Source organism: Notolepis coatsorum, assembly GCF_963971535.1.
Source record: "Notolepis coatsorum genome assembly, chromosome: 7".
NCBI classification, from domain to species: Eukaryota; Metazoa; Chordata; class Actinopteri; order Aulopiformes; family Paralepididae; genus Notolepis; species Notolepis coatsorum.
Genome location: NC_140171.1, coordinates 6,827,132 through 7,034,172, shown reverse-complemented (window position 1 = coordinate 7,034,172; position 207,041 = coordinate 6,827,132). Strand labels below are relative to the sequence as shown.

Sequence of the window (207,041 nt, the reverse complement as noted above, 5' to 3'; positions counted from 1 at the left end):
GAGACAGCGAGTGAGAACTCCGCTAAGAATTGGATCATGTTATTCGATCGGTTTTCACATGACTATTTCGTTGCCCGCCACATGGCGGACAGACCTCTCAGTCCCACCCGCCAAACGTAAAATCTGCCCGCAAATGGCGCTTGGCGGGCTTTCATTTCGCTCCCTGGTCACATGTGGGAGATAAGAAGAGAGAGAGAGGAGATGTCTCACCGATAGAGGGACTAGTGTCACATGTGGGAGATAAGAAGAGAGAGAGAGGAGATGTCTCACCGATAGAGGGACTAGTGTCACATGTGGGAGATAAGAAGAGAGAGAGAGGAGATGTCTCAACGATAGAGGGACTAGTGTCACATGTGGGAGATAAGAAGAGAGAGAGAGGAGATGTCTCAACGATAGAGGGACTAGTGTCACACAGGGTACAAATTAGTCACACGCCCACCGCCACAGGCTTGTAGATTTAATGTTTGGCCGTCATAAATTAAGGCCTGGGCGCCATCTGGCGGCCAACAAAATCCACTGCATGCGTCGGCTAGAGCTGCCGCGATCGCTGTTGCATCACGCTCACCGCAGAGTTAGGCTGAATACCGCGTCACCGCTGTTTTTTATCATAATAATAAAGTTGGCTTGCGGCTCTGCAGATATACCCTACTCGGTTCCAAGCGACCCTATTGGTCCAGCCTGGCTCTGCGGCTCTGCAGATACCCCCTACACTTTGTAGCCTCTGAACGAAAACAGAACGCCGCGCCGCCATCTTTACTGCCTCGCTATGGATGCATTTCATTCAGGATTTGTTTGCGACAGAACCAAGTGCAATAAACAAAAAAGAATGGATTCACTGTGTATTCTGCCTTATTTATTGATGAAACAAAACCGACATCAACCCAATTTACCACCGAGCGGAGAGTTTAGTGTCACAACAAGATCGCTGATGTGTTAAGTTTGTTGTTGTTATTAGCCTAATACTACAGTCAGCCGATATAGAGAGGTAACGTTAAACCCGGGTTTGCTTGGTAGAATACACAATGAGAGGTAACGTTAGCGTTGGCAGAATAGACGCAACGAGAGTCTGGTTAATGTTGTTATTGATTGATTGATTGAAACTGTGTTAAACTCTGGCTTGCTGCAAGCCCTGGGACATCTATGCCCACGGAGCTTTCAGTGTACACAAGCGAGCGGCGGCGGCCCCGCCTGCATCCCCATTCCCCACACGGAGACAAACGGAGTAGTAGTACCTGGCTGCAGTGGAAAAGGAACGAAGTACCAGGTGCCTAAAGCGGGTCGAGTCGAGTAGGTACTATGCAGTGGAAAAGCGCCATTAGACTAGAGGCAGGCTATAAGAGTAGACTACTAAAAAAAAAAAAATGCATTCAAACCTTTTTTTTTTTTTTGTGCGCACTGTGCGGTAATTAGAGTATTATATAGTAATAATAACACATGGCGATATACTAAAAAGCTATTTATAATTTTTGGCTGGTAAAACATCTGGATGGCTGGTAGTTTTTAAAATCTACCAGCCAAATGGCTGGTAAGTCAAAAAGTTAAGTTTGTTCCCTGGTGTCACATGTGGGAGATAAGAAGAGAGAGAGAGGAGATGTCTCAACGATAGAGGGACTAGTGTCACATGTGGGAGATAAGAAGAGAGAGGAGATGTCTCACCGATAGAGGGACTAGTGTCACACCTGAGAAACAGAAAGATACCCCTTTCAGAGACACACAGCCTGAACCTGGGAGTAACACAGGGCTGGTAAACTGGGTCCATCCATACTGTGTCGAGGACCTAGACTTTCAGTATCAGCCAATACAGAGCAGAGCACCAATGCTTTTACTGAACAGTAGAGCTGCCGCGATAACCGCATTACCGCGGTATCGCTGTTGCATCACGCTCACCGCAGAGTTAGGCTGAATACCGCGTCACCGCTGTTTTTTATCATAATAATAAAGTTGGCTTGCGGCTTGCGGCTTTGCAGATATACCCTACTCGGTTCCAAGCGACCCGATTGGGTAGAAGTGGTACCAGAAAAGTCATGTGAAACATTGCAGACCACTGACTGGTCAGAAGAGAGACGCGTCACAGTTTGGAGGCTCTGAACAAAAACAGAACGCCGCCATCTTTACTGCCTCGCTAAGGATGCATTTCATTCAGGATTTGTTTGCGACAGAACCAAGTGCAATAAACAAAAAAGAATGGATTCACTGTGTATTCTGCCTTATTTATTGATGAAACAAAACCGACATCAACCCAATTTACCACCGAGCGGAGAGTTTAGTGTCACAACAAGATCGCTGATGTGTTAAGTTTGTTGTTGTTATTAGCCTAATATAGAGCCATATGAAATCCGTTTTATTTTTTTCCAAATTCCATTTTATTTTTTTCCAAATTCCGTTTTTTCCGTTTTAATATTTCAGAATTCTGTATTTTGCTTTGTACGCTCATTTTACCATCAGAAATAGTGTCTAATAAGTGGGAATGAATAAATGTCCACAATTTAATAAGATATAACAGTCCATTTAATAGGGCTGTCTTAAATACTTTGAAGCTTCGAAGCTTCGTTCGATGGGCATGGGATTCGAATATGAAAATAAAATTTGATTATTAAAAAAATATATATATATATATATTTTTGCAAAATCAACTCTGCCTCTCTTTGTTAACTACAACAAGCAATGCTGTTTGTTATTTAAGATGAGGTCGGACTCGGCACTGACAGATTTGTGTTCATTGTGCTGCTTTTATAAAGCCTCAAATGACGGCTTACAATATTTCATGAAAGCAAAGTGTTTTGTTTGTCTAAGATTTTAAAAGGTTTAAACTTTACAGCACTGACAAAGTTGAACAAAGTGCTGTACAAGTCCCACAACATAAAAAAAAAGTAAAAAAAAAAAAAAAAATTATTTTATTTTTTTATAGTGGATTCCATTTTTATTGCTCAATTCCGCGATTCCGTCCGCGATTCCGTGATCGCGGATTCCATATGGCTCTACCTAATACTACCGTCAGCCGATATACACGAGAGGTAACGTTAAACCCGGGTTGCTTGGTAGAATACACAATGAGAGGTAACGTTAGCTTTGGCAGAATAGACGCAACGAGAGTATGGTTAATGTTGTTATTGATTGATTGATTGATTTAAACTGTGTTAAACTCTGGCTTGCTGCAAGCCCTCGGACACGGAGCTTTCAGTGTACACAAGCGAGCGGCCCCGCCTGCATCCCCACACGGAGACAAACGGAGTAGTACCTGGCTGCAGTGGAAAAGGAACGAAGTACCAGGTGCCTAAAGCGTGTCGAGTCGAGTAGGTACTATGCAGTGGGAAAGCGCCATTAGACTAGAGGCAGGCTATAAGAGTAGACTACTAAAAAAAAAAATTTTTTTGTTTTGTGCGCACTGTGCGGTAATAACCGCGGCGGTAGGAAATATTTCGCAAATTTGTGCGGTAAGGAAAATAGCAATACCGCGGCAGCTCTACTGAACAGTATACTAAGACTACTCAGACCATCGGTTACTGGATAAACATGATGGAGATATGATACATTTTCTCCATTAGAAAGGTCTAACAGGGCGCTCCAGTAGCACACCATGTAGCGCGCTGCGTCGCGGATCGGCTGACCCAGAGTTTGATTCCCGGACCCGCCGTCATTTACCAAATGTCTTCCCCTACTCTCTCTCCCGTTTCACCCTGTATCTGTCGGTCATGCTTGACCAGGAAACGCGATAAACGCTAAAAAAGAAAGTTTAAAAAAAAGAAAGGTCTAACAGTTTTATGTGTCAAAAACCCAAGCCACTTTACTTTGAGTTTATTCGATTTCTGGCATGTTATGTTACACATACGGGCGACAATATCACGATCATCATTAGTTATTTGCTTCTGGGTCTTTTCTTCCTCTTGACTAGTTCTCCTATCTTGTCATCTCTCCCAGCTGCCCATCCGTGTCTACTTTAGGTAGCTGCTGGCTTTCCAGTTGTACCATTTCACACTTTTACGTCACACGCCTGTGCCAGAAAAACAAGGCAAGGAAGTGTGGTCTCACGACAAGGTTCCAACACTGAACCTTCACACCGGGCAGAGTTGAACCGGGTTTACATGTGTGGGTTCAACTTACGCGGCAGGCCAACGCTTCAGAGTCAAACCTGGGTACCGTAATTCCTCTAATAGTAACCCCGGCTTGTATTTGTTTCAACTGTAGCGGGTACCAGGCTTGTATTAGGAGGAGGCCTGTATAAGAGGGAGGCCTATATTTCAATATTAAAACGGATCATAATGAATAAATCAACGTTTTGTGTCAGTTTGAACCCAGTAAAATGTACTGGGTTCATTTATTGAAACCAAGTACTGTATGAAATAGTAAACAGTGCAATTGCAGGTGGTCACTGGTCATTTCAACGTTTTCAAAGTGAAATCAAGTAACTAGCTCAGTATGCAGCTCAGTATATTAGTAACCCGGCTTGTATTAGGAGTAGGGCTGCAACTAATGACTAATTTGGTAGTCGACTAATCTGCCGATTATTGTTTCGATTAGTCGACTAATCGAAAACCAATGTAAACAACAACAACAACAAAAAAAAAAAAAAGGATTTTTTTTTTTTTTTTTTTTTTTTTTTTTTTTAATTACCTATCTTTGTGAAAGTGGCTTCTCAGCTCTGGTCCAGCTGAAGACAGAGCAGAGGAACAGATTGGACATTGAGCATGACCTCAGAGTTGCTTGTCTACCATCACCCCAGACTTTGAGACTCTTGTCAGGACCAAACAACAACATCATAACATGATGATCCCATAGCAAATTAAAATAATGACTCATGAAACATTTGAATTTGGATCTTTAAGCCACTTTAAATGAAAATGTATTTGAAGAACAATACAGCAATCACTCATAACAAGATAAATAAATTAAATAATACAAATTAAAGTGGAAGTGTACTTTAAATAACTTTTGTTTGCTGTGTGTGAGAGGAGTCTGTGTGTGTGTGTATGTGTGTGTGTCTTACTCTGATCGCTGTGTGAGTGAGAGGAGTGTGTGTACTGTGTAATTTGTGTGTGTGTCTTACTCTGATCGCTGTGTGAGTGAGAGGTGTGTACTGTGTAATTTGTGTATGTGTGTGTGTCTTACTCTGATCGCTGTGTGTGAGTGAGAGGAGTGTGAATGTGTGTGTGTCTTACTCTGATCGCTGTGTGTGAGAGAGAGGAGTGCGAATGTGTGTGTCTTACTCTGATCGCTGTGTGTGAGTGAGAGGAGTGTGTATGTGTGTGTGTCTTACTCTGATCGCTGTGTGTGAGTGAGAGGAGTGTGTATGTGTGTGTCTTACTCTGATCGCTGTGTGTGAGTGAGAGGAGTGCGTGTGTAATGTGTGTCTAGTCTGATCATCATCTCCTGCAGGGGAACAATGTTTTCAATGTCCAACATTTGCTATGGGATCATCATGTTATGATGTTGTCTGGAACCCTGAGAAGCCACTCTCACAAAGATAGGTAGTACACACAAAAAAAAAAAAAAAAAAAAAAAATTAAATAAATAATTTTTTTTTTTTTTTTTTAATTACTAATCGACGCAACAATTTCTCGTCAACGATTTTTTTTATAATCGACATCGTCGATTATGTCGACTAATCGTTGCAGCCCTAATTAGGAGGCCGGCTTATAATTGCTTAGCTCAAGAGCGCACCCGGCCATTAATAGAGACCCGGCTTGTATTTGAGACCCGGTTACTATTAGAGGAATTACGGTAATTGCTTTGATCGGACAGGAGGTTGTCAGTGAGACAAGAGGGGTGGCTGCTGTAGGTTAGAGGTTAACTGTGGGGGGGGGCAGTGGCTCAGGAGGTAGAGCGGCCGTCTGGTAATCGGAAAGGTTCCCGGTTCGATTACGTATCCCCCCCGGGCCGCGGCAGCGTGTCGAAGTGTCCTTGAGCAAGACACTTAACCGCTAACTGCTCCCGATGAGCAGGTCGACACCGTGCCGTCGGTGTGTGAATGTGAGGCATAAGTTGTAAAGCGCTTTGGATAAAAGCACTATATAAAATGCAGTCCATTTACCAACGTAACACCCCTGTTCCTTTACACAGACTGTCCGGGCATGATGGCTTTCCATTTACACAGACTGTCCGGGCATGATGGCTTTCCATTTACACAGACTGTCCGGGCATGATGGCTTTCCATTTACACAGACTGTCCGGGCATGATGGCTTTCCATTTACACAGACTGTCCGGGCATGATGGCTTTCCATTTACACAGACTGTCCGGGCAGCCTAAATATTAAAGCCCAACCTCCAGGTTAAACCCTACTGATCAATTATGGGTAGTTTACATCATTGGTATATAATTTCATTATTTATTTTTTTCCATTTGACACCGGAAATGCCACTCTGAAAGAGTTAAAGAGAGTTGAGTGGAGCTTTGCAGTATATCTCAGGTCCCCGGAGGAGAAATATGATTTCGATCACAGATTTTCGAAATATTGATATCAAAGACGAGTTACGGCGTCTTCGGCAGAATGAGCATGGCTAGGAATGACGTCTAAACACGTCATTGGCGATTAAAGTGTTAACGTAACGCGCTATTCATATCAATCGACATCACATCAATATAAATAACGTATTGTTTTCATCGCTCTATATTAACGTAACGCGCTATTCATATCAATCAACATAACATCAATATAAATAACGTATTGTTTTCATCTCTCTATATTAACGTAACACGCTATTCATATCAATCGACATCACATCAATATAAATAACGTATTGTTTTCATCTCTATATTAACGTAACACGCTATTCATATCAATCGACACCACATCAATATAAATAACATATTGTTTTCATCTCTCTATATTAACGTTAGGCTGTAAAAATCTGTTCTATAGGCTATATTTAGTCTAGTTTATTAGACATAAAGCATTTAAATTAGAGATGTTCCGATACCATTTTTACCTTTCCGATCCGATTCCGATACCTAAGCTTTGGGTATCGGCCGATACCGATATTTATCCGATACCAGTGCATAAAAAAAAAATAAAAAAAAATTATATAAATTATACTTTTTTTTTTTTTTTTTTTTTTTACAGATACTGTTATACTGTTTTTTAGTAATAACTAGAACGTAATGGAATTTATTCAACAACAGGTGATTGTATAGATTTGTATTAGTATCATTAATCAATGAGTATGGGCTGCAGCACTGCAGATATACCCTACTCCAATGATCCACACGGACATTAAACAATGTTGCACTCGCTACTCAGTGGCTCTGCAGATATACCCTATTCAGTCTGTAAACTAGTGGCAGATAGAACGTTCATGTTGTGATTTTTGATGCAAAATAAATATTCAACATTCTCTTTTGAAACTCCGCCTCAGACTCTTATCCTTTGGCACTTGCTGTACTTTGCTTGCAGGTCTGCAGCCATTATTGCTGGATTATCAATAGCACCAACTTTAGACACGGTAACGTTATCAAGCTAAGCTAACTGACCTAGCTCGACTTCCCGCATTGACATTTGATAACGTTAGTAATAGTCAGCTAACGCTAGTCCGTAGCTACTTAACTTAAATACAATTCACCGTGGGTGCATTATTGTTGATAGACGGTCACGGACAGTGTTAGGTCCTGGAGAAAGGATCATCTGATTTGATGTAACGTTAAAGCGGATGTTGTTCCAACTAGCTATCTTTCCAGCTAATGCTATCATAACACCAGCCAAACACATCCCGATTCCCGTCCGAGCTCCCCGTCACACCGCACTGTCAGGGACAATGGAATTTAAGAAAGTGTATCTGCTGTTAAAATGACACAGCATCACACTTTAAAACATGTTCATTTTATAATCCTCACTCTCCGCAGGACTCGGCAGGAGATAAATTACATCATGGGATCGGAGGCTAGAATTTACGTGTACTCGCCGATACCGATACCAGCATTTTAGGCAGTATCGGCGGCATTTCCGATACTGGTATCGGTATCGGAACAACTCTAATTTAAATATACTTTGATTAGTCTACATCAATAGCACATTGTCAAGGTTGACAGAATAAAGTCTATATCAACTTATTTCCATCAAGGACCTTGGTGTAGGCCAGCGGTTCCCAAACTTTTTTGGCCGTGCACCCCCTGTCACCTCCCGACCTAGCTGACGCACCCCCCAATGGGTTTCTGTTAGAAAAAATTGTTGCCGGTCTCCGTGCACAGATTTTATTTTTTATTTGATCTCTTCCCACGGCGACTATGGATAGGGAATTTCCTTATTTAATTAAAATGTTCACGACAACATGAATGCATGTACTCTGCCAGCATGTTTAATATCCATAATACTAAAGGTTTGACTAAGATTTGTTTATACATTTTATTGTATAAAAAAAAAAAAAAACACCATTAGCCTTTTCATGTCACGCACCACCTAGAGGGCGCTCGTGTAGGCTAATAATAGAACAGATTGACAGGCGGTAGCGAGTTAGTTGATAGTTAGTAGTACAGTAGTATATTGATGCAGGTAGGTAGCTGATGTGACGGACGCGTGGAACTGAGAGGCGTTCTGAAAGTTAGGGCTAACGCGATTGGGCGCTGAGAGAAGCGTCAGTGGCCAATCAGGCCGCGCAAACCGAACGGCACGCGGAAGGACAACCACCTTAGGGAAAGTATTCACGCGTCCGGGCATGATGGCTTTCCATTTACACAGACTGTCCGGCAGGGTTCGAAATTAACGGGGGCTTAGGGCAAAATGCCCTCGAAAATTGACAAAATGCCCTCGAAAATCAGTTAAGGGGGGCAAGAAAAGCCCCCGACAGTTTACTAATTATATAATTTATATAATTATATTATGCTCTACAGTGCGAGCATTTCCCTCGTCTTTGCCCCTAATAATAGGTGTGTGTGCGAACCGGAAAAATCGTGTACGAGACGAGTGAAGATTACAAAACAGCTCCGCTGTTAATAGTTCAGAAACTGGACTGAAATTCAGTTTTTGGGTGGAATGTTGCAAGGAGGCGGGGCCCGCTGCGTGTTACAGGTACTTGAGAGGATGCGAACGCAGACAGACAGAGAGCTCTGCTTTCATCAAGCATAAGCATTACACTGCTATCTTAACGTTAGCAAGCTAAGCATCTGCATAACGCGACCTGTGTAACGTTAAGTAACTTGTGTTCCGCGGGGAAAGACCGTTCCATTTGTAACACAACTCCAAAGAATAACATCCAAATCCGATCCCGATGTGCATTTCCTTCATTCCACAGCGCTGAGCGTGCAACGTATTTCATTGATAGATCTGGCCAGAGCCTATACTCACAAACGTTCCAGTGCTGTCTTCGGGATGATTTTAATCCAAACGCCCATTCAAAACTTGTATTATGAAATAATTCTGGGATGTCTGACTATTTCCCTATGCATTGGTGCGAGTAGGGATGGGTATCGTTAGGATTTTATCGATACTACTACTCCTATCGATACTGCTTAACGGTTCGGTACTTTATCGATACTCTTATCGGTTCTTTTTGATAATTTTTTTATGCTTTTTATATATTTGCAGTTGAGAGCATTGGTCATCTCCCTACAGTAAAGATTAGAAATGATTGAATTATTGTAAATTTGTGTGGAGTGGTGGGAATAGCTGCTTCAATAATAACTTATAACAACAACAGACAAGTTAGACAACTATGTATACAAAAAAAACGATATACACTGAATGATTAGTTGTTACCTAAAGTCCTTGGACTCCACTGTAGAGAACGGGTGCAGGCCTTTGACAACAAACTTTGTCACAGCCCTGTGACACTCGTTCACCCTATCCTCTGTCATCTTTCCTCTAGCTGCTAGGGAGCTGCTAAACAAATGTTTTGATAGATTGCTCGTATTGCCACCCTTACTGGCAAATGTTTTGTTGCACTTGTGAACGCTTCGCTCTATCCGCCATCACGACTCAGTCCATGCAGAGCTGTCTGTGTCTGTGTGCAGCGCGCGTCAGCACGGAGACAGCGCTGAGATGCTTCCAGCTGCAGCACATCAGGTGTGCGGGGCTTGTATGTGCGGGGCTTGTAAGCGCTGCGGTCTGACGTGCTGCAGCTGCATACTATTGACAGCGCTTTCATTAAGGAGTACCCGTATGTATGTGTAGCGCGACTCGCGAGGAGTGTGTGTAATAATGACTCGCTGCGACTCGCTTCTCGTGCAGAGACAGAGAGAGGAGAGATCGTTCGCAACTTTTAAATAATAATAATAATAATAATAATAATAATAATTTCTCTAGAGTATCGATAGCAGTACCGAGGACGTCGGAGCTTATAAATACTCCGGTATTTTCTAATATAGTACCGGTTCCCGTTTAAAACCGGGGTCCGGGGGGCATCCCTAGGTGCGAGTTCAGCTGACAGTCCATAGAGTCCATGACATAAGTTTCATGTATCAATTTGAAACAAGCCTCTTGACTGTTGGAATTAGGGATGTTAAAAATAAAATCGCTAATAATATTATTCAATATTAGACATTCATTGATCCAGAGGCAACCGGCTATTCGTCTGCTATTTGTAGATATATCAAGACAACAACACAACTTGCCCTCAGGGACAATCATATTTAATCTATTTAGATAGAGTATGTATGTATTATTTACAGATAATTGAAGGTACCTCAAAACATGAAACCAAGCCATGTCACACATTGTGTGTGTGTGTGTGTGTGTGTGTTGTCACTGTGCTCCTAAATTTCTTTGTGCTCCTAAATTTGTATTTAGATTTTATTTATTAACATTTTATTTAGGAGCACATGTGCTCCTTGGGAAAAAGGTTAGCGTAGAGCCCTATATATGGAGACATTAACATTACGTTATCAAACATAGGGATGAAGACTGTAAAAAAAAATGTCAACAATGTTTTATAATCTTTATGTTAATTTTCATTATAAAAATGTTGTGCCCCCGAAATACAAAAAAAAGCCCCCGAAAATCAATTAAGGGGGGCAAAAAAAGCCCTTGATTTTTATTTATTTTTTTTTTAACCCTGCTGTCCGGACATGATGGCTTTCCATTTACACAGACTGTCCAGGCATGATGGCTTTCCATTTACACAGACTAGGGATGCCCCGATCGATCGGCCACCGATCGTTATCGGCCGATAATCAGTATAAATATGCGATTGGTGAATTCCGATAATGAGTCATATTCGCCGATCGCGGAAACCGATCAAGTGGAGATCTCACTCGCTGTCTGTCTCAGACGCACAGGACCTGCAAACTGCCGCTGCTCCCTAGCCCCGCCTGCACCCGTGTACAGTTTGTAAACACAGAGGACTGAGAGGCGGCTCCTCTGCTCGAGTCTATAGTGCATTCGACCTGAGCTAACGTTAGCTACCTAGCTATCGTTACTGTTTAAACAAAATTACCCAGTCAACTATTCACTTTTAGTAGGCATTGTCTAACGGTATTTAGCCGGCTAGCTACTGATAGCTCCGGATATAACCAAATGCTCCAGCAAGTCTAGTAGTCCATGTTGATACCTCCGTTAGCTTGTGTTAGCTTGCGTTAGCTGACGTTAGTTCACAGTTCAAAACGAAATGTCCGATTGAACTAAATAGTTGTCTTAACGTCATCTAGCCGGCTAGCAGTAGCTACAGATAGCTCCTGATATCAATGTCTTATAACATTGATTCAATGCGTATTCGAGCTGAGGGCTTGCTGAATGTGATATGACCAAAGCACAGTAGTAACGTTATACCAATAGGGTCCCGCTGCAGCACAGGAGAATCCTTTTTGGAGCTGGAGGCTACTAGAGTACACAGACAGTGGCGCTGTTTGCAGATAGCGAGCACTTTGACTTGTTGCGTGGTGGCGATGTCTCGCAGATAATACAAGTACAAGTCTAATTATATAATATATATATTTTATAAAAAAAATAAAAAGAATTATATAAAATCAGTTTTAATTTCTTTTTAATCAAACACGATCGGTATCGGCCGATATGGCTCACGACGATCGGTGATCGGTATCGGTGGCAAAAAACGTGATCGGGGCATCCCTAACACAGACTGTCCGGGCATGATGGCTTTCCATTTACACAGACTGTCCAGGCATGATGGCTTTTCATTTACACAGACTGTCCAGGCATGATGGCTTTCCATTTACACAGACTGTCCGTGTCCGGGCATGATGGCTTTCCATTTACACAGACTGTCCGGGCATGATGGCTTTCCATTTACACAGACTGTCCGGGCATGATGGCTTTCCATTTACACAGACTGTCCAGGCCAGGGTTTCCGTTAGAAAAAATTGTTGCCGGTCTCCGTGACCTGCAAGATTTCAATCTACCGGACAAATGAGATTAATTCCGGTCATAGTTTATTGAGCTTTAAAACAATTGAATAAAGAATGTCATCCTCAAGGCATGTAGATTTATAATATTAATACTTAAAACTATAGGCTACTTTTGCGTATAGAGTCATTAATATATTCCAAATAAAATAAGTCCCTCGATACTCCGTGCTGCTGCTGACTTGAAATAAAATAGACCGCGTATGTGGGCAGTCGGTCCGACACTAAACAGCAGTCTGTTATAATCACATTTTTATGAGCTAACGAATTCCGTTATATTGGACATTTGTATTAATTATATCAAGCGAAGAACTGAGAAATTTTGCAGAGAGAGACGGCAACATTATCGTGGGTTTGCGTGATGTATATCTCCACCTCCCAACGACTTGGTGCTGGTCATAATGTCCGGTGAAAACAACTCCCTCCAAGCACAACTTGACCACCCGAACCGTACCAAAACAGGCCAAAATTAAATAGCCCATGCGACGAACGATTCATTACATTCGTTTCATCGTTGCTCCACCAAGCAGCCGGTCCAACAATGAAAGCTGTTATCAGCGCGAGCCGGCCGCAGTTAGTTTGCAAGAAGCATCCAGCTGCAGACCCGCAGAGCAGCTTTCCAGGTCTGGGGACCGCACTGTGCCAGCAAAGCTGGTGGGTTCTGTGGGTCTGCAGCTGCATGCCTTCCGCAAATCCAGCAGCAAGCTCTCGCTGAGCGAAGCAACGACAACAAACACAATGATTGTTTCGTTCATCGCATAGGCCACCCAACTCCAGCCCATCCAAATACAATTCAAATAATCAAACTGTGCCCAGAGGGAACTATTTTCACCGGACACTATGACCGGAGAGATTAAATATGTCGGACTTCAACAGATTTTACCGGTCAAATACCGGTAATTACCGGCTAACGGAAACGCTGGTCCAGGCATGATGGTTTTCCATTTACACAGACTGTCCAGGCATGATGGCTTTCCATTTACACAGACTGTCCGTGTCCGGGCATGATGGCTTTCCATTTACACAGACTGTCCGGGCATGATGGCTTCCCATTTACACAGACTGTCCGGGCATGATGGCTTTCCATTTACACAGACTGTCCAGGCATGATGGCTTTCCATTTACACAGACTGGTCCAGGCATGATGGCTTTCCATTTACACAGACTGTCCAGGCATGATGGCTGTCCCATTTACACAGACTGTCCGGGCATGATGGCTTTCCATTTACACAGACTGTCCAGGCATGATGGCTTTCCATTTACACAGACTGTCCGGGCATGACAGCTGTCCCTTGTACACAGACTGTCCCGGCATGACAGCTGTCCCTTTTACACAGACTGTCCAGGCATGATGGCTTTCCATTTACACAGACTGTCCGGGCATGATGGCTTTCCATTTACACAGACTGTCCCGGCATGACAGCTGTCCCTTTTACACAGACTGTCCGGGCATGATGGCTTTCCATTTACAGACTGGTCCAGGCATGATGACTGTCCCTTTTACACAGACTGTCCCGGCATGACAGCTGTCCCTTTTACACAGACCTTGATTCAGCATTGTGACCAACTCCTCTGCCGGCTTAATGACGGAACAACAATGCACCCCCCATTCCGCGTTTGTACCCTTTTTTTTTTTTGCGTTTATCGCTTTATTTCTGGGCAGTCCAGTAGAGAGAGAGAGAGAGAAAGAGAGGAGGAACGGGAGACAGAGTGTGGGGGGGGGGGGGGGAGACATTCTGCAAATAACGACGGGTTCAGGAATCGAACCCGGGTCGGCCGTGCCGCGACTCAGCGCGTTATGTGGTTCCCCGTTATGGGGCGCCCCGTTTGTACCTTTTATACGGAACGGCGATGGCGCAATAACGGCGCAACATTCCCACCTTGAACAGGCTGCATAAAAGGGGCTACAGACAGAGGGAGTAGTGTCACGCCTGAGAGAAAGAGACCGACAGGAAGAAGGGGGTGTAAATACAATAGAGGGAGGAACTAGAATAATGTCACACTTGAGACAAAAAGAGGGGGTGCTACTAGTATCACACCTGAGAGACAAAAGAGACGGACAAGAGAGAAGGAGGGTGTATGATAGTGGGGCTAGTATATTACACTGGGGAGACAAAAAAAGGAAAATAATATATGAGTGTGGGGGGGGGGGGAGACAGACTAAGAGACTAGTAGTCACAACTGAGGGTCAAAATCAGATGGAGGGGGGCATCAGGTGTGGGTTGCCTCCTTCCTTACACGCAATCTCAGGCTATGGTTAGACTAGTGTATTCCTGGCGTTTTTTTATACGTTTTTGACGACGTTTCATGTCCTATCTACACAGAAATGCGTTTTTTGGCGTTTTTTTGTGGATACGGCTGAAACGCAAAATTGTGTTTGCGTTTGGAGATACGCAAAAAAAACGAGTCGACAACAGCGTGTAGTCAGCACGGAGCAGTTGTTGCGAAAACGCCCATGCGCAGTAGATACCATCTGCGTGCCTTTCCGGTGACAACAGTTTGTGTGTTTGGGACAGAGCTCCGTGTCCCAAATAGCTTCAGCTACCATGTGTTGTCAAGTTATTGTTATAAGGACCCCAGTCCAAGCTAGTCTGCATTCCCTTAACAATTGTTTGTATTGAGCCGTATTGTATTGTACCCATATGCAATATGTTAAATAAAGTTTACATCCATTCATTCTGCTAGCATTACCGATTGCATGAGCAGCTGGCTAACGTGAGCTATCAGGATTCGGACCCTGTTAGCTCAGAGTTCCTCTTTCAACTTAACAAGCATTAAACAAAATGGCCCAGTCATCTATTCACCTTTGTTTAATACACACAGCGTTGTCTCTAATGTTATCTAACTACTGATAGCTCGCGATATCATCAGTTTCGTGCTGGCTAAGTAGCGTGAGCTAACGTTAGCTTCTAGCCACAATGCTATATTGTTATAATGGCATACTCCATTGACGTTAGCATGCAGCTAACAATGCTACCGATCGTTTTTTAGACTAAACTATCCGCTCTTGGTGGTCACTTGTGTTGATGTTAGTTTTGTTTCATCAACAAATGACAGGCAGAACACACAGTGAATGTATCCGTTTTGTTTATTGCACTTTTATTAGGCTTTGCTGAAAAAAGAATTGCTGCATTGAGTGAGCAAGCAAGATGGTGGCGCGGCATAGGCGCCTGCCTTATTGACATTTTCTTTGCTGGAGCTTCCACCAGGAAGTGTATTGGCACATTCATTCTGATTGGTTGAAATTGCCTTCATGTTTGCCACCTACTGCCACCTACTGCTTTGGCAGTGTACTACATCAGTGTGCTCGGCTGACAAAAACGAAAAAAAAAACGAAAGTGTGACTCAGGCGCACGACGTCGCGGCGATACGCATAAGAAAACAATACGAAGATGATATGAAAGGTGTAACCTCTGCCTCAGTTATGCTCTGTAACTAAATCAAGTGTGTGTGTGTGTGTGTGTGTGTGTCAATGCACACACTCTGCAAACAAGATTAGGTAGAGCCATATGAAATCCGCGTTCACGGAATCGCGGACGGAATCGCGGAATTGACCAATAAAAATGGAATCAACTGCAAAACGTGGAATATTGCAGAATTTGGCCTAATCTGGACTGAAATTCCGTTTTTGGGTGGAACGCTTGGTGCACACGCGACCGGGGAGGCGGACGCTAGAGCGGGTTACACACAACACAGGCAGTCTCCCAAGCGTCTCGCTGCTTCGGTGTTTACATCGTCAAGAAGCTAATAAATTCCCCAATAAGCCCTCAATTCAGAGCAGAGCAGTATCCTAATGACTTTTATGCCTCCGGCGATAAGGTGTTTTGCTAATTCTGTCAACGTTCCGTGGACTGGAGCCACAAAAACACTTGCGACACTATTAAATAGCTATAACGTTAGGACATGATCGCTTCTTGCTAAATCTAGTGCACCCATCCATTTGTTTAATGCAAACGAGTCATTATACACTGCCCTTTATAATCTAAATAAACTTAAATAGCTATGAAACGTTACAGTACATAGGACTATAGATGGAAATGATAGCTTCTTACTAAATCTAGTGCACTCATCCATTTGTTTAATGCAAACGATTGTCATACACTGTCCTTTATAAACGAAATAAACTAAACTAAAGCTAAAGGTGCCTAAATTATGCATTACTATATTTCATCACAATAAAATAGATATAGCTAGGCTACTGACATTGTGATAATGTCAGTAGTAGCTAGCTGTATCTATTGTTTACACTTGAAATGTGTATTTTTATTTTGTCACAATATTATTTGAAAAGTATTGTGTAAAATGTAACTGTATTTCTGAGTTGCAGCACTTAAAAACATTAAATGGACTGTTATATCATATTCAATTGTAGACATTTATTCATTCCCACTTATTAGACACTATTTCTGATGGTAAAATGAGCATAAAAAGCAAAATACAGAATTCTGAAATATTAAAACGGAAAAAACGGAATTTGGGAAAAAATAAAATGGAATTTGGAAAATAATAAAACGGATTTCATATGGCTCTAGATTAGGGTGCTGCTGCTACTACGGTCAATACAGATGAGAAGTTGTAGTGACAGCCTTCCCAGCCAGGCCAGGAGGAAAAGGCTTATTAGGGCTGTTAAAAAAACTCATCACCTCTCTCACACACACACACACACACACACTCACCCACAGAAAGAAAGTAGGCTCACTTACAGTAGCAGAGTGTGTGTGTATGCGAGATAAGAGACTGGGAGACTTACGTTAGCGGTTTGATATTATGCAAGTCCAACCTGTGTGCATGCAAGAGGTTTAGCCTGTAACATTTGCCTATGTCGCTTTCTATATTGTCGATTACGTTACGGTTCAAAAACCCTATTTTATGGCGTCGACGAGATGGCAAGCCTGAGCGAAAATCGTCAAAACATTGGAAAAACCATCACCCTCTAATGTTCAGACGATCATTCAGTAGAACTAACCCAATCAGCCATTTTACTATTATTCAACCCATCCAATAAGGTTGGACCCTGGAAAATGGGGGACCCGTGGTGTAAACAAGACGAACGTCTTTCTCTGGTCTGCATCCCCTTAACAGTTGTGTGTATTGAGCTGTACTGTACTGTGCCCATCTGCAATCTGTTAATAAAGTTTTCAATCAATCAATCAGTTAGCTAACGCTACGTACCTCGTATTGTCTGCACAGAAGCGAGGTAGCTAGCTAGCGTGTAACTGTCCTGTACGTTTTATATCCAACAATAACAAGCAAATACACAACATTTAATGTAACCATGTGACGTTGGAATTGTGTTATTATTTCAAAAGTGCCACCTGTGCTTTTAGCTTGTTTATTAACCTACCACCTCTCAGTCTTTAATTTATGATGAATTGAAAATGGGGGACCCTGATGTAAACAAGACGAAAGTCTCTCTCTGGTCTGCATCCCCTTAACAATTGTATGTATTGAGCCGTACTGTACCCATTCTGCAATCTGTTAATAAAGTTTTCAATCAATCAATCAGTGTCTCGCCATGTCCCCCGCTGTCAGTGTAGTTGACAGCTCTTTCAGAACACAACTTGGTTCATATTCTCGAAACGACACATACGTCGGATCTCACGTGTGCCTCTGCGCCACCGTGCGTAAGCTACGCTGCTGCGAGGACGTAACTTACGTCACGAATACGACGGCCTACGCCAGGGCTACAAACAAACAACCTAGCTAGCCTAGGCTAACCGTCACGCAGCTAACGGAGCACAGTGACAACAACACGGAGGGCCGAAGGCCCCTGAAAACCACCACAACGCGGGTACTTAAGAGGCTACAAAAATAGAAATATATCTATATTTGACATAGAAACTCCATCTTCTCGTGTGTGTGTGTGTGCCCCGCACCGGTGAAAGGCCTGCGACGAAGACAGCAGCTCATGCTCCCCGCTTGTCACTGACAACAAGTGTGCGAGGAGAGATACGCCACCGAAACCGACTGCGAGCACATTTACCGGACTCCCGGGAACCATTATGCTTTCGTTTGACATACGAGTGTCGTCTGAGGAAGAGCTGGAAACGGCGTTTTTTTTCTTTATTACCTTCTTCGGTCGGTTGTTGTGTCAGCGCGCGCGGATATTCCTCCTCCTCCTCGCCCCTGAATCCAGAACAAACAGTCCCGTCCGTTCGACGTGATGACGTCAGACGCACAGAGAGAGAGAGAGAGAGAGAGAGAGAGAGAGAGAGAGAGAGAGAGAGGGGACGCGGCGTGCGTCTGACGTCACAGCGAAGTCGTCGGTCGGACGAATGTCACCTCTCTCCACGGAGTAGGGTATATCTGCAGTGCCGCAGCCCCATACATAGGAGGGGCCTGTACTGTGCGTTGGGGGCCTGTACTGTGCGGTGCACTACTGCGCATGCGAGAAACACAAAGTAACATATAATATAGGACACTAGATTCGAAACATAAAGTAACATATAATATAGGACACTAGACATAAAGTAACATACGGAAAATAGGACCTAATGTCCAAAATATTTTTGTCTTAAAGGAAAACTCCAACATTTTGGGAAATTAGCTTATTTAACATCTTCCCTGGAGTTAGACAAGAAGATACATACCTTTTTTGTCTCTGTGCGTGCATTTAGCTTTGGGAACAGTCGCTCCGTTAGCGTAGCTTAGCTTCATCACTGGAAGTGAGGGAGGACAGTAGCCTGACGTTCCCTACAGGTTTGTTGATATTCTCATTCCTTCAAAGGATCCGAACCGATTGAAGTTTATGGATACCATGACTTAAAATCCTCTTACCTTGACGATTAAAAGCCTACCCAATTTAGAAAACAGTAATCCAATGGCTGGTATTGATAATATAATACTAACTGCTGCACGCTCGGAGCTAACCGGAGCTAACACAGAACAGGATGGTAAAGCAAATATAATGACTTCCTTTCTGGGGTTTTCAAAATAAAAGTGCGATGTTTATAGCAGCGGAAAATGTTTATTTTGTACATTATCTAACGTTAACACGAACCTAAACTAACTTTAGGTTAGTTGTAACGTTAGTTTAGGTTCGTGTTAACGTTAGATAATGTACAAAATAAATGTTTTCCGCTGCTATAAACGTTGCACTTTTATTTTGTAGTGCACCGCACAGTACAGGCCCCCAACGCACAGTACAGGCCCCTCCTATGTATGGGGCTGCGGCACTGCATTTTTATGCTATTGGCTCCACGAGAACCCTCCTCCCTGCACTGTGTCTGTGTTGTGTGTGCGCTCATGCAATACTATGCAATGATTGCAAGAATAAATTAGTTTGTATCAAAACAAATTAAGCTTTCGATGTATGAATGAATGAATGAATGAAAACTTTATTTAACAGATTGCAGAATGGGTACAATACAGTACGGCTCAATACATACAATTGTTAAGGGGATGCAGACCTGAGAAAGACGTTTGTCTTGTTTCCATCAGGGTCCCCCATTTTCAATTCATATAGACATATATGACATACATGACATACAGATAGTCAGTACTGCTACATCTATACATTTATGACATACCAGATTTGCAAATACAGTACTGTTTGTGATACAGAAGGAGTCAAGAAAAGGGAGTATATACATTTGACGTAGAAACTGTACATTGGAGGTTGGGTGGGGGGGGTTGGGTACATTGGGATATTGACAACCATACTGGGTAATTTACATTGGAGGTGGTTGGGGGGGGGGGGGCGGGGGGCATACTGTATAAACAAGTAACACTGTACATTGAGGGGGGGGGGGAGGAGACACTGTACAAACAAACACAATTGTACATTGAACTATTGACAAAACCATACTAGGTAAATGACTGTACATTGGAGGGGGTTGGAATGATTGGGTTAGGATATTTACAGGGGCCAGTGTTGAATTGCAGTCTCCCGTAGGTGTCCCTTGAGAGAGGTTTTGAAAGTGGGTAGTGATCCACATTCCTTTACAGCTTTGGGTAGGGCGTTCCACATTGATGTGGCATAATTGCGAAACGTGTTTAGTCCCTTATTTGAGCCGAATCTGGGTTTGACATGATTTGTGGAGCTCCCTCTGGTGTTGTGATCGTGGTATTCACTGACCTTTGGGAAGTATTTTGACATGTACATGGGTACCTTGGTCGTGTAGTGTATCTTGTAGACCAGGCCCATTGCAAGTTGTTGTACTCTGTCGTCTACTCTAAGCCATCCTAGGTTGTCGAAGTATCACTCAAAAAACTAAACTCAATCGCCATATACCAAATCGATATTTCAAATATGCATTCATTAGGCTAGCTACATACTTTCACCGTTTTTATTTGTTTATTTTGAGGGGTAAATTACAATAACTCGCTCCTTTCAGCCAACCACCCCGTTGTCGGTGGTCTATCCATGCTGAAAATGATATATGGTACTGTTTTTTTCAGTGTCTGAGACTCTACTGGAGTCAGTACGCCGCCTGGTGGCCAGCGGTAATCATCTCTCACGGCCCGAACTCACTGCTCACGAACGAATTTCACGTGCGGCTCCCTCGTGAGATCGCGCGCCTGGTCAGGCACACTGGACCTACGACTTGAGCGTGCGGAAGCGCACCGAGGAAGGCATATTTACATTGGGACAGCTGTAAATGCCTAGTCTATATGCGAAGTCAGTCATTTTAGAATGATGATCAGTGTGACTGTACTCCTGAAAGAGCAGCGTGTAGCCCCAGCAGCAGCAAGAGCTTATTATTATTATTATTATTATTATTATTATTATTATTATTATTATTAGTATTATTATTATTATTATGCAACATTGTAATAGTTATAGGTATAAACAAACATACAGACAAACATTCAAGGCGTTTATTTGCAGATACAGACACAGCTGGTTGAACAACATCTATCTGTGGTAAATAATAATGCAGATATTCAATTGTATTTCTGTGACAATGCGCGTGGCGCGCCGCCTCAAATAGGATCGAGGCGAAAAAATAGCTTGCCGCTCGCGAGCCACTCGGGAGGCGCGCTCCCGCTCGCGGCCAGTGTGCCTACTATCGTCCGTTAACATGGGAGCGGAAGTGAAGAGGCAGCCGCCCGTCCGTCCGTCCGTGTTCGTTCGTGAGCAGTGAGTTCGGTCATGCAACTCAACAGTCTGTATTTAGTTCCGCCCACAACCATAACAACCATATTCACAGATGCCACTCTGATCGGTGACCTGATATATCGGTCACAGGTTACGGTAATAATGTCCATTCCACCATGTTGGAAGAAACAACGTTATGTTATGTGCAAACAGTATGTTTGCAAATAATGGTTGATGTGTTGATATGGCAACAAAATGTAGGCCTAATCATTTGTACTGGATCCAAACAAGTCAACATGGGATAGTAATATCATGCTCATCCAGTGTTTTACTCTGCCACGGCAGACATTTGGCATCTTCTTTTGAAAGTGGCTACCAATAGTTATTTGTGTCGCCTAGTAGCCACACCTACTACTAGGATTTAGGAAGATGTATTACCTTTACATTCAAGTGAATGAATGAAAACTTTATTAACAGATTGCAGAATGGGTACAGTACAGTACAGCTCAATACATACAATTGTTAAGGGGATGCAGACCAGAGAAAGACTTTCGTCTTGTTTACATCAGGGTCCCCCATTTTCAATTCATCGTAACATATAATATGACATACAGATAGACAGTACTGCTACATCTATACATTTATGACATACCAGATTTGCAATTACAGTACTGTTTGTGATACAAAAAGAGTCCAGAAAGAAAAGAGTATATACATTAGGCGTAGAAACTGTACATTGGATTGGGTAGGTGGGGGTGGGGGGGGACTGTACATTGGAGGTGGTTGGGTGGGTGGGGGGGGTTGGGTAGGAGTGGGGGGGGGGGGGTTGGGTAGGAGGGGTGGGTTGGGACTGTACATTGGAGGTGGTTGGGTGGGTGGGGGGGGGGGGTTGGGTAGGAGTGGGGGGGGGGGGTTGGGTAGGAGTGGGGGGGGGGGGGGGTTGGGTAGGAGGGGTGGGTGGGGGACACTGTACAACTGTACAAACAACACTGTACATTGGATTATTGACAAGACCATACTTGGTAATTTACTGTACATTGGAGGGGGTTGTGTTCGGACATTTACAGGGGCCAGTTTCGAGTTGCAGTCTCCCTTAGGTGTTTTTTGAGAGTGTTTTTGAAAGTGGGTAGTGATTCACATTCCTTTACAGCTTTGGGTAGGGCGTTCCACATTGATGTGGCATAATTGCGAAACGTGTTTAGTCCCTTGTTTGAGCCGAATCTGGGTTTAACATGATTTGTGGAGCTCCCTCTGGTGTTGTGATCGTGGTATTCACTGACCTTTGGGAAGTATTTTGTCATGTACATAGGCCTGCCACGATAACAAATTTTGCTGGGCGATTAATTGCCCCCGAAAATATCGCGATAAGCGATATTATTGCGACCGGTTAGAGAATTTTTTTTCCCAAAACCTTTATTTTGAAGCCCACCGCTCCGTCTTTTCCGGTGTTTTAGACTTTTATTTTGAAGCCCACCGACCGGACCGGAAGTATTGTTGTTATTATCCTAGCTTGCTGATGCTGCTTGTATGTGCGGGGCTTGTAAGCGCTGCGGTCTGTTCGGCTGCAGCTGGAAGCATCTCGATGCTGCTGGTGGACTGGGGCCAGCTAACGTTAGCTTGCTGATGCTACTACTACTTCGACATGCTGCTAATGGGCTGGGGCGAGCTAACGTTAGCTTGCTGATGCTGCTGGTAGATCGACATGCTGCTAGTGGACTGGGGCCAGCTAACGTTAGCTTGCTGATGCTACTAGTAGATCGACATGAGCTAATGATAAAACAAATGTTGAGATTGTTGGTGAACAACTAACTTTAAGTTAGTTTTAACGTTAGCTACTAACGTTAAAACGCTAACGTTACACTACAAATAACTCTACTTGGTTAAAAGGAGCAACACTATTGAGACATGTAGTTAAGCTATGTGGTGTTGCCCCACGGAGCTCCTGTGCTGTGCTCTCTGCTCTGTAGTAAAGCCAGCGGCCCGCCTCCCAACACGGACAGTGACTGACAAGGGGCACTGGTTCCGCCTCATTAAAACAAACGCGCAAATAGCAATTAATCGCGCCCGTCAAAATCATTGCATTAATTTTAATTATCGCGGCAATTAATCGATTTATTGCTTATCGCGGCAGGCCTATGTACATGGGTACCTTGGTCGTGTAGTGTATCTTGTAGACCAGGCCCATTGCAAGTTGCTGTACTCTGTCGTCTACTCTAAGCCATCCTAGGTTGTCAAAGTGGGCAGGGGTGAGGTGGGTTCTAGGAGTAAGGTCAAGCAGTAGTCTGACCAGTTTGTTTTGAGATGTTTGTAATTTTGTTTTTAGCGCCTTTGAGGTGCTTTGGTACCATGAGGTGCAAGCATAGTCGTAGTACCCTTGAATGAGTGCTCCTGCTAGAGTCTTCAGGGTATTCTTGTTTACCAGTGAGGAGATCCGGTACAAGAAACGAGTTCGTTGGTTGACTTTTGTGGCTTTCAACTTGTTCATTTTTATACTGTACAAGTAAACGAGTGACCACTGCCGCCCCTGTTGACTGCTGTCAACACCATGCCTGAATGACCTGAATCATAAATCAATTGAAACTGTATGGGTGGAAATCCTATTCGAAAGGGCGAAATCCCTACTGGTTGGCACAGTCTACAGGCCGCCAGATCATAGTGGCTTTTATGATACAATGGATGGGTGTTTAGCTGGAGTTGAGGATGTAGACAAAATTCTTATTGGAGACTGGAACACGGATATGCAACGAAAAGATGCACCCGTCTTCAAGGCCTTCAGTAGGTTTTGTGATCTGCATGGCCTCAGCCAGCTAATCACCCAACCCACACGTGTATGTGAATCAACTCAGACTACCATTGACCTCATTCTGACCTCCGACAAGTCCAATATCTCAAATAAAGGGGTTATAGCATGTGGGTTAAGTGATCATTATATGATATTCTGTACCCGAAAAAAACTAAAACAAAAGGCTGGCTGCCACAAAACAGTCACATCTAGAGACCTCAAAACCTACTCTAGCGAGGCCTTCAACCTTGAACTGGAGAGTCTGGACTGGTCAGATGAACTCAAAGGTACACTGGTTGACGAAACATGGCTTGGTTTCAAAACCAAATTCTCAGCAATACTAAACGACATGGCCCCCCTAAGAACCACCAGGGTAAAAAATCGCGCTGAGCCGTGGATGCACTCCGAAATACTGGCCGCTATGAAAACCAGAGACAAAAAATGCTCTGAGTTTCGTAAAAGTCAGTCAAAGCTTACTAAAAGCACGAGCAGTGAACTCCAAGCCCACGTGACTGAACTCAAACTAGAAAGAAACAGACTAAGAAACGACGTAAACTCCATGATCAAAACTGCAAAAAAGAATTTCATCAATGACAAAACTGAGGAAAACAAAAACAAACCACGTGAACTTTGGAAATTACTCAATAATCAACTAGGATGCAGTAAAAAACTTAAAACCAGATTCTCAAACATAAACATAAAAACTGACAACACGCTCATCACAGACAAGCTGGATGTAGCCAATTACTTAAACATTTTCTTCACAAACATAGCCACAACACTGGTAAACAAACTACCCTCCCACTCAGGGCTTTATGGGGTAGAACACATAGTAGCTTTCTACAAAAACCTAGGGGTCCGCAAGGACGACTTCAAGCTGGAAATGGTAACAACAGATGAGGTACTCAATAAACTGAGCGCCCTCCAACCTAACAAGGCCACTGGCCATGACAACATCCCCTCCAAATTCCTCAGAGACTCAGCAGCCGCCATCACACCAATCATCACACACATAATAAACCTCTCCATAAAACAGGGACACGTCCCCAAGGACTTCAAAATTGCGAGGGTGACCCCTCTGCACAAAAAGGGCAGCAAATTAGACCCAGGCAACTACCGCCCTGTTTCTATTCTCACCTCCATCTCGAAAGTCATGGAAAAAATAGTCTACGAACAGGTCGAAAAGTACCTAGCGGAAAAAAATCTAATCTACGAATTCCAATCTGGCTTCAGAACATCCCACTCCACTGACACATGCCTTCTCTATTTGAATGACCACATCAAACAAGAGGTGGACGCAGGCAAATACTGCGGCATGGTCATGCTGGACCTACAAAAGGCCTTTGACACGGTCAATCACTCCATTCTGATTGACAAGCTAAAAGCAATTGGTTTTGATAGTCTATCAGTGAGCTGGATGCAATCCTACCTTGAGGGGAGGGAACAGATGGTGGAGGTAAACGGTACCCTATCCCCCCCCTCACAGTGAGCTGTGGTGTTCCACAAGGAAGCATACTAGGACCGCTACTGTTCCTAATTTATGCAAATGACATGTCGTCAGCTTGTGACTGCAACTTGTTCCTGTTTGCGGACGACTCAGCCCTGCTGGTCTCTGACAAGAACAAGTTACAGGTTGAAAAAACCCTCAGCTCGGAACTAGGCAGAATCTGCATATGGCTCGCTGATAACAAACTATCATTACACATGGGCAAAACAGAGTCCATTCTCTTCGGTTCAAATAACAAACTCAGCAAGACCGACGGCTTCTCAGTTACAGTGGGTGACAATATTGTCACAAGGAAAGATGAAATTACCTACCTGGGGTCCATCCTAGAGGCTAATCTCTCCTGTGACAAAATGGCATCCAATGTAATAAAAAAAGTCAACCAACGAACTCGATTCTTGTACCGGATCTCCTCTCTGGTAAACAAGAACACCCTGAAGACTCTGGCAGGAGCACTCATTCAGGGGTACTACGACTATGCTTGCACCTCATGGTACCAAAGCACCTCAAAGGCGCTAAAAACAAAATTACAAACATCTCAAAACAAACTGGTCAGACTACTGCTTGACCTTACTCCTAGAACCCACCTCACCCCTGCCCACTTCGACAACCTAGGATGGCTTAGAGTAGACGACAGAGTACAACAACTTGCAATGGGCCTGGTCTACAAGATACACTACACGACCAAGGTACCCATGTACATGTCAAAATACTTCCCAAAGGTCAGTGAATACCACGATCACAACACCAGAGGGAGCTCCACAAATCATGTCAAACCCAGATTCGGCTCAAATAAGGGACTAAACACGTTTCGCAATTATGCCACATCAATGTGGAACGCCCTACCCAAAGCTGTAAAGGAATGTGGATCACTACCCACTTTCAAAACCTCTCTCAAGGGACACCTACGGGAGACTGCAATTCAACACTGGCCCCTGTAAATATCCTAACCCAATCATTCCAACCCCCTCCAATGTACAGTCATTTACCTAGTATGGTTTTGTCAATAGTTCAATGTACAATTGTGTTTGTTTGTACAGTGTCTCCTCCCCCCCCCCTCAATGTACAGTGTTACTTGTTTATACAGTGTGCCCCCCGCCCCCCCCCCCCCCAACCACCTCCAATGTAAATTACCCAGTATGGTTGTCAATATCCCAATGTACCCAACCCCCCCCACCCAACCTCCAATGTACAGTTTCTACGTCAAATGTATATACTCCCTTTTCTTGACTCCTTCTGTATCACAAACAGTACTGTATTTGCAAATCTGGTATGTCATAAATGTATAGATGTAGCAGTACTGACTATCTGTATGTCATGTATGTCATATATGTCTATATGAATTGAAAATGGGGGACCCTGATGGAAACAAGACAAACGTCTTTCTCAGGTCTGCATCCCCTTAACAATTGTATGTATTGAGCCGTACTGTATTGTACCCATTCTGCAATCTGTTAAATAAAGTTTTCATTCATTCATTCATTCATGCCTACCAGGTGTCAGGCTCCTCATTCACTTCTTCCTTTTAGGGACGTAGTATATCAAGTATAAACAACAAACTATAGTGCTGTGAAGGTATACGTTTGTTTTGGCATTTGATGTGAATTTAGATTTGTGACTTTTGAAAAATAAAACCAGATTCGTCCATTTGTTGTAAGTTTGAGCTCGCTGTACATCTTTGCCTTGCATAGGATATTGGGGTGGTTACCATGGTTATATGATGCCTTGATGTAAGATTCTAAACATTCTCTGAAAAGTTCAGTAAAATTACACCTCAAGTGAGAAATTGTTCCTTTACTGATAATTTTAAATGGCAACATACAGCTAAACGATGCAGAGTTGTTCTAAAGTGAAATATACCTTTAGTTAGTGAAAAAAAACTGAAAATGTATCTGAATGAAGACATGAATTCAACAAAGGTTTATTTTTACTCGGCAGCTATGAATCCCTTCACTCCCTCGTGTGACAGTGAAAGGGTTAATTAAGCATTACATCATGCGACAGAGTGCGTTATACAAATTAAATCACGCCTATGGGTGGTTGTTAGGTGTTAGAAGTGGCGTCGTTAGCCCTGGGCTTCCGGGGCTTTAGCCCCGGATGTTTTTCTCCTAGCCCCGGATCGAAAAAAATTTAAATAATAATAATAATTGGTTACATTTTTTTTTTTTTTTTTTTTACTTTTTTTTTTTTTTTTTTTTAGATGTCAGCATCACCATTGTCTGTGCTGAATGTTTGTTAGTGTTCGGTATTTTTTGTTGGTTTTTAGTACTTTAAAAAAAATTAGTAAGTAGTTTTCATTTGATCCTATAATTTTTTCATTCACCGATTTGTGGACTTTTTAGTGTCCTGAAAGGCGCCTTATAAATCAAATGCATTATTATTATTATTATCATCCAGGAGGGAAAAGACACTTTGGATAGTAGGGACTGCATCTCTGCCTGTCCTGACCAGGAAACACTTTGCAACTGTGATCTCCTCTGGCAATAGTTGGATATTGTAATGTGTGGCGAGGGGTTGCAGCAATTCCACTAAGAGAAACTGGTCTGAGGCTGGATAACATGCCTGTATGCCTCTCATAAGTTGTTATCCAACTCATGAGAACCTGCTCTCAAGCTCTTGCAGCATTCTGTCGACGACTGGATAGAACAGTCTCTGTCTCAGCTGATCTCCTGAGCTGAGGTCTGAGCTTGTGCCACAAGATGACTCAACTACATACTCGTCCATCCTTTTCTGCTTCCTCCTTTGGCTGGTAGTATGTTCCTCAATCCAAAGGCCATTACATATGGCCTTTGTCCTGTCATACATGTCCACTGTCATCTCTGAGGTGCGATAACCTTTGAGTGTGTCCTGCACTGTGCTTTTAAATAGTACAGATATTGAAGATGTGCACTTTAACGCAGCAGCACCTGGAGCCATCCATACCCATGTCCAGTGTCCTATAATAAGCTTTAATCGAACCTCGGATAGTCCGGTTGGTTTGGGGTGGTGTGAAAGCTCATTCACTCTTGCAAGTGAACCCTGCTGCGGTTCATTTGAGATGTCATCATCATCATCATTTATTTATTCGTACATGGAATTACCACAGTCCAACAGTACATATTCATATAATTCACCAAAAATACCATGGCCGAAAGGAACAGGAAGAAGAAGAAATCTTATATATACCTGCCCCTACACACACACAACACACCGATAGACATATTGTGTAAAAACAAACAGAATATACCCATTTTGCAAAAAAAAATAAAAATTTAACATCAACATAACCAAATTAAATCAACATAAATAAACCCATTTTGTCTATCTAGTCAAACTACATATTTAGGTTCATTCATTTACACACACACACACCCCCACACACACACTTATATAATGTATTATACTTCTATATACTATCTAATTTCTATTTTATTATAATATAACTAAATCATACTATTTATTCTACACCATAGAATGTATATATGTATATTTGTACTCCTGTTGGGGCTTCTTGGACCAGATCAATGTTTTATCTGGCTAAATAAATAAATAAATAAATAAGAAACTGATGATTTGGTCCTGTTAACTTTGAATTTTCTATGGGGACTGCCCAGATCCCTCTCATGGACCTGGACCTCACTTTGAGATCCTCTAATGATTCTAGTTATTCAGTATTCATCTCTAATTACTCTAAAATTGCGTATTTCTGTGTTAACCCCCCCTCCACCCCCCCGGGCTGAAGCCCCCAATGTTTTCTAACCCTAAAAACGCCCCTGCATTAGACCCCCATAGGCGTGATCTAATTTGTATAACACACGACTTCAAGTGGTGTAATACTTTTATACAATGGCCAAATTCACCCAACCTTATTGCTATAGAATAAACACAGTAATTGAAGCATAATGGAGATTTATTCACAAAACCATCAGCAGACAAAGTAAAGAAAAAAAAAGCTGCCTCCGTGTCTAGAAGCAGAGGAAGGTTGCTTCAAAGCATGCCATCTAACAACAAACTTCATATAAATCCCGCAATGTATTATTGTTTTGACAATGGGTCATAACAAACCAATTACATAATCCAACATTGTGTAAACAACATATTCCAGTTGACTTTTTAATTATTCGTTACGAATATATCCATACTTCCATTGTGTCCAGGACATCCAGTGAAATCCCTTTGTAGGAGTGTCCTTTTGAAGCAGAGGTTGCTACAAAGCATGCCATCCAACAACAAACTTAATATAAAATGACTTCTATAGCCACACTCCGTTATGCACAAGTTTACGGACATACAGATACAGTACTGCTACATCTATACATACCAGATTTACAAATAGAGTACTGTTTTTGTAGGGTGATTATAGTTTATTTACATTGAGGTTCTGGGGTCACGTGGAGTGCGTTATACAAAATAACAACCGGTAACTTCACTGTGCTTCTTAAACAATGAATGGGAAATCACGGCGGTGCCCGCGGCTTTACATATTCGGGGTAACATGATCATACATTTACATATCAAAATGTACAATGATAAGTTCGTTTCCGTCAATGTCAGCATGTCTTTTTTCCATCTCCGGCTTCTCCTGCTGTATACATTTACACTTATATTATTCAATGAGACTGCAAGCCAGCTTTTGCACGACGGAGAAATAAAATTTAAATTGTGACGAGAAGATCATCTCCAGATTCAGATACAATTTAACACACACACGGTTCCAAAGATATTTATGTTTTGCTGCAAATTTTCACCCCACAATGGCCTCTCATGTTGTCTTCTCCTCTCCGGGACCCGAGACAGAGAACTCAGCCAGTGGCCAGTCCCCTCAGAACCCCCCCCACCACGATTTATATTTTGTTTTACAATGAGTCATGACAAACCAATTACATAATCCAACATTGTGTAAACAACTAACATATTCCAGGTGAGTGTATCTTTTTTGAATGAGTCGTTATGACGAAATCAATACATCCATTCATAAGATTGGTTTCATTCGGAAAAGAATGAACGGCGGATTCATTCTGGAAAAAAAGTTATTCGGTTGTGGGCAGGTTCTGGGGTCACGTGGAGTGTGTTATACGAAATAACCGGTAACGTCAGTTTCAGCCAATCAGAATAAAGAAATTTGCATGCCACTTATAATAAAAACACTTTCTGAACAAATCAACCTCAATAAAAACAATAATTTTAACAAGGCACAGCCACAAAAAAAAAAAAAAAAGTTAAAAGGATAGGTTCAGATGAGCCTCATTTATCTCAAGCAATTTAATTAATAACCATGCGGAAAGTGGTTTACACAAGGATCGTTGTCTATCAAACGTCATAAATTATAGTAAATTCTACGATTGAGGACATGTGTAAAATATACAATGATCTTTGCTAGGCATAAAACAAGTTTAGACATTTAAAAACATGATTGACCAAAGACGTGGATAGTAGGGATGCCCCAATCGATCGGCATCTGCTGTCATTGACTAAAATGGTTGGATCGGGCATCGGTAAAAAGTTTTTAATATAATAAATAAAAGAAATAACAATTCAGTACATTTATATCTATGTGTTAATTTGTTACATAGTGAAGTAATGTTTTGTTGCCTTGCACAAAATAATGATCCCAGTCTCTTCCACACAGTGAGGCATACAGTTTATTAATTGAACAATGGGTATTTACATTTAGTCATTTAGCCGACTCTTTTATCCAAAGCGACTGTACGACAAGTCATCAGGAAGGGCACAACTCATCAGCCGGGTAACAATGTTGGTGCTACAGTGTAGGTTAGTATATTAGTGCATGACAGTAAGGTTTGATCATTATAAAAAAAAAAATATAAAAAAATTTTAGATAATGGTATGGTATCGGATCATTTAGTCCAGAGTCCGGACTTTGAGAATGCCTGTGTTAGACCTACAGTATAATACTGCCAGCTGCTATAACAAAAACCAAAAATGGTGGTATCGGCCGATATGGCTCATAGATCGGTATCGGTGGCAAAACCGTGATCGGGGCATCCCTAATGGATAGCCCATTATGACATTGATAAAGTTCAGATCTTTGTGCGATTGTTGTCACTTATTACCGCTTGCCAACTTTTACAAAACAAGAGTAAAGTCAATTATGTACAATCAGTTTTCACTGGATTTAGAAAAACGACAGACATATGCCACCATAAAGAAGCCAACTAGTTGACCGTTAGCTAGCCAGCTAAGCTAACGGCATGTGAAGTGGAAAATGTTGTATACGTCATGTACCGACAGATTGATGCCATCGTTTCGACTCTCTGAAGTAGGTAGGAACAAATTGGTACCATAACAGACTGAGACTCACGGTTTGTGACAAATCAGAATTCATAAAACACGTGGACCATCACTTGAAGGTCAAAAAGTCACACTGAGGGTCAACGGTCACTCTAAGACCACTACCTCATCAGCATTATTATTATTTTCCTCCTCCAGTGTTGCTTCAATCCCTTCATCTTCCTCCTCATCCAACACCTCACCCTCTACCCCATCCTCATACCCAACCTCATCCACCACATAACCATCCTCATCCTCATCCACCACATAACCATCCTCATCCCCAACCTCAAACCCCCCCTCCTCCTCCTCCTCCTCCTCAGCTGCCTGCTCCTCCTCCTCCTCATGTCCTCCCCGTTCTTCCTCCTCCTCCTCCTCGTGTCCTCCCTCCTGCTTCTCATGTCCCTCCTCCTCCTCCACCACTCCTTGCTCTTCCTCCATATTTTCCTCCTCTTCCATCCCGACTGCTGCAATGGCCTCATGCTCAGTTTCTCCCTCAGGCTCCGCTTTCTCCTCTGTGGAGGCCGCCTCGGCTTTCTCCTCTGTGGAGGCCGCCTCGGCTTTCTCCTCTGTGGGCACCGCCTCCTTCTTGCCGTCATTGTCAGGATACGAGTCAGCAAATGGGTTCTCACCCTGTGACAAGGATTCAGAGTTGAAAGCAGAACATTATTTCTTTTGGGTGCGAATGGTTGTACCAAGTTAACAACACCAGGTCTAGGTGGCATTACTTTAAACTCTTAACTTGCAACGGCCCATTCTCTGGCCGTCATGCCCATGCACGAAAGTCATGGCACTTTGTGAGCGTCTAGTGGCTGCATTTTTCGCCGAACATATAAATTACCGTTCGAAAGATCCGTTTGACGTTCGAACGCCACCTCACTCGACAAAATCCGTGCCTCGGTTTTCGAGTTACATGACGATATGTCAGGCGAGTGCCTTTTTACGCGCAGTGCGTCAGATGACCACCCCGGACTCCCGAGGCTCCAGAACTGCCAATCATCCGCTGATAGCGAAAACTATTGGTCAGCGTTGTAGCCAATGAGTACCTTTCCAACGATAGGGGAGAAGGGGGGTGTGCGAATAAGGGATCTAGGTGAAAATTGATGAGCGAAAACCAGAAGTGAATCACACTTCAAAATGAACGGCCGTGGATGAGGAAATGGATTTGAGCTTGTGTTGTTGTTGCCGGTTATAAACCGTTATTTAACATTGGAAAGACATTTTATATATCGTAAATTACTACCTAACCAATCAGATCTGCGATATGAGTTAGCATCAGAAGCAGAGTAACCTCGTTCTCAGTTTTATGAGCTCCGTGAGAGCAATGATAAAACGAGCAGAGCAATGTGTGTGGACAAGAGGCGGGTTGCTACGTTTACTGTAGGAAGGGGCTTTTAGACCCATGTTTTTTTTTTTGCTTCGAAAAGAGGGACATCCTCTCAATATGCGGGACATTAGGTCAAATGGCTGTGCAGTACAAGCAAAAGCGGGACACCTGGTCACCCTAACTGTGGCTCGCGTTTGTTTACTGTTGCTCGCGGATTATGTGATGGGCAAGCTACTTGGAAAATGTAGTAAGCTACACTACCAGTTACTCTCAATTTAAATATAGCTCAACTACAACCATCAGGCTGCTCAACGAACAATGAACACTACACAACAACCATCAAACGCACATAGCACACACATCCACATGCACTTTAAACAAACACACTGCAGCACCCACTCTCCACACTTTATATTTATTGATGAAGGATTTGCACTACAACTCGTACACCTTACTGTAAATTATACCTAAATTGTACCTCATCCCATTTCTGCTTTGCACTATATAGTATTGTATATTAGTACACTGCATAGTATATTATATGGTAACTCAGTTACGTCTATTCTGCATCGAACATTGTACATATGTCTATACTGAACACTGACCTCATTTTCTACTTCTAATTTACATGCTATACTATGTGCTAGACAAGATAAGTATCAAATAACAGTCTCTGGAGCGTAACAGTAAGAAGCATTTTGTATAAAAGTATTCTGTACTTCTGTATGACAACTATTAAAGAAACTTTATTATAAAACAAACTGAAACTGGAAACAAGCCCTCTGTCTGGCTTTTTAACATGTACTTGTATTAATGTACCTTGCGGTACCATGTACAAAATGTTAATAAAGTATGAGGAAAAAATTTACTGACGACTTTGCATTACACCGCCTTTTCAATGTGTAAGAATTGGCAGCACTTCCAACTACCATCATACATGCATTAGAGTTCATACCTTGAGGTAACTTTCCAGCTTCGTGCGAGTGTATTTGTGGTTAAGGATGCCACGAGCAACTGACAGGCTGTCCCTCTTGCCCTGTTCCGCCATACCCTTGAATTATAAAAAGGAAAGACAAAAATCATACACAGGTCCGAGAGCAAAACAGGGTTTTAGAAATCAACAGGAGCATTGTAACCTACTAAATAACCCAGCATTTAGTAGTACTCTTTAAACCACTTACTTGAAAAGACACATGAGCATTTGGTATAAGATACCATTTTTAGATTCAAAGCACCTCTATAACTCAACTCATTCACTCACTTAGGGCACGTTCACACCTACCCCGTTTGGTCCACTTTAAGTGGACCATGGTCCCTTTAGATCGATAGTCCGTTTGGTTTGTACAGGTGTGAACGCAAACCGAACTATAATGAGGACCAAACAACCGAACCATGGTCCTCTTGAAAAGTTGGGACTCGGTTCGTTTCAAAGTGGACCATGGTTTGTTTGCTGTTGGTGTGAACGCGATCGAACTTTATATAATACCTAATCTAGAGTCTCTCTCTCTCTCTCTCTCTCTCTCTCTCTCTCGTAATAGTATCATTACGCTGCGGGCAACTGTTTACGTTTGTGAATAGGGATGGGAATTGATAGGATTTTATCGATACGATTCCATTATCGATTCTGCTTATCGATTCGATTCTTTATCGATACCCTTATCGATACCTGATCAATTTATAATTTACATAAATAAATTGGAAATGCAACAGAACTACATTTACATTTAGTCATTTAGCTGACGCTTTTATCCAAAGCGACTTACAAGTTCTGTACGACAAGTCATCAGGAAGGGCACAACTCTATCAGCTGAGCAACAATGTTCATCAAAGTGTTGAGTGCTACAGTGTAGGTTAGTTTATTAGGACAAGTGCATGACAGTACGGTTAGTTAGGGTTAGATATATATTTTTTTATTCAGATAATGGTTGAAGAAGTGCGTCTTTAGTCGACGGCGAAAGATTGGACGTGATTCGGCTGTCCTAACTGGGGTGGGTAGTTCATTCCACCATTGTGGGGCAAGGACTGAGAATAGGCGACTTCTCTTTGATGACCCTCCCGGAGCTTGGATAGGAGTATGTCTGAGGCGGCCAGAAGATGCAGAGCGTAGGGGTCTAAGCTGGTTAGAATAACAACATGCAACTTGACATTTCTGATTGTCATTTATTGTTGAGCCCCCATGTCAGTAAAAAATAAAACATTAACTATAGCCTACACTTAAATAAAATAATGTATTTGAGATTCTCTTAAAATGTATTTATTTTTTTTATTCTTAAACTAATTTAATCTATTGAATAACAGGTTGTTATTCCTCCGACTTCTGTCTCACACACACACACACACACACACAGAGACAGAGACAGAGCTCCCTCCCCGGGCCCCTGTCCTTTAAGGTATTGGCTTGTGTTGCTACACGGACACATTTGTATGTTGCACCACCATGGTACTTCCTGGCTTACAGTGTAGACTTGTAAATAAACACTGCAGCTCTTATTATATGTGAACTAAAGAGTACAAGGTTTACACAACAGCCCCCACCTGCTGTTTTATTGTATTTGTACCTGTACTATCCGCTGTCAGCTGTTTATCTCTCTTTGTGAGCTTGATTAAATAGCGTTAGCTCACGCTAGATAGCGTTAGCTCCGCGGCTAATTTTAGCTCACCCTGACCTAAATCAATGACTAGGTTCTAAAGCATTCAAGTAGTTTTCACTGCACATAGAAGTAGCCAAACAGCGGGAGCATTTCGGGAGCATATTACCAAAATCCAGGCAATTTCGAGCCCTTAAGGAATCAAATAAGTCTGCCATGGCTACATGCTAACGCTAACGTTGTTTTGAAAACCTGGCAGCGATAAGGGAATCGAAAGTCACGGGAGGCACACGGTTCCAGGCATCGGCCAATTAGGAACCGGTTCCCAACGGGAACCGGTTTTCGATTCCCATCCCTATTTGTGAATAGTCCAATAGATGAGACAGCATGTCCTTTGTTTACAAATTAGATCTGCACCTAACAGGGTAGTGTGAACGCAGACCAAAAACAAACAAAGTATCATTTTCACATTTGGTCCACCAGAAAGTCCGGACTATCCAGCGGATAGTCCGGACTATCCCCGGACTTTCAGGTGTGAACACGGCATTAGACACTCTGCCCCGAGTGGTGGCTCACAGGCATGGCACTTTGTGTAAAAGAAGCTCAAGAATGCTTCACATCTCTCTATGATACTATGTGTAAAAGAAGCTCAAGAATGCTTCACATCTCTCTATGATACTATGATGATATAAGGTGCTTCACATCTAACAAAGACTAAAGTGTGACTCACTGTCACTCATTCAAGTTAGCCACTCTGTCCCTAGTGGCGGCTCACACGCATGACACTTTGCCATAGTTTAACAAGCACACAGCGTCACAGACACAAAGCATTAAGCTGCTCCACCTTGCGGTTGTAGTCGTGGTCAGGTGATTTGATGTGTTTCTGAAGCAGGTGGTGCTGCATGGGGATGAAGAGGTCACATGCTGCGCAGTGGACCGCCTCCACCTTCTTCATGTAGTGTTCCATACCCAGCTCTGCAGACAGGGACCAGACAGAAGAATATTAAAGGCTGACGAGTCAAGTTCATAATGACATCACAATGAGACGAAGCATCATCTACACCGCACAAGCTGCAATATGGAAATATTGTAAAGTTGTTTTTAAAATAGATAAGTCAGTGAGTGACAGGTTGAGTATGATAATTACTTAATAGTGCCGTCAGGCGAGTAATTTCTTTTTAATCGCCTAACCATTTTAGACCAGATATTCTATAATCATATTTCAAATTGCATGTGTCCGGATGGCAGAATTCAGTACTGTATTTACAAAACCTTCCGTTTAATCATCTTCCACTTATTAATTTGCTTAGATTTTTAGATTCATCAGGAATTGATATTCCCATTTGGTTCATTACAATTTACTCAAGCCTAGTAACAGACAGTATTTCTGATACTGGGAATACATTCCCTGAGATCCATAGATGTCCCTAGAATCAGATACCAAGAACATGCAAATGGATGATTTGAAAAAAAAGTCTGTAAATGTTTATTCTACGTTCTTATGGAATGAAATGATTAAAAAAAAACACGATAATTTGCTGTGTAATTAATTCATCTAATTAACGCGATAAACCGACAGCCCTGCTTAACACTTTCTGTGCCAGCAGTGCTGTGCCTAGGAACCCTGTTGCGTGCCAACGGTCTATTCAATGACAGAACGCTCACATTTGTGAACGCATAAACTATATCTTAAATTATGGCTATGTGTCTAATATGACCGTTGCTTATCAATGACTTGTCAAAACGGATTTTTTTTTATAAATCCGTTCATTTCCGTTTTATACCATTTTGAATAACGCTTGTTTTTTTTAAAGTTTCAGAAAAAAATTAAGATTGTGATAATCGCCCTTTACTGGAATACACAAAACACGTCGTAATTTTTTAGCCCATTTATGAATCGTTTTCAAATAAACGCTAGATTATCGATAGTATGTGTACTTATGCACGCTATAGAAGCGGGCTGAAAAATCGATTCTCTTATTTCCTGATCGCACACACGGGACACGTTGATATATCTGAAAATAGCTCGGATTATCCCAAGACTGGTAAAATAGATTCCTTACCTCAGATCAGATGTTCTCCAAAAAGATTATTCCAATTCCTGATCGCCATTCCAAATATCGATGTTATTTTATAAAGCGTCCCATCGTGCAATGTGTATACATACACAAAGTGTTTTTTTTTTCAGTTTGTTGAGTAGATTGTATTCTTACTGCAAACAAACCGCTCCAGGGTTCGTTTGGAAGCGTGCCGAGACCACCCTCTCTAGGCGGCAGTGCATGTGAGCGGATCGGAGCGTGAGCGGCGCGGGGCGCGGAGCGGCCGGTTTTGACGTGAGCGAGGAGTGGGTTTTAAAATGAGTCGGCGCGACGTCCGGAGCGAGAGTTCTCCTCCGCTCCAATCCACTCCGGGCCGCTCACAGTGGTTTAACACTGATGTAATATATACATGCAGTACAATGCCAAAGCAACAGATGGCGATGTACAAACATGAAGGCCATTTTCAACCAATGAGAAGGGTGAACCTGTGATAGGCTGTTCGTTCAGGCTTTGTCACTGTAGAGACGCCCACACTCACTCCAGTTAGAAAAAGTATATCGACGCCATTGTTGTTGACGTTAGCTTACATGCTAACGTTAATGGCAGCGACCATAGCATTGTGGCTCGGCTAGCCTATCATCGCTTAATAGAGATAGTGAATGGATAAACAACGTTATTTAACATTGCAGAATGGCTACAATTACAATGCGGCTCAATACAAACAATTGTTAAGGGGCCCAGGGGGTGTAGACTGTTGTAGTTTGAGCTCATTTACACCATGCTCCAAAAAAAGAAGAAAAAAAACTGCCAAGCGATCTGGCGCGGGGAGCGCTCGATTCAAGGTGAGCGGGGAGCGAGCGGAGAGCGACTTGGGGGCGGGGTCAACATGAGTGATTAGCGGAGCGGACCAAGCTTTAAAGAGCGAAGAGCGGATTTCTCGGCCGCGCCGATCCGCTCACGTGGTCTGCTAGGCGGTCTCTGTCCACTTGTTTTGCACCCAAGTGCATATTTATCCCACTCCCAGCTGTTTCTCCTCTATGGTTTCATCTCTATGGACACAATTCCGCACCGTGAAGCAGCATTGAATGGGCTAAAACAGGATAAGACTAATGCCTTGGGCCACAAGCCCTTAACACAACCCAAAACGTGATAAGACGTTTGATCAGCCCAATGCCTGAATGCCCACGACGACAATTATTGTTTTACTTTTTTATTAGCGATCTGAATGGCGATCAGGAATTGGAATGATCTTTTTGGAGAACATCTGATCTGAGGTAAGGAATCTATTTTACAAGTCTTGGGATAATCAAGAGTTGTATTCGTGTGGGCGATCGCTTTGAGGAAATCAGAGAATCGATTTTTCAGATTGCCTATATAGCGTGCATACGTACACATATACTATCGATAATCTAGCGTTTATTTGAAAACTATTCATAAATAGGCCGAAAAATGACATGTATTCTAGAATATTCCAGTAAAGGGTGATCATGGAATATTTATATTTTCCTTGAAAACGAGGGCTTTTCAAAATGCTATAAGACGAAAATGAACGGATAAAAAAAACAATCCGCTTTGACAATGTTGACTGGAAAACGAGTCATTGATAAGCGACGGGCAGATTAGACACATAATTTAAAACATAGATTAGCCATAATTTTAAACATAGATTAGGCGTCATTAACGCTAACATTGGAGTGGATGGTGGGCATTCAAGCGGTAAATCAAGATTAAGCTTGGGCTCTGAAAGTGTTAAAAACTAGATTTATTATTATACATTCGTCCATATCATGCAGTCCCAACAATGTGCAGCAACACGTCTCTCCCTCACACAGGGTGGACACAGGGTGGATGCTGGTTTTACCGCTGGTAAGGTCCTTGTAAGGTTCCTCGGTACTGTAGAGGGTACCATGTTCTTTGTCCACCCAACGGTTCCTCTGCACCGTTTTCTTATGCTTGTCGATCATGTACGCCTACAGAAGACAATCACAACATCAATGACGGACATGAACCCAAAAGCTAAATTTACGTTCAACACTGAAAGATGGTATGCAGGGCTGTACACTGCGACAAGATGATCGCAAATTGCCCCTTAATTTGGCCCGTGCGAGTGGAAAATAATATTTGGGGGCAACCTTGCGAGTAGTGATTTCACCCCTAAATTAATCCATACAAATTGGATAAAAAAATTGTAAAACATTAGCCTACAACCAGGGCTGTACAGTGCGACATAATACGTTGCGGTGCTATGAAAGAATCTGTCGGCAATGAATGAACTTACTGCGATAGCCTGAGTGAAAACAATATTTGTGTGTGAAGTGAATCTGGGCCACGCAACTTGGTATTTAATCGCACGATAGACTACAACTACCATGTCCCGTCTGCGTAGAGTCCATACACCCAACACCAAATCCCATAATTCCTAGCGAACCATCGAATCTAAATGAAACTGAATGTGGGCTATGCCCACATAAAGGGAAAAGCATATGAACTTGTAATTTCCGATGTTAAATGGAATAGTGGATGTATAGTCCAAGAGGGGGTCCTGAGGGGGGTGGAGGGGGAGGAGGGGAAGGAAAGAGCGAGGAAGAGCGAGCAGGAGCACATGTATTGTATTGTATTTATTATTTTTGTCTTTTAATCTACATTTATTTTGATTTAATTACTGGACTGTCATTATTGTTATTATTATTTCTGTCATTGTCCTGTGATTTATCATTGATTTTTAATGTTACTGTATTGTTGGTCTAGTTTTATGTTAAAAAAGGGAAAATAAAAAAAACATTTGTACCACAAACATTGTACCACAATACAGTAAGGCTGTCCGCGAACCCCGTTTTTGGGATTCGAACGAACGTTCTAATCTTAGTTTTTAATTAAAAAACGTTTTTTTTTATTATATATATATATGTATCTTTTTTTTTAACATCCTCAAAACTAAATCCTCCATTTGAATAAAGTGATTAAATTAGTTTTTTTTTTTAAATCAACTTTCCAGCCCCAGCCCCAGCCCAGGGAGAAGCCCCAGCCCAACTAAATCAACTTTCTAATAAATATAACTCAGTTTCTTTTAATACTATAATATTAGTGTAGCCTAATCTGTATCTGCAACTGTGAAGAAAAACCCCATTGGTTTAAACAGAATTAGAAAAAAAAAGATTTATTCAAATTTTGATTTAGAATTCGAACGTTAACGTAACGAACGAACGTTCGGGCTCAGCCGCACAATACAGACGGCCGTCTGTAGTGTGGTAGTGAAAGGTTAACCTTCTGTAGTGTGGTAATGAAAGGGTTAACCCTTTGTCGCGTGGCAATGAAAGGGTTAACCTTCTGTATTGTCACAGTGAAAGGGTTAACCATTTGGTAGTGTGGCAGTGAAAGGGTTAATCTCGGCGCCATCTAGTCGCCATCAGTCACACAATGAACATTTCATAACCGGTATCCAAGATCCCGTTTGTCTGTTCTCACCTGCAGGAAGTCCACGTTGGGCTTGGACAGCTCACTGGACAGGTACTTCATGTGATTCTTGTGGAAGCGGCTCTCAAGGTGAATGGCTATGTCCTCCTTCTGGATACACCGGAACTTGCACAACAAGCAGCAGAACCTAGGGGTGGGCAATATGACGATATTAAATAAATATCGGGCACAGTTCATTAACGATACTTTTTGCGTAGACATCGTGATGTTTTGCACAACCTCACGTCAGTTTTTCGAAGCCGCCGCCGCGGCTGAGATGAGACTTACTTTAGCGCAGCACTTTCCTCTCTCCCTCACACAGACACCCGTCCAATTCACGTCACGTACACACACCCAGAGAGGCGTTAACTAAGGCCATGTTTAGACTGAGAGAGTCTGAACAGAAACCGCAAAATTCGACTTGCGGTCTCACTTTTAACACTTTGATTGCCTAAGGCTAAATTCATGATATACCATAGGTTGCCAGCTCTATTTGTCTATGGAGAAATTCCCCTTCTTTGCAGGGCTATAACTTTTTAAATTCTATTGCTACATTGCCATTATTAGGGCCCATTCAAAGTCCTATATGTATTGTTCATGGTGTAGCAACGTTAAACTTTTTCATTCACATATTCATAGTAAAGTATGGTCTAATGTATAAGTATGTTTTCATCTTTTTCTGCAGCTTTCTCCAGAACGTGATATATAGCCCCAAATGCATTATATTGATGATGAAATACAGTTTGATGGCAATCAGCGCGATATAAAAAATTCCAACTAGACGTACTTCTAGAAGTTACTACACGTCATCTGATGTTGACCGGATGGGCGAGGGGGCGTTTATAATTCCGTGGGCAGCGTTATACCAATCATCTAATGTGGGTCAAATGTTGATAATAGCAGTTAGTATCGAAGACGGTAACGTTACACGCTCAAACTCACCCCAGTCTCCGCGCGCCGTTGGGCAATCATCGTAGAGTAGAAATTTTATCATTATGGGATGTAGATTTACCCGGTCCATCTCCAGCTTGTATAATGGTATATACGTCCAAATCATGTTGTTTATCGAGTTATTGGCAATCGATCACTGTGTATTGTGACAAGCTCGAATGCCGGGACCTATAGCGAGTGCCCGGAAGTAATACGGACGTCCAGCACAACCTCTATGGCGCTTCCTGTTAAGCGATTGCGCCGATCGGCCACCAGATGGCGCTCCTGAACCGCCAGAGAGCTCAGTGGGTCCTCCTGGTGGATCTCAGGCCAGCGGAGGGGAAATATGAATCCGGTCCCAGATTTTTGAAATATTGATATCAAAGACGCTGTAAAGCGTCTTCGGCAACTTGAGCATGGCCGGGAATGACGTGTAACACGTTTCCTGGCAGCCAAAGTGTTAATGTTGCGTTTAGACTAGTGTTTTGGGATGGAATTCTGCGTGCAGACGAGGCTGTAAAGACTCGAGACGACGGAGCCCCGCTGTCACACGATTGGCGCATGTCACATGACGTGCTGTGAAGACCCGCCCTACTCTGCCTCTGATTCGCAGACTGTGGGTGGGGGAATGTGATTGGACCAAAGCAGAGTCACTCAGACAGTGGCTCCAGTCACTAATAGTTGCGATAGCAGATTCTTGTGTATTTAAAAGTGCTGCCAATGTAGCCTTCAGGTGATCGCCATGGATAGAATCAGACATGCTTTAGGCTACTGGCGCATGCCTGTGATGTAAGCAGTACGCGCGCCGAGAGCCTTGCGAACCCTTTAGTCATAGTTTTATGCGGTTTGACAGTTTAGAATATGGCAAAGGTTTATAGTTTCTAGGAATTCCACCCAGGAAGGTGGTCTCACTTTTTTGCGGTTTCTCCCCGTAAAAACGCTGTTGCCGTATATACAAAAGGCACATCCGAAAAAATATTTTTGCGGATTCACCTGCTAGCGTTTCCATCTAAACAGGGCCTCAGTTAGCCACTAACCCTGGAAACGCTCACAGAGGAGTGATCCACGACACTAGCTCCTTTATCGACTAGGCTTGACAACAGAGGTCTATATAATCATCATATTGTCGTGACTGTATCCATCAAAGGGTTAAATCAATCATTTTAAGTGCTTTAGAGGAAATGTCAAAATATCGCAATATTTATCGTGTATCGTGATAAGAGCAAAAAATATATCGTGATATCATTTAGAGGGCATATCGCCCAGCCCTAGGAGAACCCCTTGCGCATGAAAGGACTTTCACCAATCCTTTTACACAAATGAAATGTATTATTGTTCACACGAGTAGTATCAACAGGGGTGAAACAGTGTGCTACAGCCAGTAAGATTGTCATCAACCAACCAACAACAACAACAACAACAAACACAATGCAGACTTCACGGAACACACCATCTAACGCCCAGAAACTTCGTCTTCATCATCTGAGCAGAAGGACCACTGTGGGGGAACGGAACACACCATCTAACCCCCTGACCCAGCTCCCTCCTCTGCTTAAAGGACAGATCTGTGGACGACAGGCGAGAGGAGAATATAGTTAGTTAGGGCTGTCGCGGTATGACATTTTCTCACCGTGGTCGTGTGTGGCTAATCACTGTGGGATGCGGTGGTACCGCACTTATATATTAAAAAAATATATGTACCTGTATTTTTATTATTAAGACACGAGTTTACCCGCGATCGTGATTAGAAAAAAAATTCTACGGTCGTAGGAGCCCCCGAAACTATTTTTAAACACGTTTGATAATCTATCCATTTGTCCCTCAACGTTCTGAAATGTGATAAAAGTAGATTAGGGGGAGCTCCCGTAGCTCACCGCGTATCTCGGCGCTATTTCGGCGTCGGGGACAACCGTGCTCGTCACGGATCTGTGGTACACAAGTATCTTCCCCTACTCTACATCCCATTCAACCCGTTTCTGTCGGTCATGCTTGACCAGAAAAAGCGATAAACGCTAAAAAAATAGTGTTAAAAAAAAAAGTAGATTAGGGTGTTGCCTGCTCCTTTAACTCATTGGACGCCAGACCCGATTATAGTCGGGTTAACTCGCCATCGCTTGAGCGCCAATCACGAGTATAGTCGGGTTTTAATCGTTATTTAGTTTATTAGCGATATCCATTCTGTAACTGAGGGGTACAATTCCCTGACTGTATTACTAGATATGATACTTACTACCACTACCTTTGTACTTAATATTCGGCCACCCAGTACTCGGCATAAATATATTATGATGAACACTGTCACGTAGATGAAACGGATCCAACACAAATGTACGAATTAGAAATAGGTCTTTATTTCTACACAGCGATGGTGTGTAGAGCAAGCACTTAATCAAATCAATCACATTTATGAATGGGAATTAGTATGCACTTTTATGGCAAGAGTATTCGTCGGTATATCAATAGAGAATGTCCAATCTCTGAAGGCGCAGGTGGTACATATACGACCTGGAATAGTTTAAGGAATAACAGCAATGATACTTGAATGATTATAGACTGGATACACTAGGGGGGGTTAATCCGGTCGCTTGTAAGCCGACAGGAGTAGGAAGGGGGGGGGGGGTAGAATCCGGCTGCCTCATCCGGCCAAGGGTATCCCAGGTGAACCCACTGTAGTGCCGTTCAATGCGCCGGCGATCCTTGGACCACAGATGAAAGCAGGTGGACTCTTTGTGGGCCGGCGTCCTCCGGTCCACGGAGGAGAGACGTGAAGCGACCTCGTCTTGCAGAGCGTCTCCTCACCTTGCGTCCTCTCCAGGGGGGGGGGGGTTCCAACACACGGCAGTGTCGGGGGTCTTTATCCATGGAATAATCAACGTATACAAAGCATAATCCATGCCGGGGAAGGCGGGCTGTCGTCGGTAGAATAATCCGGTATACAGGTCCACTCGCTCGTCGGCTCTGGGGCTCCTCGGGTGCAGCTTCACGTGGGGTCAACCACCCTGGATAAGCAGCCAGTTCTCTGCCCGAAACGATGGGGTACTGACCACGGTAGTATTCTCACCGCACGAAGCACTATATATTAACAGACTATTATTAGCTTAATAGACTACGTCCAACTCGACGATATAGTGCCAAATATGACTATTCAAATATTAATATACACGATGTCTCAATACCGATGGTAGGCGAACTTGGCCTTACTCCCACACGTGGCGTCGTGGGGAGGCTTTACGTCTGTGACTCTATTGGAGGGTAAGAAACTGGACTGAAAAGGAAGTCCTACTTTAGTAGCGCAGTATATATACGCACTATGAACAAATAGTCCCATTAGTGGTGCAGTAGCCAGATTCCTACGCGGAACTAGGACTTGTTCGTACATGTTGAGCGGTACGTTTGAACTGGGTCTGAGGGGTATGGCAGCCTGGCACCAAGGTCTCGACCAATAGTAGAATGGAGACTATTATGGGATGTTCAGTAGGCTAGAATGGATATTCAATGCATATTGTACAAGGAATATACAAGGGATATCAAGGAATATTAGAGAATATACAAATACAATTAAATATATATATATAAATAAATATATATATTCGGTTTAATCTGGCCCTTCACAACACATTCATTGTCATCCATCCAGCCTGATGCCATCGTTGGGAATGGGTCTGAGCTCGCAAAAAAAGGGCAAATACCGCCCCCTACGCCTGGTATTGCACTCGACTGGGAATGGTAGTTATTTTTTCTGGGACGATCCAAGCCGTGCAGGCGTGGTTTAAATAATCAGGCGAGGTATCCCGATTTCAACAATAGATCTGCAAGGCTGTGTGGCTGTATGTGTGGCTGTTTTCCGTTGGGTGCAGGAGGTGGGGGAGGGGGGCGCCGCGCTACGAGGGCCATTTCATGTATGAACAAGGAAGGACAATAATGATGATCTAGCGTTGATTTCAGGAAGATTCGATAATCAGCCGAAAAATGTCAACGTGTTTTGTGTATTCCACTAAATGGCTATTATGGCGTCTTTCTCTGGAATTACTAGAAATCACCAAAACTATACTCTTATTCAAAAAGGTATAAAACGGGAATGTACCGATGAAAAAACAATCCGTTTTGTACATGTTGACTCCAAGCAACTCACTGATAATCAACATGTATTAGACCGATAGCCATAATTTAAGATAGCCATAATTTAAGATATATTTTAAGCACTCGCAAATCTCACTCCTCCCATTGATTAAAGCGGTGGCCATCTAGACCTATATCAGGCATATAGCTCCAGCGCTGAATGAGTTAAGAGTGATGCGTTGTGGGATATATGCCCTTCTCAAACTCAAAACTAACATTATTTGAGCGAACATTTAACATTATTATAACACTATTTTAACGTTAGTGAATTTGTGCACATACATAGCTAGTTAAATATCACAACTTGTCATCATTGTGGGAAACTAAGTGCTGCCTCTCTCCGCTACACTCATTTACATTTACATTTACATTTAGTCATTTAGCTGACGCTTTTATCCAAAGCGACTTACAAGTTCTGTACGACAAGCCATCAGGAAGGGCACAACTCTATCAGCTGAGCAACAATGTTCATCAAAGTGTCGAGCGCTACAGTGTAGGTTAGTTTATTAGGACAAGTGCATGACAGTACGGTTAGTTAGGGTTAGATTTTTTTTATTGTTTTTTTTTTTTTTTTTTTTTTTCAGATAATGGTTGAAGAAGTGCGTCTTTAGTCGACGGCGAAAGATTGGACGTGATTCGGCTGTCCTAACTGGGGTGGGTAGTTCATTCCACCATTGTGGGGCAAGGACTGAGAATAGGCGACTTCTCTTTGATGACCCTCCCGGAGCTTGGATAGGAGTAGGTCTGAGGCGGCCAGAAGATGCACTCAGGACCACACCAACTTCATAGATAGCTAGCCTATAGCTAACGTCATAGATAGCGAACGTTAACTTGCGTTTGTAAACAAAGCCAACGTTATCCAGTTGACATTACAGATCATAATAGCTATAATTACATTAACGAAGTGAGTAGTGAAAAAATTAAAAAAAACGGGACTAAGCGTTAATGTAGTCCCGAGTGCAGCGGGGATGGCAGAGAGGCAGCACCCAATCTGCGTGTAACGTTAGTCAATAACATTAAGAATAGAGAGCTGAGGCGGTTAGGTGGCGTAGCGGAGAATGCGTTCGAATCCAGCTCACAGCTCCGGGGTTGTCACCAGCTTGGCTGGCCGTTCACACTAATACAATTGTCTGTATTAGAGGGTGGGAGAAGCTGGCGGGGTGGGTCCGGGTCGTTGTAAACAGCGACTCCTACAGTTCGGCCGGGGTGCCTGCTAAGCGCGGATAGGACCTGAGGGGGATAGTGTGATCCTCCCACACGCTACGCCATCTCAATGAGAATCCGCGCTGCCAGGTGAAAAGAAGCGGTGATTGGCTGGACGTGTGTCGGAGGAAGCACGTGGTAGCCTCCACTCTCCCAGATGATCCGACTGTGGGGGGTAAGTGTGCAGCGACCAGGAAGGGATTGGGAATTGGCATAACGACTAACATTGGGATGGGAGAAAATCGGAGGAAAATGGAGGGGGAAAAAGATCAATAAATAAAAAAAAATAAAAAATAAAAAATAGAGAGCTGCAAACGGAAATAAATGCCCAGTCCTTGAGGGAACGGTTGTCTGGTCTACTGTCACCACTAGGGGTGGGACGGTTCACAAAATAGACGGTTCGGAAACGTGTGGAAACGTGAAGTTAGCTCATGCTACTGGAAAACGGATGCACGAGGCAATCTAGTTATTAAATGAACAGAGTTAAAAATGATTTTTTTACCACGGTTGACGTGGTTGTCTGTTCTGCATCCGCCTTAACACACCGCAGGATTGCGGTTACCGCGACAGCCCCAATGTCAGTATTGGTCCGAATAGAAGACAAGCACTCTTTTTCAAAACTCTTTTGGAAAAACAAATGTTTTATAAAACATGCTTTCTTTTTTTATCCATTGTGTTTTATATATATATTTTTTTTAACTGGAAAATATTTATAAACCATTGGATATATATACATACCTCAAAATCAGAGTTTACATTTTGCAATCACATGTAAGAAAGTCAAACATAATAAGGATCAATAGCAGGGAAGCATACCTTCATCTTCCTCTGCTGCAGGTTTAGTTGGCTATAAAAAAAAAAGAATAAAAAAAATATATCATTTTGTTGACAGAGGCTATCAGAAAGATGGGTCTGCTAAATAAACTGTACAGTCGTAAACATTTAAATACATTCTGGTTCAGTATTTCAGTGTCTTGCTATATTCAGAAATGTTGAATTTAAGGGTAAAACATGCAGTGGGTTTACCAGAAACAAACCAACACTCACAGTAGTCTTAGCAGGAGTCTTAGCAGGAGTCTTAGCAGGAGTCTTTACATTCTTGGCAGGAGTCTTTCCATTCTTGGCTTCTCCAGTCTCCTCTGCTGGCTCTGTTGAGAGAGAACAGGTTCACATGCTACAATGGTGTATCAAGTGGGGGGGGGGGGATATCAGAAAGAAAATATCAATATTTTTTTTGTGACCTGCAAGAGGGCAGTTTTAAAACCAGAGAGCGTGGACAGATTTCTTGAAACTTAAAGTAATGGCTTTTGTTGTGAAGGATCAGATTAAACCGAATATATATATTTATTTATGGATATATATTTAATAGTATTTGTATATCGTTTGATATCCCTTGTATATTCTTTGTACATATACACTGAATATCCCTTTAGTCTACTACAGCCCATAATAGTTCATTCTCTCATTGGACAAGAACCTGGCGCCAGCAGACAGGCCCCTTGAGTCAAGTTCAATAGTGCCGACGAACATGTCCCAACTAGCCCCGGTTCCGTGTAGGAATATGGCTACCGAAATACGAATGGTACCATTTGTTCACCGTGCATATAAATAGGGCGCAAGTAAAGTAGAACTTTCTTTTTAGTCCATTAGTCCTTTACCCTCCAACCTAGTAACAGACGTGAAGCCTCACCCACGACCCACGTGTGGTGCAGTATGGCCTATTTTGGCCCCAGAATAGGCATTGAGACCTCGTGTAAATTCATAGCTGAATTGTCATAGTTTGGCACTGTACCGTCGAGTGGGACGTATTTCTATTAAGTAATAATAGTCTATTATGTATGGTGCATCGTTCGGTTAGAGTTCTAAAGTGAGCAGCACCCCCATCGTTTCCTCGCGTTATCTAGAGTCTTAACCAGGCTGGGCAGACCACGCGTGGTGCTTTCATCCGAGGAGTTCTGGGCGAGAACGAGTGGACCTGCACATTGGATTACCTACCCGGACGACTGCTGAGCCTATACGGCATGGAATATCTATTTGCTTTGGGTGCTTTGATTTGTGGAGCGGATAACAGCCAACGCCAGTGAGTGTTGGAATTACCCCCGAGAGGAGCCCAGGTGAGACGGCGCTCAACCCAGACCGAGGCCGCCTCGCTTCTCCTTCGTTGTGGACCTACAGCTACCGTCTACAAGAGGGCCCAAGTGTATTCATCTGTGGATCAAGATCCTGCGGGCACTGTTTTCTGTACCTGAATTCTCCCCAGGAATCGTTGGCCAGATGGGATGCAGCTGACGGCTCTCCAAACCCCCCCCCCCCCTTACTGACTTACAACCAGCAGGACCCCTTTAGTATCCCGCTATAATCCTTAAGTACCATCGCTATAGTTTCCCTAAAGAACCAGGTTGTATACTTGCTTCCTGCGTAACCAGAGATTGGACATTCAGTGTTGATTTGCCTACGAATACTCATTTGCCTTACAAGTGCATTCAAATCATAAATGTAATTAAGTGAATGTTGTATATACCTTTTGCTATATTAAACCTTCGACTGTTATATTTGTGTGGACCTGGTTTCATATGTGGGAAAGTGTTCATCATACTTAGATATCGTGTACTGGATGGCCAGAAGTTAAAGTACATCAAGCGGTAGTGGTTTAATGATACCATACTTATCAATACAGTCAGGGAATTGTACCCCTCAGTTACAGCTTTGCTTGTCCAAATGACAATACTGACCCAAATTGAGATTTATTTCTCTCTTGTCCATTTATTTTGTTTGCCTTCTAATTTAAAATACAGTTTGAAACAGTCTGTACACAGTAGGCTATGTGTGCTAGCAGAGCTAGACTCCACCAAAAAAGCGCCAAAAGATAAGAAAATAAACTAGCAGAGCCAGAACTGTTCAACTCCCCTGGAGCCACAGCCAGCAGAGAAGCCGGTTTACTTTCGCTTTCAAACCAGCTGCAGCCTGAGAACTGGAGTGTGAGGGGCTGTAACACTAAACATGGCGGCAACGACAAAGAATTGCTGCAAAATAATACATATGAAAAATTAAATAATAATAATTTATGAAATATCGAACATTTTTGGCCATATCGCCCAGCCCTACCATAGGCTAATCATGGCTGGAATTCAATGATTTTCCTTTTATGATTATTATTTTTTCAAACGTGGGGGGCATCATAGATTTTCCCTGAAGTTTCTTCCCATTTTCCCATTAAATTTTTTTTCTGCAAGTTTTACCTTTGTGAGTCTGTGATGGCCATTGAGACATGTAAAGTGATTTTGGGCTAAACGAATAATCTGACTAGTGGCTCAATGGCCATTCCCACTTATAGGGTAGCAGCCCACTTACACCAGTGTTTTATTATTTTCTGGTTACAGAACACTGGTACTAGAGATGTATAGGTCCATATGCTCAAAACTGCTTAGCTACCTCATTCTCCTTGCAACAGGATATTTGTAAAGGGAAAGAAAGAGATTCCATACTGACTGACGTAGAAGACAAATAGCTCTCTAGATCAGTGGTTCCCAAAGTCGGGGTCGCGACCCAAAGGTGGGCCGCGAGATGATTTATATAAAAGGAAAAAAATCTTTTTTATTTTTTATTATTATTATTTTTTGTCAGGCCACTGAACTTAGAAGCAGGCCAGGACAGTGTTTCTAGTTGTATTCTAAAATTCTATTGTATTCTAAAATGTGACTATATGGTTTTATATTAACTTAATAAATAAACAAAAACGAAAAATCTACTTATTTCAACGAACATTTCAAACTAAATAACAGATTATGCACATAAAACACTGAAAACAACCGAAGCAACAATAGTATTTTAATGAGGCTATTATTATTATCATTATTATTTTGCAACAAGTTAGCCCTCTCATAAATAGCACATATAAATGAATAACTAACTTGAACTAACTTGGGTTCCCACGCTTGCCTTGAATTTTTTTTCTATGCTACCTCCTGATTTTCCAGGTACCATATTAAGTGATGATCTATAGGCCCCTGAAGCTTTCCGCCCCGATCCGTGCCCCCCTCCCCTCACAACCCCCTAGGACACCCGACTACTCACTTGATTTAAAAGATGTGCCAGTCAAGTCTACATTGTAAATGCTTAGAGATTATGTCTTATTGATAATATCAATGCATGAAATAATGTAATAATTGTACCCCTCAGTTACAGCTTTGCTTGTCCAAATGACAATACTGACCCAAATTGAGATTTATTTCTCTCTTGTCCATTTATTTTGTTTGCCTTCTAATTTAAAATACAGTTTGAAACAGTCTGTACACAGTAGGCTATGTGTGCTAGCAGAGCTAGACTCCACCAAAAAAGCGCCAAAAGATAAGAAAATAAACTAGCAGAGCCAGAACTGTTCAACTCCCCTGGAGCCACAGCCAGCAGAGAAGCCGGTTTACTTTCGCTTTCAAACCAGCTGCAGCCTGAGAACTGGAGTGTGAGGGGCTGTAACACTAAACATGGCGGCAACGACAAAGAATTGCTGCAAAATAATACATATGAAAAATTAAATAATAATAATTTATGAAATATCGAACATTTTTGGCCATATCGCCCAGCCCTACCATAGGCTAATCATGGCTGGAATTCAATGATTTTCCTTTTATGATTATTATTTTTTCAAACGTGGGGGGCATCATAGATTTTCCCTGAAGTTTCTTCCCATTTTCCCATTAAATTTTTTTTCTGCAAGTTTTACCTTTGTGAGTCTGTGATGGCCATTGAGACATGTAAAGTGATTTTGGGCTAAACGAATAATCTGACTAGTGGCTCAATGGCCATTCCCACTTATAGGGTAGCAGCCCACTTACACCAGTGTTTTATTATTTTCTGGTTACAGAACACTGGTACTAGAGATGTATAGGTCCATATGCTCAAAACTGCTTAGCTACCTCATTCTCCTTGCAACAGGATATTTGTAAAGGGAAAGAAAGAGATTCCATACTGACTGACGTAGAAGACAAATAGCTCTCTAGATCAGTGGTTCCCAAAGTCGGGGTCGCGACCCAAAGGTGGGCCGCGAGATGATTTATATAAAAGGAAAAAAATCTTTTTTATTTTTTATTATTATTATTTTTTGTCAGGCCACTGAACTTAGAAGCAGGCCAGGACAGTGTTTCTAGTTGTATTCTAAAATTCTATTGTATTCTAAAATGTGACTATATGGTTTTATATTAACTTAATAAATAAACAAAAACGAAAAATCTACTTATTTCAACGAACATTTCAAACTAAATAACAGATTATGCACATAAAACACTGAAAACAACCGAAGCAACAATAGTATTTTAATGAGGCTATTATTATTATCATTATTATTTTGCAACAAGTTAGCCCTCTCATAAATAGCACATATAAATGAATAACTAACTTGAACTAACTTGGGTTCCCACGCTTGCCTTGAATTTTTTTTCTATGCTACCTCCTGATTTTCCAGGTACCATATTAAGTGATGATCTATAGGCCCCTGAAGCTTTCCGCCCCGATCCGTGCCCCCCTCCCCTCACAACCCCCTAGGACACCCGACTACTCACTTGATTTAAAAGATGTGCCAGTCAAGTCTACATTGTAAATGCTTAGAGATTATGTCTTATTGATAATATCAATGCATGAAATAATGCAACAAGCTGTAGATGAAAAACTATTTATTGAACTGGAACTTTGAAACACATGAGCACTGGGATTGATATATGTTCTCTCTTCCACTCCTCTCCCATCTCATCCTGTCCTCTTCTCTCCACACCTCGCCTCTTGTGTCTGCTCCCGTCTTCTCTTCCTACTCTTCTCAACTCCTCTCCACTCTTCTCCCTTTTCCTCTGTCATCCTCTACTCTCTTCTCCTCCTCTTCTCCTCCTCTTTCATCTTCGCCCCTCTTCTCTTCCTCCTCCCTCTTTCCTTTATTTATTAGTCTTATTTAATTAGATTATGAGTCTTACGTAGAAGGGGTAGTATGCCTACTCTTCTTTTGTAAATCAAACTAATGAACCTAAAAGGGAAAACATAAGGCTGTGTCCACTAAAAACCTTTTTTTCAAGGCGGACCGCTTTGAAAAAAAAAAAAAAAAAAAAAGCTCAGAGCGTTTTTCTGAGGCTTGCGCCAGCCGTGGCTCCGCCCCTTCCTCGATGAGTTACATTGATGAGCGCGCTCCTTTCCCAAAAACGCTGCCGCCCAGAGCTCATAAAACGTGAGGCACGTCGCTGGGAAGAGGAGCGTGCCTATCGCTTCTCCAGCATAGAAATGAATGACAGAAAGGAGCTGACAACTCATAAAACGTCCCTGGTGGACCCAAGCCCTAAGGCTGGTTCCCCTGTGGTTCCTCAGTACAGCAACCCCACTAGTAAGCTTAGCTTAACAGTATAGATGTATAGAATCAGTCTAGGCATGATCAATGATTTTTCAAAAATGTCTCACGCCAAATGTTCTTATTTAGTAGTATAATCTTTTTTAACACTTTGGTTGCCTTGGGTTAAATTAATGATATACCATAGATTGCCAGCGCTATTTGTCTATGGAGAAAGTCCCCTTCTTTGCAGGGCTATAACTTTTTAAATTCTATTGCTACATTGCCATTATTAGGGCCCATTCAAAGTCCTATATGTATTGTTCATTGTGTAGCAACGTTAAACTTTTTCATTCACATATTCATAGTAAAGTATGGTCTAATGTATAAGTATGTTTTCATCTCTTTCTGCAACTTTCTCCAGAACGTGATATATAGCCCCAAATGCATTATATTGATGATGAAATACAGTTTGATGGCAATCAGCGCGATATAAAAAATTCCAACTAGACGTACTTCTAGAAGTTACTACACGTCATCTGATGATGACCGGATGGGCGAGGGGGCGTTTATAATTCCGTGGGCAGCGTTATACCAATCATCTAATGTGGGTCAAATGTTGATAAAAGCAGTTAGTATCGAAGATGGTAACGTTACACGCTGAAACTCACCCCAGTCTCCGCGCGCCGTTGGGCGATCATCGTCGAGTAGGAATTTTATCATTATGGGATATATTATTACCCGGTCCATCTCCAGCTTGTATAATGGTATATACGTCCAAATCATGTTGTTTATCGAGTTATTGGCAATGGATCGCTATGTCGAGTGACGAGCTAGAGTGCCGGAACCTATACCGAGTGGCCGGAAGTAATAGGGCCGACCAGCAAAACCTCTACTGCGCTTCCTGTTAAGCGGTTGCGCCGATCGGCCACCAGATGGCGCTCCTGAACCGCCAGAGAGCTCAGTGGGTCCTGCTGATGGATCTCAGGCCAGCGGAGGGGGAATATGAATCCGATTCCAGATTTTTGAAATATTGATATAAGGACGCTGTACAGCGTCCCCCGGCAACTTTAGCATGGCCAGCAATGACGCTGTAAAGCGTTTTTAGGCAGTCAAAGTGTTAAGAAAAAAAACGAAAAATCACAAAATAGCTAAAAGTAGATATAAGAATGAATGTTACAAAATGTATCAAGACTAGACTATTCATGTCAACTAGTATAGAAGTAATGTCACAGCCTAATGTGAAAATGTATTGGTAGTTAGCTAGCAATGCAAGCTAGCCAACACTAGCTAGTAGCTAGTTAGTTAGCAAACTGAATGTTGGTTGGCAAGATTGCACTCCATGTCATACCCGTCAACCCTCCCGTTTTCCCGGGATTCTCCCGTATTTCACCCTTCTCTCCTGCCATGCTCCCGTTAAAATATCTTCCCGTATTTTTCCAGTATTTTTTTTATTTATACAAAATGGCTGCAATTCCCCTCCGTGACAACAGGTGGCAGCAGTGTATATTAGACCATTAGCACAGGAAGTCAGACGGGAAGACTGTTGCCGAGAAAATGTCGGGCAAAGTGGGGTTGTTCCCGGAGAGCTCACTCTCGGCCGTGGTTTCTCAGTGTATAATGTATGGTGCTCTCCCTCAACATGCGAGTAGGGTGAGACAACACCATTCTTTAGTCTAAATAATACCCTACTTTATGCTATATTATTGTCATTTGTTTAATGTAAAGTCAGTCTTACATTGGCACTGCTTTAACGTTGCATTTACCCATAATCCATTGCTGTATTAGACCCATGTGCCAGTATAACTTTTGTAAAGTAATGAAGCGCAAATGTAAAGTTAATCAATACACAATGAAACAATATCTTTATCTATATCACATGTCAAAACTACTTTAATAAAACAAGATTTCCGTTTTTCATTTCTAAAACAAGACAGACTGTAGATGTCAAGGCTCCCGTGTTGGCTGGGAAATGCATGTATTTGACCCTTCTATTGAGATTGCGAGTAACGTTATTATTCCTGAAGTCCACCAATCCGAAACTATACTTTTAAAGTCCATATCACCAAGTTGCCTGCATCAAATTCCAACATCCAATATACCATATAGGATGCCAAGAGGGTTTTTATAAACTAATCTTAATTTTGTGCTCAATAGTTTCATTTTATTACTATTTTACACATCATCCAATACAATTGTCCAGGACAACTGTTTCTATTTCCATGTAAGTGTTCACTTTTGCTCAGTTTCCATGACTTTTCCATACCTGGAAAATAAAAAAGTTAATTCCATGTTTTCCATGTTTTCCAGGTACCGTGGGAACCCTGTTAATAGGATTGAAGTGATATTTGGCTTAAAAAATCGGTCGCCTGGCAAAAAAAAAAATAAAAATAAGCCCGACGATGTGCATTGGGCCACGGCTCTCTGACGCCTTATTTTCTGGGCCCTGGCCTGAAAAGTTTGGGAACCCCTGCTCTAGATTACATGTCATGCCACATGGAAATACAAAAAAGAGAGAAACATAAGGCGATATATACCTTTGGTAGCTTCTGTCTTAGTCTCATCAATCTTGGAATACTTCGTTTGCTTCCTCTTCTGGCCATCTCGCTGGGGATTCCCTGGCTACAGGGCAATGCACAGTCAAATACCATTCAATACAAACACACAGTGTGACACTGACCAAAGAATTAAGGCTGCTTTCAGACATTAGGGTGTGAAATGTCCCATGACTAATACTCATGACACGGCGACACCGGTCATTTTACGAAATTATGTCTAACATCTGTAGAGCACTTACTTTGATCTTTAATGTTATGCGGCTACATTGATCGGCTGTGTCCGTCCCATCTACGTTTGTTATCATATAATTTTCAATGACTAGGGATGGGTATCGTTAGGATTTTATCGATACTACTACCCTTATCGATACTGCTTAACGGTTCGGTACTTTATCGATACTCTTTATCGGTATTTTGTTAAAATCTTTGTTAAGACTAAAAGACTACAACGATTTCATGACGGCTTCCTGTCGTCGCCGGAAGTGCGTCTGATACCCAACTTAACATTACATTTTCAACAACAGATTGCTGCTAATTAAACACTTCATGGAAAGAAACGGAGAAACGCCAACGTTATGTCGAGCTCATACGTGTAGTGTGGTATGAACTCGACTTAATGCCACTCCGTTTCCAGTGTTGCTGGGTGGTACACCGTTAGCTCCAGCACGGCGCCACAGACAGCACCTCCCTTAACACTTTCAGTGCCACGGACGGCATATTTCGTTTCATCAGCCCCCCCCCATTGAGTGCCCACGACGACAAATATCGTTTTATTAGCGATCTGAATTCATATTTCATCAACCGAGTCTCCCGTTGGTATATCAGCTCGCGTCTATACGTACACATATACTATCGATAATCTAGCGTTTAATCATAAATAGGCGAAAAATCGTTTGTGTATTCTAGAATATTCCAGTAAATGGCTCTTATCAAGGAATCTTTATATTTTCCTTGAAAACGAGGGCTTTTCAAAATGCTATAAAACGAAAATGAACCGATAAAAAAAAAACAATCCGCTTCGACAATGTTGACTGCAAACGAGTCATTGATAAGCGACGGGCAGATTAGACATATAGCCATAATTTTTAAACATAGATTAGGCGTTAACGCTAACATTGAAGTGGATGGTGGCATTCTACAGGGTAAATTAACGTTAATCAAAGGCACCGATAGTGTTAAGTACCCGTGTATGTGGCTCACGACGACTGTGTGTAATGGCTCGCTGCGGCTCGCTTCTCGTGCAGACGGAGAGAGGAGAGATAGTTCGCAAGGTTTAAATTCCTCGAAAAAAATAAAAAAATAATAATAATTTCTCGAGTATCGATAGCAGTACCGATAACGTCGGAGCTTATCAATACTCCCGTTTTTTTCTAATTTAGTACCGGTTCGCGTTTAGAACGGGGGGCACCCCCATCAATGACTAGTATCCATTTATTGCACAGTCCGAGTTGGCGTTATGTTCCAATTAAAAAATAAACCAACGCAACGGACAGTAATACCTTCCGCGTTTTTCTATCCGTTCATTGATGGATCAATGTAGCTGTAGCCTAGCATCGCTGATCTGGTCCTCCGAGCTCCTCTCAGTAGAGCCGATGCAGGGCTTAAAGCAAAAATATTGCCAAATCCTCCACCATCGTTGTGTGACCCGGCATGTCGTCTCTAGAGCATTCTCCCTTTCCTTCATGCACCGTTGAATCTACTCAGTGAAACTTAGGCCCCGTTTAGACGGAAACGCTACATTTTAGTCATTTAGCTGACGCTTTTATCCAAAGCGACTTACAAGTTCTGTGCGACAAGACAGCAAGAAGGGTATAACTCTTATCAGCTGAGTAACAATGTTCATCAAAGTGTTGCGTGTTACAGTGTAGGTTAGTTTATTAGGACAAGTGCATGACATTAAAGTTAGTCGGGGTTAGATTTTTTTTTTTTCTTTTTTTTCTCATTTCAGATAATGGTTGAAGAAGTGAGTCTTTAGTCGACGGCGAAAGATTGGACGGGATTCGGCTGTCCTAACTGGGATGGGTAGTTCATTCCACCATTGTGGGGCAAGGACTGAGAATAGGCGGCTTCTCTTTGATGACCCTCCGGGAGCTTGGATAGGAGTAGATCTGAGGCGGCCAGAAGATGCAGAGCGTAGGGGTCTTGAGGGTGTGTAGTTAGAGACCATTGACCGGAGGTAGGCGGTTAGCTAGCAGGTGAATCCGCAAAAATATTTTTGCGGATGTGCCTTTCGTTTATACGGAAACGGCGTTTTTACGGGGTGAAACCGCAAAAAAGTGAGACTACCTTCCAGGGTGGAATTCCTAGAAACGCAAAAGCTTTGCGATCTCGTCTAAACTATCAAAACGTATAAATCTGTTAAAACGATGACGAAAGGGTTGTCACGGCTGTGGTCGCGCGTACTGCTTACGTCACAGGTAGCAGGTATGCGCCAGTAGCCGAGACGTAAACAAAGCAAGTATGTCTGACTTATATCAACGGAGATCACCTGAAGGCTACATTGGCAGTACTTTTAACCCTTTCACTGCCACACGAGTCACACGACAGAAGGTTAACCCTTTACTATCACACAACCGGCTGTCGTGTGGCAGTGAAAGGGTTAAATACACAAGAATCTGTCCCGCGGCGTGAGTGGACCCACTGTCTGTGAGTGACTCTGCTTTGGTGCAATCACATTCCCCATCCACAGTCTGCGAATCAGAGGCAGAGTAGGGCGGGTCTTCACAGCACGTCATGTGACATATGCGCCAATCGTGTGACAGTGGGGCTCCGTCGTCTCGAGTCGTTACAGCGTCGTCTGCACGCAGAATTCCATCCCAAAACGCTTGTCTAAACGTAAAATTAAAAGTGAAACCGCAAGATGACTTTTGCGGTTTCTGTTCACAAAACGCTCGTCTAAACGCGTGTAGCTTTATGCCAAGCAAGCAGTGCAAAAATTTACCGTAGTGGCATGCAGTAATGCGCCTTTCATTTTCGCGGAAATAGGCTGTCTATTGCCATTCTCTTTGACAAACTCTAACCTTAACCAGCTCCTTAACAACGCCTAAACTTAACCGTTCTAACCTTAACCAACTCCGAAACAATGCCTAACCTTAATCGGCGAAAGAATACACGTTAAAAAAAAATCACGTTAAAAAATATTTTTGATGGGATTCGAACTCGCCAGCAAACAAGCCATAGGATCCACAGCCATGTGTCCTTGCCAATTGAGCTATTTGTTGGATACTGAATAAGGGGCGGTGACTTATATATATTGAGCTCCGCTCGTGTCGCATGCGCGGGCACCTCGCGCGAGCACGCCGGCGCACGCACGCACCTGAGCGAGCACGCCGCCGCCGGTGCACGCACGGTAGCATTTGTCTGAAAAGAAGGGCGCTTTACCGCACTAGCGTGCGGTGACGAATGCGGAAGCATTTTTGCACTGCTTGCTTGGCATTAACGTACAGGCCGTCTAAACGGGGCCTTAAGCTACTCTGTACCGAGACTGCTGCACAGACTTATAAAATAGATCGGCTGTCGACGCAGATACTTTTAGTTTATAATGTTTGTCTGACTAAGTATTGATAACACCTAATAGATGGGAATACCCTTTCCAGACCAATCTCATGACATCTCTCCTTTGAAAAAGTAATGCTAGCCTTGAAACTAGACTGTCGTGTGATAAACAGCCCGGCTTCTAGTTCGAGTAAACAAGTTTTCCCAATTAATCCAACCGCTGCCTTAAAACACAACATACAGATATGATACTAAAGATACAGCAGGCTTAAAAGGAAAACTCCAACATTTTGGGAAATTTGCCATCTACCCTGGAGTTAGACAAGAAGATACATACCCTTTTCTTCTCTGTGCATGCAGTAGGAGTAGGAAGACGTTGGGAACTAGGCTAATGGAGGAACCTACTTCCAGTGACTGACGCTAAGCTAGGCTAACGGTGCCCGTCTTCCACAGCATGCATTGCACTGAGAAGAAGGGTATGTATCTTCTTGTCTAACTCCAGGGTAGATGCCAAATAAGCTAATTTCCCAAAATGTTAGTTTTCCTTTCAGACGGAGCCTACAGAATTATCACATGTGACTTTTGATCAATTGAAATAAAGACAAAGGCCTACAGAGTAAAAGCTTGAGACACGCACAGGATTTTCAAAATAAGAGTATCGATATGAACTATACGCCAGGTGGCGGGCAGACCTCAGTGTCACTCGCCAAACCGAAAATCTGGCGGGCTCCAATTTCGTGCCCTGCTGGTGTCACTGAAAATGCTTCCCCTTTCACACATTCATGATGGAACATAATACCGATCATATGCATTTTGATTTAACTGTTGTCGTGGAAATATATTATCATACCATTGTGGTATTGTATGAGAGGGCGCTGTCATCAGATATCAACGTAGTGTGTGCGTTTCTCTTTAAGAGAAGCACACATTAGCCAGTCAAAACAATATGGTTATGATCTATGTTGATCCTTGCTATAAGGCCATAAGTGACATTGTTATGGGATCCGCTCTGTTTTCCTTGTAAAGCAGCCATAATAGTCATTTCAGCCAATCCTCAGGGTGATGTTCCAGTTCCTTCCACGTCATATGTATATATTAATTTTGTATTAACGGTCTTGCCGGACGAGAGATCGTCCTCACTTGGTGATCGGACATTTGTTTACATGGTCTGATCTTCAACTGTGCATTCCTTATCAATTGATCTATGTGAGGAATTAAATCTATTTTCTATTTCCTTATTTCAACTTTTGGACTCAGAACAAGTTATTGCTCATTATTATATTATTAATCTCCCATAACACTGTCATGTGTAGGGACGAAACGCCAATGGATAAATAGCCTCACAAGAATTATCCCAGAGCATTCGGATATAACACTCATATTCACCACGGTATAAAACGGGAACGTATCGATGGAAAAATGATTTCTTTATGGCATATTGAATGGAAGGTTCTTACGGTCAATTGACAATGATATTGGATCCATAGATATAATATAAAATATAGGTTTAGCCCTACAAACAACATGATGCACGGGGAACGTTTGTAATGGAAAGCTGGCCTGACAACAGCAGGCCCAGACTAATGGCTGGCACTGGATGTATTAAGAGGGCAGTTTAGCTCAAAAGGCAATTCTGACCACCATCAACAAGGGCTGACCATTGACAGAGAGGAGGGGGCAGTGGTAGAGATTATAAGGGATGAGTTGAGTGGCATATTAGCATGTATGGTTGTTGTGCTAGTTGGCTGAAGGGGTAAAAGAGGGCGACTTAAAATGGCGTCTCAAAATGGCATCTCTGTGCCCAGTGTTGGGGACGGACTCATCTGGCTGGAGGTACTTACTGGGTTGAGGGGTCTCTTCTGGCCTCGCTGGTGGCCGGCCCCCCTCGGGCCCCCTTCAAAGTGCCTCCCAGGGAAGTCATGTGGCCCTTGGGCGGACATGCGGTTGCCCCTGCCACCTCCTGGAGAGTGGCCATAGTGGGAGTGGCCACCGCTACCACCTCCTCTCGTCAAGTGAGTGGGGTCGGACCTGTGGTTTCCAAACCCTCTTCCAGTTCCTCGACCCCTGGGACCTGCACCCCTTCTAGGGGAGCGTTGGCTTGCTCCGGCCCAGCCTCCACCTCTGGAGCCTCCTCCTTGGCCACTGCCGAAGGAATCCCTCGTATTGTGTCGCATTTTAGGGACTCCGAAGGTTGAGTGGCTGTCGAAGCCAACTCCCCCTCCGAAGCCTGAGCCTCCTCGCTGATCCAGCAGCATGTTGTCCCCCCGGCCATCGCCGTAACCATAGCTACTGCCACCGCCAGATCTGTAGAGATCGCGGGAAGAGGTACGAGAGGAAGGGCGCGAGTCGAATGACTCGTACTGCTTAAACCTGTGGAAGGGAGGGAGTAAGGGAAGGGGTGGCAGAGAAGAGCAGAGTGTGAGGGGGGAGGTCAGGTATGGATTTCTCCTCCTCCTGCTGCTGCTGCTTCTCCTTCGTGGTCTCTCACTCTCTTCCCCTCGTTCATTTTCTTTCACTCCCATCTTAGTTCATGATGAGCGACATAGGCAAGATCATAATTTTTTCACAATCCAAAAGGTCTGGATGTGGTCATTCGTAGCACAGTAATGCTTTTCTCTGTGGGCATTTGGCTTACAAACACGACTTAACTCAACCCACCCCCATCCCTCTGCTGGAGGTGAATGGGTGGCAGGTAGCCAGCCGATCAGGGGAAACGTAATTTATTTTACTCTCCAGGTAAGAGACGGTGGTGACAGAGAGGGGACTAGAGAGAACTGTTGGGTACATCCATCACAGAGAAAGACAAGTGTATTGTCTGAATGAGTGATATCTTAAGACTGATCCATGAGGTTATCTTGGGCAGTGTCTTGGATCAGACTTCAATATGTAGGACGAGGGGCGTTTTTAACTGCAGCTTCTTCTCAGGGGGAGTGGATTCCTCTGCAGCATACCTACAGGAAAGAGCCTTCAACAATAATGTTTAAGTTCAGCTTGACAAATTATTGCCATTGTAAACCCTCACGCACCAGAGGACCATGAAGGATGAGAAAGAAACTAAAAGTAGGTGCAAAAAAAAGTGGGGGGGGGGGTGGCAATGTTGAGAGCATTAGGTAATAAAGGCACTGTTCAGACCTGTACTTGTATCCAGATTGTGTCTAGATCCAGTCGAGAAGAATGTACGTCCACACGAGTCTCAGGTGACCACTCAATATGCAAAAACACTTGGGCCTACATTACTAAAGACTAGGGCTGTCCCCGACTAAGGATTTAGATAGTAGACTATGATTGGCCAAAATTTGCCGTTAGTCGACTATAATAATAAAAAGAAGTATATATATTTTTTTATCATTCCATTTGGGCTGTGCTTAATGTCTGAAGGAGTCGACTGAAGGCTTCTTGTCCTCTGCAAAAGCATGCAATTGGTCCACTGATGGATACATCTTGCACATTGCACAGATTAGCCCCTCCCCCTCTCAAGGAGTTTATCCACGAGAAAAGGAACACTGGATTAGCCACTAGATCAAACACCAGAGGGGATTGTGAGGTCCATTTTAGAAAGACCGCCTTCAGCAAAAATTGTCTATCGATAAAGGGAAGTGGAACATGGAACAGCCTTCCGGTCCCCTTAAGGGAATGTCCCACCCTGTCCACCTTTAAGGGCCAACTCAGGAAATGGCTGTTAGACAGCCAAATATGCACTCATTAGGGATGTTAGTGATGTTGTACTGACTGAATGTCATGTTAGTGTGGTCATGTCAGTGATGTCAGTTTTTATGAATGAACGTTGTATGGTCCGTTTTGTGTTTGTTTTATGTTAGGACTACGGGTGGAAATTAGCCCTGTGCTATTCCCGGCATATTTACGTCCTTATCATGCTGTGATGTTATGCATACACATGTAAATGATGTTCATTAATTTGCATTGTCCTTAATAAACAAATCTTAATCTTATTTGTCTAGTCTAGTGTGTTCATTAGATGGGTGAAATCCTCTTTCAGTGCCTCTGTGCCTGTTTTCTTAGGCAGTTAGCCTCTGGTATGCATGCCATTAGCCACGCTTCTAGGCCTCTTTTCTTTTGGAAATAATGATACATTTATAATAATAATATTCTGTCATGAAATGAAAAAAAAAAAAAAAATAATAATTGTATTCGACTAAGAGGTTGGCAGTCGACTACGGCTCCTTTCGACCGATTAGTCGAGCACCGGTTATAATAGGAACCGGTTCCTAACTTCCGGTTCTGGAAGTAACCTGTTTGAATTTTGATTCTTAACACTTTGACTGCCTAAAAACGATTTACAACGTCTTTGCTGGCGATGCTAAAGTTGCCGGGGGACGCTGTACGTCGTCTTTATATCAATATTTCAAAAATCTGCGATCTGATCCATAATGTCCCTCCGCTGGTCTGAGAACCACCAGCAGGACCCACTGAGCTCTCTGGCGGTTCAGGAGCGCCATCTGGTGGCCGATCGCGCAACCGCTTAACAGGAAGCACAGTGGAGGTTGTGCTACATGTCCGTATTGCTTCCGGCCACTCGGGATAGGTTCCGGCATTCTAGCTCGTCACTCTACATAGCGATCGATTGCCAATAACTCGATAAACAACATGATTTGGACGTATATACCATTATACAAGCTGGAGATGGACCGGGTAATAATATATCCCATAATGATAAAATTTCTACTCGACGATGATCGCCCAACGGCGCGCGGAGACTGGGGTGAGTTTCAGCGTGTAACGTTACCATCTTCGATACTAACTGCTTTTATCAACATTTGACCCACATTAGATGATTGGTATAACGCTGCCCACGGAATTATAAACGCCCCCTCGCCCATCCGGTCAACATCAGATGACGTGTAGTAACTTCTAGAAGTACGTCTAGTTGGAATTTTTTATATCGCGCTGATTGCCATCAAACTGTATTTCATCATCAATATAATGCATTTGGGGCTATATATCACGTTCTGGAGAAAGTTGCAGAAAGAGATGAAAACATACTTATACATTAGACCATACTTTACTATGAATATGTGAATGAAAAAGTTTAACGTTGCTACACAATGAACAATACATATAGGACTTTGAATGGGCCCTAATAATGGCAATGTAGCAATAGAATTTAAAAAGTTATAGCCCTGCAAAGAAGGGGACTTTCTCCATAGACAAATAGCGCTGGCAATCTATGGTATATCATTAATTTAACCCATGGCAGCCAAAGTGTTAATTTCGATCTTATTTATTTATACTTTGTTAATTAATACCCTAGTTACAGTACAGCAACCAAATTAAACTGTATCAAGTCAACTGACAATGTGAATAGTATGAAGAAAATAAAAGATTTTTCAAAAAAATAAAAAAATATCTCCTGCAAAATAAGCTGTGACCTGTACCTCAAAGAATCAGAATCGAGAATAGTTTAGAACAGGAATCGAAATGGAGAATCGGAATCGTTCAAATCCAAACAATGCCCAACCCTACTAAAGACTCATGCAAATCAGATAATATAATAGAGTGCATGCAGTGTTTCCATTACAATGTTACTGTGAAATGCCTACTCAATTACCTTCACATTTGAAATGAATAAAGAGATGTTAGACCATCACATGGCACTTCCCTTGCATATTCAAACCATACTCTCAAATTGTCACTTGATTAATACAAGCATCCTTTAACACTTTGAGAGCCACGCCAGAGAATATTCGGGTTTACGCCCCAACCGCTGAGTGCCACGTCACGGCTATTCTCGGGTTTTATTTTATTTTTTATTAGCGATCTGAAATCATATTGCATCACGCAAGCCTACCGCCGGCGCTCAGATCTGAAAAAAGCGCCCCCTATCGTCTCCCAGATGGTAAATCACCCTTTTGGAATAGACTCAATGAAAGTTTTGGAGAACGGATTTCTGACTCCACATTTTACTTCTCACTGATGCAGCCGGGGTCTACCAGAGTTCATTCTGGAGCCTCTGAGCCGCGCGGATCATGTGTTCTACTGTATACATGGTTGATAAATACATTTATCGATTTTTTTCGAATGCCGATGGGAAATTGGAATAAACCATTTGGATACCATCTGACCTCAGGTAAGGAAGCTATGTTATCAGTGTTAGGATAATCAGACTCGTTTTCACGGAGATATAAGCGTTTCCACTATATGTGATATAGCTGTTTTGACTGTAAAAGCCATGAGGAAATAACAGCAGCGATTATCAGCGCACGGCACGAGCGCACACATACTATCGATCATCTAGCGTTTATTTGAAAACGATTCATAAATAGGCCGACAAATGACAACGTTCTGGAATATTCCAGTAAAAGGCGATCATCATAGAATGTGTTGTTTTTCCCCGGAAAACTGGTGATTTTCAAAATGCTATCAAACGGAAATGAAGCGATAAAAATACAATCTGCCTTGCCAATGTTGACTGGAAAATGAGTCTTTGATAAGCGATGGGCAGATTAGACACATAGCCATAATTTAAAACATAGATTAGGCGATATTAACGTTAACATTGGGAGTGGATGGTGGCATCAAGGGGGTAAAAAGGAAAACCCGGCGTGGCACTCAAAGTGTTAATTACACCTAATTTTTGTTTTCTTCCCGTAGTGCCCATATGAATGAATGTCATCTACAGAAATATATGAATTTGAGCAGACGCACTTTACTACCAACGGCTGATCAATTCTCAAAGTCATCATGAATAACTTGCAACAATGAATAAAAGGTATTGATGTACATCAGGGGTGCCCAATCTTTTTTTTAAACCAAGATCTACTTTTTAATTTGCCACCTAGCCGAGAGCTACCAGCCCAAATTTGACCTACTCTCGGCTAGTATTAGTAGATTAATAATATCCATTCAATATGCACATGACAGAAAATATTATATGGCATATAATATTTTCTGTCATGTGCATATTGAAGAGTATATAATATGATATTTTATATATCATTGTAACAGTGTAGTGTAGGAATTACAAGAATGTTATTAATGAAATTAATGAATATTATCAAACGGAATTGTTTCTGTATACACATTTATAAAACGATCAAGGCATATTTAGCCATTTTTTATGCATTCACATGCGCTTCAAGAATAAACAAAAACAAGACTTAAATGGGAAGGGTGTGCTTGTACATTTGAACATAGTTCCATGATAAATGGCTGCGTTGTGCTGAGAAAGAGGCACAGATCCGCTTCTACTCTGAGGCGAGATCTGCATTTATTTTGTATAAAATGTCACGAGCCGAAAATCCTGCTTCACAGAGGTATGTTGACGCAAACGGGACAGGCTTTTTCAGCGCCGCATTACACAGCACTGGGTAGTCGTTCCGGACTGATATCCAGAACTTTGCGAGGGCCTGTCCAGTGAACTCGACTTTCAGTAGCTCGTCACACGAAAGATCGATCAACGCCTCCTGCTCAGACAGAGGGAGGCCTGTTGCAATGAACGGATCTTGGATCCAGTTGTTCAAATTGTCAGTGCTCTCTTTCGGGGGAAATAATTCCAAAATTGATCAATGAGCCCTTCTATGTGGCTACAGATGATGGGCTTCAAATCACCGTTTTAAATTCAGGATGCTTAAGTTTCCAAGTGCCGCTAAAATTTACTTGGTTTAAAGCTCTCGTTAGAAAGGATCTCGTAACACATGCACGTCGCGGCACTTTGCGCTCCTCTGACTCACAAAAGACCAGACGTGGCCTCAAGTGATTATACCTGCGCAGGATGTATGACGCGTATTGAAATACGTTGATGCAGGGGGCGAGAGACATGGCAAATACACACAGCGGCCAGGTGGAAAACTCGATCGGGCTCGCGGATTTTAGTTTGATCCTTTTTTTTTTTTTGTGCCAATGCTGTCACCTACCTAAATAATCTCACGGCCTACTTGAAACCAGCACGCAATCTACCGGTCGATCGAGGTCGACTGGTTGGGCACCACTGATGTACATCATTAGTGACTTAAGTATGCGTGACTGGCTACACGAAAACAGGGCTGAGATGTATGAAAGAGTGCAAGTGTCTCAGAGGGTTGAGGGGACCAGACAATGATGGTGTAAAAGGAACCAAATTTACAGGAAAACGGGCCACTGCCATGTTGGGCGTTTGTAGACGCGTGTAGACAGCTACCAAGTTAATGGAAAAAAATAAGCATGTTTAAATGCTGGGTAATTCTGTTAACAAGTTTTAATAGATGTTAGACTATGTTCAGTATGTTCATTACCCGTCACTTCGACCTCCTGTTTTCCTTTCTCCCTCCATCTGTGTGAGCATGTCCAGTTGTTTGTTGATCTTGGCAAGGACATTGTCTGCATTTTTACCAGTGGATAGCGGGGAGCTTGCAGAGAGCCGGCTCTTCTGTCCTCCACCACCTCCATAGCCTCCCAGGCTATAGGAGTCCTTAGAGCCTCCTCCGTACAGATCATAACTGCCAGAGCCTAGTAAAGAAAGGACAGAACAGCAAAGCAATAGCACCATTATAACAACAAACACATTATGTTTAGAACAATGATCAACATTTACTGTGGTATGGATGGTTGGACTCTGTAGAGCTTCTTAGGAAATTCCAGGAGGTGGACCAGGCAACAGTCCTGGGTAGCCCCTTTCGGGACTGTGAATCAAGTCTCTTATACGTCCATTGAAAAATCTCACAATTAACTCCGAAGAACTGGTAGTCAGCCAAACGCTCCTTGTACAAGTATCGCAGAGAAATTTCAAAAGGTACTCACAGTTGCACAAGGGTTTTGGACAAACGCTAGGGTTTGAAAGCTCAGCATTGCTAATAAACATTTTAAATAAACTAGTCATCACCAAAATCTGCTTTGCTTCAAAATGGCTGCCTGGTGACCCTGCGCTGTGATGGTTGGGCGCACCACCCATGTCACAAATGCAATCACAGCGCAGGCGCACCAGGCAGCCATTTTGAAGCAAAGTAGATTTTGGTGATGACGAGTTTATTTAAAATGTTTAGTAGCAACGCAGAGCTTTCAAACCCTAGAGTGGGTCCGAAAACCCTTGTGCAACTGTGAGTACCTTTGAAATGCCTGTGCGACACCTGTACAAGAAGCGTTTTAATAAGGAAAAGCGCAACAGACTTAATTGTAGGATTTCTACATCATCGTATAAGCATAAGGGACTGTGTATTCACGGAGCGATTAGCTCGTCCAACAATGTTGGCGTGATTTTACAGCCCCGAAAGTCCTGGGGTATTGCCATCGTTTAAAAAAAAAAGTCAGCTTGAAATGAAACCCTAGTTCAATTTATTCACTTAAAGTTATCCCAAGGAGAGTACTAACAGTTCTCTCAACTACAGTATAGACAGCAGTGAAATTATTATAATTTTTTTTAACAGATGGGGGGGGTCCAGAAAACAAATGGGGGAGGCCCAATGTGCATCAATTTGGGGGTCCTTGGAAATAAACGGTTGAGAAACACTGGCCTAAAACGAAAATGATTCACCTCTGCTTCCTGATCCTCCTCCGCCACCACCCCAGCTTGAGTATCCTGCAAGGAAGACAATGGGGTGTTGTAAGCTGGATGTAATAGTTAGCTAACGTTAATAGCTACCCAACTACAGTAGCTAAGGCATAGCTAAAATGCAGGACTTAACTCTGAAGTTTATTCGGCAAGCAACAACATACAGTGATGGGCGGCGCACACACGCACGGTTTTCTTTAGGGTCGCGGTCGCCGATGCGATTGAGCTCTGCGCTTGACCCATAGTTTAGTCGATAATCCAATGTAGTAGTTACCCCCCCCCCCCCACAATGTACAGTTCCCCCCCCCCCCCACCGCCTGAATGCCTTCTACAACAGAACTGCATTTCCGCGTCTCTGATTGGCCAGGTCATTTCTGGTCATGCGACATGTACGCCCAATCGTGGGACCGCAAGTTTCTACCCTGGTTAAGCTTAGGCGCTCGTTCGAAGTTGGTTAAGGTTAGAGTTTGTCTTAGAGCGTGGCGATAGAACGCCAGGTAGTTTGCAGGCTGTTAGACCCGGAAATAGGCGCAGACTTGCTGTCCCACGATTGGCGCACATGTCACATGACCTGGCCAATCAGAGCGCAAAACTCGAACGCGGAAATGCAGTTCTGTCGTCGAAGGCATACACGCCCCCCACCACCTACAATGTACAGTGCCCCCCACCCCACCTTCTACCTACCAACCACCACCTACAATGTACAGTGCCCCCCACCCCACCTTCTACCTACCAACCTCCTCCAATGTACAGTTTCTTCGTCAAATGTATACTCTTTTTTTAGACTCTTGGATCAAAAACAGTACTGTATAAATATGGTATGTCATAAATGTATAGATGTAGCAGTACTGTCTATCTGTATGTCATATTATGTCGTGATGAATTGAAAATGGGGGACCCTGATGTAAACAAGACGAAAGTCTTTCTCTGGTCTGCATCCGATTAACAATTGTGTGTATTGAGCCGTACTGTACCCATTCTGCAATCTGTTAATAAAGTTTTCAATCAATCAATTAGCCAATGTTAGCTAAATTGCAGATGTTTACTTAACGTAGCTCCTTGCACCTCGGCCATCAAGTAAAACATCATCGTTTGGCTCATAGTTGGTAATCCGGATGTGGCGGCGGCCATTTTATTAGATTTATTATGAGACAATTTCGTGCCGCCGCCGGTCTGACTCCATTTCACGGCATTGATGGAGCCAGCAAACTTAATAATAATACCGTTCAGAGTGCGTTAGCTAGATAAATAATAAAAGTACAGCAGGCATGCTTTGTGCCTATAACGTTAAGTTAGCTGGTTGGAGCAGCAACCTTTAGGGAGACGTGTATCCGGCTGTTAGCTAACAGCTAGCTAGCAGCATGAAGCTAAGTAACGCTAACTTAGAGCTCAACATCTTTGTTTACGTTACACGAATCATCTAAGGTGATCCCGCTATGAAACATTAAGTGTCGGTAAAGTTGACTTTAGCATTGCCTTTGTTTGTCGTTTGTATGTTTACCAGAGTCGGCAGCATAGCCTCGACCGTCCATGGTGTTGATGTGATGGTGGGTTCAGTTGTTGTTTGTTAGATTCACACAGAAGAACGAAGAAGAACGAGCTGTTGGTGAGAAAAGGGGGGGAGAACACGCCTTATGTACCCAGAGGAGCTGCAGCTTCAGAAAGTAGGAGGTCTCTGATCAGTAGTAACCTATCAGTATCAGTGGTAACACGAAGCGGTAGCCCAGCCCCCTGAATCCGAGTAGGGTATATCTGCAGAGCCGCACAATAGGGTCCAGCTGCAGCCTCGGAGATTGGTCCAGATTGGGCAACTTCCGCCCAGCCACAAGATTATTACTCCCGTGACAGGGCAATGCGCTGATTGGCGGAAAGTACGGAAGTATCTCGAAGTACGTCTGACGTACGTCTGACGTTTCTCTACGTCCGTTAGCGAACGTGTTAATTGAACGTCAAAATCAAAAGCAAGTACGTCTGCGCTGACGAGAGGGGGGGGGGGGGGGGGCTTGTATTGATCAGGTTATTAGATATTGTACCGATCAGGTATTACAGATCATATCCGCATGAAATAAACTAAAATGTTAAAACCCATTTAGACTGTTTCTCATTCCTGTACTGTTGTTTATACTCTGCTCCTGTGTTGTAACCCAACCCCCTCCAATGTACAGTAAATGACCAAGTATGGTTGTCAATATTCCAATGTACAGTTTTGCTTGTACAGTTGTACAGTGTCCGTCCCCCCCCAACCACCTCCAATGTACAGTCACCCCCCCCCCCCCCCCACCTACCCAACCTCCTCCAATGTACAGTTTCTACGTCAAATGTATATACTCTCTTTTCTGGACTCTTTTTGTATCACAAACAATACTGTATTTGCAAATCTGGTATGTCATAAATGTATAGATGTAGCACTGTCCATCTGTATGTCGTGTATGTCATATGTTATGATGAATTGAAAATGGGGGACCCTGATGTAAACAAGACGAAGGTCTTTCTCTGGTCTGCATACCCTTAACAATTGTGTGTATTGAGCTGTACTGTATTGTACCCATTCTGCAATCTGTTAATACAATTTTCAATCAATCAATCAAGACCCGCGTCGCGGGCACTGCATTCCGTTCTCAGAATGGATTTGACGAGAGAGAGAGAGAGAGAGAGATCATCAGCAGGCTATATATGATATTCAGACTCTAGATCTATTTGCAGAGCCAGATGAGATGAGGCAACCTGTGCGATTGGCTCTTGACAACTAATTTTGCACGTACTGTATAGGCTACATGCAGTATGTGTGTAGGGCTTCCCACCCTCCAGAACATTTACAACAAGCGGTGCAAGGGGAAGGCTAAGAGAATTATTAAGGACTCGAGCCACCCGAACAACTGCCTCTTTGAACTGCTGCGGTCAGGCAAGCGATATCGGAGTCTTAAGGCGAGCACAGAAAGACTCAGAAGAAGCTTCTATCCCCAGGCCATCAGGCTGCTAAACGAACAAGAAACACTATGCAACAACCATAAAATGCACACAGCACACACACCCACACTCACTCAAACAAACAACACACTGCAGCACCCACTCTCCACACTTTAGATCACACAAACACACTTTACACTTTATATTTATTGATAAAGGATTTGCACTACAACTCGTACACCTACTGTAAATTGTACCTAAATTGCACCTCATCCCATTTCTGCCTTGCACTATATAGTATTGTATATTAGTACACTGCACAGTATTGTATATTATATGGTAACTCAGTTATGTCTATTCTGCATCGAACATTGTACATATGTCTAAACTGAACACTGTGACCTCATTTTTTTTTTACTTCTAACTTTACTATGTTATTTTATTTCATACTATCTTGTCTTGCACAGTCTCTGGAGCGTAACAGTAAGAAGCATTTTGTATAAAAGTATTCTGTACTTCTGTATGACAACTATTAAAGAAACTTGAAACTATGTGCGCACTGCGGGAGGTGGCCAGAAGCGCGCAACTAGCCAACTACTATTATTACTACTATATTAATAGTCTATTCCATTATATAGCTATAGTTGCTGTATGATGACAATACATTTGATTCCTATCTAATTTTGATCCATCGCAAAGCGCTCCAGCGCTTGAATACGGCCGGGGGATCCGCGCTATACAATGCAGACCCACGGCTCTCGTATTATAATGAGCCCGCGAGGCGTGTTATTATTAAGAGTTAATAATATTGTATATTGTTTACACTGCCTTTTTATTCTATTTTTACTTCTCCACTGTACTATAATTATGTGACCTGTACACCTCTATGTCTTCTACTACCTGTGATTGATTGATTGATTGAAAACTTTATTAACAGATTGCAGAATGGGTACAATACAGTACAGCTCAATACACACAATTGTTAAGGGGATGCAGACCAGAGAAAGACTTTCATCTTGTTTACATCAGGGTCCCCCATTTTCAATTCATCAGGACATATATGACATACATGACATACAGATAGTCAGTACTGCTACATCTATACATTTATGACATACCAGATTTGCAAATACAGTACTGTTTGTGATACAGAAGGAGTCAGGAAAAGGGAGTATATACATTTGACGTAGAAACTGTACATTGGAGGAGGTTGGGTGGGGGGGGGGGGTTGGGTACACTGGGATATTGACAACCATACTGGGTAATCTACATTGGAGGTGGTTGGGGGGGGGGGGCACACTGTATAAACAAGCAAAACTGTACATTGAGGGGGGGGGGGGGAGACACTGTACAAACAAACAAAATTGTACATTGGACTATTGACAAAACCATACTAGGTAAATGACTGTACATTGGCAAAACTGTACATTGAGGGGGGGGGGGGGGGAGACACTGTACAAACAAACAAAATTGTACATTGGACTATTGACAAAACCATACTAGGTAAATGACTGTACATTGGAGGGGGTTGGGTTAGGATATTTACAGGGGCCATGTGTTGAATAGCAGTATCCCGTAGGTGTCCCTTGAGAGGTTTTGAAAGTGGGTAGTGATCCACATTCCTTTACAGCTTTGGGTAGGGCGTTCCACATTGATGTGGCATAATTGCGAAACGTGTTTAGTCCCTTATTTGAGCCGAATCTGGGTTTAACATGATTTGTGGAGCTCCCTCTGGTGTTGTGATCGTGGTATTCACTGACCTTTGGGAAGTATTTTGCCATGTACATGGGTACCTTGGTCGTGTAGTGTATCTTGTAGACCAGGCCCATTGCAAGTTGCTGTACTCTGTCGTCTACTCTAAGCCATCCTAGGTTGTCAAAGTGGGCAGGGGTGAGGTGGGTTCTAGGAGTAAGGTCAAGCAGTAGTCTGACCAGTTTGTTTTGAGATGTTTGTAATTTTGTTTTTAGCGCCTTTGAGGTGCTTTGGTACCATGAGGTGCAAGCATAGTCGTAGTACCCCTGAATGAGTGCTCCTGCCAGAGTCTTCAGGGTATTCTTGTTTACCAGAGAGGAGATCCGGTACAAGAATCGAGTTCGTTGGTTGACTTTTTTTATTACATTGGATGCCATTTTGTCACAGGAGAGATTAGCCTCTAGGGTGGAACCCAGGTAGGTAATTTCATCTTTCCTTGTGACAATATTGTCACCCACTGTAACTGAGAAGCCGTCGGTCTTGCTGAGTTTGTTATTTGAACCGAAGAGAATGGACTCCGTTTTGCCCATGTGTAATGATAGTTTGTTATCAGCAAGCCATATGCAGATTCTGCCTAGTTCCGAGCTGAGGGTTTTTTCAACCTGTAACTTGTTCTTGTCAGAGACCAGCAGGGCTGAGTCGTCCGCAAACAGGAACAAGTTGCAGTCACAAGCTGACGACATGTCATTTGCATAAATTAGGAACAGTAGCGGTCCTAGTATGCTTCCTTGTGGAACACCACAGCTCACTGTGAGGGGGGGGGGATAGGGTACCGTTTACCTCCACCATCTGTTCCCTCCCCTCAAGGTAGGATTGCATCCAGCTCACTGATTGACAAGCTAAAACCAATTGCTTTTAGCTTGTCAATCAGAATGGAGTGATTGACCGTGTCAAAGGCCTTTTGTAGGTCCAGCATGACCATGCCGCAGTATTTGCCTGCGTCCACCTCTTGTTTGATGTGGTCATTCAAATAGAGAAGGCATGCGTCAGTGGAGTGGGATGTTCTGAAGCCAGATTGGAATTCGTAGATTAGATTTTTTTCCGCTAGGTACTTTTCGACCTGTTCGTAGACTATTCTTTCCATGACTTTCGAGATGGAGGTGAGAATAGAAACAGGGCGGTAGTTGCCTGGGTCTAATTTGCTGCCCTTTTTGTGCAGAGGGGTCACCCTCGCAATTTTGAAGTCCTTGGGGACGTGTCCCTGTTTTATGGAGAGGTTTATTATGTGTGTGATGATGCACCTCCCCTCCCCCCGGCCCTCCCCATGCTGCTGAATTTATCTTATTTTATGAATACAACGTTTAACGTTCGCCAACGTAGAGAAACGTCAGACGTAATTCGAGATAAGTCAGACGTACTTCGAGATACTTCCATACTTTCCACCAATCAGCACATTGCCCTGTCACGGGAGTAATAATCTTGTGGCTGGGCGGAAGTTGCCCAATCTGGACCAATCTCCGAGGCTGCAGCTGGAGGCTACTCGAGCCGCAAGCCCAACGCCTGGGCGGGGCGCGTGTATGCTTTACCCAACGCAGTTGTGTTTCCGGGTTCCCGTTTTGCGCTCCGATTGGCCACTGACCTACATGAAGACAGATTTAACTGGGAAGCGAGTGCCATACGAGCCGCAAATTGACTGCAACAACAACCCAATAATAAACACTCAAAACAGCTATTACCAGACAATTACAACAGCAGTGGTGCCTGCTTCAAATGTCACGTATTATAGGCTATAAGCCCGTGTAGATCTATTCGGAATAATAAACATCGCCACCCTCTAGCAAAACATGACACAATGTGATCCTATCTCCGACGGCTGGTCGCAGAGACGCCAGTTGAACGAACACATCGGGAGGAGAATGAATGAACCTGATGTAAACAAGACAAAAGTCTTTCTCTGGTCTGCATCCCCTTAACAATTGTGTGTATTGAGCCATACTGTATTGTACCCATTCTGCAATCTGTTAAATAACGTTTTCATTCATTCATTCATTCTCCTCCCGATGTGTTCGTTCAACTCGCGTCTCTGCGACCAGCTGCTCCATCGGAGATAGGATCACATTATGTCATGTTTTGCTAAAGACATGGCGATGTTTATTATTCCGGATAGATCTACACGGGCTTATATAGCCTATAATACGTGACATGTATGTTGCTAATGGGCTAATGCTAACTTGTGATTCTGAACAGATCTAGAATGTAGAGATCGTGTAAAGAACGGACTAACTAAAACCTGCAAACCCAAATAAACTGTTTCCTGGTTTACTGTCACCACCTTCCAGAGGGAATGAGCCCGAAGTCCGGCTACTTCTAACCAGTAGGTTACATGAGCGGTGTTGTTGTGTCGGACTCCCTGCAGAAGAACCACCTCGTGTTGTTAGCAGAACGCTGCTGGACTCTACCACGTTCAGAACAACACAGGAGAAGGGAAACAAAGGATGAGGTTGGCCTCCAGTAAGGCCATCTGCACCTCCTGCTTCTGTTCACTTGTTTCATCTCCTCCAGTAAGGCCATCTGCACCTCCTGCTTCTGTTCACTTGTTTCATCTCCTCCAGTAAGGCCATCTGCACCTCCTGCTTCTGTTCACTTGTTTCATCTCCTCCAGTAAGGCCACCTCCTGTTTATGTTCCCTTCTTCGATGGAAGTGTGGATCCAAGTAACTAGCTTTGTTCAGCAGCATGAACACCCTCTTTTCCTCACTATACCGCTCCTCCAGATCCGTAATGATCTGTGTCTTCAGTGTTTCCCCTGAAAAAAAATTCAGCAGCGGTGCTGTGCCTCTAGGGGGGTCCGGGGGCATGCCCCCCGTAACTTTTTTTTTACATTTTAAAGTTAAATGCATCAATCTGGTGCACTTTGAGAGCAAAATAAAGAGGCTAGATCTATGATGATTGTACATGTCAAATACTTCCCAAAGGTCAGTGAATACCACAACACCAGAGGGAGCTCCACAAATCATGTTAAACCCAGATTCGGCTCAAACAAGGGACTAAACACGTTTCGCAATTATGCCACATCAATGTGGAACGCCCTACCCAAAGCTGTAAAGGAATGTGAATCACTGCCCACTTTCAAAACCACTCTCAAGGAACACCTACGGGAGACTGCAATACGAAACTGGCCCCTGTAAATGTCCGAACACAACCCCCTCCAATGTACAGTAAATTACCAAGTATGGTCTTGTCAATAATCCAATGTACAGTTTTGTTTGTACAGTTATACAGTGTCCCCCACCCACCCCTCCTACCCAACCTCCCCCCCCCCACTCTGAGCTGTACCCATTCTGCAATCTGTTAAAGTTTTCAATCAATCAATCAATGAGACTCAACTCTACAGACATGCTGGTGAAGAGGGGAGAACTGGTGCTAGATCATACATGGTCATTCGCATTGAAAGGGGGTCTAGGTGGTTCCACTGGGTGCTAGATGGGACACCCATTGAAGACGACGAACTGGTGTAACGGGCAACACTAGATTAACACGACCTGCGACGTCACGTAGCCCCAATGTCGCCTGGGAAACACTGCCATACATTGAAGACAAAGAACCAAAACATTTCACAGAAGGGAATGAAAGGACGGCCACTCTGTTCCCCTAGTGCCCGACTCAATGAACTGCTCCTCCTCTCGCTCACTCTCCGCCTCTCAGAAAGTGTTCTGCTCTCAGTAGAAAAGAACAATGTCATCGGTTGCAGTTAGATTCATTAATGTTGGCGAATGGAATCTACTCGTCAAACTTAGAAAGGTTCCGTTCTTTTTAACCAATTGTTTGCAAATTGCACATCACTACAGTGCAAGTGGAATCAATGTCTGTGATTCTTTTTTTATAAAAATGTTTACTTTAGATACCGATAGCAGCCAAAGTATCATGATGCAGATTCTAAAACGATACCCCGACAAAAACCTAAAATATCAGGAAAAGTAATGGATTATAATATATATACATAAATCAATAACTTCGTTTTGAATCAAATAGGTTCAATATTGTTAGCCTAATTCATATGAGTGAGAGAGAGAGGTTTCGGCCCCTCCCCTCCCTCACTCACTGTAGGAAAAAGAAACCGCTCCACTGAGCAGCTCCAGGATTAGTTGTAACTGTTTTGGGACCGGCTTGGTTGAAATTAGCAGCCAACGTTAGTTTAGGTCATCGAACCGTCACATGTGCTCCTGAATAACTCGCTATTATAGCCGCAAATGCAAGTGAAATGCTCGCACTGTCAAGTCTTGGCTTTAGGCAGACTCACGATATATTTGCACACATACTGTAGCGTAGCAAATGCTGCGGTCACAAAATGGTTAGGAAAAGTTAGATGTACTTACTGGTCACAGGAGTCTTCCATGGGAAAGTTAGGCGTTTGCCCAATTTCAATAAAAAAAAAAATCTTAGTTTATAATTGATAACTTAGTTTCTCTTGGGGGGGGGGGGGGTACACACAACACTAGGTCTGGTAGAATGTTTTGGTTAAAATATAATTCTGTTGAATTGCAACAATGCACTGTGCATTAAATGTGCAGTGCACTCCTCCATCACATGTACGGGTCATTTCCAACAGTATACTTATTAGACCATTAGTTTGGAGTCGCTGCATAACCTAATCCATTTTCTTAATTATAGAGACATCCAACATGCATACATATATAAATAATATTTTATGTAATGATATATTGATTCAGACATGTTACACTTCACATGTTATACTCTCAGGATCAGGTTTTAGTATTGGGGAAATACTGATACCCGTTTTAGCCTGGCATCAGCACGATATCAAATACCAGTGATAACAGGGTGATCGAATCCGGCTGTCAGCGTTGCCTCCGGTTTGGCCGGCCGTCAAGGCAGTGTCAGCGGGAGGGAAGCCGGTGGGGTGGTATTCTGGTCGTTGTAATCAGCGACTCCTACAGGTCGGTCAGGGCGCCTGCACAGCGAGGGAGGGAGATGGTGAGGGTAGTGTGACCTCCCACACGTTACACCTCACCAATGAGAGTCCGCGCTGGCAGGTGAAAAGATGCTGCTGGCTGTCTCCTATGTCTCGGAGGAAGCATCCGATAGACTGCAGGGCTCCCTAGAACGACCAGTGGGGGGCACATGCGAGCAACGACCAGGAAGGGGAGGGGGGAATTGGCATAACGACTAAATTGGGATGGGAGAAAAACAGAAGAAAAAGTGGATAAAAAAAATACCAGTGATAACAGTATCTGTACTGTACCTGTACTTTAAACCCTTAATAAAAATATTACCTAGAGATGTGCAATAATAATGTATGGTGGATGTACCATACAAAATAGTTCCTACATGAAACTGCTCACAACCAGATCTGTGAATTATCTTGAGTAACCGGGTAGTGATTTCTGGAAAGAGATTTTTTTTTGTGTAATTAGAGCGCAACAAACTGAGTGCCATTCAGCTCCATTGTATTAGAGTGACGGCAGATATCTCCAAAACTAGGCGAATCACACCGAACCGATCTAGATGGATAGATAGCACTCTGGGTAAGGGGGGAAACATTTTTTTGTGTTTTTATTATTTTGGGTGAACTGACAACTTTTAATGCTGTAAATGCACATTTTGCACAGGAGACACAGGAACGACCCGTATCTTCCTGTAACGTCTTCCTTAGCTTCAATACAGTATGTCCAAAAAGGTTTCTTCAGCAAGAAGTAGAGTATAATAACATGTTATAATAGACATACAGAAATTATCCCAATAAAAAAATGGGCCTACCATATACAATAATAATAAACAATGGAATGCTGGGAGTTGGGACATTAAAAGGGTGGAACTAGAATGTTTACATAAAAAAGAAATGCATTGTAATGGCACCCAAATTAGTCCGCTTAAACTCATCCGCAACCTCAAACCCCTCCTTCATGATTTCCCTACTTCTCCTGAGCTGCCTCCTCCCCCTGAGCTGCCTCCTCCTGTTCCTGAGCTACCTTATCTCCTCCTTGTTCCTCTTCCTTATCTCCTCCTTGTTCCTCTTCCTCATGTCCTCCCTGTTCTTTTTCCTCCTCATGTCCTCCCTGTTCTTTTTCCTCCTCATGTCCTCCCTGTTCTTTTTCCTCCTCATGTCCTCCCTGTTCTTTTTCCTCCTCATGTCCTCCCTGTTCTTTTTCCTCCTCGTGTCCTCCCTGTTCTTTTTCCTCCTCGTGTCCTCCCTGTTCTTCTTCCTCCTTGTGTCCTCCCTGTTCTTCCTCCTTGTGTCCTCCCTGTTCTTCCTCCTCGTGTACTCCCTCCTGCTTCTCATGTTCCTCCTCCACCTCAACTCCCTCAAGTCCCTCCTCCTCCTCTCCTTCAACTCCTTGCTCTTCCTCCATCTTTTCCTCCTCTTCCGTCCCGACTGCTGCAACGGCCTCATGCTCGGTTTCTCCCTCGGGCTCCGCTTTCTCCTCTGTGGGCTCCGCCTCCTTCTCGTCGTCATTGGTCAACTCCAACTCTGACACCTCCATCACCATGGAGTCCTCTGGATCCTGGTCGTCTTGGTTACTGGTGAATGGGTTCTCACCCTGTGACAAGGATTCAGAGTTGAAAGCAGAATCTCTTATTCTGGATGTGATTGGTTGTACCACGTTAACAACACCAGGTCTAAGTGGCATTCAAATGTATTTTATCCACTTTAACTTGAAGCACAATGATTCAAAAAGAAAAGCAAGCGACAACCTAGTTTGACTGTTGCACAGCATACTGCAGCGGAAGATGGCTACAGATGCACTCTCGTTTTTCAAGCTAAACTGCTCAAATGACTGATGACCGATTTTGCATTACATCTCCTTCTTAATGTGTAAGAATTGGAAGCATTTAAACTCCCATCATACATGCATTTGAATGTACGTACCTTGACGTAACTTTCCAGCTTCAGGCCAATGATTTTGTGGTTAAGGATGCTGCGAGCAACCGACAAGCTGCCCCTCTTGGACTGTTCCATCATACCCTTGAATTATAAAGGAAAGACAAAATCATATAAAGGTATTTAGAAATAGAAAGAGGAGCATTGTAACCTATACTAAGGCTTTGTTCAGACTTCAGGCAAATCTGATTTGTTTAAGTGTCTTGCTCAAGGACACTTCGACATGCTGCCCGGGAATCGAACTGGGAACCTTCCGATTACCAGACGTCCTGAGCCACTGTCGTCCCCGTTTGCATGTGATCAGATTCACCAACTGCATGGGTTGCTGTGGTGATAACGTAGGAGTCTGTACCTACATACTTGGCGATGGTGACACGGCTAACCAACATGGAAGCATGAGAAATTAAACGAGTGCCAGCGAGACTTATTTATTTACTTACTTATTTCAGGACTGTTGTTGAAATCTGATTTGAGCAGCTAGTGTCCAGACTGAGCTGCATCATCAGATTTGAAATCGCATTTCAGACCACATCCAAATGTGGTTTGGATCCGATAGCAAGAAATCGCATTTCACGTGTTTTTTTTGCTATCCAGACTTTCTAAAAATCAACCCGGATACAATCTGTATATGCCAAAAAACAGATTTTGGCTGGCAGTCTGAACAAGGCCTAAATTACCCAGCATTTAGTAGTACTCCTTACACCACTTGCTTGAATATGGTTAGGGTTATTTGGTATACAATACTGTTTTTAGATCTGAAACACAGACGATGTCACCAACTCACTCATGCAGTCATTCACTCACTCACTCTGGCACTTTGTGTAAAATAAGTTAAAGAATGCTTTGCATCTATGAAACTGTCCTCGTTACATGTGAAGCACCTCGAATCAGCAATGTTACTAACTCACCGTCAAGCTCATTCATCACTCATTCAATTAGCCACTCTGTCCCTAGTGGCGGCTCACACGCATGACACTTTGCCATAGTTGAACAAGCACACAGCGTCACAGACACAAAGCATTAAGCTGCTCCACCTTGCGGTTGTAGTTGTGGTCAGGTGATTTGATGTGTTTCTGAATCAGGTGGTGCTGCATGGGGATGAAGAGGTCACATGCTGCGCAGTGGGCAGCCTCCACCTTCTTTATGAAGTGTTCCATACCCAGCTCTGCAGACAGGGACCAGACAGAGGAATATTAAAGGCAGACGAGTCAAGTTCATAGTGACATCAACATACATATACACAAGATAACATACACAGATAGAACATAATAAAGCATATATCACAAAGATATATAGAATGTATCATAGAATAGAGAAAAAACATGCATCAGAATAAAAATAAATGTAAAACAGGAGATGATAAACAACACCCCTCATACACAGGGTGGAGGCTGGTTCTACCTCTGGTAAGGTCCTGTTCCTTGTAGACTTGGCAGATGGCAGCACTGTAGTTCTCCAACGTACTAGTCCTCACGTCAGTTTTCTTATACTTGTTGTTCAGGTACTCCTACAGAACACAATCACAACACTCTTCAAAGACACGTTTTTGTATGAACGGGTCCATGGATCACTTCTAAATCTGAAGAAGCAATTTACATAAATATTGAGGTGAGGAATTGGCATGGCCATTTTCAAAGGAGTCCCTTGACCTTCCACCTCTCTGAATGACAATGGGCTCAATGGAACCAAAAGAGCCCTCATCACCATGACCAAAATAATATATTTGCAATTATAGCTGCAATTTATGCGGATGACAAAACAATGTATGTCTCTGCAGATAAAGATAACTTGGTTAATACGTTGCTCCAGGAAGAGTTGATGGTTTCTAATTGGATTACTGAAAACAAGTTAATGTTAAATGTTTCAAAAATAAAGACCATCATGCTGGCCTCTAGAAATAAATTAAGAACGGATCAGGAACTAAATATTGTGTTGAATGGTGCTGCTATTGAGCAGGTTAGAGAGGCCAAGTTGTTGGGCGTGATTATTGATGAAAAGCGTGCTTGGTCAAGGGACATTAATAACATATTGGCTAAATGAGTAGGAGTATTTCAATGATCAGAAGGTGTGCTCATCTATTGAGTGAGAAGACAGTTAAACTAATGTTACAAGCTTTAGTCCTATCTAGGGCTGCAACTAATGACTATTTTGGTAGTCGACTAATCTGTCGATTATTTTTTCGATTAGTCATCGAGATTGGACATTGAGCATGACCCTCAGAGTTGCTTTGACTCTTGTCAGGACCAAACAACATCCACAGTTATCCCATTAGTTCCCCCAAACTTACTGTCGGCCTGTTATGTTAAGCTAAGAAGTCTTCAGCTGGCTGGACCAGAGCTGAGAAACCACTTTCACAAAGATAGGTAGTGCAAAAAAAAAAAAAAAAAAAAACGTATTTAAATTTTTTTTTAATGACTAATCGACGCAACAATTCCTTGTCGACGATTTTTTAGACTAATCGTTGCAGCCCATGTCCTATCCCACTTGGACTACTGCCCAACAATTTGGTCAATCGCTTCAAAGCGGGATCTGAAGAAACATTAGCTTGCTCAGAACAGAGCGGCACGTCTCGCCCTCCGCTGCTCTATGAGGATCAGTGTTGAGGGAATGCATGCCGCTGTCTTGGCTTAGAGTGGATCAGAGGCCGGCATGCAGCCTTGTAACATTAAGGTTTAATATTTATAAAACTGGTAAACCTAAGTCTTTGTGGTCAGAACTACAACCCACCAATACTAGACATGGCTATGTCACCAGACACGCTGTGGGTCTTCATTTTACTCTACCAAGAACAAATTAACTTAACACTTTCAGTGCCAGGGACGTCATTTCTCGTTTTATCAGCCCAATGCCTGACTGCCCACGACGTTTATTAGCGTTTACATTTTTTATTAGCGATCTGAATTCATATTTCATCAACCGAGTCTCCCGTTGGTACAGCAGCTCCTCCAGCAGCTCAGAATGAAAAAAAAGCGCCCCCTATGGTCTATCCCTGAGTAACTGCACGTCAGTCGCTTAGACTGACCTGGGATCAGTCGATATGTAGAGGCGGCGCAAGCTGTCTGCTAAACATGGAAGTCATCGCGGGACAGGAATCAGCCTGGAATATATATTCACAGTAGCCAATCGATAGTAGACAGTAGTGATCGATTTTCGGAATGGCGATCAGGAATTGGAATGATCTTTTTGGAGAACATCTGATCTGAGGTAAGGAATCTATTTTACCAGTCTTGGGATAATCAGAGTTGTATTCGCTGAGATATCAACGTGTCCCCTATGTGTGTGTGTGTGTGCGTGCGCAATCGCTGAGGAACTCAGATAATCGATTTTCAGCTCACGGCCCCAGCGTGCATACGTACACATATACTATCGATAATCTAGCGTTTATTTGAAAACGATTCATAAATAGGCCGAAAAATGACAACGTTTGTGTATTCTAGAATATTCCAGTAAACGTCTTTTATCATGGAATCTTTTTATTTTCCTTGAAAACAAGGGCTTTTCAAAATGCTATAAAACGAAAATGAACCGATAAAAAAACAATCCGCTTCGACAATGTTGACTGGAAAACGAGTCATTGATAAGCGACGGGCAGATTAGACACATAGCCATAATTTAAAATCAGACATCTTGATGTAAATGCCAGGATGTTCGATGTTCTAGAATGTTCCGGAAGGTTGTGGATGTTCGATGTTCTAGAATGTTCCGGAAGGTTGTGGATGTACGATGGTCTAGAATTGCACGGTCATCGTGGTGCATACAAGTTTTACTGTAACTGCATCTCTTGCAATGATGACGCAACTTGTCTTTGATCTTTACTGATTGGCTTTATTTCCGTTCGAAGAGAACATCTTTATTCCGAACCGTAAAACTGTGAAAACATACATGAAATACAATCAATCACGGATCAAACCATAACATACATACAATTTATCGGTCGTTGCAAGGGTGGTTGTTAACCCAATGAACTTAACTACAAGCGCAATTACGGCCCCAAACGTACCTTGTTGACTGCATGCAATATGAGAGGACAGTTATGGAGCTCTGGTGTCGATGTGGCTTGTCTGAAGATGGTGGAGAAGTGAAGGGACGAACCTTATAGGGTCTCCCTATTTATACACTATGGGCGATCTATTATGACATCAATGTTCCAGAGCATTCTAGCCTGTTCTAACCGGTTCTATTATGACATCACCGCTGCAGTTACACATAGATTAGGCGTTTAACGCTATCATTGAAGTGGGTGGTGGCACTCAAGCACTAAATCGTGCGCCCCCTGCTGGCACTGAAAGTGTTAAGAGAACCGTAATGTATAGAGCTGCTGCAAACTGGAATTGTATACCTGTGAAGATAATGATGATCAGTAACAAATTTACTTTTAAGAAAAAGTTGAAAAATGCTGTTATGAATAATGAAATAGTTGAGTTACTGATTTATTAGTATTGTTAGTTTAGTTAGTTAGTATTGTATTTGTGGCTAGAGCCTTTGCGTGTTTTTTATATATTGAGAATGTACTTAAAAAAGAAAAACTATGTTTTTATTACTGTAATGTAATGTACTGTTGTAAGTTATGTGTTCGGACCCCAGGAAGAATAGTCTTTCACCCATGGGTGTAGACTAATAGGGATCCATATAATAAACAAATAAACAAATGTGTGATGATGCAAGTACTCAAGAGTAGCTGCAATGTTGAGTGAAGATATTTTTTTTTTTTGACCTCACTATACCTATTGTGCCCTGTAGGTTAATCACAGAACCGTGAAACAAGATAGGGCCAATATGAGTGTATGGTCTACATCAGGGGTTCTCAAACCACAACCCCATTTGATTTAGGATTTTTTTTGGCGACCCCACACTTAGGCTATGGTTAGACTAGTGTATTCCTGGCGTTTTTTTATACGTTTTTGACGACGTTTCATGTCCTATCTACACAGAAATGCGTTTTTTGGCGTTTTTTTGTGGATACGGCTGAAACGCAAAATTGTGTTTGCGTTTGGAGATACGCAAAAAAAACGAGTCGACAACAGCGTGTAGTCAGCACGGAGCAGTTGTTGCGAAAACGCCCATGCGCAGTAGATACCATCTGCGTGCCTTTCCGGTGACAACAGAGTGTGTGTGTGGGTGTGTGTTTGGGACAGAGCTCCGTGTCCCAAATAGCTTCAGCTACCATGTGTTGTCAAGTTATTGTTATAAGGACCCCAGTCCAAGCTACAACAGTCTGCATTCCCTTAACAATTGTTTGTATTGAGCCGTATTGTATTGTACCCATATGCAATATGTTAAATAAAGTTTACATCCATTCATTCTGCTAGCATTACCGATTGCATGAGCAGCTGGCTAACGTGAGCTATCAGGATTCAGACCCTGTTAGCTCAGAGTTCCTCTTTCAACTTAACAAGCATTAAACAAAATGGCCCAGTCATCTATTCACCTTTGTTTAATACACACAGCGTTGTCTCTAATGTTATCTAACTACTGATAGCTCGCGATATCATCAGTTTCATGCTGGCTAAGTAGCGTGAGCTAACGTTAGCTTCTAGCCACAATGCTATATTGTTATAATGGCATACTCCATTGACGTTAGCATGCAGCTAACAATGCTACCGATCGTTTTTTAGACTAAACTATCCGCTCTTGGTGGTCACTTGTGTTGATGTTAGTTTTGTTTCATCAACAAATGACAGGCAGAACACACAGTGAATGTATCCGTTTTGTTTATTGCACTTTTATTAGGCTTTGCTGAAAAAAGAATTGCTGCATTGAGTGAGCAAGCAAGATGGTGGCGCGGCATAGGCGCCTGCCTTATTGACATTTTCTTTGCTGGAGCTTCCACCAGGAAGTGTATTGGCACATTCGTTCTGATTGGTTGAAATTGCCTTCATGTTTGCCACCTACTGCCACCTACTGCTTTGGCAGTGTACTACATCAGTGTGCTCGGCTGACAAAAACGAAAGTGTGACTCAGGCGCACGACGTCACGGCGATACGCATAAGAAAACAATACGAAGATGATACGAAAGGTGTAACCTCTGCCTTAATGTATCGCGTAATTTCAACATGGAAATAAGGAATATCAAAATAAAAGCACATGTTGTTGAACTTGATCATGCATATTTATTCGAAAATTAAATCGCAGCACTATGTTATCAATGAAATTAATGAATATGGTTACCGGTATGTGCAGAGCCCATTTCATTGCGACCAACCGGCACCGCTTCCGACAACAAACCCATCCATTGCGTTGCGAGTCCAGGTTAAACACAAAAGAGAGAGCACACCCCCGGCCCCCTCCTGCGATTATACATGCGCAGGATGTAGTGAGATGTGTATTGGAATACTGTGTCGGCCTCCGTTGATGAAGGGGCGAGACATGGCAAATACACAGCTGCCAGGTGGAAAACTCGATTGGATATTTTTTTTGCCAATGTGTCACGACCCGTAGTTTGAGAACCGCTGGTCTACATGCATTGTCAACCAGGACGGTTTTCAGAGTCATTTTCAGGGGGTCATGCCATCTGATATTTTTTGCCATCCGAAAATAGTCTTTGAGGTCTTCTGGAAGGATTTGGACCCCCCCCCCTCCCCTACCCTAGTTCCTGTGTGTGTGTTCTGACCTGTAGGAAGTCTGTGGTGGGCTTGGACAGCTGACTGGACAGGAACTTGATGTGATCCTTGTGGAAGCGGCTGTCAAGGTGAGTGACCATGTCCTCCTTGTAGAATGAACGGAACTTGCACAAAGAGCAGGCAAACGTCACCCTGCGCACAATATCAAAATAAAGATCAGAACCTTATTCTCACAGCCACAGTCAGTAAAGCAGGATGTTGAGACAAAGTGAAAGTGAAGTCATTTAAAGGTGTACTGTAAGGCCACATCCACACGGAACCGATCTTTATCGTTTTCATTTAAAAAAAGTTCTCTGTAAACACGAAACAGTCAAGAAATATGTGCGTCCAAACGAAACCACTGAAAATGCTGTAACACTGCCACAAAATAAACGTCTTTCAATAGCTTCTGTGTTTTAGACTTCGCTCTTTTTAATTTATTTTTTTTATCCACTTTGTCTCCTATTTTTTCTGTATTTTCCTCCCATCCCAATTTTAGTCGTTATGCCAATTCCCCCCCAACCGTAAGTATTATTGTTGTTATCGCTAGCAGAACAACTTGGGTCATCCGGTTCTGTGCTTTTGAGCTAACGCTAGTTAAGCTAGCTAATATTTGTCTTCCTTTGACTTGTTGAAAATGTCTAGAATACAAATGTTGAGATTGTTGGTGAACAAGCAACTAACTGCAACTATGTTGTATGATGTTTATTTATTGTTGTTCAAAGTGAGTCAGAAGATCCTCAAGAGAACTTCTAGTCATGCACAATAGAGCATTCTGACTGGTAACATCACCTCCTGGTTTGGGAATAGCACTGCACAAGACTGGGTACTTTGTAGGGCTGTCCCCGACTAAGGATTTGGATGGTCGACTAGGATTGGCCAAAATTTGCCGTTAGTCGACTATTGGTCGACTTAAAAAAAAAGTATAATTTTTATTTTTTATTTTATCATTCCATTTGGGCTGTGGGGGTGCTTAATGTCTGAAGGAGTCGACTGAAGGCTTCTTGTTCTCTGCAAAAGCATGCAATTGGTCCACTGATGGATACATCTTGATATTTGTCTAGTATAGTGTGTTCATTAGATGGGTGAAATCCTCTTTCAGTGCCTCTGTGCCTGTTTTCGTAGGCAGTTGGCCTCTGGTATGCGTGCCATTAGCATTAGCCACGCTTCTATGCCTCTTTTCTTTTGAAAGAAAGATATAAAAAAAAAAAATTATAATATTCGACTAAGAGGTTGGCCAGTCGACTACGGCCCCTTTCGACCGATTAGTCGACTAATCGATTAATAGGGGTCAGCCCTAGTACTTTGATGAGTACAATGGCTGGCAGTCAATGTGTTAATGTGTAGGTTATCTTAAATGTTTATATTTCTTGCTTGTTTGCCACGCCACGCCCCCCGGACCTTTCCAGGAATCCCCTCCTCTTCCTCATTTTGGGGTTCTTTTCTTGGCCCTGGGTGAAGCTCTGCTTGCCCGGACCCTTCTTATTCATCTCCTGCACGGACAGAGCTGTGGAGGTCAGGGGAGAGGAGAAAATAGAACTAAGTTCCCAAATTTCACGATTCCAAAGAATGCATACGTGATACAAGTTCCAAAAAAGAAAAAATAAAAAAAAATATGCTTGAAGTGATGCATTTTTTTATATTCCTCGACTTCCTCATATTGCCTGTGGAATACAATGACATTTTCATTACACAATTCAGCATCAGTGTTCAGATGTGACATTTGTCCCCATATAGACCAAGGGTGGCAATAAAAGTTGTGGCAAGTTGTTTGTAGGGTCCATAATGAATAGATTGTTAAAATTGTATATTGTATAGTAGCGTACATAGGAACCAGTTTCTCAGGAACTTAGCAGCATGTCTATTTTTATCATGCACATCTTGTGTCTTACCTGTTTTTTTCCCCATGTCTATTTTATTATTAGTATTATTGCACAATCGATGCAGGAATGATCACCCGCATTTCACTGTATGCCCTGGTATGTATGTGACAAATAAACCTCTTGATTCTTGAATAGATGACCTTTCAACAAAATTAGCTTTGTGACCAAATCTCCATGGTCACATATTTGTACAAAACTGCATGGTTCTGACCACAAACACCAGATGAAATGGATCCAATAAGGAAATGTGTGATTTAGACATTCATTTACCCAAAATCTATCAAGTCTGGATTATTAGAAATTCTGTGTGTCCTGAAACTGGCTCAACATTTTATTATCTTTACTTTCAATTTAAAATAGCATACAGGAACATCCAAACATAATAAGGATCAATAGCAGGGAAGCATACCTTTATCTCCCTCTGCTGCAGGCGTGGTTGCCTATAGGGGGGGAAAACATTTACCAAAGATACAATTTTGTTGACAGAGGCAATCAGAAAGATGGGTTTTCAAAATAAACTGTACAGTCTTAGACATTTTAATACATTCTGGTTCAGTATCTTGCAATATTCAGAAATGTTGAATTTAAGGGTAAACATGCAGTGGGTTTACCAGAAACAAACCAACACTCACAGTAGCAGGAGTCTTTCCATTCTTGGCTTCTCCATTCTCCTCTGCTGGCTCTGTTGAGAGAGAACAGGTTCACATCCTCCACCAGCATAATAGTGTATCAAGTTTGTGTTCTTTGTGTGGGTACGTGTCGTAGGATTATTATAGGAGAAAAATGAATGGGACACTCATAGAGCAACAAGATTTTAACAGAAGAAAAGTCCCGACCACTGTACTAGGGCTGGGCGATATGGCCAAAAATGATATCACGATAAGATAATGTTATCATATCACTCGATAATTATTAGGGATGGGTACCGAATTCGGTACTTTTGAGGTACCGAACCGAAACACGTCGGTACTACCGAGTATCGAATCAAGTGAGAAACCGAAGAAAAAAATTAAAAAAAAGTTTTTTATTAATTTTTTTTCTTTTTTTACTTTTTTCAAGTCAAATCCTAGGTAAGCATATATTGTGCGTGTGAACGTTGACATGAAAAGAAAAAAGTAAAAAAGTGACATGAAAAGAAAAAAGTAAAAAAGTAAAAAAAAAAAAGTAAAAAAAAAAAAGATTAATAAAAAATATTTTTTTTTATTTTTTTTTAAAGTACCGAAAAAAGGTACCGTTGGGTACCGGTATCGATTCACAGGTACCGGTACCGGTTCAAATGTGAAAGGTACCCATCCCTAATAATTATCGATATTGTTATAAGTACATGTGCACCGTGACTGGTGACTAGCTCTGCTAGCACACATAGCCTACTGTGTACAGACGGTTTCAAACTGTATTTTAAACTAGAAAGCAAACAAAATAAATGGACAAGAGAAAAATAAATCTCAATTTGGTCAGTATTGTCATTTGGACAAGCAAAGCAATTACTTTAAGTTGCAGGCAAGAAAGACAAGTCTGTCCACTGTCTCTGGTTTTTAAACTGCCCTGTTGCAGGTTAAAAATATATATAATTTTTTTTATTATCGATCGATATCGATTAAAATATATCGCGATAATTACCATTGTCGTTTTATCGCCCAGCCCTACGACCACAGCGTAAAGGTCCAAGAACAGGTGAAAGTGGCAAATGCTATCGTCCATGTGCCAGAGTAAACTGAACCCACTTTATGGGTCTCAATGCCGAAAGCTAAACGTGAGAATGCACAGTCATCATCACTCCGATTCGCTTTCAGCATCGAAACCAGGAAGATGGGATCAATTTATTTAATGTAATGCATGAGTAGTAGTGTCCTTCTCTGCCTTGTGCCCCAGCCGTCTCTGTTCCATGCTTTAAGTACCTGGGGGTCCACATCTCAGAGGATCTGACATGGACAACACACATAGACTCAGTCGTAAAAAAGGCGAAGCAGCGCAGTCCTTCTACTCCGGAGCTGTAGAGAGCATCTTGACTGGAAACATTTACATTTACATTAACATCACTGCCTGGTATGGAAACAGCACGGCACAGGACAAGAAGGCCCTACAGAAAGTGGTGCGCTCAGCCGAGCGTACCACGGGTATTGCACTACCACCCCTGCAGGTTCTATACAACAAGAGGTGCAAATCCAGAGCCTGCAGAATAATGAAAGACCCACACCACCCCAACAACAGCCTGTTCATGCTGCTGAGCCTGCGAACCCCAGCTACTAGGACAGAGAGACTTCGGCTCAGCTTCTTCCCCCAGGCCATCAGAGCCTTGAACACTGAACTCTCCATACACAAGCACACATGAACACACACACACACACAACAGACACACTCGCACACTAGCAGCCACTTTAACATGAGCAAGCACACTCATGCTGCACACGCCCACACTTATGGCCACTAAGGAAAGGTCACTTTAAAAATAGTATAGTATAACCTGAGATTGTATAATATAGCATGTACATAAAGATCCAGTGCCTCATCCGTAGCTAACAGTGTATTGCACTACCAAAGGACCCAGCATGTCCTCCATGCTCTGTAAATAACTTATGTACAAATACCGATATGCCCTACTATGTTACTTGTTTATTGCATAATGTTGTTTTATTGGATTCTATTATATGTTGTTACTACTGTATTGCACATCGTTGCGGGCAAGACCACCCGCATTACATTGTATACTTGTATGCCGTGACAAATAAAACTCTTGACTTGACTTCCATGTGCCTGGCCTGTGCTTTGCCTTGCCCACCTGTCCTACGCCGTCTCCCGAGTCATACGTTCGTTGCGTTTCCTAGGACCACCCTGGGTGGCAAACAGCCAGACATTAACGATACTATCTCTATGGACTTTGTCTATACCCGTCCTTTACGTCTCATGAAATTGTGTGTTTGTTGTGATGCCCCATCACAACTTTTTTTTGTGTATTGTTTTTATTGACCTATAGTCAATAAAGTGAATCAGTTCCCCCAGTCACATTTGTTTATTCATTTTCTTTTGGGGAATTAACTGAAAATTAATCGAATCGTGGTCAAATGAAGAGATTTCATGATGCATTGAATCGTTTCCTGAAGAATTGTAATAGAAATTAATCATTGTGAGGTTGCATCGTTACACCCCTATTAACGATACTATCTCCATGGACTTTGTCTATGCCCGTCCTTTACAGTCTCATGAAGTTGTGTGTTCGTTGTGATGCCCCATGATGATCACCCTGGGTGGTAACTTGGGACATTTGTTGATGGCATCTCTATGGATGTCGTTATGCCCTGTTGCCTCTGCTAACCAGTTATGCTTTTTTTACTTTTTTGATATTTTCCCCCCTCCTTTTTCCTCCGATATTCTCCCATCCCAATGTTAGTCGTTAAGCCAATTCCCAATCCCCTTCCTGGTCGCTGCGCACTTACCCCCCACAGTCGGTCTGGGAGAGTGGAGGCTATCACGTGCTTCCTCCGACACACGTCTAGCCAATCAACCGCTTCTTTTCACCTGGCAGCGCGGACTCTCACTGAGAGCGTGTAACGTGTGGAAGGATCACACTACCGCCCTTAGATCCTATCCGCGCTTAGCAGGCGCCCTGACCGAACGGTAGGAGTCGCTGTTTACAACGACCCGGACCCACCCCGCCAGCTTCTCCCACCCTCTAATACTGCCAATTGTATTAGTGTGTATTATTTATCATCAATATTATTACTCCCTTATTATATTTCATTTAAAAATTGTTGCCCACACATCTGGTTATCCTAGAATTAAATTGCCCATCTACGTTTTTTGTCCTTTTCTTCCTATTAAGGTTTTCTTCCTGTGGGAGTTTTCCCCTTATCTTCTTTAGGGGTTAAGCCAGGGGGTGTTGTGGGGGCTTTGTGGGCCTGTGAAACCCATCGAGACATGTAAAGTGATTTTGGGCTACAATACAAATAAATCTGACTTGACCAGTGAATGTCCATTCACACATATATAAGCCATTTTATTATTTTCTGGTTATTGAACACTGAAAAAGATAGATTTATTGTTCTATATATGCACAAAACTGCTTAGCTTCCTCATTCTCCCAGCAAGACGGATATTTGTACGGGGAAAGAAACACAGGGAAACTAGTTTCTCATGCCAAACTGACTGGGGTCGAAGACATAAATAGGGCCAAGTGGAAATACAACAGTGAGAAGCTGGCAGCATACTTGCTTCTTGATATATACCTTTGGTAGCTTCTGTCCCAGCCGTCTCGGTCTTGTTAATCTTGGACTCTGGTTCGTCAGCGGCGGTCAGTGTCTGCTTCCTCTTCTTCTGGCCATCTCGCTGGGGTTTCACTGGCTACAGGGCAACGCACAGTCAAATCCCCTTCAATACAAACACAGTGTGACACTGACCCAAGAATGAAGGCTGATTTCATAGACATGAATAAGAACTTAGTTCCAGACCCATCTCACGACGAGATCTCGGACTAAAGCTGAATCCATGTCCAGTGAAAAACAACCCACCAGCTTCTTGCTCTTCCAGTAGACAAAGAAAAATGTTGTAAGATATTATGACATCAATTAATTCAACCGCTGCCTTAAAGGAACACTCCGACATTTTGGGAAATTAGCTTATTTGCCATCTACCCTGGAGTTAGACAAGAAGATACATACCTTTTTCTTCTCTGTGCATGCAGTAGGAGTAGGAAGACGTTGGGAACTAGGCTAATGGAGGAACCCACTTCCAGTGACTGACGCTAAGCTAGGCCAACGGTGCGCATCTTCCTACTCCTACTGCATGCACAGAGAAGAAAAAGGTATCTTCTTGTCCAACTCCAGGGTAGATGCCAAATAAGCTAATTTCCCAAAATGTTGGAGTTTTCCCTTTAAGACCAGAGCCTACAGATTGTAAGCCTAGTCACATGCAACTTCAAGAAATGGAAATGAAGACCAAGAGGCCTACATAGTAAAAGCTTGTGATGTTTCAATGTATGAAAAAGCAAACATGCAATCTTCAGGCAATTCACCCCAAACACAAATGTTTCACTTACATTCACCCAGGTAACTAAACAACTACATAAACATACACAAACAACACAAATCATTAAGTCTTAATTCTGATTTCATGCATTTTCAGGCGTGTGGTCTAATAAACCAGAGTATTATAAAACGAAAATGCTTTAACATGTAGGATTTTCTCATGGATAAATTGCCGCGAAATTGGTTGTGATGACAGAGCCATTTCAGACAGTAGCCCCACTAATTTGCTGCATGTCTTTTAGTAAAACGTTGAGGTTCCAGGGCTTGATTAGCCGTGACAAATCCCTTCCGACAGATGGGTAGAAGAGTCTCTTCTGGGATGCATCAAAAACCAAAAAGGTAGGATAAAAGAAAGCAGCACACAGGGGCCAATAAATGTAGCTGAAATAAGTCAATTTGATCACAATCACAATTTAACAGTAATATAATTAAGAGAAAACCCTTCATCCGACATGTAAATACATGCATATCCCAACTTTAATAATAGATATAAAATTGGGGGTGAAATCCTATACATTTTAGATAGTTATGAATTTAAATCCAAACCAGAAGCCCTTTATATGCCAACAATCTTCTCCCATAGGCATCCCCTTCTTATACAATGTTTCCCCCCATAGGAGAGCATAGGAGAGACAGGCACCGATTCAGATAGGAGGGAAGTGTGGAAATATAGGGAAAATTTAAACATAAAATACACATTCAATAATGGGTTGAGTACCATTTTATGGAAGAGGGAACTCTTAAGAGCAGGTATATATCTTAACATTTTGTTCGTTTTGGTGCCCTGTGTACAGTGGTTTTATGAGCTAAGAGAGAACAGTAATGTTACAGGCAGAGCAGCAGTGGCAAGGTCAGTGTTGTGTAGGGTTTACTCAGAGTAGTGATTACAGTACAGTAGTATTGGTAATGATTGTAACATTACAGTAATGGTGGCGATATTTTACCATTTTCAAGTCAGGAATCTAACATTGAGAGTAAGTGCAACATTTATCAAGCCATGACTGCATTAAAAACAAGTCCTGCCTGCACTGATGCCCCAACTTCTCTCAAGTAACCGCACAAATATCAATGGACAGGACACAAACAAACTCAAAAAGGCAAGATACAAGTGTTTCCTCCAGAAAATAGTACTCAGCTTGTTATTGAATATGTATTGAAGTTGTAATTTTCAGTTGCTGATTTTAGAAGTTAGACAATTGATGTATTTGCAATGGAGCACTTTATATCCGTTCAATAGGCCCATTATTTATTTAATAAAAGTACCAGCCCCCTAATTCCCTCTCCCAAAGCAGTCAACCTAGGGGAAACACTGTATCACTAGCATTAAACGTATCCCAGGGATGACCAGAGCTGGGGCAGAAGAAAACAAAATCCAAATAAAATCCAAAAAAGGGAACTCGGTGGCAAACTGCGCCAGATGGGTATTGGACAGAGGAGGTGGGGTCACCGGGCACTTAAGAGGGCAGTTTAGCTCAAAAAGCAATTCTGACCACCATCAACAAGGGCTGGCCATTGACAGAGAGGAGGGGGCAGTGGTAGAGATTATAAGGGATGAGTTGAGTGGCATATTAGCATGTATGGTTGTTGTGCTAGTTGGCTGAAGGGGTAAAAGAGGTGTCTCTGTGCCCAGTGTTGGGGACGGACTCATCTGGCTGGAGGTACTTACTCGGTTGAGGGGTCTCTTCTGGCCTCGCTGGCGGCCGGCCCTTGGGCCCCCTCCAAAGTTTCTCCCAGGGAAGTCATGTGGCCCTTGGGCGGAACCCTGATGGAAACCCCCGCTCTCGGGGTACATGCGGTTGGACAGGAGGGATGGGAGCTTGCCCCTGCCACCTCCTGGAGAGTGGCCATGGTGGGAGCGGCCACCGCTACCACCTGCTCCCCTCAAGGGAGTGGGGTCGGACCTGCGGTTTCCAACCCCTCCTCCAGCTCCTCGACCACCGGCATTTCCACCCCTTCTAGGGGAGCGTTGGCTTGCTCCGGCCCAGTTTCCACCTCTGGAGCCTCCTCCTTGGCCACTGCCGAAGGAATCCCTCGTATTCTGTCGCATTTTAGCGACTCCGAAGGATGAGGGGCTGTCGAAGCCTACTCCCCCTCCCCCCAGCCCAACTCCCGCCCCGAAGCCTGAGCCTCCTCGCTGACCCACCAGCACGTTGTCCCCCCGGCCATCGCCGTAACCATAGCTACCGCTTCCGCCAGATCTGTAGAGATCGCGGGAAGAGGTAAGAGAGGAAGGGCGCGAGTCGAATGACTCGTACTGCTCAAACCTGTGGAAGGGAGGGAGTAAGGGAAGGGGTGGCAGAGAAGAGCAGAGAGTGAGGGAGGGAGGGAGGTCAGGTGTGGATTTCTCCTCCTCCTGCTTCTCCTTCATGGTTTCTCCTCCTTCATTTTCTTTCACTCCCATGATGAGCCACATAGGTAAGATCGTAATTATTTCACAATCCAAAACAAGATTAAGGTCTGGATGTGGGCATTTGGCATGATTTAGGTTCCCCCCCACAACTCAACCCACCCCCATCCCTCTGCTGGAGGTCAATGGGTGGCAGGTAGCCAGCCGATCAGGGGAAACTTAATTTATTTTACTCTCCAGGTAGGAGACCGACTGAAGGGGTGGTGACAGAGAGGGGACTGGAGAGAGCTGTTGAGTACATCTATCACACAGAGAAATAGACAAGAGCATTGTCCGAATGAGTGATATCTTAAGACTGATCCATGAGGTTATCTTGGGCAGTGTCTTGGATCAGACTTCAATATGTAGGACGAGGAGCGTTTTTAACTGCAGCTTCTTCTCAGGGGTAGGGGAGTGGATTCCTCTGCATACCTACAGGAAAGAGCCTTCAACAATAATGTTTAAGTTCAGCTTGACAATGTATTGCCATTGTAAACCCTCACCTCCCTCATGCAACTGAGGACCATGAAGGATGAGAAAGAAACTAAACGTAGGTGCACATTTTTTTAAAAAGCAGGCGAAAGGAAAACGAACAGGGAATGTTGACAGAGCATTATGTAATAATATAACGAGTCTGGCTGTATATGGGAGGTGGATATGGTACAATGTTGACAAGAGCATTACGTAATAATACAAAGAGACTGGTTATATATGGGAGGTGGATATGTTACAAAGAGACTGGCCTTGGAGGCTCACAGACATGCAGATTCTGGCTTCATCACAGACTCATTATAGAACCGCCCCCCGCCCCCCCAGGGTCAGAAGTCATCCGTTTAATGTTTCTTTGGTCATATAACGACACCTCAGACCAGGACGAACCTACTTTGTCTCAAAGGCATTAGAGTGGTACACACCGCTAGGTCTCGTGGATATTGCAATGATTCTGGGCTGCAGACGCCTCGATACTGATGCCGTGAGTGGCTCAGGCGGAGTTTATTATTATCATTATAAAAAATCATGTCTTGTAGCAGTTGCCATTTCAAGACCAACATTTTCAATGCAGGGTAATTCAAAATGTATTGGCCTACAGTTGATAAAACTTGACCTATTCCAATGAGAAATTGATCCACGCCAGGATTTCTTGCGACACATTTGATCCACGCCAGGATTTGATGAAGATCCTCGCCGTTTGCATCTCCAGAGTGGCTGAACGGTGTAGGCTACCAACGTTACACCGGCGTTACTGCTTCTCTCATTTGAAACAGAACGCACAATAATTATTTGCGCACAATTGTTGGCCTAGTTTAAGTGTTTAATGAATGAAACCTATTGGGCGTTTGGCTCTGATTCGTTTCATGTTCTCGCTGTGGATGTATTTGCTTAACGGAGCGTCTTTATGCATGGATTGTGGATATGAATTACGAGGAATCTGAATCGGTGGATTGTTGAATTGTATCACTGTCACTCACACGTTATTGTGATATTGTAACTGGGATTAAAATGTCTGAGGAGATGTGCTGTTTGACGGATTTGATGACGTGGACGTGAGTTGAGAAATTGAATGAGCCTTTGACGTTTTGATTAATGAATTTGAGAAAATGCATTTATCTGTTCAAGCACTATTATCTGATGATAAACATGAGGTGACACTGGTATAATAAACCAAAGGTTAATCAATTCAATACATGTATGGATGATGTCCGAAACAGATTAAAAAAACTGATTAATAGTGAAACTGTATAGCCTCCCTCCAAGCCTCTCTGAAAACGATATTTCGGGGGTCGCGCCTTGAAAACGTAACCATGTATTTATATAGTACATGATACCTAAGCCGAGCGCATACAGTACAGATATCCTCATAAGTATCTATTAATTCGTATCAATTAGATACTCTTTGGGCTTGTTTTTATCTACTTATTCTGAAAAATTTTAACTACTTATTTTCGCTAGCAAGATCTCATTCGATTATTCATTCGATTAAGCCTACTGCCAGCACGCACATTTAAAGAAATATAATCTGATTGATTGGGGTAATGAGGGACTTAAAATTAGCCTATAGATATGCATTTAACTGGTCGGCGAGGCTATCGAGCCGTACTGTATTGTACCCATTCTGCAATCTGTTATAAAGTTTTCAATCAATCAAACAATGCCGTTAGAAAATCAGGATTTCTGCGATCGACACCTGCTGTCTTTTCAGGTGAGGCGGCCACAAGCAATTATCCTGAGTATCAAGTCTGGTTCGAATTACCGGTAACCAGAGTGAAACCGCCTTCGAGGAACAGGGAAAGCCTGGATTTATTCATCAGGTTAATTGAATCTGGCTAATGGAACTTTTGATCGACTTAGTTGAACCAGGTACGGGGAATAGGGCTCAGGCGTGCAGCAAGAACCGTGAATGAAATCTACTGCATGTACAGCTCCATTCTTATAATGGATATGGCTCCGCCATTTTGGATCGGATTGCAACGCGGATTGTTGCTAAACATTCACAGAAGGTAGACACACTAACTGCGCTCCAATCTACCGTAATTCCTCTAATAGTAACCGGGTCTCAAATACAAGCCGGGTCTCTATTAATGGCCGGGTGCGCTCTTGAGCTAAGCAATTATAAGCCGGCCTCCTAATACAAGCCGGGTTACTAATATACTGAGCTGCATACTGAGCTAGTTACTTGATTTCACTTTGAAAACGTTGAAATGACCAGTGACCACCTGTAATTGCACTGTTTACTATTTCATACAGTACTTGTTTTCAATAAATGAACCCAGTACATTTTACTGGGTTCAAACTGACACAAAAATGTTGATTTATTCATTATGATCCGTTGAAAATTTGAAATATAGGCCTCCCTCTTATACAGGCCTCCTCCTAATACAAGCCTGGTACCCGCTACAGTTGAAACAAATACAAGCCGGGGTTACTATTAGAGGAATTACGGTATGCCAATATTCCGAGAAATAAAATAAATTCATACAGAAGTCATTTGCTTGAAGGAATCTGGAATTGGCTAGGAAATGTAGTTTTTCAAAATGTCAACGCTCATTGAGAGCTCTGAATGCCCTCTCGTCATATGACTACAAACGGCGATGAGACGCTAATACAAAATGGCGGATATTCGCTAAATTATGAAGACATTCCATAAACTAAAATCTCACTACTAACACTTTAGACAAACGTATTGATGAAAATATCCACTATGGCTGCTGTTTTGACAAGATTAAGGTATTTACTCTTGGCTACATTTGAAGGAAAAAAACGCAACATTATGTCATACAGTCTGGAGAGATTGATTTATGGCGTGATGTCATTTTGAGTCCTGTACCAGACCTGTCGGGCTTAAGAGGTTAAGACATATAATGAAGTTGCAATCTTTGACTATCCAAGACTGTCATATCGCCCACCCCTACCTCTACCAACCTATACTTTCAAAGGTCAAAGGCTTGTAGAGCTCAAAATGCCTCCAGGAAATCCACACCCTTACCGGAACGAATCAGAGAAGGTTTAGGGGACCAGACACTGATGGTGTAAAATGAACAAAATTGACATGGAAAACTGTATGGTCCACTGGCCACGTTGGGTGTTTGTATGCGTGTGTAGACGGCTACTAAGTTAATAGAAAGAATAAAGCATGTCTAACATGCCGGTTAATCATGAGTTTTTAATAGATGTTAGACTAGCCGTCAGTATGTTAATTACCTGTCACTTCGACCTCCTGTTTTCATCCCTCCCTCCATCTGTGTGAGCATGTCCAGGCGTTGGTTGATCTTGGCAATGACTGCGTCTGCATTTGTGCCAGTGGACAGTGGAGAGAGCCGGCTCTTCATCTGTCCTCCTCCACCACCTCCATACCCGCCTCCGTAGCCTCCCAGCCCCGACATGGAGTCCTTATAGCCTCCCCCTCCACCTCCTCCATACAGATCATAACTGCCAGAGCCTAGTAGAGAAAAGACAGAACAGCAGCAAAGCAATAGCACCATTGCAATTGTATCATACCCTGCCAGGAGTCGCTCAACAATACTAAGTCATCCGCAAAGGCAAAGATGGTGAGCCTGCAATCTTCCCATCTATAGCCGCTTCCTCTCGTTTCTAGCTCATGGATGAGCATGGTGCATCCATCGCTAAGTTGAAGAGCAGTGGCGACATCAGGCCACCCTGTTTTACTCTAAGTAACAGAGCACTGTTGTCTGTAGATTGAGCAAACAGCAGGTAGCAGTCCACTACAATGACCTACATTCAAACTAGCGTCAGCCAACTAGTGCAGCCTGCCTAGCTATAACATTACAAGTTTAACAAGTTGGGATAATCTGCAGCTGAAGAGATGTTCACGTTGGAAAATGATGACACTGATGTTACAGAAGGAAACCATCTCAAGTATCCACCTGGCCTTGAATAATAGTAATGATAAATTATTATATTCGGTCCATTCTCACCTCTAGTCTCACCTCTGCTCCCTGATCCTCCTCCTCCACCACCTCCGCCTCCCCAGCTTGAGTATCCTGCAAGGAAGACAATGAGGTGTAAGCTGTGTGTAACAGATAAAAGTTAGCTACCTAACTAACGTAGCTAAAGCATACATGTTATGATTAATTGAAAATGGGGGACCCTGTTGTAAACAAGACGAAATTCTTTCTCTGGTCTGCATCACCTTAACACATTAACTGCCACGCTTCTATCCATCAATGTAGCCTCACTGCCACCAGTCTAAGCCTATGGAGATGTTCACCTTCTTTGCAGGGCTATAACTTTTTAAATTGTATTGCTAAATTGACATTACTATGGCCCATTCAACATCGATTATCTATCGTTTAGGATGTAGGAACGTCATACTTTTTCATTCATAGATTCATACGAAAATACAGTCTAGAATATAAATATGTTTTTATCGCTTTCTGCAGTAATTCCTAGAACGCTAGTTATAGGCCTAAACGCATAATATAGATGATCGATTGCAGTTTATTCGCGATACACGCTATATTAAAAAATCCAACTGAATACGATCCTAAACGTTATGACTCATCATGCGCGGATGAAAGGGGGGGGGGGGTGTTTATAATTCCATGATCGTAAGTAAATGCTTTATAAGCCTTTATGTAGTATGGGTGATATATTGATCAGAGCGGTTTGCATTGAAAAGAATAAACAATCAAGCTGAAAGTAACGTTACTGTCCTCTTACCGTTCGGCGTTCGCGGATGAGACTGGAGGAAAAAGATCCCACTTATTTGATGGCGATCGACTAGATCCATTTCCGGTTTGTATGGCGCAATAAACGCCCAAAATCATATCGATTATTGAGTTATGGCAGCGATCCTGTGTCTAGAGTCCCGCAACATTATGTGACTGCCGGACGGATTTCCCAGATGCACCGAGATCACCAGAGATCCATTTCCGGGTGTAACTCGCCTGATCATCCACCAGGCGGCGGTATTGAAGCGTTGCACGGTTGTGCAGAGTCCCACTGTCTCAGCAGAGGCTGGCGGAATTATGAATACCATGGCGGAAAAATGAAATGCGATCTCAATAACGTTGTACGCCGTGGCTTGGCGGAATTCGCATGAACATCAAACCCGTCGTACGCCGTTTTTGACAGTGGATGTGTTAACAATTGTGTGTATTGAGTAGGGATGGGTACCGAATTCGGTACTTTTGAGGTACCGAACCGAAACACGTCGGTACTACCGAGTATCAAATCAAGTGAGAAACCGAGAGAGAGAGAGAAAAAAAAAAAAAAAAAAAAATCTTTTCATGTCAACGTTCACACGCACAATATATGCTTACCTAGTATTTGACTTGATTCAACATCAAAGCAGTCGGAGCAATGACAAGCCGAAAACTGTCGAAATTGTAGTTATTTGAAGTTTGGATTTTTTTTTTACGACTGAGGTAGGTAAATTAAATTTCTTGAGACTAAAGTACCGAAAAAAGGTACCGTTGGGTACCGGTATCGATTCACAGGTACCGGTTCAAATGTGAAGTACCCATCCCTAGTATTGAGCTGTACTTAACTGTACCCATTCTGCAATCTGTTAACACAACTTTCAATCAATCAAAACTATACATCTTCAGGAGTACAGTCACACTGATCATCATTCTAAAATGAATTCTAACATTCTAATTAATTATATAATAACTGGTTATACATGCTAAATGGACAATAGAACTGGATTTTTTTTTATACTGTGTGTATTGAGTTGTACTGTATTGTACTACCCATTCTGCAATCTGTTAATACAATTGTCAATCAATACAAAAGTCATTTGTGGGAAAGGAGGCTTTTGACTGTAGTTGTGGTGAGTTTTTGGAGACAATTGGAATAATAGATTAAGTGCATCCAGGAGGCAGGTCCCTCTCGGTTTTCAGTGACACTGTATACAGTAGTTTGATTTTATTTTATTGATGGATTAAAAACACACAAGGATCCAAAGGATAACATGAGTAAACCCCTTATTTCCGTCATGGTCCCAGGGCTGTTAGGCCACAACAAAAACACATAAATTTAAAACATTAGAAGACTAACCTATATAGCTAAAATCTTATACCCCACAATAACTAAAAACTGATTGGAATGGAAACCCATTAAAACGATTCCTCTATTCTGTCCATGAGCCACTTCCTGTCGGGTCCACACACAGTGTTTTACCTACAGTTGCCACTACACAGAAAAATTATGCATTTTATTTTTAACGTGGTTATTAATAACTTACCAATGGTTACAGGCAGCCATACTCGAGGGCAGATATTACAAACATCTCGTTTCGTCGTGTCGGTCTGGTTATTATTAATGACCGGCGAGCTAACCGTTAGCTGGTTAAAGCTAGCCTACCGTTAGCTGGTTAAAGCTAGCCTACCGTTAGCTGGTTAAAGCTAGCCTACCGTAGGCTAATTCTGAACAAAGCTGTTATATCCCAGTTAGTTAGTTAGTAAACGCTACGTTGCACGGCTAACTAACAGCACGACGCAATTAATGTAGTTTTGCCGGCTAAGTAACGTTAGCTAGCTAGCTAGCGACGTTATACCTTTTGTTTGCGTTACGCAAATAATCTAACGTGGCCCTCTATGAAAGATAATAATTATAGTAAAGTTTACTTCTTTTATAAGTTTGTACTTGCCAGAGCTGTAGCCTCGGTCCATGGTGTTGCTGGTACGGGGTGTAGTTAGGTAGAGTTGTTGTGGTGGTTTGGTTAATAACACTAGTTAGTTAGAAGGCTCTGGTTAGAAGAAGCGACCTCTTCGCTGGAACTAGAATACAAAAAGCACCGGTAACGGTTGATGGCGGGTTCACTTCCGGGTCAAAGGACAACAGGAAGCTCCACCGGAATCCAACAATTCTTTATTTATTTTTTGTGATCAAATCTTTTTTTATTTAAACTTTTTTTTACATGGAACAGGACACATCACAATACAACAATATCAATAATACACAAAAAGACATCACAAAACAGCAACCTATTACACAAAAAAAGGGAAGACAATAATGGAGACATACTGTACAGCCAACAATTATTTTTTGTATTTCGCCACTAGACTATCTCCCAGTGGTGGAATATGCCATTTAAATAAATATTTGCTTTAACATAAACATAAAACACGTGTTTTATTAATACAAGTCAAGCGAGAGTCAAAGCTGCTGCAGGCAAAGTGTCCTCGTTGGTAGCGACCAGACCGCGTGAATACTTTCCCTAAGCCACTTGTCCTTCCGCGTTCGGTTTGCGTGATCTGATTGGCCACTGACGTTTCTCTCAGCGCCCAATCGCGTTACTCCTAAGAATCGCGCCTAGCTTTCAGTTCCACAGCCCAAGTCCTTCAGTCCGATCAATATAAATAACGTATTGTTTTCATCTCTCTATATTAACGATCGCGTTACTCCTAACAATCGCGCCTAGCTTTCAGTTCCACAGCCCAAGTCCTTCAGTCCGACGTCACATCAATATAAATAACGTATTGTTTTCATCTCTCTATATTAACGTAACTAGCTATTCATATCAATCGAAATAACGTATTGTATTGTTTTCATCTCTCTATATTAACGCTCTGTTTACGTTGGGTGGATGAGCAGTGAGTTTTAATATTGAGCACGGCATAACTTATAACTAACTTATGCCGCATTAGTAGGTAATATGCTCTTGCGCGTGACGTGCACTTTGGGCTTCATTATTCAGCCACAGGCAGGAGTTTTTAGATCACAGGCTGGTCATGCATAATCTGGCCCACCAGACTCTTCTACCGAATTGATAGGTCGCGCAAGTCAATCAATAGATTACACTTTCTGTAGGCCTAACACTCACCTACTCATTCTGTTGTGTGACACAACATGACATGTTAGGGTTGTCAGTCACCTTCCGTGATCATGTTTGAACCAATGTGTAAAATATCTGTTTTAGATTAGGCTGTAAAAATCTGTTCTATAGGCTATATTTAGTCTAGTTTATTAGACAAAGCATTTAAAAATACTTTGATGAGTCTATCAGCGTTTCCCAAACTCATTTTTATTGGGTCGCCAATAAAAAACGAAATAATAATAAAAGAAAAAAAATTATATATATAAATGTAGAAGGGTGGATTATCCCTGCTTATGGGAGTAGTAGTACACAGCCACCTGGTAGCAGGATACTATAGAATTGGATCTATATGTACCCCCGTCTTTGGCCCGGAACGTCGTTCTGGAGGGCTTGCAGCAGGAGTGGATGGGGCCCAGGATTTACTAACCTGGGGGATGGTACTCTGGTCTCCCTCGCCTTCCTAGGCGGTCAGCAGTAGCTCCCCACACTCTCACTTCCCCCAGTACCTCCGACAGCCCTCCCACACCCGGTGACTGTCAGTTCAATAGTATTATTGGGCTTCCCTTTAAGCAGTACCCTTCCTTGACCACCTGTATAGACCCTTTAAATGCTATGCTGTGAATGGGGTGGAAGGGTTAAATAGTTATGCAGTCACAGTATTTACCCAGCGGTTAGGTTAGCAAATGGAAGAAACAGACACACACACAGTGCTCCCAATTATATCTACTTTATATGAAGCCTGGGCAGTTTATCAGTTACAGGTTGTACTTCAGATTTATTCAGATAGCCCGTATTCATAAATGGCACCGGGTGCTCTCACTGGTAATGTAGGGGAACACTATTCCCATCATAGGCACCGCGTGCTCAATACATTAATAATACCCCGCTTGGATTAGGGGAGACCCAGGCATAAAGTAGAGGATTCATTGGGAATTCAAACAACAATAATAATACAAAAATACAAAAGAAACCAAGTAAATGTGGGCCCACGTTACCAAAATAAAACCTACACTAAAGCCGGCTTATATTGTTTGGGGTACCCCTTAGACACTGGTCGTTAGCGTTCGCTTGAATGGACATTGCTGTGGGCACACGAGGTACCGTTCGTACTTAGCCAAGATGGCGGACCCACTCTTATCACCTCTCGTCCAGGTGACAAGATGGCGTCGGGCGATCCCGCGAGCACAGCCAGCGGGCTGGGGTGAACAGCATGGGCAGTGGTGAACTGGAGGAGCGTGCTGTGATGGCGACCTCTGCTGGTGGGAAGAGGCGTCCTCTGCGGCGTCGGGGAGACGTTCACTGCTGGCTGTTGGTTGCTGCTGTCGCGCGAGCTAATACTGTTGGCTACCCTAAACACAGCTAAACTGCGGGTCTGAATGCACCCTCCTGCTATATCGGTTGTACTACTAACGCAACGTGGCTGACTGTACCACCGGTCTTCAGCGCCACGCACCCGGTAGTCTACTGGAGTCAGATGGAGCCATTAGCAGCATGCTAATACACCGCACACTTACTACTATAACCCGTTAACTATGGACGTTAGTCCTTCGTTCTGTATCGCTTACTCACACACTATCGCTGGTACTTCTAGGATAACACGTCAACTAGCAAGTACTTCTTATCACCCGTCGCTCTCCAACGGGGCTCTTCAACATAACTTCTCCAACGGGGCTCGTTTGAGCACACGCCCGTACTTCTAGGATAACACGTCAACTAGCAAGTACTTCTTATCCCCCGTCGCTCTCCAACGGGGCTCTTCAACATCACTCCTTCAACGGGGCTTGTTTGAGCACACGCCCGCTGCGACTGTTCATGGTCGAGTTCACTGCCAAAGAGAGCTTCCTGGTGCTCTGGCTCCCAGGTAATCCTCTCTTCCTCGTTGCTTCCCTCTCTCCTCCGCTCCACCTGACACCACCGCCACCGCTGCCCCCTGCTGGCAACCGCCACTGATCCCACTATAGGACCACTTCAGCACGGGAGAAAGATGCTTCAATGTTATTGTTAGTGATCCATAATGAAGCCGGAGAAGAGTAGCACCTCACCTCGTTATTAGACCGGGCGAGATATCAAAAGGAACACTGTTTATCACACTTTATACACACACAGGGAAAGTAACAGTTAGTCAGCACTTCTGAATACTTAGTAGAATATTCAGGATGCTACATATATATATATTTTTAACGTAATTTATACAAATGGAAGTATTGATTTCGCCGTAACGAATCATTAAAAAAATATACCGTTAACTGGAATATGTTAGTTTCTTACACATATGTTGGATTATGTACAAAATCGTGAATTAACCGGTGGTTATCCTATAGCCCTAGTATGTACATTTCAATAAAGTGGAGCCGCAGGGGACTTCCATAGCATACGCCTTCAAATCCAGCTAGCGTTGATGCTATTCAATGCTATCATACCCAACTAACGTTAATGCCATTCAGAATTTATTAACATAGCTACAACAACACAGTAACGTTAATATAATTACATGCATCATTGTTTACAATGAACGGTGGCGCTAATCGAAAGGACTGGACACGGACAAGTTAAACAGCAATCAATTAACCGGACACACAAGCAGAAGGCGAAGCATCATTTGTACTTCCGGTCGGGGGGAAAAGTTAGTTTAGGTTCGTGTTAACGTTAGATAATGTACAAAATAAACGTATTTCAGGTGCTTTAGACGTCGCTTTTTTATTTTGAAACCCTCCGACCGGAAGTACAAATGATGCTTCGCCTTCTGCTTGTGTGTCTTTTTTTGGGCCCCCCCCCAGTGCTGGGCCCTTGGAATCATCCTAAACTACCCCCCCCCCCCCCAGCTACGCCCCTGCCTGGCCCTCCAGGTTGGGGGTTGGGTGTGGGGCTAACAACTCCACCCCGTAAAAGGCCATGTTGTTACATTTCGTTCTTGTATCTCGTCTTGCTCTGTGGGATGACCTCATCATTACCTATTGTAACCTTGAAAGCTTCCGCTACATGCACCTTCACTTGTCTGGCCACGCCCATTTCCGCCTATGCATATAAGCGAGGGGCATGGCCGTGCTTCTTCCTTCCCTCATTTCAGCTAAATGGATCATCACGCTTTTGTTTACATTCAATTTCTGTTACATTGGATCTGTATGTACTGTAGCTGATCATTTAAGCTACCTTGTTTACTGTTGCTTAGCTAAATCTCTGAAAGTTCAAGAACTATATTTTCTCAGAGCCATTTATTACCATCTATGGTAATCAATAGCTCTGTATTTGCTGGCAGGGGTGAATTTTAAACATTTAATCTTTTAATGTAATTTAAAGTACTTGATACAAATGTTATATAAGCTATATACCAGTACAGTGTGCAGAAATATGATAGACAAAATATGATAGATATGATGCTGATGATGATATTATACATCTTTGTATAAAATGTTTTACCCTAAACTGTTTATGGCTAGCAATAGCATAAATGAGCAGATCCGATTGTTATAACAAATCTATGATACATCTGAAGCTGAAAGAATTACACTCCTGACATTAACATTCCACAATACGCTTTTTCTTGTAACATCATTGTTAGCATTTTACAATCACTTTTGCACTTTCTGCAATTATCCATTATAACCACCATCCAATCATCCGTCCTCCCATGGGACCACGACGATGGCCTGCTTCGCCACCAGAGAACGAATCTCTTCGGCCAGGGCGGTCACTGCCGCAGACTCTGCAATAGAGTCTGTACCAAACCCAAAAACGGAGGGTGGGGGTGTGCAAACTGTAACACAAGCCCCGCCCTCAGCGTTCTCTCCATCCACACCAACATATGGCACTACTGTAGCCATACGTGGTCAAAATCCCAAAGCGCCCCTCCGCCGCCAACTGGCGCCGGTTCGCTAAGAATCGTAGACTGGTGGCCCGGTCCCTCCCGCTGTGCATTGCAAACCCTGGTTTCGCCAACCGCGCGAGCAAGGTGTCTCGCGGAGTCGGGATATCGCACCCCATTTATTTGATACAGGGAACCCTGCTCCGTCGTCAGATAAATACCAGGCTCACCAAACACAGACGCAGGACGTGTGGTGCGGGAGCCTCCTGACAGTACAGCATTCTCATAGACAGACCCAGGCCTAGCAAGGAGCTGGGCGTCAGCCCCTGTCTTCATGAGAAGTGATATGTGGGGCCGCTTGCGCTTCACTGGAAGAACACAGCCCGCAGCCAGAGGGGACAAATCAGAGCCTTGTGCTCTCACCTCTGGCTGCGCGGTGTGGGGCGGCGTGGGGCCCCGGTCAAATACCGCCCGCGCCTCTGTGGACAGACCAAAAAGTCCATCCACGGAGAGGGGAGCCCTGAGGAGAACCCTCCTCTCCTCCTCCAGGGGAGATTACTCCAACCAAAGATGTCTGTGAACACGAGTCAACAGCATCCTAGCCCTCCCTGCGGTTATTGCCTGCGGCTGGATCAAAAGCTGAATAACCTCAAAACCTTGCGCGATGGTTGACGTCGGCTAGTCCTAAGACCCCATCACCGACACCATTTGACAGAAAAACAGCCAATTGAGTTGCTGCTAAATTCTGTACTGCGGCGGTATAAGCTTCAACAGCCCACTCAGCCACCTGCCGGGTCGACTCGCCCCTTGGAGTCGGGATACCGCTCTACTATGTCAGGACAAAGGACCGATGCCACCCGCTTCTCTAAGCGCGGCACACCAGTGGCGGCTGCTGACCAATTCTATTTACTAGTGAAGCACTGCCTCACTAGTAGTCATGCAGTAACCTCCACTGCGGCACACCTGTCCTGAGCCCTGTCGTCAGACCGTCCACCCGTGTAAGGGATGAATGAATGAATGAAAATTGTATTAACAGATTGCAGAATGGGCACACTTACCACGGCCCAATACACACAACTGCTAAGGGGATGCAGACCAGAGAAACACGTTTGTCTTGTCTACATCAGGGTCCCCCATTTTCAATTCATAGATTCATAAATGCATAGGGTAGACAAGCCTCAGATACCGTTTGACCTACATCAATGTAATGGTTAAACGGCGGGACAACACGTGGGAGCAGCGTCCCGAAAAGCAACAGAATTAGTATAAATGTATAGATGTAGCAGTACTGTCTATCTGTGTGATGTGTGTCATATATGTTATGATGAATTGAAAATGGGGGACCCTGATGTAAACAAGACGAAATTCTTTCTCTGGTCTGCATCCCCTTATGTAATTGAGCTGTACTGTACTGTACCCATTCTGCAATCTGTTAATAAAGTTTTCAATCAATCAATCAAACAAAGGTCTGTCCCATTGTATACCAATCAATGGGATACATTGCATGTTGACCTGCATTCTTTCAAATGTATATAATTAATCATTAAAACAGATGTGTAACAAATAAGAAATACAAATTCCACAGAAGGCATTCAATTATTATTATTTTCAATCATTTCACAATAATTGGATAATTGTGTTTGAATATCTGAGTAATTATTTGTCCAAAATAGCTGGTTCAGATATGGTTAATCCAGCTGCCCTGTGATCAGATGAATCCATATTATTTATTTTTCCGACATCAAATTCGTAATTTCTTATCGTACAAATATTGTCATATTTATTTTAATTATGATTAAGTAATTAATTCCAAGGAGGCCTGTAGCGTTGACATGAAGGAATCACTATGAGAACACAGTCTGTCAAGTTATAATAACATTTTAAATTAGTCAATCAATCATGAGATTTGATCGTGGGCTGAGAGCATATTTAAGTGTGCTCCTCAGCACTCTTAGATATGCTTTCAAATAAGATCTCAGGAAAATTTGAAGACTCCCACTCCCAGCCCTAATATGTCTTAAATAGGCCGAAATCTGGCTAAGACAAAATATTTTGTCGTAACTTCGTTCGAGAATGAGACCCAATAAGTATTTGAGATTGAGAGTTAATTTTCCCTTTAAAACACACATTAGCTCGAACTTGTAACTAGCTAGACCCCCAAGGCTGTTGAAGTTGTCATTCACAGGCAATGGTCAACAAGAAAAGGGTGAAGGCAGAGGCTTGCTCCTAGTTTTATAGCTTTCCAAAAGTCCAGTGAGACTGCCCAACCATTGGTCAATTTGAATCATAGGCTGGCTCTACTATAGTTTCAAGGAAGACATTCACTATTATTCATAACTGGTTGGAATTGTTCCGAGTCAAACTATTCAAGAATGCATGTGTATATACTCCAGATTTATATGGTCAAAAAGACAGAAGCCTATCTCAAAAGATAATAGGAAGTCTTTATTTGGGGATTTCCCCCCATGCATTAAAAGTTCACAATACATACCATAAAAAGATCCACACAGTAACCTCATACATTGTACACTGACACAGATAAATAACTGGTCCCCACATTGTCCCAGAGCTCCAGAATCTATGTCTCCCTGCTGCAACCCACAGGCCTACAGACTTTCTGATAACTAACTAAAGCAAAGAGCAAAATAAACAAGCTGCATCCATTAACTTTAACAATACAACTTTGTATTGTATTTTAACATAATGTAAATGTACTCTTATGTAGTGTGACTTCAGAGTCTGTGCAGCTGTGCATCACCTGTGGTTTAAGTTCATCCATGTTCTGCGAGAATACCACTTATAACATTGTTAAAGACGCGTAGCCTGTCCCAAAAAAGTTCTTCACCAAGAGTATAATAAGGAGTATTATAATAGAAATACAGAAATGATCCCTTACCACATACAATAACTAGATGTGCCGTCAGTGATCGACAGCGGTATTATCCCCAAACGGCCCGAATTCTCAATCCATCTTTTGACCATGCCCCTAATACAAGCCGTTGTAGTAATTCATGTTTAGTTTTATGAGAATAGCGCCACCATGAGGAAAGATGATTACAACTTCACAGGCCTCCTTGCTATTTTAACATATGTCAAAAGCGATGATATACAAATTAAGTTTATTAAGGTGGAAATCAGATCCATGAGTTTGTCTGAAATTTGATTGGATCTGGCAGTCATATGGTTTGGCCTATCAATTATCTAAATGACTCATATGTAGATGTTAGTCCCCAGATTCTACACAGCAAGTTTTGTGGAAAAAGCCAAGATGAATAGGCTAGGGGGAGTAGGGGAGAAATTCATGATGGCAGAAATTCCAATATGGAGGACTTCATAGGTCCATATGGCAAAGTTGTTGTGCACGAGGAGACACATCTCTGGAGACCAGCTTCATGGAGATAAACGAATTAGAACATTTTATGTTTGGCCTAATGGTGGCGTTAGAGGAAAGGCCATGGGGTCATCGTAAAGGTGTCCTGAATGCGCAGCGCAAATTTGAAAAGATTAACAGAAGCTATTCCGAGTCATTGCGTTCACAAGTAGGATATGCACGTTTGGCCTGATGGTGAAAAGATTTGAACGAAAGGTATTCGAGACACACCAATTCAATTGGACCCGATGATGGCGCTAGAGGCAAGGTCATGGGGTCACTTAAATCAATGGGGTTCATCCTTTAGGGGTCATAAATCTGCGGTCGGAGTAAATCCATAATATCCCAGACACTGTTTGGGATAATAAACAATGGAATGCTGGGAGGTGGGAGATAAGGGTGGAATTCTTTTTTATTTTATTTGATTGTTTATGTGTAAAAAAAGAAGAAAAAAATACAATGAAAATACAATTGTACAAAAAAGAATAAAGGGCGGAATTAGAATGTTCACATAAAGGAATGCAATCTAAGAATGCATCATGGCACCCAAATGAGTCCGCTTAAGTTCAAGGGCTACTCGGATACAGATAAGGCACTTTGGCTTTGGTGTATGATGGCGGTCACCTCACCTCAGGGAGTATGAGAAGTATAGAGTATATTGTCAAATATCATAAATCCTCCCTCTATCCCACGTCTATTAAAGGGGTACCTCAAGATATTTAGTATTTTTCTTCATCACACATGTCACATTAAGGGGAGGTGGTTCTAATTTCCAAAATGTTTTCAGTTATCCTAGAAGCGGGTCATCAGCGTTAGTGTTCCTCATTGAAATCCAAGGGTACAGCTAGCTACAGTACAGCTAATGAGCTAGCTTGCAACTAGCAATCATAGAATTATAAAGAACTAGGAGACATGTATAATCGTGTCGCCCAAGCCCACTCGCCATTGACTTGGAAATGGAATGCTTTTTAAATGGCCTTGAAACTGCCAAGAGATAGCAGGAGAGGTGGAGAGGTGCAGATGAGGGATAGAGAGAGTGGGGTGGAGATGAGGGATAGAGGCAGTGGGGTGCAGATGAGGGATAGGGGCAGTGATGGGGGACTTACAGCAGTTTTTCAAAACTGGACCTAAACATATCCTACTATTATGTGTGCTGCAACATTGAATTCTATAGTCTATGCCCATCCGTATCCAACGGGGTCCAATGCGTCCAACATGCTTTGCAACAAACGGTAACAACCTAAACTAACCTTAGTTACTAACGTTATCTAAGCTTATGTATTTATTTTACAATCTTAAAAAAAAGTACAATAATCGTGAAAACCTCACACGATAATCGTACCATCCAAACCCCCCTTGGCGACATCCCACACGGCACGGCGCACACCACAAGTAAATTCTCAACCTGTGGGGAAACACTGCAGTCTGCACTAAGTGACTTTCACATTAAACCGTCAATAGCTGCACCCGGTGGGCACAAGAGGTAACTGTTCAGTGTTTTACACAAACGAGGATATAAAAACAAAAAAGAAAAGTCTTCACACAACTTCTTCACAAAACAAAAAAGCAGTTTTCCCCGTGTTGCACACATTTAGAAAAGATTTGGTGCCACTGGTCGTGCCCGAAGCAATTCCACTGGCTTTCATCCATCGCCAATATGAGTTTTCTCTTGTTAAGCCTGACTCAATATTCTTTTACATGAAAAAGTTCAAATGCATGTTTAAAATGTCAAGGTATAGTCCACATTTCCAAGAAGCCTGTCTGATTTGTCACAATCTTAAATCAATCTGCACTTATACTTAACACATTGACCGCCAGCAGCAGGGGGCGCTGATACCCCTTCAGCGCCAGGTCTTTATTCAATGGATATAGTTTTAGACTGAGACATTTGCGAGTGCTTAAAATATATCTTATATTATATCTATGGATCTAATACACCCGTCGAGTGTCAGTGAGTTGCTTCCAGTCAACATGCATAAAACATATTGTTTTTTCATCCGTACATTTCCGTTTTATACCGTTTTGAATAGAGTATGGTTTGGGTGCTTCTGAGTAATTCCAGGAAAAAGACGAGAAAAGGGCATTTGAGTGTAATCCAGTCATCACGTTGTAATTTTTCAGATGATTATCTAATCATCCTGAAATCAATGCTAGATCATCATTATTATATCTCCTCGTGTATACATGAAATGGCCCTCGTAGCGGGGCGCCCCCCCCACCGCAGCAAACGGTAGAAAGCACACAGAGTCCACACAGATAGCTTTGATCGCGGGAGAAAGAAATATCAGATCAATGCAAGGTTTTATATATAGTCGGTTTTATATATAGTCCTCACCTTGTCTCTGATGTAATGCAAAAAAAAGAATCCAATTATCTGATCGCCATTCCAGTTATCCACAGCGATTGTGTCCCCGACATTACCGAGCGCTACACATGAACGGGCGGGCGGGGTTAGTGGCCCATGCCATCGTTGTAAAGGCCTGGCTCGCCTGAGTATTTAAACCCCGCCCCCAGGGCTCAGATCGGCTCGGAAAACACACCAGACCATTTTCAATGGAATGCAATAGCTCCGCAAGGCAGTAGAGGGCGGTGTTGACCGTCTGCCAGCTCAGACAGGGTCTGAAGGGTCTGCAGAGGCTGCAGCCATGAATTATGAATAGATATAGCGAATAAACGAAATAACGATCCCAAAAACGAGTTAACTCGTTTTTAGCGATATTCGCATGGCGGGCAATAACGAATATACCTGTTCTTGGCAATTAATGTGTTAAGTGCATTGATGTCTACCAACAATTTTTGGCTACACATATCTCAAACCAAAAACTGGTGTGGAGGGGGGGGGGGGGGGCTTTTTGAATAGTGTGGTGCCAAACCTGTTCCGGGTTGAAACTAACTTGATAAACGAACACTATATATATAAAGTTGATATTTTTATTTTAAATAAAGTAAAGTCAATCTGTCATATGTACAATCAGTTTCCACTGTATTTAGAAACACAAACAGACTACCTTCATATAGAAGCGTACGTTAGCCAGCTAGTTGACCGTTAGCTAACAAGCTAAGCTAATGGCATGTGAAGTTGACAAATTGAAAAGATATGCAGTGGAAAAGGTTGTCTATGTCATGAACCGATTGTATAGCTGACAGATTGAAATATACACTTTATATGGTGTCACTTTATCACATTTGTTTGACTCTGAAGTAAGTAGGAACAAATTGGTGCCATAACAGTCTAATAGACAGTTTGTGACAAATCAGATTTTTTTTTTAACATGTGGACCATCACTTTAAGGTAAAAAAAGTCACTGAGGGTCAACGGTCACTCTAAGACCACTACCTCATCAGCATCGTTATTCTTTTCATCCTCCTCCACCAGTGTTGCTTCCATCCCTTCATCTTCCTCCTCCTCCAAAAGCTTATCATCTAACCCATCCTCACCAATGTCATCCACAACATAGCAATCCTCATCCTCATCCTCAAACCCTTCCGCCTCCTGAGCTCCCTTCTCTTCTTCCTGAGCCCCCTTCTCTTCTACCTGAGCTCCCTTCTCTTCCTCCTGAGCTCCCTTCTCTTCTTCCTGAGCCCCCTTCTCTTCCTCCTGAGCTCCCTTCTCTTCAACCTGAGCCCCCTTCTCTTCTTCCTGAGCCCCCTTCTCTTCTTCCTGAGCTCCCTTCTCTTCTTCCTGAGCTCCCTTCTCTTCTTCCTGAGCTCCCTTCTCTTCCTCCTGAGCTCCCTTCTCTTCTTCCTGAGCTCCCTTCTCTTCCTCCTGAGCTCCCTTCTCTTCTACCTGAGCTCCCTTCTCTTCTACCTGAGCTCCCTTCTCTTCCACCTGAGCTCCTTTCTCTTCTTCCTGAGCTCCCTTCTCTTCCTCCTGAGCTCCCTTCTCTTCCTCCTGAGCTCCCTTCTCTTCTTCCTGAGCTCCCTTCTCTTCTTCCTGAGCTCCCTTCTCTTCCTCCTGAGCTCCCTTCTCCTCATGTACTACCTTCTCTTCCTCCTCAGGTCCCTGCTCCTCATCAACCCTCTCCTTCTCATGTCCTCCCTGTTCTTCCGCCTTGTGTCCTCCCTCCTGCTCCTCATGTCCCTCCTCCTCCACTCCCTCAATTCCTTGCTCTTCCTCCATCTTCTCCTCCTCTTCCGCCTCGACTGCTGCAACGGCCTCATGCTCCGTTTCTCCCTCAGGCGCTGCTTTCTCCTCTGTGGGCTCCGCCACCTTCTGGCCGTCATTGGTCAAGTCCAACACCTCCGGATCCACCTCCACCATCGAATCCTCTGGATCCTGGTCGTCTTGGTTACCGGCAAATGGGTTCTCACCCTGCAACAAGGATTTAGAGTTGAAACTGAAAGCGTAACGTTTTTTTTTCTGGGTGCAATTGGTTGTACCGAGTTAACAACACCAGGGGTCTCATTTATAAAACTGTGCGGAGAATCCACACTAGAAGTTTGCGTGCGCTCAAAAGAAATGGTGTGCGGCAAGAAATATTCAGATTTATAAAACCGTGTGCTTACATATACACAAATACTCTTTTTAAATCCTACACAATCCTACAAATATAAATGTATGATCTCAATTCCACATCTCATCAAAGTAGGTATACTGTCTCCAACAGTGCTAAAGCAGTCATTACGCAGATAAGAATGCGCTTTAATTACAGCAATGCCAGTATATGTGCACGGCTTGAATGATAAGGAAACGGGTCAGAAACATAAACGCTCTTATTCAGGTTTATCTTGTTTAATTTAGAACAGATATCAAACATCAAGATGTTCCGTCATTTCAAATGCACAAGGAAATATACACCACAATTGTGCCGATTACATTTGGGAAACCGGACATTGCTGCAAATTGCCTTTTGCCCCAGTGTAAGGAAACCTGTATACCGACTTGTCAGGTTAATTATGCCATCCAAGAAAACCGGCATGGTGGAACCGAGAGATGGTCGAGAAATCCCCGACCTGTCGGCCAGTTCTCGGAACGTACCGGTTGCCATGAACACAGCAGTGGTCAAGAGAATGGCTCTTGGGAATATAAATCATCGAAGTCATCATCATGAGCCAAGGAATCTTTGTGGTCCGATTAGTATTCGAATTTCAAGTTTATTATTGCCGAGGCTACTTCACTACTTTGCCTCTGGAGTCGCTAATTCCCAACCTCTGAAATGTGTGCACGCATCGGTCAGAGTTTGCTTTAAACTGTGCACATTCGCCCGTCAAGTTTATTTGTATAAATCATTCACAAGTGAAAAAAGTAGTAGAACGCGCTCACCTCACTAGACTTGACACTGGGTGCTGTAACCTCTGATATCATACATAAAAAATAGGGAAACAATGTCCAGGCACGCACTCCAGGTTTTTCCAAATTTATTGGCAGCCTGTAATCATGACGTTTCGGTGTGAACACACCTTCTTCAGAATGGCTTGCATGAAGCATGAAGGGTAAGTGACCCTAGTAAATACAAGTCAAACAGGAAGTGACAACATAGGAAGTGACAACACATTCCCACAAGAGATCTGCAAAAAAGTACAAAATACCACTTACAAGCACAACCTTTTCAGAATTATGTAAATCAAAAAGAAGCATGTAAATAAAAAGAAAAAAGAACAGTAAATCACAAAGAGATATATCTATATATAGTTATATATATTTTATACAGAGTAGGCCTACATCTTAAACTCTAAACATAAACACTCATGACCCATATAAGCCATCTCTCAATTATAAAGAATGATAAATGAAAATAGTAAACAATCGAATTAAATGAAATAATCAAATGAAACAGGTCAAAACATTTTCTTCATTGAGGCCTCTAGGCTCTAGACAATCCAGAAAATGAATATAGAAGCATTCCCTTTGTAGCAAGAGCCTGTCTCTGTCGCCGCCTCTTGGTGGTCTCAAGACCTGCTCTATACCCATGTATTTTAAGCCAGAAATATCATGTCCTAACTTATTAAAGTGCCTTGCAACTGAAGACTTCTCGTCATTTCTTCTTATAGAACATTTGTGCTCCGAAATTCGATTTTTAAAACGTCTTCTTGTTTTTCCAACATAGTAAAGGTTGCAAGGACATTTAAGCAAGTAAACAACAAAATCAGAATTACAGGTAATCCGGCCTCTAACAGCGATACTCCTACCTGTACTTGGTTGTAAATAAAATTTCTCTTTAATCATGCCATGACATTGGGTACAAGACAAACATGGAAAATTGCCATTTGGAATATTAGCCATAAAATGGGTAAATTTTTTGGGAAAGTCTGTTTTAACTAACTGGTCCCTTAAGTTAGGTTGCCGTTTGTAGAAGTATTTGGGTGGTTCCTGGAACACACCTCCGATCTTAGGATCTGACTTTAAAATGTACCAGTATTTGTTCACAATATCACGCATATATATAATATATGAAATATAATATATAATAATAGAAATAGGGCTGAAGGTGGACACCAATGCTACTGAGTTGCTTTTTACTTTGTCTTTATGTGTAAAAAGGGATTGTCTGTTTATCCGTTTAGTTTTATTAAGAGAATTCTCAATAAGGGCCTCACTATATCCTCTAGATCTAAAGTTCTGACAAAGCTCCTTGGCTTGTGTATCAAAAATGTCATCTGTATTACAGATACGTTTATATCTCAAAATCTGACTAAATGGAAGGCTCCTCTTGAGCTCTGGTGGGTGATAACTGCTATAATGGAGAAACGAATTTCGATCAGTCTCTTTTTTGAAAACTTCGGTATGGACAATATTGTCTCTCTTTTTCACCAATACATCGAGGAATGCTATGGAATGTGAATCATAATTCATAGTAGTCTCTGAGAGTTGAGAAACAAGTGGAACTCTTCCAGAGCCTCTTTAGTGCCTGACCATACAAAAAATAAATCATCAATATACCTCCAATAGGCTTTAATGTGTCCAACATATGGATTATTATTGAAAATACATTCAGACTCAAACTTCGACATAAAACAGTTGGCCATATTAACCGCTACCGGGCTGCCCATAGCTAGGCCTCTTTTCTGTAAAAAATATTGATCCTGAAAACGAAAATAATTCTTATTAAGGACTTCCTGAGTCAATGATATTAATGCCTCCGTAGAGGGATGTAGCTCTATTCTCTGATCCAAATAATATCTACATGCACTTAACCCATCAATATGTGGGATGCTAGGATATAAACTAGAAACATCCATAGTACACAAAATATCAATAGCTTCTATACTGCACTCATACAGCTTACTTAGAAAGTCGGTAGTGTCCTTTAAATAACCAGGTTGTGCTGCAGCCAATTCGTTAAGGTGTGAGTCAACAAATTTTGAGATAGGTTCTGTAAGTGACTTTAGACCTAGAGGATATAGTGAGGCCCTTATTGAGAATTCTCTTAATAAAACTAAACCGATAAACAGACAATCCCTTTTTACACATAAAGACAAAGTAAAAAGCAACTCTGTAGCATTGGTGTCCACCTTCAGCCCTATTTCTAGAGATATGCGTGATATTGTGAACAAATACTGGTACATTTTAAAGTCAGATCCTAAGATCGGAGGTGTGTTCCAGGAACCACCCAAATACTTCTACAAACGGCAACCTAACTTAAGGGACCAGTTAGTTAAAACAGACTTTCCCAAAAAATTTACCCATTTTATGGCTAATATTCCAAATGGCAATTTTCCATGTTTGTCTTGTACCCAATGTCATGGCATGATTAAAGAGACATTTTATTTACAACCAAGTACAGGTAGGAGTATCGCTGTTAGAGGCCGGATTACCTGTAATTCTGATTTTGTTGTTTACTTGCTTAAATGTCCTTGCAACCTTTACTATGTTGGAAAAACAAGACGTTTTAAAAATCGAATTTCGGAGCACAAATGTTCTATAAGAAGAAATGACGAGGGGAGCTCCAGTAGCTCACTGCGTACCTCGAGCGCTATTTCGGCGCCGGGGACAACCGTGCTCGTCACGGATCTGGGGTTTAGCGAGGTCGAATCCCGGACTGCAGCCGTGCCTTTCCCAGAGTGTCTTCCCCCCCATCTGTACCCCTTCAGCCTGTTTCTGTCGGTCATTCTTGACCAGAGTAAATGCGATAAACGCAAAAAAGAGCCAGCGGAATGGCCAAAGTTTAAAAAAAAAAAAAAAGAAATGACGAGAAGTCTTCAGTTGCAAGGCACTTTAATAAGTTAGGACATGATATTTCTGGCTTAAAATACATGGGTATAGAGCACCAAGAGGCGGCGACAGAGACAGGCTCTTGCTACAAAGGGAATGCTTCTATATTCATTTTCTGGATTGTCTAGAGCCTAGAGGCCTCAATGAAGAAAATGTTTTGACCTGTTTCATTTGATTATTTCATTTCATTCGATTGTTTACTATTTTCATTTATCATTCTTTATAATTGAGAGATGGCTTATATGGGTCATGAGTGTTTATGTTTAGAGTTTAAGATGTAGGCCTACTCTGTATAAAATATATATAACTATATATAGATATATCTCTTTGTGATTTACTGTTTCTTTTTTATTTTTATTTACATGCTTCTTTTTGATTTACATAATTCTGAAAAGGTTGTGCTTGTAAGTGGTATTTTGTACTTTTTTGCAGATCTCTTGTGGGAATGTGTTGTCACTTCCTATGTTGTCACTTCCTGTTGGACTTGTATTTACTAGGGTCACTTACCCTTCATGCAAGCCATTCTGAAGAAGGTGTGTTCACACCGAAACGTCATGATTACAGGTTGCCAATAAATTTGGAAAAACCTGGAGTGCGTCCCTGGACATTGTTTCCCTATTTTTTATGTATAAATCATTCACAACCTTTGCGTGGGAAGTTGTGTACGCCTCTTTCAGGCCCAATTTGTATATGCGCAACGGTTATAAATGAGTTAAAATGTAGCCAAGAGTAAAGACCCTAACCCTATCAAAACAGCAATCAAAGTGTATATTTTCAGCACCACGTTTGTTTGGATTTAAGTGTCATTAGTGAAATATAATCTCAGGGCATCGAGTCGGAAAAAGGCGATTATTGATGCAAGGATTTGGCGCAACCTAACTGTAGTCTTTTAGAGAAGACACCCAGGGCTTTCGATGGGCTTTCGAATTTCAAAAAACTACTTCCCAGCTCACGCCAGCCCCTGTCAATCATCTGACTTCTAGTGTGACTTTTTTTCGTTCTTTTTTTCCGGGATCATACCCCACAAAACTGAACGTTATTGCCATAAAACAGAAAGCAGTTAGTTTCTCTACCTTTCTGTGAACGTCTAGCAAAAAACGGCGTTGCAATCTGATGAAAATTGGCGGTGAAATCTACAGTCGATTTCATTCACGGTTTTTGCTGCACCGTCAGGGGCGCCTGGTGATACTAAATCCAGATTGAACTCTGCCACTAGAAAGGAGAGATTTGGCCCGATCCATAGATGTGTGACTTGGCCATAATAAGTCATTTATAGGCCTGATATTGTATATTCTATAATCATATTTCAAATTGCATGTGATCGGATGGCAAAATTCAGTACTGTATCTACAAAAAACATGTAAATCATCTGCCCTTTGTTCATTTGCTTAGATTTGTAGTACACTTGATCTCAAGAAGGTGCTGAATGAGCTCAGTGGCAATTCTTCATGTCTGGTCAATGTTGGGTGTTATTCACCGTCAAAGATGGAAAAAAAAACCTAATAATAATAATCATTTATATTCTCCTTTGGTTCATTACAATTTTACTCAAGCATAGTAACAGACACAATATCTCTTGACGCTGGGAATACATTCCCTGAGGTCCGTAGATGTCCCTAGATACCAAGAACATGCAAATCGACCTCGTAGAAGTGGAGCAATCTTCCATTTACTTGGGTATGTACTTTTAGGCAGATTTTCAGAAAATATGGCTAGGGCTCAACAGGTTAATGTGTAAGAATTGGAAGCGCTTCAATCCCATCATACATGCATTCGAGTGTATGTACCTTGAGGTAACTTTCCAGCTTCTGGCCAATTAACTTTTGGTCAAGGATGCTGCGAGCGATAGACAGGCTGTCCCTCTTGGACCGTTCCATCATACCCTTGAATGATAAAAAGGAAAGACAAAATCATACACAGGTCCGAGAACAAAACAGGGTTTATACGTCTCTAGCCTCCCTACCTAGGGATACAGGGTGCCGCACTGCCTTGTGTGTGTGCGTAGGGATACGCAAAGGCTAAGGGAGAAAACCCTGAAAGAAAACCACACTGCCTTGTGTGTGTATGAATACGTAAAGGCTAGGTCCTCACCGACAATGGGGTTACCTGTAAGGAAGGGCATCCGAGGTATAAAACTAGCCACAAACCAAAAATGATGACACTACAGCCACTGTAAATGGAAGACATGGCACAAAACCGTGCCCAGTGGCGTAGTCATCGCCCTGTGCTACCTCACTGTAGTGGGAAAATAGGGACGTAAAACGAAGAGGATGATGATGTTTATACTTTTTTTTATTCAAAGCACCTCTATAACCGGCAATGCAGGGTTCCCACTCTTTTTGAGAAATAATTTTCCAGGTCATTTCCAGTTTTCCTGGACAATCCAAGACAGCACTTGCTCACAAATGGTCATATAATTGACCGATATAGGCATAGTATCGAAACATTTAACACCCGTTTTATTTGTCCTTTTTTAAAGACAAAGGGTTCATGATAAACGTTACAGGTGACTGACTGCTACACCCATCATTGCTAACTGTACAATAAGGTCCTCTGGCCTCCTCTTGTCGTTATCCTCCTGTCTGCCAACAATTCCTCGTAAATGACGTACGTTATTTAATAGGGAAGTAGCACTGTGCTGTACATCGCTGTAAAAGTCAGATCGTGTACTTTTTAGCTGCACATCTACGTTTTGTAGTCATTGAGGTTATGCTTTTACAGCACTTTAAAAACAAGAGGAGAATAAGCATGAGCTTATCAAATGCCATGGTGGCCAAAACAAAGGGAGCGTGGGCCACAAATAGGGCAGCGCCTAACAGTCGAGTTCCAAACAAAATACACGCCTAGGTTTACACAGGCGATCTGAGTGAGTTATTAAAATAAAATTAAGAATTTCCAGGACAGTGGTCAGGTGGCGTAGCGGAGATTGCGTTCGTCACCAACGCCGGAGATGCTGGATTTGCCTGTTCGAATCCAGCTCCCGGCGTTGTCACCAGCTTGGCTGGCCGTTCACACTAATACAATTGGCAGTATTAGAGGGTGGGAAAGCTGGCGGGGTGGGTCCGGGTCGTTGTAAACAGCGACTCCTACAGTTCGGTCGGGGCGCCTGCTCAGCGCGGATAGGATCTAAGGGGGGTAGTGTGATCCTTCCACACGTTACACCCTCTCAGTGAGAGTCCGCGCTGCCAGGTGAAAAGAAGCGGTTGATTGGCTACACGTGTGTCGGAGGAAGCACGTGGTAGCCTCCACTCTCCCAGACCGACTGTGGGGGGTAAGTGCGCAGCGACCAGGAAGGGGATTGGGAATTGGCATAACGACTAACATTGGGATGGGAGAAAATCGGAGGAAAAAGGAGGGGGGGAAAGATCAAAGAAATTAAAAAAAATCCAGGACAACATACATTTTTTCCAGAATATTTGGTAATTAGATTCAATCAATTTTCCAGGGTTTCCTTGACTGGAAATCTAGTGTCTGAATTTCCACATTTTCCAATGTCACCAACTCACTCATTCACTCACCCAGCCCCTAGTGGTGGCTCACAGGCATGGCACTTTGTGTAAAATAAATCAGCAATGTTACTAACTCACTGTCACGCTCATTCATTCATTCATTCATTCATCCATTCATTCATTCATTCCAGTCAGCCACTCTGTCCCTAGTGGCGCGGCTCACATGCATGACACCTTGCGTTGCATCTGTGCCACTGTGTACTTGTTCAACTATGCATTAGGCATTAAGCTGCGCCACCTTGCGGTTGTAGTTGTGGTCAGGTGACTTGATGTGTTTCTGAATCAGGTGGTGCTGCATGTGGATGAAGACGTCACACGCTGCGCAGTGGACCGCGTCGCTCTTCATGAAGTGTTCCATACCCAGCTCTGCAGACAGGGACCAGACAGAGTGGGTTAAGGCCGACTCAAGTTCACAGTGACATCACAATGAGACCAAGCATCATCTACACGGCAAACGCTGCAATATGGAAATATTGTGATTAGGGCTGTCAGTTTATCGCGTTAATTAATTACACAGCAAATTATCAAGTTATGAAAATTAACTCAAAATTACAAAAAAAACTAAATTTGTATTTATTTTTAATAACTTTTTTTTTATCTCATTCATTCAATAAGAACGTAGAATACACATTTACAGATTTTTTTATATGGTCCATTTGCATGTTCTTGGTATCTGATTCTAGGGACATCTATGGATCTCAGGGAATGTATTCCCAGTGTCAGAAATACTGTGTCTGTTACTAGGCTTGAGTAAATTGTAATGAACCAAATGAGAATATCAATAATTTTTTTTTATATCTTTGACTGTGAATAACACCATGCTCAAATTGACCAGACCTGAAAAATCTAAGCAAATGAATAGATGGAAGATGATTAAACGGAAGGTTTTGTAGATACAGTACTGAATTCTGCCATCCGGACATATGCAATTTGAAATATGATTATAGAATATAGAATATCAGGCATAAATTGGTTATGCGATTAATTAGATTAATTAATTACAAATCCTGTAATTAATTAGTTAAATTCTTTTAATCGCCTGACAGCACTAATTGTGATTATTTTTTTATCAATACAGTGAGTGACAGATTGAGCATTTTGTATGTATGATAATTACATTAGTCGTCATCAGTGGGAAATACAAAGGGATACAGCATAAAATGCCCAAAGAAACGGGGCTTCTGAATGTTTTTAAACCAGAAAAGGAAGTAGACTTAAAAGCATTGTTTTTTGGTGAAGTGCCCCTTTAAGTCATGTCGCAATCACAATACATGGCAGAACAATAGAACCATATTATGTCGGTATCATGCAGTACCCAACAATGGTCTCTCCCTCATGCACAGGGTGGAGGCTGGTTTTACCTCTGGTAAGGTCCTGTTCCTTGTAGACTTGGCAGATGGCAGCACTGCGGTCCTTCATCTGACTGGTCCTCTGCTCTGTCTTCGTACACTTGTATTTCACATACTCCTACAGAACACAACCACACACTCGTCAAAGACACAGTGCTTGTATATTTCTTCATTAGTATGTCTGTTAAACCCATATTGTATATTTCTTCATTAGTATGTCTGTTAACCCCATATTGTATATTCTTTCATTAATATGTCTGTTAACCCCATATTGTATATTATTTCATTAATATGTCTGTTAACCCCATATTGTATATTTTCTTAATTAGTATGTCTCCGCTAACCCCATATTGTATATTTCTTTATTATTATGTCTGTTAACCCCATATTGTATATTCTTTCATTAATATGTCTGTTAACCCCATATTGTATATTATTTCATTAATATGTCCGTTATCCCCATATTGTATATTTTTGTAATTAACTAATGTGGCTGTTGGCCTTGTACAGCCCCCCCCCCCCCCTTCAAGATTCAAGATAGTTTATAGTCATGTGCACAGTTAAACAGACAGTTTCCCGTACAATGAAAATCTTACTTTGCTAGTCAAGATCCTGTGTGTGTGTGTGTGTGTGTTCTGACCTGTAGGAAGTCTGTGGTGGGCTTGGACAGCTGACTGGTCAGGTGCTTGATGTGATCCTTGTGGAAGGAGCTCTCAAGGTGAGCGGTCAGGTCGTCCTTGTGCAATGAACGGAACTTGCACAACGAGCATGAAAACATCTCCCTGCGCACAACATCAAAATAAAGTTCAGAACCTTATTCTCACAGCCTATCAGAAAGCAGCAGGTTGAGACCAAGTAAACATATATATATAAAAAAAATTATCCACTTTTTCTCCTTATTTTTCTCCCATCCCAATTTCGTGTTTCCAATTATCCCCTCGCCTGTCTTGAACGTTGCTCGCATATGCCCCCCACTGGTCGGTTGGTGGGAGGATAGAAGCCTTGCATCACGTGTCCCCTCCGGTACACGAGGAGGCAGCCTTTTCACCTGCCAGCGCGGACTCTCAGTGGCGAGGTGTAACGTGTGGGACAGGGTTTCCGTTAGAAAAAATTGTTGCCGGTCTCCGTGACCTGCAAGATTTCAATCTACCGGACAAATGAGATTAATTCCGGTCATAGTTTATTGAGCTTTAAAACAATTTATAGGCAGACTATATAAAGAATGTCATCCTCAAGGCATGTAGATTTATAATATTATTATTTAAAACTAGGCTACTTTTGCGTATACAGTCATTAATATATTCCAAATAAAATAAGTCCCTCGATACTCCGTGCTGCTGCTGACTTGAAATAAAATAGACCGCGTATGTGGGCAGTCGGTCCGACACTAAACAGCAGTCTGTTATAATCACATTTTTATGAGCTAACGAATTCCGTTATATTGGACATTTGTATTAATTATATCAAGCGAAGAACTGAGAAATTTTGCAGAGAGAGACGGCAACGTTATCGTGGCCGGGTTTGCGTGATGTATTTCTCCACCTCCCAACGACTTGGTGCTGGTCATAATGTCCGGTGAAAACAACTCCCTCCAAGCACAACTTGATCACCCGAACCGTACCAAAACAGGCCAAAATTAAATAGCCCATGCGACGAACGATTCATTACATTCGTTTCATCGTTGCTCCACCAAGCAGCCGGTCCAACAATGAAAGCTGTTATCAGCGCGAGCCGGCAGCAGTTAGTTTGCAAGAAGCATCCAGCTGCAGACCCGCAGAGCAGCTTTCCAGGTCTGGGGACCGCACTGTGCCAGCAAAGCTGGTGGGTTATGTGGGTCTGCAGCTGCATGCCTTCCGCAAATCCAGCAGCAAGCTCTCGCTGAGCGAAGCAACGACAACAAACGCAATGATTGTTTCGTTCACCCAACTCCAGCCCATCCAAATACAATTCAAATAATCAAACTGTGCCCAGAGGGAACTATTTTCACCGGACACTATGACCGGAGAGATTAAATATGTCGGACTTCAACAGATTTTGCCGGCCAAATACCGGTAATTACCGGCTAACGGAAACGCTGGTGTGGGAGGCTCACACTACCCCCGCTATTTCCCGTCTCTGCTGTGCAGGCGTCCCCCCAACCGACCTGTAGGAGTCGCTGTCCACAACATCCACATTACCACCCATCGACTTCCACCCGCTGACTCTGCCAATTGAGCCAGTGTGACGGCCGGCCCAAGCCGGAGGAAACGCAGACACCCGGATTCGAGACCGGAGTCTCTTGCATTGGTGACGAGCGCAATCTCCGCTGCGCCACCCAGCCGCCTGAACGTGAATTCATTTAAAGATGCAGTGTTTTACGCCGGACACAAACCGGACACTGAAGTACCCCCCCGTGGCCACGCCGGCTCGCGATCTTCAGCGATAGTTTCAGCCGCTGGTCTATCTAATCCGCGAGCATCTCTACGTGTGATTGGAGCAGAGGAGCAGAGGAGCAGAGCCTCTTGTTGACCGGCACAGAGAAATGGCTTCTGGTGTGAACAGCCAGGCTCCTGCTCGCTCCAGAATTGACACTTCTTCAAGACGCTTTGGCATCCTATGCGTCTCTGGCGTAAGACTTTCAATCATTTGGAATGAGGACTATGTAGACACAACTAGGGCATCCCAGTGTCAGAAATATGTCCGTTACTACTACTATTTCGTTTTTTCCCCCCAATTGACCAAAAGTGAGAAATTGCCACTGAGCTCATTCAGCACCTTCTTGAGATCAAGTGTAAAAAGCAAAGGGCAGATGATTTACAGAGGTTTTTGTAGATACAGTACTGAATTTTGCCATCAAACACATGCAATTTGAAATATGAATATATGAATGAATGAATGACCTTTATTTATATAGCACCCTTCACAGCACGAATGCACAGGGTGCTTTACACTACAGCTTAATATAAAAACACAATAAAACAAAATCAGAAATAAATGACAACAAACAAACAGCAGTTAAAAAAAACAGTGAAACCAGATAGAAAAAGTAGAATAAAAGAATTTGGATAAAATCATGAGTCACTAATTAAAACAAAACTATAGAACAGTGAGGACAAGAAAAGGCGCCTATGCATGATCAAAAGCCTGTCTGAACAAATGTGTTTTTAGTTTTTTTTTTTAAAGAGTTTTCAGAGGGGGCAGTTCGCAGGTCCAGGGGGAGAGTGTTCCAGAGCCTTGGTGCTGTCACCTCAAAGGCTCGATCACCCCTTGTTTTTAGCCTGGACCTGGGGATCACCAGGAGGTGCTGATCGGCAGATCTGAGTGAGCGGGTGTTGGTGTAGGGATGGATGAGTTCTGTGATGTAGATAGGGGCCTGACCGTGAAGTGCTCTGAAAGTGAAAGTGAGGACTTTGAAGTGAATTCTATAGTGTACCGGGAGCCAGTGCAGGGATACCAAAATGGGAGTGATGTGACATGATTTTTTTGACCTTGTGAGTAACCTGGATGATTTGGTGAGACAGGTAAGTGAGTTGGAGTAGTCAAGCCTAGAGGAAATAAAAGAAAAGGAAAATATAGAATATCAGGCCTGTGTAAATGACCTTATTATGGCCAAGTCATACATCTATGGAGCTACTGTAAGTACGGTTACTTTTCTAGACGTTCACAGAAAGGTAAAGAAACTATATACGTTGTATTTTATGGCAATAGCGTTGAGGTTTGTTCGACCCCGTGAGATATAAACATGGAAACACGTCAATATTTGGAAGAGAAAAATAGTTGGACTTCCGTTGTGAGCCATTACTTAGACCCAAGGATTTAGACGATGTCATGAGTGCTTCTTCTTCTTGCATCTAAATGGTCCATTTTCTGGTGCAATGCGCGGAGATTTTTATAAGCTCATATTTAGCTAATAACACTTCAAAATCATTGGTAAACAAACGTAGTGCTGAAAATATACACTTTGACTGCTGTTTTGATAGGGTTAGGGTCTTTACTCTTGGCTACATTTGAAAAAGAAACGCAACATCACGGACATACGGACTGTATTGATCAGTTTGTGACGTGAAATAAATCTCTTGAGGTTTATTAAGTTATGTGCATATTATTCGTTTGTGGATTTTATGTGGTCAGTCTGACTCTGCATGGCAGTTTGCAATAACATAAATAATTACTTATTCAGTGTGTTCTGTAATGTGTTGGCTTGAACCACAGAATCGCCAGTTGCGGCTATATTTATTTATTCTGATCTAGCTTGTTTGCACCCTGACCTTTCCTGACCTTTGCCCCCGGGTCCTGTTCCTCAGTTTGCGTTGCTTGTCTTGGCCCTGGGCGAGGCTCTGGCCCTGAAGCTTCTGCGTGGACAAGGCTGTGGAGGTCAGGGGAGAGAGGAGAAAATAGGGCTATAATTCCCAAATTCCATGACTATGTCAATGTTTGATGAACATTGTTACTCAGCTGATAGAGTTGTGCCCTTCCTGCTGACTTGTCGTACAGAACTTGTAAGTCACTTTGGATAAAAGAGTCAGCTAAATGACAAAATGTAAATGTAAGAGTATTTCAATCAGCTAAAAAGTGGAATTCCTTCCTGGTTTATTTATGTAATTTTCTTTTGAGTTAAGAGACCGTTTTGATTATTCCAATAAATATGTTTGAATATTACAGGACCAATAGTAATGAATAAAATTTGGGAGACCCATACCAACCATGTCTTTAGGTCTCTGAAGATTTTCCTAATTCAATGGGTCTTTTCCCCCCCGATAAAAAGGCAGTGATAAATATCGGAGGAGACTGAATTAGAGATATACAACAAAAGGTCATCTGCATAAAGTGAAACGTTGTGATGTATATGGCCATGATGCCTTGAAATTGCTGTTCACTACGTAGCCATATAGCTAATGACTCAATGGCAAACAACAATGGCGATAGGGGGCACCCTTTGCACATTCCTCGTTCAAGTGGAAAGTATTCAGAATGCATATTATTGGTTACTATCGAAGCCTGAGGGGAGGAGAACAATAATCAGACTTGGGAGACAAAATTATCACAAAACTGTGTAAAGAATAAACATGGCCACTCCACCCTGTCAAACACATTTTCCACATCTAGCGATAAGCCAAATTCAAGAGAGTGACCGGGTGGAGAGTGGATTATATCAAGGAGTCTGCGTACATTGTAAAAATAATGCCTGTTCTGAATGAATCCAGTCTGGTCATTGGAGATTAAGTCTGGAATGACCTGTTGCAAACGGTTGGCCAGTATCTTTGAGAGAACTTTTAAATTTGTAGGATTTGTATCCTTCTTAAGCAATAAAGTGATAGAGGCTTGGTTGAGAGTGGAGGGGGGGGGGGGGCAGTCAACATGCTTCAAAGGATTTGTTAAAAACTGGGGTGCAAAATTGGGGTAACCAAATTAGAAAATGTCTTATTTCTATAATACTGTATACAATGTTTTGCGTTTTGTTGCATTTGATTGAACATGAATATAAGTTAACTAGGGATGCACTGCCACAACCGATGAACATTTTTGGAAAATATGAAGATTCCATATGAATAGATTGCTGTGTGATAATAACCTTTCAACAAAAGTAGCCCAGTGCCCATTTATTGCATCTCGTGCAAATCGGCATGGTCGCATATTTGTACAAAACTACATTGTTGACCAGAAGCTCTAGCTTTAGAATAGAGCTCACTATAGCCTCCGAGAGACTGGGATAATGCTGACACCACAAGATGGAATAAACGGGCACTAACCTACAAGCGATCTATTCATATACAATTCAGTGAGTCCTGAAACTGGCTTGCCATTTGATCATCTATACCTTCATTTCAAATAAAACAACTAAAATAAAATATATAATTAAGATGAATGTCCGAACATAATGAGGATCAATAGCAGGGAAGCATACCCTTCTCTCCTGCTGCGGCAGGCTTAGATGCCTATGGGGAAAAGAAAACACTTTCATTCATCAAAGATGATACAAATTTGAGCCGACAGCATTGTTGAATTTTAAAAACATTCGGATTCAGTATTTCAGTAACTTGCAATATTCCGAAATTACGAATGGTCTGATAAAAATGCACAATGAGCTTAGCAGAGACAAACTCGACACATTTTACTCACTGTAGCTGGAGTCGTCGCGTCCTTGGATTCTCCATTCTTCTCTGCTGGCTCTGTTGAGAGAGAGAACAGGTTCACATCCTCCCGCCAGCATAAGTGTATCAAGTTTGTGTTCTTTTTGCGGGTACGTGTCGTAGGGTTATTATAGGAGAAAACAGAAATGGGACACTCATAGAGCAACAACATGTTAACAGGAGAAAAGATGTACAACCACAGCCTAGAAATCCAAGAACACGTGCAGCGTCAAACACTACGGTCCACGCGCCCTGAATACACTGAACCCAATTGATGGATCTCGATGCCGAAAGCTAGACGTAAGAATGCGCACACTAATCACTCCGATTCACTTCCGCCATTGAGACCAGGAAGATGGGATACATTTATTCAATGCTCTAAGTGCCTGGCTAATGGCCTGTGCTTTCTTTGCCTCCCCATCTTGCGCCGCCTCCCGAGGTTGTATGTTTGTTGCGTTTCCTAGGATCACCCTGGGGGGTGGGTGTTGATTTCATCTCTTAAGGACGTTGTTTTGCCCTGGTGTCTCCGCTTACCGGTTATGCATTTCTATGATTTTCCTTGTATTGTTTAAATGATCAACATTACTATTATTATTATTATTATTACTCCCTTGTTATTGGATTTCTTTTCAAAATGGTTGGGGGGGGGAGGGGGGTCTTCTTTGGGGTTTAGGCCAGGCAGGGGTGGGAATCACCAGAGGCCTCACGACACGATAGTATTGCGATACTAAATATATTGCGATATGCTGAGTATTGCGATATTAATATTGCGATTTATTACCTTTTTTCAACTGCAAAGTAAAACTTTGTCAACATGTTTTATTTAATAAGATAAAGTTCAGTCTGTTCATCTCACTTCAATAATTTTTATTGCAGAACATGGTATTTTCTCAAGCAGACAGATGTCAACACTGTAATCTGTGTTGCATGTACCTGACAAACTGAACTGTTTGTATTACAGTCATATTCCAACTTAACTGAATGCACACGTGTGCGTGTGGACTACTGTACTATTACAGGTATTGAAATGAACAATGCAACTTCCTTATACAAAAAAAGAATTTTAATTTTTTTTTTATATATAAATAATTAAATATCGATACTTGGCGTCCCTGTATCGATACAGTATCGCCACGCAAAGTATCGCGATACTACTACATATCGATATTTTCCCCCACCCCTAGGCCAGGGGGTGTTGTGACTTTGTGGGCCTGTCAAACCCATTGACACATGTAAAGTGGTTTTGGGCTACAAATAAATCTGACTTGAGTGGCTCAATGGCCATTCAAACTTATAGGCCATATTGTGAGGGTAGCAGTCCACCACCCTGGTGGATTCCCCTCAAGTCTCCCCGACCACTTATACTGGTTTTTATTTATTTTCAGTCGTTTATTGAACATATCCATACCAAACAAATTGTTATTCAATATACAACCTTTTAAAGTGTTGAAAACATACTTTTAAGTGAAATGGATCTTTAAGTAGAAACACAAGGTGATATATATACAGTACCTTTGGTAGCTTCTGTCCCAGCCGCCTCGGTCTTGTTAATCTTGGACTCTGGTCCATCAGCGGTGGTCAGACTCTGCTTCCTCTTCTTCTGGCCGTCCAACTGGGGGTTCACTGGCTACAGGGCAACGCACAGTCAAATACCATTCAATACAAACACACACAGAGTGACTGACCCAAGAATTAATAATAATAATAATAATAATAACTTCGTTTTATATAGCGCCTTTCAGAGGACCCAAGGTCGCTTAAGGCTGCTTTCATTTTGAAAAAGGACTAGGTTTTATCCATGTCCTGTGAAAAACAGCCCACCAGATTCTTCCTCCAGTACACAAAATTGTTGGTGCCGTCAAAGATTAAAAAATGTTAACTAATTAATCTCACAATTTTCCGTAATTAATCTAGATTAAAAATAGACTTTTTCTCTACATAAAACCGAAGCTTGTAACAGATATTTACTAGAGTAAAATCATGGAATTAGTGTAAAATAAACACAAAGAAAGTATATTTAGATTCAAAGACTATTTTAATAGCTTTCTTTGAATACAGTTTCTCTCCTGTGAAATACAAATGTTCAACAAAACCATCAACATTGACTCAGCTAGACCTCTTTCTTATATCCACGGCACTAAAATTGAAGATTTTTTTCACTCCATAGATTAATCTAGATTAATTTATTTTAATGCTTTAATCAATTTAAATTAATCTCCAGAGTTAAAGCATTAATTTTGACAGCCCTAAAATGTTTACATACAGATATGAGACTAAAGCTACAGCAAGCTTAACATCGGATGGAGCCTACAGATTCTAAGGATTATCACGTGACTTCGAGAAATGGAAATTAAGAGGGTCTGCCCTACATAGTAAAAGCTTGTGATGTTTCAATGTATGAAAAAGCGAAGATGCAATCTTCAGGCAATTCATCCCAAACAACTGATAACACACATCATTTACTTTGACACAAATGCAAGCACCCCCTCGCATTTTTCACATACTCACCCAGGTAACGAAACAATTACATAAACATACATAACACAAATCATACAAATTAAAGTCTAAATTTGTATTTCATGCATTTTCAGGCTTGTGGCCCGATAATAAACCATCATAAAACAATCATCATAAACCATAGTAGTATCATAACAATAAAATGCTTAACGTGTAGGATTTTCTCATGGATAAATCTGCTGTGAAATTGGTTGTGATGACAAAGAGCCACGACAATTTCAAACATTAGCCCTACTAATCTGCTGCATACCTTTTCAGTCTAAATTAGAAATGCTTGGGCTTGATTAGCCGTGACAAATCCCTTCTGACAGATGGGTAGAAGAGTCTCTTCTGGGATGCATCAAAGCCCAATGGTAGGACAAATAAGAACTACACTAAAAGTAAGCAGCTCCAATAGTCACCATCACAATTTGACAGTAATAGAATTAAGAGAAAACCCTTCATCCGACATGTAATCTTCACAATATATCTTAATACAGATATAAAATTGGGGGTGATGAAATCCTATACATTTTAGATAGTTATGAATTGAAATCCAAACCATAAGCCCTTTATATGCCAACAATCTTCCCCCCACAGGCATCCCCTTCTTATCACTACCATTAGCCTTATCCCAGGGATGACCAGAGCTGGGGCAGAAGAAAACGGAACCAAATCCAAAAAGGGAACTCGTGGCAAACTGCGCCAGATGGGTATTGGACACTGAGGAGGTGGGGTCACTGGGCACTTAAGAGGGCAGTTTAGCTCAAAAAGGCAATTCTGACCACCATCAACAAGGGCTGGCCATTGACAGAGAGGAGGGGGCAGTGGTAGAGATTATAAGGGACGAGTTACTACAGGTAACTATTAGCATGTATGGTTATTTTGCTAGTTGGCTGAAGGGGTAAAAGAGGGCGACTTAAACGGTGTCTCTGTGCCCAGTGTTGGGGACGGACTCATCCGGCTGGAGGTACTTACTCGGTTGAGGGGTCTCTTCTGGCCTCGCTGGTGGCCGGCCCTTGGGCCCCCTCCAAAGTTTCTCCCAGGGTAGTCATGTGGCCCTTGGGCGGACATGCGGTTGGTCAGGAGGGACGGGAGCTTGCCCCTGCCACCTCCTGGAGAGTGGCCATGGTGGGAGTAGCCACCGCTACCACCTCCTCCCCTCAAGGGAGTGGGGTCGGACCTGTGGTTTCCAAACCCTCCTCCAGTTCCTCGACCCCCGGCACCTCCACCCCTTCTAGGGGAGTGTTGGCTTGCTCCGGCCCAGCCTCCACCTCTGGAGCCTCCTCCTTGGCCACTGCCATCGAAGCCTACTCCCCCTCCCCCTCCCCCCTGCCCAACTCCCCCTCTGAAGCTTGAGCCTCCGGAGCCTGAACCTCCATAGCCTGAGCCTCTGGAGCCTGAGCCTCCGACGCCTGAACCTCTGAAGCTTGAGCCTCCGACGCCTGAACCTCCGAAGCCTGAACCTCTGGAGCCTGAACCTCCGACGCCTGAACCTCCAAAGCCTGAACCCCCGAAGCCTGAGCCTCCTCGCTGACCCCCCAGCGTGTTGTCCCCCCGGCCATCGCCGTAACCATAGCTACTGCCGCCGCCAGATCTGTAGAGATCGCGGGAAGGGGTAAGAGAGGACGGGCGTGAGTCGAATGACTCGTACTGCTTAAACCTGTGGAAGGGAGGGAGTAAGGGAAGGGGTGGCAGAGAAGAGCAGAGAGTGAGGGAGGGAGGTCAGGTGTGGATTTCTCCTCCTGCTTCTGCTTCTCCTTCATGGTCTCTCACTCTCTTCCCCTCGTTCATTTTCTTTCACTCCCATATTTTAGTTCACGATGAGCCATATAGGTAATGTCGTAATTTTTTCACAATCCAAAACCAGTTTAAAAGGTCTGGATGTGGTCATTCGTAGCACAGTAATGCTTTTCTCTGTGGGCATTTGGTTTACAAACATGACTTAACTCAACCCACCCCCATCCCTCTGCTGGAGGTCAATGGGTGGCAGGTAGCCGGCTGATCAGGGGAGATGGAATTTATTTTACTCTCCAGGTAGGAGACCGACTGAAGGGGTGGTGACAGAGAGGGGACTGGAGAGAGCTGTTGGGTACATCTATCACATCTTAAGACTGATCCATGAGGTTATCTTGGGCAGTGTCTTGGATCAGACTTTCAATATGTAGGACGAGGGGCGTTTTAATTGCAGCTTCTTCTCAGGGGTAGGGGAGTGGATTCCTCTGCATACCTACAGGAAAGAGCCTTCAACAATAATGTTTTACGTTCAGCTTGACAATGTATTGCCATTGTAAACCCTCACCTCCCTCATGCAACCGAGGACCATGAAGGATGAGAAAGAAACTAAACGTAGGTGCAAACTTTTGTTAAAGGAGGCGAAAAGGAAAAGAAGGGGGAATGTTGACAGAGCATTATGTAATAATAATAATAATAATATAAAAAGACATGCCGACTCATCACTGACTCGGTATAGGACCCCCCCCCAACCCCAGGTCTGAAGTGTCCATGGCCATACAGCAACACCTCAGACTAGAGACGAACCTCGAAGGCATTAGAGCGGTACACGGTACGCTAGAGCTCGTGGATATTGCAATGATTCTGGGCTGCAGATACTGATGTTGTTGTAAGTGGCTCAGGCTAAGTCATCGTGAATAACTTACGAATGAGGAACACACACACACACCAAAGAAGGTATTAATGCATATCACTAGTGATGACCTTAAGTACATGTGATTGGCTATATGATACTTTAGCTCTTCCCAACCTACACCTTCAAAGGTCTAAGACTTGCCTCCAGGAAATCCACACCCTTAACTGAACAAAAGCAGAGAAAACAGGGCTGCTATGTATGAAATAGTGCAAGTGGGACTCACAGAGGGTTGAGGGGACCAGACATTGATGGTGTAAAATTGACAAAATAATTGACACATAAAACTGTATGGTCCACTGGCCATGTTGGGCGTTTGTACGCGTGTGTAGACGGCTACTAAGTTAATAGAAAGAATAAAGCATGTCTAACATGCCGGTTAATCATGAGTTTTAATAGATGTTAGACTAGCCGTCAGTATGTTAATTACCCGTCACTTCGACCACCTGCTTTCATCCCTCCGTCAATGTGCGTGAGCGTGTCCAGGCGTTGGCTGATCTTGGAACTGAAGGCATTGGCATTTGTGCCCGTGGACGACAGCAGGGAGCTTCCAGAGAGCTGGCTCTTCATCTGTCCTCCTCCACCACCTCCATACCCTCCTCCGTAGCTTCCCAGGCCCGACATGGAGTCCTTATAGCCACTGCCGCCACCACCTCCTCCTCCTCCTCCACCTCCTCCTCCTCCGTACTGATTATAACTGCTGGAGCCTACTAAAGAAAGCACAGAGGAACAGCAAAGCAATAGTACCATCATAACAAGTTGGCTGAAACTATTCCTCAAGAAACTTGAGTAACTCGATGACTAAAAAGCATCGATACAAAGAGGCTTTGTTTATGTTCTATATACAGCGCACTGTGTTTCACACGGACGATTATTACTGTGGCACAACGTGCTTACGATGCGAGAAGAGACGGGCCAGAGAAACGGTTTGGGATCATTTCAAGATGAAACAAAACAAAAACTCTTGCTACTTCCTTACCAGTTCTGGAGAAATAAGCAGCTGAGCTTTCTGTCTGTTAATTCCTCACTCTGAGAGGCTGCGCACACACACACACACACTTTGGTTGGACTTTGTAGAGCTTGTTGGACCGAGGAACAGCTCCAGCGTGGGGGTTTTACCTTTTTTAATGTCAGTTATACCTAGATAATTTCACCATTTCATTCACTTGAAGTTATCCCAACGAGAGTAAAACCGTTATCTCCTCAACTACAGTATAGACAGCAATGGGATTATAACAAAATATCTTCTCAGATCCCAGAGATAAAATCAAGTGGGGAGGCCTAATGTGTATCAATTTGGGGGTCCTTGGGAAAAAAAGGTTCAAACGGTTCAAACTGGCCTAAAATAATACAAATGATTCACCTCTGCTTCCTGAGCCTGCTCCTCCCCCAGCTCCAGCTCCGCCTCCCCAGCTCGAGTATCCTGCAAGGAAGACAATGGGGTCATTGGGGTGTAAGCTGGATGTAACCGCTAACGTTAGCTAGTTTCAAGTTTCTTTAATAGTTGTCATACAGAAGTACAGAATACTTTTGTACAAAATGCTTCTTACTGTTGCGCTCCAGAGACTGTGCATGACAAGATAAGTATGAAATAAAAACATAGTAAAAATTAGAAGAAAAAAAAGAGGTCACAGTGTTCAGTTTAGACATATGTACAATGTTCGTAGACGTAGTTACCATACAATATACAATACTGTGCAGTGTACTAATATACAATACTATATAGTGCAAGGCATAAATGGACGAGGTGCAGTTTAGGTACAATTCACAGTAGGTGTACGAGTTGTAGTGCAAATCCTTTATCAATAAATATAAAGTGTAAGTGTGTTTGTGTGATCTAAGTGTGGAGAGTGGGTGCTGCAGTGTGTTGTTTGTTTGAGTGAGTGTGTGTGTGCGTGTGGGTGTGTGTGCTGTGTGCATTTGGTGGTTGTTGCATAGTGATTATTGTTCGTTTAGCGATTATTGTTCGTTTAGCAGCCTGATGGCCTGGGGATAGAAGCTCCTTCTGAGTCTTTCTGTGCTCGCCATAAGACTCCGGTATCGCTTGCCTGACGGCAGCAGTTCAAAGAGGCAGTTGTTCGGGTGGCTCGAGTCCTTAATAATTCTCTTAGCCTTCCCCTTGCACCGCTTGTTGTAAATGTTCTGGAGGGTGGGAAGCCCCCCTCTAATTGTGCGTTCGGCTGAACGTGTCACTCTTTGTAGTCTGCTACGGTCTTGTGCAGTGCTATTCCCAAACCAGGAGGTGATGTTGCCGGTCAGGATGCTCTCTATTGTACATGAGTAGAAGTTCCTAAGGATCTTCTGGCTGACTTGGAACTTGAAGCTACACAACTGCAGGGCGTCTACAGGCATCGGCAAGTTCAATTTAAGACCATTTAATGCCACAGTTTAATTCAATTTAACACCAATTCTGCAATAGAAAATAAGCAACAAATGTGAAAATATAGACAGTTTCAACTCGACAACATAAACAGTCTTAATGGACCCAAGTTTATGATCAGAACAGCCGTTGTCAAATCACATTTCTATTAATTACCTAGAATTTTTTTTTCTTTCTTTTTTTAACTTTTTTTTTTTAAATATAAAGTTTGCCAATAGGGATGTCAGGCAGTGGTAGTAGTCGTAATAGTAATCCACTATATTTTTATAAACCAGTTCAACACAGGTAACCACTTTTGCTTCATTTCTTTGATGGCTCAAATGTCTGCTCTAGTCCAGTGGTTCCCAAACCTCTCCTCGAGACACCCCAGCCGTTCCATGTATTTGTTAAATTCCACCACCAGCACACCTGATTCAACTAATAAAGGGCTAGTTAAGTTGAATCAGGTGTGCTGGTGGTGGAATTTAACAAATACATTGAACGGCCCTGGGGTGCTTCGAGGAGAGGATTGGGAAGCACTAGTCTAGTCGATTTTGTGTTTTGAGCACAAAGTTCATCATAGATCTAGCCTCTTTATTTTGCTCTCAAAGTGCACCAGATTGATGCATTATTATTACTACTACTTATTACTGGATATTGTAAACAAGTCACGGGGCATTTTCTTTTGAAGGTGTTCACCAATCCACACTGGAAGAAAGAACCACACAAACAGTCCGTACAAGGCCTCTAAATTGCAGTTATTAACACCTTACATTGATGTTGATGCCAGGCATCAGGTAAAGCCAGTACAACTTGATAGTTTGGCTCAACAGTTGTGATTGATTGATTGAAAACTTTATTAACAGATTGCAGAATGGGTACAGTGTACAGTACAGCTCAATACACACAATTGTTAATAATAAGGGGATGCAGACCAGAGAAAGACTTTCGTCTTGTTTACATCAGGGTCCCCCATTTTCAATTAATCATAACATACATGACATACAGGTAGACAGTAAAAGGTGCATGTATTATGTGGATTTATGTGGCGGCCATTTTATTTGCTTTATTAGACCATTTCGTGTTATTATAGGTTTGACACCATTTTATAGTATTGATATGGCCAGCAAGCCGATACCGTATAGAATACTTTAGCTTCAAGCTAACCTAAATAAAAAAATTTGCTCTTTAGCTTGTTAACTGGCTGCAGAACCAGCAGCAGGCTGGGTGGCTACTAGGCTACTAGCTAACGTTAGCTGGTTAAAGCTAGCCTGCTACCGTATCGGCACATTGTGAACAAAGCTGTTAATAATGTCTCAGTTACTTAGTAAACGTTACATTGCACGGCTACCTACGAAACAATTGCGATTGCTAAATGACGTTAGTAGCAATAGCGTTATACCGTTTTGTTTACGTTACACAATTATTAATCTAACATGACCGTCGGGCCTCTATGAAAGATAAGATGGTGAAGTTGCAGGTTGTATATTTACCACCAGAGCCATAGCCTCGACCGTCCATGGTTGTGATGTTATTATTATGGAGTGTAGTAGAATGATATTGTTCTGATGATGGTTTTGATTCACACTACTACTAACACTTGTTTGTTTTACCAAAAAGTATAAAAAGTTAGCGAGATAGCGACCCGAGGATTCCTCGGCGAGCAGCAGCGTTGCCAGACAACAGGGGGTTCCTGGGAAATGTATGGGGACGATTATCGTACCACAGGCTTACTATTATCGTGTTTTGAGGGAAATTATCGTACGCGAGTCACAACCCCATAGAACAACTCCAACGCTATAATAATAGTAAACTATAAGTGTTCATCATCGACATGGGAATTAAATAAATAACATGCTTATACCTTATCGGCTCCAGTTCCACATTAGCCTGTGGCTGTGCAATATTCAAATAGGTTTGATTTCTGTTACACAAATGTGCCCGTCAGGATAGTAACTATAATGACTTTGTCCTTAGGAAACGTGGACATGAGTCAGTAGACCGATTCGTTTTCAAGTTTTGTTTCATTACAATATATATATATATGTATAATAATAAAATAGCAAGTGTCACAGAACTATCACATTTATCGTACAAAGTATAATGGGACTTTTGACAATGATCGTACAGAAGTACAAACTATCGTGTTAACACGATAACTATCGTACACGGGAAATGCTCGCAGAGAGAACACGCTGTACTACCGATAGATGGAGGGCGGGGGGGGGGGGCGGGGGGCGGAGGGGGTAGAACCTCTCTGATCACATGAAGAGGCAGAGACCAGCCCCCTGAATCCGGTGTCAGATTTCTGAGACCTTGCATGAAATGTTTGTGTAGTTCTCTGTCTTCCAGCATGGCTGCCTGAATAATGATAATTTTTTACCTAGAGTTAATATTTAAAACTTACAATGTGGAGTTTATCACATTTAAAAAAATATTTATAAAATTATGCCCAACAAATAACAAACAAGAGTGTGTTAAAAGTTAACTCATCAAATTGAAATTAACTCATCATCCTGGTACTCACAAGGAACTGTGCTGCCTGCAAGCGAATTGAATTGAAAATGGGGGACCCTGGTGTAAACAAGACGAAAGTCTTTCTCTGGTCTGCATCCCCTTAACAATTGTATGTATTGAGATGTACTGTACTGTACCCATTCTGCAATCTGTTAATAAACTTTTCAATCAATCAATCAATCAGTGTAACTTTGGCTTAATTGCACTACCACCCCTGCAGGACTTATATAACAGGAGGTGCAAATCCAGAGCCTGCAGAATAATGAAAGACCCCCACCACCCCAACAACAGCCTGTTCAAGCTGCTGCGGTCAGGCAAGCGCCTACGTACACACGCAACAAGAACAGGGAGACTACGTCTCAGCTTATTTCCCCAGGCCATCAGAACACTGAACACTGAACTCTCCACACACACATGAGCACACACATACACACACAACACATGCTGCAATCGATTTAAACAATCGCTTTAAACAAAATGGAAAGGTCACTTTAAAGGAATGAGGAATATAAAGGTTACTTTAAGGAAAGAACCGATGTGGTTCTTGTATCTTGTAGTTTAGATATAGTATAGCATAATGACAGAGTTAAAACTGTTTATTACATGGCGTTTTAACATTTGCCGAAATGCTTGATTGTGATTGGTCAATAGCGCTCGTCAGAGGTCCGTTATTACTCGATAACGGACCTCTGCTGAGCAATGATGACCGCTGTGCACAGCTGTAGCAATCAAGCCCACTGACACTGCATCAGTGCAGCCAATCAGACACACCTGCCGGCTGCTGGCGAAGCTGCCGGCGATGACAGCGGAGCGACAGAACAGAACTGCGTCTGCATTTGATCTCGTCTTGTCGATGGTTTAAAATGAATTAGGTATATTGTTAGTAAGTTAGCCATGTAATAAGCGAGATAATGTATAGCTATACTCGTCATTGTCGCAAAATAATTTACCTTCACTACATTTAAAGAACACCTCGGCGAGGCGCCTCGGTGTTCTAAACTCTGTCGGTCAATTATTTTGTGACAATGACCTCGTAGCTATACATTATCCCTTACATATTGTATAGTAGTGTACATAGGACCCAGTGCCTTCTCAGGAATTTAGCATGTCTATTTTTATCATGCACATCTTATGTCTTCTTATTACCTGTTTTTTATGTCTATTTTATTATTAGTATTATTGCACAATCGATGCGGGCATGACCACCCGCATTTCACTGTATGCCCTGGTATGTATGTGTTACAGGTACCAGGATATGGCACCTGATAGCAGAGATATGTTTAACCTATGAAACAGGTTGTAGTTAATCATTTGACAAAGGAAAGGTGCAGACACGATGTTATTGACTCTGGCTCCTCCCGGTTGTGAGGCTGAGATTGCCTCGTGCGTTCCTAAGCACACCGTAACGGGTCCCTGGAAGGCGAAGTCACTAAACACCAGTCCTATACCGCCACCTATTGACCAGATTATGTTAATGTCTCCCATTACATATAAATGACTCTTCTAACTTGTTTCTGATGGAGGTAATCCTGTACCCATATGTTCACACTGTTTTGACACATAATCTAAAGATATTAACATGATACCACTTCTAGTGGGCATCACACACTCCCTGACCTTAAAAAAATGGCTCCTGACATTTCCGAAAATCACTAAATACACCCATCCAATATCACCCTCAGGCGTGAACCCCTAACAAACTTCCCATGGGCGGACCGTGGGTGACGGCTGGACGGTAAGCATACTGGCCATGCTGTGGAAGGCTGTAAAAAATTGAATGCAACCATGGCATTACGAAGGGTATCAATTGATGTGGTAGTGGACTGTGGTGTGGTGCGGGCACCATCGGTGGCCACTGTACTACTGAATTCACGGTCACCTTGTTCTGCACTGACGGTTCACCTAGCATATCATACGTGAGACATTGTTTAGGCCTTCTGTCACGGGCAGACCTCCTAACCTCTGACTGGACCTGTTCTACCGGCGAGAGTGGAGGGGTTCGGAGATTGAGCTGGGCTACGGGGGAGTGAGCTTGGGGTTGGGGTTGGGCTATTGGAGAGTGAGCTTGGAAGTGGGGTTGGGGTATTGGAGAGTGAGCTTGGGAGTGGGGTTGGGGTATTGGAGAGTGAGCTTGGGAGTGGGGTTGGGGTATTGGAGAGTGAGCTTGGGGTATTGGAGAGTGAGCTCGGGGGGTCTCCCTTTCTTCTTCTTCCCCTGATTCACTAACATCTCCCTCCGGTCTGGCCAAGACAGGCCAATTCCCATCCATGTTTCCTCCCCTGTCGTCTTCACTCTCAGGGCGCAGGCCTGGCATGACTTCAGGTCGTCGTTCACGGTGTCCAAGTGATCTTTCCTCTGTCCTTTCAACAGGTATCCTTAGCCAGTATCCTCTGTCACTGTCATCATCCGAATCACTGTCATTGCTGTCCCTTGTCTCTACTTGTCTTTGTGTGTCTGACATTCTTCCTTGTCTTGGTCTGTCATTCGTTTTCTTCGCAGGGACAGTTCTGGCTGGTGGTGGAGTCATTTCCACGGGCAAATCATTTACCAGCAGTAAGAGATTTCGGTGTAGTGTTCTGGTCCTTTTCTGGTCTCCATGTTCAAGGCAGACAATGTATACTGGACTCTCAGCGAGCTGGCTTTTGACCACGTAGATCGCCTTCTCCCAGTACGATCTCAACTTGCCTGGTCCTCCACGCTGATTGAGGTTTCTCACCAGAACTCTGTCTCCTGACTGCAGCACTACTCCTTTTGTTTTCTTGTCATAAGTTACTTTTCCTCTTGCACTGGACTTTTTGCTATGTTCGCAAGCAATCCGATAGGCTTCAGACATCTTCTCAGCCCATTGCTCCGCGTATCCTCTGGGTGAGTACGGTTCCTCTTTCTTCGTTAACCCAAACAACAGGTCAACGGGGAGGTGTGGATGACGACCGTAGAGGAGGAAAAAGGGTGAGTAACCCGTTGATTCATGTTTGGTACAGTTGTACGCGTGTAGCACATGCGGGAGGTGGTCCTTCCACCGCAATTTCTCATTTTCAGTCAATGTCCTCAACATCTGTAGTATGGTCCGATTGAGCCGCTCGGCTGGGTTGCTCTGTGGATGGTAGGGTGATGTTCTAGAGTGGCCGACCCCAGACAGCCGTTGCAGTGCTTGGAACAGTTTATTCTCAAATTCTCGACCCTGGTCGTGATGTAATTTCAAGGGATAACCGAATTTGGGTATAAAGTCATTAAAGATACGCTCTGCAGCTGTTTTCCCACTCTTGTTCTTGGTGGGGTATGCCTGGGCAAACCTTGTGAAATGGTCGATCACCACTAGGATATATTCATACCCTCCACGACTGGTTTCCAGATGTAGATAGTCGATACACACAAGTTCTAATGGGAAGTTGGAGGTAATGCTGCCCATGGGAGCTCGGACATGGGTGACCGGCTTCTTAGACTTGATACAAGGACATCTTCGGGTCACATATTCTTCAATCTCTCTGGACATGAAAGGCCAGTAGAATCTTTCTCTTGCGAGGTGGATCACTCTTTCTGTTCCAACATGACCCATCTCATTATGTAGATGTTTCAGGGCAAGTGTTCTATATTTTACAGGGAGGACCAACTGTTGGTATTGATTGGTCTTTCTGTAAAGGAGATCATTTTCAATATGTAATCTGCTCCATTCATGAAGTAGCTTTCGGGTTGCTGCGCTTACGGTTCTTCGTACGTCGTCTGACAATTTCGTGTTCGACTCTTTCAACTCCCTGATCGTGTTGATGGCTTGGTCCTCTTTTTGGGCCTTCACCAGTTCATCGTGGCTGATTGTTTGTAGGTGTGGGTGAGACTGCTGGTTTGAGTCTGGGGACGCGATGTTGAGCGCCGCAACCCATGCCACGTCTTTCCTTTCAGCTGCTTGGCTTCCTTCCCACGTTGCTCGTACTGCTTCATTAGAGAGCTCTTCTGTGCAGGTCCTTTCATATCTCTCCATATCCAGGGGAAGGCGGGAAAGTGTGTCTGCATCTATGTTGGACTTTCCGGGTCTGTATTTGATGTCAAACCGGAAGTCTGCCAGTTCTCCAACCCACCGATGACAGACTGCATTGAGCTTGGCAGTACTCATTACATAGGTCAACGGGTTGTTGTCGGTGTAGATAGTAAAGTGTGGGGCATAATACAGGTAGTCACGGAATTTCACACACACAGCCCATTTCAATGCAAGGAACTCCAGTTTCCCACTGTGCATATGGTAATTTCGTTCGGCTGGTGACAATGTTCTTGACCCGTACCCGATGACTCTCAGTTTTCCATCTTGATGTTGATACAGAACAGCTCCCAGGCCTTGGTCGGAGGCATCCGTGTGCAACCTGAAGGGTAGGTTGAAATCAGGATATGCCAAGACAGGGGGGTTTGTGAGAAGGTCAATCAGTTGTTGAAGTGCTCTCTGCTGTTCCGTGGTCCACTCTATGGGCTCTCTGGAGGGCAACTGGGGGCGTTTGATGTTCTTACTCCGCGCTGGGGCTGGGGTCTTTCCTGGCTTGATTTGGAGTAGCTCGTAGATGGGTCTGGCAATTCGGGAAAAATCCTGAATGTATGAACGGAAATATCCCAGGAATCCTGTTATTTTCCTCACTTCGCCGACAGTTCTGGGTGTCTTACTTGACAGGGCTTTCACGGCTTCAATGTCTCGTGGGTCTATCTTGACCCCTTCTGCTGACACAAGGCGACCCACGTATCTGACTTCTTGCTTGAAGAGGTCACACTTCTCAGGTCTCAATTTCACTCCGTGACGTTGAAGGGCTTGGAGAACCTTGCGGAGGGTCTCTACATGTTCTTCAAATGTCTTTGCGTAACAGAGTACGTCGTCAAGATACGGGATACAGCATTCGTCCCTGAGGGGGCCTAGCATCTCCTCCATGCTCCGTTGGAACGTTGCAGGGGCATTCGAGAGTCCAAATGGGATGCGCACCCACTCGTAAAGACCCCAAGGAGTGATGAAGGCGGTGAAGGGTCGTGAACCCTCGGCGACGAAGCCCTGGTGGTAGGCTTTCCCTTGGTCTAGGATACTAAACCAGGTATAGCCTCCAAGCGTGTCAGTCAGGTCTTGTATTCTAGGTAGTGGATGACGATCGGGCACAGTCTTTTTGTTCAGGAGGCGGTAGTCGATGCATAGCCGTAGGCTGCCGTCCTTCTTTCTGACGCAGACTACTGGGGCAGAATATGGAGACTTTGACTTGACTATCCAACCTTTCATTAACAGTTCCTGTATGTACTCTTTTACTTCTTTAAACAGTGGCTTTGGTACTGATGAGTACGTCTTCTGGACCGGGACAGTATCATGGAGAGCGATTGTCATCTGCAGGCTCGGGATGCACCCAATGTCACCACTGTCTTGTGCAAAGGACCCAGCCTCTTCACAAAGCATCCGGTTGACTATTGTCTGTTGTTCGTCATCAAGGTGACTGAGATCGACGGGGGGTTTGAACAGGATGGAGCTGGGCACAGCCGACGTTGTAGCAGCACGGTTGGGGGGTACCGTAGGCTGGGAGATTTCAGGTGAGTAGGTTGGGATGGGGGTTTGCCGTGGGGAGTCTGTCGTGATGACTTTCCCAACACAATGGATGCTGCCCAGAGCTGTCTTCCTGGAGAGAGTGACGTTATGCCTTGTGTTGTTTCCCACAGGCACGGTGACATACGGCTTCCTGGGGTTTTGCGCTTGCAGCAGGCCTTCTCCAACATCCAGTTCTGCCAGCGCTAAACTGCTGTCATCTGGTTCGAACAGGAAGGTGGGGTCAGACAGGTCCACGTGGGGGGGGATTTGGCACTTGACCCAGGCCACTTGACCGGCGGGGATGACAGTGGCTTGTTTACCTGTTCGTAGGCGACCAACCTGGACAGGGGGTCTGTCAGTCTGGATATAACTCACCAGGAGTTCTGCCTTCTCGGCTGGTATCACCATGGCGTTACAGAGCAGGCTGGTGAGAGTTGGGATCAGTCTTCCAGGTTGTTCTTGTATCATCACTTCCAGCACATTAAAACCCAGTAGGGGTCTCTCAAGGACAAGGCTGCTTACAAGGAAAGGCACAGTGATTGACAGGTTAGGATCTTCATTCCCCTTTAAGTTCACCGTAAGGGCCACCCAACCATCAAATGGGAGGACCTCACCGTTTACCGCATAGACTTTCAACTCCTCTTCTTCTTCGATGATTTCGCTAAGGGGTCTGACTGGCATGTCAGGTAAGTATCTATTCTTCCAAGTTCTGTCAATCATGCTTACTTGGGCCCCTGTATCAAGCAGGGCTTGGACTGCTAAACCGTTTAGGTTACAATGGGTGAGAGCTCTTCTCCCTACGAGCTTGGCGAGGCATTCACTCTTAGTGTTTGGTAAATTAGGGGGGTCTGTGTGCTTCTGTATCTGGTTTACCGTCTTGGTTCCTGTTCTAGGTGCAGTTTTCTCCTCTCTTACTCTTTCCTTCTCAGGCTCACTAGTACGACGGTTGTCAGGTTGGGACAGTAAAGGGGAACCGGTCAATGGTTGTCCTCTTGCAGTGACCGGCCTCAGTTTCCCTGACGCGGTCTCTTTTGACAGCCTAACGCTCTATGGCCTTCTTCGCCACAATGGAAACAGTGAGGGCAATTAGGTAAATTCTGTGCTACACATTTGCTACAGCCATATGGCCTGTCCCTCTGCCTATTTATCCTCCCTGTTCTGACCTGGGGTGGTTGTTGCAGGAGATCCACTAGATTGGTAAGTTTCTCTACTTTCTCTGTTAACTGCTGGATCGGGTCTAGTTTAAGTTTCTTTCCTGTATTTTCTTCCCTAGTGGGGGGGGGACACTGTGCTCCCTTCACCTCAGCACCTGCACTATGTACATGGGGGGGTCTATTGCGATTGGTAGGCCCTAACCGTCGCTGTCTTTCACTCTCATCGCTCATGACCTTTTTCATCTGTCTGAGAATGGCCTCATCAGGTACTCTGTCTTCAAGTAAGGGTTTGAGTTCCCTACGAATGTCATCATGTTTGTGTCCTAAACCTTGATATACAGTGTGGAGAAAGACATCCTGAACGGTTCGTTCGTTGTACTTAACGTCAGTAGCAGCATATTTTGATGCTAGTAAAATCTTCTGCTTGAGTCCTATGACTCTATACAAAAACTGCTGTGGTGTTTCACTATCCTTTTGCTTTGTACACATGAGTTCTTGAAACAACTCTGTATTACTTTGTTCACCGAGGTGAGAATGGAGAAAACCCTTCAGCTCATCGATAGTCAAATCGTCTTTTACCATTAACATATCCTTAAAGCTGCCAGCTTTGATCACTCTCAAGACTGCTCTAACAACCTCTGCATCGCTGAATTGCTCCTTCAGACCTTCGTCGATCTGTTTGCAGACACTGTTGTAACTAATGTCTGATCCCTGGTCTCCTATCTGACCTCCCTGGAGCTTAAACTCCCTGCGGTGAAGGTACGACAGTTCTCGTAAAGATATTAGTTTATCTGGCGACACACCAGGGGTTTCCTGTTTACTTTCGGTGTCTGTTACACTCTTATTCAATGGCACAGCCTGAGCTGTGGGTGGTGGTACACTGGGCAGGCACTGTAAAACCTGGTTGCTTACTTTTGGAGTGGGCACACCCTCAATGGTTTCACTTACATCATAAAAGACGCTAACGGGGTCGACTGGTACTGCATCACTTTGACTGGTGGACCGTAGGCCCTCGGTTTTACCCTCTTCTAGACCCACCACCTCACTCTGCATAAGTCCATCAGTTACATCTTTTATCTGTAATAAATAAGACAACCCTGTATCCTCTAACTCCAGTAAAACCTTACTGTACAGATAGTCGTTGATAAAGTTGAAGCACCCCTCCACGTCGTCTACGGTAAGGTGGGTTCGGTCAGACGTCTCCAGTCCTGGTATCAGTTCCAATGCCTCGGCAATGCGAAACAGTTCATCCGCAGGTAGAGTGAGCAGGCTCTTCTTGATGTCCCACACCAAGCTTTTCCTCTCGCTGTCTCCCATGGCTGCTTCCCGATTCCTCGCACTTGGCTCTCAGTTCAGGATCACTGTGACGACTTTCCGTGGTGGGTGGATCTCCTCTACACGACACCGGTCTTCCTTCTCGTCAGGTAGAGTAGTGGACGTAGTCTTGTTGTCATCTGGCATCAGATGAGGCACTTCACTGCTGTCGATACTGCGCAGATCAATCCCTCATTCGACGACCTTTACACCGGGCGTTGGTTCCTGGTTCATCGGGTCGCGGTTGGTCCAGGTGTCAAGATCTCTGGATCAGCTCCCATCCAGCAGGTGGCGCTGATCCCGGACGAGCCCCCAATAAACTGTTACAGGTACCAGGATATGGCACCTGATAGCAGAGATATGTTTAACCTATGAAACAGGTTGTAGTTAATCATTTGACAAAGGAAAGGTGCAGACACGATGTTATTGACTCTGGCTCCTCCCGGTTGTGAGGCTGAGATTGCCTCGTGCGTTCCTAAGCACACCGTAACGGGTCCCTGGAAGGCGAAGTCACTAAACACCAGTCCTATACCGCCACCTATTGACCAGATTATGTTAATGTCTCCCATTACATATAAATGACTCTTCTAACTTGTTTCTGATGGAGGTAATCCTGTACCCATATGTTCACACTGTTTTGACACATAATCTAAAGATATTAACATGATACCACTTCTAGTGGGCATCACATATGTGACAAATAAACCTATTGAATATTTTTTTTTCCCTTTTTTTACATAAAACCAGACACACAATACATAAACAATGGAAATCCACAATAAATCACAGGACTATGATTGACACAATAATGAAATGAATGACAGTCCAGTACTTAAATAAAAATAAATGTAAATTAAAAGATTTACCCATAATAAATGCAATACAATACCTATGCTCTTGCTCGCTCTTCCCCCTATTGAATCTTGATCTTTAATTAAAGATGGACTTTTTTAATTAAAGGGGACATGCATTATAAATGGCTTTTTTATGTGTTTAGCATGGTTTTATAGTAATAGGGGTTAGTATCAATGGGTCTGTGTCTCTAATTACCATATTGACTCATCAGTCTAGTCTCGAGTTCACGAGATCTTCCCTCACTCAACTAAGCTGTTCTGATTTGATGGTTTTGCTGACGTGAATATGACACTGATTTGCATAACTAACGCCCCCTCTATGGTTGACAGCGACAGCAGAGCGAGTGGAATTATCTTCACTTCCTCAAACAGAGCGAGGCAGACAACGAGCGAGTGAGAGAGAGAGAGAGAGGGAGAGAGAGAGATAGAGAGAGAGAGGGAGAGAGGGAGAGATAGAGAGAGAGAGGAGCTTCTGTCGGGGAAACAAACCTCGCGCGGGGAAGCAGCAGTAGCACACACTCATTTACACACAACCTGGACCTTGCGGGGAAGCAGCAGTAGCACATACTCATTTACACACAACCTGGACCTCGCGGGGAAGCAGTGGAGAGATAACTTTATGCTCCGTGTCCCTCCCTCCCTCCCTCCCTCCCTCCCTCCCTCCCTCCCTCTCTCTCTATCTCTCTCTCTGTGCCAGTCGCAGACTGTGTGGATGACTGTCACTCAAAGTGCTTATGGGCGGAGCCAGGCCAACACAGCCTGAAATCCAAAGGGAGAAAAATAAACAATGAATTTTTTTGGAGAAAAAAAACGTACAGATGTGTTCAATAGACTCACAGGAATTGTGTAAAGTTGCCCAAATAGTGCAAGGAATAGCAATGCATGTCCCCTTTAAATGTTAACAAACTATTAACACTATTCATTGATGTCCTTCAGGGCCTAGTAGCCAAGTAGAGAAAATATGAGAAAACGTGGCACGAAATACGGTTAATTTGTAACTTCACAACTCAGCACAGACTTGCCATACTAGAATTATATAGAAGCTATACTGTGCACTAAAGTACAGTGGCCAATGTACTGGTGCTGGGTATCGTAGTTCTGTTGCTCAAACGTATATGTTTAAAGGTTAGTCCATAAAATCCAAGATATGCTCAAAATTAGTATCTTCCCGTTGTTTTCCAGGACCAGCCAGGCAAAGGGGCGGAGTCAACTGCAGAGCTCTATGCTCCCTGTGCAGAGTTTCTTAAAGAAACTGCACCGTCTGGCGTCTACCTATAAGAAGAGTGACAGAAGGAGGGAGGATTAGGAGCTTCTTTTCAGATGCAGAGCGGAGGCTTGCAACTCTCCAGACGTACCGGGACAGCAGACGTACCGAGTAAAGGCCTTTACGGCTCTATAGTACGGCCGGGACAGCATGGAGCGGGACAGTGTCTAACCGTATACGTCTCCACCGGATCAGGCGAGGACCCTAGGGCAGGCATAGGGGGCCTTAGCTATGTTTCACCCGTTTGAGCTGAAACGGGGCCCAGATTGACGAAGCAAACACACCCTGGATTGATTGAAGCAAATACGCACATCACCATCACTGAAAGATGTTTACTGTTCAAGTCTTTTACCCCGTAGAAACATTTGAGAATCACGTTATTAATATAAGATAGGGGCCCCATATTTAATCTTGAAACGCCCCGTGAACCTTAAAGGAACACGCCAACTTTTGGGGAAATTAGCTTATTTGCCATCTACCCTGGAGTTAGACAAGCAGATACATACCCTTTTCTTCTCTGTGCATGCATTAGGCTTAGGGAACAGCCGCACCATTAGCCTAGCTTAGCGTCATTCACTGGAAGTAGGTGTGCCAGTGTAGCCTAATTCCCAACAGTCAGAACTTGTTACAAAATCATGGTTAATTTAAGCTGGCTAGTGGGACTTTTGATCGCTTTAGTTGAACCAGGTACGGGGAATGGGGCCCTGGGCTTTCTAGGGAGGTTACGTTATTGCTGTTTCCGGCCGGTCCACCATCTTGAAAAACGCAATGTTCCAGAGAACTTTGGAAATTACTCAACAACCAACTAGGCTGCAGTAAAAAATAAAAACCAGATTTTCAAACATCAACAGAAAAACAGAAAACACCCTCATCACAGACAAGCTGGAGGTGGCCAATTACTTAAACATTTTCTTTACAAACATAGCCACAACACTGGTTAATAAACTACCCTCCCACTCAGGGTATTTTGGGGTAGAACACATCCTAGCCTTCTACAAAAATCTAGGGGACCTAGACTTCAAACTCAAAATGGTAATGAGGTGCTCAAAAAACTGAGCGCCCTTCAACCTAACAAGGCCACTGGCCATGACAATATCCCCTCCAAATTCCTTAGAGACTCAGCAGCCGTAATCATCACCCACATAATAAACCTCTCCATAAAACAGGGATACGTCCCCAAAGACTTAAAAATTGCGAGAGTGACCCCCCTGCACATAAAAGGCAGCAAATTAGACCCAGGCAACTATCGCCCTGTTTCTATACTTCCATCTCGAAAGTCATAGAAAAAATAGTCTACAAACAGATCGAAAAGTACCTTGCAGATAAAAAGCGAATCTACGAATTCCAATCTGGCTTCAGAACATCCCACTCCACTGACACATGCCTTCTCTATTTGAACGACCACATCAAACAAGAGGTGGACGTGGGCAAATACTGTGGCATGGTAATGCTGGACCTCCAAAAGGCTTTCGACACTGTCAATCACTCCATTCTGATTGACAAGCTAGAAGCAATTGGTTTTGATAGTTCATCAGTGAGCTGGATGCAATCCTACCTGGAGGGGAGAGAACAGATGGAGGAGGTAAACGGTACACCCCCCCCCCCCCCCCCCAGTGAGCTGCGGTGTTCCACAGGGAAGCAAACTAGGACCGTTGCTCTTCCTAATTTATGCAAATGACATGTCATCAGCTTGTGACTGCAACTTTGTTCCTGTTCGTGGACGACTCAGCCCTGCTGGTCTCTGACAGGGACAAGTTGCAGATTGAAAAAGCCCTCAGCTCTGAACTCTGCAAAATCTGCACCTGGCTCGCTGATAACAAACTATTACACCTGGGCAAAACAGAGTCCATTCTCTTTGGATCAAATAACAAACTCAGCAAGGCCAACTGCCTCTGTTACAGTGGGTGACAATATTGTCACAAGGAAAGATGAAATTACTTAATTAATTCGTCTAATGTGTTTCCCCCATCCATAGACATGCACTATGGTTCCATCCTAGAGGCAAATATTTCCTGTGACAAAATGGCAACCAATGTAATCAAAAAAGTAAACCAACTAACAAGATTCTTGTACTGGATCTCCTCTCTGGTAAGCAAGAATACCCTGAAGACGCTAACAGGGGCACTCATTCAAGGGTACTACAAGTTACAACTATGCTTGCACCTCATGCCATGGTACCAAAGCACCTCAAAGGCACTAAAAACAAGACTACAAACATCACAAAACAAACTGGTCAGACTACTGCTTGACCTTACTCCTAAAACCCACCTCACCCCTGCCCACTTTGACAACCTAGGATGGCTTAGAGTAGACGGCAGAGTACAGCAGCTTGCAATGGGCCTGGTCTACAAGATACACTACACCACTAAGATAACCATGTACATGTCGAAATACTTCCCAAAGGTCAGTGAATCCCACGACCACAACACCAGAGGGAGCTCCACAAATCATGTTCAACCCAGATTCGGCTCAAACAAGGGACTAAACACGTTTCGCAATTATGCCACAACAATGTGGAACGCCGGGCGGCCGGGTAGCGCAGCAGACTAAGCGTCTGTCTACCACAGCAGAGACACTGGTATCGAATCCGGCTGTCAGCGGTGCCTCCGGCTTGGGCCGGTCGTCATACTGACACAATTGGCAGTGTCAGCGAGTGGGAAACCGGTGGGTGGTATCCTGGTTGTTGTAAACAGCGACTCCTACAGGTCGGTCAGGGCGCCTGCACAGCAAGGGAAGGAACTGGTGAAGGTAGTGTGATCCTCCCACGCGTTACACTTCACCAATGAGAGTCCGCGCTGTCAGGTGAAAAGAGGCTGCTGGCTGTCTCCTATGTATCGGAGGAAGCATGTGATAGACTTCAGGGCTCTCTAGACCGGCAAGTAGGGGGGAAATGCGTGCAACGACCAGGAAGGGGAGGGGGGAATTGGCATAACGACAAAAAAAAATTGGGATGGGGGAGAAAATACAGAAAAATAGGAGGAGAAAAAGTAGATAAAAAAAAAAACATGTGGAACGCCCTACATACAGCCGTAAAAGAATGTGAATCCCTACCCACCTTCAAAACCGCCCTCAAAGAGCACCTACGGGAGGCTGCAATTCGGGTATTAAGATCGGCGATGCAGCCTTTATCAACTACGCCCCAAAACTATGTGTAGCAGGGTGGATTATCCCTGCTTCGTGGGAACGGTTGCTGGCAGTCACAAGGTAGCTGGACACAGTAGAGCTCCGTCTGACTGCACCCTCGTCTTTGGACCTGGAGCGTCAAACTGGGACCCGGTAGTGAGAGTGAATGGGGCCCGGGATTTACCAACCTGGTTTGGTACTCTGGTCCTCCTCGCCTCTCCGGGGCGGTCAGCAGTACTCCCCAACTCGCTCTCACTTCCCCGATTACCTCCGTGGGCCCTCCCACACCTAGTGACTGATATGCCTAAATAGATTCGTCCCTCCCGCAAGCAGTACCCTCCCTTGATGACCACTAGAAACCTTACAATGAAAAGGGGAGAGTTGGGTAGGAAGGGGTTAATTGTATTAACGTTACCCACACCAAAAGAGTTGTTAAACGGCTCATGAATGGACACGCACACAGAACTCCCATCTAATTCTTTAATGCTAAATATACTGGTCGGTTACAATGATTTAATAAGAGTGGTCAAATGGACTGAAGTCCTACTATAGCTTCATGTGTAACTCGATACCTTATAGACACGTATATTATACACCCACCTCTGGGTTAGTATCAGGGATAATATACTTCAATGTGTTCGACTCATCACCCACGTCTGGGTCAGCACCCTGTATAATACCTCTGACAGGCTTTAATTATTCAGCAAGAATAATACCTCTCTAGGCTTTACTTATAAGGCACCAGGTCTGTAACCTCCCCACAGGGAAAGGGTTAATTAGATGGGAAAATATTATTAAAGAACAAACACGTTATCACACTCAAAGAAACCAAAAATGTGGGCCCACTGTACCAGAACAAAAGTCCTATGCTAATGCCGGCATGTAATGTTTGGGGTACCCCTTATGAACTGTAGTTAGCAACCATTAGCTTCGCCCGCAGGCTGCACCACACTGTGTACTGTGTAATGGTTCCGGAGCATTGATGCTCGATTGTACTCAACCCAAAATGGCGGCCGCGCCGCACCACCACCGTCCGGGTGGCAAGATGGCGTCGAACGCTCTCGTCGCAGGTGCTAGCTAGCAAGTGGGGCTGGAGCAGGGGCAGTAGTGAGCTGAGAGCGTGTGCTGGGTGTTGGCGACCTCTGCCGGTCGGGACGACCTCCCGTGTTGGCCTGAAGACAGCCGGTGCAGAACGGTTGTAGACAGCCGGTGCAGAGTCGACGGCGCGCATCCATAAACTGGCCCTCACTCGCCCTGAAGCTACACTCTGGGTCCCAACCAGCCCACCTACTACACGGTTACTGTGGCGCAACGTGGTTGACTACACCACCGGTCTGCTTTAGCGCCTCGCTCTCAGGGCGCACTGGAATCAATATAGCCGTTAGCAGCATGCTAATTATACCGTCACGCTGCTACTATAACCCGATATCTATGGACGTCAGTCCTGGGGCTCAGTGTCTCTTACTCACGCACTATCACGGATACTCTTATGATAACCCGTCGCTCGCTCCGGCGGGGCTCTCCGGTGGTTCTTTAACGGGGCTATTCCAAAGCACCTCCTGTTGTAGCTGCGACCGTTCACGGCGACGTCCCAAGCCGAAGAGGTCTTCCGGTTCGTCCCACCTCCAGGTGATTTCCTCTTCCTCGCTGCCTGCCTCTCTCCCGTACACGCTCTGCCTGCCACCGCCCCCTGCTGGTACCGCCTACTAGTCACACAGGGAAAAGGACTGGGTGGATCGAATATGAATCAATTTCTGTTTATAATCCATATCCCAGCGAGTAGAACACGGAGGAGCCTGCGTCATTGTTCGTGAGAATATCAATGGAAACTAGTCAACATGTCTTTGTGCACAAAGGGGAGATAAAAGGCAAGTCAGCACATCTGAATAATAGCCATATTTTCAGGTTGCTACATATGGAACAAACTGCCCAAAAACATCAGGGAAGCCAACTCGCTAGACATCTTCAAAAGACAGCTTAAAACCTATTTCTTTGCTCAGGCATTTAAATTAAACATCAGGGACATCCTGACACAAATTGTACTTTACCTGCACTTTTCTTACCCTGCCTACTTTTATACACTTCCTATCAAATTCATGCAAATTTGATCTCACTACCTCCTATGCACTGTAATTTTAAGAGCGCTGCTCTGTTGTAATTCAAAACTGATGCACTGCTCTGTTGTATGTTAGATAGATACCCTGTTGTATGTTAGAACTATTTTATGTCCCTTCTATTTGATTCTTTTTAGCCTATTTTTAAACTGAATCAAACCGCACTTTTTTTACTCTGTCTATTTTTATTATTTGTATTACTGAATGAAACTGTAAACAGAGAGGCCTATTGGGATGCTAGATCATAATGTGAAACACTGTGATTTACCTTACCTTGCTACCTCTCTATCTTTTTTTATGCTCGCTTATGTCTGTACTTTTTCACTGTTGTGAAGCACTTTGAAGTGCAACTTCTGCATGAAAAGTGCTATACAAATAAAGTTATTATTATTACGGGGAATGAGAGAGTTGATATACTTGCCAAGCGAGTTGAACACGGAGAGCCCAATAAAGCTGTCGGAATCGAAGGGAAAGAGGATTGCATGGAGACAAATCAATTACGAGTGGCAACAGCACTGGGATCAGGAGGCGAGAGGAAGACATTTATGGACATTACTAAATAAAGTAGGTAGTGAGAGAAATGGATAAGATAAGATATTCCTTTATTGATCCCCTTGGGGAAATCTGGGCATCATAGCAGCATGGGGGAGTTACAGGTATGGGCATGGTAACAGTAAAAATACATATAGGCAATACGATTGTAATACAAATAAACAGTGTAAACAATCAAATTAACCCTGAATATGAAAATAAACAATGTAATCAAAGGTGCAGATGAGGGTCTGTATGCCCTATATCAGTTATAGTATACAATAAAACACTTAGAATCTGAATATATACTATGAGTACGTAAAGTAAATGGTATACACAGGTGCAGTACACAAGGTACCTTAACTGGCATGATATATGTGTAACGGTTGTGACAACGTCACCTCAAACTTCGATGACCCGAGTGGGAGTTGAACCCCGGTCTCCCACACTGCAGGCAGCAACACAGACCGCTATACCAAGAGGTGAATCCACTTCTAAGTAATGGGTTTATGCGTCTTTTTGAGGATGTATGAGTGAGTTTAACCCATAGCACCGCTACTCACCCCAGCCCTTCTTGACTGCGCTTCACGATACCATCCGTTACATATGCGTCATGGGGTGTAAAAGTACCCAGAAATTATACTTAAGTGAAAGTATGGGTTCCGTCTCAAAATCTGACTCAAGTAAAAGTCAAAGTATCTGGCTAAAAACACACTTGAGTAAAAGTCAAAAAGTCCTACTTTTAAATGTACTTAAGTACTAAAAAGTAAAAGTATATATTTTTTAAAGGGATAGATCAGGGGTCTCAAACTCATTCCATCGTGGGCCAAGTTTTCATTTGAACTATACATTGCACCAGGTGAGTTAGTTGAAGAGGTGAGCCAATTAGTGAAATCATCAGCTGGTGTTTAGGCAAGGCTGGAATGAAACCAAGCATACACTCTGCCCACAATGGAATGTGTTCTGCGATAGACAATGCTGAAATGAAAGAACAGAGGACACTTTTTTTGCATAAAAATAATTTAATGCACTTCTCCATTGAAGGTAAACTAACATGGACAGCATTCAGATCACAGCATGAATAATATCGCAATATTAAAAACAGAATGGTGTATCCTGAATAATATCACAATATTAACCACAGCATACTGGATTATCCTGATTAATATCACAATATTAAAGACAGAATACTGGAGTACCCTGAATAATATCACAATATTAAAGACAGAATACTGGAGTACCCTGAATAATATCACAATATTAAAGACAGAATACTGGAGTACCCTGAATAATATCACAATATTATCATATATATATATATCAACAACATCTTAGAAGAATTTCAGTCAGGATTCAGAAAATATCATAGCACTGAAACTGCCCTCACCAAAATAATCAGTGACCTCAGACTAAACTCTGACGAGAATAAGATCTCCATCCTTATCCTGTTAGATCTCAGTGCAGCATTTGATACAATCGATCACGATATTCTAATCGATCGTCTTGAAAACCATGTCGGTTTCTCAGACCATGTGCTAGGCTGGTTTAAAACATACATCAGAGGGAGGAAATTCTATGTTAAACTAGGAGATCACATGTCTGATATATACGACAACAACTATGGAGTTGCACAAGGGAGTTGCTTAGGTCCTTTACTCTTCTCCCTTTACATGTTACCGCTGGGTGATATCATCAGAGAACATAATGTAGATTTCCATAGCTATGCGGATGATACACAACTGTACATATCTGCTGAACCAAATGATACAGCGATTAGCTCCATTACAGACTGCTTACTGGCAATAAATAAATGGATGAGTAAGAACTTCCTGAAACTAAACGAGAACAAAACTGAAATTCGAATTATCGGCTCCAAAACTAAAAAAGAAACATTAATAAAGAACCTGGGGGGACTAACCCCTTGGATCAAATCTGAGGTCACTAGTCTTGGGGTTGTCATAGATTCAGAACTGAACTTCAATTCTCATATTAGCAAAGTGACGAAAACATCGTTCTTCCATCTCAGAAATATAGCAAAAGTAAGACCATTTATTAATCAGAACGATGCTGAGAAGCTAATTCATGCATTCATATCTAGCCGGTTAGACTACTGTAATGCACTTTTCACAGGTCTCCCTAAGAAAACCACAGAGAGGCTTCAGCTAATCCAAAACTCTGCAGCCCGACTGCTAACTAGAACCAAAAGGAGAGAGCACATTAGTCCAGTCTTAGCCGCTTTACACTGGCTTCCTGTAACATTTAGAATTGACTTTAAGGTCCTTCTCCTTACATACAAAGCTCTAAATGGACAGGGACCTAGCTACATCGCCAACACTCTAATAAATTACACACCAGCAAGAACACTGCGATCATCAGCTGCTGGACTACTAGAGGCTCCCAGAAGCAGTCAAAAGAGGATCGGTAATGCAGCCTTTATCAACTATGCCCCAAAACTATGGAACAAACTACCCCAAAACATCAGGGAAGCCAACTCGCTAGACATCTTTAAAAGACAGCTTAAAACCTATCTCTTTGCTCAGGCATTTCACTGATAGATATCTGCTACCACCTAGTGGCAAGAGGAAACATCAGGGATATCCTGACACAACTTGTATTTATTCTTACCCTGCCTACTCTTTTACACTGCCTATCAAATTCATGTGTCGGTTATTGCACTTTTTACTTCTTACTGATGACTATTTTTAAACTGAATCATTTTAAACTATTCTTATTATTTGCTATGCTCGCTCATGCCTGTATTTTTTATGTCCGTCGGTTATTGCACTTTTTAATTACTGCCTATTAGGATGCTAGATCCTAATGTGAAACACTATGCTTATGGCAGATCAATCAGCATGGATTGTCTGTAAACTTTAATACATGGCAGTTTGGTTTGTTAGAACAGACTGTAATCTTATGCTTATGGCAGATCAATCAGCATGGATTGTCTGTAAACTTTAATACATGGCAGTTTGGTTTGTTAGAACAGACTGTAATCTTCACTTGCTTATGGCAGATCAATCAGCATGGATTGTCTGTAAACTTTCACTTGCTTATGGCAGATCAATCAGCATGGATTGTCTGTAAACTTTATGCATTGTTGTCACTTGCCATATCTTACTATGCTCGCTTATGCCTGTATTTTTTATGTCCGTTCTATTTTATAATTTTTATTTTATTTTATTTTTATTTTACTATTTTTAAACTGAATCATTTTAAACTATTTTTACTATTTGTGTTACTGAAAACTGTAAGCGGAGAGCCTATTGGGATGCTAGATCCTAATGTGAAACACTGTGATTCTACCTGTCTATCTTTTTATGCTCGCTTATGCCTGTATTTTTTACTGTTGTGAAGCACTTTGAACTGCAACCTCTGTATGAAAAGTGCTATACAAATAAAGTTATTATTATTATTATTATTATTATTATTATTATTATTATTATTATTATTATTATTATTATTATTATTATTATTATTATTATTATTATTATTATTATTATTATTATTATTATTATTATTATTATTATTATATTAACCACAGCATAATGCGGATCTGCCTGTCTATTCTTCTGATAGCAGTTGTTTAATCAAAGATCCCCGCTTTCTAGTATTGCACAAGGACCAATCAGCATGGGTATGGGCGGGTTCATTTTCCATTGATGGGGATTTGATTGGCTGTTTACCTGCGTTCGCAGGATTAATAACGTTAACGTTAGTTCGACCAGATAAACAATTAAAATATACTAATTAAAATGGTTGGACCTGTGAGATTTGTACTTTGTAATTTGTAGGTCTGCATTTTAAATGTAAGGAGTAAAAAGTATGTATTCTTTCTCTGAAATGTAATGGAGTAAAAGTACAAAGTATACAAACCTAATAATACTCGAGTAAAGTACAAATCCCCCAAAACAGTACTTGTAACGAAGTACAATTACTCAAGTACTTTACGTTGTAGTCTGTGCAGGTTAGGTGGTAAGAGTCAGACACACTAGGGGAGGGAATAGAGAAGAGGAAGTAGATTAAGACCAGATTAAGAATAAGACACAGTCATAGGACGCTACACATCATGGGGAAGCATTTAACTGGGCTGTGGGACCAGTGTCAGCCACCAGAAACAATAGAACACATTATTGGAAATATACAGCAGAAAGGAAGGACATGATGGAGGGGATGGAAAGAAAGAGTAGGGGTGACAGGAAGTGGCTGTTTCGCTTTCTTAAAACACTCGACTAATATAGGGAGAACGTGACTGTCTGGACACTGTAGGGGTTAATTAACTCCAGAAGATGGCAGTAATGTAACACTGTGGATGCAAGCTGCCGTTAAACTCCAAAGAAGAAGAAGTAGTGAACAACACGCCAGTGATGGGGATTTCCTTTGCTATAGGTGGAGTGGGACTGACCAGACATGGCCGGAACCATAGGAAGGACCCCTCTTTTTGTGCCTATTCTTTTACTCCACAGCCATTGTTTTTTTTTGTATCTACTTTTTCTCCCATTTTCTATTTTTCTCCCATTCCAATTTCGTATTGTCCAATTCTACCCTCCCCTGTCTCGAACGCTGTTAGGCCATGCCTCCCACAGGCCGGCTGCAATGTGGACGAAGCAAGCCTTACATCACGTGTCCCCTCCAGTACACGAGGAGGCAGCCGTCGCATCTTTTCACCTGCACAGCGCGATCTCTCAGCGGCGAGGGTCTGCGTGGGAGGGACACGCCGCCCCTGTTGCTTCCTGATTCTGCTGCGCAGGCGCACCAACCGACCTGTAGGAGTCGCTGTCCACAACGTCCGATCCCCACCCACCGGCTTCCCACCCCCTAACACTGCCAATTGCGTTAGTATGAACGACCAGCCAAGCTGGTAGCAATGCCGAGAGCTGGGCTCGAACCCAGCATCTGCTGCAAACCGTTCGTCTGTATCATGTGCATTCCGCCATTTTGGCGCCATTGTGTACATTTTGACATTTTGGCACAGATTAGGCTACTGTGTATAGTGTAGACTGTAGTACACTGTATATGGTCCTCGACTTTGAGACAGAGTGCACCTGACTGCGGTCCCTGGTTCTCTGCATGGTGCAATGCATTGAAAGAAGATGGCAGCTGTTGTTGAAAAGACTTGAAAATAAAGATTGCTACAACAACTTCATATGGTATTGATCGTTTTATTCTTGTCACTCGCAAGCGGACCAGTAGCCTACAATGAACACAGACAAAAAGCTGTCTCACCAACTGGCAGAGAGATAGGTTCTTCTTCCTGATGGGATCATCCCTATGTTCCCCGGGTCCTATGTTCCCCGGGTTCTATGTTCCCCGCTTTGATTGATTAATAGATTGAAAATTTAATAAATTTTTATTATTTTATTAATTATTAATGTCCGCCTTGTTTCGAACGGTTAAGCTTAGGCCCTCTTTCGAACTGGTTAAGGTTAGAGTTTGGAATCAGGGCTGGTGGTCTAAGATTTTCAATCAATCAATCAATCAAAGCGGGGAACATAGAACCCGGGGAACATAGGACCCGGGGAACATAGACATGCTCCCTTCCTGATTATATAGGGTTGTCCGAGCGAGATTAAAGATTAAGATTAAACTGGTCTTTGAAGAAGTCTTCGTTCATTGCACACATTGACAATGTCATCATGCAGTGCCAGTGACACACACATGCGATGGGCGGCACACACAGATACACATGCAATTTTCTCTTTTTTTTGGGTCGCCGATGAAATGGTCCTCTCTGCCTTTGACCCATCCCGTCGTCCTTCCCCCCCCCAAGGGCAGCCGGGAGCAGACATGGGCTGCAACGTGGGGCCGCGTCCATGCTTTCTACAATGGAGTTTGGCGATTTGCAAATCTGATTGGCCACTTGCCCATTTCCGCGTCGAACAGCCTGCAAAGCACCTGGCGTTCTATCGCCATGCTCTAAGACAAACTATAACCTTAACCAACTTCGAAAGAGTGCCTAAGCTTAACCGTCGAAAGAATCTATCGCCATGCTCTAAGACAAACTCTAACCTTAACCAACTTCGAAAGAGCGCCTAAGCTTAACCAGTGTAGACACTTGCAGTCCCACGATTGGGCGTACATGTCACATGACCAGAAATGAATCGCCGAACTCCGTTGTAGAAAGCATACAAGCCGTGGGGCCGCGCCCTGGGGACCAATCCAAGTGCTCCTGTCCGTCTTCTTCGTCGGGGACGCGACAGCGATAGCGATCTGTTCTGCATGTTTTCCCATTGGGTTTATCTTATCAGGCGGGGGAAACCCTTGCGAGCATGCGGGGAGAACATGCAATCTCCACACAAAAAGACCTGCAGGGAAAAAACAGTTTTTCTGAAACATTTGACAAGCCAAGTCAAGAGACGATTGCGAAACAATTAGCAGTTATGATGATATGAGGAACAAGGAACTAGACGTCCATGCGTTTTTGCACCGTGTCTGGACCTGAAGTCTGTTTTGTGCACGGCAGTGTGGCCAGATGAGGAATGTTCAATTATCACCCTGTGGCGCCCAAGTGGGCGAACCACGTAACGCGCTGCGTCGCGGCACGGCCGACCCGGGTTCGATTCCCGGACGCGCCGTTCTTTGCCGAATGTCTTCCCCTGCTTTGTCTTCCATTCTTCCTCTCTCTCTCTCTCTCTCTCTCTACCGGACTGCCCGGTAGTAAAAACCAATAAAAATCTACCAAAAAGATATATATATATATTATCACCCAGTTCAGCCCTCCTCTCCTCCCATGTCCTCACCTTCCTGTTCAGTCCTCCTTCTCTCCTCCCCCGTCCTCACCTTCCTGTTCAGTCCTCCTCTCCTTCCTGTTCAGCCCCCCTCCTCTCCTCCCATGTCCTCACCTTCCTGTTCAGTCCTCCTTCTCTCCTCCCCCGTCCTCACCTTCCTGTTCAGTCCTCCTCTCCTTCCTGTTCAGCCCCCCTCCTCTCCTCCCCCGTCCTCACCTTCCTGTTCAGTCCTCCTCTCCTTCCTGTTCAGTCCTCCTTCTCTCCTCCCCCGTCCTCACCTTCCTGTTCAGTCCTCCTCTCCTTCCTGTTCAGCCCTCCTTCTCTCCTCCCCCGTCCTCACCTTCTCTCCTCCCCCGTCCTCCTCTCCTTCCTGTTCAGCCCTCCTTCTCTCCTCCCCTGTCCTCACGTTCCTGTTCAGTCCTCCTCTCCTTCCTGTTCAGCCCTCCTTCTCTCCTCCCCCGTCCTCACCTTCTCTCCTCCCCCGTCCTCCTCTCCTTCCTGTTCAGCCCTCCTTCTCTCCTCCCCTGTCCTCACGTTCCTGTTCAGTCCTCCTCTCCTCCTCCTCTCCTCTCCTTCCTGTTCAGAGTCCTGAACAATGAACATTGAGTACCACAGAACACTGAACTATCCACACATAAGCACACATGAGCACACACGCGACATGCACGCTGTGCACGCTCACACACTAGCAGCCACTTAACACTTTAACATGAGCGGGCACACACTCATGCACACACACTCACACTTATTGCCAAAAGGAAAGGCCACTTTAAATCAGTAGTAGCAACAGTAACAGTGTATTGCACTACCAAAGCTACCTAGCATGTCCTATATGCTCTGTAAATAACTATGTACAGATACCGATTTTGATGTCACACCATGTTACCTGTTACCTGTTATTGCACAATGTTTTTGTATTGGATTCTATTATATGTTGTACCCACTGTATTGCACATCGTTGCGGGCAAGACCACCCGCATTTCATTGTATACTTGTATGCCGTGACAAATAAAACTCTTGACTTGACTTGAGCCCTCCTCTCCTCCCATGTCCTCTCCTCCCCTGTCCTCTCCTGTTCAGTCCTCCTCCCCTCCCATGTCCTCTCCTCCCCTGTCCTCTCCTCTCCTGTTCAGTCCTCCTCCCCTCCCATGTCCTCTCCTCCCCTGTCCTCTCCTGTTCAGTCCTCCTCCCCTCCTCTCCTCCCCTGTCCTCACCTTCCTGTTCAGTCTGTCAAAACAAACCCTGCCTCACACAATGTGATTCGTGGTGGGATGATTATTTGGAGACGGAGCGTGTGACTGGCTTGAAATGGAGCAGGTCTGTGTGATAATGACAGTCAGGTTTGTTTGAGGCTTATGGTCAAATGATCGTACATTATGGGATTTTTTTTTTTTTTTTATACACTTTTTCTCCCAGTTTCTATATTTTTCTCCCATCCAATTTCGTAACATCCAATTCAACCCTCCCCTGTCACGAACGCTGTTTCTTGCCTCCCACAAGCTGGCTGCAATGTGGACTAAGTCATACATAGCACGAGTCCCCTCCGGTACTTGAGGCAACAGCAGTCGCATCTTTTCACCTGCGCAGCTCGATCTCTCAATGGCGAGGAGTAACGCGTGGGAGGCTCATGCTGCCCCCGACACTTCCTGATTCTACTGCGCAGGCGCACCAACCGACCTGTAGGAGTCGCTGTCCACAACGCCCGATCCCCACCCATCAGTTTCCCACCCCCTAATACGGCCAATGTGTATTAGTATGAATGACCAGCTAAACTGAAAGCAATGTGGAGCGCTGGGCTCGAACAGGCAAGCCCAGCGTCTCCGTCATTCGTGGCGAGCGCCTTGCCCACTACGCCACGTAGCCGCCCACATTATGGGACTTTTGGTGTTATTGATCGTACATGGTACAGAGGGCAAATGTATCGTACAAATAGGATAATTATCGTACATCTGGCAACCCTGGTACACCGACTACCTCCGAAAAATAGGCAATAACTTAATGTTACACTTAGCTGACACTTTTATCCAAAGTGACTTACAAATTCTGTACAAGTCAGCAGGAAGGGAACAACACTGCAGGCTAAGGGTCAGTGATATTGTTCGTCAAACAGTGTTGAACTTGAGTGCTACAGTCTTGAGTGCATACTGTATAGACATACAGTATAGACATTTTGGCATAGTAGGTAGGTAGTAGTGCCCATGCGCCCTCTATCGGCCGACCGCCACTGTGTAAAAGGATGATGTTCCCCCACAACCTGTAATACATTGATCTATCATTATATTGGCTAGACATGGTGGCACTAGTGTGAGCGGGGGAGAAGTCGCATGACTCCGCAACCATGTAATCCGACATAAATTGGGTCTAGTTTTTTAGGATCTTCACAATGTTCAACCTTTGACAATGGGGCCACTGAATCAAACGCACACATCGTTCACTCTGTCGGCTCTGCTGCTCCAATATAACTATATTCCTGGCAGGCTCTGATTGGATTCTGGTCATTATGGATGACCATGTGTTAATTTGAGACCGACTACACTGTAGGTCTTTTGTATGGTGTGACAAGGCAATACATGTTTTAACTCTCTTCGTCAACTGCATTCTGTATACAAAGACCAACAACTATTGTGAATCTGAGTTTTCTTTAATAGCCTTTGCTTGTTTAATGTCTGTAAGAGATAAGAGATTTGTTTACATTGGCACCGTTTGTAAACCTTACTGTATTAGTCAAATTCTTCAAGAATGCATGTGAATACACACCAGATATGGTCAAGAAAACTAAACAGGATTGCAGCTTTAATCCCATCTCATAAAAGATAATAGGAAGTCTTTATTTGGGGATTTCCCCCCCATGCATTAAAAGTTCACAATACATACCATAAAAAAATCCACACAGTAACATCATACACTGACACAGATAAATAGCTGGTCCCCACATTGTCCCAGAGCTCCAGAATCTGTCTCCCTGCTCCATCCCACGGGCCTACAGCAATTCTGATAACTAACTAAAGCAAAGAGCAAAATAAACAAGCTGCATCCATTAACTTTAACAATACGACTTTGTATTGTATTTTTATAATAATAGATTCTTTAACACGTACAGTATATACACATACACTTGAGAGCTATGCAACACTAGCTTAAGTTCATCCATGTTCTGCCAGGATTGTTAAAGACGAGGCACTTTAGAGTAGGGATGCACCGATCGCACTTCTTCACTGCACCCAGGCTGAGCACCACTGTCACATAGAGCAGGGGTTCCCAAACTTTTCAGGCCGCGACCCAAAAATAACGGGGTCAGAGAGCCGTGACCCTCATTATTATAGGAGGTTAAATTTTTTTTAATAAATGGAAATGTATGGTTGAAACATGCACACGTTCAAACGCACACACACTAATAAGCATTGGAGGCTTTTAACCAGGGCCGGACTGGGGAAATCATTCAGGCCAGGAAATATAGTGCAAAATATAGCCCCAGTCAGGCCACTTTTTAAGTAGGGGGTCTGGGGGTCCCCCACCAGGACATTTCTTGTTACAAAGACTTCATTTCCGGCATTCTGGTGCAGGCATTTTTTTTTTATTTGTACCCTTTAAATGCCAGTGTTTGTGATGGCATCACAAATTATTGTTAAAAAACAGGCTAGCATAATGTATGATTAGCAACAACACTGATTTTGATGGATTTTCAGTATTTTTGTAATGTCAGATTGAAAATAATACAATCTTTTATTCAACTTCAGCCCTGATCATAACACCACATATTAATTTTATAATGCTAACCCTTTAAATGCCAGTGTGTGTGATGGCATATATTTGCAATATATCAAATGCAAAGTAGATTTTTCTGGGGGGGATTATTACAGGCTAGCATGTGTCAATGATTAGCAACAACAGTTTTTTGTAAGGGTCCCGCCTCTACCAATCACATGCGGCTCCTTTTGTGTGTGTGTGTGTGAGAGCAAGAGAGAGAGAGAGAGAGAGAGAGAGATTGTTCTCCAGCTTGTGTGAGTTGCAGTGATCTCCTGGTTGTTCCCCACCTAGGTTATCTAACTATTGCGCTGCTGCAACTAGAAACACTGTCCTGGCCTGCTTCTAAGTTCAGTGGCCTGACTGCAAAAAAAAAATCTGGCGACCCTAAATCTGAACTAGACTATGCCTCCCATTGGTCAGCTGTAGTGAGGATAGAAGCCTTGCATCATGTGTCCCCTCCGGTACACGAGGAGGCAGCCTGTCGCACCTTTTCACCAGACAGCGCGGACTCTCAGTGGCGAGGAGTAACGCGTGGGAGGCTCACACTGCCCCCGATACTTCCTGTCTCTGCTGTGCAGGCGTCACCCAACCGACCTGTAGGAGTCGCTGTGCACAACGTCCAATCCCCACCCATCGACTTTCCACCTGTTACCTCTGCCAATTGATAGTATGACGACTGGCCCAAGCCGCAGGCAATGCCGACTCGGGGAGTCGAGACCGGAGTCTCTTGCATTGGTGACGAGCACAATCTCCGCTACGCCACCCAGTCGCCCCTCGCATTATAGAGACATTTCATATAGAATATATATAGTGTATGTGTCACAAATGCATACAATTAAAGGGCCATACCAGTTTTTTTGACAAGTGGGTTCCAAGTCATTCTTCTTGCAAAAATCACTGTCGTTCTTTTTTCATAATCTTTTACCGTTACTGAAAAATTAACATTTCTGCTGATTCACCACTACCATAGGCTTTCACTGTACCATGTGTCATAAACATCACATAAACCCATGTAAGTCACCACATCTGACTAAAAGTCCATGCTATCATCAGGGGCGCGTTTATTTTCCAGAAAAGTTGTTGCTCTACACATTTTTAGATACATTTGAAGCCAGTGGTGGCGGTGAATCAGCAGAAGTCTTTTTTATAGTAAAAGATCAAAAGCAGAAAAGAATTGTGCAGTGATTTTTGTACGAAGGCAAGAATGACTTCGTACAACACCTCAAAAAGACTGGTAATGGTCCTTAACACATTGGGCGCCGGGCATTGTGCCCATCATTATACCCAGTCTGCCATCACTGTAACCCTATGGAGATGTTTACCTTCTTTGCAGGCAGTGGTGCACACGCATACATGTTCCCTCGGTGGCGCACAGAACAGATGATTATTATGCATAACAATATTTTAAATGTAATTGTAGTTACAATTTCTTTAATTGAATTAACTTAAACTAGAAAAGTAAATACAAACTAAATTAACAATGTAACTTAGAGTTAGTTTACAGAAGGACAGTTTCCTTCAGACTGAAGCACAACTCTCATCCTTCCAGTCGGGACCACAGATCAAGCAACCCCCCACCAATTGGTTCAAGGCTTGTATTTTGGTTTGGCCCTTCTCGTTCTTTGTTATGCTATCGGTATACTATTATTATGCAAAGTCTAGGTGATAAGTGCCAGCCGTGTACTTGCTGCACCGAGTCCAGTGACAATTGTGAACGCATTTTTGTGTGCGCGTGTGCACATCCGCGCGCACTTCTGCCTCAGTGTGTGTGTGCGCGACTGCATCGCTGTTTGCAGGGCTATAACTTTTTAAATATTATAGCTATATCTGCATTACTATGGCCCATTCAACATCGATTATCTATCGTTCAGGATGTGGGAACGTTATATTTTTTCATTCATACATTGTTGTGTTAATACCGTCTAGAATATAAGTATGTTTTTAAGCTTTTCTGCTGTAATTCCAAAAACGCTAGTTATAGGCCCTGACGCATATGATAGATTATCGATTGGCGTTTCTTTCCTATACACGCTATAGTAAAAAATTCAAATGTATATGATCGGTATACATTATGCTTCATCATGCGTGAAGGAAAGGGGGGGGGGGGGGGGGGTCGTTTATAATCCCTTGATCGTCAGTAACGGCTTTATTTAGCATGGGTTGATATGTTGAGCAGATGGTTTGCAGTTAAATGAATAAACAATCGGGCTGAAAATAACATTATATTCCTCTTACCGATGAGACTGGAGGAAAAAGATCCCAATTATTTGACGTCGATCTCCTACATCCATTTCCGGTTTGTATGGCACAATAAACGCCGAAATCATATCGATTATTGCGTTTTGAAAGCGATCCCAATGCACCCGAGTGTTTGTCTGGATCCACGTAACAAGATATTACTGCCGGAGGGATTTCCTCGACGCACCGATCGCCACTTCCGGTTTTGGCGAGAGTGTAACTCGCCCGACCATCCACCAGGCGGCGGTATTGAGGCGTTGCAATCTCAGACAAGATGCTGCTGCAGTCCCGGAGGGAGGCTGGATGAATTATGAATGCCATGGCGAAAATTAAATATTGATCCCAAAAACGATTTACGCCGTTGTTGGCGTTCACCGCATGGCGGGCAATAATGACTTACGCCGTTTATGGCGCACAATGTGTTAAGTGGCTTTGCTTTCAGACAAACGCAACATTCGATGAACTTGAAGCTGTGAATGCAGTTTGCTCAGGAGACACATGGGAATGACCTGTACCTTTAACCCTGTAACGTCCTCCCTAGCTTCAGAAGGGTTTCTTCACCCAAAAATAGAGTATAATAACATGTTATAATAGAAATACAGAAATGATCCCAATAAAAACAATGGGCCTACCACATACAATAATAATAATAATAATAAACCATGGAATTTTGGGAGAGTAAATGGTAAAGGGGCGGAATTAGAATGTTCACATAAAAAAGGAATGCAATCTAAGAATGCATCATGGCACCCAAATGAGTCCGCTTAAGTTCAAGGGCTACTCGGATACAGATAAGGCACTTAAATGGTATTGGTTGGTTGGTACGTTTATTAACAGATTGCAGAATGGGTACAGTACAGTACAGCTCAATACATACAATTGTTAAGGGGATGCAGACCAGAGAAAGACTTTCGTCTTGTTTACATCAGGGTCCCCCATTTTCAATTCATCATACATCATGGCTTTGGTGTATGATGGCGGTCACCTCACCTCAGGGAGTATGAGAAGTATAGAGAGTATATTGTCAAATATCACAAATCCTCCCTCTATTCCACGTCTATTAAAGGGGTACCTCAAGATATTTAGTATTTTTCTTCATCATACACGGGGTGGGGTTCTACATTTTCAGTTATCCGAGAAGTGGCTTGACCGGTTAGCCTTCTGGAGAGGTGGGCAATGCCTAGGCTAACTGGTCATGCTCGCTTCCATTCATTGTGCTAAGCTAGGCTAACATGCAGCCAGATTTCTACTGAGCGCACAGAGAGGAAACTGGTATCCATCTTCTTGTCTCTCTCTGGAGAAGACGGTAGGCTAAATGTTCCCAAATGTTTCCCAAAATGTCGACGTGTTCCTTTAAGCTAGTTAAGCCACCAAGGCTGAAATAGGAGTAGCTGTTGTACAGAATACAGCAAAGGTAGCCTCGTGCACCATCTCAAGTTTCACTTTTTCACTAACCGTTTAAAATGAGGAACACTAGCGATACTAAAAACAAGCCATTTCTCAGTTAATTTAAATGCTAATAATAAAAAATAAAAACCTTTCACCGTGTTCTGACAAGTGCTTGGTGAAGGGAAAAACAATAGATGAGAATTTAAAATGTCCCAGTCTCCCTTTAAAAGCCTTCATATACATACTAAACCTAAACATCGGCACATTCACCATTCCTTACACAGACAGCAGCCTCCACTGCAGTGGAGCGGGGTCAAAGGGTAAAGGTCACAGAGTCTACGAGGCGTCTCCTGTCGGGACCGATGGCCTGGTCCTCTTTGCGGCAGACTCCTCCACGGCGAAGGTGTAGTTATACTGAAAAACATGGTCAGCAGAATACAACGTGTGTGTGTGTCTAATGGACATTCTATTACCGTAAATAATATTGATTTGTTGAAACGAGTGTGAAAAGCTACGACACGGTCATACCTCGTTTTCAATGTCCTGGACGGACTTGATGCGAATGTTGCTCAAGTGAGTCGTGTTGAGTTGAGGAGTCTAGGAAGGAAACATCGAGACACGTACGTTATTTCTTTAGGGGTACGAAAGGAAAAGAGAAAGGAAATTGGCTGCATTTATATAGCAGCTTTTATCCAAAGCGCTTTACAATTTGTTCCTCACATTTTTACCCATTCACTCACACACCGATGGCGGAGGCGACCGTGTGAGGTGCCGGGAAAGTGAGAACATGGACGAAAGGCCCTGCTCTGCCCCCTAGTGGATACTTTTCAGGGCGCAGCCGCTTGTCTGCTCGTAAGCGTAGCTAAAAGCAAGTATTCCGAGACCCTCATTCGACCAAAACTTTTGTTTTGTTGATTAGCCGTTGTATATGATTCTTTTTATACAAAGGTATTTCCTGAAAGATTATGAGCACATAATGGTAAGCTCTCGATTTAAAGGAGGCCCTTCTGCATTACTGCGTGCGGAAAACTCAACTTTACAGATGCGTATGTCGATCGAACCAACTAATCAACAAGTCGAACATTTCTATTGCCTACTATTAGTCGACTAAAAATGATCTTGTTGAGGACGGCCCTGATGCCAGCGGACTCACCGTGCCGTTGGTTTGGACAGCATACTTTGGGTGGAGAGAGAAAGGAACTCCATCTATAGCTGGAGAAAGTAGAGGTAGAAGACAGGTGAGTGGTCAGTTCAGTTATTTCTTATTATTTCGGGTTTGGTCATTCCATAAATCGCCAACATTTTACCAGCTGCTATTGCAGCATTGTCCAATTGTCCGAAAAGGGCTGAAGGGAGAAGCACTAGGCTTGTCGGGCCCTACCCCTGAAGACTTACGTTTAGTTTTTTTTTGTTTTTTCATTCACATACATAGTACATACATATAGTACACATTACAGTACACACATATAGTACACATTACAGTACACATTACAGTGTAGTATACCTGCAGTATATAATAGCATATATAATAGTATATGGTACATAACAGGTGAGTGTAGGACCAGACAGGTGAGTGTAGGACCAGACAGGTGAGTGTAGGACCAGACAGGTGAGTGTAGGACCAGACAGGTGAGTGTAGTGTAGGACCAGACAGGTGAGTGTAGGACCAGACAGGTGAGTGTAGGACCAGACAGGTGAGTATAGTGTAGGACCAGACAGGTGAGTGTAGGACCAGACAGGTGAGTGTAGGACCAGACAGGTGAGTGTAGGACCAGACAGGTGAGTGTAGGACCAGACAGGTGAGTGTAGGACCAGACAGGTGAGTGTAGGACCAGACAGGTGAGTGTAGGACCAGGCAGGTGAGTATAGTGTAGGACCAGACAGGTGAGTGTAGGACCAGACAGGTGAGTGTAGGACCAGACAGGTGAGTGTAGGACCAGACAGGTGAGTATAGTGTAGGACCAGACAGGTGAGTGTAGTGTAGGACCAGACAGGTGAGTGTAGTGTAGGACCAGACAGGTGAGTATAGTGTAGGACCAGACAGGTGAGTGTAGTGTAGGACCAGACAGGTGAGTGTAGGACCAGACAGGTGAGTGTAGGACCAGACAGGTGAGTGTAGGACCAGACAGGTGAGTGTAGGACCAGACAGGTGAGTGTAGTGTAGGACCAGACAGGTGAGTGTAGGACCAGACAGGTGAGTGTAGGACCAGACAGGTGAGTGTAGGACCAGACAGGTGAGTATAGTGTAGGACCAGACAGGTGAGTGTAGTGTAGGACCAGACAGGTGAGTGTAGGACCAGACAGGTGAGTGTAGGACCAGACAGGTGAGTGTAGGACCTGAGTGTAGGACCAGACAGGTGAGTGTAGGACCAGACAGGTGAGTGTAGGACCAGACAGGTGAGTGTAGGACCGGGGGGCGACACTTATCCAACTGTTAGTCATCACTAGGGGTATAACGATGCGACCTCACAGCGATTAAATTCGATTACGATCCTTCAGGCAACGATTCAATGCATCATGAAATCTCTTCATTTGACCACGATTCGATTCGATACATTTTCGATCAGTTAATTCCCCCAAAACAATTTGAATACACAAATGTGGCTGGGGGAACTGATTCACTCAGCATGAATGGACTATAGTTCAATAATAAAAAATTTAAATAAAATAAAAAAAACATAATATTATTTTTTTATTTTTTTATTTAGATTCTAATCGATTCTAACATTTTCAAATCGATGCAGTTGAATCGTCACATTAGGATCGATGCATCGTTACACCCCTAGTCATCATCACCATGCCGGACTACATGGTAACATGAACTTTCATTTTCAATTAACATTCATCACTCAAACATTTCAGATCCGACATTAAATTAGTTTCTTTCCCCCCATTAATACCAGTCAATTAGACAACAAAATGACAACCAACCAACAATGTGATAACAATGAAAGATGATGAATCAATACAGTCAGTCAGTCAGTCAGTCAGTCAGTCTATGTATAAACTATAAAGGGTATCTTGTTGTACCTGTGATGCCATAGATGTTACTGCTGTCCACACAGTCCACAGTGTCGATGACCTGAAGGTTGCTACGACGCTGACTAAGCTTCCCAGGATGCAGCGGTGGAGGGTTGCTATGGAGACGAGCAGAGACAGACGTGAGGACAGACAGGAGGGTTACTTTGGAGACAAGTGAGGTGAGGAGGTGAGGAAGGAGAGGAGGTGAGGAAGGAGAGGAGGTGAGGAAGGAGAGGAGGAGGTGAGGAAAGAGAGGAGGTGAGGAAGGAGAGGAGGAGAGGAAGGAGAGGAGGTGAGGAGAGGAGGAGGTGAGGAAAGAGAGGAGGTGAGGAAGGAGAGGAGGAGGTGAGGAAGGAGGGGAGGTGAGGAGAGGAGGAGGTGAGGAAAGAGAGGAGGAGGTGAGGAAGGAGAGGAGGTGAGGAAGGAGAGGAGGAGGTGAGGAAGGAGGGGAGGTGAGGAAGGAGAGGAGGTGAGGAAAGAGAGGAGGAGGTGAGGAAGGAGAGGAGGTGAGGAAGGAGAGGAGGAGGTGAGGAGAGGAGGTGAGGAAAGAGAGGAGGTGAGGAAGGAGAGGAGGTGAGGAAGGAGAGGAGAGGAGGAGGTGAGGAAGGAGAGGAGAGGAGGAGGTGAGGAAAGAGAGGAGGTGAGGAAGGAGAGGAGGAGGTGAGGAAGGAGAGGAGGTGAGGAAAGAGAGGAGGTGAGGAAGGAGAGGAGGAGGTGAGGAAGGAGAGGAGAGGAGGAGGTGAGGAAGGAGAGGAGGTGAGGAAAGAGAGGAGGTGAGGAAGGAGAGGAGGTGAGGAAGGAGAGGAGAGGAGGTGAGGAAGGAGAGGTGAGGAAGGAGAGGAGGAGAGGAAGGAGAGGAGAGGAGGAGGTGAGGAAGGAGAGGAGGTGATGAAGGAGAGGAGGTGAGGAAGGAGAGGAGGTGAGGAAGGAGAGGAGAGGAAGGAAAGGAGGTGAGGAAGGAGAGGAAGGTGGGGAAGGAGAGGAAGAAAAGGAGGTGAGGAAGGAGAGGAGGAGAAGGAGGTGAGGAAGGAGAGGAGGTGAGTAAGGAGAGGAGGTGAAGGAGGAGAGGAGGTGAAGAAGGAGAGGAGGAGGGTTGGAGGTGAAGAAGGAGAGGAGGAGAAGAAGGAGAGGAGGTGAAGAAGGAGAGGAGAGGAGGTGAAGGAGGAGAAGAAGGAGAGGAGGAGAAGAAGGAGAGGAGGTGAAGAAGGAGAGGAGGAGGGTTGGAGGTGAAGAAGGAGAGGAGGTGAAGAAGGAGAGGAGGTTAGGAAGGAGGGTTGGAGGAGGTGAGGAAGGAGAGGAGGAGGTGAGGAAGGAGAGGAGGAGGTGAAGAAGGAGAGGAGGAGGGTTGGAGGTGTAGGGTTGCTTTGGAGACCAGCAGAGGTGACAGCTCAGGAAGCACCACCCTGCCGTGTGGGTGGAACCATTATGCAACACAGTGTCTCCAAGAACAGACCTGTCCACCCTGTTCGCCAATTAAAATGGCAGACGACTCTCGCGTTGGGAACCGGCCCGCGTGGCTAATAATCTTGTCTCGACGCGACTTGTAATGAAATGAAATACCTGGGTCTGAGGGGTGGCGGAGGCATCTCCAGGGACAGTTTGCGGAGCTGTAGGCTGAGACTGCGCGGCTTGGCCAGGGGCATGGGGGCAGAAAACTGGCCCTTTTTACACCACACCACAAAACCATGGATGTCTCTGAAAAGATTAGAAAATAGGCCATTTGATACAACATTAAATACCGTTGTATCAGGCGTGGATATATAATACACCCGTGTGTGTGTGTGTGTGTGTGTGTTCATGTTTTTACCATCTGGTGAGCTGCAAATGTCCCCTTGAGAATAGAAAACTGGAAAGTGAGGACAGTCTGCCAGAACGTTTTAGGGTAATAGGGGTTCAAGTTAAGGATAGGCTTATGTGGCAGGAAATCAATGTAATGTCCTCACAAGTACAACCAAGTGTGTTTTTGTGTGTGTGTGTGTGTGTGTGTGTGTGTGTGTGTGTGTGTGTGTGTGTGTGTGTGTGTGTGTGTGTGTGTGTGCGTGTGTGTGTGTGCGTGTGTGTGTGCGCGCATCTTCAGTCAAACCCTTAGTGAACCTTAAGCTCTCTCTCTTAAAAGGAACATGCCAACATTATGGGAAATGTGCTCTAACTAAATCTGACTCTAAATCATCTCTCGAGTCAGACAAGAAGATATTAGATACCAATTGCCTCTGCGAGTTCAGTAGAAAGCTATCTGGCTGCCAGCTAGCCTAGCTTAGCACAAAAGAATGGAAGCCGATACGGACCACTAAATGCGAAATGGACTGCATTTATACAGCGCTTTTATCCAAAGCGCTTTACAACTTATGCCTCACATCACTCACACATTCACCCACAGACGGCAAGGTGCCAACCTGCTCATCGGGAGCAGTTAGGGATTACGTGTATTTCTTTTTCACTTTTTTCTCCCATCCCAATTTAGTCGTTATGCCAATTCCCCCCCTCCCCTTCCTGATCGTTGCGCGCATTTGCCCCCTACTTGCCGGTCCAGGGAGCCCTGAAGTCTATCAGATGCTTCCTCCGATACATAGGAGACAGCCAGCAGCCTCTTTTCACCTGACAGCACGGACTCTCATTGGTGAAGTGTAATGCGTGGAAGGTCACACTACCCTCACCATTTCCCTCCCTCGCTGTGCAGGCGCCCTGACCGACCTGTAGGAGTCGCCGTTTACAACGACCAGGATGCGTCTATACTTTCCGCAACGGAGCTCGGTTTCCGGGTTCCTCTGATTGGCCGCAACCCTCACGTGACCCGCGCTAGCACGCCCCCTTATCCACCCCTCGCTGCCTTCCTCAATTTATACGCATTGACTACGCCGTAACAAATCATTAAAAAAATATACCGTTAACTGGAACATGTACAGTTCCCTCCCCCTCGTATATATATATTTTTTGATCAACTTTTTCTATTTTTCTCCCATCCCAATTTCGTGTATCCAATTCTTCCCTCCCCTGTCTTGAACGTTGCTAGACTATGCCTCCCACAGGTCGGTTGTAGTGAGGACAGAAGCCTTGCATCACGTGTCCCCTCCGGTACGCGTGAATACTTTCCCCAAGGTGGTTGTCCTTCCGCGTTCGGTTTGCGCGGCCTGATTGGCCACTGACGCTTCTCTCAGCGCCCAATCGCGTTAGCCCTACTATCGCCTAACTATTGATGTGATGTCGATTGATATGAATAGCGCGTTACGTTAATATAGAGATGAAAACAATACGTTATTTATATTGATGTGATGTCGATTGATATGAATAGCACGTTACGTTAATGTAGAGAGATGAAAACAATACGTTATTTATATTGATGTGATGTCGATTGATATGAATAGCGCGTTACATTAATATAGAGAGATGAAAACAATACGTTATTTATATTGATGTGATGTCGATTGATATGAATAGCGCGTTACATTAATATAGAGAGATGAAAACAATACGTTATTTATATTGATGTGATGTCGATTGATATGAATAGCGTGTTACGTTAATATAGATAATAATATAATATAAACCCCCCCCCCCCCAACCTCCTCCAATGTACAGTTTTTACGTAAAATGTATATACTCTCTTTTCTGGACTCTTTTTGTATCACAAACAGTACTGTATTTGCAAATCTGGTATGTCATAAATGTCTAGATGTAGCAGTACTGTCTACCTGTATGTCATGTATGTCATATATGTCCTGATGAATTGAAAATGGGGGACCCTGATGTAAACAAGACGAAAGTCTTTCTCTGGTCTGCATCCCCTTAACAATTGTGTGTATTGAGCTGTACTGTATTGTACCCATTCTGCAATCTGCTCATAAAGTTTTCAATCAATTCAATCAATAGAGAGATGAAAACAATACGTTATTTATATTGATGTGATGTCGATTGATATGAATAGCGCGTTACGTTAATATAGAGATATGAAAACAATACGAGGAAATGGGCTACGTTAATATAGAGAGATGAAAACAATACGAGGAAATGGGCTACGTTAATATAGAGAGATGAAAACAATACGACGAAATGGGCTGTGGAACTGAAAGCTAGGCGCAACGCGATTGGGCGCTGAGAGAAGCGTCAGTGGCCAATCAGGCCGCACAAACCGAACGCGGAAGGACAACCACCTTGGGGAAAGTATTCACGCCTCCGGTACACGTATAGGGCCCCACCCCCCCTCTCGTGAAATTTTTATCATATCAGCTGTGCAATACCGCATTTTCCCAGGCGGTGGCGCCATTTCTCCATGTAAACGACCGAGAACACCGTCACACTGTTCACTGTATATGCTAAAATGTGTACAGGGCGAATTAAAGAAATTAAAATTAAAAACTATACATAATATAAATATAAACCTCACTGTTACTCTGTATTGTATATATGTATATTGACTGAACATTCCTTTACTTACTGCTTAATAACTTTTTTTACTTACTTTCTTTTTACTGTATGTAGCACAATCTCAGGGGCTCATACAGAAACAAGCATTTCATCATAAAGTATTCTGTATTTTGTTGTGACAAATAATAAACAAACATGAAATAAATTGTGCAATAGTCACTTTTGGTGAGTTGTTCTACATTTAGGTTAAACATTATGAACAAAGGGACAGCTAGAGTATGTAAATTGTAAAGCTATTTTTTATTTATTTTTTTATTCCAGTCGATCATAATGTAATGATCATGAATCAACGTGCGTACTGCGTGTGAGAGAAAGAGAGAGAGATATCGCGGCCAGCCCACCCTCATTTCACTGCACGCCTTGTGTATATATGTGACAAATAAACCTCTTGAATCTTGCCATATTCAATCAGTTTCAGTAACTACAGAACATTGTTAGACTCACTTGTTGTTTTGTTGCATCAGGTTGGAACGAGCCTCGAGCCGTCGCGTTAACCCTTCGAGAAGCTTTTGTGGCACGGGCTTGAACTTTCCATGATAAAGTGTCCATAATATAAATCCTTTTGTTAGATCCAACACTGTCTGAATGTACAGTATTTCGTGATGATCTCTCCAACTCCTGAGAATACACTTCTTATTACCGAACCAGCCTAGCTAAGCTAACTCACAATCTGAAATGAAAATACTACTAGCTCCTCCTCCAAGCATTAATTTTCTGTCTGATGACTGACGACGCGACGAGTACAGTGGCGCAGAGCTTGCTTCGAGCACTAGAAAACACGCCCCGAGACATCATATTTGAAGACCCTGATAGGCGAAATGTATTTGCTATTTACTATTTACACTGGCTGCGATGATACATTGTGCGCGTTAAGTCTATGCGCCCAGCTTTAGAGGTACTGTCTATCAGGAGAGAGTGCCGTCATGTGAATCACGCACAAAACAATGATTTATATTTGATATATTAACGTTATTGTGCATTTGAAACACAAACATACTTAAAATGAGTAATTATTATTATTTTTAGGGGTCCAAAAATCTAAAAACACAATTTCTTCTTCTCCTTCTCTTCACCAGGGGGGGGGGGGGGGGGGGGGGGGGCGCCCTCTATCGGCCGACCGCCAAAAGGTAAAAGGATGATGTTCCCCCACAACCTGTAATACATTGATCTATCATTATATTGGCTAGACATGGTGGCACTAGTGTGAGCGGGGGAGAAGTCGCATGACTCCGCAACCATGTAATCCGACATAAATTGGGTCTAGTTTTTTAGGATCTTCACAATGTTCAACCTTTGACAATGGGGCCACTGAATCAAACGCACACATCGTTCACTCTGTCGGCTCTGCTGCTCCAATATAACTATATTCCAGGCAGGCTCTGATTGGATTCTGGTCATTATGGATGACCATGTGTTAATTTGAGACCGACTACACTGTAGGTCTTTTGTATGGTGTGGCAATAAATTTTTGAACTCTCTTCGTCAACTGCATTCTGTATACAAAGACCAACAACTATTGTGAATCTGAGTTTTCTTTAATGGTCTTTGCTTGTTTAATTGTTTAATGTCTGTAAGAGATAAGAGATTTGTTTACATTGGCACCGTTTGTAAACCTTACTGTATTAGTCAAATTCTTCAAGAATGCATGTGAATACACACCAGATATGGTCAAGAAAACTAAACAGGATTGCAGCTTTAATCCCATCTCATAAAAGATAATAGGAAGTCTTTATTTGGGGATTTCCCCCCCATGCATTAAAAGTTCACAATACATACCATAAAAAAATCCACACAGTAACATCATACATTGTACACTGACACAGATAAATAGCTGGTCCCCACATTGTCCCAGAGCTCCAGAATCTGTCTCCCTGCTCCATCCATCCCACGGGCCTACAGCAATTCTGATAACTAACTAAAGCAAAGAGCAAAATAAACAAGCTGCATCCATTAACTTTAACAATACGACTTTGTATTGTATTCTTTATAATAATAGATTCTCTAACACATATATACACACATACACTTGAGAGCTATGCAACACTAGCTTAAGTTCATCCATGTTCTGCCAGGATTGTTAAAGACGAGGCACTTTAGAGTAGGGATGCACCGATCGCACTTCTTCACTGCACCCAGGCTGAGCACCACTGTCACATAGAGCAGGGGTTCCCAAACTTTTCAGGCCACGACCCAAAAATAACGGGGTCAGAGAGCCGTGACCCTCACTATTATAGGAGGTTAAATTTTTTTTAATAAATGGAAATGTATGGTTGAAACATGCACACGTTCAAACGCACACACACTAATAAGCATTGGAGGCTTTTAACCAGGGCCGGACTGGGGAAATCATTCAGGCCAGGAAATATAGTGCAAAATATAGCCCCAGTCAGGCCACTTTTTAAGTAGGGGGTCTGGGGGTCCCACACCAGGACATTTCTTGTTACAAAGACTTCATTTCCTGCATTCTGGTGCAGGCATTTTTTTTATTTGTACCCTTTAAATGCCAGTGTTTGTGATGGCATCACAAATTATTGTTAAAAAACAGGCTAGCATATGTATGATTAGCAACAACACTGATTTTGATGGATTTTCAGTTTTTTTGTAATGTCAGATTGAAAATAATACAATCTTTTATTCAACTTCAGCCCTGATCATAACACCACATATTAATTTTATAATTCTAACCCTTTAAATGCCAGTGTGTGTGATGGCATATATTTGCAATATATCAAATGCAAAGTAGATTTTTCTGGGGGGGATTATTACAGGCTAGCATGTGTCAATGATTAGCAACAACAGTTTTTTGTAAGGGTCCCGCCTCCACCAATCACATGCGGCTCCTTTTGTGTGTGTGTGTGTGAGAGCAAGAGAGAGAGAGAGAGAGAGAGAGAGAGAGAGAGAGAGAGAGAGAGAGAGAGAGATTGTTCTCCAGCTTGTGTGAGTTGCAGTGATCTCCTGGTTGTTCCTCACCTAGGTTATCTAACTATTGCGCTGCTGCAACTAGAAACACTGTCCTGGCCTGCTTCTAAGTTTCAGTGGCCTGACTGCAAAAAAAAAAAATCTGGCAACCCTAAATCTGAACTAGACTATGCCTCCCATTGGTCGGCTGTAGTGAGGATAGAAGCCTTGCATCATGTGTCCCCTCCGGTACACGAGGAGGCAGCCTGTCGCATCTTTTCACCAGACAGCGCGGACTCTCAGTGGCGAGGAGTAACGCGTGGGAGGCTCACGCTGCCCCCGATACTTCCTGTCTCTGCTGTGCAGGCGTCACCCAACCGACCTGTAGGAGTCGCTGTGCACAACGTCCAATCCCCACCCATCGACTTTCCACCTGTTACCTCTGCCAATTGATAGTATGACGACTGGCCCAAGCCGCAGGCAATGCCGACTCGGGGAGTCGAGACCGGAGTCTCTTGCATTGGTGACGAGCACAATCTCCGCTACGCCACCCAGTCGCCCCTCGCATTATAGAGACATTTCATATAGAATATATATAGTGTATGTGTCACAAATGCATACAATTAAAGGGCCATACCAGTTTTTTTGACAAGTGGGTTCCAAGTCATTCTTCTTGCAAAAATCACTGTCGTTCTTTTTTCATAATCTTTTACCGTTACTGAAAAATTAACATTTCTGCTGATTCACCACTACCATAGGCTTTCACTGTACCATGTGTCATAAACATCACATAAACCCATGTAAGTCACCACATCTGACTAAAAGTCCATGCTATCATCAGGGGTGCGTTTATTTTCCAGAAAAGTTGTTGCTCTACACATTTTCAGATACATTTGAAGCCAATGGTGGCGGTGAATCAGCAGAAGTATTTTTTATAGTAAAAGATCAAAAGCAGAAAAGAAGAAAAAAGAATGGTGCAGTGATTTTTGTACGAAGGCAAGAATGACTTGGAACCGAACACCTCAAAAAGACTGGTAATGGTCCTTAACACATTGGGCGCCGGGCATTGTGCCCATCATTATACCCAGTCTGCCATCACTGTAACCCTATGGAGATGTTTACCTTCTTTGCAGGCAGTGGTGCACGCGCATACATGTTCCCTCGGTGGCGCACAGAACAGATGATTATTATGCATAACAATATTTTAAATGTAATTGTAGTTACAATTTCTTTAATTGAATTAACTTAAACTAGAAAAGTAAATACAAACTAAATTAACAATGTAACTTAGAGTTAGTTTACAGAAGGACAGTTTCCTTCAGACTGAAGCACAACTCTCATCCTTCCAGTCGGGACCACAGATCAAGCAACCCCCCACCAATTGGGCCTAACAAAAATAATGGTTGGTTTCAGGTTGCCGACCGACCCTGCCGATTTAGGTGCGACCCAATATATTTTATGAGTTTAAAAAAAAAATTATATATTAAAAAAAAAAAAAAAATCATTTTTTTTTTTTTTTTTTTTTTTTTTTTAAGAATAAAGTTTCATAGAAATCTTAGTCAAACATTTAGTATTATGGATATTAAACATGCTGGCAGAGTACATGCATCCATGTTGTTGTGAACATTTTAACCCTTTCACTGCCACACGACAGCCGGTTAACCCTTTCACTGTGACAATACAGAAGGTTAGCCCTTTACTATCACACAACCGACGGCGATGCTCCATCATTAGCATCATTAGCTCCGCATCCGCGGAGCTAATGATGCTAATGATGGAGCATCGCCGTCGGTTGTGTGATAGTAAAGGGCTAACCTTCTGTCGTGTGGCAGTGAAAGGGTTAATTAAATAAAGAAATTCCCTATCCATAGTCGCCGTGGGAAAGAATAAAAAAAAAAAAAAAAAAAAAAAAAAAAAATTCCCTACCTACCCATGGCCAAACTGACAACCAACCTGAAACCAACTATTATTTTTGTTAGGCCCTGGTACAAGGCTTGTATTTTGGTTTGGCCCTTCTCGTTCTTTGTTATGCTATCGGTATCCTATTATTATGCAAAGTCTAGGTGATGAGTGCCGGCCGTATACTTGCTGCACAGAGTCCAGTGACAAAAACGACTACAACGGCGTGTAACCGCGTGTGTGCACGACTGCATCGCTGTTTGCAGGGCTATAACTTTTTAAATATTATAGCTATATCTGCATTACTATGGCCCATTCAACATCGATTATCTATCGTTCAGGATGTGGGAACGTTATATTTTTTCATTCATACATTGTTGTGTTAATACCGTACTCTAGAATATAAGTATGTTTTTAAGCTTTTCTGCTGTAATTCCAAAAACGCTAGTTATAGGCCCTGACGCATATGATAGATTATCGATTGGCGTTTCTTTCCTATACACGCTATAGTAAAAAAATTCAAATGTATATGATCGGTATACATTATGCTTCATCATGCGTGAAGGAAGGGGGGGGGGGGGTCGTTTATAATTCCTTGATCGTTAGTAACGGCTTTATTCAGCATGGCATGTTGAGCAGATGGTTTGCAGTTAAATGGATAAACAATCGGGCTGAAAATAACTGGAGGAAAAAGATCCCAATTATTTGACGTCGATCTCCTACATCCATTTCCGGTTTGTATGGCGCAATAAACGCCTAAATCATATCGATTATTGCGTTTAGAAAGCGATCCAAATGCACTATAGTGTTTGTTTAGATCCACGTAACAAGATATGACTGCCGGAGGGATTTCCTCGACGCACCGATCGCCACTTCCGGTTTTGGCGAGAGTGTAACTCGCCCCGACTATCCACCAGGTGGCGGTATTGAGGCGTTGCAATCTCAGACAGGGTGCCGCTGCAGTCCGGAGGGAGGCTGGATGAATTATGAATGCCATGGCGAAAAAATGAAATATTGATCCCAAAAACGATTTACGCCGTTGTTGGCGTTCACCGCATGGCGGGCAATAATGACTCACGCCGTTTATGGCGCACAATGTGTTAAGTGGCTTTGCTTTCAGACAAACGCAACATTCGATGAACTTGAAGCTGTGAATGCAGTTTGCTCAGGAGACGCATGGGAATGACCTGTACCTTTAACCCTGTAACGTCCTCCCTAGCTTCAGAAGGGTTTCTTCACCCAAAAATAGAGTATAATAACATGTTATAATAGAAATACAGAAATGATCCCAATAAAAACAATGGGCCTACCACATACAATAATAATAATAAACCATGGAATTTTGGGAGAGTAAATGTTCACATAAAAAAGGAATGCAATCTAAGAATGCATCATGGCACCCAAATGAGTCCGCTTAAGTTCAAGGGCTACTCGGATACAGATAAGGCACTTAAATGGCTTTGGTGTATGATGGCGGTCACCTCACCTCAGGGAGTATGAGAAGTATAGAGAGTATATTGTCAAATATCACAAATCCTCCCTCTATTCCACGTCTATTAAAGGGGTACCTCAAGATATTTAGTATTTTTCTTCATCACACACGGGGTGGGGTTCTACATTTTCAGTTATCCGAGAAGTGGCTTGACCGGTTAGCCTTCGGGAGAGGTGGGCAATGCCTAGGCTAACTGGTCATGCCCGCTTCCATTCATTGTGCTAAGCTAGGCTAACATGCAGCCAGATTTCTACTGAGCACACAGAGAGGAAACTGGTATCCATCTTCTTGTCTCTCTCTGGAGAAGACGGTAGGCTAAATGTTCCCAAATGTTTCCCAAAATGTCGACGTGTTCCTTTAAGCTAGTTAAGCCACCAAGGCTGAAATAGGAGTAGCTGTTGTACAGAATACAGCAAAGGTAGCATTGTTGACGCTCTTCCCCAAACCTCGTGCACCATCTCAAGTTTCACTTTTTCACTAACCGTTTAAAATGAGGAACACTAGCGATACTAAAAACAAGCCATTTCTCAGTTAATTTAAATGCTAATAATAAAAAATAAAAACCTTTCACCGTGTTCTGACAAGTGCTTGGTGAAGGGAAAAACAATAGATGAGAATTTAAAACGTCCCAGTCTCCCTTTAAAAGCCTTCATATACATACTAAACCTAAACATCGGCACATTCACCATTCCTTACACAGACAGCAGCCTCCACTGCAGTGGAGCGGGGTCAAAGGGTAAAGGTCACAGAGTCTACGAGGCGTCTCCTGTCGGGACCGATGGCCTGGTCCTCTTTGCGGCAGACTCCTCCACGGCGAAGGTGTAGTTATACTGAAAAACATGGTCAGCAGAATACAACGTGTGTGTGTGTGTCTAATGGACATTCTATTACCGTAAATAATATTGATTTGTTGAAACGAGTGTGAAAAGCTACGACACGGTCATACCTCGTTTTCAATGTCCTGGACGGACTTGATGCGAATGTTGCTCAAGTGAGTCGTGTTGAGTTGAGGAGTCTAGGAAGGAAACATCGAGACACGTACGTTATTTCTTTAGGGGTACGAAAGGAAAAGAGAAAGGAAATTGGCTGCATTTATATAGCAGCTTTTATCCAAAGCGCTTTACAATTTGTTACTCACATTTTTACCCATTCACTCACACACCGATGGCGGAGGCGACCGTGCGAGGTGCCGGGAAAGTGAGAACATGGACGAAAGGCCCTGCTCTGCCCCCTAGTGGATACTTTTCAGGGCACAGCCGCTTGTCTACTCGTAAGCGTAGCTAAAAGCAAGTATTCCGAGACCCTCATTTGACCAAAACTTTAGTTTTGTTGATTAGCCGTTGTATATGATTTTTTTTATACAAAGGTATTTCCTGAAAGATTATGAGCACATAATGGTAAGCTCTCGATTCAAAGGAGGCCCTTCTGCATTACTGCGTGCGGAAAACTCAACTTTACAGATGCGTATGTCGATCGAACCAACTAATCAATAAGTCGAACATTTCTATTGCCTACTATTAGTCGACTAAAAATGATCTTGTTGAGGACGGCCCTGATGCCAGCGGACTCACCGTGCCGTTGGTTTGGACAGCATACTTTGGGTGGAGAGAGAAAGGAACTCCATCTATAGCTGGAGAAAGTAGAGGTAGAAGACAGGTGAGTGTTCAGTTCAGTTATTTTTTTATTTCGGGTTTGGTCATTCCATAAATCGCCAACGTTTTACCAGCTGCTATTGCAGCATTGTCCAATTGTCCGAAAGGGGCTGAAGGAAGAAGCACTAGGCTTGTCGGGCCCTACCCCTGAAGACTTAGGTTTAGTTTTTTTTTGTTTTTTCATTTACATACATAGTACATACATATAGTACACATTACAGTACACACATATAGTACACATTACAGTACACATTACAGTATAGTATACCTGCAGTATATAATAGCATATATAATAGTATATGGTACATAACTGGTGAGTGTAGGACCAGACAGGTGAGTGTAGTGTAGGACCAGACAGGTGAGTGTAGGACCAGACAGGTGAGTGTAGTGTAGGACCAGACAGGTGAGTGTAGGACCAGACAGGTGAGTGTAGGACCAGACAGGTGAGTGTAGTGTAGGACCAGACAGGTGAGTGTAGGACCAGACAGGTGAGTGTAGTGTAGGACCAGACAGGTGAGTGTAGGACCAGACAGGTGAGTGTAGGACCAGACAGGTGAGTGTAGTGTAGGACCAGACAGGTGAGTGTAGGACCAGACAGGTGAGTGTAGTGTAGGACCAGACAGGTGAGTGTAGGACCAGACAGGTGAGTGTAGGACCAGACAGGTGAGTGTAGGACCAGACAGGTGAGTGTAGTGTAGGACCAGACAGGTGAGTGTAGGACCAGACAGGTGAATGTAGGACCAGACAGGTGAGTGTAGGACCAGACAGGTGAGTGTAGGACCAGACAGGTGAGTGTAGTGTAGGACCAGACAGGTGAGTGTAGGACCAGACAGGTGAGTGTAGTGTAGGACCAGACAGGTGAGTGTAGTGTAGGACCAGACAGGTGAGTGTAGGACCAGACAGGTGAGTGTAGTGTAGGACCAGACAGGTGAGTGTAGGACCAGACAGGTGAGTGTAGGACCAGACAGGTGAGTGTAGGACCAGACAGGTGAGTGTAGTGTAGGACCAGACAGGTGAGTGTAGGACCAGACAGGTGAGTGTAGGACCGGGGCGACACTTATCCAACTGTTAGTCATCACTAGGGGTGTAACGATGCGACCTCACAGCGATTAAAATCGATTACGATTCTTCAGGCAACGATTCAATGCATCACGAAATCTCTTCATTTGACCACGATTCGATTCGATACATTTTCGATCAGTTAATTCCCCCAAAACAATTTGAATACACAAATGTGGCTGGGGGAACTGATTCACTCAGCATGAATGGACTATAGGTCAATAAAAACAATACACACACACAAAAAAAACATTAACACTTTGACTGCCATGAAACGTCTTTTGACAGTTGCCGGAGGACGCTGTACAGCGTCCTTATATCAATATTTCAAAAATCTGCGATCTGATTCATATGTCCCCTCCGCTGGCCTGAGATCCACCAGCAGGACCCACTGAGCTCTCTGGCGGTTCAGGAGCGCCATCTGGTGGCCGATCGGCGCAATCGCCAAACAGGATGTGCCATAGAGGTTGTGCTAGACGTCCGTAGTACTTCCGGGCGCTCGCTATAGGTCATGGGACTCTGGCTCGTCACGCTACACAGTGATCGATTGGCAATAACTCGATAAACAACATGATTTGGACGTATATACCATTATACAAGCTGGAGATGGACCGGGTAAAAATATCCCATAATGATAAGATTTCTACTCTACGATGATCGCCCAACGGCGCGCGGAGACTGGGGTGAGTTTGAGCGTGTAACGTTACCGTCTTCGATACTAACTGCTATTATCAACATTTGACCCACATTAGATGATTGGTATAATGCTGCCCACGGAATTATAAGCGACGAACGTTAACGCCGCCATTTTGGTGCTGGGCGATTTCAATAGCGCCAATCTGAGAAAGGTATTACCTGACTTCTATCAGCATGTGACTTGCAACACCAGAGGCGGTAACATCCTAGATCACTGTTACACGCAATTTAAAGGTGGCTACAAGGCTCATTCTGATAGTGGCTTTGGTAAATCAGATCACGCGTCAATCTTTCTTTCACCAAAGTACAAACAGAGAATCAAAAGTACTCCTGTAGTCTCGCGAGAGGTGCAGAAATGGGATTTGACGTCAGAGGAGACGCTCCGGTCTGTGTTTCAGTGCAAAGACTGGAATGTGTTCCGCGACACAGATAACATTAATGTCTACACGGAAACAGTGCTGGACTATGTTTGTACTATGGTGGAAGAAACAATCCCCACTACCAAAATGAGAGTTTACCCAAATCAAAAACCCTGGGTAGACAAATCCGTCCGTGAAGCTCTGAGAGAGCGCACCAAAGCATACAACGACGGCCTAGTGGCAGGCAACATGAATGACCACAAGGTGGCGCGATACAACGTAAGGAGGACAGTGTCAGAGGCCAAACGGCGCTACAGGGATAAAATTGAACTCCAGTTTGAACAAGCTGACTCTAGAGCTATGTGGCAGGGTCTCAAAACGATGACAGACTACAAAGGCGCCTCCCTCAAACTGAACAGTGACATCTCCTTAGCAAATGACCTCAATACCTTCTATGCAAGGTTTGATGCTGGTAATAACAACACCAGCTCACAAGCCACGGCAATGGGGGGGGGGGGGGTCGGCTGCTGATGGAGGCGCAGTGTTCAGGGTAACAGAGCATGAGGTGAGGCGGACCTTTAAAAAAGTGAATATCAGGAAGGCAGCAGGTCCGGACGGCATCCCCGGCCGCGTCCTAAAAGTCTGTGCCGACCAACTGGCCCCAGTATTCACTGACATATTTAACCTGTCCTTAGAACAGGCTGTCATCCCCACCTGCCTGAAGAAGTCCACTATTATCCCTGTACCCAAAAAATCCAAGCCTGCTTGCCTCAACGACTACCGCCCTGTAGCTCTCACCTCCATAGCCATGAAGTGCTTTGAGAAGCTAGTAAAGGGCTACATCTGCTCCTCCCTCCCCATCAACATGGACCCCCTGCAATTTGCATACCGCCCCAACAGGTCCACGGAGGACGCCATAGCCCATGTGCTGCACACAGCAGCATCACACCTGGACAAGAGGCAGGGGAACTATGTGAGAATGCTATTCATCGACTACAGCTCGGCATTCAATACCATAGTCCCCTCCATACTCATAGCCAAGCTCAGGGACCTGGGCTTGAACTATGACCTCTGCCAGTGGGTCTTGGACTTCCTGACTGGCAGACCCCAGGTGGTGAGAGCAGGCAACTGCACCTCCTCATCCATCACCCTCAACATAGGGGCCCCCCAGGGCTGTGTTCTGAGTCCCCTCCTCTACTCCCTGTACACACACGACTGTGTGGCTCAGCGGAGTAGCAATACAATCATCAAATTTGCTGACGACACAGTGGTGGTGGGCCTGATCTCTGCGAACGACGAGAGGGCCTACCAGGAAGAGGTCAAGGTCCTGGCGGGATGGTGCCAGGAAAACAGCCTCTCCCTGAACGTCAGCAAAACAAAGGAGATGATTGTGGACTTCAGGAGGTCGGGGGTCAAGGACTACAGCCCCCTCAGCATCGACGGGGCACCGGTTGAGAGAGTCAACAGCTTTAAGTACCTCGGAGCCTACATATCCGAGGACTTGACATGGACCACACACATTGACAGTGTTGTGAAGAAGGCACGACAACGCCTCTACTTCCTCAGGCGCCTAAGGAAGTTCCAAGTCAGTCAGAAGATCCTTAAGAACTTCTACTCATGTACAATAGAGAGCATCTTGACCGGCAACATCACCTCCTGGTTTGGGAATAGCACTGCACAAGACCGAAGCAGACTACAAAGAGTGACACGTTCAGCCGAACGCACAATTGGAGGGGGGCTCCCCACCCTCCAGAACATTTACAACAAGCGTTGCAAGGGCAAGGCTAAGAGAATCATTAAAGACTCCAGTCACCCGAACAACTGCCTCTTTGAACTGCTGCGGTCAGGCAAGCGATACCGGAGTCTCAAGGCGAGCACAGAAAGACTCAGAAGAAGCTTCTATCCCCAGGCCATCAGGCTGCTAAACGAACAATGAATGAACACTACACAACAACAACCACCAAACGCACATAGCACACACTCACTTTAAACAAACACACTGTAGCACCCACTCCACACACTTTATAGCACACACCCACTTTAAACAAACACACTGTAGCACCCACTCCCCACACTTTATATTTATTGATGAAGGATTGCACTACAACTCGTACACCTTACTGTAAATTGTACCTAAATTGTACCTCATCCCATTTCTGCTTTGCACTAGATAGTACTGTACATTAGTACACTGCATAGTATTGTATATTATATGGTAACTCAGAACATTGTACATATGTCTATACCGAACACTGTGACCTCATTTTCTTCTTCTAAATTACATGCTATACTATGTTATTTGATACTATCTTGTCTAGCACAGTCTCTGGAGCGTAACAGTAAGAAGCATTTTGTATGAAAGTATTCTGTACTTCTGTATGACAACTATTAAAGAAACTTGAAACTTGAAACTTGAAACCCCTCGCCCATCCGGTCAACATCAGATGACGTGTAGTAACTTCTAGAAGTACCTCCAGTTGGAATTTTTTATATCGCGCTGATTGCCATCAAACTGTATTTCATCATCAATATAATGCATTTGGGGCTATAGATCACGTTCTGGAGAAAGCTGCAGAAAGAGATGAAAACATACTTATACATTAGACCATACTTTACTATGAATATGTGAATGAAAAAGTTTAACGTTGCTACACAATGAACAATACATATAGGACTTTGAATGGGCTCTAATAATGGCAATGTAGCAATAGAATTTAAAAAGTTATAGCCCTGCAAAGAAGGGGACTTTCTCCATAGACAAATAGAGCCAGCAACCTACGGTTGATAATGAATTTAACCCAAGGCAACCAAAGTGTTAAAATGTTTTTAGATTCTAAATCGATTCTAACATTTTCAAATCGATGCAGTTGAATCGTCACATTAGGATCGATGCATCGTTACACCCCTAGTCATCACCATGCCGGACTACATGGTATACATGAACTTTCATTTTCAATTAACATTCATCACTCAAACATTTCAGATCCGACATTAAATTAGTTTCTTTCCCCCCATTAATACCAGTAAATTAGACAACAAAATGACAACCAACCAACAATGTGATAACAATGAAAGATGATGAATCAATACAGTCAGTCAGTCAGTCAGTCAGTCTATGTATAAACTATAAAGGGTATCTTGTTGTACCTGTGATGCCATAGATGTTACTGCTGTCCACACAGTCCACCGTGTCGATGACCTGAAGGTTGCTACGGCGCTGACTGAGCTTCCCAGGATGCAGCTGTGGAGGGTTGCTATGGAGACGAGCAGAGACAGACGTGAGGACAGACGGACAGGAGGGTTGCTTTGGAGACGAGCGGAGACAGACGTGAGGACAGACAGGAGGGTTGCTATGGAGACGAGCAGAGACAGACGTGAGGACGGACAGGAGGGTTGCTATGGAGACGAGCAGAGACAGACGTGAGGACAGACAGGAGGGTTGCTATGGAGACGAGCAGAGACAGACGTGAGGACGGACAGACAGGAGGGTTGCTATGGAGACAAGCAGAGACAGACGTGAGGACAGACAGACAGGAGGGTTGCTTTGGAGACAAGTGAGGTGAGGAGGTGAGGAGGAGGTGAGGAAGGAGAGGAGGTGAGGAAGGAGAGGAGGAGGTGAGGAAGGAGGGGAGGTGAGGAAGGAGAGGAGGTGAGGAAGGAGAGGAGGAGGTGAGGAAGGAGGGGAGGTGAGGAAGGAGAGGAGGAGGTGAGGAAGGAGGGGAGGTGAGGAAGGAGAGGAGGAGGTGAGGAAGGAGGGGAGGTGAGGAAGGAGAGGAGGAGGTGAGGAAGGAGAGGAGGTGAGGAAGGAGAGGAGGAGGTGAGGAAGGAGAGGAGGAGGTGAGGAAGGAGAGGAGGTGAGGAAGGAGAGGAGGTGAGGAAGGAGAGGTGAGGAAGGAGAGGAGGAGGTGAGGAAGGAGAGGAGGTGAGGAAGGAGAGGAGGAGGTGAGGAAGGAGAGGAGGTGAGGAAGGAGAGGAGGTGAGGAAGGAGAGGAGGAGGTGAGGAAGGAGAGGAGGAGGTGAGGAAGGAGAGGAGGAGGTGAGGAAGGAGAGGAGGTGAGGAAGGAGAGGAGGTGAGGAAGGAGGGGAGGTGAGGAAGGAGAGGAGGAGGTGAGGAAGGAGAGGAGGTGAGGAAGGAGAGGAGGAGGTGAGGAGGTGAGGAAGGAGAGGAGGAGGTGAGGAAGGAGGGGAGGTGAGGAAGGAGAGGAGGAGGTGAGGAAGGAGAGGAGGTGAGGAAGGAGAGGAGGAGGTGAGGAAGGAGAGGAGGTGAGGAAGGAGAGGAGAGGAGGAAGGAGAGGAGGAGGTGAGGAAGGAGGGGAGGTGAGGAAGGAGAGGAGGTGAGGAAGGAGAGGAGGTGAGGAAGGAGAGGAGGAGGTGAGGAAGGAGGGGAGGTGAGGAAGGAGAGGAGGAGGTGAGGAAGGAGAGGAGGTGAGGAAGGAGAGGAGGTGAGGAAGGAGAGGAGGAGGTGAGGAAGGAGAGGAGGTGAGGAAGGAGAGGAGGTGAGGAAGGAGGGGAGGTGAGGAAGGAGAGGAGGAGGTGAGGAAGGAGAGGAGGAGGTGAGGAAGGAGAGGAGGTGAGGAAGGAGGGGAGGTGAGGAAGGAGAGGAGGAGGTGAGGAAGGAGAGGAGGTGAGGAAGGAGAGGAGGTGAGGAAGGAGAGGAGGAGGTGAGGAAGGAGAGGAGGTGAGGAAGGAGAGGAGGAGGTGAGGAAGGAGAGGAGGTGAGGAAGGAGAGGAGGAGGTGAGGAAGGAGAGGAGGTGAGGAAAGAGAGGAGAGGAGGAAGGAGAGGAGGTGAGGAAGGAGAGGTGAGGAAGGAGAGGAGGTGAGGAAGGAGAGGTGAGGAAGGAGAGGTGAGGAAGGTGAGGAAGGCGGGTTGGAGGTGAGGAAGGAGAGGAGGAGAGGAAGGAGAGGAGAGGAGGAGATGAGGAAGGAGAGGAGGTGAGGAAGGAGAGGTGAGGAAGGAGAGGAGGTGAGGAAGGAGAGGAGGTGAGGAAGGAGAGGAGGTGAGGAAGGAGAGGAGGTGAGGAAGGAGAGGAGGAGGTGAGGAAGGAGAGGAGGTGAGGAAGGAGAGGAGGAGGTGAGGAAGGAGGGGAGGTGAGGAAGGAGAGGAGGTGAGGAAGGAGAGGAGGTGAGGAAGGAGAGGAGGAGGTGAGGAAGGAGAGGAGGTGGTGAGGAAGGAGAGGAGGTGAGGAAGGAGAGGAGGTGAGGAAAGAGAGGAGGTGAGGAAGGAGAGGAGGAGGTGAGGAAGGAGAGGAGGTGAGGAAGGAGAGGAGAGGAGGAAGGAGAGGAGGTGAGGAAGGAGAGGTGAGGAAGGAGAGGAGGTGAGGAAAGAGAGGAGAGGAGGAAGGAGAGGAGGTGAGGAAGGAGAGGAGAGGAGGTGAAGGAGGAGAAGAAGGAGAGGAGGAGAAGAAGGAGAGGAGGTGAAGAAGGAGAGGAGGAGGGTTGGAGGTGAAGAAGGAGAGGAGGTGAAGAAGGAGAGGAGGTTAGGAAGGAGGGTTGGAGGAGGTGAGGAAGGAGAGGAGGAGGTGAGGAAGGAGAGGAGGAGGTGAAGAAGGAGAGGAGGAGGGTTGGAGGTGTAGGGTTGCTTTGGAGACCAGCAGAGGTGACAGCTCAGGAAGCACCACCCTGCCGTGTGGGTGGAACCATTATGCAACAGTGTCTCCAAGAACAGACCTGTCCACCCTGTTCGCCAATTAAAATGGCAGACGACTCTCGCGTTGGGAACCGGCCCGCGTGGCTAATAATCTTGTCTCGACGCGACTTGTAATGAAATGAAATACCTGGGTCTGAGGGGTGGCGGAGGCATCTCCAGGGACAGTTTGCGGAGCTGTAGGCTGAGACTGCGCGGCTTGGCCAGGGGCATGGGGGCAGAAAACTGGCCCTTTTTACACCACACCACAAAACCATGGATGTCTCTGAAAAGATTAGAAAATAGGCCATTTGATACAACATTAAATACCGTTGTATCAGGCGTGGATATATAATACACCCGTGTGTGTGTGTGTGTGTGTGTTCATGTTTTTACCATCTGGTGAGCTGCAAATGTCCCCTTGAGAATAGAAAACTGGAAAGTGAGGACAGTCTGCCAGAACGTTTTAGGGTAATAGGGGTTCAAGTTAAGGATAGGCTTATGTGGCAGGAAATCAATGTAATGTCCTCACAAGTACAACCAAGTGTGTTTGTGTGTGTGTGTGTGTGTGTGTGTGTGTGTGTGTGTGTGTGTGTGTGTGTGTGTGTGTGTGTGTGTGCGTGCGCGCGCATCTTCAGTCAAACCCTTAGTGAACCTTAAGCTCTCTCTCTTAAAGGAACATGCCAACATTATGGGAAATGTGCTCTAACTAAATCTGACTCTAAATCATCTCTCGAGTCAGACAAGAAGATATTAGATACCAATTGCCTCTGCGAGTTCAGTAGAAAGCTATCTGGCTGCCAGCTAGCCTAGCTTAGCACAAAAGAATGGAAGCCGATACGGACCACTAAATGCGAAATGGACTGCATTTATACAGCGCTTTTATCCAAAGCGCTTTACAACTTATGCCTCACATCACTCACACATTCACCCACAGACGGCAACCTGGCTGCAAGGTGCCAACCTGCTCATCGGGAGCAGTTCGGGATTACGTGTATTTCTTTTTCACTTTTTTCTCCTCCTGTTTTTCTGTATTTTTCTCCCATCCCAATTTAGTCGTTATGCCAATTCCCCCCCCTCCCCTTCCTGATCGTTGCGCGCATTTGACCCCTACTTGCCGGTCCAGGGAGCCCTGAAGTCTATCAGATGCTTCCTCCGATACATAGGAGACAGCCAGCAGCCTCTTTTCACCTGACAGCACGGACTCTCATTGGTGAAGTGTAATGCGTGGGAGGTCACACTACCCTCACCATTTCCCTCCCTCGCTGTGCAGGCGCCCTGACCGACCTGTAGGAGTCGCTGTTTACAACGACCAGGACCCACCCCACCGGCTTCCCACCCGCTGACACTGCCAATTGTGACGACAGTATGATGACCGGCCAAGCCGGAGGCACCGCTGACAGCTGGATACGATACCGGTGTCTCTGCGGTGGTAGACAGACGCTTAGTCCGCTGCGCTACCCGGCCACCAAGTCTGTGTACATTTATAATTGTCTGCTCTGTCTAACATCAGCCTGCAAAAGGGACTACAGATGGAAATGATCCTTTGGCTATAATCTGTCACATTCACATGATAATGTTCATTAATATGTATTGTAATAAAATAAAATAAATAAATAAATAAATAATAATAAAGACTGGTGGATTCCTGTATTTTTTTTTATTATTCTGGCCTTACTTCTTCAATACATGTGTGTGTGTGTGTGTGTGCGTGTGATAATACCAACCCCACACATGTGTAGTGCTGTAGCATCATTTTGCTCTTGGCCGTCAGCTTGATGTCCAACACGGCCGTATCCACGCTTCCCACCGGGACGAAGAGCACACACACCCTCTTCTTCTTCCACACCGAGGCCTCTGGAATGAATGAATGAATGAATGAATGAATGAATGAATGAAAACTTTATTTAACAGATTGCAGAATGGGTACAATACAGTACGGCTCAATACATACAATTGTTAAGGGGATGCAGACCTGAGAAAGACGTTTGTCTTGTTTCCATCAGGGTCCCCCATTTTCAATTCATATAGACATTTATGACATACACAACATACATGACATTTATGGCATAGGGACATATAGGTATTTGGTACTGATACATTTGTGACATAGGCGGTATTCAAATATACAGTACTGTTACCCCTAGATCCTGACAGAGTATATACATATGATGGGGAGGGGACTGTACATTAGGAGGGGGTGGGTGGGTGGGAGGGAAATATACATACGGCGGGGAGGGAATATATACATGCGGTGGGGAGGAGACTGTCTATTAGGAGGTGGTGGGGGTTTTGGGCATTTACGGTGGCCAGTTTCGAATTGCAGCCTCCCGTAGGTGCTCTTTAAGGGCGGTTTTGAATGTGGGCAGGGATTCACATTCCTTTACAGATTTGGGTAGGGCGTTCCACATTGTTGTGGCATAATTGCGAAACGTGTTTAGTCCCTTGTTTGAGCCGAATCTGGGTTTACCATGATTTGTTGAGCTTCCTCTGGTGTAGTGGTTGTGGTATTCACTGACCTTTGGGAAGTATTTTGACATGTACATGGGCACCCCGGTCGTATAGTGTATCTTGTAGACCAGGCCCATTGCAAGTTGCTGTACTCTGTCGTCTACTCTAAGCCATCCTAGGTTGGCAAAGTGGGCAGGGGTGAGGTGGGTTCTGGGGTTCAGGTCAAGTAGTAGTCTGACCAGTTTGTTTTGTGATGTTTGTAATTTTGTTTTAAGCGCCTTTGAGGTGCTTTGGTACCATGAGGTGCACGCATAGTCATAGTACCCTTGAATGAGTGCTCCTGCCAGAGTCTTCAGGGTATTCTTGTTTACCAGAGAGGAGATCCGGTACAAGAATCTAGTTCGTTGGTTGACTTTTTTTATTACATTGGATGCCATTTTGTCACAGGAAAGATTTGCCTCTAGGATGGAACCCAGGTAGGTAATTTCGTCTTTCCTTGTGACAATATTGTCACCCACTGTAACTGAGAAGCCGTCGGTCTTGCTGAGTTTGTTATTTGAACCGAAGAGAATGGACTCTGTTTTGCCCATGTGTAATGATAGTTTGTTATCAGCGAGCCATATGCAGATTTTGCCTAGTTCCGTTTAACACACACACACACACACACACACACACACACACACACACACACAGACACACACACACGCACAGTCGCACACACACACACAATCATTGTAAGGCTGTCCCCGAAGCCTGTTTTTGGGATTCGAAATTCGTCAGGGTTTTTCGAACGGACGTTCGAACATTTGTTTTTAATTAAAAAAAAATTGTAATACTTATTTTTTTTTGTGTATCCTCAAACTAAATCCTCAATTTGAATAAAGTGATTAATCTGATTAAATTAGTATTTTTTCTTTTATTAAATCATCCAGCCCCAGACCCAGGGCGAAGCCCCAGACCAACTAAATCAATTAAATCAACTTTCTTTAATGAATATAACTAATCAGTTTCTTCTACTATAATATTAGTGTAGCCTAATCTTTATCTGCTACTGTGAAGAAAAACCCCATTGGTTTAAACAGAATTAATATAAAAAAATATATAAAAAAATAAAAAATAAATTAAAATGATTTAGAAATCGAATGCCGACGTAGCGAACGAAGGTTCGAACGTTCGGGCTCAGCCCTAAATCATTGTCCATTGGAGTGAAAATTAAAGCTAAGTATGACGGTAGATGAGCGTGTTGTTGACGCAGGCGTACGTGTGTGTAGTATCAGATACTGTACCGCTGGGCGATATGGAGGAAATTAAGTCTTGATCATGTCTCACAATATCTGCTCACTTACGCAAAGTGATGTCCATCACCACATTGACCTGAATGGTAATGTAACGTGTGATATCAAACCTAGAAAAGATATTTCTTAAAATATTAATATATCTAGTGTGCATCAAGTGTGTGTTTGTATGTATGTATGTATGTATGTATGTATGTATGTATGTATGTATGTATGTATGTATGTATGTATGTATGTATGTATGTATGTATGTATGTATGTATGTATGTATATGTGTGTATGTGTGTGTGTGTGTATCAGGTGTGTGTGTGTATGGGTGTGTGTATCAGGCATGTGTGTGTGTGTAATAGAATAGGGGTGGGTGTGTGTGTGTATCAGGCGCGTGTGTGTGTGTGTGTGTGTGTATGTTTGTGTATTAGGCGTGTGTGTATCAGGTGTGTGTGTGTATACGTGTGCATCGGGTGTGTGTATTTGTGTATGAGGTGTGTGTGTGTGTATGTGTGTATCAGGTGTGTGTGTATGTATGTATGTGTGTGTATATGTGTATCAGCTGTGTGTGTATCAGGTGTGTGTGTATCAGGTGTGTGTGTAAGAGGCGTGTGTGTATGTGTGTATCAGGTGTGTGTGTGTATACGTGTGCATCGGGTGTGTGTATTTGTGGTGTGTGTGTGTGTATGTGTGTGTATATGTGTATCAGCTGTGTGTGTGTATCAGGTGTGTGTATATGTATGTATGTATGTATGTATGTATGTATGTATGTATGTATGTATGTATGTATGTATGTATGTATGTATGTATGTATGTATGTGTGTGTATATGTGTATCAGCTGTGTGTGTGTGTGTATCAGGTGTGTGTGTAAGAGGCGTGTGTGTGTGTGTGTGTCAGGTGTGGGTCCTCACTAGGCTCCAAGTGTTCTGGTATGTAGCAGTAGCCGTGAGGGATCGCCTCTTTGTCTGAGATGACCCGGACATCAGACACCACCAGACCCGCAGACAAATCCTAGAGGTGGAGAGAGAGAGAGAGAGATGGTGTGAGATAGAGAGAGAGACAAAGAGAGAGAGAGATTAGGATGGTCTGTGGAAATTAATAAACGAGAGGTAAGGAGAGGATACTGAGAGTAAGGTGTTAAAGGTGCAGTACGTAGTTTTGGGAGGGTCAGACAAGTGAAGAAATATTTATAATATATTATAAAGGAAAGGCATATTTTATTATTTTCATAACTGAATAGAAGACTGGGTCCCTGGGACAGTGTTTGAAGCTGAAAAACGACATGAAAAGTTACTATTTCATTGTTATTTATAATTACACAGCCTGCCATTTCGCTTACAAACATACCCTGTAGGCTTACATTCGGTTCACACAGGGCCTCGAAATGACTTTGTTTTGATTTATGATGAAAGAAGATGGAATCATTCTAAGGATTGCTGCACATCTAGAGCAAATCTGTTTAGTAAACTAACCGCAGCCTCTGTCTGCAACCCTCGTCAGAAACAACAAAACGCCGCACCAACAGGGAATAAAGACGTATAGAGGAAGTTATCATGCAAACAAGAGCATACAAGTGTGTGTCTCTCTGATAGTGTCTCTCTGGTGGTGTCTCTCTGACGGTGTCTCTCTGATGGTGTGTCTCTGATAGTGTCCCCCTGGTGGTGTCTCTCTGATGGTGTCTCTATCTGATGGTGTCCCCCTGGTGGTGTCTCTCTGATGGTGTCTCTATCTGATGGTGTCCCCCTGGTGGTGTCTCTCTGATGGTGTCTCTCTGATGGTGTCCCCCTGGTGGTGTCTCTCTGATGGTGTCTCTCTGACTGTGTCTCTCTGGCTGTGTCTCTCTGGCTGTGTCTCTCTGATGGTGTCTCTCTGGCTGTGTCTCTCTGGCTGTGTCTCTCTGATGGTGTCTCTCTGGCTGTGTCTCTCTGGCTGTGTCTCTCTGACGGTGTCTCTCTGGCTGTGTCTCTCTGATGGTGTCTCTCTGATGGTGTCTCTCTGATGGTGTCTCTCTGACGGTGTCTCTCTGATGGTGTCTCTCTGGCTGTGTCTCTCTGATGGTGTCTCTCTGGCTGTGTCTCTCTGATGGTGTCTCTCTGATGGTGTCTCTCTGGTGGTGTCTCTCTGGCTGTGTCTCTCTGACTGTGTCTCTCTGGCTGTGTCTCTCTGACTGTGTCTCTCTGATGGTGTCTCTCTGGCTGTGTCTCTCTGGCTGTGTCTCTCTGATGGTGTCTCTCTGGCTGTGTCTCTCTGGCTGTGTCTCTCTGGCTGTGTCTCTCTGATGGTGTCTCTCTGACTGTGTCTCTCTGGCTGTGTCTCTCTGACTGTGTCTCTCTGATGGTGTCTCTCTGGCTGTGTCTCTCTGGCTGTGTCTCTCTGGCTGTGTCTCTCTGATGGTGTCTCTCTGATGGTGTCTCTCTGGCTGTGTCTCTCTGATGGTGTCTCTCTGATGGTGTCTCTCTGATGGTGTCTCTCTGGCTGTGTCTCTCTGGCTGTGTCTCTCTGATGGTGTCTCTCTGATGGTGTCTCTCTGGCTGTGTCTCTCTGGCTGTGTCTCTCTGGCTGTGTCTCTCTGGCTGTGTCTCTCTGGCTGTGTCTCTCTGACGGTGTCTCTCTGGCTGTGTCTCTCTGATGGTGTCTCTCTGATGGTGTCTCTCTGACTGTGTCTCTCTGACTGTGTCTCTCTGATGGTGTCTCTCTGATGGTGTCTCTCTGGCTGTGTCTCTCTGATGGTGTCTCTCTGGCTGTGTCTCTCTGGCTGTGTCTCTCTGACGGTGTCTCTCTGGCTGTGTCTCTCTGATGGTGTCTCTCTGATGGTGTCTCTCTGACTGTGTCTCTCTGACTGTGTCTCTCTGGCTGTGTCTCTCTGACTGTGTCTCTCTGATGGTGTCTCTCTGATGGTGTCTCTCTGCCTGTGTCTCTCTGATGGTGTCTCTCTGACTGTGTCTCTCTGATGGTGTCTCTCTGATGGTGTCTCTCTGATGGTGTCTCTCTGCCTGTGTCTCTCTGATGGTGTCTCTCTGACTGTGTCTCTCTGACTGTGTCTCTCTGGCTGTGTCTCTCTGACTGTGTCTCTCTGATGGTGTCTCTCTGATGGTGTCTCTCTGCCTGTGTCTCTCTGATGGTGTCTCTCTGACTGTGTCTCTCTGACTGTGTCTCTCTGGCTGTGTCTCTCTGACTGTGTCTCTCTGACTGTGTCTCTCTGACTGTGTCTCTCTGGCTGTGTCTCTCTGCCTGTGTCTCTCTGACTGTGTCTCTCTGATGGTGTCTCTCTGGCTGTGTCTCTCTGGCTGTGTCTCTCTGACGGTGTCTCTCTGGCTGTGTCTCTCTGATGGTGTCTCTCTGGCTGTGTCTCTCTGATGGTGTCTCTCTGACTGTGTCTCTCTGACAGTGTCTCTCTGATGGTGTCTCTCTGACTGTGTCTCTCTGATGGTGTCTCTCTGATGGTGTCTCTCTGATGGTGTCTCTCTGATGGTGTCTCTCTGCCTGGGTCTCTCTGGCTGTGTCTCTCTGACTGTGTCTCTCTGACTGTGTCTCTCTGACTGTGTCTCTCTGACGGTGTCTCTCTGGCTGTGTCTCTCTGACTGTGTCTCTCTGATGGTGTCTCTCTGATGGTCTCTATCTGATGGTGTCTCTCTGGCTGTGTCTCTCTGGCTGTGTCTCTCTGATGGTGTCTCTCTGATGGTGTCTCTCTGACTGTGTCTCTCTGGCTGTGTCTCTCTGACTGTGTGTCTCTGGCTGTGTCTCTCTGATGGTGTCTCTCTGATGGTGTCTCTCTGGCTGTGTCTCTCTGGCTGTGTCTCTCTGGCTGTGTCTCTCTGATGGTGTCTCTCTGATGGTGTCTCTCTGATGGTGTCTCTCTGACTGTGTCTCTCTGATGGTCTCTATCTGATGGTGTCTCTCTGGCTGTGTCTCTCTGGCTGTGTCTCTCTGGCTGTGTCTCTCTGGCTGTGTCTCTCTGATGGTGTCTCTCTGATGGTGTCTCTCTGATGGTGTCTCTCTGATGGTGTCTCTCTGATGGTGTCTCTCTGATGGTGTCTCTCTGATGGTGTCTCTCTGATGGTGTCTCTCTGGCTGTGTCTCTCTGGCTGTGTCTCTCTGACTGTGTCTCTCTGACTGTGTCTCTCTGATGGTGTCTCTCTGGCTGTGTCTCTCTGACTGTGTGTCTCTGACTGTGTCTCTCTGATGGTGTCTCTCTGATGGTGTCTCTCTGCCTGTGTCTCTCTGACTGTGTCTCTCTGATGGTGTCTCTCTGACTGTGTCTCTCTGCCTGTGTCTCTCTGACTGTGTCTCTCTGCCTGTGTCTCTCTGACTGTGTCTCTCTGATGGTGTCTCTCTGACTGTGTCTCTCTGCCTGTGTCTCTCTGACTGTGTCTCTCTGACTGTGTCTCTCTGACTGTGTCTCTCTGCCTGTGTCTCTCTGACTGTGTCTCTCTGACTGTGTCTCTCTGACTGTGTCTCTCTGACTGTGTCTCTCTGATGGTGTCTCTCTGGCTGTGTCTCTCTGCCTGTGTCTCTCTGATGGTGTCTCTCTGATGGTGTCTCTCTGACTGTGTCTCTCTGGCTGTGTCTCTCTGGCTGTGTCTCTCTGCCAGTGTCTCTCTGCCAGTGTCTCTGGCTGTGTCTCTCTGCCAGTCTCTCTGCCAGTGTCTCTCTGCCTGTGTCTCTGGCTGTATACCTTGCTGTAACAGAGGTAGTAACCAGCCTTCACAAAGCTCCGAGTGAAGTTGGCTGCCGCTCCGTCCTCCGTGATGTTGATCTGAAAAGGGACAGAGAGAGAGAGAGAGAGAGAGAGAGGTATTATATTTTATTGTCCATTATAAATTGCAAAAAAAAAACATTTGTATTTTGCATTAAGGGTGAGGGGGAAAAAAAATCAATACAGCGATACATTGCGGTAATTTGCAAGTATCAATATATATATTTGTATTTATGTGATGATTGGAGTGAGGTGGAAAAAAGGTCATGAATAAATAAATCGCAATATATCACAACATATCTCAACATCGCAATATTACAATACCGTGACTCTAGTATGGTGATAATATATAGTCTTGTGGGGCCTCTGGCGATTCCCACCCCTATTTTGCATACCTGCATGTTCTGGACAGGTGCGTCACATTAAGAGAGAAAAGTCCTGCATACTATACCGTCTCGTCTTCACACTCGACACATTAATCAACTTCATTAATAATACTAGGTTCTGGTCGTCCAGGCGCCTGATGGAGGTGGTTATTTATTTATGACCAAAACATAGTATTAATAAAGTTGAATGGAAGTGAAGACTGTTAATAAACAAATGCTTACGATACGTATCCATGTAGTATCGCCAGGCCATTTTTGTGCCTTCTATGTTTTTTGGTACTCTACGCCTGTAAAGTACCCTAATAAACCGTGTGATTTTTCGTTTTGGTACTCTACGCCTGTAAAGTACCCTAATAAACCTTGTGTTTTTTTTTGGTACTCTACGCCTGTAAAGTACCCTAATAAACCTTGTGTTTTTTTTTTGTACTCTACGCCTGTAAAGTGCCCTAATAAACCTTGTGTTTTTTCGTTTTGGTACTCTACGCCTGTAAAGTACCCTAATAAACCTTGTGATTTTTCGTTTTGGTACTCTACGCCTGTAAAGTACCCTAATAAACCTTGTGTTTTTTTTTGGTACTCTACGCCTGTAAAGTACCCTAATAAACCTTGTGTTTTTTTTTTGTACTCTACGCCTGTAAAGTGCCCTAATAAACCTTGTGTTTTTTCGTTTTGGTACTCTACGCCTGTAAAGTGCCCTAATAAACCTTGTGTTTTTTGGTACTCTGTAACGTTCATTTCACTACATGTCTCGTGTATGTATGTGCCAAATAAAACTCTTGAATCTTGAATGTACTCTAAGCCTGTAAAGTACCCTAACAAACAAACCATGTCTTGTTTGGTACTCTACACACCTTGCTCTACCCACTGAGCTACAGCAGGACCAGGCCTCTGCCTCAGACTAGGGGTGGGGAAAAAATATCGATACGTAGTAGTATCGCGATACTTTGCGTGGCGATACTGTATCGATACAGGGACGCCAAGTATAGATATTTATTTAAAAAAAAAAAAAAAAAATGTATAAGGAAGTTGCATTGTTCATTTCAATACCTGTAATAGTACAGTAGTCCACACACACACACACACAGCTAAATTGGAATATGACTGTAATACAAACAGTTCAGTTTGTCAGGTACATGCAACACAGATTACAGTGTTGACATCTGTCTGCTTGAGAAAATACCATGTTCTGCAATAAAAATGATTGAAGTGACTGAACTTTATTTTATTAGATAAAACATGTTGACAAAGTTTTACTTTGCAGTTGAAAAAAGGTAATAAATCGCAGTATATCGCAATATTAATATCGCAATACTCAGCGCATCGCAATATATTTAGTATCGCAACACTATCGTATCGTGACTCAAGTATCGCGATAGTATCGTATCGTGAGGCCTCTGCTGGTGATTCCCACCCCTACCTCTCAGACCATCTCCTACCATGCTGAATTCTTTGGGGCAGGTGCTGCTGTTTGAGGCCCAGACCACTGCTGTCACTGGCATGACGGGCACACCGCTCCGCTCTATAAAAGACATCTGAGGAGGAACAGACAGCATAGAGGGAGGAGGCGGGTGGGGGGGGGGGGGGGGGACAAGAAGCAGCAGCAGCAGTGATTTGGGTGTTCCGTTTTGATAGTGGACAACAAGAATGACTTTTTAAAACCACGGAACATCAGTATCTTCCATCATATTATAAAACTATTTGTGTGGTGGTCGTCACAAACGGACTTCTCAAACGGGCAGAATGTTCTTTTGTCTTGTGTAATAATAACCTGCATGGAAAAAACACTGAACAACATAAAAAGTGAAGAGGGAATAAATAGTAAAGCCTACAGGCTACATTTAGCCCATACGTGTTTTTCCGGTACTAAGAATGTCTTTGTTTACTGAACATTCACACTACTGTATGGATCCTGTTGCCAGTTATAAAAGAGTTTGTGTTTTCCAAGCCCTGCCCCACAATCTGTGATGTCACACAGCCATGTACTGCTCCGTAGAAACTTAATTGTGTAGTCATCGCACTATATAAACAATAAAATGATTCAGTCTCTGAGTCCTGTATATTACTAAATATGTGCACTACATCTCTACCTAATTTTTGCATGTTGTACTTTAGTTGTGTATATTATTTGTATAGGGTTTGGTCAAATCAAATGATTTTGTCTTTATTATTTTTACTGTATGAAGCACAACCACTGTAATGTATAATATTACATTTAAAATATAAATAAATTAATAAAATAAAACAAATAAATAAAATAAAATAAAAATAAATAAATATATTTAAATATTATGTACCTATATGTGACAAATAAAACAGAAATTGAAACTATATGAGTATAGTACCAAACGAGCGACTTCAGATTTTACATTCTGGTTCCATCACAAACTGGAATCTTGGTTCCCCAACAGAGTTGTTCCTGTTTCACAAATTGCCTAACAAACGACTGGACGTTAGGGAACAACGTCATGGGAACAAGTCAAAACAACCTAAACCATACAATCACTGCACTGAGGACAAAAGAATGTCACTTTGTGGTATTGCAAGGCATTTGGCAGTCTTGCAACAATACCACAACAAGCGCAACATTCTGTTGTCCTCTGTGCAGTGATTGTGTGGTTTAGGTTGTTTTTAACATAATTGTTGTGTTCCTCTCAACAGATTATGTGTGACTCTTATAAAACGTATGGAAACATCATCACCACCATCTCCAGGCCTATTCAACCATCATCATTTAATCCAAAACTAGGCTAGGTAACATCAGGGAAGCAAATCCATTGAATCTGTAACGTTACATACAACCCTAGCCAGATCATATTAATAAACAATCATATCATAATGAGCGTTTAATTGACATAACTTTTTTAGACCGCTTCTTAAAGTCCATCAGTTTTCTTGCATTTCGCCAATCTCCGCGAATTAATCGTAAATAATTATACTCACGCCGCTTTTATATGTAATGTTCCTCTCTTGCGGTGTCTTCCGAAGACAAGCCAACAACTTTTAAAGCCGATATTTCTTGGTCTTCCTTGTCAAATCAGGAAGTACAGACTGACCCCCCCCCCCCAAATGACTTCAATTCCCATCGAGCGTCGGGGGTAATGACGACTACTGCACTTCCGCGTTACATGGAGCTCGTGACTACTGCACTTCCGCGTTACATGGAGCTCGTGAGGGAGAGACTCCCTGGGCAATCTGCGCACGGAAGTGAAGAAAATACCGGAAGTGTTGCGGTAGTCTATAATACAGTGCTATATCTGAACGCTAGATGGCACCACGAAACAAGTTTTACACAATTATGTATCGCTATAATATTTGTACGGCTATTATAATACATACAAACCATTGGTCGCCCGTTGTTGTCTTAAATCGCCCAGGCAATGGGGTTGTGACATGCGTTGCTTGCAGCTTATTCATTTGAGTAAACGATGTAATAAGGGCTCTCTTAATTAGGTTACAATCATTTCTTTTGAAATACATGATAATATATTGGGAATAGGGGGCAGGGAGGGGAGAGAGACTTGCAATTGTTACTTCTATTTCAAAACAAAATGGTAAGGTGTGTGTGCGTGTGTTTGGGGGGAGGATAGGCAGAAGGGGTTAGAGAGTGCTGAGTGAAAGATCGATTCTCATTTGCATGAAAATGAGGCAGAGCAGGGGAGATGGAGGGAGGGGAGGATAATGGAAAAGGGGGGGAAGGGTGAGAGAAAGGGGCGAGGAGGGAGAAAGGAGACAAGCGGGATGGAGAGAGACGTCGCC

At 43.5% G+C, this 207,041-nt stretch overlaps 4 protein-coding genes across 7 annotated transcripts; all 4 read right to left on the bottom strand.

Annotated features, from left to right (window-relative positions):
• Window positions 1-31,988: 31,988 nt before the first annotated feature.
• On the bottom strand, window positions 31,989-70,987 carry LOC311232603 (uncharacterized protein; the record flags this gene model as incomplete). The annotated part of the gene is made up of 13 exons (XM_084319463.1): window positions 70,876-70,987; window positions 69,357-69,401; window positions 68,122-68,335; window positions 61,735-62,263; window positions 56,378-56,462; window positions 48,587-48,687; window positions 48,356-48,386; window positions 43,668-43,782; window positions 41,300-41,435; window positions 39,696-39,804; window positions 36,640-36,770; window positions 34,163-34,258; window positions 31,989-32,513 (listed from the first exon to the last, which is right to left on the bottom strand). Exons 1-13 carry the CDS (start codon window positions 70,904-70,906, stop codon window positions 31,989-31,991), a joined length of 2,148 nt encoding a protein of 715 aa, XP_084175589.1. The 5' UTR covers window positions 70,907-70,987.
• Window positions 70,988-79,529: 8,542 nt separating this feature from the next.
• akap8l (A kinase (PRKA) anchor protein 8-like) lies at window positions 79,530-104,007 on the bottom strand. Of its 2 annotated transcripts, none has more exons than XM_084319527.1 (13): window positions 103,874-104,007; window positions 101,196-101,261; window positions 100,462-100,699; window positions 96,043-96,640; window positions 93,579-93,693; window positions 89,988-90,037; window positions 89,765-89,795; window positions 88,847-88,979; window positions 87,484-87,625; window positions 82,275-82,380; window positions 81,908-82,038; window positions 80,862-80,957; window positions 79,530-80,532 (listed from the first exon to the last, which is right to left on the bottom strand). In XM_084319527.1, exons 1-13 carry the CDS (start codon window positions 103,893-103,895, stop codon window positions 79,906-79,908), a joined length of 2,355 nt encoding a protein of 784 aa, XP_084175653.1. In that variant the 5' UTR covers window positions 103,896-104,007; the 3' UTR covers window positions 79,530-79,905. The 2 variants fall into 2 exon arrangements, with proteins under 2 accessions (XP_084175653.1, XP_084175654.1); XM_084319528.1 differs by having other exon boundaries at window positions 88,874-88,979.
• A 7,262-nt stretch (window positions 104,008-111,269) lies between these two features.
• Window positions 111,270-140,509, bottom strand: LOC311232190 (uncharacterized protein). Of its 3 annotated transcripts, none has more exons than XM_084318893.1 (14): window positions 140,331-140,509; window positions 137,842-137,901; window positions 136,909-137,188; window positions 134,810-135,494; window positions 132,848-132,962; window positions 131,325-131,374; window positions 131,110-131,140; window positions 129,483-129,570; window positions 128,693-128,749; window positions 125,866-126,007; window positions 125,238-125,343; window positions 124,115-124,242; window positions 122,155-122,250; window positions 111,270-116,527 (listed from the first exon to the last, which is right to left on the bottom strand). In XM_084318893.1, the coding sequence occupies exons 1-14, from the start codon at window positions 140,356-140,358 to the stop codon at window positions 115,535-115,537; spliced, it is 2,859 nt and encodes a 952-aa protein (XP_084175019.1). In that variant the 5' UTR covers window positions 140,359-140,509; the 3' UTR covers window positions 111,270-115,534. The 3 variants fall into 3 exon arrangements, with proteins under 3 accessions (XP_084175019.1, XP_084175020.1, XP_084175021.1); XM_084318894.1 differs by having other exon boundaries at window positions 128,705-128,749; XM_084318895.1 differs by lacking the exon at window positions 128,693-128,749.
• A 30,432-nt stretch (window positions 140,510-170,941) lies between these two features.
• On the bottom strand, window positions 170,942-206,311 carry mvb12a (multivesicular body subunit 12A). Its single transcript, XM_084319462.1, has 15 exons — window positions 206,226-206,311; window positions 204,722-204,817; window positions 202,879-202,959; window positions 199,115-199,214; window positions 196,196-196,325; window positions 194,620-194,754; window positions 191,992-192,098; window positions 186,650-186,708; window positions 186,025-186,093; window positions 185,835-185,908; window positions 175,928-176,062; window positions 174,377-174,483; window positions 172,500-172,558; window positions 171,875-171,943; window positions 170,942-171,760 (listed from the first exon to the last, which is right to left on the bottom strand). Exons 2-15 carry the CDS (start codon window positions 204,815-204,817, stop codon window positions 171,683-171,685), a joined length of 1,299 nt encoding a protein of 432 aa, XP_084175588.1. The 5' UTR covers window positions 206,226-206,311; the 3' UTR covers window positions 170,942-171,682.
• Between the last annotated feature and the right edge of the window lie 730 nt (window positions 206,312-207,041).

Coding starts and splice junctions, on each gene's coding strand:
- akap8l (XM_084319527.1), bottom strand. CDS start 103,895: ATGGACCGAGGCTACAGCTCTG. Junction 101,262..103,873: donor GGACCGAGGCTACAGCTCTG/GCAAGTACAAAC, acceptor TCTTCCTTGCAG/GATACTCAAGCTGGGGAGGC. Junction 100,700..101,195: donor GAGCAGAGGTGAGACTAGAG/GTGAGAATGGAC, acceptor TTTCTCTACTAG/GCTCTGGCAGTTATGATCTG.
- LOC311232190 (XM_084318893.1), bottom strand. CDS start 140,358: ATGGACGGTCGAGGCTATGGCTCTGGTG. Junction 129,571..131,109: donor TGCCGCAGCAGGAGAGAAGG/GTATGCTTCCCT, acceptor TGACCTCCACAG/CCTTGTCCACGCAGAAGCTT. Junction 126,008..128,692: donor TCATCCAGGTTACTCACAAG/GTCAAAAAAATC, acceptor TGTTGTGCGCAG/GGAGATGTTTTCATGCTCGT.
- mvb12a (XM_084319462.1), bottom strand. CDS start 204,817: ATGTCTTTTATAGAGCGGAGCGGTGTGCCCGTCATGCCAGTGACAGCA. Junction 192,099..194,619: donor CCGCCACCCCTCAGACCCAG/GTATTTCATTTC, acceptor TCGTCTCCATAG/CAACCCTCCACAGCTGCATC. Junction 176,063..185,834: donor GTCCCGACAGGAGACGCCTC/GTAGACTCTGTG, acceptor TAATCTTTTCAG/AGACATCCATGGTTTTGTGG.